The sequence below is a fragment of the Rattus rattus genome, chromosome X (genome assembly GCF_011064425.1).
Source record: "Rattus rattus isolate New Zealand chromosome X, Rrattus_CSIRO_v1, whole genome shotgun sequence".
Lineage (NCBI taxonomy): Eukaryota > Metazoa > Chordata > Mammalia > Rodentia > Muridae > Rattus > Rattus rattus.
The window spans coordinates 42,111,497-42,363,358 of NC_046172.1; the positions used below are offsets into that span (position 1 = coordinate 42,111,497).

The 251,862-nt window shown below is 35.4% G+C and overlaps 1 protein-coding gene across 1 annotated transcript; it reads right to left on the reverse strand.

The window, feature by feature from the left end:
• Positions 1 to 10,666: 10,666 nt before the first annotated feature.
• Positions 10,667 to 242,881, reverse strand: LOC116887851 (dystrophin-like). The gene is made up of 9 exons (XM_032889355.1): positions 242,817 to 242,881; positions 241,794 to 241,935; positions 239,399 to 239,548; positions 185,147 to 185,311; positions 153,399 to 153,500; positions 147,082 to 147,190; positions 103,489 to 103,721; positions 49,847 to 49,964; positions 10,667 to 10,920 (listed from the first exon to the last, which is right to left on the reverse strand). Exons 1-9 carry the CDS (start codon positions 242,879 to 242,881, stop codon positions 10,667 to 10,669), a joined length of 1,338 nt encoding a protein of 445 aa, XP_032745246.1.
• Positions 242,882 to 251,862: the final 8,981 nt, after the last annotated feature.

Below are 251,862 nucleotides of genomic sequence, written 5' to 3' on the forward strand. Positions count from 1 at the left end.
ACTAATGGCATACAATTTATTTTTCCTCTCTTTACTTTCAGGCCCCATTTCTCTTCCAGCTTCTTTGGAATAAGTTTTATAAAAAAGGATGGGAGGAGAGTCCTCCAAGTACTTCATTACCTTAATTTCATTATGACATTTGGAAAGCATTCTCTTTATTTGAGGTCTCACTTTAATTTGCTAACTTTATTAAAAGGCTTAAGCAGTGTTGTAATTAACAAATCATCCAGATAACCCAGAATTCTAAGAGAAGTATGGTTGAAAGGGTGTGGAAGTGTTCCTGTAGAAACCACCCCTAAAATAACATCAGAAATCACCAGAACCACCCTACCCAGATTTCTAGGTAATTTTTTTATTGCTATGAACGACTATAGGAAGTTACATTCACACATATGTCTTGTCATGAGATCATATATTTGCACTTTAAAAATCAGGAAAAAGACCCTTCAGTCTTCATGAAGTGTGAATATACTTTGAAAAGCAGATTCACCAATAAATAACCCATGTATTATACACGCATTGAAACTTTATACTTTATTGATTTTTTTGTAAATTGAGTCACATATATATGCAACCATTCCTAAAGTCCAATTCTGAGACAAGGTTTTCTTTACCTCATATTAATAACAACCTTCAACTATCAATTTTCTTCATCCCCAGTTATTATTTGTTTTACATATAACCAGAGAGAGACAATGTTATTTTTGACTGGGTTGTATGAATTGGCATGATTTTGAGGTTTATCTATCCTATACTATTAGAATCATAATGAATTTGTCATATAATAATATTTCAATTTTTATGTACAAGATTCTGTTTATGTAGCTCTTTGCTGAGGGAGATATGGGTTGGTTATGTATCCTGAATATGATATTAATACTATTATTGATTAATTAATACTTCTGTATAAATATTTATACCTACCTTTATTCCTGTTGAGTATATATTTAGCAGTAGAACACTAATATTTATACCCCTGCAAATTTCTGCATATCTTACCATTATTTTGACAATTTATTTATTTCATTTACATATTTATTCATTGTTTGCTTTCTTGAGACTAAGTTTTATTATATAACTGTGGATGTCATGAAACTTATTATGTAGTCCATACTGGACTTGAACTTGTGGTAAAATCTACCTTTAGATTATAAATATGCTCTACTGCATCTGAACATATTTGTCATTTGAAATACTCATCAAATATGTAAGGATTCCAATTATTCTCCATCCTTGTGCTTCACATAGTATAAAATCATTGTTTTGGCTAGTGCATATAAAATACCATTTCATTGTTTTTCATTAATATTTTCTCATCACTAGTGATAACTATATTAACATTTGTTTAAGGCTGTCAACTTTTGGGAATTTTTCTATTAAAATAGTCACTGTAATTAGGTAATTTATATTGATGTTTGAGTTATTAGAGTTTATATATGTTCCTAAATAAATTCCTTATTACAGATACCATTTGAAATATTTTCCCAAATCCTGTGGATTGTCTTTAACTTATTGGCACTGTTTGAAGTTGAAAAGTTTTAGTTCTGATTATTTGTCTTGTATTACATTCATTTTTGGTGTTGCAATTAAGAAACAATTTTTGTACCTCTATCCTTTTTTGAAATATTTTAAAGTTTTATGGTGTGTGCTGTGTTTTTGTGTGTTTGTGTGTACAGGCAAGTGGATGAGTATGCAACTTTGTACACACATCTGTATGCCCGAATATGGCAAAAGCTGCCCTCATTTAACACTCTGAATCTATGCATTTGAAACAGTATTCCTCACTGAATTTGGCTTGCTTTTCTCAACTAGGGTAGAATCCAGCAAACTCCAGTGGTCCTGTTTCAGCACTTCAAACTGGATAGATAGGCAATTATTGGGTAACCACCTTGTTACATGGATGCTGGGATCCAAACTCTAGTACCCATGATTGCACAATAAGTGATCTTAACTCCTGAGCCATCATCACTCAAGCCCTTAAAGTTTTAGGTCTTTTGTTTAATTTTAAATTTCATCCTAGAATAGGTTATGTTTTGCAAAGCATTAAAGTTTGCTTATTTTAATTAAAATATTTACTTTTAATTAACACAGGAAAATCATACACATTTATAGGATAAAACCCAATGTCTAAGGTAATTAGTCTAATCTGCTATCTCATATAATGTTCATTATTTTTGTATTTGAGAATTTGAAATGTGGAGTTAAAATGACTCAGATGCATGTCATATTTTATTATTAACCATGTCAGCATGCTGTGTAATAAATTTTGAGTATTTATACATTCTAACTAAAACACCATGAGCTCCACCAGAATACTTCAGGGCTCTTGTCATCATCATGCTTGTCTCTACTTGTATAAGTTTTGAGTGATTAGAGTCCATTTATAAATTCATGTGGTGTACTAAGATGTCTGACTTTTGATACCTGACTGATTTTACTTAGTGTAAGTTCATTCATTAAGTTCATTCATGCTCTTAAGAATGATAGAAATCATTTCACTGCATTTTAACACATTCTTTTTTATTGTGCTATGTTTCATCAGGAAGTCTCATTATTTCTACTTTCGGAAGAGTTTGAAAAGATGGAGATAAAGAAACTCGAACATATAGGCACTGAGGAAAATTTCCTGAAAAGAACACCAATGGCTTATGCTCTAAGATCAAGAATCAAGAAATGGGATCCCATAAAACTTCAAAGCTTCTGTAAGGCAAAGGACACTGTTGTAAGGACAAAATGGCAACCAACAGATTGGGAAAAGATCTTTACCAACCAAACAACTAATCTAATAGAGCGCTTATATCCAAAATATAGAAAAAAACTCAAGAAGTTAGATTCCAGATATTTAACCCTATAAAAATGGGATACAGAGCTAAACAAAGAATTCATAGCTGAGGAATATCTAATGACTGAGAAGTACCTAAAAGAAATGTTCAACATCCTTAGTCAGGGAAATGCAAACAAAAACAACTCTGAGATTCCACCTCACACCATCAGAACAGATTAGATCAAAAACTCAGGTGACAGTAGATGCTGTCGAGGATGTGGAGAAAGAAGAACTCTCCTCCATTGTTGGTGGGATTGCAGACTGGTACAACCATTCTGGAAATCAGTCTGGAGGTTCCTCAGAAAATTGGACATTGCACTACCTGAGGACCCAGCTGCCCTTCAACAGAGGAATGGATACAGAAAATGTGGTACATCTACACAATGGAATACTGCTCTGCTATAAAAAAAATGACTTTATGAAATTCATAGGCAAATGGATGGAACTGGAAAATATCATCCTGAATGAGGTAACCCAATCAGAGAAAAACACACATGGTATGCACTCATTGTTAAGTGGCTATTAGCCCAAATGCTCGAATTACCCAAGATGCACAGAACACATGAAAGTCAAGAAGGATGAGCAAAATGCGAATGCTTCACTCCTTCTATAAAAGAGGAACAAGAATACCCTTGGGAGGGAATAGGGAGGCAAAGTTTAGAACAGAGACAGAAGGAACACCCATTCAGAGCCTGCCCCACATGTGGCCCATACATATACAGCCACCAAACTAGGTAAGATGGATGAAGCAAAGAATTGCAGGCTGACAGGAAACGGATGTAGATCTCTCCTGAGAGACACAGCCAGAATACAGCAAACACATAGGCAAATGCCAGCAGCAAACCACTGAACTGAGAACGGGACCCCCATTGAAGGAATCAGAGAAAGAACTGAAAGAGCTGAAGGGGCTCGAGACCCCATATGAACAACAATGCCAACCAACCAGAGCTTCCAGGGACTAAGCCACTACCCAAAGACTATACAGGGGCTGACCCTGGGCTCCAACTGCATAGGTAGCAATGAATAGCCTAGTAAGGACACCAGTGGAAGGGGAAGCCCTTGGTCCTGCCAAGACTGAACCCCCAGTGAACGGGATTGTTGGGGGAGGGCAGTAATGGGGAGAATGGGGAGGGAACATCCACATAGAAGGGAGGGGGAGGTTAGGGGATGTTTGCTTGAAACCAGAAAGGTAATAACAATTGAAATGTAAATAAGAAATTCCCGATTTAGTAAAGATGGAGGAAAAAAAGATAAAAAAAAATTCTGTCGGTTGCATCTAAACACAGTTCTAAATCTTTCCATATTGAACCAATTTTCTTTCTTTTGTTATTCAGTATAGCATCTATTATTTATGATAACATTAGAATTTTCTTCTTTTTGCAATTTCCAATGATAGGAAATGTGGCTATTGATTTGAGATAGTTCTTTTATTTTTTTTCACAGCACATGTCACACACTTTATTCTTTAGAGGCTTTTAGGATTTTATGTTTTTATTCTGATTTTTCTCAAGGTAGTTTTAATTTTAATGAGATTTCTTTTCTAGCACAGTGCATCCATTAGCATGCAGTATATAATTTTCTTACATTTGCAAACTCTTCAATGTTCCAGCTATTTATCTTCAATTTTATTCCATAATCTGAAAATTTACACTATAGAATTTTCATCTCTTTGTGGACAATCTTGAAGAGGATTTATTATAAAACAGAATAATATGAATCCTGTTATTATTGTGTAGAGAATTATAGAGATGGCTATTACAGTTTATAAGAGTATAGTATTCTTCAAGTATCTCCCCTTGCTTACCTGTCCAGATATTCAATCTGTTATTAAAAATCAGAAACAGCCAGCTACATTTTCTTGAATTGCATGTCACTTTATTTTTTCAGTTTTTGCTTTATGTATTTACATATTATTTTTCTTTTTCTCAGACTGGAGTATATCTTTTGAGCATTCATCATGCCTCTTTTATGCTAGCTGTTGTGCTTTCAAAGACAGAATTTCATGTGGTACTTGTTTTATAGTTTTCTCTTTAATTTACCATAATTGTGGACATGACCAAGACCTTCTCCACTCTCCACAAATATGCCAGAGCTTTCGAAGCCCCCATAATGACATGTCAATACCCAGATGCCCATTTAAATTTTTTTAAATCCTCAATGAGTATCACTGCCAATATATGATGTTATGTTAAATAACTTCTATGGAGTGATGTATATTATGAACATAAATGGATGTTTTTTCATAGGGAGTTAGCTGTAAGTCAGGTCAAGTAAAGACTGGATTCTCCATCTTTTTTTGTTTTTATTTTCCCAGTGGTTCCAAGGTTGCTGATCCTCCAGACTACTGTGGAGCTAGAAGAAAAGGACAGGAAAACCTCACTGTTCTTGCAGAAGTATAACATGTCAGAGATTATAACTTTTTGTTAACTTTCTGAGTTCAGAGGAGAAATTCTACAATTATCTTCTAAAATTTTTTTTTGGTTTGCTTTTTGTGGAAGAATGGATTTCTATAGTCATCACAGTATATTTTCAAGTACTGAAGAAGTTAAACTGTGAATGAAATCTAGCAAAAATAATGGTGTGGCCAGAGTATAAAGGAAAGCAAGACATGGAAACTCTGTCTTAAATATACGTGTAAGTAACAAGGGAAATTACCCTGATATTAGTTGTGTTATATCAGAGATATAAGGTATGTTCTCTATGTTTTAAGTTTATTGGCCTCCTAGTACTACAAGAAGAAAAGTACTATTAGCTTATTGATTCTTAATCATTTGGCAGTGTTACAGGGAAAATAAAGGGGACATTTAAAAATGCATGAACAGATGGTAGGTTCTGAACAGATAATATTAGACAATGTTTTTCATTATTAGATTAGAAATCACTACTACTTTCAGTTACTTTTGTAACTCTAGAATACATACTTGCATATATACATATATCCATACATATCAAAATGTGTATGCTTAACATATATAAACCTTTGTTTCTATCATCGTAAATACCTATAATACAGGCAGAATACTGTCTCATATATAACTTTCATCCCCGCACACACACACATAAAATAATAATGTAGCCTTTAAGTTTATCAAAGAATTGCCCCTGACATTTTTATTTCCTACTAAAATAATTTGTGATTTTCAAGTGGCTAGTGTAGGTACATTATAGAACAGGTTTTAATAAGAAAATTAATTACAATTATAATGTATCTATGCTCTAGTAAAAGATGTATCTAAAACATAGGCTTTTTCAGCCTCAGGAATGTTTATTTAATAATTGAAAGTTATTAGATTTCTCCCTTCAAATAGTTTCAAGTATTAAATAGCCAAATCAGCTAGGCTCAAACAAGATTTCGCTTCTCTATTGAATTCATGTACTCTTAGCTCACCCAAGTACAAAACAGCTAATACTGTCACGTTTGAAAAGCTTTTATGCTGAATTTGACACAAAAGCAATCACAGAAGAGAGAAAAGGAATTTCATTTTCAAAAAAGCTGAAAGGAGAAAAATAAATGAAAAGTGTGAGCCTGGCCAAATCTTTATTGCCACTGGAAAAGAGAATTCAAAATGATCAAGAAATAATTTTTTCCAAAGATCCCATTGCCAAGTTTAGTCCAATCTTAGCCTGGCGAATAGGCTGTGAACTCAACTAAGATTGTGCCAAAATGAAACAAATCCTAGACTGATCAGCGCTGGCAGTTTCAGGTGCCATTGGAATACTACTTTTGCCTTTTCTGAAAGTTCTAAATGGCACATGAGAATCTCTCACAGGATTCTTATGACTTGTTGGCAGGGATTTTGTTTACTGTTGAACCGTGTGTGTGTGTGTGTGTGTGTGTGTGTGTGTGTTGGGTTGTTTTGGGGGGGTTGTTTTGTAACATCTGTCTCTTGAAAGAGAGCATATTTATACCAACCCTAAGAAGATCAAATAAGATGTGGTTAATTAAATAATCTGAATACCAAATGTTCAGCAAAGAGAGAATGAAAAATAGATTATGTATAGGTTTATCATAACCCATTAATTAGTAATTCATAGAATAGACCATCTGGAGTCTGTTTTTCTGCCTACCCAGTGTTCTCCTACTGCTATCTCCTTCTATCCTGACTTTGATTTTAAGGTAGGCTTTCCCAGATGTCATCTCACATGTGATTTCTACAATGTGAATATGATATTACTTGTACAATTGCTTCCCATTTTTTTTAACTAAGACGTGGATAGTTTACAAATATGAAGCCAGAGAGGTAAGAATTAAAGCTGGAACTTGGTGAAATGCTATGACGAATCAAAAATGATAACGACGAAAAAGTATAAAATGGTGAAAAATCATGTGATAACACGAACGTGAAAATTCAGAATTTTAAAAAATTATACACATTATTTGAATAATATTGTGCATGTGGTTAGTATAAATTAGAGATTAGAATCAATAACGCATCTAGATTGCTAGAAATCATGATCAGTAAAATTCAGTCATGATGATTTGTTTTAAGTACTAAAGAGATCGCTGGGCATGGTGGCACATGCCTTTAATCCTAGCACTCATGAGGTGGAGGCAGGTGGATCTCTGTGTGTTTTCAGCTATCCTGGCCTACAAAGTGAGTTGTAGGACAGCCAAGGCTGTTAATCCAGATTAACCCTTTTAAAACAAAAAAAAGGTTAAAAAAAAAGTCATAGAATTGTGTTAGCGTTGGAAGCCGTTCACTGCTATTTATTAAGAGTAGACTGTGTCCTCAGGAATGGGGCAGTAATGCAGGCTGACTGTTAGAACCACAGCTCTCCAGATCTGATAAGGGTCTTGCAAGACGAGTAGCTTCTCTTGGAAATCAGAGGGAAACAAATCTGGCAATACTTTATGAGGAGAGAGATGTAGGTCAGATTATCCAGTGTCTGCTTGTATCTATTTCCAAAACCTTTTTCTTCAAAGAAAATTGTAAATGGTAACCCTGCCAGTGTCACTCAGCAGTGGGAACACATTTAGCTGTGAAAAAAAAATCTCTCTTTTATTTGTTCCCTAACTTTGCAAAGATTTAAAAATAGTAGTTTCATCTAAATGAATATAATTTGAAATTATCTTCAGTTTTTCAGAGTAGAAAATACTGTGAAAATGTTCCCATATTACACTATTCAGTTACTTTCTTTTTCAGCCAGTTGGCTTATCAATAATATCTTATTTGTCAATTAATAATTACTGTTGTCTCGTTCTGAGCTTCATGATGTTTTATCAATTTCTTTTATTTACACAGAAAGTGGGTGGAAAAGAAAATCTGCGAAGTCATCTACAAGAATAATTGCTGTAAATTCCTGTTTCACATCCCTATTCCTATCAAAAGTAGTCACTGAACCTCATCAGCCTTCAGTCTTCTGCATACCACTAAAAAGGAGCCCTTTTCATAAGAAATGACTGTGAGAACCAATTAAAAACATAAATGTAAAGTGACTACCACTGTTTTTTGCATATAACACCCAACTTTAGTATTAACAATAGGATTGTTTTAGTATTCCTTTATACCATCCAGGGAAGGAGGTAGATGGAAACATTAATGTTTTGGCAATCTTTTTTCATCTGTCTTATGATCATATGTTTACTTTGATGGACATGTCTATCATTAAATTTCTAAAAGGAGACAAGAATACCTACAATTTCTAGAGAAAATGACCAAGTCATTTTTATGAAGGAGACAGAAGAGTACTCAAAGCCATTTTTAAAAATCTTAAAAAAGATAATAATTATGATAAAATCCTGTGTTGTGTTAGGTCTTTTAAAAAAATCCATTTAGATACATAGACTGTTTTGTTTTCTTCTATAATTTCTTTTCTTTTAGTATTTTTTAAACAGCTACTTATTATATCCTAATAATTCCTGACACCCCCTTAGGATTCTTTCAGGGTAAGATTATTTTTCAATTTTCAACATTTAGAGTCAAATATAGCACTACTTACATCTCATTTTCCTTTTTCCCCCCTCATATATTTCAAACATTTTTCTTGATAATTTTGTATCCATTAACCCTTTTTGTTTATGATCTGTGAAATTCATAATATACTAGTTTATAGATAAGAACAGACCAATCAAGAATAACCACATGTATTTAATTTCATTTAGTCAGACCAAGAATTAAGGAAACAATTATTAGAAATTACTTATGCATTTGTGCCAGGAAATTAATACTAATAGAGGTAATAATGAGTCTTAAAATCCCACACAGCCTTCTAGAATTTTTATATACCAGAGATCTTAACTTCATAGAAGCTTAGATTCTCTAACAAAGTGGCTTTGATGAAGATTGGCTAAAAGTTTATTAATACCATTCAGCGTATCTGAAATTAATGGGGGAAAAGATCTGATCAGTGAGACATGGTAGAAATCCTAGGCCTTCCATAAAATTCATGAACTAAATGAGCATAATCTCAGTGGCTTAGGGGAACCCATATGTTTAAAACAATAGTTTTGAAAAAAAATGGAAAAGCTTGTCCCCAAGTGACCAGTTGGACAGAGATTGTAGAAAAGGATTTATCAGCTTCTAATAGACTATAATTAACAAATCAATTATTATTAAGTTTTATTGTATTATATTCTTGATATCGCAGGTTTTATGTCTCAATACAACTTAACACAATATAAATAGACTGCTTTGGATATGAGATATTTGAGAATTGAAGTAGACATTATCAAGAAAATTATGTTTTTTTCCTTAGATAACATAACTTGTATCAGATTCAGATCTTTGCCTGCCAGAAAGACTTTCTAACAGAATGGAGAAAAACAGTGGATAGTTTCTGATCAAATATCCAAACCTTCCAACCATGTTATTTCCACTGGTTAAAAAAATCTTTCAACAGTATCCATTGTTTAGCATTTAATGTCTCAGATGACCAATACATGTAAGATTTGAAATGATCAAATGTATATAAAGCATCATGCATGGTACTTGATAAAGTGAATGCACTTTATTTCCTTACCCCTCCCTTTTAGCCTTGAAAGTGCTAAACTATTAAGTGGAAAGATATTTCTAACATTTTAAAAGACAGATGGCGAAAAAGAAAAGGAAGAATAAGAGACATAAAAAACTGTTGTGTTAACATCAGAGAAAGGGAGAAGAAAGTGAGAGTACAATTTCCACTTAAACCTTTTTCTGATACCTACTCATTCCCTTCTCCAGTTAGAGCCAGTTAGATATAAGGGCAAGTATATCTATCTATTACTTTCCTAGGAAGAAATTAATGATGAATATTAAGTTAATGTCATACTAGTATGGAAGTGTGGTATGCATATTAGGTTGAAGTGTTCTTAAAAGAATAGTGTGGTATAAAACCCAGGTGATAAACCAGGATTTATCTCACTTAAGAGAATAAATAGAGGTAGTCTTGAGTTAAACCCCAGCAGAAAGCACATGCTTGTAATTCCAGGGGATGCAGGCAGGAAGATGAAGTGTGAAGGCAAGAATAGGCTACTTAAGAACCTGTATTAACAAAGAAAAACAAAAAACAAACTGTTCGTATTACAAGACAAAAGTTAACTTTAAGGTTACAATGGGCTATCAGCTTTCCTCTAACCTGTACAGTGTCCCAAAATTTTGAGCAGGTGGGTGTAGTGGCACTTATCTGTAATCTTGAGGATTTTTTTCCTCTGTCTTTATTAACTTGGGTATTTCTTATTTACATTTCAATTGTTATTCCCTTTCCCAGTTTCCCAGCCAACATCCCCCTAACCCCCCGAAGATTTTGAGTTTGAGATTTTATCTCAAAAACAAACACATATAACCAAAAATTCCACTGCTCATTTTTAAGATGTAATTTTCACTAAAACCTATTAAATTTTAATCTATGGCATGGCTTCATTTGCTACAAGTAGTTTATTTTTAAAAAGATACATTTGGCACTAACCTTGGTTTCTGTGATTTTCTTTTGGATTGCATCCATCGTGTGAGGACCTTCTTTCCATGAGTCAAGCTTGCCTCTGGCCTGTCCTATGACCTGTTTAGCTTCTTCCTTAGCTTCTAGCCATTGTGTTGAATCCTTTAACATTTCATTCAACTGTTGTCTCCTGTTCTGCAGCTGTTCTTGTACCTCATCCCACTGAATCTGAATTCTTTCAACTGGAATGAAAGGAAAAATAAAGAACAGTAAATACTACTCAAGAGAAGACAGTGGAATTTAGTATCTAAACGTCATCGAACATTTCTATCCTCATTAAAAATTTCCGAGGTACTATGGGTGGGGTAGGTAGAATAATTAGTAAAATGATTTCCTCACTTAGGTGACAAAGCTGACTTCCTCTTAAATTGCATGCAAGGGAATAAATTAGAATATTGGTGCTATGTTTAGAAATATAAATTCAACCTCAGACACTGATACCAAATAACAATTACTTCTTGGATCGGTACTGAAGGGCTTGGTTCTATTATGTAAGCATTTACTTGTGAGTGTAACGGTGTGTGTTTGGATGTTTCAAAGTCAGAGTCAAGATGAGAAGCAGAGACAGGCTTAATGAGCTCATTGGGTAGCTAGTCTATCTTACTTAGTGAAGTTTCAAATTAACGAGATACCTTGTCTCAAATAAATGGTGGAAAACACCTGAGGACTGACTCCAGAGGTTGTGCTCTGGCCTTCATGTTCAAACGAGAATAAGACAAGACATTGATCTTTATACATATTTAACAAGGATATTTACAAATATACTTGATACACATGCCACTGTGAAGGAAATTTTACACAATAAACTTCCAAAGCCCATAGAACCAAACATTACCAACATTGTAGTAGTATCCAGATGCTATGATTCCATGATTCTTATAGGTATCAATAAATTTTGGGGTACGGTATTTTGCCTTTTCCTATCCCAATTCTCTTTATGATAAATTTGCCAATAAAACGGATATTTTAAAGGAGGTATCTAGAGAATTATTCCAGAGTTTTTTGTGAGCAGCTTTTTATATTTATGGTTGAAGATACATTTTCCTTCTAGGTTTATCTTTGATAACTAACTGCTTTCAAATATCATTATTATAGATGAAGGGTTTCCTGATCATCCTTTGTGCACTCGTGGATACTTATCACACACTACCATGATTTATATTTATGTTTACTTTTCTATTTCTCACTCTATACAGTAGATACCTTACCTGCAAGCATAGGGATTTGTAGTGGATGCTGCCAGTGACCAATCTATATACATTTGATACTTTCCTTGTGTACTCATTAGCAGGCACTTGCATGAATACAAGCATTATGATTTTCTTTTATCTTGAGCAGACTTGTAGGGAGAATTAAAGCCTCAGTAGTAGTATTAAGGCAATGCGAGATAAGAGTTGGAAGAACATTACTCCTTGATTCCTGCCCTTGTTGCTTTTGGTAAAAATTATAAGTGTTTTCCATTATCCTCTAGGAGTTCCCTTATCAATGTTGAACAACTGTTAAAAACAATAGCCTTCACAATAATTGGCTTTCTTAGTTTCTTTCCTTTCCCTATCTCTGTTCCACCCCTCTAAAGCCGTTTGGGGAGCTGTCTGAAGGACTGGAGGAGCAGAGGGGGATTGCAACCCCATAGGAAGAACAATGTAGGTTGACTGAACCACCACCTAAAGAGTGTACAGGGAGGGATCCATGGCTCCAGATATATATTTGGCCTTGTCTGATCAGTGAGAGAGGAGGTCCTTGGTCTTGTGGAGGTTTGATGCCACAGCATAGGGGCGCACTAGAGCAGTGGGGAGGGAAACGGTGGGCAAGTGGGTGAGTGGGTGAGTGGGTGAGTGGAAGCACCCTCATAGAAGCAAATGGGAGAGAGGAGAGGGCAGATATGGGATGGAGGTTTACGGAGGGGAAACCAAGAAGTGGGGTGTCATTTGACATGTAAACAAATGGAATGATTAATTAAAAAACTCTACATTTGTGTAGTTTTTACACAGATATCTTCGGTTTGTGATTATTTAGTAGTTTAGATGTTTATGCAGAGTATAATTTTCATTATATATTGGAATTGAGAAAATAAATATAATAAAGTATTAGCTTATGAAATATACTATATTATATATATATATATATAATTTAGAGGTTCTTCTTCAAAAGTGGTACGACCTGTATTATAGAGATCAGTTTGCTAAAGTTACAACGTGGTTTAGGGCTTGTATTGTCATGGACGTTACTCAGTGGTAAAAAAGCATAATATAGTGTTTTTCACCATACAGGAGTTCTTAGTCTGATCCTCTGTATCACAAAAGGGGAATAAGTATGGTATATTTATTCACTGGACAGTGAACTTGCCATAAATGATTAGACCATAAAATTGTTCACCTATTGAGTAAAAAAAAAGTTGGGCAATGCAGTTGAGTAACTGGTAGTAATCACCAGGGAAGGCCTGAACAAACACATGTAAAAAAATTTAGGAGCATTACAGGTATTTCAAGAGATGAAAGGGGCATAAAATCTAAAGATCATCAAAGCTAAGCTGTTATTCTGGAAATGGTTCAGTGTGGGAGTTGGACAGCATACAGACCTAGTAATTGTCCATAATGGGCAGCAGTTCAAATTACAGATTTTTATCACACTTGCAACACTTTCCCTCAGGAGATTGATTGACCAAAGATGTATTATGGCAATATTTGGTCACTAGAGCTCATACTGTTAGATTTACATTTATACCAGATTCCACTGACATACAAAAAGTGAAAATAATAATAAAAATATATGCACATAAACTCAGACAATCTGTGGAATGTTTCAATTGAAAGCAAACTCAGAAATACACATTTTTTTCCTGGGGAGATATCCATTGCAGAGCTCAAACTGATTTTAGCGCAGAGTAAATAGATACTCGATAATGAAGGGAAGTGGAAGCCAACTAAAGCTACGACTCAGGATGATAGAATGGGACAAGCATGAGTCTTGATTTACAGGTCTCCAGAAGTGTCAAATTGGAAACCCAGTAATCATGCTAAGAATCACAATATTGCAGAAACAGTTCAGTTGATTAAGTACTAACCAATTCTTTACTTTTCGTTCTTAAATGAGCTAGGTTTGATTATTGATATATGCTCTTGACTGAAATAAATTCCTACAGTTTTCCCAGGAATGACTGGTATGTAAAAAAAGAAATGATTGCTATTTTGAACATCCACTGCTACTGAACAAAGAATAGCAATTTCAGCACTGATGATATAGCCTGAGAAGTAGAAGTTTGTGCTATTGAATTTTAGAAAATAACATTGATTTTCAGTGTATCCTGGATTCTAGGCCTAGTTTTGTAATTAAACAGCAAATTTTAATTGGAAAAGTTAATTTACTAGGCAAGAATCAGCTTCCTCAACTGAAAGAGTAAAAAAAATAACAGCTGGATAGCCACAAAGTCATTGTGATGGTGAATCTAAGCAATGGGCACAAGCATAAAAGGGCCTTGTTAAGTAAGGTACTGCTGTTTTTCTTAAAGAAAAGGACTAAACAGCAGATTATCAGGACCCATCCATGATATGCTAGGGTGCACACTGTGAATTTTAGTGATCTTGTAGATCATCCTATTCCATGTAGAAAATACCAAGCTGGAACACTTATGCTGTGAGCTAATCTTCTAAGGTCACATGAGCAAATGAAAAGAACATATATGATTACCTGTATGGAAAGATAAGGGAAAATGATCCCAAGTATAGTCAAGGCAATGAACTCTGAACTATCTTTTTGTGGTTAGAAAAAACATGGAGTATTATAGACTGTCTCCTGAATATGGGGAATTACAGATTGTCTCATGAGGCAATAAATAAAGGAATCACTATTACTGTATTTTTGTACTTAGCTACATACAGCTATACCAAGAATAATGTTAATGTATTTCAATGTTTGACATTCAAAGACTTAAAGCAATGAAAAGGAAAAGAAACTATTAACCAAATTATAGATGATATTGATGTATAGCCTTTTGACTTCCAACAAGGATTTAACATGATTTTGTGGAAGATCTATCAATATGTAAGTACTACAAAAATAAGTTCAATACAAGTTCATGAAGAAGAGGAAAAGAAATTTATGGTAATCATATATTCTTAATTCCATTTAGGAAAAAGAGAGGAGAAATGTGATTACTGTACTATAACATATCAGAGGCTAGAGAAAAGTCAAGGGGACATGGCAAACCTCTAGTTATTGTTATCAAATGGACTATCTGCTTTTCTTCTTTCTACTCTCCAAAAACTACAATGCAGGGATAAGCAAGCCTTTCAATCCACAATAGGCAGAAACCCAATAAATCTTCAATTTCAAATATATCAATATCAACCAAACAGATAACGTTTGTTTGGAGTATGGAAGTGATTATTAATTTACTCTTAATCGTATACTAAGTATATTGTAATTTAGAAGTAATGACGAAAGAGATCAGTAATCTATAGAGATGAAATAAACAGTGGCCATAATTCACTATCCATATCTGTCCCCAATTTGCTCTCAATTATAGGGGTAAAGATGTGCAATTATCTACTTATGTAATATTTCTCCAGGCTTCTTAAATATTGAGTGGTGAAACAAAGAGCAAGCAGATTGGCTGTGCTATGGGGTTCTTTGCAGCTGTAATGAGTTGTGACATGTGTGACATGCATGTTTATTGATGCTTCTGCTGGAAAGAGAAGGCTGAAGAATTTAGCCAACACTGTAATTTCATGTGCAATCAACATGCCAAGAGCCATACTGTTCCCCTAGATGGTCATTAGTCATGTTTTCCCTTGGTAATCCTATGGCCACATACTCAGTCATGCTGAAAGTGAGATAAAGTAAGCTCAAGCCAACCTTTAAAATGCCCTTTTCTGGATTGATGGTGTTTTTCTCTTTGTATCTTGATAGCGGCATACACCACATAGCTGTGTATGTTTTATTCATAAATGCTCATCAAGTGGAATACTGAGATGTCTTCTAAACCAAGGTTGGTATAGACAAAAGAAATGTCCTGAATAATGAGCTCTAGATAAAGAAATCTACGTTGTATTTAGGAGTAAAATAAACAGAATTACTTTGGAATGCACTAGAAAGCAATGAAGATTGTGTGTAGTCAAAGACGTGAAGGAATTGAACAGGCTCTGGATTCTAAATGATGAGTATTTGGTTATACTGCAAAGCTTTCAGCTTCTTTTCCTTTTTGAAACATTTCAAAGTATTAAAGTGTTAAATAAAACATTTTCCCAAGCAAACAAACCAGCATACTACTTAAGCAGTTTTGGAATTTGCTAACACCTATTTCCAATTTTGAAAAAATGTATGACCTGTAGAAATGGAAGTTTTAAAGATATTAAACAGGATTCATAAGAATACAATGACCAAAGGCTTTGCTCAAAATAACACTAAATGTGCATGGAGTGGAGCTAGAAATGGATTCCAGGCCAGTTTCTTTGTTTTCCAATCATTAGGCTGGCAAATAAATATTGGGTGATAATCTTAACAGTGTGGTAAATATTCCTATGAAACAGATAATGAATATATCTTTTAAAGAACGTTTATTGCTCTATTCGTCTTATTGTTCCCATAAAAGTTCTCATGATGGAAGATGATTTTTAAAACAGAGAAACTATTAGTATATATAAAATCCTAATTTGAAGGAGCAAAATTTGTTTTATAAGTACCTGCAAATGCCCATATGTTAAATGCTTGACCCTGCTAAAGGGATCTGGAATTCTTTAACAAACATGACCTAGTACAAAAGCTTTGGGTGACTGAAGAGGAATTCCAAAAGTGAATTGCAAATCCTTTTTCCCCTGTTGTTTCTTTCTAACCATGAGAAGATGAGTGGTTTTGTCTCTCAGTGATTCCTGCCATGGATGTTCCATTAGCCACAAAAAAAGGTGTACACAAACATGGACTTCACTTTGGAAGTTGTCTATCTCCAGAATTTATTGCGCTGGAAGAAAGCTAATATAAGAACTGTAAAATATTTGAGTTTATTACCCTTAGGCTCGCATGCAAGTAATGTAAAAGTAACTATCTAGATGTGATGAAATGCAGCCCATTGTTGGGTAATTCATCTGTCCAGTCACACAGTCACTGCATAATGAGGTGTCAAATATAGCAAATACAATGCTAACAACCTAAAAGTTATCGAAACTTACAGCAGAGTTACACCATTACATTACAGCAGAGTTAAAGGGTCCCATTACAATTTTAACACCACTGATTTATTAGCATGCCAAAACCATGCAGTGCACATAACAACACCCATTCATCACTATAAATTTGTACAATGTTTATGCATTCATTGGAATACAAATATTTTTTCATTAGCACACATGAAATTTCATTTGTACACCTTGTGCTCAAACTTTGCAATAAATGAACAAAAGGAAATGTGATCAGAAAAATGACATGGGTTCACTGTCATTGTTATACCAACACTCCACAGATTCTTCTTTCAAGTTAAGCAAATAAAAATTAGTGCAACATAATGCTCTGCATACAAACTATGCATAAAATATAAAATCATGTGTATGCATGTTTTTCTTAGCCAGCTCTTTCTCTTAAGTTGAGGTGCCCTCTGTCCCACACATGGATCTGTTCTTGCATCTATTTTCTAAGACTAGAAAGACTAGTAGACTGTTCTACTTCTTAATGCCAATTACTCTATTTCAAAACTTTCTGTATTTTAATCTCATTCTACAACACATTTATTTCTTGTGATGTGTAAAAGAAAATGAGAATTAAGCAACTCAACATGCTCCTTCCACCCACCTAACAAATCATATCTTTCTCCTCTACAGAACAGTGGTTCAAACACGGCACTTGATGTGCCAGGACAGGAGTATACCCAGTGCACCCACCTTCTTAGAAAGAAGAGGAGGAGGTGGTAAAGGGATTCTGTGTGTGTTGGGGGGGTTACTTGGAGCAGGGGTGGGCAAGGATCAGGACATAAGATGAATAAACATATAAATTAATGAGGGAAAAAGATGGCTGGCTTGGTTCGCGGCAACACTTTCTATGCAAATTCTCAATTTTCTAAGCCAGCATTTCCATTTTATACAAGATTCTTCTGGTGAGTTAATATTCATGCTAAAGTTTGGGAAGCACTAGTTTCCACCCAGCATCCCCACAATCATATTCCAGGTGATATTCCCACCCAATGCAAATTGGCTTTTGTCACTGAAATTGCTTTTACAGATGATAGCAGCAACCTTCAAGTTGCTATAGCGCTGGAGCCTGTAGAGTATGTATTTATTTTCATAAAGTGCCCTTCATTATGTGTCATCACTGACAAAGCCCTTTTAACTCTTCTCTTCAGATCAAGAGAACAGAATTGTGCTTTCATTTTGTTCTAACAGTTTGGCCACTTCTCAGATTGCTCTGTCCACCCCTTAAATATTGCTATTCATTGGGGGGGAGGTCTCTGTCTAATTTCCACTTCATTTGCATATTTTCTCTGGTGAATTCATTTCCATGTACTGCTTCATTTGCTACCTCTCTGGTGAAGTCACTTAAATCTCTGTATTAAGCAATCTCCTGAGGTCTACAGAGCCAGCTGCCCACTAAATCATTTTGAAAGTGTCAACATATCCAAATCTACCGTACTATCACCCTTCCTTTGCCTAACTCCGGACACATCTCTTTATCTACTCATTTAAAGGGAAACCTAAATGCAGTCCTCAATTCCACTTAACCTCCTGTCTTTAAACGGAGAATTCCAAGTCATACAACCTTTCAACCTTTTTAATTGCTCTTCTAACCTCTCTATCATCTAACTATCTCTTCCTTAGGCTGCTTTAATTAAAAGCCCCCCGTGGCTTTCTCTAATTGTTAGATCATAAGCTTCTCTACACATTTGAATTACCTGGGGTACTTTAAAAAATACCAGTGTCTGGGACCTAGTCCCAAAGGTTCTGAATTAATTGGTTTGGGGTGGAATCAAGGCAACAGCATTTTTTGAAAGCTTCCTGTAGTGATTCTACTATGTAGCCAAAAATGCAAATTATTAATCTAATAATGGCCTTCTATATTGTTTATCTGTCTTCATTCCTTTGGTCAAATAAGTCTTGTGAAGATAAAAATCTAATTCTGTCTGTCATCATGTGTAAAATTCCATTCAATTTACATTCCCCTGTGCTATCTAGATATAATAAACATGACACATTCTTTTACAAGACATTTAAAAAATAGACTTTACTTTGCTTTATTGTTTTAGTTTCTTAGCTTCTGATTCTTGAGGTAAAGCCTGTTCTCAAGGAGTAAAGACACAGATGATTCTTCCACATGTGTTCTGTGAGTTATACATCTCCCCTGTGTGTGTTCTCTGTTCACAAGTTTGTCTCTTTGTTCAGATGGCACAGCCTGCTTCAGCATCACTACCATTAATCATTTTTCCCTCATCATTCTCTTGGACTAAACCCAAGGTTGCACTGCTCTGCCTTTTGAGTTTTTTAATCATTTTCTTTTTGTTTCCTTACCTTGGCTCTGAATAAAGAGATTGCACTGTTTGGTATTTGTCTGTTTAATGTCTGATGTACCCATTATCTGACAATAGGCCACACTTTTATGTACTTAGGAGACAAGAGTATGGGACAGAGGAGATAAAAAAAATGTTTAGAAAGGACAAATATCAAGTGGTCAATCATCCACAGATCATTATGATTTCATTATGATTTCTCTAATTTCCAAAAATGTTCTTGGACATATATACTACTAAAGCAGTTACATATATGTAATAAGTGCTATGTGAATTAGATATGCATTTAAATAATTTATGAAAATGGGTCTTCTTATTGAGGGCAAATAAATTGGTAGAAGCGTAGCCAAATTCTTACCTTCAGATTCTCATCTATAGAAACCAAATACTAAATTATATGTAAAAATCAATTAGTTAGTGTTCATTTAGTGCATATATAAAAATAATTATACTATTTAAGACAAAGACACTATCCTCAATTATAAAATATACTTTGATATAAAGCATTAGATAAAAAGTAAAACATGTCAAAGACTGGAACTGACAGTCATAAGCTCTATTTTCATGTTTTTTCTTTTCTTATTGAAACCTTAGCAATTCATGAACTTTAACAGGAAATGGTTTGAAATTTGAGGCACAAGTGCATAATTCTTCGCCAGATTAATGATGCTAATGCAAGTAAAAAATTGTATGATTCAAACTATGTAAATAAACTCCAAATTTTAGCACAAATTTTAAAGTAGCATGGCAGCTTCTAAATGAAACATTTGAATTTATAGAAAAGAAAACAGAAAATATGTATATAGCTTCTACATTTTCCATTTACTTTAGGTAAATGATAACTGTATATCCAGAGAAGAAAGACCAATGTGTGTGTGTGTGTGTGTGTGTGAGAGAGAGAGGGGGAGGAGAGAGAGAGAGAGAGAGAGAGAGAGGGGAGAGAGAGAGAGAGAGAGAGAGGAGAGAGAGAGAGAGAGAGAGAGAGAGAGGAGAGAAGGTGTAGTGAAACATATGGCTAAGAAATTCCCAAAAGTAATGGTCTAATTGCCTTCATTTTAGAAGAAAAATCTTCTAATGCAGATTCCCATAGTAAAAAAAAAACACACAGAAATGTAACAAGACATAATCTATGTGAAAAATGTTCTGTGAATTCCAAAGTGACAGCAAATATAAAGCACTGTTGCTGTTTTTCTCTAAATGAGATAGAAGAATAACATAAATATTTCTGCAATTGGCAGCAAGCAAATAATTTCTTTACACATAGAAAGTAGATGTACTGGAACCATTGTACAAAACACAAACACTGACAGAAGTTGGAAAATAAACAAGAGAATTTTTTCTGTATGTTTTTAGACATATAAAGCTATTGGAACATTTTACAATTATTTGTTTTTATATTTGTATGTCATGTGTTCTTTCTTGTTTTTACTTAATTGCCTTTTAATATATACCAACCATTTTGTTGATAACCTCTCCTGTGTCTGGGAATGATTTAGAATGTTTATGAACATCAAACAACAAGTAATAACTGTTCTGTAATAACAGATACTTATTCCTTAGATAAATATTTTCTAAGTAAACAATTTAGTTCCATATTCACTTGTATTAGACCACTTTCTTTTGCTATATCTTCAAGATATAATCAAGTGGAATGCACCATTGATGAGAAGGCAAAGCTAAATTTGGAATTTTACAGTTCCCTGGAGTCTCTGTGGCTATGGTAAGGATTTGAGTCTTCATTCTCGATGCAATGAGAATGACAGCAAGTGACACCATTTATTCTGAATATCAGTCATGAAACTGCTAACTGGAGAATAGATTAGGGGAGTGAGACAAGGAAAAATGTACAATTTCAGAAGATGCTATCAGGTAAGACATACAGGCAAAGCTTAATAATGGGTGATAAACAGGAAGGATTCATGAGCAATGTATCATAGGATGGTAAGCACGGGGCAGTATCTAAACTCTGGGCAATGCCTAGAATTCATTTCTTGGTATATGATAAGTGTGCCATTAATGACTCTGATGAAAAACAATGGCAAAAGACAATCCTCACAATCCCTTCAAGGATCTCCCAACTCTGCCATCCTCCCCCAACTATATCAGTTTATTCTCTGTCGCTGTGATAAACACCATGACCCAAAGTAACTTGGGAAGAAAAGGGTTTATTAGAGCTTATAGTTGTAGTCCATCATGAAAGTTCCAGGGCAGGAACTTAATAGAGACCATGGAGTAATGCAGTTTACTGGATTGCTCCCCCATGGTTTCCTCAGATTACTTTTAATTTTACAACCCAATTTCCAAGAATGGCACAGCTCACAGTATGCTGGAGCCTATCACATCAACTCTTAGCAAGTAAAACATTGGATAGACTTGCCTACAGACTAATATGATGAAGGCTATACTTCATATGAGGTTCTTTCTTCCAAGGTGACTGCGGTTTAATAAGCCAGACAATACTATTGTAGGAAAGAGATGTAGCTGACTGACCATTGTTTTTATAGAAGGTATACATAGATAACTGTTGCCCTTTTAGAATACAAACTGCATGCAATATCAGCAAAATACTTGCTCATAGACTCTGTTAAGAACTCCCATGCCTGACTCTTATAAAAGCTAAATTTTTATTTACTTATAAAGAAGAAAGCTCATTCTGTCTCTATCACAAAGTGAAAAGGTTTCTGTTGGGAACAAAATGAACCCACTAATACTGAATATTAGCTTTTAGTTGTCCCCAAGACAGCAAGTAATGAAAATATTTTGCCAGATGACATTGCTTATCGTCTAAAGACAGAAGGATCAAATGTAAAAGTTCAAATGAGAAATTCTCAAAAGCTTTTGTAATTTTTGTGCATTTATGACAAAATGTTCTGGAAATGCGGTGTGGCTTGGACCCTTGAGTAGAATAGCTGTGGATCTTGTATGGTCACCAATGCTTCAATGGGTAGTGAGAGTGTGGACAACCAAAGATGAGAAGTCTGGGAAACAGCAGACATGCTTAGAGTGTTCGTGTGGAAGTTAAAATGAAAAACCAACTGGCTATGGAAGAAACAGGCTATGGGAGGAAATCCTTGAAAGAATAGGGAACAAGGAACTGGAATGTTTATAAGCTACCAGGGAGTCTGGTTAGCAGAATATTAAGTTGGGATTACAGGAGGGATTTTTTTTCCTTAAAAGTCCAATTTATTTTACAAAACACAAAGTAAAAGAAAGTTTTGAGAAGTGATTGAACTCATTAGGCAACAAGGTCAGAACATGCATTTGCACCGAGTGACTTCAAATTTAGACCTTTAATATGGTTATAAAAAGAAGTAACTGGAAGAGCTTGAAGGGGCTTGAGACCCCATATGTACAACAATGCCAAGCAACCAGAGCTTCCAGGGACTAAGCCACTACCTAAAGACTATACATGGACTGACCCTGGACTCTGACCTCGTAGGTAGCAATGAATATCCTAGTAAGAGCACCAGTGGAAGGGGAAGCCCTGGGTCCTGCTAAGACTGAACCCCCCAGTGAACTAGACTGTCGGGGGGAGGGCGGCAATGGGGGGAGGGTGGGGAGGGGAACACCCATAAGGAAGGGGGGGGGGGGGGAGGGGATGATTGCCAATTGTATATATGGAAAACTCAAGTTAAGAAAAAAAATACAAAAAAAATAATATATAATAAAAAATAAATAAAATAAAAAAAAAGAAAAGGGGGAAGAAAGGAAAAATGAGGGTTTTTCTTAACTTGTCTTACTCAAGTCTTGGCTATTTTGTTTGTTGATGTGAACTTTAGATTTGGTAGATTAAATTAAAGAACAAATATTTAAACACACAAAAAAAGAAGTAACTGCATGAAATTTCAAATATTTGTTTCTCTCTAAAACTTTGCCAGTTTTTCTTTCTCACTGTTTCCATCAAAATCACTCATTTTGTTTCCCTTTTACAATGTTTCAACCTAACCACAACATTCTTGTGAATGCACTTGATTCTCTAGTTTTCCCGTGTTTTATGGTCCACTCAAAACAACTTACTAGATGTAACTAGTGCCAGTAGGAAATTCCTGCTTCTAACAAGCATATCATTATGTCAGTGAATGAGACTGATTCCAGTGAGAAGAATGTTAGTAATTAATGTTCCATCTATCCCAGTTTTAGTGACTATTGTCCTATTCTTGAAACGTGGACATAGGTATTATAGGAAAAGTAGAAATTATCTGATAACCCATGCCTTTGCATCAAATTCACTTCCAGAGACGTTTAATTTGAGCATAGTTGAGGGACAAACTTTGTCCTTAAGTATTGCTGCATATATACACATAATGTTAAGTTTTCTCTTGGTAGGCATGAAAAAGATGTGCAGAACTATGTTAGTTCAGTTGTTATCCACAAAACTGATTTGATATGAACATGCTGCTGCCAGTTGCAAGGGTATTACTGACCATTTAATCTCATTGCTCTATTTTTTTCATCCTTTTTTCCCCTCTTTACTAAATCACCGTCTCTTGCCGTTTAATAAGCTAGCTGTTACTTGGAACCTAATGAAAGGATTTCTCCCCTCAGTCCAAAACCTCCTAAATAGCCCGTTCATTATTCTGTTCACTTTGAACATTAAAAAAAGCTGAAATAGCTCATTTGAGAGTTCCATGAAAACCTCCATTCAGGAGAGCATCATCCTAATTGCTTTACAGCCTGCTGACTAGTTCTTCTACTCATCTCAGAATGTTTTTCCAAACTTAAAAGTGAAAACTTTGGTGTTGTGAAAATTAACCAAAAATGAGAAAAGGACATAGTATTAAAAGAAAACACAACAAAAACATCAGCTTCAAAATGACCTTAGAATCTTTGGATGCCTTTTTCTAATTGACTGATTGGAGAAAATTATCTCTAAGGTCCCATGTGTTTGTAGAATTTTAGTTTACAACATATTGGACAAAATGGAGCTATGAATGCGGGATGCTAACCCAGAGCCTCCTCCATAATTCCCTGTGAAGGGCAAACTAAAAACGTAAGCAGTGATTCAATGAAAGAATTGATGTACAAATAAACAGTGTGGTAGGGAATGAAGATAAGGAATAAATATATTCGTGAGAGTTTTAGTAAACTGTGTTCAAATTTGTACATTCCTAATAAGACAAAATATTGGAAGATTCTTCATTTTTAAATATGTGCAAGTAGTCATTGATTAGTATTTGATACTTATACTGCAAGCATCTGAAAACTGAACAATAATTTAGATATCTACTCAGCATTTTGCTAATTTCTAAACATTGATTTTTAAGAAGTACTTGCTTTGTTCCTACCCAAGACTTACTCAAGTAAATACGAGTCTCTGGCTTTTACTACTTCTATTCCCAGTGTGCAATGATGCCAGGAGGTGGGTAAACAGATACTTTGGAATCACGGATATCTTAACTATGTCTAATGTATACAATGACACAGTATCCCAAAGAGCTATGATATAAAAATAAAAATAGTGTGTGTATGTATTTGATTTTCTTAAAGAGTCTAAAATGAATTTTTAAAGGGGTAGAACTGAAAAATATGTTTGAGAAACTCTCCAACACTATAATATATTTAAAACACATTCTGAATGTAAAATCAACACATTTGATTACTTAGTGCTGGAAAACACAAAGAAGTACCAAGGAAAAAATAAGTTTACATAAAATTCACAAATAATAACTGCTAAATATTATAATGTACTGTCAGTTTATATAGTATCTTGTTGACTCTGTTTTTACAAAGTTAGGTTCACAAATACAAATGAGTTTATATTCTACTATCTTGTAGCATCTCCATCTACTCCCAATGCTAAAAATACTATTTAAATTCACTTCTAATGGGATTGGCAATATTGTGTGGAAAGAATGAACTTTTCTTTTGTTGTTTTGGCACTGCTGGGAACTCCCTGCCTAGGCATACAATCCAGGACATTTCCCATTTTAGGTAAATTACTGAACTTTGTTCTCAGCTCATTACAAAAACTGTGAACAAATTTTCTAATTAAATTAATATCTTCATTATATTATCACAAAACGCTACGTCTTTCTGTGAACAATTTTACAACTGGTAATTCAATTACAATTCTAAATAAAGACTAGATCCTAGCGTCTTTAGTAACCAAATTTCTTCTTTAATTTCCATCTCCTTTCAGGCAAGGCACTTTATGTTATCCTTTGCCTTTCTGTTTCCTTTCTTGGTCTTATTTTATTGTTTGACTTATTTTGAGGACGTTTTTCAAATCATACCTTCATTTTTGGTTGTAAGCCTCATTTTTTAATAGCTTGACCATCTCTTACAGCCCCAAATCAAACTCTTTTGACAGCCTGTACATTAGTCCTCTTGCCTTTGCAGTATTAAAGTCAAATCAATTAAAGTCACTGATTTCGTAAAGTCTGGCCCTACTCATATGAGCTGTGTTATTTTGAAGATGCATTTTTATTTTCCTCCATACTCATTGATACATCATGATGTATTATTATAATGCTATAAAACTTGATTTTTAAAAGATGTGATTATAATTCAAGAGTCATTCTAGAAAAAAATTAGTGAAAGAACAGAAAATTTTAATCTTCACTTTCATTTCCCAGGGATAGAATTAATTATTATAAAGAATAATTGGGGTTGGCATGTGTCAGAGGTAAATGTTGCCTTTATTTTATTCAATTTATATCATACTCTTTTGACCGGTGTGAGTGCTTTATCTGTGAATTATATTTCAACTAGCATAAAAACCTTCCTTACAGTTTTAAACAGTATATTTCTATATAAAATAATATTTCAATTTTATATTTTGATTATATCCTTACCTCTATTTTTACCTATTCATATCCCCAGTAGCTTTTATAAACAAGTTATAAGATAGGAACCTAACATTTCAGAAATGGAATAAAAAGCCAGTGTCTTCTATTAAAATTAGGACTAAAATGATGATGGATAGCATTATCTATGTTGAAAGGGGGGTGGGTGCTGTTTGAATCTGTAGCAATTGGGGAAATCTCTTAAAGTGGTAGTAGTCCAAAGTATTATATGAAAATTTCTCCTGGTATGGTAGGAGGCAACATAAATTTACACAGGAATTGAAATCTTTGTAGGGACCCGGATCTTCAAAGCATTAGTTTATATTTATATTAAGGTAGTTGAATTTTATTTTGCAATGTAACCGAGGAGAAGGGTGAGGATAAGTCTCTTCTCTGTTTTTACGTTTTGGTCTCTCTCTGTCATGTGTGTGTGCACACACATGTCTATATGTTTGTGTGCCTTTCATGTATCATTTTGTCTATGTTCTAGGTGAGGAGTGGTTTGCTATGTAGAGTCTAAAAGGAAGATGATGAAACAAGTATGTGCTGTTTTGTGTTTGATACCAAGTGAGGTAAATGGTTTATTTCTCTTTCTTTTAAAGATGGTTAAGTGTATGTACCTTCTCTGTAAGAGCAGTTTATGATTTTTGTTACGTTTGTTAGTCATCATCAAGCATTGTAAATAGGGTTTGAGGGATGGCACCAGAGAAAAATTATCATCACTGTTATAAGATTACATGTTATAAGAGTTCAAACCTCCTGTTTCTTCTTTCAAATGGTTTCGGAATGTAGTATTTTGACTTTTCAGTTTGTGCAGATGGATCAAATCCAGGGAGTATGTGCCTTTAGGTAAAGTACCAAACTCTAGTTGCTGGGTATGCAATTTGAAGAGGAGATACTAGATTTATGAGGACACTACTGCCTGATATGAACATTATCAATGAGGCTCTTCCTGAAATGATTTATATCATCATTTTTTTGAAAACCACCACATAATAATGAGAAAGTAATATTAACTTGAAAGAAGAGCATTAAATCCGTATAACATAAGTTACTTTTATCTTTGATTAAATCTGTATAATTAAATCTTATCTGGTATGAATCAGAAAGGTATTAAAAATAACAAGTCACTAAGAATTTCACTAAGTGTCAGCAGGGACATCCAGATCTGCTCGCATCCCTGGAAGCCTGTTGGCACCAGGGACAAACAGGTAGGACTCCAACCCAGTCCCCTTGCCCACCATGCCCCCTTAGGTATACCTAGTAGCAGCAAACTGCACCTTCCCCGCACGTCCTTTCCAGTTCACAAGAATGCCAGCATTCCCAGGGAGGCCTGCTAGTGCCAGGCACAAACAGAAGGAGGTAACTGGATGGGAGAGGGGGTGGGGGACTGAATAGGAGGGACTGGGTGTGGGGAAGACTTAATTGGATTAAGTGTGGAAAAGACTAAGAAGGATTAAGGTGAGAGAGAACATGGGATTGGTGAGGGGACATTTCAAGGGACTGAACTAGACACCACACAAGGAAACTCCCAAGAACTTATGAGGGTGAAGCGTAGTTAGCTAAGACTCCCCAGCAATAGGAAGATGGATCCTGAAAGGCCATCCAATGGAGGTATGGGGACACAAACTCACCCACAAAATCTTTAACCCACAATTTTTCCTGCGTACGAGAGGTTCAGGGATAAAGATGAAGCAGAATTTGAGGGAATGGCCAACCAATTACTGGCACAAATTGAGACCCAGGCCACAACAGCGCTTGACACCTTAATGACATTCTGCTATGCTAGACAGTTGTGCTAGCCTAACTGTCATCTCAGAGGCTTCACACAGAAGCTGATGGAAACAGATGCAGAGACACACAGCCAGACCTTAGGCAGATCTCTGAAAATCTTGTGGAAGAGTGGGAAGGATGGAAGGAGACAGGCATGTAAAGAACACCACAAGAAAACTTACAGAATCAACTAACTTGGGCTCATAGAGGCCCACAGAGACTGAACCAGAAAGCATGCATGGGATGGACCTAGGCCCCCTACACATATGTAACAGATGTGCGGGTTGTTCTTTATATGGAACCCATAACAAACGGAGCAGAGGCTGTCTGATTCTGTTACCTGACTTTGTATCCCTTTCCCATAGCTGGGCTGCCTTGCTTAGGCTCAATAGTAGACTAGTGCCTAGACCTACTGCAAGTTGATATGCCAATATGGGTTGATATCAATGGGATGACTGTCATTCTCTGAGGAAAATGGGACAGGAAAAAAAGAGAGGTGTGGTAAGAAGGAGGGACTGAGAGGAGAGGAGGGAGGTGAAGCTGCAATAGGGATGTAAATATATAAATTAATAAAAAAGCATTAAAGTGATTAAGGATAGGGTATTAGATTCCAAAAATCCCTGATCAATAGTAACTAAATGATATTCAACATTTTTGGCTAGGGACCAAGAAATGCTTTTTAAATCATGCCATTCTATGTCTTGATAAGTTTCCTAAAATTTATTTCTGATATTCTCTAAATGTTTCCTCAGAATATAGTAACATTCAAGTCAATTTAAAACAACCACCAGTTAACTATAAATTAGCTTCAAAATCAATCTGAAGACATGCTGTAAAAATATACATCTGCAGAGAGATGGTTTCCTCTTTTATGTACCCCCTCCCTTTTAAAAGTTATTAAGGAAGAGTCTGCTGCTATGGAAACACTCAATTTGGCACCATCTGTATTCAAAATTCAATTGCTGAAAACCTTCAGCCAATCTCCGGTTTTTAATTGGCAGACCTTCCCAGAATGCTTTACAAATCTCTCTCCTTTTTAAAGCCACACCATAAAGCATAGCACACATTGTAAAACATCATGAAGCAAAGTTCACCCCATTATCTTAAGATCACACTTGTAAAGCACCAAGAAATCAGGCTTTCTGATAATTACTTGGCATGTGCTTATGACCCAGTATTTGTTGCCAAATTATTATTTTTTGCAAAAACAGCATCTCTCTCTCTCTCTCTCTCTCTCTCTCTCTCTCTCTGTGTGTGTGTGTGTGTGTGTGTGTGTGTGTGTGTGTGTGTGTGTGTGTTTCCTTCCTTTTTTCTCTTTTCTTAAAAGTGACTTACATATTCCCAAGATGCTGAAAAGGAACCTTCATGCAAACCTTTATTGACATGTACGTTTCAAAATGCCAGACACTCAGAGGAAATGGTTAAAAATGCTTATTTCAGATGAGTCACACTGAGATCAGACATTGGAATATCTACCTGGTATTTAACTTATCGTTTCTGCATCCTATTTTCCCCATTCTTAAAGTATTTATCATTAGGATTGTAATGTTTGGGGCCAATATGCATTCATCAATACACTTCTAATGATATTTGATACCTTTCACTGAATATGTTATTGAATGATTTTCTGGAAAGTGGACTGTATACAACTAATATTTTGAAAATTCATCAAAGAGTTAAATACTTAATTCTTAATATTCTTAACTAAATAGATGAAATAGCTTCTTGGAGGAGGATAAATGATTTAAGTAAGAAAATGCCAAAAAATAAAAAATTGCACATCTATATGTCCAATCCTGGTATTTTCATAAGATTGAGGCATTGCATGCCATAAATGACCATTGCTCTAAGTTCTTGATAGTATCTAGCAACTTATCACATTATAATCGTTTCGTGTAAGCATACATTAAGATAATGGGTAGTGCACTCCCAGAGCTGTAAAATATAGCAAGTTTGCTCCACTATCGTTGCCATCTGACTTAGCAGTTAGGTTTATTTCATAATCCTTCATAATTCCAGCTATGTGACTTAGGTCACATGAGTTCTCAAACTCCCATAGCACTCACAAGGAATTTTTTTTTACTTTGTTGATTGTCTTAGTCAGGGTTTCTATTCCTGTACAAAATATCATGACCAAGAAGCAAGCTGGAGAGGAAAGGAAAGGGTTTATTCAGTTTACTTCCACATTGTTCATCAACAAAAGAAGGCAGGACAGAAACTCACACAGGGTAGGAACTTGGAGGCAGGAGCTGGTGGAGGGATGTTACTTACTGGCTTACTTTTCCTGGCTTGCTCAGCTTGCTTTCTTATAGAACCCAAGACTCCCAGCGCAGAGATGGCACCACCTACAATGGGCCCACCCATCATTGATCACTAATTGAGAAAATGCCTTACAGCTGGATCTCATGGAGGCATTTCCTCAAGGGAGGCTCCTTTCTCTGTGATAACTCCAGCTTGTGTCAAGTTGACATACAAAACCAGCCAATATATAGATTATTCTAATTTAATCAAGTACTCTATTTCAGCAACAATTGATTATAATATATTGGATTTGTTAATAATTTACTTTATTGTCGTTCTATGAATAGTGATGTGAACCTTTTTATAGATTTCTTTTTAAAAAATTCTAAAAATGCATAACTTTTTGAAAATTAGTAAGGATTTATGGCATATATATAAACTTTATTACCTTAATTTCTCCTTCTATCTTTGCTTAACTTTCCTGTTGTTTGGGTAATTTTTATGTCACGTTTTGGCCACCATAAACTAATACAAAGTCCTGCTATCATTTTAAGATATTAAAAGTGGGTTGTTTATTCTAAAACTTTAACACATGAAACTTAATTCATATGTAATCTTTCCCACAAATAGGAAAGAATGTGAGTAAGCATGTTCTTCACAATTTTGAGCAGTAGTAATGTATTGCAAGATCACATTCTTCACTCTGACTTCCCAGCCTTTGCCTTATTCCAGCTGCTTTTTTTTTTTTTTTTTTTTTTTTTTTTTGGCTTGTTGATGTTATACATGCAATACTTTTAATCAATTCTTTGAGAATTTTATACATGCATGTTACATGCCTCCTCTTCTTTACTCCTCTTAGACCCTCCACTACCTCTCTGTCCCTCTCAATTTTGTGTTCCTTTTAAATTTATTTATTTATTTTATGTCCCCAATTGTTGCCCCTTCCTTATCACCACACCTCACAGAACCACCTCACAGTTCCTTCCGCCATCCCGCCTTCCCCACTCATCTGAGAGGGCACCCATGCTAGTGCATCACATCTCACACAATGACAAAGCTTAGCTCTGCTGGGGAACAGGGTCCCTCTTTTAAATAAAGAAACTACTCACAACGTTTGTTTCTGAGATAATGTCTCATGCAGACCAGGCTGACTTTGAACATGCTATGTAGGTGAGGGTGATCTTAAGCTTCTCATTCTCTTGTCTTCCTCTCCCATGTGCTAGACTTGCAAGACTGCTCCACTACACCTAGTTTTCCTGTGGTGCTTGGGCAGAGCCCACTACCAACTGAATTGTATCCCCAAGGCCTTCTTTTCTTTTTGCATCTCAGTCATGAGGTAACTGTTTTTTCTCTGCCATGTCCTCCATCTTGCTTCAGTGCAGACACAGCCCCAGCTCCATTAGCTGCCAGTTTTACCCTAGGCACTTGAAATTTGAGTAGAAAGGAGAGTGAGAGAATAAAACTATCTTGATTTAACTTATTACTGTCATTGTTAAAATTTGACTGTGTTTCCAGGGTCCACCTGATGTTACCTACTACTTCGTACTAAAAGCTTGTTTCTCCCCAGCCCAATGATCCAGGTTCAGCTCTTCTTTGCCTTTGATATGTAATATAATTTGTGGACAATCAGCTCAAAGTAATCTAAACAAATTTTGTGCTCAGCACTGACCAATGTTTTAGGAAATTCATGGTGAAATAAAACAGACACAATTCCTGCCCAGATTAGATCAAATGTTTGTTGTTGCTGTACTTCAATTTCACTTTGTATCAAAGTTACTTTCAGTATACTCCTAAGTTCTGGATTGTAAACTTCTTTACAGTGTGAGTCACTTACACATGTTTTCTTTAGCTAAATTGTTATTATTGAATGGAATAATTAGAAGTGAATAAATGGATTAATATGTAGAAAGTTGAATGAATAAAAGAACAAACATTGTTTACATTTTCCTTAAATTGCACATGTATTATGTAAAATACTATGCTGATTTAACTTCCATACTTAATAAAAAACACATAAAGGTGATAACTATCGAGATTTTCTTGAGATAATATATAACTTTTACTAAGACAATTTGTATAATCTTAAGTACATACTGAATACTGATGAATAGACATCAGAATGAAAATTTCACTGTGCTTAGTGCATATTTTTTCACAGATCTAATTTATATATTCATGCAAATTGTTAAGAAAAGTTTATGACATATTTTAAGGGTGTTACATCATATCTGGGGAAATCAATAAGACTGTTTTATTACAATTTTATTAACTTGTATAAATTACATTGTTAAACCTCTGCAGACTTACACATATGTGCAAAACACCAACACTTGCAGAAGATCTGTTGATTTTAGAAGACTAGTTTGTACTCCGTTTGCATCTATGAACTTGAAAGTGAATCAAGAAATTTTGAGAGAGCATTTCATTATTTAGTACAGGCTGTCTTCATACTCACAATAGTGTTTCAACTTCTCTAGTGCTAGTATTACAGGCCTTCACCATTATGCCCAACTTTAAAAGATTTTACCCAATATTTAATTTTTTCTAGGTACTAGTCTTAATATATATGTTCTTTAAAGGAAAATGAGACATATACATATAATATATATATATATATATTATATGTTGTCTGCTACTTATAAGAGAGAGTTGGAACAATCACTGCTGTATGTATGGAACAATTATTTTTCCAATTCAATGTAATAATTTGTGAGCGCAATCCCATGCCATTTTTAATAGCATAGCATGCTATTTACTATAAAATATAATTTTAAATAAAATAACTGTCCTAATTGCTTTAGCACATAAAATAGGCTAAATTCTTTACTAACTTTTATTTCAAAAATTGACTAAAGATCTTAACAGAAAGTTCTCATAATAATAAATAAAACTGGGTAAAAAAAATCTTTTAAAATCTGGTCAATGAAGGAAGTGCAAATTAAAAATGACTTTGAGATTTCATATTACTTCACTCAGAACATCCAAGATCACAAAACAAAACTGACAACACTGCCTGGGTGTGGGGGAAGGGAACACTCATTCACTTTTGGTAGAATTGCAAACTGGTGCAGCCACTATGGAAAGCAGATCTACCATAGAACCCTTCACATAAGCCCAAAAGACTGAACATCTACCCACACAAATAACTTGATTGGCCATGTTTATTGATACCCTCTTCACAGTAAGTAGGAAGTGGAAACAACCCAAATGCCCTTCAATCAGTGAAGGCAAATGTAAATGCAGTATGTATACACAATCTCCTTGCGTTTTCTTTTTCAGCTATATAGAAAAGTGAAACCATGAAGTTTTTCAGGTAAATGAATGTAACTAGAAAATATACTGAGGTAAGCAAGGTAGAGAGAGAGAGAGAAAGAGAGAGAGAGAGAGAGAGAGAGAGAGAGAGAGAGAGACACCTTGGATTTGAATAAAGTAATTTTAAAAATATCTTCTTTGACTGGAAGAGCTTGAAGGAACAAAGGACCCATATGTAATAATACCAACAACCAGAGCTTCCAGGGGACTAAGCCACTACCTAAAAGACTATACATGACTGACCTTGGACTCTGGACCCATAGGTAGCAAATGAATATCCTAGTAAGAGCACCAGTGGAAGGGGAAGCCCTGGTCCCTAAGACTGAACCCCCAGGAACTAGACTGTTGGGGGAGGGGGCAATGGGGGGGGATGGGGAGGGGAACACCCATAAAGAAGGGGAGGCGGAGGGCTTAGGGGGGATGTTTGCCCAGAAACCGGGAAAGGGAATAACACTCGAAATGTATATAAGAAATACTCAAGTTAATAAAAAAAAAAAGAAAAAGTAAAAAAAAATCCTCTTTGTTTGTATTGCTCAACTCTATCAATTTTGGTTTAGAATGAAAAGTTGGTATTCTAAACAATAGATCTATAGTGTATAGTAGTATAGACCATCTACTCTATAGAACTGACTTTTAAATTACATTCTAAGTCTGACATTCATGATGCAGACACATTATAGTATGTCTATATTAAAACAATTCTAAAGTTGATCTATGGTGAATCATGCGAATTGTGACATTAAAATATTATATGCATTATTAGAAGCAGGTACACGCAAGGAAAGAAATGAAATCATTTATTGAAAACACATTACTATGAGTACAGTTAAAATAACTGTAGTGAATGTTTACAGATTTTCCTACCATTGATGTAAAATATTACAGTTCATTTGGTTGTTTTTGGTCTTAAAATATGTAAAACTCATGACCTACATAACCAATTGTAAAGCAATTGATTGTAATATTTTTTAGTGGCCACAGTGTCTTGACAATTGTTGTTAATTGTATGTGTTTTTTTTCCTAGAGCAGCGAAGTTACCTAACTGTGTGTGTGTGTGTGTGTGTGTGTGTGTGTGTGTGTGTGTGTGTGTGTGTGTCCTTTACATTTAAGATTGGGAAGACAAGGATTTATTCTTCAAATTTAAGAGTTTCCTGCCATTAAAATCAAAACATTTAAACTGAACTAAAGGCCATATTGAATGGTCTCACAAGTCATATTCTGCACAGATAACTTATATGAACATATTAGACTAATGTGCTATTCAATTCTGTCCTGTTAATAAAGACTTGCCAGTTCTGAAGTAGACTCTCAGGACTCAAAGGGAGGATGTGGATGACGTACTCTATAGTGAGGAGGAGGAACTTGTACTATCCACCTCTAGTGGAGGAACAGAACATCAAGAGGGATAGGGTTGCCATCCCACAGTCAGAAGCTGTGACTGAGAATTGTTCCTGTCTGAAGGAACTGCAAAAATGAAGAAGAGCAAGAAAGAAAAGAGGTACAGTGACAGGCCCAAATTGGGCTCAAGAGGACACCACAGGACCTGACACTGTTACTGATGCTGTGGTGTGCTTGCAGACAGGAGCCAAGCATGGCTGCCTTTCGAGAGACCTAGCAGGCCCCTGAAAGAGTCAGATGCTGATACTAGCACCCAACCAATGTACAGAAGCCAGAGACCCCTGTGGCTGAGTTAGGGAAAAGCTTGGAGAACTTGAGAAAGAGGGTGGCCTCATAAAAGACCAGCAGTCTCAACTCACCTGAACCACTGAGATCTCTCTGACACTGAGCCACCGACCGGGCAGCATACACCAGCTGATATGAGACCCCCAACACATATACAGCAGAGGACTGTCTGGTCTGGCCTCAGTGAGAGATGTACCTAACTCTTAAGAGACTTGATGCCCCCAGGGAGTAGGGAGGTCTGATGATGTGGGGGTGAGGGAGTGGGGACATCCTGTTGGAGACAGGGGCAGGAGGTATGGAATGGGAAACAGGGGGAGGCAGATTAGAGGGGGGGGGTGAAGACTGGAACAAAAAACAATCAAAAAATAAAATAAGTAAAATAAATATATAAATAAATAAGCTTTACAACAAAAAAGAAAGAAATGACTCCTTAATTTCTGATATTGAAAGTTCACCTGCCATTTCAAAGTCAGACTCTCCTTACTTTTTATTTTTTCTTTTTCTTAACAAAGGCATTTTATTAATCTCCTTATGATTTTTCTTCTTAGAAAAACTAAGAATTATGGACATGTTGGTGGTAACTCGAGGCCTACACTAGCAACCAAATTCCTGAGACTTTCCATTTAAACAGGAAGCATTTATGGCATGTGTGTTATTTTCAGAACATTCTGCTAGAATTGCAATCAATCAAAGGTGCTAACAGTTTGAAGTTTATGACTCAGTTAAGGACATAAGAACATTGTATAAAGTGACAAGCAATTCCTGGAATTCTTAGCCTGCTAGCATTGCTACTTAGCAACTGTGGCACTAAAGAACTAAGAAATGACCTTGGATTCCCCACTTTCTCATCTGTAACTAAAATTCCTCCATTTCTCATATAAGACTCTATTTCTCTATTTCTAGTAAGATTCCTCTACATTAGCTTCAAATCTTCCTAAAATGGTTTAAATGTGATGTTGTTTAAAGTGGTATATGACTTAGTTCTTCTGGGGATCATCAAGTTTTGAGCTAATACATTCCCAATTCATTTGATTTTAGTGGACATGAAGAATCAGAGCTTGATAATTTCTAAAATACATTAGTAATATCTTATGATTTATATATAAATATATCATTTTTAACCATGCACACGGTAATATTATATATCGAATAATTTGCCAAGTCAGAGAAAAGACTTAAACCAAATCTGTTTTTTGATTCAATTTTGCCAATGCTACAGCATTACTAATATGAAATTTTAAAAAGAAGCTGGAGACATGGCTCAGAGGTTAAGAGCACTGACTGCTCTTCCGGAGGTCCTGAGTTCAATTCCCAGCAACCACATAGTGGTTCACAAATATCCGTATTGAGATCTGATGCCTTCTTTTGGCCTGCAGGCATACATGCAAGCAGAAAGCTGTATGATGTATACATGAAATTTTTTAAAAAAGGTGTGTGTGTGTGTGTGTGTGTGTGAGAGAGAGAGAGAGAGAGAGAGAGAGAGAGGCAGACAGACAGACAGAGAGACAGAGAGACAGAGACAGAGACAGAGAGACAGACAGATATAGACAGGGAGGGGAGGTGATAACTCACTATGATGAACTACATATTATATTCTAACAGTGGAACTTTTGCTGAGCCGAGTTCATATACTTTGCAGTTACTTAAGATTGCTCCCTGCTGTGCACTCACCCTGTTTGTTTAACCTGCCTTTAAGAGAACAATGGTAACAGCCATCATTACTTGCCTTGTATTTCCCATATAATCAACTTTTACAAAATCAAGTAATAAGTAGTTGTAATCTTTTTTTTTTTTTTTTTTCGGAGCTGAGGACCGAACCCAGGGCCTTGTGCTTGCTAGGCAAGCGCTCTACCACTGAGCTAAATCCCCAACCCCAAGTAGTTGTAATCTTAATTTATATTTTTTCCATTCCTTTGACTCAGCAAACATTGTATGTGTATTCATGATATTAATGTGCTGAAAATAGCAAATACAATGAAATGCAACATTATAAAATGATTACCCATCATAAATATTGGACATAGTATAGGTATACTGCTTGATAGCATTTGCTTGTTTGTTTTCTGGGTCAATTGGAGCCAGCACTATAACCGTATGTAGTGAATCTCTGTTCAAAGTTTCAATAAAGTAACCCATTCCTTCTTCATGTTATGCTTCAGCCATTCAGTAACAGAAAGAGAAAAGTCCTCTGTTAGGAGACATACAGAGAGATAGGAACAGACAGATATACAAGACAAAATTCAGGTAGGCACAGATGCAGGCTCATCCAACAAAGAGACAGAGACAGTGATGATGGAAGATACAGGGAGACAGAAGCAGAGAATTCAAATCTGGGCTTCCTCTTAAATAAATTATGCCAAATGGAAGCTTTTTAATTTCCTTTATTTAATGCGGCAGCTACATATTAATGATGATTATGAGTTTATTATTAATGTGTTGAAACCAATGCAGAAAGAGAATTATACAATATAAGTCTAGATTTACTGTTCTTCATTAGTCTCGTGAGTAAAATGCTTAGATGTGAGTCAATTAGATGAGTCAAACTAACATACATGTAAACAATTTTGTGAATCTGAACCCTTTTGTTAACATTAATTTCATCTGTCTTATGTGTTTTGCATCATTAGTTTATTTGGGTATGAAATTATTTTCGTTTCCTTAACTATTGCATTTATTGTATATATAAAATATTAAAAATATTATTGCTTGACTTAATATCTTTGTTCATTATGTATTTTAAAAGTGAATGAGAACCTTTGTTTAAGTAAATATATTCCTTTAAAATTAAACATAATATAAAAGTAAACAAATATTTACAAGCCCTTTAGAGTATTAATTAGAAGTATATAATTTCATACAAAATTGTTATTTCATGTTATATATTCAATTAAAATATTACCTGAATCAATTAGATTTGTTAATTTAAATTTAAAGAATATTTAAGTGTTTTATACCAAATGTCAGATTTAAAAAATGAGACAAGAAATGTTATTTCATATCAGATATTTGACATATAGTCATTAGAAATTATAGAATGATTATAAACATATTTGTTAAAACATATTTGTTTCAATTTTACATTTTATTATTTATTTATTTATTTATTTATTTATTTATTTATTTATTTATTTATTTATTTATTGTGTATGTGAGTATGAAGGTTAGAATACACCTTAAAGTAGTTGGTTCTCTCCTTCTACCATGTTAGTCCTGAGGAACAAATTGAGGTAATCCAGCTGCTTTTTCCAGCTGAGACATCTCACCAGCCCTGTATATGGTTTCATAGATAAATGTTCATATATATATATATATATATATATATATATATATATATAACTTTTAAATTAATCTGAAACTTGCTAGAACATAAAATACAATTTCTATTATTCAATGTATATTAGGGGTATCTTATTAACTACATACTATTAAAAAAAGAATCATGAGGTTTATATAGAAAAAGTGCATGGCATTACGGAACTTAAATTGCTAAATTTTATCCAGTTGTTTAGTCAAGCCTCAGTCTAGACTTGTGAAGGTGTGTTTACGTGTGATTTTAATCAAAATATTTTTGTAAAGCAGATTATCTTACATAGTGGGGATAAACATAATCCCATTAACTGAAGGTCTTAAGAGAAAAGATTCAAGTGATCAGAAGTGAAAGGAATTCTACATCTTGATTTTCTTTAGATTCCAGCATCAACTCTTCTCATGTCTTTGTCCTGCTAGCTTGTCCCACATACACTGAACTTGTCTGTTCTTACAATTCTGTAAATCAATACTTTAAAATGTATTCTTTCTTTCCCTCCCGCCATCTCTCCATCTCCCTCTCCCTACACACACACACACACACACACACACACTCATTGTATCAGTTCTCTTTCTCTAGTATAATATACTATAACTAGTGAATTAACACTGAATTAAAAGGGTGGAGAAATGTCTCTGCAGTGAATAACATTTTTTTTCCATATGACTAGATTTTGGTACCCAGAACCCACATGGTAGTTCACAACTGCCTGTAACACTAGCCATAGGTAATCTGACTCCTGAGATCTGCTTGCACTAGAATGCATGTGCATGTAACCATTAACAAAGAAACATGCATACAAATTAATATTAAAATCTTTGAAAAGTAGCACTGAAAAAAATGTAACTCTGACTCCTCCTACTGTTACTACTAAATAGGAATAAAGAGACATTTTTAAAGAAGTAAACAAGTGTTGTCAGTGAGGAGGGGACAGAAACATTGCTTCACACTGTCATTTCCAGCAGCATAGAAAGTTCATTTAATCTTTTATATTCACTACCTCAGCCAAACAAGGATTTACATATGTATTATTACCTCTCTTTCTGGTCATAATATACCCTGACACATATACTTTTACTGATATGTTATCCCACTATAGGCACAGAATAACGGGGCTGATGAATGTGAACCATATTGTTGGGTTAAGGGGTATGAACTTTCAATAATTTATAATATTAAAGATGTTGTCTCTTTTCCACTGTGTTTTCCCAGCTTCTTTCATCCAAACAAAAGAAAAGAAAAGAAAACAGAACAAAACAAAACAAAAAACCCAGGTGTTGATATGTGTCTGTATTTATGTCTGTGTCTTCAGTGAGATTACATTAATCAGCATACTGGGTATCAACACACAGTATGACTGCCTGTAATAAAGTCGAAATAGGACCTCAATATAAAATGAGTTATACTGAAAAGGAAAGAAGAAAACATGGGGAATAGCCCTAAATTCATTGTTATATGAAATGACTTTCTGGACAGAACATTATTAGCACAAGCACTAAGATCAACAATTAATAAGTGGGACTATATGAAACTGAAAAACATCGGCACAGCAAAGAGCCACCATCGTTCAGTCAAAGAGGCAGCCTCTAGAAAAGGAAAAGATTTGCATTAACTATAAATTCAACAGAGGGCTAATATAAAAATATATAGATAAGAACTCAAAACATGCAAGATCAAGAAAACAAACCAATTAAAATGGATCACATATGTAAACAGAAAAATGTCCAAATAGGGTATACAAATGACTGTAGAACACAGAAATTATTAATATCCTCGGTTGTTGGTGAAATGCAAATCAAAACAACTTTGTTATTTCACCTTATACTTGTCAGAATGGCTAAGATCAATAAAACAAAGGACAGCCTGTGGTCTTGAGAAAGCAGGACACTCACCCATTCTTGGTAGGACTGAAAACTTATACAACCACCATGGAAATCAGTGTTGCAGTTCCTCAGGAAGGTGTTACTCGATTTACCTCAAGACATACCTATACCACTCTCACACATACACCTAAAGGATGCTTTATCCTACCACAGTGATACTTGTTCAGCCAGATTCATTACTGCTCTATTCATAATAGCCGAAAAAATTGAAACAACCTAGATAACCCTCAACAGATGAATGGATAAATAAAATGTGGCATATTTACAAAATGGAACATTAACATAGCTGTCAACAATAATGAAATCATGAAAATTGCAAGTAAATGGGTGAAACTAGAAAAAATAAATAATCCTGAGTGATGTCATCCATCTCCTGAAAGACAAATATATGGCTTTGCTTATATGTGGATATTATCTGTTAATTCCATAATAAGAAAGGTATAATCCATAGAGCCACAGAGGATAAGGTACTAGGGGGTATGGTTAGCTCTTCTTAAGAATGAGAAATAGAATGGATAATTATGAACGAATGGGGGACTACAGTACAAAGATCAAGTGAGAGGGATAGAAGAGCAAGGGAGGGATTACAAAGCAAGACAACTAAAACTGAGAATCATATGAGTAGTGATATGGATACCTATTATAGCAGAAGTGTCTAAAATATGTACATAAGCTCTTAGGTACTTATTTGTTGTCTACAGAGAAACAGAAATGGGGTGGATCCTGATGGGAAGGGAGAAGTAATAGAACTCATAAAAATAAAGGGAGTGGAAACTCTAATCAGGATATAGTGTACGAAAATCTGTTTTCAATAAAAAATAAAGAAGGCAACTATAGAGTAATAAATGGAAACATCATTAAAATTTATGGTATTTATATATAATTTATTTTGTATATAGATGTCTATTGTGTTTACATTCTTAAAATAAAGTTGTTTTTACTGTATACTTATTTTTACTTCTGTAAAATATGTAACTACATACATATAAAGTGAAGGGCAAAGGGACCGTTAGACCAATCTTCTCTATATTTCCTCTTCTCTTGATACCTTGTCACTGTGCAAGCTATCTATTCCTGGTAATTTCCAAATTATGCCACTGCCACTATTCTCTTATGATCTGTATCACACAGACACTTCTGTCTCTACAAATTTAACAATTACACCATTGTTATCACAGCTTTCATCAATTCTCCCATCACCCCTTTCTTAAATTATCTAGTCTCTTCAATATCCTGATTTTTAAAGTCATACTCATGACTAAATAAATATAACTATTCCTTAGAAGCCTTTCAGAAACCCCCTCCCTCAGAGCACAAAGCCACTCTCCTTTCTGCCTCTCAGTCTGTAATGATGGTCTACTTAGGTACTTATCAGAGACTACCTTGTCAGAATGTGATTGTTCAAGTACCTACATTTGATCACAAACTCTGTTAAGGAAAAGGCAGAAGCTTCTTTCTTTCTCGATTTCCTCTATAACCTCTGATATTAACTGTCACCAAGTAAACTCGTATGCTTCTTTCACTGAACTGAACTCTTTTGTTGCCAGCAGGTGCTAGATGTCAAAAGAAGGAAATTTATATGGCTGACCACACTACTTCTAAAATAAGCTACCATCTAATAGACAATAGCTGAGAAGAACATATTAGTTGGCATTCCGTTAGCAATAGAGATTTCATAAAAATGTATATAAAACAAGATAGATTTTTTATTTTGCCATGGAGTTTTTCTTATGCATTTGTTTATGGTAAATGAATGATAGGTTGAGAAAAATAGCTATAAAAAACTGTCAGTTAATTCAAAACCTCCTGGGAGTATTTTTAATCTTCTTTTCATTGAATATTCTCCCATCTGTAGCTCTCTGGATGAGGTCTTTAAGCAGTGCAATATGAATTCCTTCTCTTAAAATGTATATGATGCAACCAAATTTCTCAGAGAATTCAGGACTGATATAAAACTACTCTTTCTTTAGACTAACATACTGTTTCAGTGGTCCTTCTGGTTTGGTTGATAAAAATTAAAGACTTTACACTCTTTTTCCCAAATCCCCTTCAGTTACCATTCTATAACAAGTTTCTCTTACCATGACAGCTCATGACATTTTTGAGTATCTAGGATGTGCCATATATTCATATTACAAAAGGAACAACTTACCACTCATTGTCACCAACTAGCTCTTTAGTTATAATAATTATTATTAATATTCATCCACACCTTTTCAACAGTATAAAAATATAAGCATAGTTATGGAAAAGAGAAAGAGTTGGTTTTCCAAGTCTTGAGGATGATCTCTCATTAACCTATATCATGTATGTGGCTTAGAGATTCTGTCTGATCAAGAGTACAAGACAAAGACCATACTGACATACTGAGTGTCTCAACTGTCAAGGATGTTCTAGCCAATATTACCACCTAATTGCAAATACCTGTTTCACAAGTACATCCCTTTTCTGGATATGATGAACATGAATCTGACTAGTATTATGAATTACAACTAGTAGTGTAGCATAAGAGTGTTTTCTAGCTAGGGCATGGCTGGGTCTGCAGAACAGACAGGAAGCTCACAGTCCTGTATTCTATATTTTTGCGTGCAAATTGGTGAGGTAAAATAGAATTTGTCTCTTTTATTCATAGAACAAATATAAGCATGACTGCATTGAGTTGCATAAAGGACAATATGCCAATCATCTGAAGTACCTACAGCACCCTATCATCATCTAGTGTAAGAATCTGACTGATTCCATTGATGTAATGCTTGTCAATCAGAAAACAGCATGAATAAGGTAGAAACAATTGTACTTCCATGTTACTCTCAAGTTATCAGAGGTTGTAGGCCTCCATACCAGGGGTTTTCCATGGTGATTTCTGGTCTGGCTAGGTTTGTGGGTTCATGAAAAGGGAAGGGAACTTGGGTAGGTGTTGTTCAGCCTCCATTCAACAGGGGGCTGGCTAGCTGGAAGCGGTACAGAGGGGCTTCTGGCAGAGAGACCTCTTCCCCAAGCAGTGGTGCTACAGCTCTCATGACAGAAGCTCTCTAAGATAAAAAAAAAAAAGAAACCTCAGGTGACAGTAGATGATGGCAAGGACATGGAGAAAGAGGAACACTCCTCCATTGTTGGTGAGATTACAAGCTGGTACAACTACTCTGGAAATCAGTGTGGAGGTTCCTCAGAATATTGGACATAGTAGTACCTGAAGACCCATCTATACCACCCTGCAACATACATGCAAAAGATGTCTAACATATAACAAGGACATAATGTCTACTATGTTCTTTAGCAGCCTTATTTATATAGCCAGAAGTTAGAAAGAACCCAGACATCCCTTAACAGAGGAATGGATACAGAAAATGTGGTGCATTTACACAATGGAGTACTACTCAGCTATCAAAAACAATGACTTCATGAAATTCTTAGGCAAATGGATGAATCTCTAAAATATCATCCTGAGTGAGGTAACTCAGTCCCAAAAGAACACACATGGTATGTGCTCACTTATCAGTGGTTATTAGACAAAGAGCTTGGAATTCCCATGATAAAACTCATGGACCACATGAAGCTCAAGAGGAAGGATACCAAAGAGTTGATGCTTCAGTCCTACTTAGAAAGGAAACAAAATAATCAAGGGAAGTAGAGGGTGGGAGGGACTTTAGAGGAAGAGAGGAGGGGGAGGGGAAAAAGAGGGGCAGAATCAAGTATGGGAGGAGATGGAGATGTACAGATGATCAGGAAATTGAACAGAGTTGTGTAGCAATCAGGGATGGGGAACTGGGTGTAGCTACCAGAAAGTCCCAGATGCCAGGAAAGCAGGAGTCTCCCAGGACCCCACAGGGATGACATTAGCTGAAACACCCCACTAAGGGGAGGGAGAACTTGTCAAGATCATATCCAGAGGTTGGGTAAGCCCCCCCACCTCGCCCCCCAGTTGAGGGATGGGGCCACCTATCCATCTCCTCAATTTTAACCCAGAGTTGTTCCTGTGTAAAGGAAATACAGGTACAAAGTACAGAGCAGAGGCTGAAAGAAGGGACACCCAGAGTCTGCCTCACCTGGGGATCCATCCTACATTCAGACAACAAACCTAGAAACTGTTGCAGATGTCAAGAAGTGCTTGCTGACAGGAGACTGACACAGCTGTCTCCTGAGAGGCTCTGCCAGATCCTGACCAATATAGATGCAGATGCTTGAAGCCAACCATCCAACTGGTCACAGGGACCTGAATGGAGGAGTTAGGAGAAGGTCTGATGGAGCATCAGTAGGAGGGGAGGCCCTTGGTCCTGTGAAGGCTTGATGCCCCAGTGTAGAGGAATGCTAGGGAGGTGAGATGGGAATTGGAAGGTGGGTGAGGGAGCACCCTCATAGAAGCAGGGTAAGGGGGGATGGGATTGGGGGTTTGTAGAGAGGAAACCAAAAAAGGCGATAACATTTGAAATATAAATAAATAAAGCATCCAATTTAAAAAAATATATAAAGAGAAAAAGACCATACTTTGATACTCAAATATTATTGAATGTGTGGTCTTGGATGAAGAGTCATAAATTTACTCTTAGAGAAAACTGATATTTCCTCTTCTAGTGGCTAACAATTGCCAATAGCTTCATGGATAAGGGTTGATTGTATATTCAATTCTCCTAGTCTGGCATAGGCTTACAATAGTTTTGTACATAGTGTCCAAACTGATACAAACAAGCAGTATGTGAAGCTGCTCTTCTGTGACCTAAAGATACTATTTCCTTGTAATTATTTACCACTGTCTTTCCACTCCATCTTCCAAAATGGACTCTGAGATTTGGGTGGGGAGAAAGAGGGAGAATATGTGTTTTGCTTAGGGCTAAGCATTCTATAGTCTTTTCTCCTCTGAACCTAGGTCAATTGTGGCATGTTAATTGCCATCTACTACAAATACATGCTTCTCAGGTGGGACTTAAAGATGTACAACTGATCTACGGGATATAATGATTAGTCATTAGGAGCTGGTTTAATATTATGCCCATTTAGCAGCATAATAGTATTAGGCTCTCCAATGAGACCTCTGGACTGAATAACTATAGGTACTTAGCTTGATCATAGTTCCAGGTGTAGGTACTTAGCTTGCTCTCATCTGTTAGAGCAAGTCTTAAACCTAATCAGAACGTTGTTGGTTACTTCCAATATGTATATACCACTATACTATCACTAGGCATGTCTTGCCAGGTCAGTAATTATTGTAGTTCAATAATTGCAGCTGTGTAAGACTAGGGATTACTTTTCACCTCTGGTAGAATACATAGCACCCACCTTTTGACCCTGAAAACTGAGACAGTAAAGATGAAGGTCCATACTAGCTTGATTTCTCCATGTTCTTTGATTGAAATATATGATGCCTTCAGCAGCAAGGTCTTATAGATAACAGAGGTTCACACAACTTTGATTTGCCTCAGCCAATGCCTGGGGGAACCATTGCTTTGGAAAGTAAGTCTGCAGGACTAGGTCACAACCATAATGCTATTACTAGGATTCACTACTACTCTGCAATTCTACAACACATGTAAGTGACAATTGTCTAATTAGATATGCAATTACTTATAGGATAAAAATGTAAACAGAAGCAGCAAAAGGTCACCTTCAGCTCATTGTAACTTGAGTACTAATGCTTAAATCCCTCAAATATATAATCCTACCTATTCTTTGACTAACCAGACTTTCCTTTTGAAAAATATTTTTACTGTTGAACAATTTCATACACACAGCTAATGTATTTTAATCATATTTGCCCCCACTGTTATGTTATACCATTTCTACTCACACTGCATACCCAACTTATTCCCCCAAATCCCCTTTCCTACCTTCATGACTTTTGTGATTCACTGAGTTTAATTAGGTTTTCTTGTATGAACTCTAAGTGTGGGGTTACTTACTTGGAGACTGTGCAACTTACTATTTAATTAGGTTTTCTTGTGTGAATGTAAGTGTGGATTTATTTACTTGTAGACTTGTACAACTTACCAGTCACTATATCACTGAAGAAAATGACTTCCTTCTACCAACTACAATTTAGTGCTCATAATTTCTCATGGAGGATAGGGTCTGGTAAGTTTCTTTCCCATTGTGATGGGGGTATTGGTTGATTTAAACTTGTACTAGCCTATAGGTAACCACAATTGATATATAACCAGCATTTTTAGGTTTATCTCTCAAAGGCCTTAATATTATATAGAGGCATTGGTTTGATTTCTAGTTCCTTACCAAGAAATTAGTGGATCTTTCTTAAACTTCATTTTCTATCTCTAAAATGTGAGTAATAATGAAACCTATTTCATTTATAGGGAATATTGAAATGAAAGAAGTTCCATGGATTTCCTTATATACCCAGATAAAATTTTCTTTACGAATCTATTTTTTTCTACATAACCTTTTTCATGGTTTCCAAGCAGTCTTCCCTGTTCCGTGTTTTGAATTGCTGCTATTTTGGTGGTGAGATAAACAAACAGCTACTAAAAGTTCATTAAATTCTCTCTAAATGTGTATTCAAATAATCCAAACAGGTTCTAATGAAATAGCACTAGCTAACACTCACTGAGGTTTTATCCGGGTTCTGCTCTAAACATTCCAAATGCTCTCCCACATAGTTCTCCAAAACCTTAAGGCTGATATAAGTAATTCTATTTTATAGAAAAGGAAACGAAGTCCGAAGTTTATAAAGGCTAGTTTTTTTTATTGGAGGTCACAAGGCTAAACGGCCAATCCAGGTAGCTGGCTGTCAAAAAATTGTATGTGGTTTTGTTATATGGCTTCAGAATGGTTGGAATTATGGAAGAAAAAGGTACAAAAGCAAGGCCCTCAAACACAAATGATAGAGGACTCATGTTGGACAGAATTATTTGAGAAACGAACTGAATAATAAAAATAAAGCAGATCCTCTTTCCATATCCTCTGCACTGCTATGCAAGGTATTATGGTATTATGCTTTGCAATATTAATGGGCATGAACAGGAGTTTTGCATAATTCAGATACCTCTAGGGAGGCAACTTCAAATCATTCTTATTTTATGTGCTTTTGGTCCCTTGACCCAGTCCTTTCGAAGAAGAAAATGACCACAAAGTGTTGACAAATTCAGCAGTGAAAGAACTGGAGAAAACTAAGCAATCTGAACACCAGAAAGCAGCATGTGTCATGTCTCATCTGAAGTCACTGAGAAGGAATTCACTCTAGTATTTATAGTACTTATAGTAAGATACGAGTATGACCAATATGATTAAGTGGAAATGATAGATATCAAGAAAATTGTTTTATATAATAAATTATATAGCTATTTTGTAGACCTAATTATTTCAGGTCTATTAGTACTAGTGAGAAAAATGTCTATTCAATGGGTTTGCTCATGATACAATAACCACAAAAATATTTTTTCCAAACTGTTCAAAGATATGAGCTCAGATTTACCAAATAGTGAAATGTTTCAACAGAGTATCACACATGTATTAGATGTTTTTTTCTTAAATATTTTTTAAATCCATACACAATAAAAAAGGAAGATCAAAACCACTAATGGGCAAATGCAAATTTATGAACAAATATTTTTCCACTGTATCCTTGAAATCCAAATTTATATGAAGAACAATTATATTTTAACATTAATAGGGCTTTAGGGCTATTGAATTTTCATCCTATTTCATAAATTTCATCCTATTTCATAAATTAGAATATGGCAGGACTACAAATAACATTGTTTAGACAAACACATTGTGTAAAAATTATCCTGGTAGCAGCATTGGGCACTTTATGGATGCTCAGATTCCAGCTTATGCTTTAGTAACCAACATGACATGTTTCAACAGAATATATAAATTAGAATTTGTTCCCCTGTGATACTTACGAAGATCTTACTCTTAAAAGACAAAAGCTTAGAAAAATGGAATTATTCAAACCACTGAAAATAAGCAGAGAAATACAAACTCACCCCCCAGTTACTCAGTTGTAATCTATATCATGAAAAAGGTAAAGACAATAGGGAAAACAGGATTACAGGGGATAATAGAAAATCTCCATCTGATGTTGTTCAGATATTGTAAAATGTATTAATTCTACTTTTCTCTTAGGGAAAAGAAGTTATCTCTCATTAACCAAATAAAAATGACTAAGAGTCTGCTCATATTTGCATAAATATCTTTACCAAATTTTCATATCTTTTTCAGTCAAGAGACAGCTCAATTACATATATAATGAAAATTCAGTATCTTACTGAGTCACTCACTAAAATTGACTTTTTTGAACTGGCATATTGCAACCTGGTAGGAAACTGTCAGCTTCTACACTGGGAAAGGAAAGTTCAGATACATCAACTGAACAGCCAGTAAATAATACAATATTCTTGGCATGTTGGATATATAAATGATATTCTGAAATATATTGAGAACAACAGAACCTAATTTTTATTCTGTTTTTCAAAATCGGTAGTGGAAGATACATTGCCCAGTTTCTTTACAAATCTGTTCATCTTCTTCCTGGCCTTAATACTGATACTGTTTTCATACTATCTTTGTGGTGATGGGCTCATGTCACATGTCACAACGAACAGAATATAAAAATCAATGCATACTAATTTAGGCTTGACTCACGACAAATTTTCATGAGCAATACTCATCCCATAGCCACCTATTAAATACCCAAAATATTATGCATACAAAAATATGAAAGAAATTTGGTTCTCAGGTAATTTTATAGAGTCCATTTTGGGACTGTAACAGAATAAAAGGTAAACTTCTAGTAGAGAAAGCCAGCAAGATATGGGAACTTACTAGTCAAAATGGTTAATGTTCATCATGTAGAACATTACTTTACATACAAATTTATAGTTTGAACAACAACTGGAGTTTAGATTTCACAACTGTGAACAGGCTATTTTAAAGAATACCAGTACAAATGAAAGAGACAGTATGTCTAAGAAATGAATCAAGAAATATGTAATCACAGCACATAAATATATGAAATTCTTGGGATCACATTAAAAACAGAAAGAAAAAAAGATTTAGATAAAGTAGTAAAAGAAACAAGCCATCTAGCTAGAAAGAGACTGTGCTTGGAAAGCCTGAACAATTTGACTAACTTGGAAACCAATTATATATAGCAAAAAGATACTATGAGGCATAAGGTGTCATTGTGAAAACTTGATATGTACATGTACTTTACATGATACTGAAAGATAACCTAGTAAATAATAGCTATTGCAAGGGCCACTGTAGATGGACATTAAAGGTGGTTCCGAAAAAAGTGTTGGCTTAGCTCAACAACCAAGATTAATAGAAGGAGACTAGTATCTCCATGAATGCCAGCTCAGATAGATGGTTGGTAAGAAGCCAATATTCTTCCACACTATGTTAACCACATTCCTCAGATACATCAACCAAGCAACTCAGTGTTGGCCATTACAATATTGTTGGCATGCTAAACATATAAATGAACGTAAGCCCTACCGTCACGAAAAACACAACTTTGTAACTTATTGAAATCACAATCAGTTGTTGTGTGACTTTACATACTGAAAATGTTCGTCAGTAAAATATTTATCATATTCAAGCATTTTTCATTTTCTATCACTTGAGCTGCTACTGAGATTTTCATGCATGTAACCTTAACTTTTCCTGGCCCATTAAGAGACTTACTTCGGTCAGTAATGATTGTTCTGGCTTCTTGATTGCTGGTTTTGTTTTTCAAATTCTGGGCAGCAGTAATGAGTTCCTCCAACTGGGGGCGTCTCTGTTCCAAATCTTGCAGTGTTGCCTGAAAGAAAAAAAAACAAATCTCTTGCATCGGGAGTTCTCCAACACTGTATCCTCCTTTTATGCAGCATAAAGGAAAAGTGCTATTTTTCAAACCAGCCAAAACACTTTTAGAAATAAAAATATGTAACTGGATATGAATCTGCAGTTTGCATGGCTTTATAGAAAAATTACTGAATGCCAAATATGTTTCATTCTTAGCCACAAGATGATTTCCAGTGAAAATCTTAAGAGACTTGCCTCTCTAACCTAAGAACTAACATGGAATCATTTCCTACTATCTGGGTTTATGCAAATAAATTTACTAAAAATTGTAATTTTGAATCATGACAGCATATTTTAAATGGGTTAGTTTTATTTATAACCTCAGTAAATAGCATTTTCATATATATATGTATATATGAAACAGAAAATCCCATACATCATTTCAGATATATTATTTAATTTCTTTGTAAATGTAATTCATCACATATATTATAAGGTGATACATATAAACTCTAGCAGGTTTCCTTAAAGTTGCCTGACCATAAAAATCACCAAACTTCTTTGATCCATTTCAGAGCTAATAAGTTAATAAAGAACTGGTAATTCTCATTTGTAATAAATTCTTTACTTCACCATATGATTATGAATATTTGGATAGCAACATTAACACACAATAACACACTAGTCCTCAGAGCCTTCCTTTATATAAGTATTTGGTTTTATATGTGGTGTATGTGGTATTTGTATATACATGTATGCAGACACAGCCACCTATCTACGCACACATTGAGATTGTAATGTCAGGTGTCCGCCTCACTCTCTACCTTATTACTTTGAGACAGGGTATTTACAAGAACGTACAGATCATGATTTTCAGAAAGCTTCAGTGATCCTCTTATCTTTACCCCTGGAATATGGAATCCTGGAGGTTGGACTAGAAGCTAGAATCTTTATGTTTATGCAACAAGCACTCTTAAAGATGGAGCTACCTCTCAAATACTCATATAAAGTAAATCATAATTTTGATTTAATAGTCTTTTCATACCATGCAAAATAATATAGTCAACATTAAAAACAACTAAGTTAATATATAACAACTTCCTTTTGTCTTCAAGCGTCAATCTACTCTAGTCTCTATATTCTATGGCTCAAATCTTAATAATAAGGACAAATGTGTGAAAAATTGTGACTCTACCTCATTCTGGTTCTAAAACTTAATATATTTTATTTTAATTTGATAAACAATAATTACTATTAATTTAAAACCACTCTAGCAGATGTCATATGTGGATTTTACTTTTTATTTTTATTTTTTTACCCTAAGTTCATATGGTATCTAGTTCAAGGTTTTTGGTTGCCCTAGCAGTATTGGGTATGAGTTCTATGTCATGGAGTAGGCTTTAAATCAAAACAGATATTGCTTGGTTTTGGTTACTCCCCCATGCTTTGTGATACAATGACACTAGTATATCTAGCAAATAGGATACCATTGTAGATGACAATATTTGTGGTATTTATGTTTCTTCTTTGGTAGCATGTACAGCACCTTCCAAGTACCAAAAACACTATCACAAAAGTATTTATGCTCAGGGTACTTTTCCTGAATTCAGAATTGTTTATCTATCCTGGTTATTGTTGTTGGTGGTGATGGTAGTGGTGGTATGTATGCATTTCCGTATAAACCTGAAAATTATCCTTTAAAGATTTGTGAAGAATTGAAAATCTGTTGGAATTTTGGTGATGATTGCATTGAATCACTTGATTGCTTTTTGTAAGGTGGCCATCTTTACTATATTAATTCTACTGATCTATGAGCATAAGAGATCCTCCTATCTTCTGATATCCTCTTCATTTTCTTTATTCAGCATTCTAAATTTTTTGTCATACAAATCTTTCCTTTGTTTTGTTAGAGTTACTCCAAGATATTTTATATTATTTGGGACTATGGTGAAAGGTGTGGTTTGAGGTCTTTTTATTTATATTCAGGTCTTGCCACCCTCTCCGTACTCCCTCCCAGAGATCCTCATCCCTTGCCTTCAAAGCAGATACTTACACCCAACCATTGAAATGAGGTCAGGGACCCCAATGGTTGAGTTAGAGGAAGGATTGAAATAGCTGAAGGGGAGAGTGACCCCATATGAAGACCAGTTGTCTCAACTAACCCAGACTCCAAGGAGCTCACAGAGACTGAGCCACCAACTTGATTTTCTCAGTCCATTGGTCATTTGTATATAGGGGTGGGGCTACTGATTTCTTTGAGATAATTTTGTATCCAGCCACTTTATGGAGGGTGTTTATCAGCTGTAGGAGTACTGTGGTAGAATTCTTGGGGTGACATGCATACTATCATATCATCTTGAAATAAAGATAGTTTGACTGCTTCCTTTCTGATAACAGTGAAGATAGCCTACCTGTTTCCTTCCTCAGAGTAGACTATGAGCCCCCAGAAAGTGCCTGTTGGCATTTGCAGCTGGATAAGGCAATGAGTTGGGGTAGGCGTATTACGGAGTGAAAGACTGTGTGATCCACTGGGGAGCTAGGTATTGAGAGGAGAAAAGCTACTGCAGATGGTCTGCTACAGAGTTGGTGATAGATTTGGGAAGAGGAAGGAGTGAAGATCTTCAGTTAGACTACCTGCTTCCCTGACTGCAGTATATCTCTTATTTTTGTTCTCTTAATAACAAAACTAGAAATTGTCAGACTTCAAACACAATGCTAATAAAAGTGAAAGATGAAATATGGTAGCTAGTGATAGTTCTGGACCTTACTTATCTCTTGTGCCCTTTGACTCAAAATAAATTTCTAAGGATTTGGTTTTGGAAAGGGCAAAGCTGGATCATTTTTTTTTTTTGTATTTCCTCTGTGAATAGGTGAGGGGATCAGGTTTCAGACTTAATCTCAATGACTTCTGGTAATATTAAAATAGTATGAAAAACTTGTTCAAACACTGTCCATTTATTTAGATCATTTCTCTTTGTGTGCATTGAAAAATCAGAGGGGCTAGCTTTTAACAAATCTTCCACATTTGTAAGTTGTGATTGCTCAGAAGAAAAATCCAATTTTCAGGTTTCTAACTTTTATGGTTTCTTTATATAAAAGTGTGTTTGAAATATGGAACAAATTGCCAAAGACAGCTATTGAAGTAAGTAGAATAAGTAAGTTGGACGTTGTTGAACAAATTTTAAAGTAGGAACTATAGTTGCAGATAGATTTTATAAAACAAGACACATTCCAGTTTTAGAATGCTAAAGTTGGTAATCTGTGATACAGCAAGCTGACCTCTTCTCAATTGCAAGATTATAGTTAATAGATTATATGCTTTAAAAATGTTACCCCGAAACCACAGATAAAGTCAAACATTCATCTCAAATTTGATAATGAAACAAATACATGTAGTCAAAAGGAAAAATTTATCCGTATTATTCACTCATATTAGTATATTTTTTCATACTCTAGATATTCTAAGGACTCTAGATGTAGCAGTGAACAATATATTTGTTATGGTTACATAACTAGTGAAAGTTATTTTTAATACTTGAAAAGTTTTGGGTAAGAAGTAACTAGGAGAATATTTTTCTTTGATTTAATATTAGTTCACACTCAAATGTTAATGTCAGTGTTTGCTTTTTACTGGCAGGTATATTACTTGGTGTTTGCTCTACTTCTGTTTACTTTTGAGATTTTCAACTTCCCTTGAGAAGTGTGTTGTTAAAGTAACTCCATCAACTTCCACTTGAACTTTCCCACACTCTAAATTAATCCTGACCACAAGGAACAGCTTTTACTGCTGAAATTAACAAGCATGTCAATTTAGGCTTAGAACAAGCCATTTTCTCCTCTGATGAACAGAATTTATCTCAGGCTATTGTGAAACCAGCTCTTTAGTTGGGCATTTCTCTAATTCTGCTGACCAACACATGCTTTGTAAGCACCGAAGAAAATTATTAATGACGTTCTTTAAAAAAAAAATCGTAAAAATGGAAGGACCTTCACTTCTTCTGCAATATAGCCTGGCATTTCTGAGCAAAATCACAAATCTTTATTACATTCATTGGTCAAGACATACAAACATCCATTTCAAAAAGTCTGTATGATAATTGTATGATAAAGTCTGCTGTGGAACTCAGCAGACATTAACATTCTCCCTTTAAAGTAGTTTTTCTGTGTGGGAGAATAAGAACATTCTTTGATTTCCTTTGTAGAGGAAACGACAAGTATTTTCCATTAATATATTATTAAATAACAACTGAAGGACATTTTCTAAGAAACAGAACACTACAATATAATGTCAAAAAAGATTACTTTTTCATCTCTTTTCCCTTTATGTATATTTTATTTAATTGGTTTTTATCATTTCGTTAACTCAAAAATGGAAATGAATTCCACAACTTGTCAAATGCAAAGAGTTTTATTTGTCTTTTATAAAGCTATCCAAATGTTAGAAAACACTTTAGATTAAATCATTATTCAAAGTACCTACTCCTAAATATCTGTCTTCCAAATTCCATTCGGTGCCTCAATATGCTGTCTTTACCAGATGCTACCCTCTCAAACACACTGTGACTGTAATCTACATCCTCAGATGAACTTCAGGGGGCCTCTATCACTCACATTTCTCATCGTAGCTTTCCTCTTGCTAACTGAGTAGAATGCTAAATGCTCATGTTTATTTCTCTGCTTTGAGCCAAGACTTTTTATTACATAAATCATTTATATGAACAAAACTAAAGCCATTGCATGCTTAACAGTCCTTAAGCATGATAATTTATTGTATCTACATGGATTCTACTATTCCGCAATAAACAAAACACTGGAAAAGGAAGGAATCTATACTACTTCTAAAGAGACCTAAGGCGGCTATCAGGCTTTACTACAAACAGCTTACCCCTTGGAGATGAGAATTCATCATGGATTCCACTAGCTGAGCAAAGGTGGAGGGAAAAAAAAACTTCAAATACAAAGTGAAGCAGAACTCTTTAATCCTACTAAATCCCCCCAGGGTCGAGGGAAATGGTTATAAATAGTAATCCTATGAAAAAGGAAGTTAAACAGTGAAACCATATATTCTATAAACTAGGTCATGTTAGGTTCTCAGAAAAATTCTATTATCACATTCTTTTAAACAGGAATTATACCAAAATAAAATAAAATAGAAAAATCTGGAGAGAACTGAATATTCATTTCTTCTATATCTAAGGAAAGACCTTAACCACGATTTTTTTTCTATTAAACATTCTTCATATAATTTCAATTACAGGAAATGTTCATGGTGATTTTCAATTGTTGCCATGTTAAAGAAACAAACATGAATTAAGGTTAAATATACTGATAACATTTTTATGTAATTTAAAAAATGCTCATAAACACTGCAGAGGTAGACTAGTTTCTAGTACCTTGTCATATCTGGAAAAGGATAAGAACTTGGGTGCTTCAGTTACTGTAGCCTTTTTAGAGCTGATAAAGGCTTTACCATTGTTTGTGCTAATCATCTGTCATTGAAATCCTTTATTTTGCCTTGTAACTTTCCATGTAGTCAGTTAACTCTCCAAATAGACTGGCCGAATGCAGATTTGCCTTTATTGCCCTCCAATTCTTCCTTTCTCACCCATTAAACACATTTTCCTATATAGTCTAACTTTCCTACTTATTCTCTAAATGATCAGCATGCCTACTGAGAAGTTCTTCAGAAGTACTTCCTAACCACTAACTTGCTTATCCTTTCGTTTGTTATTCATCAAGGACATTCTTAATAATAAACATTTTTATGTTATTTCGAACTTTCAGGAATACATAAAATCATAAAGAATTCCCTTGTTCTCTTCACCCAGTTTTCTAGAAAACCTTGCTACATCAGCCGGTGTGTATATGTGTACTTGTGTGTCTGCAAAATCTGTGCACATAATAGTACATTTATTTATCTGAACAATGTGATGAAAGTTCCAAATATGTCTCTTAATCAGAGTATGGTAACACATGTCTGTGATTCTAGCATTCAGGATACTGGATCAGGAGGACTGGCTTGCATTTCAGGTAAACATGGGACACATAGTGAATACCATCCCAGTCAGAGCTGCATGTAAGACATGATTCTAACATTGAACTTTCTGGCTTTTCCTTTTCCAATTTTCAGAGAGCATATATTTTATGTGCCTACTACCCTATATATTCCTATCATTTCTATTTGTTTGCTTGTGTGCTTGTGTGTTTGTGTTTTGTTTGGTTAGTTGCTTCTTGTTTGTATGCTTGTTTTGGTTTTGCTTTTGTTTGGTTGGTTTTCTCTTCTTTTCTTTTCTTTTCTTTTCTTTTCTTTTCTAATTTTTGCTAATACCTCAGGTTATATGCTTAGACTTAAAGATCCAGAGATAAAGCTAGGCTTTCCAAATAAGAAGGATTCTATGGTGTTCAGGTCTTATTTCTAAAGAGCAAATCTTTTCCTCTATATGACCTTAGCTCAGTTTCTAAGCCAGGAAATTGTACATAGCTTTAGTAGTATAATGTTATCTACCTTTCTTATTCTGAATATGGTAGTTACCCCACCAATGGCCATCAGAGTTATCTTTTTTTGTTTCCTGAACTAAGCTTATAAACAAGATTTAGGTTTCATGTTTTCTTTGCCTTCTTTATCTAAACTATGTATTGGCTTTCTTTGACATTGATCTTTGAGATGGTTTGTATATGCTTGTCCCAGGAAGTGGCACCACTAGAAGGTGTGGCCTTGTTGGAGGAAGTGTGTCACTGTCAGTGTGGGCAATGAGACTCTCCTCCTAACCACATGGGAGTCAGTCTTCTCTTAGCTGCCATCCTTCCCACCATAATGATAATGAACTGAACCTCTGAACCTGTAAGCCAACCCAATTAACTGTTGTCCTTATAATATAAGAGTTGCCTTGGTCATGGTATCTGTTCGCAGTACTAAAAGCGTAACTAAGAAAATAATATGGGTACTTTTGAAAATCAGGTGCTAATTATTTTGTACAATGTCTCCTAATTGGACTTTCAGTAAATAGTATTTCTGATGTAAAACTGAAGAAGGCCTAGGGGATGTATCAGTGAAGAAGAAAGACTTTTTACTCTTAGAAATATAGTGATAATGGGACAAAATTGTAAATAAGAAGTCAAAATAAACATGGGTATTATAATAAGGGGAAAATGAAACATGGTAAATTTATGGATCAAGGGACACCTTCTTAAGGAGTGACTTCAATGGCTCTTATCTCTTCTCTACCTGCATTATACAAAGTGATATAAATGCTGTTACTAATAGCCATCGAGATGACCATGAAAAAACACACAGGCCTTTTACTTCTAGGAAGTGACAGAGGACCTTTGCTTTCTACAGAATGTCCTTCATCAGTTTCTTCATGTGGTGGGCTTAATAGGAACTTTTCTTGGGAAACTCTGGACTCTAGCTTAAGGACTCCCAAACAATTTTGCAAAGGTGGCATATTTCCATATGACCTTCTTTTTTCCCTTCATATGATGACAGATTCATTTAGTTTTTTCAGTGGTTCTGCAAATTCCTAGGATTCTTTTCAAATGTCCATATGTAAATATATTTTCCTAATATATTTTTGTTTTAATATGACACATGTGCTTTTGGGTTATAGTATACTCACTTTCTGTACCTTTAGATGTTAAGCTTCTTACTAACACACCTTTTAATACATGGAATATTGTTATCCCATCATATTTTAATGTATTTATCAATTACTGAACACCAGTACACAGAGCTTTTAACATGCATTTTATGGGATGATCATTTAAGATGCAATTGAATTATATTAGTATTTTCAGTAATCTCTTTTTACAAGCCATTGGGTTTTTTATTTTTTAAGTTTGTAGCCATTAGTAGTTTCAAAATATAATTGAGATAATCACAGGTTCCATTCTGCTCATGCAGCTTAAAATCTCTTGTATATCAAAGAAGTAACAAAGAGTCCTTTGTATGTAACAACCATTAGACTGGTTGGACGATGTAACAAAAGATAATGAGCATGTTTTCAAACAAGTTCAGACAAAAATATTACCACCTCTTTGAACAATAATTTCCCTCAGCAGACTGAAGCCTCAAACAGGGTCAGACTTCATGAGCTTGGAATGCATGGAAAGGATCCCTACCTTCATTTTCTACTTACAAAATTTTAAATATGTTTTTTCCTAACAGAGGATCTTCCCTTTTATATTGGGTCTCACAAATTATATACTTGACCTTGATCATAAAACTCATACGTTGGTAAAGAATAAAAGTTATGTCTTTTTCTTTTTAAAGAACGGGATGATTGTTAATTATTTAACTACTAATTTTATTTCATTTAATTCTTAAGCATTTAAGCAATCATTGAAATGTGTCATGTAAATGTATGTTATTTAGCTCCTGGAGATGTAATTCAATTTTTGAGAAGATCAATCAGAGGCTTTAAAAAGTGTATGCTTAGGGAGGGGGAGAATTGCCTCGAGGAAAATATTATATACTGAATTAGTCATGGGGAATTTTTTTGCAGTAAATATGATTCAATTCAAACTGGGATGAGGAATCTTTCCTTCCCAGACCTTGAAAAAGTCTGGGAACAGTAAACAGAAACTGAGAAAGAGCTACAAGGAGGTGATTTAGTAATGGAAGCTGTGGAAATCACCCAAGGGCACCAACTATCAATGAACCAATTCTCTTCCCACAAGGATTTGTTGGAACAAATCAAGAGGACTTTGGCAATGGATGAGTTCATTACTGGTCAAGTGAACTGCTCAGGGTAGAAAGGAAGTTAGAGACTGGAATGTAACAAGTAAAGGCCAGGATAACCAAAGTGAATGTTAATGACATGAACAATGCTTAAAGTGAATGAGGTAAGGAAGCAACGTTTAAGCTATATGAAAGAAGAGCTCATATAAGGACTGCATTTCACCTAAACCTCAGAAAATTAATATAAGGCATTGTAAGGAGGAAAAAGCATGCACAAGTCACAGGAGTGAAATAAAGTTTCAAATGAGCTTCATTTAGCCTAAGATTCTTTGAAAATAATGATATATAACTTTATAGAAAAGCAGTTTTTAGTTTATTTTCAATTATCTGCAATTGGAACATAATACTTATTCTATGTCTGGTCTTGAAAAAATAGTTTGAATGGATTATATCACATAAGCAGTTAAGAAAAAAATAAATTTTGGGTGAACTAATGAAACTATAGAACAAACTTTAAGTACCTCAGTATAAAAGTGATATTTGTATAGCATTAAAACAGTTATTTAAGATACTACCGGAAGCGGCTAAATATTTTAAAGTGGTAGCAGGATAGTCTGTGTAATATATTTCCTTGTTCCTTTGTAACAATGGTTGTGTTTTTGTTGAGATTTTTAAAGTCATAAAAATTGTTAGCCTATCAAATGTAATCCCTCCCCTGAATAGTTTAATAGTGAACTAATCGACTATTAGCATGTCATTTTGAAAGAAAATTCTTTTTCCTTTCAAAAAAATAAGACAGACCATTTCAAGCCATTGTGCAACAGGAAACTCAAAGGGCTGATTTACTTGTCAATTCATAAAACCCTTTACATGCAGAAAAGTAAAAGCCTTCGCTCTAAGAGCCAGGAAGTAATGAGTTCTAAGTGGGGAATCACAAAGTATAATTCCAAAGTCAAGAAGAAAGAGTTTTAGGCTACAATTTGTTGATAATGATTTGCAAATACATTTCTAAACTGATACAAAGAAGGCTGATATTTTTAGCTATTCCATATTAGATCTATTAGTTATTCTACATTGTTCACATTTTTTGAATTCCCATTGTTCTGTAAATTTGGCATATTAACAAAGGATAACTGGGACTTTTTAAAGACAGTTTTGTCATGTGTATCACATTTGTCAGCTTCTAGTGTATGAGCCAGTAATAATAATTGGTATAATATTTTCTCCTTAAAGATGGCTAAGAATAAGAAAAAAAACTACCCAACTTACCAACATATATATTTTGTGATTAATTTGCTCTTTTTTTTAGTATTAAAGTCCATTTCATCTTGAATAGCACCATTTTGGAATCTTTCTAACTTCAACTCAAGATAAATTATTTTATCTATTCAGAGCACCCTATAAAGCAAAATGAGTAATTTTCATGCCACATTAACAAAATAGAGGCTAAATCCCAAATTATGAGCATCAAAGTCTAACTATCTTGACAGCATTACTTATATGCTCCCTGGCACAGGTGAGGCTTGGTTTTGCATATTAAGAATGCTGCATAAAGCCCACTGAAACCCCAAATAAACAAGGCTAAAAATTGATAGTAATTATGTCCTAATCAATCATATGGGCAGAAAAAATTATTGATAGAATTGCATGAATAATATAGAGGAGTGAAAACTGCCTCCTGACTGATTCATGGTAGATGACATAAAACAGAATTCTCAGTGAAGTTACTGAGCTTGCAATTCAACTGGGGAGATGACCTGAAGACCCACAAAGGTGTGCTTACACACATAGTTATGCACTAACAGAATAGATTAGGCAAATGATCAAAGAAACTGTCTGCAGAGCACAGACTCTATCCTAAAGGGATGATGAAGAATGAAATTTTCATGTGATTATGTCCAGGGCAAGTGTCATAGGATAAGCCAAATTCTGAAGTTGGTGGATAAATAAGATTATTAATGACTCTGTGATTCGAGAGAAGAAAGTACAGGACAAAAGGTGGGTTGAGCCTCAAGTGTTAGGCTAAGAATACCGAAGAGTTACTGGCAAAGAGTGGGAAGACTAGTTTGGTAGTTAGGAGAATTATAACTTTGAGAAAGTTGTGCAGGGTCCACAAAGAGATGCTTGTGATCATTTAAAGACAAAAAACAATGAAGGTATAGGGAATTATTGGAGCAGAACAATGTTATAATAGAAGCGACATTTCAGAAATACTACCCTTGTACCATAGCATCTAACATCTGTTTCCTGAGGGAACTGGAAAACTAAGTAGTAGGAGGCACAAAAGCTCTATCTAGTCCTTTGGATTAAGTTTCTTGTCCTGAAAACAAGCCACACAATGTAAATAACTTCATGTGCCTTTTTGCTTGTAAAAACATAACTCTACTGCTGGCAGATAAAATAACTTCAGGTTCACTGTTCAAGAGAAATATAAAGATTTTTTTTTTACTTCATTTGTAATAATGTTTTAAAATGAATGCGGGTAAAGATGGTAGTTTTAGTTTATAAAGAATATTTAATTTTTAACTTTATGCTTTAAACAATAACCTGACTACTGAAACTTGAGAGGAGGTAGAAATTTCTTCAGAAAAAATTCTCAGACTATCATCAGCATTAATAGGAATTATCAATGTAACGTTTTCATGTCTCATTTTGTGAAGCTAAATTTTCAATGCTTTTTAGTATTTATTGTTGAATTAGATCTAAAGTATTTAATAGAAAACGAGTGTTCAATACTCATGTTTTTGAAAAAACTATGAGGAATTTACTAAACTCTTCAAATATTAGATTTCAATCAAATAAAATATTATGTTAAAATGTGCTTGGCTTTAGCTGGAGAGATGGCCCAGTTATTAAAGACTAATATTCACAGCCAAAACAAATAAATATTTAGCCATTCATTTGTGTGTGTTTGTGTGTGTGTGTGTGTGTTTGTGTGTGTGTGTTTGTATGTGTTTGTGTGTGTGTTTTTACATGACCACACTTGCACACTCTTGCATCTGAATGCATGTGTCGATGTGGATGCAGAGGAGAGAGATCCACTTTGGGTGCTTTCTTCCTTACTTTTTTGAGACAAGAGTCCTATATTGAATACAGATATTATTGGTTGAGATAGAATGCCTGAACAACCAACTCTTACTCTAGAACAGGCCTATCAGTATCCACACTTAACACTGAATTGCTAACATATATGACCACATATTGCTTTGTGATGTGGGTAATGGAGATCTGAAATTAAGTGTTCATGGTTGTGTATGAAGCTAGCATTGTATGCACTGTCCTATCTTCCCAGCCCCGTGGCTTTCATGTCTTAAAAATAATTGAGAGACACTACTTATTTAGGTACTGAAACCAGAAGCCTGGAGCTAATTATCAAATGTAGATATGAATGAACTGATAAGAGAGCAATAGATGCCACTATTCTGTGGCACTACCTGTAGAAAGTAAGAGAGGTAGGTGAATGAGTGATTCTTTAGTGGTGATTATAGTAATGTACACAGTTAATCAGAAGCGTTCAAGCCACACTGTCTTCTTTTCCTGTCTTCAAATGGTGGATATTGAGTTTTGCATCATCAGAATAATAGGCACAGCTGTTCAATCCATGCTGCGAATGGGGGATTGAACTGGGATCAGTTTATTCATCTGTAAAGTGAGAATAATTACATGTATGCCAACCAGTCTTAGAATGATTCAAGCTGTAGATTTACCTATACATGCTAAAATATCTTAGGCAGAAATTAGATAAATACGGTTAGTCAGGTTATTTTAAACCTCAAAGTAACTAAAATATTTTATTTACAACATATTTAAACCTCAGGCTCTAGCTGTTGTGTTTCACCAAATTCTGAGTGCTACAAAGCAAAGGTGACACATGGCTAATAAATAATCATGGGCAGTCCCTAAAGGATGCTATCCTAGTAGTTTGAAAACCTTTTGTATACTCACACTAAAGGGGCAACGTCCAAATGAAGAGTGGTGTGAACAAATATGCTTCATACTTCGTCTCCAAGTGGCAGGTGATTATCATTTGAACACATTTATAGGGACAGATGCTGAATAACTGGATTGAACCTTCAGAATAGACTTCCTTTGTACATTTCTTTTGCTACTTTTTCAGACTGTAACATTAATCTATTTTTCTCTCAGAAATTATGACTGGGGAAAAGATAAAAACTTGTCTTTGATTGGGTGCTATGTGTCTAAGCCACGGTTTAGCTGTAAATCAGTTGTGAAGATCATTTCTTCATAGGTGAGTGGAGTTGCTATTACAAAGTGTTAATACACTTGCAGGCAAGTGTTGCTGGGGGGTAGGAAGTGTTAGACATTGATCAGGAGTTTAAGAAATGAGCTATTTATTCTGGCTCTAATCCTTAGAGAAAAATCTCTCTAATAAAAATAATTCTCTCTCTCTCTCTCTCTCTCTCTCTCTCTCTCTCTCTGTGCGTGCACGCATGTGTGTGTGTGTGTGCGTGTGTGTGTGTGCGTGTGTGTGTGTTTCTGAAGCATTTCATGACATAAAAGCTCTCTTCAGTAAACAAAAATCAAACTGTTATTGGGAAATATAAAATTACAATAGAACATATTTCCTTATAAGAGCACAAAAGCCCTTACCTCTCCATTGGAAGTTGCAGTGTGACAGATTGCTAAAGAAAATGGCATGATTTCAGGGAGGGTCTCTGATACTCATTTCTGCTCCCTTGACCCACTAGCTCTTATTCTATAAAATGGCTCTACATTAGCTCACTTTGCCAGTAAATCACAGTTACACTACTCCATGAAAAGAGCCCAGTTAGGGAGAGAAGTGCTTGATGTGGCACAGTTCCAAGAAAACACATGGCTTAGATGAAGCTGGTTCTGAGAAGAATGAACACTTCAGGTCCTGTTTGAGGGGAAAGTGGCTGCGGCTTCTAAGCCTGTGCCAGAAGCAAATATCAGTGCTTAAAATATGTGGTAGTCCTGCATACCTAATCAAGCCATTCACATTATAAGAATGTGTCGAGTTTAATTCTCTGCTTTATTGGAAAGGGTGCTCATTATTTAGCACTAATTTCTGTGAATTTTAAGTAATTTAGAAATAAGCAACCCTCCTAACAGAAAGGTTGCAGGGCCAACTCTTTGTTTCCTATCCCTTGTTTTCTTGGTATGAGATGAGCTAAATTATATTCTACTTGCTGCCTTGCATCCTTTAGGGGCTTGAGAATGGAGAGGGGGAAATGCTCAATAAGTGTCAATCACCACTGAGGGGCTGGATCTAACGTCCAATATGCCAACAAATCTCTCTCTTTTTGTCAGCCTCCTGTATGTATTGATGTGCCTTACATTTACGAGAACTTTTCTCTATAATTTCTAATTTTCACAATAGTGGCTAGGGTGGATGTTAATGGGTTAATGCTTCAAACCATACAGCAAAACCAAGAACACCAGAGGGAAAAGGCTAACCTTATGCTTCTTTTTTCACAAAATGTGTGTCGTGTATACAAGCAATAAGAAAAATAACACACTGTATGCATTGCTGAAGAAGGCCTGAAATGCTAAACATTTACATATCATACAGAGCAAAATGAGATGTCAAAAAATATTAGAAGCGTGAGGGAGAACATTGAATACGTTGTTTTCAAAAAGAGACTAAACTGATGCTGTGGGTAAGCCAGGGAAGAATGGTTCGGGTGAGTTTACATCGCTATTATCCATTCTAGAATCTTTAAACAGTAATATGTGCCTCTAATTCCAGCTCACTTAAATAGAACACTCTCCTGAAATATCAACTAAACATTTTCTTTCATTTTCTCCAAATTCAAAAAAAAACAAGCAAAAACAAAAAACCAAAAATCCAAGACGCTTCGCTGCTCTACAGTTCAAAATCCCATAAAGTATAAGTATAAAAACTTTAAAAATAACTGGTTACTAGGCTGTCTCTATGAGTCAGATGTTGTTTACATGCATCACTTAACATGCAGTTGCAGCTACCATCAGAGGGAAACAATTTTATGTTCCTCTTAGAAGATGAGGAAAAACAGACGCAAAAAAGGTGATACAACAGATCTCTCCTGTCTGAGGCATGACTATGTCTTTTTCACCCTGTTCTACAATAACGCTTCAGTAGCAATAGCTCCCAATGATAGCCAGTCAATTATGAATAGGGAATCACTGGCACTCAGGATTTTCTGACTCCTCTTTAAGTCCTATCTGCCTGGTCCAAGCCCTCTCCATAGTCTGTCTTGCTTCCTGTTAATAAATTTACTTCTCAATTTTCTGTCTCTGGGTCCACAGCCCATCCAATCCACCAGGGCTTTACTCATGCTCTGTGTCTAATCCAGAATCCAGTAGGTTAAACACATTACAGGGGAAAGGGAAGATAGCCACACATCTGGTTTGTTAATTGCTTTCTGACTTCCTTTCCCATTGGACCGTTTCTCTCTTTTATTTGTTTACTTCCGGTTAGTCTACATGTATATTTCAATTTGTTCCAAGACAAGGATACATGGCTATGGTTAAAAGAAAGCTGATGACACTTACTCTATACCCCATGTTTAAACTGTAAGAAAAATCAAACGACTTAGCAAGTTTTCATGAGCTGTCACACATGCTGGGGTAGGCTTTGTCATGCATCTGTCTTTGAGTCATTTCTGCTTCTGTAAATAAACCTTCACCCACATTTCTCTAAGTAACCTCAGTAAAACTCACTGAGTTGGAGTTTGGTGCTACCTTACTTTGATCCATTTTCAGCTCCCTGTTTGTCTTCTTAGGAATATTTCCCCATCTCAAGGTCTGTGTATTAATTGCATCTGGAAAGTCCCCTTTACTATATAAGATAACATATGCATATGTCCCAGGAATTTGGATAGATTGACATATTTGGGGGAGGGCATATCATTCAATGCATTATATACTGAGATTGAGTACATTTAGTAGCAGGGGTTATGAAATGGCACACAGTTAAGATAGCACAGAAAGCAAAAAGCAGTAAGAACCCCATTTTCTGTGGCACACATGGTTTAACTAGAAGTTTCCACAGATGGGAAACACTCATCACTCTGTTCCCCAAATTGTAAATTGAGATGCTAACTTAACGATAACCAAAGTCCTAGATTCCAGATGTGGTACATAATTCAGTGACAGAGTGCTTGTAGAGCCTGCATGCAGCCCTGTATTTTATCCACAGCATCCCCGCCCCTCCATATAATTATAGTATATGAAGAGAATGAATGAACTCTCACTTCTGAGGAAGTCAGAGTTGTAGCCATTTTCTGCCTGATAGTGCTTTGTTATTTTTTTTTCCTTCTACAGTGCTTCAGTGGTGAAGCCTAGAAAAATTTCAGGATAAAGTCTTTACATTTGAGACGTGACAGCTTGCCTATGAGGGTGCTGATTTCTGGTTTGCAGATTAACCACATTCCTCTTCCTTGGGTTTTGCCTTTGTAACTCCTTTACATTCACTAACACACATCAAACCTTCTTCTTGGCAATCTAAATTCCACCTTCATAGTAAAACCTCTTCTACTTTTGTACTTCTTTGCTCGGCAGCAACTACTACAGATAATTGGAAAGAATTTAATTTTATTTTTGTTGTTACCATGGAGAGGGCTATTTTCTCATCAAGGAAAGAAAGTAGTACAGAGGAAGATGAGAAGAACCCTACATGAAAATTGAGAGTTAGCCTCTGTGTCTTTTCAATAATATCCAATTAAATCTTTTCACTTCCATACACGAAACAACAGGGACACAGTGGGTAGCAAATTTAGCCCAAGGATGTGAATGAATCAGTAGGCTCTGCGATAATGTGCTGGAGGGAGGAGGGTGAAGAAGGGGGGGAGGGGGGCTGCTAGTCAATCCTGAAGCAGAGGACTAGGAACAATGAAAACTGAGAGATAATTGACTATTATATAGTTGTTGGAATAGATCTCACTCCCTATAATTTTAAGGGAAATAACCTTGAGAATGAAGGAGAGCCGTTTTCTTCAAATTGGAGACATATAAACGTGTAGACAAGTGATGCAGTTGAATGAGAAAAGGCCTATGAAATGTAGAAAGCATTTGTAATCGTAAAAATGCTTTATTTTGTTTTTATTTCTGTTTCTATGTATATATGCACATATGCTTACAGGTGTTCTTGGAGGCTTGTTTAATGTATTGGGTCTCCTGGGGTTGGAGTTACAGGTATTTCTGGTTTGACTGGTGTGAGTACTAGAATTCTAAGTCCACCAGAACAGCAAGTCCTTTGTGTTAAGTTTCAAACCCTGGATAAAACGCTGGGGTGCCTATTTAACATATCAAAGCAGAGTCAGCCTCCTGGGTCTCCCAGCATTTATTTCCTCCCTCTTTATAGGGTATGTCTGGCCTTCCCTATCCTGTACTCCCGAACTCTACAGTCCTGGGGCTGAGCTCCCCTTCCCCAGAAACTCTTCTCTATATAATCCAGATATTTTAGTTACCTGCCCATTTTCCTACCTTTGGCTTCCTGGGTGCTACATCTGTTTCCCCTCTCTCCCTCTTCCTTTTCCCTGTTCCTCTTCCCACAGGGCTCAATTATTAATGGCAGTGGGAATATACTCTGAATTGTCCCAGATATCCCTGCTTCTGGTTATGTTTCCTTTATATCTACAATAAACCTCCTGCCCTATCACACTTAGGAGCAGTCATATTTACTTCCCCCTTTCCTTTTATTTCTCTTTTTCATTCATTTGATGGTAAAACCCAGGACCAGTCATATTTTCTTTCTTATCTTTTATTCATTCTTGTTTTCATTCATTTGGTGAAGAAGAAAAAAGAGAAAAGGACCACGTTCAGCATCCAGGAGGCACATAGGTACGAAGAAAGTGAACAACCAGAATGACTGGATTATTTAGTGAAGAGTAGCCCAAAGGAGGGGAGGGGAGGGGAGACTGGAGAGGGCCCAGTGACAGGTTTGTTTGACATGTTAAATAGGCACCTCAGCTATTGTCCTGGGCTTGAAACCTCAAGCTTTTACCTCTGACACCTGCCTCGAGCCCCTCTATGATAAGCTTTAGATACAAAATTCTATAAGTTATGGGACAGAGAGATCTCTTTGTCCTTAGTATTATTCTATTCAAGTACAAAAGGGAGGAAAGACAAGTCAAATAGAAATCAACTGACATGATTTTAATTCTCTAATTTTATGTTTCAAACTCTGAAAGCTGTGCTGTTGGTTTATAAATGTGCAAATATGAAGGAAGTCCTGAAGTCTATGACATGCCTGTACTTTACCCCTCACGGGGTATTAAAGAATAGTTACATATGATGATGCTTCAGTTAACTCTTTGAAGGAAATGTGTATAGCCAACACATTATTTTCAAAAGAATCAATGTTGTGAGAAACATTTCTGACAAATTTCTGAGGATTACACAATGCTTGCTTTTCTTGTGCTTATCCTATTGGGGGAATGAGAATAACAGTCAAAGATGCTACTCTAGACCTTTGACTTGTGTGCAGGGAGTACCAAGCAGCTCAAACTCCATTACTTCCAGAAAAGCCTCTCATGATAAGATGGTCTGTTTCTTGTCCCTGTTTCACTCCCTGGCAAAGCAAAACTGAAAGGCATTGACAACCAGACAGAGAAAGAACAAGGCACATAAAAGTAGACTGAGATAAACAGGAGACTGTTCCTGACTTACAGGACACCACCCTTGCTTATCTGACATGATAATATTTTCAATTTCCCACTTCAGAACATATCAGAAAAAGGAAGGTATCACCCACAAATTACAGACTATTGAATACATAGGTAACAGCTGGGATGACTTTTCTGAAAAGAAAACAATGAGCTCTTTTGATAGAATAAACTAAAGGTTTCATTAAGCAAAGTTGTAAGGAAAGCTACAAATCTTTTCAAACTCTCGGCTGTTGCGGAATCTGTAAATCTCATGCTCCATTACTCCCATACAACCCAGGGAGATGTGCTCATATAATAGCATTTCATTCATAATTGAATTGACACTCAGTGCTTGCCTCTTTGCAATGTGTACAAAAATGTCTGAGTTTTAAGACCTTTGTTTTGTTGTTGGACCACCAAAACATAATATATTTTCTGGTTTTGTTTATCCTCTACTTCCTATTGAAAAGATTGTCTGAGTTTTAAGACCTTTGTTTTGTTGTTGGACCACCAAAACATAATATATTTTCTGGTTTTGTTTATCCTCTACTTCCTATTGAAAAGATTCTTTTTTCATACATTACATCCTTATTGTAATGTCCCCTGTCTCTTCTCTTTTCATTTCCTTCCCTTCCTCTCTCCCCTCTGGAATCACTTCCTGTCTCTTATTAGAAAAGAACAGGATTCTAAGAAATAACAAGAAAATAAAACAATATAAAATATAATAAAATAAGGCCAAAACCATCATAGTTAGCACAGAAAGAAGAATGAGAAAATTATACTATTTGAACTATGAATCAGTCATATTGCTATGTGTTATGATGGCTCTCATTTACTCTAATGTAATTCAATAGAGGTATTACATGTTATGTCATGGCATTAGCAGTCACTTTGTAAAATCAGGAATTAATATGGAAGCTAAGGTCAGACTTTAATCAGAAAGACCAGACCCCTGAGACAGAACTCCAAGGATCTAACTATTTTCATCTCCATCAACACTGGAGGATTTGCTAATGAGCACAGTGAATGTTAGAATGGAGTTTTCACTTACCGAATTAGTGTTAGTTTAGTTACATCTTTTGGTTAAAATATTTGCGAACGATTACTTATCTTTTTAAGGACTGGACTTAAAGTCTAGGAAGCTATAAAGCTCGTGCTCTTTTGAAGCTATGTACAAGACGTATCTATCCCACCATTCACATTCAAAGAATCTGGCCATCTGATACCGATCTAAAGTTCATTTCATCTTATCTCTAGTGTTTAAGGTGATGGTAACACTTCATAGTTAAATTATCGAGGCCTAACAATAGTCTGTCCTACTAAGGTTTTGCTATGATTTTCATTGGCCAAAATAATTTAAGAGTTTACCTCTGCATAATAATATCAATCTAAAATTCATTACATTTGTCCAAATTTAGAAATAAAATATAACAAAATATGTCAGCATAAAAGCAGCTGTCTCCTAAAATCTTTACCCTTTTATTTAACAATATATTTAAGGTTATTCCAGCAATCTAACATTAACTTTTCTGTGGCTATATTTGTCCAAATTGCTTTAATTACCAGATCATTCATTAAAGATTTGTTCCACCATTATATAGCATATCTATTATATAAACAAATTATATTAATTATATTATATTAAACAAATTATTTCATTTGGGGGATGTTACTCAGATAATTATTTTTCCAAGCAATAGGCAGAGTTAGAACATGAAAAACCTGATATTCGGGCTGGAGAGGTGGCTCAGTGGTTAAGAGCACCGACTGCTCTTCCAGAGGTCCTGAGTTCAATTCCCAGCAACCACATGGTGGCTCACAACCATCTGTAATGGGATCTGATGCCCTCTTCTGGTGTGTCTGAAGACAGCTACAGTGTACTCTCATACATACAATAAATAAATCTTAAAAAGAAAAAGAAAAACCTGATATTCATCTAATTATCTAGATGCATGGACAAGTATGCCTGATTTTAAACATACATACATATGTACTTATATACATATGGAAAGAAGGTAGACGATATAAAACATCATTACATAATTCAAAAAAGTAAGCTTATGAGGAGGTAAAATCAGGAATTCAGACACAGGACTATGAGGAGAACATTTTCTTTCACTATCAAGAAGGCTTATTTGGCTGAGAAAATATACTGCATTATAGGGAGTGGGGGTCATCGGCACTGGAAGTTGAACGTAAAGCTTTGTGCATTCTAAGAATATGATGTATATCCTCAGCCCTCTCTCTGACATTTTTATCTTAACTCATCGATGAATTCTTAGTTGCCTCTCTGCTCACGATTCACGCTGCCTACTATCACTCTTCTGGGTATCTATTTTTACAGATACCCAGAAAGGCAATAAAAATAGGAAACTTTTAAGTTTTGATATGATGCTAAAATGTTTCTGATTTAGATTTTGATAGGGATATTCAACCAGGACAGTCTATACAAATTTCCAAAATATAAAAACCTGCAAAATCTGGAAGACTTCAAGCATTTTGGGTAAGGGACACGCAATCTGAATCTTTCCAAAGCAAACATGTTTTAATCTTATTTCTTTCTATTCTTCCAACATGCTCTAAAAGTTATTCCCAAAGTAGTAAAATGCATCTTAAGGTTTTGATTGTATCTATTTACACTTGGTTTGTTATTTGACCATCGGTGAATATATTTGAATATATTTTTTTTGGACAAGTCTCTTGAACCTCTATTGGTCTTCCTCTTTAACAATCACAGTTGATATTAGTCAGACTCTAATAATCTTAAGAATCCATTGCCTGGTACATATGAAAACTTCACAAATGGTAAGTATGAACATTGAGAATTTTAAAGGAATTTTAATTATTGTCTAAAATATTTTGACCCCAAAGGAGTTGTTAAAGGCAATTGCACAAAGGCAAAATTGTATATTTTAGCAAATACAGTTGGTATACAATTCTGCATTTACATATCCTTTTTATTAAAAATACTCATTTTTAACATGCCATTATTTTTCTATTGAACATTTCAATGAAAAAATAAATAAATCCAAATTTTAATATTTGGATTCTTTTCCTGTAAAACACTGAACAATTCGTAAAATCATAGAACAAAACACATAATCCATCCCATGGATCTGTATAATATTCATAAATATGCACAAGGTATGTGTGTGTGTGTATGTATGTGTGTGAGAGAGAGGGAGGGAGAGAGAGAGAGAGAGAGAGGAGAGAGATTGTATATATAATATATAAACAACAAAAATTAATTTTGGTTCATAATATATAACGTAATTTTGTGATCTAGTACACTGAACATGTAAATTTTCATCTAGTTCCCCATAGCAATAATGAGCCTATTTGTAGTAAAACACTGTGACATACTATTTCATTTCCCTTTCAGAAATGATGGATTTCCTAATCATTTAAGAGTCCTGATGATAGAAAGCCTTAAAGTATCAACTCATTTTAGTCAACTACTTGAATTACTTTTAACCTAGTACCTAAAACAAGTAATATAAACTAGATAATAGAATTTATTGCTGATAGTTCCATACTGTGAAGCTCAATACCATGTGATGCCAGTAGAGGATCTAACAGAAATCCACTCCTTTGGTAACTCTTATGAATCTAATCTTTTTTATTTTTGAGTGAATGAAAAGAATTAGGTTTATTTAATAGTTATAGGAATTCCAAGCAACTCTCGCTTGTCGATTCAAACTTGTGTCTGTGTGATTTTAAAACTCCAGTTAGATGTGTAGCTCAGAACTCTATTCTGTGAAGCCATAAAACACCCCAGACTTCTGACATCTGTAATCCAAGAAGCATGTCTAGGCTAACTCTGCTTTCTAGCTTTTCTTTTTTAAAATTTTTATTAGATATATTTCTTTACTTACATTTCAAATTTATTCCCTTCAGAGCTTCCTGTCCATAAGCCCCATCTTCTCCGTCCCCCTGCCCCACACAGGTATTCCCCTATACATCCTCCTTACTGCCCCCATATTCCCTTGCACTGGGGGTCCAACCTTGCAGGACCAAGGGCTTCCCACCAATGAATCTAATCTTCATGGGAAGCAAAGGGAGCATTCAATACCTCTTTTGTGAGGTAGAGATCCCATTCAGGAGAACAAGGTACTTAGGACCTAATTTTGTTCTACAAACCTCACCTGCTAATATACCAGCACTCTGGTGATTAGAGCCATAGCAGCTCTGTTCTTGGAAACTGTGTTGGCTAAAATGTTAACTTATTCAAGTTTATGCTTCATTCCCTGAGTAGCTCATAACCTATGTATGACTTAATAAGAGCCTAATAAAATCCCAGCTTTCTCCTTCCACGCCATAACAATTTACAAGAACCACAGGCATTTCTGATTTCTTTACTGAGATTCCATGACATTCTAAATTCTTCCTCTATCATACTGCCCTAAATGAACAGTTCCAAATAAATATATTCTGTATACTAGCCTCCATTTTACTGACTAATTCCAAGTAACCTAACCTGTATCATTACTGTTAAAGAAATAAATCTTTAACATATGATCTTAACTTCTAAAATTCTTTAGAGTATAGTGGCCAAACTCCCTCTAATGACCTATATTTTTTCTTGATAGTTATCCATTATTAAGGTTTTTTTCATCTTTATTAACTTGGGTATTTCGTATTTACATTTCGATTGTTACTCCCCTTCCTAGTTTCTGGGCCAACATCTCCATAACCCCTCCCCCTCCCCTTCTATATGGGTGTTCCCTCCCCATCCTCCCCCCATTGCCGCCCTCCCCCCAACAGTCTAGTTCACTGGGGGTTCAGTCTTGGCAGGACCCAGGGCTTCCCCTTCCACTGGTGCTCTTACTAGGCTATTCATGGCTACCTATGAGGTTGGAGCCCAGGCTCAGTCCATGTATAGTCTTTGGGTAGTGGCTTAGTCCCTGGAATCTAAGTTTTGGAAGAGTGAAAATAGGGCAAGATTTCTGCCTATCACTCAAAATCAAAGTCTGTGGCCATTGAGTGTCATATTATCTTTCGCTTAGACACATGAAAGATTTTGGATTGAAAATGTCTTAATAGAAGAAAGTTTCCTTACCATACTCTAAGACTTTTCTTCTAAACCAACTAACCATCCTAATCTACTAAAAATAAATGTATTCTCTGAAGTACCGGAAATTCAGTTAAACCTAGATAGATTTTTCTATTTAAGTTTGTAATGCAAATGACAAAGGCCTTTTAAACACTACAGTATTATGTTCATTGTTTTGGTTCTGTCTCAGACATGTAAGTTTTATTTTTATACTATTTTTGTTTTTAAATTAGCATGTGAAGTGTTAGACCATCACAGCATTTTCAAAGTCTTATTCTCCTTCCTCCTCATATTTCCCACCACATGCCACCTTCATCTCACATTCTCTCTTCAGTATGTTCTCCACTTTTATATGCCACATTATCTTTACCACTCCTTTCATCCTACCTTGGTACCTACTAATTGGACTTGGTCATGTTTTTAACCAAGGATAATACCATGGATAGACAGACAAAATGACGTGCAACCTATTTAGACACCTAAGATTAATATTCATTTTGAAGTATGACTATAATTACTTTAAAAATAAGAATTCCATAATTACAGATAAAAATGACAATGTACAAAAAGGGTATTTTTTCAGAAGGTAGCATAATTTTCACAAGGAATTCTTAAGCAATACAGAAGACAATAAACTTCAGCTTTGGCATTTATTACTTACCAAAGATCAGAGAACCTTCCTACAGCATAGAATATGATGTTATATTTTTATAGATTATAAAGATGAGGTTCACAAAATTTAATACCTTAAGAGTTTTGTACAATGCTTGACTTTGCTGACTTCAAAGCTCATGTTGTTTCTATAATTATGAGCAAAGGCAGGAAAAAATGTTACCGCGGAATTTACAGTGAAAAGAGACATATGTTCAAATTATGGCAATACTGATTTTCAATGGAATTGTTGGGGGGTGGGCAGTAATGGGGGGAGAATAGGGAGGGGAACACCCATATAGAAGGGGAGGGGGAGGTGTTAGGGGGATGTTGGTCTGGAAACCAGGAAAGGGAATAACAATCATAATGTAAATAAGAAATACCCAATTTAATAAAGATGGAGGAAAAAAAGACTTTCATTTTTATATGTATATGTGTATACCACATACCTACAAGTGTCCACATAGACACTAAGAGGGTACCATATCTCCTGGAGATGGTGTTTCAGAGCCTTGTGAGTGAAAGAACAAGGATCTTTGGAACTGATTAAGGATCTTGTCAAAGATCAGCCAGTGCTGTTAATCACAATATTATCTCACCCCTGTATTAATGTTCTTTACTGCAGCGCTCAGCTCTTGTTATGAATAAAAACTCCTATTTGGAGTTGTCATTTGATATTTTTACAAAGAATAGCAGGTTTGTGTGGGGGAAAAGAATAAAATAAAGTAATGACAAAATGCTTCTTGTTTATCTCTGCTGAAAGTCATTTTTACATGTTTATTAAATCTATTATCCTTCTCTTTATGTGTAGTGAAAGAAAATGAATATTTATGCTCATTTCTATTTCTTTTCAAATGACAAAATAGTTTTCTGTGTTCATTTTTCTTTACAGCTTGTAAATTTCACAATTATTCATAGAACTCTACTAAGAAATAAAACAGAATCAAAACAAAGGAACTCCCATATTTTAAGATTGTTATTATAAGTGGAAAAAGATAATGTTTGGTTCAGATACTGACTTTTCTTGGAATTCTTTCTTAAACAACTATCATCCCCCTTCTGTCAATAATTATTGACTGTATATATAGCTTGATAACTTCCCAGGATGTTTATCTGGATCAGCTATGGACATAAGTGGGCCTTCTCAATTGGTTTATGACTTAAATGCTCCTTTGTTGCCATGATAAAATACTCTTGTCAAAGTAACTTAAAGAAGAAAGGATGAGTTTATATTTCCAGAGGAATCAAATACATCATGGTAGGGAATTTGTGGCAGGAGGCAGCTAATCATATTATATGGTCAATCCAGAAGGAGAGAGCAAACAAGAAGTGGTGTAAGGTTATGAAATCACATAACTTACTCCCACTGATATTCTTCCTGTAGCAAGTCTCCACCTCTCAAAGATTCCTTAACCTCCCCCAAAGAGTGCTGATAGCTGAGAACCAAGTGTTCAAACACACACACCTTGGGGAAACATTTTACATTCAAGCCATAATATTTGGCCCCAATCCTCACAGGATCATAAATATCTCAAGATATAGAGAACATTTAGTTCAACTCTGTAAGTTCACTATATTCGTTCAACAGTTTCAATACAGTTCAAATATGAAGGCTTCTTCTGAGACTCGAGGCAATCTCTTAACTGTGACTCCTTATGAAATTAAAAGCTAAATTACATAGTTCAAACATACAATGAGACACATTATGTATTTCCATTCTAAAAGGAAGAAATGGGGGATAGTTAAAGAAGAAAGTATGACTGAAACTGGGCATGCCAAACACCAAGTCCTGAAGTTCTACATCTGGTATTTGGTGTTCAGTTTCAAATGGCTCTGCCGGCTTCAAATGCACCTGTCATTGGGCTAGTTTGACTCCCAGTGTGTTCTGATCCATGGCAGAAGTCCCACAGGCTAGGCACTCTAGGAGGGTTGAGTATCTACCATAACCCAGGCTTCAGCTTTACACAGTGACCTCTCAGGGTCTACTCTCAAGGATTCTGACCTGGCTATATGTCACCTGGCCTTCATAACTCTCTAAAACCATGGAGAAAGAATCCATGACACTTTGAATCTTACATCTTTCCTGTTTCCAAAATCAGTTCTACATGAGTGATACTGTTGAGTTCTGCTACTTTTTTAAGGATATTTCAGGATAATGCCTGGTCCTTTGGACCACAGTTGCAAAACTTATACTGGATACTGAAGCTGACAAAAACTTTTACGTTGTTGATTTCCAGAATCTAGAAACCTAGTAGGTTCTCATTTTTCTAGAGAGTCTCATTGAAGCTAGAGTCTTTGGTAGGTCTTGCCAGAATGACACCTTTTCTTACTGTTTTACTGTAGAGTAGGAGGCTTCCAGTTAGCTGTATTGATCTCTTTAAGAATTATAGCCCTTTATTTAGCATAATACTTGGCTACAACTTAAAGCTACCTAGTACCCTGTTCTTATGCCAACTGTCCATTTTGATCCCTTTCTGCACCAATTGCTCTTTTTTCACTGTAGACCTACATAAGCACATTAAATATTAACTATTCTGCAGAGTCAATGTTATATTGCTTTGAAATTTCCTATACCAAAAAATTAGTCCATTAATATTTAATTTATCCTCAATGAAGTTCTCGGGACAGAAGCAGAATACAGCCAGATTATTTTCCAGAATCTATGCCAGTTCCTGTCAGATTCCTTGTTCCCCTTTGATACTTCATAAGCGAGACTTCCACTTTCTACACTTTTTTCAGCCTCCTGGTCTTCCAAAACTCCTTTTAATTGATGGCCCATTAATCTCTGCTTATAGCACTGCATTTGAAGGGTCTTTTATATTCCTTATTTAATCACATGGTCAAACTGATCACCTCAAAACCCCATTTCTGATGTCAATTTATATCTTAGTTTCTTTCCTTTTGCTGTAATAAAGTGCTCTAAACAAGCAACTTAAAATATTAAGGGTTTATTTTGGATTATAAGCCCAAAGTAATGGCATCCATTTTGGAAGAATAGACATGGTGGCAGAAGCTTGAGGAGAGATTGTCCCACTACACTGCAGTTCTGATGCAAAGAGCAAAGAGGAAGGCTAGAATACACTTCAAATCCCATCCTTTGATGTACTTCCTCCAGTAAGTTTCCAACATTTCCACTGTTTCATAACCTCTTCCCAAACCACCACAAACTAAGGACAATGTACTCAAACATGTGAGTGTATAAGGAATACGTCAGATTAAGATCACAGCATTTTGCTGTTATAAATGCCTCAAGGGGTTGGGTTACTGAATTAAATATGTCTAATAAAGCAGGTGATCAGAACATTCACTTGAAGGTCAAAGGAGGAAAATTCTTGCTACTTTTTTATATAATCGGGAATAATTGAACAATGAGTTTGGAGTCTTGGAAACACTATGTTTGAAGCTGAAACAATACTTCTTTTAGAAGACCCAATAAATTCCTTTTCTTAATTCATTTTAAATTGTGTTTTCAATTTGCAGTTGAAGCCATGCTCAAAACCGAGATTCCTTAGCCATCCTAGAATTCCCAAGTCACATTTTATTTACAAAAGGGAAAGGCAAACTAAACTTCTTATTCAGTTGGCATCCAGGAAAAAAAAAAACAATCGTGCTTTATCTTTAATGTTTCCAAAGTATATTCTTTAAAAATACTTTCACATTACCAAAAAATATTCAGATTTAATGTCTAAATTTAAACAAATTGATTTGTAAAGGTAGAACTTTAAAATAAGAGAAAATGATTTTGGTGTAAAGGATTGTTTTACTAATCGGAAAATTCTAATTGACTCTTACACAATTTTGGATGATACAAAAACCCAAAGGACTTCATCTTCAGAGAATTATGGACAAGTTACACATTCTGGACTGCAGTGGTTTGGACAGGTTTGACCATCATGGACTCGTGTGTTCTAATGCTTGATTAACAGGAAGTGATAATATTAGGAAGTATGTCCTTTTTAGAACTGGTATGGCCTTGTTGGAGGAACTATATTACTGTGGGTGTGGACTTCGAGTTCCTATGCTCAAGCTCTGCCCAGTGTGGGAGATACAGTCTCTCCTGACTGCAGTCAAGATACAGAACTCTCAGCTCTTCTCCAGAACTATGCCCTCCTGGATGCAGCCATGCTTCCTGTCATGACGATAATGGACTGAACCTCTGAAACTGTAAGCCAGCCCCCATTAAATACTGTTCCTTATCAGAGTTGCCTTTGTCATACTGTTTTTTTCACAGAAGTGGAAACCCAAAGTAAAACGTAGACCTTAAAATAATTATAGGCAGGGTTGGGGATTTAGCTCAGCGGTAGAGCACTTGCCTAGCAAGCGCAAGGCCCTTGGTTCGGTCCCCAGCTCCGAAAAAAAAAGAAAAAAAATAATTATAGGCTATACATTATTAGAAAAGAATAAAAATATTGAAAATGAGGAAGCAAAAGGTTTTGTTTTAAGATCAATATTTTTAAGTACCACCATTATGACCAGATGCTGTCAAATGTTATATAAATGGTTCACGTGTGTTCTTGGATATAAAATTGTAGGCTGAGGCCGTGGAGAGCTCATAGGCAACACCCCGCGAGCAAACCTGAGCCTGGGGACCACAGGTAAGACAAACTTTTCTGCTACAAACGACTTGCCTGGTGATCTCGGGTCACACAGAGGCGGAGTTCCTCTGGGGCCGGACACTTCCGGTGTTTGGCCAGAGTCCCGGACCAGCGGAGGATCCCTGCCTTCAGCAGCTCTCTGCTCCCAGGCCCCCGGGGGAGTTCTGGCCCGCCTGGTCGGGCGGGCACTCCTGAGGCAGCAGAGCGGAGGAGACCCTGCGCCCCCATCTCTGCCACATCCCTGGCCCAGGAGGATACTGTATACGGCCTCTGGGTACCCGTAGAGGAGGGCCCAGGAGCAGCAGATCCACTGCGTCTGAGACACCGCACCTGAAGGGACCGACCAGATAAACAGTTCTCTGCACCCAAATCCCGTGGGAGGGAGAGCTAAACCTTCAGAGAGGCGGTCACGCCTGGGAAACCAGAAGAGACTGCACGCTGCACACAGTACTGACCCCAGAGGAAAACAAAAGCTATCTGGAACCCTGGTGCACGGAACCTCCCGGAAGGGGCGGCGCAGATCTTCCTGGCTGCTGAGGCCGTGGAGAGCTCATAGGCAACACCCCACTAGCAAACCTGAGCCTGGGGACCACAGGTAAGACAAACTTTTCTGCTACAAACGACTTGCCTGGTGAACTCAAGACACAGGCTCACAGGAACAGCTGAAGACCTGTAGAGAAGAAAAACTACGCGCCAGAAAGCAGAACACTCTGTCCCCATAACTGGCTGAAAGAAAACAGGAAAACAGGTCTACAGCACTCCTGAAACACAGGCTTATAAGACAGTCTAGCCACTGTCAGAAATAGCAGAACAAAGTAACACTAGAGATAATCTGATGGCGAGAGGCAAGCGCAGGAACCCAAGCAACAGAAACCAAGACTACATGGCATCATCGGAGCCCAATTCTCCCACCAAAGCAAACACGGAATATCCAAACACACCAGAAAAGCAAGATCTAGTTTCAAAATCATATTTGATCATGATGTTGGAGGACTTCAAGAAAGACATGAAGAACTCCCTTAGAGAAACACAGGAAAACATAAATAAACAAGTAGAAGCCTACAGAGAGGAATCGCAAAAATTCCTAAAAGAATTCCAGGAAAATATAAATAAACAAGTAGAAGCCCATAGAGAGGAGTCACAAAAATCCCTGAAAGAATTCCAGGAAAACACAATCAAACAGTTGAAGGAATTAAAAATGGAAATAGAAGCAATCAAGAAAGAACACATGGAAACAACCCTGGATATAGAAAACCAAAAGAAGAGACAAGGAGCTGTAGATACAAGCTTCACCAACAGAATACAAAGAGATGGAAGAGAGAATCTCAGGAGCAGAAGATTCCATAGAAATCATTGACTCAACTGTCAAAGATAATGTAAAGCGGAAAAAGCTACTGGTCCAAAACATACAGGAAATCCAGGACTCAATGAGAAGATCAAACCTAAGGATAATAGGTATAGAAGAGAGTGAAGACTCCCAGCTCAAAGGACCAGTACATATCTTCAACAAAATCATAGAAGAAAACTTCCCTAACCTAAAAAAAGAGATACCCATAGGCATACAAGAAGCCTACAGAACTCCAAATAGATTGGACCAGAAAAGAAACACCTCCCGTCACATAATAGTCAAAACACCAAACGCACAAAATAAAGAAAGAATATTAAAAGCAGTAAGGGAAAGGGGTCAAGTAACATATAAAGGCAGACCTATCAGAATCACACCAGACTTTTCGCCAGAAACTATGAAGGCCAGAAGATCCTGGACTGATGTCATACAGACCCTAAGAGAACACAAATGCCAGCCCAGGTTACTGTATCCTGCAAAACTCTCAATCAACATAGATGGAGAAACCAAGATATTCCATGACAAAACCAAATTTACACAATATCTTTCTACAAATCCAGCACTACAAAGGATAATAAATGGTAAAGCCCAACATAAGGAGGCAAGCTATACCCTAGAAGAAGCAAGAAACTAATCGTCTTGGCAACAAAACAAAGAGAAGAAAAGCACACAAACATAACCTCACATCCAAATATGAATACAACCGGAAGCAATAATCACTATTCCTTAATATCTCTCAACATCAATGGCCTCAACTCCCCAATAAAAAGACATAGATTAACAAACTGGATACGCAACGAGGTCCCTGCATTCTGCTGCCTACAGGAAACACACCTCAGAGACAAAAGACAGACACTACCTCAGAGTGAAAGGCTGGAAAACAACTTTCCAAGCAAATGGTCAGAAGAAGCAAGCTGGAGTAGCCATTCTAATATCAAATAAAATCAATTTTCAACTAAAAGTCATCAAAAAAGATAAGGAAGGACACTTCATATTCATCAAGGAAAAATCCACCAAGATGAACTCTCAATCCTAAATATCTATGCCCCAAATACAAGGGCACCTACATACGTAAAAGAAACCTTACTAAAGCTCAAAACACACATTACCCCTCACACAATAATAGTAGGAGATTTCAACACCCCACTCTCATCAATGGACAGATCATGGAAACAGAAATTAAACAGAGACGTAGAAAGACTAAGAGAAGTCATGAGCCAAATGGACTTAACGGATATTTATAGAACGTTCTACCCTAAAGCAAAAGGATATACCTTCTTCTCAGCTCCTCATGGTACTTTCTCCAAAATTGACCATATAATTGGTCAAAAAACGGGCCTCAACAGGTACAGAAAGATAGAAATAATCCCATGCGTGCTATCGGACCACCACGGCCTAAAACTGGTCTTCAATAACAATAAGGGAAGAATGCCCACATATACGTGGAAATTGAACAATGCTCTACTCAATGATAACCTGGTCAAGGAAGAAATAAAGAAAGAAATTAAAGACTTTTTAGAATTTAATGAAAATGAAGATACAACATACCCAAACTTATGGGACACAATGAAAGCTGCGCTAAGAGGAAAACTCATAGCGCTGAGTGCCTGCAGAAGGAAACAGGAAAGAGCATATGTCAGCAGCTTGACAGCACACCTAAAAGCTCTAGAACAAAAAGAAGCAAATACACCCAGGAGGAGTAGAAGGCAGGAAATAATCAAACTCAGAGTTGAAATCAACCAAGTAGAAACAAAAAAGGACCATAGAAAGAATCAACAGAACCAAAAGTTGGTTCTTTGAGAAAATCAACAAGATAGATAAACCTTGGCCAGACTAACGAGAGGACACAGAGAGTGTGTCCAAATTAACAAAATCAGAAATGAAAAGGGAGACATAACTACAGATTCAGAGGAAATTCAAAAAATCATCAGATCTTACTATAAAAGCCTATATTCAACAAAACTTGACAATCTGCAGGAAATGGACAATTTCCTAGACAGATACCAGGTACTGAAGTTAAATCAGGAACAGATAAACCAGTTAAACAACCCCATAACTCCTAAGGAAATAGAAGAAGTCATTAAAGGTCTCCCAACCAAAAAGAGCCCAGGTCCAGACGGGTTTAGTGCAGAATTCTATCAGACCTTCATAGAAGACCTCGTACCAATATTATCCAAACTATTCCACAAAATTGAAACAGATGGAGCACTACCGAATTCCTTCTATGAAGCCACAATTACTCTTATACCTAAACCACACAAAGACCCAACAAAGAAAGAGAACTTCAGACCAATTTCCCTTATGAATATCGATGCAAAAATACTCAATAAAATTCTGGCAAACCGAATCCAAGAGCACATCAAAACAATCATCCACCATGATCAAGTAGGCTTCATCCCAGGCATGCAGGGATGGTTCAATATCTGGAAAACCATCAACGTGATCCATTATATAAACAAACTGAAAGAACAAAAACCACATGATCATTTCATTAGATGCTGAGAAAGCATTTGACAAAAATTCAACACCCCTTCATGATAAAAGTCCTGGAAAGAATGGAATTCAAGGCCCATACCTAAACATAGTAAAAGCCATATACAGCAAACCAGTTGCTAACATTAAACTAAATGGAGAGAAACTTGAAGCAATCCCACTAAAATCAGGGACTAGACAAGGCTGCCCACTCTCTCCCTACTTATTCAATATAGTTCTTGAAGTTCTAGCCAGAGCAATAAGACAACAAAAGGAGGTCAAGGGGATACAGATCGGAAAAGAAGAAGTCAAAATATCACTATTTGCAGATGATATGATAGTATATTTAAGTGATCCCAAAAATTCCACCAGAGAACTACTAAAGCTGATAAACAACTTCAGCAAAGTGGCTGGGTATAAAATTAACTCAAATAAATCAGTAGCCTTCCTCTACACAAAAGAGAAACAGGCCGAGAAAGAAATTAGGGAAATGACACCCTTCATAATAGATCCAAATAATATAAAGTACCTCGGGGTGACTTTAACCAAGCAAGGGAAAGATATGTACAATAAGAACTTCAAGACTCTGAAGAAAGAAATTGAAGAAGATCTCAGAAGATGGAAAGATCTCCCATGCTCATGGATTGGCAGGATTAATATAGTAAACATGGCCATTCTACCAAAAGCGATCTACAGATTCAATGCAATCCCCATCAAATACCAATCCAATTCTTCAAAGAGTTAGACAGAACAATTTGCAAATTCATCTGGAATAACAAAAAACCCAGGATAGCTAAAACTATCCTCAACAATAAAAGGACTTCAGGGGGAATCACTATCCCAGATCTCAAGCAGTATTACAGAGCAATAGTGATAAAAACTGCATGGTATTGGTACAGAGACAGACAGATAGACCAATGGAACAGAATTGAAGACCCAGAAATGAACCCCACACCTATGGGCACTTGATTTTTTGACAAAGGGCCAAACCATCCAATGGAAAAAAGATAGCATTTTCAGCAAATGGTGCTGGTTCAACTGGAGGTCAACATGTAGAAGAATGCAGATCGATCCATGCTTATCACCCTGTACAAAGCTTAAGTCAAAGTGGATCAAGGACCTCCACATCAAACCAGATACACTCAAACTAATAGAAGAAAAACTAGGGAAGCATTTGGAACACATGGGCACTGGAAAAAATTTCCTGAACAAAACACCCATGGCTTATGCTCTAAGATCAAGAATCGACAAATGGGATCTCATAAAACTGCAAAGCTTCTGTAAGGCAAAGGACACTGTGGTTAGGACAAAACGGCAACCAACAGATTGGGAAAAGATCTTTACCAATCCTACAACAGATAGAGGGCTTATATCCAAAATATACAAAGAACTGAAGAAGTTAGACAGCAGGGAGGCAAATAACCTATTAAAAATGGGGTTCAGAGCTAAACAGAGAATTCACAGCTGAGGAATGCCGAATGGCTGAGAAACACCTAAAAAAGAAATGTTCAACATCGTTAGTCATAAGGAAATGCAAATCAAAACAACCCTGAGATTTCACCTCACACCAGTGAGAATGGCTAAGATCAAAAACTCAGGTGACAGCAAATGCTGGCGAGGATGTGGAGAAAAGGGAACACTCCTCCATTGTTGGTGGGGTTGCAGACTGCTACAACCATTCTGGAAATCAGTCTGGAGGTTCCTCAGAAAATTGGACATTGAACTGCCTGAGGATCCAGCTATACCTCTCCTGGGCATATACCCAAAGATACAACATATAAAAAAGACACGTGCTCCACTATGTTCATCGCCAGCCTTATTTATAATAGCCCAGAAGCTGGAAAGAACCCAGATGCCCTTCAACAGAGGAATGGATACAGAAAATGTGGTACATCTACACAATGGAATATTACTCAGCTATCAAAAACAATGACTTTGTGAAATTAAATAGGCAAATGTTTGGAACTGGAAAATATCATCCTGAGTGAGATAACCCAATCACAGAAAGACATACATGGTATGTACTCATTGATAAGTGGCTATTAGCCCAAATGCTTGAATTACCCTAGATGACTAGAACAAATGAAACTCAAGACGGATGATCAAAATGTGAATGCAGATCGCTCATGAGAGACACAGCCAGAATACAGCAAATACAGAGGCGTATGCCAGCAGGAAACCACTGAACTGAGAACAGGACCCCTGTTGAACAATCAGAGAAAGAACTGGAAGAGCTTGAAGGAGCTCGAGACCCCATATGTACAGCAATGCCAACCAACCAGAGTTTCCAGGGACTAAGCCACTACCCAAAGACTATACATGGACTGACCCTGGACTCTGACCTCGTAGGTTGCAATGAATATCCTAGTAAGAGCACCAGTGGAAGGGGAAGCCCTGGGTCCTGCTAAGACTGAACCCCTAGTGAACTAGACTGTTGGGGAGAGGGCAGCAATGGGGGGAGGGTTGGGAGGGGAACACACATAAGGAAGGGGAGGGGGGAGGGGGATGATTGCCCGGAAACCGGGAAAGGGAATAACATTTGAAATGTATATAAGAAATACTCAAGTTAATAATAAAAAAAAAAAAAAAAAAATTGTAGAAGGAGGGTCTGGAGAGATGAATCAGCAATTAAAAATACCTTCTGTTCTTCCAGAAAATCCCAAGTTTGTTTCCCAGAACACGTCAGTTAGTTCACAACCACATACAACTCCAGCTTTAGGGAATCTGATACCCCACTGTAGCCTCCATAGGCAACTGGACATATGTGGGATACTTCCATACACACAAAAAAAACATATTGCATGAATAAAAACTCATCTTTAAAATGCAGAAAGATTTAAACATTTTCCATGTTCACATTTCAAAATTCTAAAGATCCTAGGTATAAAATTTTATGCAACATCCTCTTAATATAAACTATTACATATTTATTTTTAAAGAAAAGAATTCAGATAAGTAGATATGAATGTAGCTTTGTAGAAAATTAATATAATATATAAAGACAAAGACATGTTTAAAAGTTTTAAATATCGGAGGCTTCATTAAGGGGTTTAAAGCATCTATAAGGCAACTTGGAAGTTGGTCAGATACAGATATCTCTATTAAGCTTTTACTTTCATATCTAAGTTTTCAGCATATAAGAGTAAGGAGGAAAATATGGTAGAGCATACGTTCTGTCCATTAAGTACATATTAAAGAGATTAGGGCTGAGAGACTATCTGTAATTGTAATCTTTCTGATTTATATGAAGGAATAGTATGCCACTTGTTCACAAAGAAAAGTTAAAGAATAAAATGCGCCAGACATTCCTCTAAGCTCACAATCAGGGTAGCTTAGACACGAAGATCTCAAGATCAAGTTCATTTTGAACTATATAACACATTTTTTTCCTCAGAAAGAATGAAATGAGAGACAACAGCATCAGAGTACTTGGTATAAAAACTTTCATATCTCTTTTGAAATGCCAATGAGTACGATTATCAGAAGTATCAAGTATTGTGGTTTTAATGTGAAATATTTTCCAGAGGACCCTGTGTTCAATCACAAAGATTCTGATTCACGGTATTATATTGGGGTCTTTAGAAGGTGAGGCCTTGTTGGAAAAAGTGAGTTGCTGAAATCTTAACAGTTAGAGCCTGGCAATGTTTTCTGTTCTTTCCCTCTGACTCCTGATCAGCCCATAAGTAGGCAAACAGCTAGATGCTCCTGCTGCCCGACTCTCTCAGTCCTTATGTGTTGTACTCTCATACCATGATGCAAAATAAACCTTGCTCCCTTAAGTTGCTTCTCAAAAGTTGCAGAAGTGAGAAAACCAGTCCATCAAGGATACATAACTATAGGTCCCATGAAATATCGGACACATTGACAAGCATAATTTCCACACTTTCTTGTCTACACATACCTGCTATCTAAATAAATCACCTCAACATATCAATCCATAATAATGAAAACCTCATTCATATGACTTTCTTAATATATTACATATTTTTTATTAACTTGAGTATTTCTTATTTACATTTCGAGTGTTATTTCCTTTCCCGGTTTCCGGGCAAACATTCTCCTAATCCCTCCCCCTCCCCTTCCTGGGTGTTCCTCAACCCTCCCCCCCTCCCCTAACCAATCCGTTCACTAGGGGGTTCAGTCTTAGCAGGGACAGGGCTTCCCTTCACTGGTGCTCTTACTAGGCTATTCATTTACTACCTATGGTCAAGTCAGGGTCAGTCCATGTATAATATATTACATATTTTAGAAAGCAACAAAGTGTTACTCAAAAATAAGCTAAAAATAAAAAATAGAATCAATGGTTCTTCTTATATACCCTCAATGAACTTCTCTGCAACTTTCATTTTGGGGACAAAAGCTTCCCAATTTAAAAATGTGAAAAAAATGAAAGTTCTGATTTTTAGATTTCATGCAAAGCACTAAAATATATTTGAGACCCTTTTGCAGTTACTTTTTCCATGCTATCTATATTCTATGCTATTTTCTAAAACTATCATGCATATTTCAATAGTTAATATTTTAAATTTAAATTACTATGTAATATCAAAATCAATTCTTATAAAGAAAGATCATTTTGTAGATAGTGTATTAAGTTCTTGCTCTCAGATAATTCACTGTAGAGACAGTATAGTTATTTAGTTGCTAGTAGGTACTTTTTGGTAAGAAACATAAATGTTACCCTGATAACTTTACAAGTTATTGATGTAGTGCTTAGAATAAAAATTTCTGAAAAATTTCTTGCCTGCTACCTGCAACAGTCAGGAGACCTGAACCCTGGGGGGTGAGAGTGGGGAAGCTAGCCGTTCATTGTCTACATAGCACTCAGGAAAAAGGCTCTTTTTACCTTGGAGCAACAACATAGTGGACTGGTTTTAGTGGCAAGAGCAAAGTGATCCTGTTCCCCAGATCATGTGAGCTGTCCCCTCCATTTGTCTGCTATGTGGTGATTTGGTCCGAGGGTGATGCCCTTTTGTCCCTCACCACTTGAAGCAGTTGGGAAAGGTGGTTCTGGGATCATGAGAGTGGGTAAGCCTACCCAGCTGTGCATGGGATTTAGCAGGCCTTGCACCTCTTCTAGGCAGCACAGTATACAATATAACTGGTCCTCCCGGCAAAGGCATGAATAAGCCAGTTCTGCAACGCTGAGGGTGAGAGAGTGGGAGAGCTGGCACCGTGCCTGCTGCAGCACTTTGGAGAGTGGGCTCTATGCTTTGACTGGACAGCACAGTAGAGCTGCCTCTTGTAGCAAGGGTTCAGGTGAGCCAGACAGCATGAGCAGCAAGAGGAAGCTTATCACACCTTTGGCTGAAGCATTGGGTGAGATAAGCTGAAGCATGGGGACTGGAAAAAGGGAGGGACAGTGGGCTGACCAACTCAGTTGACCCAGATCCAGGGCTCTGAATTGACCCACCCCCAAATCTACATCATCTGTGAATTGTTGGAGGATGTGAAAGGCTAATCTTGCTGATCCAAAGCTGCGGGATCTCCATGAAACGACAACAGGATAACCATGAGGAGTCCTCTTGAAGCTTGAAAACTGATGGTATGGCAGAAGTCAGAGGCCTTGAACCAGACTGCTAACTCTTTGCAATGAACATTTGTCAGTGAAGTTAATGTAGACACACTCTGACATGCCTACCAGCTTCCAACAATTATTTTCTATAGTGTTTCTTTCTTTTTCTTTTCTTTTTTAAAAGATTCTCTTTTGGTGATGATGTTACAGGGCAGAGAGCAGAGAGGAAGGGGCAGGGAGATGAGTGGGACTTGGGTAGGAACATGACATGAAACTCACAAAAAATCAATAAAAATTTAAAAAAAGAAGAGGAAGTTGTGAAATATTAATATCATAAAAATGGATAAGAAATCAAATAATTGAGACAGGCACAATTAGATAACATCTCAGAGTGTTTCACTCAGGCTGTTTGAATAAAATTCTTGAGTGAATGGAATGAGCCAAAAATTAGGCAATAGACTGAACAGGTTCTGCTGTATTGTACATAGGTAGATCCTAAGAAAAGAATAAAAGGCCATGCAAAGCGTCTCAGTTTGATTATTTACGTTGAACTATCAACCAGTATTCAATGCATCAAGCTTGTAAGAATAGATTTGAATAATGCAAAAGCCTATCAACAAGCAATAATGCTTAACACATTTCCCTACAAGATATTTTTAAACAAGGGCATGATCGAATTTGCATGATCAAGATGTGGAAACATAGATTTAATGTATGCAACAATCAGTTCATTCAGTTCGCATATATATATGCAAATATGTCTGTAAAATCTATGCATGATATGATGTACCACATTCAAAGATTTTTCTCAATCTTCCTTAGTTTTTATTTTATTTTTATTTTTGAGACAGAGTCTCATGGAGCACAGGTTAGACACACTGGGACATACAATAGCTTCCACAATGAGATATTTTCTATACTGTGTTTTCATAGTATCATCCTCTAAACTTTGCAGATGTGTTTGTGTCTTATTAATTTAAATTATGCAATCTGGTGAGCACTCAGCATGTATATTGAAGCAAATGCATATTTTTAGATCATGGAAGGTCATGTAAACCATTATAAAAGTGATCGTTTCCTCTTTGTTTACTTAAAAAATATTCAGGTGCAACACAACAGACATACTGATCTTTCTTAATTTTATTTTGACATATGAAATGAATTTAAATTAAAATGGACGATGTGATAATTTCCCAAATCAAGAGAAGGTTCTATATTCATTCTTTCTAAAATGGTACACACCGGCTATTGAACATTTGAAATGTGGCCAGTAGTATGAGTAATAAAGTGATTTAAATTTCTAATACCTGAAGTTCAAATAGCCACCACATGTGGGTAGTGGCTAATGTATGGACAACACAGATATGTAGTATTTTATTTGTTAAGATAAATTGTTGTTTGGTATGTTACTTGAGACTATAAGAGAAAATATAACTATATATGCATGTTTCATTTTTTGTCTTACACTGTTCTTAGTGACTTCTGTAAAGTAGTATTGTACTGTAAAATAACCAATGTATAATACTACACATTAACAGTAGTATCATCTATTTCAACTTATACTTCCATGCAATTTTTGTAATGAGAAAACTAAGATGACAGACTGAGTCAGAATATTTAGCTAATTTAATATGAAGTCTAAAGGAAAAGAAATATTCATTAGTTCAAATAATCAGGGAAGGCATAGGAAGTTTGCTACCTAATATCCGTTGTTTCTTTATTAAGCAAAAATAAAAGTAAAAAACCAAACCCCCCAAAAAACAAAAAACAATTACATAGGACAGCTAGGTTTTATGAGTAGGTCATTCAATTTTCTCATTTTGAATTATGAATATAGAAACAGATGCCTTCTCCACACTGGCTCTAACTGCCAGAGACCCTAAGAAGCTGCCAGAAGCTTTTACTTTCCTTAGGCACAGAGCAAAGCTAGTTTTGAAAACATACTTAGTTGGCCCATTTCCTCCCTCTTCCATTTGAAAGCAATGACATGGTACCTTTATGCAGAATATCTGTCTTTAGGACACTGCACAGAAAGCCACATTCTGAAGGTGGATGAAAGTAGAGGAAAATAATTGGGGTATATTTTTATGATATCATCACAATCCAGGAATCATCATTTTATTACTTTAACTTGTTAGATAATAGTGTCTCATCTCAGTAAGACACGTTGCAGTGTGTTGTCACATACAGAGAAAACATAGTCAAAAGCAAAAAGCAGAGCATTAATTAGTGTAGGAAACCCTGTAGCTTTAAAACTTTTAAATTGCTTAGATCATAATTGTTTTTCTAAATGCTAACAAATTTAATTACGTAAGACTTTCATTCATTGACCAAGATCAAGCATGAACCATGCTGAATTTACCAATAAAAACAGAGATATGAATATGCATCAGTAACAGATTATTGGGCTCCAATTTCTAAGTAAATCAACTATGCTCATAAAGCTAAAGTAATACCAAATATTTTCAAAACATATATGTCTTCATCCTACTTTGAAGGAAGTTTAAATTTATATCAAAGCTTAAAGCATATTCAAATGTCAACACTGGAAAAGAATAGGTCAAACAAAGAAGAGCAGTTTCACAAGAAACTGTAGGTAATGGAGAAAATAGATTTTCACAGCATTATTGATTTAAAAGACAAAGATTAGAATGATCAAAATATACTTCACAGAAAACTCGGAAATTCATCTCAAAGGCTTCAAGGCTCTGAACAGTTTATCTACTCCACATTTCTCCTCATTACAATCAACTTGAAGGAATATGAACTTTGCCCTTGGTGTGATCGCTTCATAATTGGATCTTGTAGAAATTCACACCTTGAAATGGCTGCATGATTTTCATCTTAGAAGTGTCGTGATCCTAAAAAAATGTATACTCTATTTTAAAGTAACTTTTAACTGAAAATGATCCTTACAGATAGTTTCTTGCCTGCATCCATTCTCTCCAAATACTGTCACCTGGCCCCAATAATTATCCTCCTCTGGTGCCTAACACCCTATTATGTAACTTCAAAAAAATAAAACTTGTATAAGCATAGGAAAATGGCAGTTTGAAGTATCTGCCACCTTACTCAAAGGGCACTCAAATCAATCTCTGGAAGCTTTTTTAAAAAATATGTTTCCTATGCTATAAAATGACAGGAAGTTTTGCTTCAATAAAGTTGCCACAGATTATGCTCCCCCATCCACAAAAAGTACATAATGTAGGATAAAATCATGAAGAAGTCAAGGGAAGATTATTCTCTTTTCTTTGTCATTTAGAAAATTCCACTTAGTTTTACCCTTAGTAGTCACCTGCTTATCTACAGAAGACATATTCCAAGACCCATAATATCATTCTAATACTACAGATACCTTAAGCTCTGTCAGCTTTTCTCCACCTTGACCAAGCACTCATCACATGTTATGTCTATTAAAATTTTTGTTGAAAGTGAGACAGTAAAGCTGGAATTATTTTCGTTTTTTAAAATATTTTTATTGCATATTTTATTTTTTTACATTCCAAATGTTATCTCCTTTCCTGGTTTCCCCTCCGGAAATGTCCCATCACATCCTCCCACCCTCTGCCTCCATGAGGGTGCTCCCCCACCCACCTACCCCCAACTTCCACCCCACTCCCTTCCCTGGCATTCCCCTACAATGGGGAAACAAGCCTTCACAGGACAAAGGGCCTCTCTTTCCACTGATGCCAGACAATGCTGTCCTCTGCTACATATACAACTGGAGTCATGGGTCCCCCCATGTATACTCTGGTTGGTGGTTTAGTCCCTAGGAGCTCTGGGGGGTCTGGTTGGTTGATATTGTTGTTCTTCCTATGGGGTTGCTTTTCAGTAAAAAAAAAAGTATTTTTCTTCACTTTGACAGGTTGAAATTGCTAGCATCACTACCTACAATCTTTAGAAAATGTTTAAGTCAATGGGTAGAAGGGTTATATGAGGATAAGTACTATAGTGTCAACAACGGATTTGATTATCAACACAGTTATAAAAAGACCACCATGGATGTAGCATGGACATGTGGGACAAAGGGGCTTACATGCTGTGAGTAGAGAATGATATTTGTCATGAATTCTGAACAGTGACTAATTGAAAAGTATGAATCATTTTGAAAATTTCCACTTAAAATTTTTATCATGACCATAGGTAACACAAACTATCTAAATTCAAACTATGGAGAAGTACTAACATATCTTCTCTTACTGCAAACTTCTCTATAAATTCTAATTTTCTTATTTCTAGTCAGAATATTTACATATAAAACTAGCATTGGCTATACATAAAATTAGAACAGTATCATTAAATTAACCACTGAAATGCTTACTCTGCTACCATAAATAAATGAAAAATATATAATTGCAATCAAATTCCTTTTGATCTTTAGATAGAGAATCCATACTATATTCTTTCTTGGAATAAAGCATAGGAGATGTGCAATTCTTACTTTTTATGCTACTTGTTTGTTCAGAATACAAAATACAAGGAAGATCTGAAACTTTATTATTAGGGTCATATTTGAAGTTATTTTATAATTGGAATAAAATTTAAAAATTTAGTAGTAATTTAAAAAGCCAAATATTTTGTTCAATACCTTCGCAAAAGTCTATATGAAGACAGTTACCTCGTTCTGTTTCTTTTTTTAAAATAAAAACAACCATGATTGCCATGGAAATTACTGATCAATTACTGAAGTTACTGATATGTAAAGTGATTCACACATAAGAGAAAATGTAATTCTCACTCCCGTAGTTACAAAGTAAAGATTATCCAGATGAAAGAGAAGAGAGATACAGATCAACCTTATCAAATATGAGAAAATGAGGTACATATTTAGAAAAAGAAAATAACTGAATGATTGATTCATGCAGTCATTTATTGTACTGTGTATTTGATCAAAATTACCATAGTTTCTTTTATTTTTGTTTGTGGCAATGACTACACTTTTCTTACTCTGTTTCTCTTAAAAATTTATATTGTAAATGTAAGAGTTTATAGCCTTTTTTATTCGAATGCCTAAGAGTGGAAAACTCTGAGCTGTGTCATTACTAAGTGTGTAATAAATAATAGACGGACGCAAATGCAGTCATAACATATTACCTTAAAAGGCAGTTAATACATATTTCTTGTGATATTTGGGTGGAATTAAGGGTTTTTTATATGTTAGGAAAGTACCCTATAACTGAGTTGCAGCCCAAACTTCCTTCTTCTCATTATTTATCTTAGTCTGAAGCCCAATATACATTTCATATCACGTATATTTATTTGATTAAAGATAAACAAGCTATATGATACCATGTTTTTCAAAGTCCCAAATACAAATATATAATTTGTATATTTCAGTTCAATTCACTGTAAAGTTTTCTGTGAAATGATAAATATTGAATTGTGAATGTGTACATATTTATACAAAAACACATAAGTAATTTTATAAATATATGTATAGACAGATATGTAAAACCTTTATGTTTATAATGATATATGTCTACTGCATCACTGAATTTGCAATGATTAACTACCACAGAAAAAGTAATAAACCCAAACTCTTCCATGGCTCTTTTTCAGTTTATTTCTCCTATAGGCTCTGACTTAAATCTAATGTAGCAGTTAATATGGAGTTTCAAATGTTAATAGAATGTATAAAAGAACAAAATAGGGGTTGGGGATTTAGCTCAGTGGTAGAGCGCTTTTGAAAAGCTTTGTATAAAGGCCCTGGGTTCAGGTCCCCAGCTCTGAAAAAAAAAAGAAAAAAAAAAAAGAATAAAATAACCATGTACCTAACATGACATTAGTATTGGATGCCCTAGCATTAAGAGTAAAAAGGACTTAAAACCTAAGATTTTATAACTTCAAGAAGTCATAAGAATTCAAACTCAAGGTGAAGCAGAAAACCCACATGGCAGGTACTAAGATTTAGGATATAATAACTCCTTTCAAAATTAAATTAGAAAACAGGAAATTGTTCCTATTTCCTGCTTATAGGACTTAGAGAATATTCCATGTTTGAAATTAGAAAAATAATTTGTCGTAAGGAGACCCTTGAGTGAAGCAAAGGAATTTATAACTAAAATTCACTATTAATAAAGACTAATTTTATTACCCTTTTCTGAACTCATTTAAACAGCACGATTCAATATTTTATAACATTTTGACAGAAAAATTCACAATGAATTGAACTGAAATATACGGATATGCCTTTGTATTTGTGATTTTGAAATATCTGGCTTCATATAAAGCTTATAATAAAAGTAAGAAGAATCACAGTTTTTCTGCGTATTTGGAACTTGTCATTTTCTTTATTTAAAAAGAGTCTAATTTTGTCATCATCATATTACTCACACAGACATATCTTTATACCTTCAGTGAAAATAATAGTGAATTTGGCTCCCACTAGCTAAGGAAATAAAATGGTGTGAGTGCAGAGCAGTGAACCACAGGGAAACAAGCTGTCTTACCGGAAACGAGTTTACTTTTTGAAAGAAAATTGAAGCACAAAATTTGAAAAATCTTTTTAACAGAGGAATAATAGTATTTTGTTTTTAAAGAATACAAACTATAGCTTCTGTGTATGTATGCTTGCATATTTTTGTTAGGTTGTTTTCATCAGATTATTGCAAGAAACGAACCCTAGATGAAAAGAATGTTAGTGTTTATTAAAAAGAAATACAAATCTTTGAATAATCAATCTTCTTACCTAAGATTCTCGTTATCACATAGAAATCTCACCAGATACTCACAGACATAAACTGAGTACAGTTCACTGTGTTGTCATTTTTCTGACAAAAGAAAAACACTGTCTATTTTTTAAAGTCTAGATTTATGTTAGGACAATTGCGTTTGATAAACAACCTTAGGCCAACCCACTAAACTATCTCTAACTCTCTTCAGTTGTTCAGCAGTGAAATGTGTTTCATAGATTTTTCTGTCAAGATCTTGGCTTTGTAACAAACTTAAAACACCATTTGGTTATGTTTTAATTTTAGTTTAAACATAAAATGTTATTTCAATATCCCTATTTTATTCAACCAATACTTGTACTGGAGAAATCTTTTGTCACCAAATTTTGGCTAAATGTATTAACAAAAACTATAAAAATGGTGATAGAACCATTTAATGAATGATTTCTCTACAAATATGAACAGAGTTTTAAAGTAATGACAATTTTCATTTTTACTAACAACAACACTTCAACACATAGAAGTAATTATTTCTTCCTTAAATATACATTGAACCCACAAAAACTGTCTAAGTTTTGGATAATAGAATTCTCTAGGTAATGGTATAAATATGTAGTTAAAAGCTATTACTTACTGACAGAAGCCTGGTATCCCTGTCCCCTGAGAGTCTCTGCAGACCCTGATCAATACAGAGGCAAATGCTCACAGCCAACCATTGAACTGAACACGGGGTCCCCAATGGAGAAGTTAGGGCAAGGACTGTAGGAGCTGAAGGGGTTTGCAGCACCATAGGAAGAACGACAATGTCAACCAAGCAGAATCCCCCAAAGCTCCCAAAGACTAAACCACCAACCAAATAGTACACATGCGGGGAGGGGGGGCATATGGCTACAGTTGGAAATATAGCAGAGGATTGCCTTAGCGGACAGCACTGGGAGGGGAGCCCCTTGGTCCTGGGGAGGCTCGATGATCCAGTGAAGGGGAATGTTAGGGCGCTGGGTGGGTGGGGGAGCACCGTCATAGAGACAGGGAGAGGAGGAAGGGGATAGAGGGGCTTGTGGAGGCTAAACTGGGAAGGGGAATAACATTTGTGTAATTGAATAAAATAACTAAGAAAAATGAAAAAAATAAAGATAAATCCAAAAACAGAAAGGGAATAATCCATGCTAAGGGAGATAAATGATTTTGAAGTGTATGGCGACCTAATTACCACTGGCTGCCTTTTCCACAGGACCTGGGTTTGATTCCCAGCATCGAAATGGAGGTTCACAATCATTTGTTTAAAGATACAAGTTTCTGAGGAAAAAAAAATGAATCTTGAGTGGTTATCCTGTTCTTCAGGTTGGACAATTTGTTTCAAACCTAAACTAGAAGACCTAATAAAAATCTAAAGTACCTTTGGCAATTCAACTCTTTATTGGACATGAGTGATGTAGTTTAGATTTATTCATGAATTGCCTTGAAAACCAGGTCAAAATGACTTTGAAAGACTATTATTAACAAAGTTTCAAATATCAGCACCATAAAAGACAGATAAATCACATATATCTCATTTATTGATTACAACCTTAGTTTTTATTTTTTGACCTTTCTCTCTAAGTTTTTTGTGTATTCCTCATTTCTTTGTCTTTTTCCACATTCTTTCCTTCCCTCCTTCCATTTATTTTTGCTCCTTTAAACTTTTCTTTCATTTGCTGTCTTGTCCCTTGTACTCTGTCATATTGAATAATAAGTTATAGGAAAATTATCTATGCATATATTCCTTTTAATCTACAGTCATACAAGAAAGAAAGTATTATTAATTATTCTTAGAAGAATTTTTCTTCCAACCAATTGTACTTAGACATGTGTTAAAAAGAATACAATTTTCAAGCAGATTTTTTATGATACTTCACATTAAAACTAATGTATGTTAATCTATTTTGAACATTTAAGAAATAAATTTGTGTTTTCATTAATTCTCTTAACATCTTAATTGCATATAATGGTCTATTTCTCTGAAACATAATAGACTATTTCTTAGGTCTGAAATATTATCAGTAGAAGGTTTATTGAATTCTTCAAGCGGTCACATTTTCTTTTTAATAATAGAGTTTTTAACTTTCATCTTCATTTCCTTAACATAATTCACTTAGTAAAATTATTTGTATTTCAAAACTCTAGCTATCCCTCATTTCTAAAGATAAGAATTTAATTTAAAAACTTACGATAAGGAGGAAAAAACCCTTTGTATAAAATACATAATTTTAAAGCTTAATGTCTAAAGCTACTAAATGCTTGCTCATTCAAACTTTATATTCTTATAGCATTTCTGAGGCCAATACATGACCCTTGAATTATTAAGTTACTATCTGAATCTCAAATTTAATACAAATTTCTCTTTAGGCCATGATATACCTTGTTACACCACTGTATCTAACTTCTGTTGCTTTGCAGTTACAAATCATAACCTAACTCCAAATTTCCTTGTTAAAAATGGAACTTCCTTACAACATTCCATCCACAGTGTCCACCAATCAATTCACACTTATCAAGAACAAAATCACTGAATTACAGTGAATTTGTAGATGGATTAATGATGTATAAGTTATCTTACATGCCAATAGTTCATAGTTGAGGTAGTTAGTAACTTTGTTTATGTAATGAGAGCTATGTCCCAGTAAGCTATATTTGCTCTGTCCTTTGACTTGTTCTAGACTTACAGTGGACATTGATTATTATGGGTTGTTCAGCATCTTTGTCTTTGTCTACTGTCAATAGATCCCAATTCTCTCAGTACAAATAATCTCAGGCTAAATTTTAAGAACTTTGGACCTTTAAGGTTCTATGCAAGTGACTGGTCTGGCTCACTTAACTCTTAGACCATCTCTTTGGCTGTAGCTTCTTCAGTCACAAAGGATGGACAACAGTGTATCAAAAAGACTTAGGCAGTTCCTGCTAGCCATGTGTTCAGGAATGTTAATGTTGTTCTCTTTTCCTCCTCCCTGCTTCCTTGCCTTGATGCTAATGCTCATTATTTCATTGAACTGCACAAATTTCTGTTGTTTGCGTCCAACAAGCCCCCAACAGACAACTAACAAGTACGTTTCTGAAATTATTTTTCTATCTAAAATCCTTCAGGAACAATCCATGTCTAAGGGCCCTCAGAAGAATCCCCTATTTTGTAGGGACTCACTTGTTCAGCCTCTACTCTTCTCTATTCAATATATAATTTTTTACCCATACAACTTTCAGTGACATAAATCACCAAATTCTTCAACAAGCAGGCGTTCACTTATCTTCATATAAAGGAAATAATTCATTCCCTCTGTGCTGTCCTCATTCAAGCTAGATTGATTTTAAACTTCTTCTTTGATGTTTGGCTTAACTTCTTCAAGAACTCATTCCAAATTGTGTTCCATTACTAAGTCCTAAGATTATCACCCAAACAAATCCGGAAAGTACAAACCATGTTTCCACGGTCAGACTCTAATTTGAACTCAAGTGTGCTTAAATCCCATCACTGTATTTATTCTTCTTTGATCTTTTTATCTTTCTTCAACTGTGTTTCTTCATTTTTCTTGAATTATTATAAATATTTAAATGCTATGCAAGACATATTTAGAATCAGTGACTGGCCTTGTTTGTGTGATTAAAATATGTTGTAGCTTCTTATTCTAAAATTTACATCCAGGTGGTTAGAATGGAATCAGAACCCTTAGGCTCATTTATTTGAATGCTTGGTTTCTAGTTGGTAGACTGATTGGAAAGCTTAGGAGATGTGGCATTGTTAGAGAAAGTGTGTCACTGGAAATGGGCATTGGAACCCAGTTTCTCTTTGTGGTCCCCACCTATGGATCAAGATAGGAAAGTCACAGCTACTGCTCCAGCTCCATGCCAGTGTACTTTCCACCAAGATGATAATGCATGAACTCTTTGAAACTGTAAGTAGTCCCCGAATTAAATGATTTCTTTTATAAGAGTTGACTTAGTCATGGTGTCTCTTCACTGCAGCAGAAAAGTAACTAAGACTGTATCCCTACACTATTATTTTTTCCCACGCAAACTTTTAAATGTGTATTTTTCTATATATCATGAGTACTCGTGATAACAGTTCAATAAAAGCATATTAAAGTAATATATAAACAAATGTCTACAGAGTATTACATTTAAAATGTTTAATTTAATATCATTTCATTTCTCACAATTAAATATTAAAGATGGGTATGTGTGATGGTTTGTATATGCTTGGCCGAGGGAGTGGCACTACTGGGATGTGTGTCCTTGATAGTATAGGTGTGTAACTGTGGGCATGGGTTTAAGACCTTCATGCTAGCTGCCTGGAAATCAATTTTCCACTAGCAGCCTTCAGATGATGATGTAGAATTCTTAGCTTCACCTGCAAAAATTAGTGGTGATTAAGAAGAGACCACCAGCATCACTTAGGTGAAGTCTTCTGGGAAGTGTTTTCTGAAAGCTGTCTTTCAGAGATAGCCAAGATTGTACCTCTTGCGGTAGTAGTACTGGGTGTAAGAGTCACCCAGGAAGTATGGTTTTGAAAAGATGAAGAGGTCATGAAGAACAGCTAAGGCTTGGTACTGTGAGAGGCCATGGAAAGCAATTGGTGAAAGTGTAGCCTCAGTTGCAGATGATGGCCCAGAACTAAAGGAGTCGTGCAAAGGATTTGAGGCTTCACACCATGAAGGGAGCCTATGAGAGAGGCTATTGGTAAAACCTAGTTGCAAAGGAAGACCCCACTGTGTTGGAGATGCTAGTACCATGAGATGATCACTGAGAATAACAGCAGCAGCAGTGGAGTGGATCGACCTGAGCTTAGAGTGCTACAGAGGGCAGAGCTGGAGAAGTGATGCCAGCCCCTTGGAGGAGCCCAGAAGATCATGTGTGCTTGGAGACTCAAATATGTTAAAGATGCCAGAGCCGTGGGATACTTGTCAAAGAAAGCTGTGAACAGCCTGGGAGTAAGAAGTTTGTTGCAGTCAACAAAGATGAAAAGTAGTGGAGATATGAAGACGACTTTCTCATCAGACATGGTTATGTTGGGAGCTTGTCCAGCTGGTTTTCTGTCTTACTTTGGGGATTACAGTTAAGGGATTGGATGGATCTCAGAAGAGACTTTCTGAACTTTGGACTTTTGACAATTTCGAGACTGCACTATAACTATGAGGACTTTGGAGCTGGACTAAATGTAAATTTTGTTGAGGCTATAGTTAGATATGGCCCCCATGGATTTATGTGTTTGAACAAGGCTATGAGAGCCAGAGAGTGGAATGTGATAGTTTGTATATGCTTGGCCCAGGGAGTGGCACTTTTGGGATGTGTGGCCTTGTTGGAATAGGACTGTCACTGTGGGAATGGGCTTAAGACCTTCCCCATAGCTGCCTGGAAGTCAGTCTTCCACCAGCAACCTTCTGATGAAGAAGTAGAACTCTCAGCTCCACTTGCACCATGCCTACCTGGATGCTGCCATGCTCCTGCCTTAATGATTATGAACTGAGCCTCTGAACCTGTAATCCAGCCCCAAATATATGTTGTCCTTTATAAGACTTGCCTTGGTCATGGTGTCTGTTCACAGTAGTAAAACCCTAAAAAAGTATGTTTGTTTTAAAAATTATATATGACCATTTGTTTCTTATAAAATCAAACCAGAATGTACATCTTATTGTCCTCTCTCTCCCTTCTCTCTCTTTGTATAGATATGTTCTTTCTCTCTTCCCTCCTATCTCTTTGTATGCATATGGCCTCTCTATTTCTCTTTCTCCTTCCTCCCTCCCCCACCATGTCTCTCTCTCTCTCTCTCTCTCTCTCTCTCTCTCTCTCTCTCTCTCTCTCTCTCTCGTGTGTGTGTGTGTGTGTGTGTGTGTGTGTGTATGCATGGGCATGTGTATATAGAAAGACAAATGGATAGATGCAAATACACATATGATTTAGAGGCATTTATTGACTAAAATGTAACTGAACCTATAAAAAGGCAAGAGTTGAAAATTGCTTTTTAATATAAGAGATAGAAGAAGAAAAGACATTTACTTTCTATCATGAGAAAGTTAATATAGACAGTTGTCCTTAATGTAACCCCCCACACACACTTCTTTTCTGGGAGAAAAAAATCTCTTACAGAAACAGAAGTCCACCATATCAGCTAAATTGGCTGGCTGTAAAGGCCTAGAGATCTTGGCTCTGGTCTTCAGTGTTCGTATTATAGATGTGCACTATCATGGTTGACTTTTAAAATGTGGTCCTGAGAATGCAAATCCAGGTCCTCATACTTGCCCAGAAAGTAGTTTACCAAGAGAGCTATTTTCCTAGAGCATTTATTATATATTAATATACATATTAATGTATTTTATAAATAATGGTTTTGTGACCATAAGCATTGTTCCTGAGCAATAAATTAATTTATTTATAAATTAAGTCTGGAACTATATTTATATATCTTTTTGAATACTGAGTTCAGAGATCTTTCTGTAAAAGACTAATCTGCAGAACTCTGAATACCACTTTTATGTTGATGTCTTCTCAAAATGTTGGGTTCACAAACCTATCACAAATGACTAGACTATCTTTTGTCCATGACCACAACAAAACAGATTTTTGTGTGAAACTATAGTGTCAGGAACATGATTCAAATACTATGAGTATGTAGCTTTCTAGGGATCGTCATGGAACCTATATCAATTTCTAATGTTGTTGAGTATGCACAGTAAGCAATGTAAGGAAGAAAGAACTTAATACAGCAGATTATACAATTCTCATAGTAACCTATAAGGTTCATAGTGAAGTCTACATCCTACAGATAGGCAGTCTGAAATTTAGTAAGGTAGACTAATTCATCCAAGATTTTACAGCTTCGAGACTAAAGTCAATGATCCAAAGCCGGTACTTTAAGAATTATAACATTCTGCCTCCTCTAGTAAATTATATTCCTAGAAGTGCTCTTATGATGCTATGAGTGTTGATAAGCTGATATTTCTGCATCATCCCAGTGCAAATGTAAAATGATCAGCAAAGTCCATGATTGAGACTATGTATACAAATACATTACTAAATGCCGAGTACAGTTATAGTTATTACTACAGATGATATACATAGCTATGAGGACTAGAGGTTTAAGATTCATGTGAGAATCAGAACACTTCTTCTAGTATTTAGTAGATTGATGGGACATCTATGAGTCCCAGCTGCTTTTCCTAAAATATAAATGTAGCTAAATACATGATATAAAAAAGTATAGAAAAATTTATAGTATACTATTTAATTCTTTTTATAAACAGATATCTCTCAAATACAGTAAATGTGAATGGATGGGTCTTCTGTGTCTTTGCAGTCACAAAGATTAGGAGAGTGAGTGACTTGTCCATGGTCATGTCAGTTGTAATTAATTACAAAGGCGTTGGGGATTTAGCTCAGTGGTAGAGCACTTGCCTAGCAAGCACAAGGCCCTGGGTTCGGTCCCCAGCTCCGAAAAAAAGAAAAAAAAATTACAAAGGCTCTCTACATTTGGTTCTTAAGACTTCAAGATACTCTCTACAAATTGTATTGTTATAGATCTGGTCTTTTACACAATAGAAGATGGCTTTGAACTCATATCTTCCTGTGATCACTACCTACCACATCAGCTTCAATTCTATTTGTTTTTCAATCATCAAATTCATTCTATCACTACTGGATTGTCATAGGACCCCTAGCTCTGACTTGTTTATTCCTTGACTTTCAAAATCAAGAAAGAAAAGAAAGTAAAGAAAAGAAAATTCTGTAACATTCAAGCACATTTTGGTAGTTTGACTAGGAATGCCTACCATAGGCTCATGTGCTTGAATGCTAGGCATATAGGGACTGGCACTATTTGGAGTTGTGGCCTTGTTGGAAGAACTGTGCCACTGTTGGGGAGGACTTTGTGATCTTGTATGCTCAAGCCACATCTAGAGTGGCAATCTTCTTCCACTGCTTGCAAATCAGGATGTCGAACTCTCAGATTCAAGTCTGCCTGCACAATGTTATACTTCCAACCATGATAATAATGGACTGAACCTCTGAACTGTAAGCCAGTCCTAATTAGATGTTTTCCTTTATAAGCGTTACCATGGTCATAGTGTCTCTTCACAGTAATAAAACCCTAAGAAAAAGGTTCAGTATAATTTACTGTTTCTTTAGATACTCTTCAATGTTTTTACAAATGAAATGACTACCATGTATAAAACTTTCAAAATTAGTTTTCTTATGCATAGAGAAATAGAAAAGCAAACAAACAGAAACTCCCACATAGTATAATTGTAGCATCTAGGTAAAACACATTTATAGCAATAAAATCTTGAATTTCTAGTGGATCAGATAATTTCAAAAAATAGATTTCAATAAGAGTGAGAAATGATGTGTATTATTAAAATGTGTTTATTTGAGTATTGTGAGGGATAAAACCCAATATTGAGATCAGGCTATTTAAAACAAGTAACATTTTGCTACTTGTCTTATTCCTAACTCTCAATTATCCTTATCACTTGAGGCGGAAAACTGGCACAGGCAAATCAGAAGAGTAGATAATAAACAAATATCAGATTATTATCTTTGTCTTTGTAATATGTTATGGCTGCATAGTGCCAAAACAAACAGTGTCAATGAAATTAGCTCAATTGAGCTAATTATTTTGCAATTTCAAACACAATTTAAAAAACCAGTTATTTACTAAATTTAACTGAGTCACTTATTCTTGAAAGTTTTATGTGCTTCACCCTAACTATTCATCCCTTTTATATTATGATTACTTCAGATAGTAATATCAATTATGCCTTTGATTTTATTTAGGTTGAATAGAGTAGCACAGGTAGTATGTTTGTTAACAGAGAAAAGGAAGCCTAAAAATTGTTAGTAAGTCATAAATGAGAGGAAAATGGCAAGTGAAAATATTCCTTGTAAAGAAAAATTTCTGACGGACTGAATATTACTGTTTTATCCATACCTTCTGTTTGATGATCATTTCGTTGATGTCTTCCAGATCACCCACCATCACCCTCTGTGATTTTATAACTCGATCAAGCAGAGACAGCCAGTCTGTAAGTTCTGTCCAAGCTCGGTTGAAGTCTGCCAGTGCAGGTACCTCCAACAGCAAAGAAGATGGCATTTCTAGTTTGGAGATGACAGTTTCCTTGGTATCCACAGGTTGTGTCACTAGAGTGACAGTCTGACTAGCAGCTAGTGTTTTTGAAAGAAAGAAGAAAAGAAAAAAAAAGAAATATGAGAAATACAAGCAAAAGAACCATTTTTAGGAACAATAAATGAGTATTAATTGAGAAGCAACAGTTTGAGATTAAGGTTTATGACAAAGTATTTAACAATGTGTATACTTGATAAGTCAGTACACCATAGAAAATTCAAACAACTTTAATAATCTTTAAAGATATTTAATCTTATCTTCATACCTTAACCAATAATTTAAATAGTTTTTAGTAAAAATCATATAGATTGTGAAGTTTATAAACACAGATATTTGGTCATTCCTAGGTAAGATTTGTCTATATATTATCCACACAAGGATTAAAAGGAAAAACTACAGATTGTATAATGTCATATTTGTGACCTCTGATTTTCTTTAATAAGAATTTATGTAATAGAAAGATTCTCTCTGTATCTTACAGTGGAAACACTTCACATTTTTTCTTCTCTTTTGCCAATAAAGTATGCAGTAGTGAAAAAAAAAGCAAAGCATGTTATTTGTGAAAACTGAGAAGTAGTTAATCTTTACTTTTGTATCTGAAACACAATTTCAAGGTCATTAAATCCTAAATTAAAGTTAATAGTGTTGAATACTTTAATGAGTAAGATATGAAGTCTTGGGGTGAGGCACATGAGTAAGAATCCTGCTGTCTGCCTTAGGAACTCTGAGACCTTGCTTAAGTTATTCAACCTCTCTAAGCTTCAGCTTTTCTTCCCAGCAAAGGAAGAAAAGTAACAGTAAATGTCACAGGGAAAGTTGTGTAGACTCAATGATAATGCAAGCAACGCACAAAGATATGCCACAGAATTATTACTGTTGAGGTTGTTGTCATGAGTATGGTTATCATCATCATTGTCATCATCACAATATTAGGAAAGTGCTAATATCTAGTCATTAATGTTAAGTATTACTATTTTATAAAAACTTGGTTGATTATAAATTACTTTTTAAAATATGTTGACAAGTGTGAGAATATTGAAAACGTGGAAATTTGGGAGAAACTTGGTCTGTAGTCCGTGTTCTGCTCTCTGTGGACTGAAATGTGCCCAGCTGAATTTGCTGGTACGAAATAAAGTCTAGAAACAACACACAGGGGTGTGATCAGAAGTCAGTGACAAAAGGAAGCAACAGTTAATCTGCTTTATAGACAAGAGTGACAGCAGCATTACAACTAGGAGGCTAGCATCAGTGAAACCCTGGACTATGTGGCCCAGTAGGGAAGCACTCTGGAAAAGCTAAAAAGGGCATCTCAGTGAAAGAGTTTACTGTAGATCATTAGGCACACTCGAAAACATGGACAACATTGACACTTCCCATTTCCTCGCCTCCAACTTCTGTCCTCCCCTCAATCCTCAATCATTTTTCCTTTCCAATGTTAACTCAGAGTTCATCTGTGCCATCTGTATATGTACGAGTGTAGGATGATTTACTAAAATATGTGTATACCATTAGGAGTCATACCTGAAGAAATCTCTCTCTTTCCCATCTCTCTCTGCTCCCCCTCTCCCTCTTACTCTTTTTGCAGCTATTAATTGTCCGTAGCTTTTCTATTCAGAGTGATCACCACCCCACTCCATATAAGTTCCTCAAAGGGTAAATGTAGAGTATGTATAACTTTTTTGCTATTTAGATTACTTCTTAAAAATATTTACTGTATTTTAATTATGCATATGCTACATGACTTCTAAATCTGCTACTGCAAAGGAAAGTACAAAGAAAACTATCCACATACCATATAAAGTAACTGTTGAAAAATAATAGAATTTGGTTTATTGTGTATTATAACATTAACCCCTATGTCAATTCCATAAGTCAGTAATTGTAGCTTGATGTCTATATGCAGGTGAGGGCTGGCACAAGTTAAGGCGAGATCTGTAATTGGACAGTAAAAATTAAGGCGGGGACAAAGTTTTTGTAAGGCAGGGGAGAGGAGGTAAAGGGAAGAGGAACCAAGATGGAGGCAGAGAAGGACGACCCAGATCCGTGTGGCCTTAAATGGCCACAGGCAGTTATGAATATGTCATAAAGGATATATTTTTATAGGTCAATTTATCTTATTTAGGTGGAGAGTTTATATCATTATTCAATTGGCTCTGAGTTTATTGTGTGGATGTATTGTGGACTGAGAATTTAACATATAAACCTGATTGCTAAATTATAAACTTTTTGAGTATTAATTTTAATGGATTGCTGGGAGCGTACACCATAAATATTAGGGGCTAGATGCTGGGCATATAAACGAAGCAGTGGCAGAGAGCTACAAGAGGGTAGCTGCTGCTGGGACAGGGGGTGATTGCTGGGAGTGTGGAGAGAGTCCGTGGCAGGGAGCTGTGATAGAGCAGCTGTTGCTGGGATCTTGATTTTCCGGGTTGCTGGGACCAGAGAGTTACCGGCTGGCAGAGAGACAGCTGGGAGAGGGCAGCTAGCAGTGGGGTCGGAGAGACCCTCTAGGCCAGAGAGTGGCTGGGGTAGCATGGCACGGTGCCCTAGAACCAGCTGCCTCTGAGGTGAATGTACCCGCTAATGCCATGTGGCCCTATGGTGCTGGCTAGCGAGGGTATTTTTAATATTAACCACAATAATTAATGTCTTCAGTTTAGAAACAATAGAAGAGTATCTTACCTCATCATGCCTAGAATAATAGAGATTACCTATCCAATGCTGTGTTCTAATACATGGTCAGGGCATTTGTATATAATAAAGGTGTATTATCATAGTCACGGTGTAGGTGCAACTCGAGAGGGTTTAAACGACTCACCTAAGATTATAAGCTAAGATGTGGAAGAATAAGTGTTTAACTCCCACAGTCTAGAGTTCAAATGTATCTGTTAATGTGATTTCTGAACTAAGATGGTTTTGATTTTCTAGCTTTTTTTTTTTTCTCCTTTGATTATACAAGTGGGGAGGGGCAGCAGCTGAACTGATTAGCTTTATTTTCTCTTATTTGTATTTGACCCTCCATTGCCGACTCCAAATACTGGCTCTGTCTCCATTTTTTATTCTTTTGAAACTAGCTCAAAGGAGAGCCCGTGAGATATCTCAGTGACTAAAGGCACATCCCACTGAGACTCATTACCTCTGTTTGATCCCTGGAACCAACATGGTTGAAGGAGAAAACCTATCCTCACGAGCTGTCCACATCCATTGGTACCCTTCCCAGTGCTTATTGCTTCTACAGTAGCATCCTGTTCTGAAATCTACACTTTGAAGCTAACCTGGCACGGCAGCCTCAGATCCCACCTTCATTATGCTTGTGTTGCTCTAATCCTGAGTCTGTATCGTCCAATTAACACAGGTCATTAGACACTGTTGTGTCTGTCCACATGCTCTGTTCTTCTCTTAAACCTTTTCTTTCCCATTTCCACACAAGGCTTCATTGCTTCTTCAAATATCAAGTGTAATGTGTTTTGTTTGGGAAAATCGGGATAAATAATCAACAAAAAAAACTATCTCCATAAGGCACTCTTGGATCATAAACATCTTGAACCACCTAATATTTTCTTACTTGAGCAATCCTAATTGCAACAAAAAATGTCACCAATGTACTATTATAGTCTTCATGTTGTGTAGTCAATTTTGCCAAATTGGAAGTAGACCCATCTACTTTACAGCATGTACATGTGCTACATTGGCATGAGCTATTCATTTGTTGGTGGACATCTAGGCTATTTCCAATTCCTGACTATATGAACGCAGATGAGCATGTATCTCTCTAATAAGATGCGGTGTCCTTTCAAGATATGCTGGATCTTGTGATAGATTAATTTATTGTTTTTTGAGGAAGGGAACTCTACACTGATTTCTGTAGTGGCAGTGCAAGCTTTCAATCCAACTAGTAATAAATAAATTGCTCCCGCATCAGAGAAGCAAGATGGTAATTAATACAGAGACCCATAACTGGGCAATGCATAGAAAAGAAGTAAGGATTTCGAAACACTCAGTCTCAAATGGAATGCTTACACCATACCTCTCCCTTTAAGGGTCAAGGATCTATGTGGAAGAGGAGGTAGAAAGAATTTGAGAGTCGTAGGTATGTCTCCTGAAAGGCTCTTCTAGAGCCTGACAAATACAGAGATGAATGCTCATAGCCAACCATTGGACTGAACACAGGGGCCCCAATGGGAGAGTTAGAGAAAGGACTTAAGGAGCTGAAGGGGTCTGCAACACCACAGGAAGAACAATATCAATCAACCAGACCCACCAGAGTTCCCAGGGACTAACCCACTAACCAATGAGTATACATGAAAGTACCATGGCTCTAGCTACATATGTAGCAGAGGATGTCATTGTTGGGCCTCCATTCGAGAAGAGGCCTTTGGTCCTGTGAAAGCTCGATGCCCCAGTGTAAGGGAATGACAGGGCAGGTAGGTGGGAGGGAGTGGGTAGGTAGGTGGGTGGTTGGATGGGTGGGTGGGTGAGTATTCTCTTAGAAGCAGGGGGGGGATGGGATACCAGATTTGGAGGGGAAACTGGCAAAGGGGATAACATTTAAAATGTAATAAAAGAAAATATCCAATAAAAAAAGAGATGCAAATAAATAAAATATCCAATTAAAAAAAGTTGTAGGTAGTATGTGACTCCAAGGAAACAGAGTTTTCCAGGCATAGTGGGAGAGGAACATATAAGATATCACAGTAACTGTGTTAGTGTACTTAAGATCTGCAAAACTTAAGCAAGACAAAATACCAGCACAGAGAAGAAGTGAGCACAAAGTCCCACACCTAACCAAGAAGCTATTTGCAACTGATACATGTTAGAAGAGAAAAAAATCAGTTTTCTTCAATGTAATGACATTAGATACATAAAGCACTCTTTAGGGCAGTCCTTCTGCACAGGAGTGATTAGACAATGCAACACAGACTCCATGTTTTTTGTGTACCTTTTTTTCTGATTTTGTTTTGTTTTGTTAGTTTGTTTTAAAGAGCGTAAGAACATAAAGTTATTTGGTTAAGGTGGAGTAGCGGACCTGGAAGGAGTTGAGGGAGAGGAAAAATGTAGTATGAAATTCTCAAAATAAAACTTTTTTAAAAACAAAAATAACAGCAGATTATTTATTTTAGGCTTTAACAATATACATTTGTCATTTGTATATAAACACAGTATTTTCTTTTATCTATTGACCATCAATAGTTATTAGGTTGGTTCCATTTTTAGACTATTCTTACTAGTACTGTATTGAACACAGCACTAAAATTGGCTCTGTGCCACAGTAACTTAATTAAGCTTTCTTTCCATATTAACATCTTGGTTAATCATGTTATTCTATTTTTCACTTTGCACGTGCATGTGGTGAGGCAGACCTATGAACAGGTAAAGGCCTGATGTCAATGCATGTTGGGTGTCTTCTTTCACTTCTCTTTTGGCTATATTAGTTGACTAGCAAGCCTCAGGGATCTTCCTCTGTCTATATCCTTAACAATGGGATTTAAAGAACACAATAGGTGTCTGGCTTCTCTAGGTGACAGGGATCTGAACTCAGGTCCTGATACTTTCAGAACAAGCACTTTTCTGCTAAGACCACTCTCTTGCCTACTTTTATGTTTTTTTTTTCCAGGAAATTCTCTATTATTTTCTATAATGATTATACAAGCTTGACTTCTCGCCAAGAGTGTGCATGTGTTCTTGATAATGATTGTTTTTTATTATTTTGTATTGTTCATGAAATAAATCATAGCCATTCCAACAGAACAGAGGGAGAGTTTCATAGAGATTTCATATATATTAGATGATAAGGGTCCAAATTCTTTTTCATATGGAAATCCAGTTTATCTATGTAATTAGAGAGAATTAGAAAGAATATTCTTTCTCCATTGTTTTGTATGTGTCCAAGGGTTATTTCATAGTGACCGAGAAATTGAGGAGCTTACAAACATTGGGTTAAAAAGAGTAACTAGAGCATTAAGAAGGACTGAGTTAGTATTCACACACTTCATCAGTGCTAATTTCATTTGGATTTCTATTATTTGAAGTATTTTAACTTTCTTAAAATGACTTGCTTCTAGGTTATATCTATAAGTATATAAATAAATATAAATATAAATAAAATTTGCAAAATTTTCTAAAAATCAAAGTTTGGGGACATCATAACTGTTATATATTCCTCAGACTTCTGGAATGTGAGATTATAGGCATGCACAGCCACAATCAGCATTTCTATATGATTTTTAAAGGGAAAAAGAATAGTGATCCTTTCCCCACTTCTACCTTACTGAAACATTTAAATCACTTCAGTAAGTGAAGTGTAGAGTGATCAGTTATGCTTGGAAGGTGGGGCAACTCATTTTGTAGTCTGAACAAGGGATCCCTGCCTTGAAAGGTTAGGCAGAGTTCTTCTGGTGATGGTAGGGGGTGGTGCCATTCCTTATACACACACTGTAAGTGATACTTTCTTGAGAGTACTTTAATATGTAAGGGCAATTTGATAAGGAGTTAGAGTATGTCAATTACTGCAGGAAATTTCCAAGAGGATTTTTTGAATAATCCTTATTCTTGTTTTAAAAGATTTATTTATTTATTTTATGTGTAGGAGCACACCGTTTCTGACAAACCTGAAGAAGGCATTCGTCCCAATAACAGATGGTTGTGAACCACTATGTGGTTGCTGGAAATTGAACTCATGAATTCTAGAAGAGTAGCCAGTGCTCTTGACCCGAGTCATCTTTCAAGCCCCCAATCCTTACTCTTCTTTTTTTTTAGATCCAATTGATAAGATATAATTGCCCACTTAAACATACAAAGCACAGTACCATCCATCCCTTAGGAACATTAATAACAACCTGTAAATACACAGAGCAGAATCTTAACATCACCTGCCATGGCGTCTCACCCTCTCCTCTCTCCTCTCTCCTCCTTTCTCTCTAGTCTCCTCCTCTTCCTTCAAACTTCTCTCCCGCCCATCCTTCCTTCTCCTCCAATGACAGGCCTCCTTCTATCCTGTACCTGCCCCTCACCTGTACTTTACAAATTCAATGCGGAAGTGGTTCTGGTGAAGTCACCTGATTCCTGAGTATGTGACTAGGCAGCTGTCTTTGGGGCAGTGGAATTAACATCAAAATACAGATAACTTCAGGGCAATCCACATTTCCCCCTTTTTTGTTTGGGTATAGAATTTATTTGTCAAAAAAGTTTATAAGTACTAGGTTTAGAGCCAGTCCTTCTATTGTTGTCATTACAAACGTCTGCATTGATTACACCTGTGAGTTAAGATTCAAATAGCAAAGTCATGGCTCTGAGTTTGTGAGAGTACTTTCAAGTTAAATTTAGGATATGGAGACAACAGTCCAGATTGTCTTATATAGGGAGATGGTTTTCAAAAACGTCAGAAATCCACAAAATTTGAGATTTAAAGTTATTTATCTTTTGTTGAGACATATCTGCTCCTAACCTTTCCCCTTTGGCTGATTTAATCAAGAATTTGAACGTCTCTACTTCCAGGTGAGGCAATACTTTGTGGCTAGGCAGTCACTGGACAAAACTGCCTCATCTGCAGACTAGTACTGTCCAGAAAAGGACAAATTATGCAGAATAGTTGACTGAGAAACCCTGCCAAGACAGGGTGATCAGCCCTTCAAAATCTGCATTTCAAGAGTCTGTCAGTTGATTTTGGGCCAGAAGGCTGAAGACTTGCACTCACATGTTGCTAACAGGGGACTGTGCTAGTGGAGATTTGTCTCTACAACCTCTCAGTTCTAGAAGTCATGTTAGGCTTCCTATGTGTATAGATATTTGGTCATTCTCTGATTTCTCATGGGGTTGAAGACTGATTACAGTCTCATAGCCTATCAGGCTGTATAACTCTGAATATACATATTTTATTGGATAGTTATCAGATATTATACAAGCTAGTCAAGATATAATATAGATTTTAAGCCTTTCTTAAGCTGGAATGAATAACTAAATGTTCTGTCTAACTGATATAGAGATGGACTGGGTGTTGAGTATATCATATGCTTTATAAATTGTAGAATGGTAATAATTGTACTCATTTTATATATAAGTGCAAAGGCTTTTTAACTGGACAAAAAGGGGGAAATCCTTATTCTTCTTAAAGAACACGGGAAATGGGTTTTCCCTGGCTGGCAGTATAGAACATCTTCTCTATGCCACATTCAATTAAGTAAATAAGTTCTCAACCTATGGTTCATGACCTCTTTGGGGGCATTGAATGATCCTTTCATCAGGACTACGTAAGACCATCAGAAAACACAGATATTTGGATTACAATACATAGCAGCAGCAAAATTACAGTTATGAAGTAGCAATGGAGTAATTTTCTGGTTGGTGTCAGCACAAAATGAACTCTTTTAAACAGTCTCAGCATTAGGAAGGTTGAGAACTACTGCTCTACAAAAATATGTTCAGATCTTTCCTGTTCTACCACTTTGCTCCAGAAGCATTGATACTACCATCTATCTTATTACTTTACAGAGATATGAACATTATATATGCATATATATGAGATATACATATGTGGGTATGCATATGCAAAAGTTTATGTCCTTAAATATTCTGAACACTAATAATTCTAGTGCACATATTTATCTCATTAGAACATGAAAATAATTCTGCCAAAACCTGTGGCTTTTCTTTCATAGTTAAACAAATTGATAAGTTTTAAACAGCTAAAATGAATTGACTTTTGCACAACAGAAATAACAGTAGGTGTAATATACTATTGCAAAGCACAGCTGTGCCTTGAGTACATTGTTAATTAAAAGGTGTTGGCTTTAAGAAGGAACTTCTATTTCCCCAAAGTGTTCCAAGAACATTTCTCTAGTCTAAAATTTTAATTGGTTTTAGGGTTACAGACTATCAGTTTTGCTTAGAGCTTTAAAGGGCCAGGTCCACTAAAATCTTTCAAATGCACACACACACACACACACACACACGCATGCACACACATGCACACATGCATGTACACACATGCACACATGCATGTACACACACATGCACACATGCATACACACACACAATGCATTTGGCATATTTCTTTGAAATGTTCACACACAATTTTCCTATAATTTATATGTATTCTTTGAGTGATACAATAAGATTCCGTTTGTCAATTTTCTGTATGACTATATTTCCTACAGTTTTCCATTTGAAAATGAGGCAACTTACTGGTGTGATTGAATACATACCAATTGCTATGAGACATACATATATTTATTCTTATTCTTATTCTTATTATATATTGCATTCATTTCACCATCCTATGTCACCAGAAGGTGATAATGATACATGTGATCAATGTTGAGATGGATCAGTGGGTAAGGATACTTGCTAGCAAGCCTGAAAACCTGAAACCCACATGGTAGAAATAGACAACCGATTCTTACAAGTTTCATCTGACCTGAACATATATGCTATGGCATGTGTCTATCCCCATCCCTACCTCACCACATGTAGTAAATAAAATTAAGAAATTAATGTGTTTAGTACTGGAGACAATAGGAAATATTGTTACTATCATTGAATTAAAGAGCAGGAAGCAACACTGCAATGTTTTCTTTCTAGATATTTAATAGGATGACATTTTGCATATTGAAACATATAACAATTCAAGAGTACTGAGTATGAAAAGAAAAAGTAATTTCCAGAGTCCAAGAAAGAAAAAATATATTTAATCTGAGGAAGAATCTTAATTCATTTTGTGAGTGTCTGTAGCTTGTACAGAAAATTAGAAATCAATGTGTAACTCCAAGGGAAAAATTGTCTAGATACACATAGGGTAGAATATATATTCAGACACATTATACTTTTCCTTTCAAATTGGAAGATTTGAAGAAAAAATTTTAGTAAAAATCACAGTACATGAGAAGTTTAGTCAAAGTGAAGAACAACACTATTCTTATAGTGTTCTTATTCAGTATAGAAGAGGAAGGGAGAAAAGTCAAATAAAGCAAAAGATAATAATGAAAGATGGTCATCAAATCCCCAAGTAGTGTCAAAATAAAACCGATGTAATTACTTGGCTTACATAAACAATGTGTGCATATCTCATTAGAGGAAATTTAATAATATATAGTCTCCCCCCAAAATTGAAAACAAAACCCTTGGCATGACAAAAATATTTTTTAATTAAAAATTCAGTTTAAATGAGGCTTGTATTTGTTTGCATAAGCTACATTTTAAACGTGAGAATTATTTACATACTGACAAACATTCTAAAGACTGTTATATGTCGAATAAGATCCCCTACCAAGTGTCAGATGCCCAGACTCCTCATGCAGAATATGAAATGATAAGCTACTTGATGTAAACAATAGTCACCTTTAACAAAACTTCAGTGTCTGACACATAAGATTTCAACATTTTTTGTTGCATGGAATGGAAAGATAAACAATGTATTAACAGAGTACTTACATATTATGTGTATATTATATATATATATATGTATATATATATTTCTATAAATGTGTGTGTGTGTGTGTGTGTGTGTGTGTGTGTGTGTGTGTGTAGACTTTGATCACAGTTTTGATCTAGGGTTCCATAAGGAAGACTAAGGTGAGGAATCATTAACTGCAGTATGAACAAAACAATAGTAAATAGTCTAAAATGTAGATTCTTTTGAACAAAATTACCAATGGTATTTAAACATAACTTCGAACAATTTTTAAAATACTGTTATTTTTGTACTGTTTCCTTACTATGTTGTCTTTCTGTGGAACCCAAATCCACAACGAAACATGAATTAAAATATGAAAATAATTGTGATTGGTGACTATGTGGAAATCCTTTAATCCACATGCACTATTGGTGCTTTCTTGAAATATTAAATTTGAAGCTAACATGAGTAAGCAATTCTGAATATATTCAAAAGAACTGAAGATAGGATATTGTTTAAAACATTATTTTTAGCATTATTCATGATAGCTTAGAATTGAAGATATAAATATTTTTGAAGGCTAAATAAAAATGAGATATGTACATAGTAATATGTTACGTGTAGATATGATATGTTATTGCTAACCTTTTCAGGTTAATCTATTGATATACAACATCAGTACCTCATGAATTATTTAGATGCATGTTATACAACACAGCATATAGTTAAGAGCATTGTCCTGTATATTTAAAAATGCTAAGATGGTAAATATTAAAGATTTATTTTCTAGTTCAATCAATTCACTACAAATTTCATGAAGTCATTGTATTTGATAGCTGAGTAGTATTCCATTGTGTAGATTTACCACATTTTCTATATTCATTCCTCTGTTGAAGGGCATCTGGGTTCTTTCCAGCTTCTGGCTATTATAAATAAGGCTGCGATGAACATAGTGGAGCATGTGTCTTTGTTATATGTTGGGACATCTTTTGGGTATATGCCCAAGAGAGGTATAGCTGGGTCCTCAGGCAGTTCAATGTCCAATTTTCTGAGGAACCTCCAGACTGATTTCCAGAATGGTTGTACCAGTCTGCAATCCCACCAACAATGGAGGAGTGTTCCTCTTTCTCCACATCCTCGCCAACATCTGCTGTCACCTGAGTTTTTGATCTTAGCCATTCTCACTGGTGTGGGGTGGATTCTCAGGGTTGTTTTGATTTGCATTTCCCTGATGACTAAGGATGCTGAACATTTCTTTAGGTACGTCTCAGCCATTCGATATTCCTCAGCTGAGAATTCTTTGTTTAACTCTGTAACCCATTTCGTAATAGGGTTATTTGACTCTCTGGAGTCTGACTTCTTGAATTCTTTGTATATATTGGGTATTAGCCCTATATCAGATGTGGGATTGATCAAAATCTTTTCCAAATCTGTTGGTTGTCATTTTGTCCCAACAACAGTGTCCTTTGCCTTACAGAAGCTTTGTAGTTTTATGAGGTCCTGTTTTTTGATTCTTCATCTTATAGCGAGCATAAGCCATTCTGTTCAGGAAATTTTCCTTAGTGCTAATGTACACAATTGAATACTACTCAGCTATCAAAAACAATGACTTCATGAAATTCTTAGACAAATGGATGGAACTGGAAAATATCATCCTGAGTGTGGTCACCCAATCACAGAAAAACATGCATGCTATGCACTCACTGGTAAGTGGCTATTAGCCCAAAAGCTCGAATTACCCAAGACACAATCCACAGACCACGTGAAGCTCAAGAAGAAGGATGATCGGGTTGGGGATTTAGCTTATGGTAGAGCTTGCTCAGCAAGCGCAAGGCCCTGTGTTCAGTCCCCAGCTCCGAAAAAAAAAAAAAAAAAAAAAAAAAGAAGGATGACCAAAGTGCAGATGCTTCAGTCCTTTTTAAAAGGAGGAACAAAAATATTCATATGAGGGGATATGGAGGCAAAGTTTGGAGCAGAGACTGAAGGAATGGCCATTCAGAGTCTGCTCCACATGGGGATCCATACATATACAGCCACCAAACTAGATAAGATGGATGAAGCAAAGAAGTGCAGGCTGACAGGAACCGGATGTAGATCTCTCCTGAGAGACACAGGAGAATGCTAGCAACAAACCATTGAATTGAAAACAGGACCCCCATTTGGAGGAATTAGGGAAAGTATTGAAAGATCTGAAGGTGCTTGCAACCCCATACGAACAACATTGCCAACCAACCAGAGCTTCCAGGGACTAAACCACTACCCAAAGACTACACATGGACTGACCCATGGCTCCAACTGCATAGGTAGCAGAGGATGACCTTGCTGGGGTATCAGTGGAAGGGGAAGCCCTTGGACCTGCTAAGGTTGGACCCCCAGTATAGGGGAATTGAGGGGGGGGGCAGTAAGGGGGTTGGAATGGGAGGGTAACACCCATATAGAAGAAGGGGAAGAGGATGGGATAGGTGGCTTATGTCCTAGAAACCAGGAAAGGCAATAACATTTGAAATGTAAATAAAAGAAAAATATTTTTAAAAGATTTATTTTATTCTTAATTATATACATGTGCTATACGAGCTTGTTTGTGTGTGTTGATGTGTGTGTGTGTGTGTGTGTGTGTGTGTGTGTGTGTGTGTACACCTGCCAAGATGAGATGAGAATATCAGATTCTTTGGAACTGAAATTTAAAATCCATGTGAATAGCCCCATTTGCATGCTGAAAACTAAACTTGGATCCTGTGCAAGAGCACCACACACCAACCTCTGAGGCACCTTCCCAAACCCAAAATGATAAATTTTATGACACATACTTAACTACAAAGGGTTTATATATGAGAAAAGTAGGTTTTCTCCCTCTCTATTTTGGGTAAGAAAGATTCAAAAGAAATCCTTGAGTACAGAAACAAATATCATCTTATTCATCACAGTTGTTCTGCTATAGGAAGACCCTGTGGCAATATCTATTATTTGTTGTTTTTAGCACAACTTCGTGTTCCTCTGAAATCCTCTGTGAAGCAATCAAAATTTGACAATAACTCCAGAAGCAGCTCCACTGAAATCCTCTCCTGGGTTTTACTGGGTACTCACTCCACAGACAATAGGCATCATTACATACATGTGTGTAAGAGGTTATGTGTGCATGCAGAGGCAGTTGCACAGGGAGGCCAGAAGAGGGCGTAAGATCCCTGGAGCTGGAGCTGTAGTTACAGGATTTGAGGGATCAAACTGGGTGCTGGGGCCTGAATTTGGATTCTATGCAAGAGCAGTAAGTCCAGCCCCTGGAAGGCTACTGATTGCTGTAAGGATACCAGTGCAAGCTTCTTTGCCCGTGTTTGAGAAACCTCAGAAGAATCAGCTAACTCTGATGATAGCTTCCAAATTCCAGAGGCTTTGATGGTAACAAGATTGTTGGTCCACCTCTTGGACTGTCCAGTGCTGCCTCTCTAACTTCCTCAGGGGTTAATATACTAAAAGAAATTCCCAATAAACATGTAGGAAGCTTGTCTAAAACACCATATCTTTTGTTTACATAATTACTCATATTTCATATTCAATCTTGGATTAATAGCGCTAGCAATTAATTGCTTCCTAGTACAGCCTGTTACTTAATTCAGTTGAATAATTGGAGAGTTTCAAAATCATGCACAAATTTGGTGACATATTTATGTTTAAGGGTTTACAAAGCAGTTACATAATCCTTGATATACACGAGTTTCAATTTACCGTTTCAGGTGCTTCTTTTTAAGTGAAATCTGAACACATCCTGCAGGCAAAATGGCAGCGTCTGAGAATTTCATGAACTAAAGTCATGAACTCTGCTTCCACCATGACAGTGGGAATGTAACTTCTTTCTTTTACTGGTTTGAAGTGATTGTGTTGGGCTAAGCTTGTCTTTTAACGTTCTGGGTCAGTTCACACATTATGTACTGCAGGAATGAAATACTCATCGGCTGAGGTAGTGAAGCTAGCTAAATAAAAAAAAAATCAACTTATGTTTTTATTTAGCTTGTAGAAAAGCACACCATCAGTGAGACGACACAAGGTCAACTGAAAGATAGAAATACTAGTAAAATTTAAATAGCCGCAAGTGTTTGTTACACACTAAAATAAATGAGTAAAACTATTATGTTTCTTTAAGGTACACATGTAAAATCATCACCAAATCCTTTTGAAAGGAGGAGAGGCACTCATGAATACAACCGCATTGTTTCAATGATTGCAGATCATGCTCTTGAATTGCAATTCTTCCAGGAGCACCAGCATGCGTGTTTGGAAAGCACATATTTCCTATTGCTTCAGACTTGAATCTCATTGTCTTAATTCTTTTGACAAATGGGCTAAATTTAACAATATGAAGGGAGTCTGGGAAAGCTGTTAGCCTACACTTTATGGTTTCTGAAATAGGAACACAGCTCACTTTGTTTATTCAGAAAGACCTGTGAAGCTCGGCTGTTGTCGAGTTGTTTATTCCTTAACTTCTTTTCACTAAGAAAAAAATCCTGGCATTTCAAGGCTAACAATTGTGCCTGTGTGTTTTTAAAGCATGTAATTCTACTTAAACCCTAGTTTGCCTAATACTTTTTCAATAGTGCCACTGTTTTACATAAAAGATATGTTTTAATGCTTTTAATTTTTAAAGGATAGTGCTTTTTAATTTTTAAATGATAATGCTTTTAATTTTAAAGGATAGTCTCAAATATAATCTTTTCTAGATAATGTTTACAGAACATTTGAAAGGACTTTGAATTCTGCTACTAGGGGGAATGATATATAGATGTTTGATACATTTAGTCAACAGTATAGTTAATGTACAATGTTTCCTTATTGATTTTCTATTAGGATGTTTATTTTCCTAATTTTCTACTCATTATTGATATTTGGGCACTGATTTTACTTACTGCTATTTTAATGTGATCTAGTCTCTCCATTCACACTGTTTTAAATTTGGTTGTGCAAACACACACACACACACACACACACACACACACACACACACACACACATACACACATGCGAAAAATCCACAGGTGAAGTCAATCTTGAAGGCAACATAAATTCCTGATTTTTTCTGTCCAATATACTATTTTTTTGTGATTGGTAATTCAATTTACATGTTTACAGTTATTGTTGACAGGTAGGTAAGGCTAATTATTTTCATTGGTAAACTGTTTTCTGGTTGTTTTGTTTATACTTTGTTGCTACTGCTCCATTCCTCTGTGGTTTGCCATCTATTGTCTTCATGTCTATGGAAGGTTTGCCTTAGTGGTCCTTATCTGAAAATGCTATAGTTATAAAAGGTTATATTAAGCTGATAGCAATACAATATTAATCACATACAAGTTTGTGCTTTCCACAGAACATTTTATGTTCTTAATATCAAAACTTACTTTTTGTGATAAATTCCACTTAACACATTAACAGTTATATTTATTTTCAATATAAATTATACAAACTTCTCATTTCAAGAAAATATTACCTGAAAATATATTTTGAATGGATATGTTTAATATTCAGACATCCAAACGAAGTTTATCATGCGGTTTATAATTTAAAAAACTATACTTTTTCATTAAACATGAAGTAATAATTCTTATAATTGATGTCCTGAGATTCTTATTTAAATCTTGGAAGTTAAATATATTTCCCTGCTGTTAAAATTACTATTTATTTTAATCTATTATTTTAAAACTGAGTACTTGTAAATCTTATACTTTTTTTCATTAAATGATATATCACGAAATTTGGACAAGCCACGTTAAAAAAACAGTAATCCTAAATTATCCAAATAGGGAAACAGAAAGAAGATTATTTCAACACTGTTGATAAGTATAACCAATAAACACAGATGGAAAATATGACCACACTTATTTTGGAAGAGCTGTATCATTTGATAAGATAGGCAAGTAAGAGCTAGGATGACAAGTTGTTTTCCTAATACATTGAGCACCCAGAAAGCAAGACACAACACAAGGAACAGAGGCCTGACCCATGTCTTCTTATTTTACCTAGCAGAAAACAATGTGTGGAAGCTAGTTCTTCTAACCACAGGCGTGCATGGGACTGAACTCAGATGGTACTGTTTGATGGCAAGCACCTTAAATAACTTAGCCAGCTTGCAGACCCAATCTTTCCTATTCTCTATGACTAAATACATAGGCCATGAATCCCTTACTCATGGTAAAAGTCAGTCCTAATAGTCTCCTCATTACTCTTCTATGTTTATTTAGTTGTGTGTAATAAAAACCTTATATGTGTTGGATATTATATTATTTTTTACTGATTATGTTGTAAATTTCTAGACTTTGGAACTACTTGTGGGAATTCCAATGCTTATTGTCAACAATCTGTCACCTCTGAGCATTTGAATCTTATATTGTTTTTTTTGTAATACTCAACAAATCCATGATATTCCCTATCAGTATTACTATGCATATTTTCAAAGGGCAAACCGAATTTCTTAACATTTTTGTTTTAATTTTTATGTGTATGGGTATTTTAGCTCCATGTATATCTGTGCGCTATGTGCCTGCAGTACCTAGAGAGACCACAAGAGGGCATCTGATACCTTAGAACAGGAGCTACAGTTGTGAGTTATGTGGGTGCTAGTATCTTCAACAGCCTATATAAGAGTTAAGGAATTCAAAAACTGCAGAGTTTCTCCATAGTTAAGAATGCTTGCTGCTCTTCCAAAGAACGTAGGTTCAATACCTAGCACCCACATAGTAGCTGACAACTGTAGCTCCTAGTCTACGGTATCGGGTGCCCTCTTGTGGTCACTCTTGGTACTGCAGGCACATAGCGTACAGCTACACATAGAGACAAAATACCCATACACATAAAAATTAAAACAAAAATGTTAAGAAATTCAGTGCTGTCCTGTATTTTTCTCAGTACTTAGGATTAGTACTAGAAAAACCGTGTTTCACTCACTCAGTCACTCAGTAGTGTAGATGTTATTAAGCCTGTGGGAAATCAATATACATGGTGAGTCTCATGAAGTGTGATGTATCATTTTCTATGAAATATTAAGGTAATACAATGTTATGATATCATTTCCTATGCAATATTAAGGTTAAGACAATGTTGTAATATTTCCTTAGATTAGGCATCAAGACATCTATGTATATTAAATCATCTCACCAAACTTCATAAATGAAAAATTCAAAATATAACACTAAATAAATTTTATAATTCTATAGAAATGTACTTACATAACAATATTTTAAATGAAGGAGAAATGGCTATTTTTATTTATGAAAGCAGGTTTTATTCAATACTATCATTAAAAATTAAATAAAATGATGATGGGTTTATGCTCACTTGTTAAGAGGGACATGAAAATTAAGGGTTTTTAAATATATTCTTTAGTTTATTATCATGGCCTTTATAAAAATGAATAATCAAGCTATCTACCCCTGGTTTTACTGAATTATGATTATAGTGGGTATTTAAACTTTAGGCAAACCAGCATTACATAGATATACTGCAATGTCCATTCTTTAGGGTTAAATCCTGAGGAAGTTATGTAGAAATACCAAATTCAAAAGCTGCTGGTTGAGAGAAAAAATTCTTAATATTATGTTAGTTGACACTGCAATACAGACAGATTGGTTTAGAGTACAAGAAGGGTGAGAGAAATGGTGTTAAAATTGATGGAAGATCATAGTATATATCTGAATCCTTGAGCGTCATGCATAAAGAGCCCTCGACTTGCATTTACTGTTCTATCCATATCCTTTCCGGAAGGTAAACTACTTCAAAACTCATGCACCAATAGGAATAGACTAGCACTGCTGAGCTGCCACAGAACCTTCCTGGGACTGTGATTGGGATAACTAGGAAGGCCACTAAATGCTGAAAAGTGGATATGACCAGGGAATGGCTTGGCTGCTGGCCAAGATACGACATAATTTGATAACAGTACTAAACGACAGCTGAAGAATCTTTTAATGCTTTAGGTGCTTTGTCTAAATCCCCCAGTTATGCTTCAGTGATTAAATTATTAAGAAACTCTGATTTAGCTGTTTCATATTTTAGATGGGAGGAAAGATGTTTTGAAATCATTTCCATTATTCATGGTTTCTTGTTTTGCAAAATTAAACTTGGAGGATGTTGAGATAATCCCTTTTTATTAGGACTCCAGAAACTGAGAATAGCCCCCAAGGCAGAATAGCAGCATGAACTTATCATTTTCAGTGACACTATCATAATGTATTAGCTCCTTTTATTTTCTTAGCTGAGCAATATGCAGTCAAATTTGCTGTTAATCCCGCAGTTTAAAAATGGTCACAGGATCCTACTAACGTCCAAAATACAGCTTGATATATGATTAAGACAAAGTTCAAAAGATGACTAGACATTAATTTACAAAGGGCCTCCCGGGGTGACTGCTAAACTGATGCCTGACTAACACTTATATCCCCTGTTATCTAGAATATAAATAGCTTGCCAACATTATGATCTTTTTATATGAAAGTCACTGTATATTGTTAGGGCCCAATATTATTTCAGTAGGGTGAATAAGGTTTGTGACTTAATATTCACTCTCATATATTCCTAGATCCAGGTAGGATTTCTACTCCCAGGGATAATGACAATTTGCTTGAAGTTTTTATGGATTTATTATTTTTTAGATCTGTACATGTGCTTATATTAATTGACAGCTTATATTTAAAGCCATTCAGAATAATCAGTATGCTCCTTTGCTTTTGATTTAGGGACCAAAGTTTAAGACAAGTTTACTGCCATAGACTGAATCATCATTCGTACACACACACACACACACACACACACACACACACACACACACAAGCATGCATGCATGCACCTTACACAAACTAATGACAAGATGTCAAGTCTGGCTATTTAATACAAAAAAGAGGTTTTAGATCACAGTATGATAAGTCCAAAAGTATTGCACTGGCATGAGCTTTCAAGGGGATTCATATTCACCAGCATCATAATGAAGAATCAGAGATGGAAAGAGAACATTCATGGTGAGAGATGTCACAAAGCAAGAAGAGATCATTTTTGTCTTTGTATGAGTCAGGGTTTCTGTTCCTGCACAAAACATCGACACCAAGAAGCAAGTTGGGGAGGAAAGGGTTTATTCAGTTTATACTTCCACATTGCTGTTCACCACCAAAGGAAGTCAGGACTGGAACTCATACAGGGAAGGAACTTGGAGGCAGGAGCTGATGCAAAGAACATGGAAGGATGCTGCTTACTGGCTTGCTTCCCCTGGCTTGCTCAGCTCACTTTCTTATAGAACCCAAGACTACCTGCTCAGTGATGGCACCGCCCACAATGGACTGGGCACCCCCCACCCCTTGGTCACGAGTTGAGAAAATCCCTTTACAGCTGGATCTAACGAAGGCATTTCCTTAAGGGAGGCTTCTTTCTCTGTGCTAACTCCCGCTTGTGCCAAGTTGACACACAAACCCATCACTATTATGCCTCATTCATTACTTTCTCATTCATACCCAAGATCTAAATAACTTTAAAAGTCCCACAGCCTTTACAGATTCTTACATACTAAAATTTCCATCCCTTTAAAATATCCAATCTCTTTTGAAATTCAAAGGCTTTTTACAGTTCAAAGTCTCTTAACTGTGGGCTCCGCTAAAATACTTTCTTCCTTCAAGAGGAAAAAAACATCAGGGCACAGTCACAATCAAAAGCAAAACCAAACTCTAACCACCCAGTATCTGGGACCCACTCATGATCTTCTGAGCTCCTCCAAGGGCTTGTGTCACATCTGCAGTTCTGCCCTTCACAGCACACACCTGGTCTTCTAGGCTCCGGCTGCCTGTACTCCATTGCTGCTGCTGTTCTTGTTCGTCATCTCATGGTAGAGTGTCTTCAAAACACTGATGCCTTCTGCTTCAACTAGGCTTCACCTATAGCCTTTAATAGGCTCTCTTCATGGTGCCAAGCCTCAACTCCTTTGCATGACCCCTCTTTAGTCCTGGGTCATCTAATTGAAACTGAGGCTACCCTTCACCAGTGGTCTTCCATGCTCTCCCCAGTGCCCAGCCCTCAGCTGCTCTTCAAGACCCCCTTCATGCCTTTCAAAAACCAGTACCACCTGGGTGGCTCACTTTACACATTACCAAGTACAGGTGCAACAGGAGGTACAACCTTGGCTATCTCTGGAACGCAGCCTCCTCCTCCTCCTCCTCCTCTTCTTCCTGTTTGCTTCTTTATTTATTTTTATTGAATATTTTATGTATTTGCAGTTCAAATGTTATCAATTGTCCCCCTCTCCTATGCACCCTAGCCCCTACCCCTGCTTCTATGAAGAAGCTCCCACTCCCACTGACTCACTCCCACCTCAAGACCCTGGCATTCCCCTACATTGGGTAAACAATCCTTTACAGGGACAAGGGCTTCTCCTCCTACTGATGCCAGACAATGCGATACTTTGCTATGTATTGGGTTGAAGCCATGGGTCCCTCCATGTGTACTTTTTGGTTGGTGGTTTAGTCCCTAGGAGCTCTGGGGGGGGTTGGCTGATTGATATTATTATTCTTCCTACGGGGTTACAGACCCCTTGAGCTCTTTCAGCCCTTTCTCTAACATCTCCATTGTGGTTACCTTACTCAAACCAATGGTTAGCTGCAAGCATCCTCATCCATATCAGTAAGGTTCTGTATCAGAGCCTTTCTCAGGAGACACCCATATTTGGCTCCTGTCAGCAAGCACGTCTTGACATCAGCAATAGTAATTGGGTTTGGTGGATGCATATGGGATGGATCCCAAGGTGGAGCAGTCTCTGGATGACCTTTTCTTCAGTGTCTGCTCCACTCTTTGTCCCTGTATTTCCTCCCTTCAGTATTTTGTTCCCCCTTCTAAGAAGGACTGAAGCATCCACATTTTGGTTCTCCTTATGGAAAAGCTCGAATTACCCAAGATACAATCCACAGACCACATGAAGCTCAAAGCATGAGGTAACCCAATCACAAAAGAACACACATGGTTTGCACTCACTGATAAGTGGATATTAGCTAAAAAGCTTGGAATACACAAGATACAATTCACAGATCATCTGAAGCTCAAGAATAAAGAAGACCAAAATGTGGATGCTTCAGTCCTTCTTAGAAGGGGAGACAAAATACTGACAGGAGGAAATACAGGGATAAAGAATGGAGCAGAGACTGAAGAAAAGGTCATCCAGAGACTGCCCCTCCTGGGAATCCATCCCATATGCAGCCACCAAACCCAGACACTATTGCAGATGCCAAGACGTGCTTGCTGACAGGAGCTTGATATGGATTTCTCCTGAGAGGATCTTCCAAAACCTTACTGATACAGATGAGGATGGTTGCAGCTTACCATCAGACTGAGGACTGGGATCCCAATGCAGGAGTTAGAGACAGGACTGAAGGACATGATAAGTTTTCTATTGTGTATTTTGATCATAATGCAAATCTAAAAATATTTGATGATTAGTATACTCTGAACACTGACCAAGCAGACAATATGATAGTCATAAAAGGATGCAGATAGTGACAGTTAAGTCCAAGTGATACTAACCCAAAGGATCACCAAAGAAAAATAGCCAACTAGATGGAAAATGGAAGCAAGTGACAAAAACTTCAACTGAATATAGTCAATGTAAAAGAGAACATGCAAACCCAGAATGCACACTCACAGAGAATGCAGATGGTAGGACTTTGGATAGTGTTTGTGGGATACTATTAAGAGCACTTGGGGTTAAGATTACAGGACCACATGAGAAGGCATAGCAATTTTACTACATTAACATCAATTCTGCCCCAAGTAGTGATATAGCTTCAAAACACAAACTAAATCTTTGCCATTTTCATTATACCAAGGATACTAAGATGCACAGAGAAAAAAGAAAGAAATTATTTAACATAATCACTGTATGAACTCAAGAAACAAATCATAATGGATCGCAGCCAGTGTAGAAAGTCTGAATATCAGAGGGTTTTTCAAGAGTGCATGTGACAGGAAAATAAACACTGGTAGACAAATACATTAAAGGATTTGAGGTGGCAGATACTTTCTGACATACTGGATGACAAAAGAGGTAAGAAATAAAAGACTGCGAACAAATCAAAGGAGACAGGGATGTGTCTCAATGAAAAATAGTGTTGAAAAGACTTTTCTGTGGAAAGAATTGAAAGTGACCAATTTGTTTCAAGCAAACAAAGACTATAGTGACGAGACCTGAAGATAGAGCTCATGTGGCAGGTTCCAAAGGAATATTTTTAAGTGAATTTTCTACTACTGCACTATACTTTATTCTCAAATATTACATTTTCTTCTTCTCTTACTTGTAGAAAAACCAAGGATGATAATACCTTGGAAAGACATTTATGGCTCTGATATTCAAAGCTCAAAAAATTGAATTTAATGTTAAAAATGCTTCAGAATTTACCCCTCTAAAAAACCTGTCATATTTTTGAGTTCAGAAATCAAGATGGAGTGAATAGTGTTCTCATACTTTTTGTTGTACTGGCTTTTTGTAAGCATAAATTTACCCAGTGGATAATGGACAAAATTTGTATTTCCTTCTCAAAGCAAACAATGAATCAGGCACAAGGGTCAAAGTTTACCACATGGAGTTACTCTTTGAATTCTTGACATCAAATTGCATGGAGTAGCTTTGGTCTTGAACTGAATACAATTTATAATAGAAAAAAATAGGGTTATAAAGAAAAGTGATCTAAGAAGCAGAGATGGATACTCAGCAGATAGGAAAAGGAATCAGGTTACAAAACCTAAAATTTGACAAAATGACAGAGCTTCCATAGAGAATGTAGTAAAAAAAAAAATAACAGCATCACAAAGTGAACACTTTTATCATTGGGCTGAGAGTCATTTTATACTATACTTGGTTGGAATATGTCTGAGCTCACATTCTGGTAATTCCGGGAATCCAGTGGAAAATATAAGTATCAAGAAATTTTTATTAAAAATAATTATATTTTGCCTATGAATTTCATGAAGTCATTGCTTTTGATTGCTGAGTAGTACTCCAGGGGGGAACACCCTTATGGGGGAGGAGGAGGTAATAGGGACTTATGGATAGGAAACCAGGAAAGGGAGTAACATTTGAAATGTAAATAAAGAAATATATCCAATAAAATAATATATATATATGTATATATTAACTCATGTTATAGAATGGTAACAACAACAATAAAACAAAGCCAAATAAAAATTCATAGTGAGTCTTGTTTCAAATTAGGTAGGGTCTATTAAATACTAGTCCTTAGTTCATTAAAGAGACTTCAGCATGACCTTTAAAGATCTCTTCTGTTGTCTTAGCTGCTCTGGGTAGTTTATAGCAGGGTGATTTCCATCCTTATATTCTCTTTCATTGTCAGGTAACAGGGATTCGATAAGCAAAATGAGGAGTCATCAGGTAAGGCTATAGAATGAGTTACTCAGTTACAAAATGAGTAACTTTGAGCGATTTTCTGTACAGTAGGGTGATTATAATTACCATTACTGAACTGTGTACTTAAAATCTATTCTGGGAATTGATATTGAGTGTTTTCATGCTCCATATAAAGACAAGTATCTGAAGCAACAGATACGCTAATTATTTTGTTATGCTAAAATTTCACAATGTCTACATGTATAAAATCATCACATTGAATACCCAGGAAATATGCAAATTTCATTTCCCAATCATAATTCAATAAAGCTATGGGGAAGAAGGAAAACCAATAAATCCTCAAGAAGCTTACAGTTCAAAGGGAGGACAAATATAATTCAAGACATTCTCTAAATTTAGGAAGACATACATACTGTGGATGAAAACTCTGAGCAATTCTTACATGATGAGTTAGGAATGTCCTCTCTGAGCCTAACATTTCAGGTTATACTTGGCAATGGGTGAAGTACAGTGAAAGAAAGCAAGGCTAGACAGCCTCAAGCAGAGAGTCATATACAAATAGTGGATTCTTATAGAAGCGAAGAAGATGGAAACTACCTAATTTAATGTGTTGATCAGGGACGGAAGATTTCATGGCCTAAGAATCACTTTAGACTAAGATCCTATAAGGTATCAATTTTTAAGATCATATGGAAAATAATTAGAAAGGAATGGTGTACTTTAAGATGTTCAAAAATCAAGTGTGTCATTGTTATATAGAACATATAGTTATATAGAACAGTAAGAAGTGATATAGGAGATTGGTTTAGATATTATCTTCATTATATATATATATATATATATATATATATATATATATATATATATATGGGTGAAATATATCCAGGTCCAGTGGAGCATAACAATACTCTAAAGTATTTTAAGTATTTGAGGGTCTGAGGCAGTAGTACATCCAGTTCAAAGCCAGTTCAAATCTACATAGTAAGATTCTATAAAAGGGAAAGGATAAAATGCTGCACTATCAATCTCATTGGCCCAGAATATGACTTCTATGAATATGAAAGACCATAGCTATACTACCATAAGTAGACTATAATATTGGAGAAATGGTGTTGTAGTTGTTAAAAGGTTTACAGGATAAACTAGATCTACAGCAAAAAAAAGATGAGTTATAAAGAATTTGAGAGGGGATAAAATCAAGTGTACTTAGTCATAACTTTCTAAGAGGATTAAGATGAGAAATTGTGAGGCATCATTCTTGAATATTTGTTACTAGATTAGTGAACCTATGAGAACTGAAAAAAGGGCATGGACAGGAAGGGTCACCTATTAACCCACAGAAGAAGAGCTGCTTAGAGACATCTAAGTGGGAAATGGGCAGACAGTTAAATATACATCTAAGTTTTATATGAACATTGACAACCTAGACACCATTTGAGTCTAAATCTCTCTTCTAACTTGTATGTCTACTAAATGGTGTTAAAATTGTTGGAAACACAATATACATATAATTGAACTCACAGTTCCCTGAGCAGAAAAAAAATTTATATTTTAATAATTTCCATTTGTTTCGGACATAGAGCTTGCCAAGTCAAGAACATGAATATTTGAGTTTTTTAAATATAATTCCCATTCATATGTCTAAGCAGTTTTATGGTGCTATTGTTCCCATATGCCACAAATATCTCAAATCTGTCCACTCGGTCTCATTCTTTTTCTAAGTTCCTGAACTGTTATAATAGCTTTTAGTTGTTACTAGTCTGTTCTCTGCTATTTAGTTACAGAAACCTCTCTAAATATCAGACAAAGCCCTGGTCCCAGCCTCTTTAAGACATTTCTGGCATCCTCAAGCACCAGGCACACAAGTATACACATGTAGCCAAAACACCTATTCGTAAAAATAAATTACATTTTTTTTAATTTAAAGTTTATATTATTCACTAACTCCAAAACATGGGTTAGTTATCCTGTAAACTTCCTCTATAAGGCCATTAAGAGATTGTGTAGAAACACAAATGAGATAGTTTTCCCAATTCTAATAAAATATTTTATTACCATCCCACCCAAAAAAAGACATTTCAGTAGTTTTCACGTCTTCTGCTGTATTGCTTCTCCTGTTGCTGCAGAAGAAAACCCAGACAAAAGCAACTCAAGAAGGGTTTATTTTCACTCTAGTTTTGTCATACAGTCCATTGTGATTAAGGTGCCATGGCAAAAGGAAGTTTAGATCGCTGCTCACAAGGCATCTTGGAAAGCAGAGGGGAGCTCATCTGCTCCTCAGTCTGCTTTCTTCAGTCCCTCACTCCAGTCCATGAAAGGGCAGCACCCATTGGATGGTGCATTTTCCCATCTCAATTTAAATAATCTGCATAATCCCTCACAGATACAGTGAGAGGTTAAGCTAATTCAAACAGCCCCTCACAGGTATATTTGGGCCTTGTTTCCTTGGGTGATTTAAATCCTGCCACGTCCACAATCAATGGGAGCTGTCACATCTTCCAGTTAAACATGAAGGATTCTCATAACATACTTTCGAAAGCACACAATTTTATTCTCATTCTCCTCCTGTAATTCTACCTTAACATATCCTTTCTCATCTACTTCTAACCCCAACTCAGTGATTTAGAGGTAAGAGCAGCCGAGATGAAACACAATAAGTAATAACATGGGTTATGAATAGGAAGGTTGATTCTAACAGCGTGCAGGGTAGACAGTTGCCTCGCTATTGTGCTGTCTAAGGTATACCTGAAAATATAAAGGCTGTGTGTGTGTCTTTCATCTTAGAACATCAGTGGTCTAAGGTGGGTAGAAACCCCGAGCCAGGATTTTTTAATATTATTTTCTACGTCTTGGCATTGCTTAGGAAGTTCCAGGCCTGATTTTGTCTCCAATGTATCTTTGCAGTGTTTCTTCTATCTAAAATACTCACATTACTTATTTGCCTAGGCATATCGGGCAGCCTTTCAGGTCTCAGTAAGTACTATGTTTGCAGTAAGCAGTCCGTTCTATTCTTCTGTTATGCCACTTCATGCTGCTTTAATTGACTCCCCTTCGTTCTTTAGCAGTGTTCCACTTGCTGGTATCTGTCATATGTACTTATTTAATTTCCCACGCCCTGTAAGCCCCCAGAATCATGTTTATCTTGATCAATATTGTATCTCCTACAAGCAGTAATACATTTCTTGTCAGAATAAAATATTGACACATTAGGAATGTCATCCTTAGAGAACTTCCCCCATAAGTGTAATCACGCATTTGCAGTGACTTTTTATCATATTGAAGGTAACATCTCTGCTGCTTCTCAGCACATATTTTATCTTTCCCACTAGTTCATAACTTAAGATCTACTTGGTCGAAGTGGGAGTTTGATCTACGCTTATATGTGGGGGAATTATTTACCTATGTAAATGTGCAAACCATAAAGCTAAAAGAAAACCTAGATGCGATGCATACATTGACATCTGTCAAACTGTCATCTGATGCCATGTGATGCAGCAGTGATTGGCTCTGTGTAGGTATACCTAAAAGTGCCTCAGTAATTAAGCATATGAAACTCATTTTCATAAAATAAAAACTGTAACATTTTGTTAGCTACTTTTCATAGACTTTGGCTGCTAGGATAGGAAAATGTCCTCTAAAGCAAGGGAAAATTTTCCAGACTCAGTTTTACAAACATTGCAAACCCTTTTAGCAAATGATTGTGGAACACTGACAATAGTTTCGCAAATTGTTGCAATCCTTCTCTTATTTTCATCATGGATGCTTTTACAAATTTCCTTTTTATATATGTACGTGGTATTATTGGTTTTGAATAAGTATTAGAACCACTTAGGATTATAACTCTTCTCCTTATGGAGAATGGTAAAATATAAATGTGCCTCACCGTCTATGTTTACTTCATTAGGTAATAATTTATCAGCAAGACTTTATTTTAAGGAGACATCAGGAAACAGCAGTTTGTAGGCTAAGTCTGTCCCAACATTCACTTTTATAATTAAGGATTTATTGGAATACAATCATATTTGTTCATTTAGAAACTCTCCAGGGTTGATTTTGTACTTCAGTAGTATAGTTAGATCATTTTGGCTGATTTTTTTTTACCTAAAACGCAAGGATAATTACTATCTGGCTCTTCATATAATAAACTGAAAATCTCTGCTTTAAAACTTTTAGCTGGAATGATTTTATTAATCAATATATGAAATAGTAAATTTAAAAAGCACTACTCTACTCTTACACTATAAAATGGAGACATTTTTATTCCCTTCCATTTACATCTTCCCTGCTTCAAAGGCATCACTTAATGGCACTGTGCTGTTATTGGGTAAATCAATTCCTAATTTCACTATTGTAGTTAAAAGAACAATGAAGTAGAAATAGCAAGTAAAAACCTTCAGTTTTGAGTTTCCTCAAATTCAGTTTCTGCAACTGCAGTAAAATGATAATTTTTGTCCCTTAGAGACATTTTCAGGATCAAAACAGGCAATAATAGGAATGTATAAAGAACGTACCATTTGCAATCATGCAGATCTTAATATTTATTTCCATCTTGAGTTTTGCTAACTATAATTACAACTTCTTTGAAATAATATTCATAGGTATCATGACCAATCTCACTGTTTAGTTATTCTGCCACCTTTGGTTCACTTCTTGAGTATGTCTCTGTTAACATGACTTATTATGGACTACATCTTTCTGTCTAGGTTGGTCTCCTCATTTCACTCAACCCACGTGTACCAACTGTGTTTATTACAGCACCTTTTACTAGAACACTTCAGCTTCAACCACACAGAGAATGTGTACTTGAACCTAGATATATGTTTTATTGGAACAGTAACTAGTAGGGATGAGTGCCTTTTTTCATACTTTGGAACACAGAAATCCTAAGAAGTAATGATTAGAAAGAATGACAATGGGAGAGAACAACAGATTGAAGTTAGAGATAAAAGGTTAAATAAGTGGGTTGGCAGGGATATACAATATAGAATAGCAGGCCTGGCTTTCCAGAATTCATGACAAACATTAAGTTTCTAGTCTGTATATTGATTGGAAAAAATTCCAGCAAATACTCATTTCTATTTTGTTGTAGAGCTTTGCTATCCAATAGCATTCACGTATTTACTACAACTACTCAACAAAGAAAACACTAGGTACATTTTAGAATATCAGGTCTTAACATAGCATACACAATGAAAAAAAAAAAAAACCAAAAAAAACAACAACAACAACAACAAAAAAAAAAACAGAAACAAAAAAGTTTACAAAATGGTTTGTATAGGTCAACTGTTGTACTCACTGAAGGTGGACTAGCACAGAACACAGGGAGAATAAATAGAACTAAATAGCAAGACTGAGGGAGAAGCAAGCTTATAATGTCAATGCTTTTCTAGTCACTGTGGCCTCTTAAATTCCAGAAGAGACAGAATAAATACAGAAAGAATGCATGTCTTTTTACTTAAAGCACTTTGATACCCTGAGGTTGGTTGTAAGCTTTAAGACATAATTCATCCCAAGATGCATTAATTTTAAGATTTAGATGCTGGGATAGAAAGAGGGCTGAGGGAGACAGAGTACTCTTGTCAATCTTTGTCTGGAAAATTCACTCACACAAACATGTATAATATCATAATATTATGTAGTATTATGTATTGTTATATATGGGCTATGTTCAAGGATTATGTGGCCAAGACTCAGTATATTTAACACACAGTTCAAAGATAGGCATAACTTTTAGAAGAGAAGAAACTAATGAATTTAGGGCCTTGCTGTGTATATTTATTAGTTTCTAAGTCTCTTGGGGATAACCATTATTTTTTGCTTTTGTTTCCAACTATGAAAAACAAAGAAAAGTTATGTGGCATATATCTCATAATGAGGTTTAAGATTAAGCAGAACAACACACAAAGAATATTTATGCAGTATCTGCTGGAGAGTAAGAAATTAATACATGCTAGCTCTAAGATAACTATTAGGTACATTTGGGTCAATGGAAAAACCATGGAGATAAATTGAAATGAAAGTAGGTATTATTTTTGAAAACAGTATGATCTGCCTATTTAATACTGGAATTGAATGAGACAGCAGGACTGCAGAGACCCTCTAACAGAGTTAAACGTGAAGTGACAATGTTGTTTTGCCTGATTTACATGAGACCTTTGTTGGTAAAGCATAGTTTCATCAAAATACTCAATATGAAGCATTTATTCATCCAGATAATAAAAACAAATCCACACATTTAAATGTTCCTCAGAGTCATAGATCAAGATGAAAATTCGTAGAATCATAGAGATTTGTGTCTATAAAGTTGCTTATTATAGTCATACTCAAAGAGCTTGGAAGGGGTAGTGTCAGCTTTTGAATCAGATTTTTTCATTACTTCTCTGTGTTGGGGTTGTAGCACATGCTGTGAGTGGCCTCCAGATATTCCTCAAGCTGGATGCAGACAGCAAATTGAATATGAATGCTTTGTTAGGCACCTTTGTCTTTCAGTTAGTGGGAGTGAAAGCCAATTGTATTGGAAACCACAAATTTTATCTATTTATGTATCTATGTATCTATCTATGTATCTATGTATCTATCTATGTATCTATCTATGTATCTATGTATCTATCTATCTATCTATCTATCTATCTATCTATCTATCTATCTATCTATCTATCTATCTATCATCTATCATCTAGCTATCTATCATCTAGCTATCTACCATCTATCTATCTATTGTCAAACTGAATCTTGACCTTGAAAACAACTTCAAATCAAAGTGCACTATTCAATTCGGAGTCATGTCCTTGTTTGTTACACAGAGTACTAGGTTCAAAAACTAATGGCACATTTTATTATAGATAAATAAGATGAAGAGTGCAACTTCTCTTTTGATTATACTGCCCTTAGTGAGCAAAAATGTTTATCACCAAAACCATAGTATTAATAATGTTGGTTAAGAAGACAAATTTTCTCACTCTCATTAGTATATGATAGAAAATCATCATCCCATATTACATATTAGTGAGAATCTTAAATGTTCAAAAATTTGATTCCCCATATACCTTGAGATTGTTTTCCTGTCAAGAGAAGGAAATTTATGACCTATTCACTTATTTTGAACTTAACGTGAATCGAAATAATAAGCCAAAAAATGAGCTCATAGTGAGTTTTCAATTTTTAGTTTTGTCAACAGTTCCTTCCCAATTACATTGAATAAAAATGTTCTGATGAAATAAAAAAGAAAATCATCTTCTCTACTCTTAATACACAATTGATATTATAGAATGCTTATTTATACTCCCTTTCATATATTTATATGATAATAAAGAATAACCCTGAAAACATTGAATATGTAAAGAATTGAATTATATAGTGGCATACTATTTGCTTCCTCCTTTTGTAATGTTGGAAAGCATTTAGTTTAGTTTTCTTTTTGAGGGCATAATAAATATTTGCTGAAGCAGGACATGAGGGACCATCATTTTTACTATTTTTTTTATTGTAGGCAGGCAGGTCTATACTATAATTTGGGCACTGGTATAGTTAATGCTATTTCAATGGAACCTAAATATTATGATACTTCCACTGAGTATATAATGAATTCATTTTGGGCTGGTAGTGTATAAGAAATAAAATAAATATTTTCTTACAAATAATAAAATTGAGAGGATACATTATATGAATTTTTAGAAGAAGATGGCAATTAAAGAAGTTCTCAAATTGGATGTCAATGAAACATTCATGAAAGTGAGTTAAGGAGATCACTGGTTGGATGTGGTCTGGAGATTTGCACCAAAATCACAGAGCATCCCCATTTGAAGAGTAATGTATGTTTTTTTTTAAATTATATTTTAATTCTTTGTGTGTTGACCTCTGTGTGTGGGTGTGTGCACATGAGTGCAGGTACCCACAAAGATCAGAACAGGGTGCTAGATTTTGTGGAGCTGGAGTTTCAAGTGGTTCTGAGCCACTCAGTATGGGTACTGGGGACTGAATATGGATCCTATGCAAGATCCCTACATGTTACCGTCTTAACAAAATAGGAAGTAGCATTATGATTCTGTCGATGAATCAATTTTTTTTTCTTTTTTTGATTGGTTATTTTATGTATTTAGATTTCAAATGTTATCCCCCTTCCCAGTTTCCCCTCTACAAACTTCCCATTCCCTCCTCCATCCCCCTGTTTCCATGAGGGTGCTGGCCCACCCACCCACTCCTGCCTCACCACTCTCTGCCTCAGCATTCCCCTCCTCCTGGGCATCGAGCCCTCATAGGATCAAGGGCCTCCCCTCCCATTGATGTCGAATAAGGCTATCCTCTGCTACATATGCAGCTGGAACTATTTTTTTTAAGAGAAAAAATAAAGTGAAATCTATCAGTACATTGGTAAACACTAAAATCTAAGCTATATGTTAGAGTTTTGGGTTCAGAATAGACAACTAAACAGCTAGAAAATATGATGGTTTAATATATCTAGTATTATAACCACATAGAGAGGCTGATTTAAATATAAAGTAGATGTACTTTTGAAATCTTTGAAGACATAACCTGTTACATGCTTGTAGGTGGCAATAATATATCATTGCAGGAAAGGGGTATATAGACTTTATAAAGCGACTCAGTCACGAATAGGCCACCAATCATCAATAATGTCCAAAGCTCTTAACAGTAAAACTATATTGAAAACATACAAGGCAGTGGCTTGGAGGAGGAGATTACAGGCCTTGAAGTCTTTAGAATTATTTTATGGATAATCTTTGGAGAGATGCATGTTTTACACTACAGAATAAAAAAGTGTGAAAAACACTTCATTGAATAATGTCTAAGTCAACAGTGGAAAAAGTACTCTGTTTTTACTCAAACAATTAGAGAGCAACGGGAATTAAGCAACACTGTAATATTGAATAGGAGTAGTGGCAGGACTCCATTACTTTATAGCAGAGTAAGAATATATCCTAAGACTGCCTCTGAAATATCACTGAGTACCAGAACAAAGGAGAGAGAGAGAGAGAGAGAGAGAGAGAGAGAGAGAGAGAGAGAAGGAGGAAAAGAGGAGAGGGAGGGGAGGGAGAGAGGGAGAGAGGGAGAGGTGGGTGAGCAGAAGGAGGGGAGAGAGAGAGAGAGAGAGAGAGAGAGAGAGAGAGAGAGAGAGAGAGAGAGAGAGAGACAAAAGGGTGGGGGTCTACAGCAAGTGAGCATGTCTTTAGTGGCTTCTTGAGATAGTGGTGAAGAAGAAATGGCCTCTTAGAAATCATTCAGACTATAATGTTTTTTCTCTTATATCACAATTTGATTTACTCAATCCACAGAATAATTATAATAACTAATAATGGATTTAGTTTTGAAGGATTTTTTAAAATCCAGATGTTCACTTTTTATTTTTAACCTGGGTATCCTAAAGAAAAGCTCTCTGTCTCACAATTTTGTGCTACAGTACTGTTGGCCATATTAACAAAAAATAATTGAATTACACTTCTCCTTTATGAGTCAAACCAAAACAATGAGATTAGTTATTTTGTTCAGTGAAGTAAAGCTAATCTCCCACACATATCTGGGAATTATTTTCCTCTTAATGAAAATAGATTTTTTTCTCATATAATATATTCTGATTATAGTTTTCCCTCCCTTTACTACCCAGCTCCTCCCTACCCCACCCCATTCTTTCTGTCTTTCATTAGAAAAGAAACCAGTCTAAAGTTTTTAAGCGTATAACTTAACTGTACATGTGCTACAGATTCCGTTTGGAATCTCCTTTCTTAGAGGGTAAAGTATTGTCTTTTAAAACTATTCAGTGAAATTTTAGGCAATTTGTGTTCAAGCCTTCAACCTTGAGCTGTTGAAGCTCTGGTCTTTTCTTGGAGGAAGTTAAATAGTCTAGTTAAATAGTAATGTTAAAGTAATTTTACCATAATCAATCGTTTGAAGAATTAGGACTGCTCTTCCTCTGCCAGTTCATACCTAAAAATGCATCCCTAAAGGGGAGCTAGTAACAGAGCCATAAGTTTAAGAGAGGGAGAAAAAGGGGAACTTTATAATAGCAAAATGGATAATCGCCATGCAAATACTGAGGCTTTCACAGTCTATCACCGTCTAGGATGCTGACAATGATGTCTCTGTTGTGTCTTTCTATTTAGTTAAGCACAAAGCATTGTGGAAAAACCTGGCCTGGGACCAGGATCCTTCACAAAGAAAATAGAATGATTTGCTCCTGATAAATGCAAACAATCCTGGGGACTGTTCCAGGAAGCCATGGTCACTTCTTTTTATAGTGTGATACATCTCATTATATTTCAAAAAGCCTCATTGCTCTGATGTACTTTAATATGATTTTGAAATGAGTTAATTAATGAAAAGACTGTTTCTGTAGTTACTCAAGGCTTTGAAAGATCTTGAGAACGTTCTACAATGATTTAAAATAGTTAAAATAGTTCACTAAGGGCCTTCATATGTTAAGTATAAAGTCCCTCTCCTAGGGTATGTATTTGGGGATAGGGGTTTAAAATTTATATAGTATAGATAGAAAATCAACGACAATGTGTCCTTTAATATTTTCAGTATAGAAATCACATCTTGTATGTCTTACTTGAGATAGAACCTAGGGCCTTGTGCATGTTAAGTATTACACCACTGAGTTCCTGTCTTCAACCCACAATCTTCGTTCATGAAGAGTCAATGGATTTGACTCCATGGGCACTGATCTGCTTTATCTAAAGAGTTTATTCACAGCAGAATGTAAGCTACTTTATATTTGATACTATATTTTCAAGATTGTTCTTGAGTTCTGCTATCTCTAAAATTAACCACAGGAAGAATCACTTTACTAGTGTTTACAACAACAAACCTCTATCAACTGGCTTTGTGTGTGTGTGTGTGTGTGTGTGTGTGTGTGTGTGTTTGTGTGTGTGTATACAACATTCAATTTCATTTCATACCACTTGTCCTGCAATAGTTGTGTTAAATCTCCTCACTTGGAGTATGATGTTAGGAATGTTTTTCTGAGAGATTTCTTTTGAAAATGCTAAGTGGAGTGCTGTAGAACATGAGTGTTCTCAGGCCTAGCAGCTTGTGGATAAGAAAGGATTCACAGTGACATTTACCAACAGATTTGCTGGATCTTTGCTTCCATCTGCCACACAGGCCTTTAGACCAATGCTAAGTCCTGTCTGGCTGGCTAAAAATGTCCCTTTGCTTCTCCAAAGGAACGTCACACAAGTGTAGTTATTCTCCAAACAACTGTCTGCTAGGGACGCAGAAATACTCTGCTAGATAGCTCACCTGCTTCATGTGCTTTCCACTCCTTGCACTTTTAAGCTACAAAGCCCTTCCTCAAAGAAGGACAGAGATAGAAAATGCTGGATGTGTGAAGGAGTTTCTCTGTTAGTTACAACATTGAATTTCACCAGAACTGGGAATAAGTTACACAAAGTAGTAGATGGAAAGATAAATTGTTTCAAGCAACCCAGGCCTGGTACAGCGGTGTTTCAGCATTCCAAAGACCAGCAGCCAGCATTGGACTCTCCTTTAAACCTAGTAGAGTGACTTTTCCTCAAAATTACTAGAACAAAACTTTTAAGGTAGGAGTCTCACAGTCTCCACTTTAGTAAGAAATTGATGTTTTCTTCTTGTATGCTGAAATTTGAAAACCCCAGACATAGGGCACTGGGTGAAAACCAAGACTTGCATCTTGTTCTTTCCCCATTGTGGTAGTATATGTATCAAGATTGTTACCATCAAGCCTGTTGACCAAACAGGCATGTAACTTATTTCAAGAGATTGTCATTATGCTCACTTATATGGACTAAGCCTTCAAGTTGCATTGACAAATAGAGAATAGTGGCAGTGATATATAAGTGTCAAAGTCTAAGCATCATGAGGTCCTCGAGCTTCTATCTCCTTGTCTTAGAAGAAGACTGCCTTGAGAGCACCACAGAATGAAGCCATAATTTGGCCTACTAGAGGATGCAGGCTGTCAGAAGAAATGAGGATCTTTAGTGAAAGATCTCTAAGAGAGGATTAGAGATCTTTAGAATATCTACCTCATTAGATGCTGAATAATTGCATTCAGACTAAGTGGAACAATCACAATAATCATTCAGCTGGTAACAGGACAAAGTGAGTCACAGAATCAAAAGCAAAATGTCTTTAGGCCACTATGTTTTGGGATATTATATGCAATAATAGATAACTGAGATGCCCGTATACTTTGGATCATCAAAATAAATCAAACATTTTTGAGAGCATGACCACTTATCTTGTAAATTTGAACAATTTTTACAGCTCAGACAAGACCACTACATTATATTATATAATAGAAGTAAACAGCCACAGGGATGCTTGCTCTAGTGTTTTTTTTTTTTTAAAAAGGCCACTTTGAAACACATAAAATCAATTCCAATAGAAAGTCACTTTGAACCCAAGTCTCCACTTATGTTAAAAGAGAAATATTCAACCAGATGACAACTTCAATGATTATTCCAGGCTCAGCACTCTGTTTCTAAGAAATTCAGAGAAAACTGATTTTAAAACACACCAATACAGATCACTGTAAGGCTGTGCTAAATTAGCATTAACTACTTGCTCTTTGCATCTATTTAGAATTCTCATTGTGTTGTGGGACAGATAGATAGTGTAAGACACAGCAACAAAACAATCACTACTTGATGTAATTGGATTAGAATCCTGTCTCTCTTGTTTTGTAGCTGTGTGGCCTTAGTCTAGCAATACTGTCCCTATGCCTTGGGTTTCTAACCTTAAATAAGCTGTATCTAAGCAGGTTTACTTTACAATTATTTCGGGAATACAAATCAAAGTGTAAAGGAAGCTATGTATGTAAGAGTGATACTTTGAAAACCATCAAGGGAAATCATGAACACTAGCATTTTATACTATAATCTAGGGAGTAATAATCATATGACCAAATAATGCTATGACTTAAACTTTTAAATAGTAAATTCAGTTTAGATTAAATTACTACATGTCAAAAAGCCAAGAATGCAAAGAATTCTTAATGCTGTTCCTTAAACTACCACATGAGAAAAAAATGTCTTGGAATAAACGCAAGATGATTCTGAATTATTTGATTCTTCTCATTCAGCATTTGTGTGTTTAGTAGGCTGAGCTCATTCTCAGTTTTCTGTAAGTTTGCCGAAGGAGGTACTGATCTCTTTGAGAAAATTCCTCTCCCACTTTTCTAACTTTGGCCCTCATGCTGCCTACTCTCACCAGTGGCTGAGACCTGAGGACAATCCCACACTTCCCACCTGCAGCAACATAGCAGGAATAGTGGGGCAACACAAGGACCCATAGCTGGTGATGAAGTCCTCACTTAGGGAGAAGAGAAATGGAGGAGGTGCCTGACAATACCGGCTTCCTTCATGGTGCTTGTTCTTTGTGTAACCTCTGCGGTGGGCTCACTGGCTGTGGTGATTGTCACCACACTCCCACTCTAGTACCTTCCTTGGTGTTGCAGCTGTGGGTTTTGGTTCTGCCTATTATAATTTCTGACCATACATACACAAGGCTCACTGCTTTGCATCACCCTCTGATGCTCTCAGGCCAGACAAGCTTGCCTGGCTATACTTCAGACAACAATGCCCTCATCACCATTCACTTCCTCACATTCACCCATTCCCATTTTCTCTGAAACTGTGTTTCTCATATTCCAGTGTGTGGTGGAATCACCTGGAGAGTCAATTAAAATGCAAATAAGCTTGCAAGGGCTAAGGGTAGGCCTTGACTTTCTGCCATTCTGTTCTAGGCCAGTTGGCAGTAATCTGTAGACTATACCTTATGGCACTTATAATTGAGATAATACATTTCCTTTTTATTGTTTTACCATCTTTCTCTTCTGCTTTGACTGTGCTTCATAAAAGGAGAGACGTGCATATTTTATGATGAATTTTCAGCACTCAGTCTGGTGCTTAATTCACAGAAGTTTCTCCATGTAGAGTGATTAGATAGATTAATTATATATGTACTTAAAAAAACTTAGACTATATTTCCAGCTAGAAACATCATCATACCATTTAGGAACACAGCATCTTAAATAGATTTCTGTTCCCCGGCATTGATTATTTCTGTAATATTCAGAGTAACTTATTTTTTTTCCATCTTTATTAACTTGGGTATTTCTCATTTACATTTCGATTGTTATTCCCTTTCCGGTTTCAGGTCAACATCCCCTAACCCCTCCCCTCCTTTCTATATGGTATTCCTCCCATCCTCCCCCATTACTGCCCTCCCCCAACAATCACGTTTACTGGGCGTTCCAGTCTTAGCAGGACCAAGGGCTTCCCCTTCCACTGGTACTCTTACTAGGATATTCATTGCTACCTATGAGGTCAGAGTCCAGGGTCCAGTCCATGTATAGTCTTTTTTTTTTTTTTTTTTATTAACTTGAATATTTCTTATATACATTTCGGTATTATTCCCTTTCCGGTTTCCGGCAAACATCCCCCTCCCCCCTTCCTTATGGGTGTTCCCTCCCGCCCTCCCCCGTTGCCGCCCCCAACAGTCTAGTTCACTGGGGTTCAGTATTAGCAGGACCCAGGGCTTCCCCCTTCCACTGGTGCTCTTACTAGGATATTCATTGCTACCTATGAGGTCAGAGTCCAACCTCGGGACCACAGGTAAGACCAACTTTTCTGCTGCAAGTGACCTGCCTGGTGAACTCAAGACACAAGCCCACAGGAACAGCTGAAGACCTGTAGAGGGACAAAACTACACACACGAAAGCAGAACACTCTGTCCCCATAACTGGCTGAAAGAAAACAGTAAAACAGGTCTACAGCACTCCTGACACACAGGCTTATAGGACAGTCTAGCCACTGTCAGAATTAGCAGAACAAAGTAACACTAGAGATAATCTGATGGCGAGAGGCAAGCGCAGGAACACAAGCAACAGAAACCAAGACTACATGGCATCAGCGGAGCCCAATTCTCCCACCAAAACAAACATGGAATATCCAAACACACCAGAAAAGCAAGATCTAGTTTCAAAATCAGATTTGATCATGATGCTGGAGGACTTCAAGAAAGGCGTGAAGAACTCCTTAGGAGAACAAGTAGAAGCCTACAGAGAGGAATCAAAAATCCCTGAAAGAATTCCAGGAAAACACAAACAAACAGTTGAAGGAATTAAAAATGGAAATAGAAGCAATCAAGAAAGAACACATGGAAATAACCCTGGATATAGAAAACCAAAAGAAGAGACAAGGAGCTGTAGATACAAGCTTCACCAACAGAATACAAGAGATGGAAGAGAGAATCTCAGGAGCAGAAGATTCCATAGAAATCATTGACTCAACTGTCAAAGATAATGTAAAGCAGAAAAAGCTACTGGTCCAAAACATACAGGAAATCCAGGACTCAATGAGAAGATCAAACATAAGGATAATAGGTATAGAAGAGAGTGAAGACACCCAGCTCAAAGGACCAGTAAATATCTTCAACAAAATCATAGAAGAAAACTTCCCTAACCTAAAAAAAGAGATACCCATAGGCATACAAGAAGCCTACAGAACTCCAAATAGATTGGACCAGAAAAGAAACACCTCCCGTCACATAATAGTCAAAACACTAAACGCACAAAATAAAGAAAAAATATTAAAAGCAGTAAAGAAAAAGGTCAAGTAACATATAAAGGCAGACCTATCAGAATCACACCAGACTTCTGCCAGAAACTATGAAGGCCAGAAGATCCTGGACTGATGTCATACAGACCCTAAGAGAACACAAATGCCAGCCCAGGCTACTGTATCCTGCAAAACTCTCAATTAACATAGATGGAGAAACCAAGATATTCCATGACAAAACCAAATTTACACAATATCTTTCTACAAATCCAGCACTACAAAGGATAATAAATGGTAAAGCCCAACATAAGGCAAGCTATACCCAAGAAGAGGCAAAATCTAATCGTCTTGGCAACAAAACAAAGAAAAGAAAAGCACACAAACACAACCTCACATCCAAATATGAATATAACAGGAAGCAATAATCACTATTCCTTAATATCTCTCAACATCAATGGCCTCAACTCCCCAATAAAAAGACATAGATTAACAAACTGGATACGCAACGAGGAACCTGCATTCTGCTGCCTACAGGAAACACACCTCAGAGACAAAGACAGACACTACCTCAGAGTGAAAGGCTGGGAAACAACTTTCCAAGCAAATGGTCAGAAAAACAAGCTGGAGTAGCCATTCTAATATCAAATAAAATCAATTTCAACTAAAAGTCATCAAAAAAAAGATAAGGAAGGACACTTTATATTCATCAAGGAAAAATTCACCAAGATGAACTCTCAATCCTAAATATCTATGCCCCAAATACAAGGGCACCTGCATACGTAAAAGAAACCTTACTAAAGCTCAAAACACACATTGCACCTCACACAAAAATAGTGGGAGACTTCAACACCCCACTCTCATCAATGGAAAGATCATGGAAACAGAAATTAAACAGAGGCGTAGACAGACTAAGAAGTCATGAGCCAAATGGACTTAACGGATATTTATAGAGCGTTCTACCCTAAAAGCAAAAAGGATATACCTTCTTCTCAGCTCCTCATGGTACTTTCTCCAAAATTGACCATATAATTGGTCAAAAAAACAGGCCTCAACAGATACAGAAAGATAGAAATAATCCCATCGTGCTATCGGGACCACCACGGCCTAAAGCTGGTCTTCAATAACAATAAAGGGAAGAATGCCCACATATCGTGGAAACTGAACAATGCTCTACTCAATGATAACCTGGTCAAGGAAAAAATAAAGAAAAGAAATTAAAAACTTTTTAGAATTTAATGAAAATGAAGGTACAACATACCCAAACTTATGGGACACAATGAAAGCTGTGCTAAGAGGAAAACTCATAGCGCTGAGTGCCTGCAGAAAGAAACAGGAAAGAGCATATGTCAGCAGCTTGACAGCACACCTAAAAGCTCTAGAACAAAAAAAGCAAATACACCCAGGAGAGTAGAAAGGCAGGAAATAATCAAACTCAGAGCTGAAATCAACCAAGTAGAAACAAAAGGACCATGAAAGAATCAACAGAACCAAAGTTGGTTCTTTGAGAAAATCAAAAAGATAGATAAACCCCTAGCCAGACTAACGAGAGGACACAGAGAGTGTGTCCAAATTAACAAAATCAGAAATGAAAAGGGAGACATAACAACAGATTCAGAGGAAATTCAAAAAATCATCAGATCTTACTATAAAGCCTATATTCAACAAAACTTGAAAATCTACAGAAATGGACAATTTCCTAGACAGATACCAGGTACGAAGTTAAATCAGGAACAGATAAACCAGTTAAACAACCCCATAACTCTAAGGAAATAGAAGCAGTCATTAAAAGGCCTCCCAACCAAAAAGAGCCCAGGTCAGGCGGGTTTAGTGCAGAATTCTATCAGACCTTCATAGAAGACCTCATACCAATATTATCCAAACTATTCCACAAAATTGAAACAGATGGAGCACTACGAATTCCTTCTATGAAGCCACAATTACTCTTATACCTAAACCACACAAAGACCCAACAAAAAAGAGAACTTCAGACCAATTTCCCTTATGAACATTGACGTGTAAAAATACTCAACAAAATTCTGGCAAACCGAATCAAGAGCACATCAAAACAATCATCCACCATGATCAAAGTAGGCTTCATCCCAGGCATGCAGGGATGGTTTAATATCTGAAAACCATCAACGTGATCCATTATATAAACAAACTGAAAGAACAAAACCACATGATCATTTCATTAGATGCTGAGAAAGCATTTGACAAATTCAACACCCCTTCATGATAAAAGTCCTGGAAAAGAATAGGAATACAAAGGCCCATACCTAAACATAGTAAAAGCCATATACAACCAAACCATTTGCTAACATTAAACTAAATGGAGAGAAACTTGAAGCAATCCCACTAAAATCAGGGACTAGACAAGGCTGCCCACTCTCTCCCTACTTATTCAATATAGTTCTTGAAGTTCTAGCCAGAGCAATCAGACAACAAAAGGAGGTCAAGGGGATACAGATCGGAAAAGAAGAAGTCAAAATATCACTATTTGCAGATGATATGATAGTATATTTAAGTGATCCCAAAAGTTCCACCAGAGAACTACTAAAGCTGATAAACAACTTCAGCAAAGTGGCTGGGTATAAAATTAACTCAAATAAATCAGTAGCCTTCCTCTACACAAAAGAGAAACAAGCCGAGAAAGAAATTAGGGAAACGACACCCTTCATAATAGACCCAAATAATATAAAATACCTCGGTGTGACTTTAACCAAGCAAGTAAAAGATCTGTACAATAAGAACTTCAAGACACTGAAGAAAGAAATTGAAGAAGACCTCAGAAGGTGGAAAGATCTCCCATGCTCATGGATTGGCAGGATTAATATAGTAAAAATGGCCATTTTACCAAAAGCGATCTACAGATTCAATGCAATCCCCATCAAAATACCAATCCAATTCTTCAAAGAGTTAGACAGAACAATTTGCAAATTCATCTGGAATAACAAAAAACCCAGGATAGCTAAAACTATCCTCAACAATAAAAAGGACTTCAGGGGAATCACTATCCCTGAACTCAAGCAGTATTACAGAGCAATAGTGATAAAAACTGCATGGTATTGGTACAGAGACAGACAGATAGACCAATGGAACAGAATTGAAGACCCATGTATAGTCTTTAGTAGTGGCTTAGTCCCTGGAAGCTCTGGTTGCTTGGCATTGTTGTTCATATGGGGTCTCAAGCCCCTTCAAGCTCTTTCAGTCCTTTCTCTGATTCCTTCAAAGGGGTCGTTCTCAGTTCAGTGGTTTGCTGCTGGCATTAGCCTATGTATTTGCTGTATTCTGGCTGTGTCTCAGAGTAACTTATATGGGTGTATAAACCCTTAAGTTCCATTCCACAAGCTTCTAAAAGAATCATTGGCATAAAATTTCTTCACAACATTACAGACTCTGAGAATGAACACACCAATGACATCTAGAGAACACATATCAATGAAGGATTGTATATGGACAACTGTGCAGATTTGCTGAGAGAACCAAAAATTAGAGATTGTGAAAGAGAATAAACTGGACATAATCTATTCACTAGAACCTTGATAGAGCAATTTCAGTGCACAATGTTGACAAAAAAAAAACAAACAAACACAATCTGGTACATGTTTTTAAAATCTCCAGTGTCATCGAACCCTGATCTCTGTGTTTAGATGCTAGGTATATGGTTTGTTGGGGTTCTTTATCAAGAACCACCTTTATTTTAGTTTAAAACTACTCCCATGAATCATCTGCTTTGAGTGAAGCAGAAATTCAAAGGAGAGGCCTTCTCTTAGAGTCAGCACGCCTTCACAAAGCCAGCCAGTCTTAATGCTATCAGTAAGATAAAGTATCGGTTTAAGCCATTATGGCTTCTCCTCATGTGCCCTCTTTTGTTTGCAGTTGAATCTTCAGAAAACACAGCTTGTAATGCTCTCAATATCCAAGGAACCCACTCCAAGACCTTTTGCATAATAAATAACATAAACATTTACTCCTTTATGCAGAATCAGAAACCAATTTTCCTTCCACTCAGAGATAACCTCACAGCCATGCTTTTGAACAAACAGCTAAAGCAAAAGAATACACCTGGGACAAAATGTACTTACAGGCTCCAGTAGTGCTCAGTCCAGGGGCACGGTCAGGCTGCTTTGTCCTCAGCTCCCGAAGTAAATGGTTTACAGCTTCCCACTCAGACCTCAGATCTTCTAGCTTCCTCTTTAATAGAAAAGCATACATGTTACTGATTTTGCAAACACTGCCAATGTAACTTAACTCATCATTTTAGTATCATTTCTGAGAATATTCTCCATAAAGAACACAAATTATTACAGGAAAACAGTGATTTCCATATAGACTTTTAAAATTTTTTTAATTTAAACGGAGGTCATGGGAGATGGCTCAGTGGAAACCCAAAGTGCTTGCTGTGCAAAATGAGGACCTCAGTTAAGCTACCTGGCTAAATAGAAAAAAAAAAAAAAAACTGCGGTGGCAGCTTTCACCTGGAATTCTGGGTGCTCTGTGCAGAAATAGGTGGATCCTCCAAGATCCTTAGCCGTCATTCCAGTCAATCCATAAGCTTCAGACTCAGTGAAAGACCCTGTCCCAAAAACTATGGTGGATAAGTAACCGAGAAGACAGTCAATACTGACCTTTGTCTTCCTTGTGTGTACACATGAATATGAGCATCCACACACGAGCAGGCAGGCTCATACATATAAACACAAACAAATATCAATGTCCTGTGAGTCTAAACTCTTTGGACTTAAGATTTTAAAAATTGTAAAGTCAAGTCTTATGAGAATGCTTAGAATGTATAAACTCTGACTGTGTGACGTACAGCCATGCATGTGGGTACTGCCACTGCACAATTTTATCCCGTCTCCCTCTATAAATGTATCCAATATGTGTGAGGCCTAGAGATGATAGTCATGTCTCAAAAATCATAGCTAGAGCTACACTTCAATTGTTGCTCTCTACTCAGATATTTTGTTGAATGGTCTCAACAGCTCATATTTGAGTCTTTATAATACTTTCAGTTTCAATTGTTTATTTTGAATTGTAAATGAATTTGAATGATACCCTCAAATAATCATAAGAGACATCTCTTAGGATTACTTTGGGGTGGTCTCTAGGATTAGTCTAAGAGAATTTGGTTAAATAAATACAGTTCATAAGCCATTAACATTTACTCCTAGTGTATAACCAGTGGTAAAAAGTCACTGTCAAAACGCATCGAACTGTCCTTATCAAATATAGTTAAGAAAAACAAAAACCTCAGCTTTTCTAATATATTGTAAATAGATATTGATGCTTAGAAATATAGTTTTCAGTGATCGCTTTGAGAATATGAAAAATAAGTGTGGCTGGTAGCTGATAGCCAGTTAGGCCATGATGATCCCAGTAAGACAGACACACAGACACACAGATCAACATACTTTGAGAAAATTATCTTGGAAGAGAAAAGGATATCCCATGACCAGATTTAAAAGAAGGACAAGGGCACTTTGCCATTTCAGAAATGACAAGTATGTACTGCTGCTCCTTGAACAACCACGTGATTTAGCCCTACTCAGTCCTTCTGAAATATTACACTAACTTTGATCTTCGACTTGACTGCTTCTTGACAGCACACTTTGGAACATGGATTCCACTTTCTTCATCCCGCTTAAAACTAAAAGTTCCTAAAACAAATGGCGCTTGGTCCTTTTGAAGTGTTTTCTCCTCTGCTAATAAGCTAAATAGTTTTCATTTTCACTACCAGTTTGCTCACAGTAGTTACAAGTCGGAGAGCTTTTTATGTTTGCATATTAAAATAGTAGAACCTAGTCTGTGTTCTTAATAAGAAAGTACTCTAGCACTGAGCTACACTCTCAATTGAGGGATTTAGCAGGGTCATATGGACATTAAAATTGTATGATAAATAACATAAATGAAAGTAATATGATTCATTCTCTAATATTAATATGAAGTGATTGGTTAGGTTATATTTTACACTTAATTTAATTTACTTTTTTTTCATACAGGGTCTGATGTAGCCATGACTTGCAGGGAACTCATGAAATGTCTGGTAATGAACTTGAACCATTCCAAGTGCTGCAATGAAGGCAAGTCTAGTTTTATGCACTATCTGGGGATCTAAATTCAGATCTTCAGGTTTGAATGGCAAGCGTGTTATCCATTAAGTCATATGGCCACACACTACATATTGTATAATTATAATATTTAAATAAACATTTTATCAAGATTATACCTCAATCTAGTATATCGTATGTAAATCTTGAAACATATGTTTATTGTAATGTATTAACCATTCTTAGGAAAAAAAAATAAGCCATCAAGAAGTTCTTTGGAATGTTGATAAGACATATGCAGTAGAAGAAACTTGTTGGTATAAGATAAAAACCAGCTTAAGATAGTTATTAACAACAAGACAGCTTGAGGAAAGAAGACTTCCTGGATGTGACTGACTGTAATTGACATGACTAATGATGCTGTCACTTAGTAGGTTATATGTGAGGAAAGACTGTCCACATGTCTTATTTTGAGTGAAAGATTGTGATGTAACCCTTTGGCCAATTATATAAAAATTGTCACACCTTAAATTCGGTTTCTCATTGAAGTATATACTGAAGAGTAAGTTACATATACTATAAGGTTTATTTAAGCAATATTGTTGTTAATATAAACAATTAGTAAATCAAATTTGCCTTATCTTACTTTAGCAAGTAATTACATTGTTTCAAATCCAAATAATTCTCTCGTTTGTAAAGGAGCCAATGTTAACATTTCAAATACCTATACACATTTAAATGAAAATTAAGAAAAAGCTACATTTAAAATGAGTATGAGTATCAGAAACAAATGCCTAAATGTATGTGACTGTTTAAAGTGAGGGCTCTGAAATTAAGAGCAATTACTACTCATCCAGGAGAAGGTAGTTAGCTTCTTAGCACACATAGTAGATGGTTCACAGAATGCCTGAAGTTCCAACAGGATTTATTGCTCTCTTCTGGCTCTATGGACACCAGGCACATATTTGGTGCAAAAATATACATCAGAGTAAAATATGAATACAAATGAAATAAAATAAATAAATGATTAAAGCAACAAATGGCTTGTTTCTTTTGCAGTTGTTGATACCTGTTGTCATGATAAGTACTATAAGTTTTAATAGAGTCTGTATATGCAGAAAATACTGTCCTTGAATTTGATTTCTGAACACAGGCTTTCCTTAAATACTCAATCCTTCCTTCCCAGCCTTCCAATGATATAAATCATCATACTATTTTGTTGTCTTTTACTTTTGAAAGAAGTGATGTCCTCTCAATGTAGAAAATATTAATCTCATCAAATCTTATTACCAAATATATATCTTGGCAAAATAGTATTTTACTGAAGTTCTATAACCAATCTTCAAATACTTCTGAAGATGGGGGAATAATATGAGCATAAAACAGAAGTATTGCCAGGAAGGAAAGGAACATACATTGCAAAGAGACAGAGAGTGGAAAAAGGAATGGAGTGAGGCAGAAAGACTAAAGACTGACTGAGTTTCCTAATCATAAGTTAATAAAATAATTATGGTAACTTTATATCAGAGGTTTATACTCCCTTTATATTATATACTTTTTATCTCACAATATACTTTTATCTCAATGGTGAATCTTGAAAGAAAATATGGAATAAGTTTAATAGAGTATGTAAACTTCTAGATAGAGCAATAACACAACTAGAGAAGCTCAAAGGATACACACTGAAAATGAAGAAATAGCATCACTATTTTCAGATATGACAGTATACATAAATGACCCCCAAAATTCTACCAGAACTCCTATAGCTGAAAAACACTTTCAACAAAGTCGCTGGATACAAAATTAACTCAAATAAATCAGTAGCCCTCATTTATACACATGATAAATAGGCTAAGAAAGAGAGAAACAATACCCTTTACAATAGTTATGCATAATACAAAATGTCTTGGTATAACTCTAATCAAATAAGTGAAAGGTATGGATGACAGGAACTTCAAGTCCCTGAAGAAAGAAATTGAAGAAGAGATCAGAGGATAGAAAGATTTCCTATAGGCAAAGTTTAGAGCAGAGACTGAAGGAACACCCATTCAGAGCCTGCCCCACATGTGGCCCATACATATACAGCCACCCAATTAGACAAGATGGATGAAGCAAAGAAGTGCAGACCGACAGGAGCAGGATGTAGATCGCTCCTGAGAGACACAGCCAGAATACAGCAAATACAGAGGCGAATGCCAGCAGCAAACTACTGAACTGAGAACAGGATCCCCGTTGAAGGAATCAGAGAAAGGACTGGAAGGGGACTGAATAAGCTTGAAGGGGCTTCAGACCCCATGTGAACAACAATGCTAACCAACCAGTGCTTCCAGGGACTAAGCCACTACCCAAAGACTATACATGGACTGACCCTGGGCTCCAACTGCATAGGTAGCAATGAATATCCTAGTAAGAGCACCAGTGGAAGGGGAAGCCCTTGGTCCTGCCAAGACTGAACCCCCAGTGAACAGGATTGTTGTGGGGAGGGCAGTAATGGGGGGAGGATGGGGAGGGGAACACCCATAAGGAAGGGGAGGGGGGAGGGGTTAGGGGGATGTTGACCTGGAAACCAGGAAAGGGAATAACAATTGAAATGTAAATAAGAAATACCCAATTTAATAAAGATGGAGGAAGAAAGAAAGAAAGAAAGAAAGAAAGAAAGAAAGAAAGAAAGAAAGAAAGAAAGAAAGAAAGAAAGATCTTCTATGCTCATGGATAGGTAAGATTAACAGTGAAAATGGCCATCTCAGGAAAAGCAATCTACAGATTCAATGCAATTCCCACCAAAATTCCAACTCACTTTTTATAGAACTTGAAAGAGCAATTCTCAACTTCATATGGAAAAACAAAACAAAAACCCCAGGATAGACAAAATCATCCTGAATAATTAAAGAACTTTGGGAGGAATCACGATCTCTGACGTCAAGTTTTTCTCCAGAGAAATAGTCATAAAAACTGCTTGGTATTGGTACAGAGACAGACAGTAGATCAATAGAATCTAATCAGACTAAGGACTAAACACAATGTCAACCTGATGTTAGGGCAAGACTCTTCACTAATCCTATGTCTGACAAAGGGCTAATACGTAAAATTTATAAAGAACACAGGAAGTTAATACCAACAATAAAAAGAATTCAGTTAAAAATGGGGTACAGAGCTAAACCTAATTAAAATTGGGGTACATAGCTAAACAAAGACTTCTCAACAGCAGAATCTCAAATGGCAGGAAATACTTAGAGAAATTGTCAATGTCCTTAGTCATCTCAAAATCCAAGTTTAAATTTCCATGATGAAAACTCCCATGTAATCTTTGGGGGAAAACAAACAATTTTGAACGACTAAACCTTGGCCTACGTACGTGGAAACTAAGCAATAACTTTGCAGACAGAATTTAAGTTCCGTTAATGCTATTTACAAAGACAAACTGGTTTTGTATAATGAGGTTATTGACCTGCACTGTTTTAGAATGGTTTTGAACATGAGGGTAAGCCTCCTTAAATCTCAGCTAGCAACATTAGCCGAGAAACCAAAACTGATCAATACATAGCCAGTATTACAGGCCCTCAGAAACCTTTATCACAGTGGAAGCCATTAAAATGTTAGCCAGGTATGGAGAACAAGATAAACTCTACCTAACAGCTATTTATCATTTATCACTGGCTTGTCAATTGCAAATGGAAAACGTTGAATGGGAGTTTGTTTGTTGATAATTGCCCTGAGTTTCGAGTTCTCTCCTCAGGTAAGATCCTATAAATAAATGTATTCTGGACTTCAAAATGTACACAAAGAAAAGAAGGGAGTAGAAAACTTTCACTCAGGCCAGCTTTTTATTAAAAATGGTGCAATTATATATTTCACTAAAAATTCCTGACCCAATAACATACTGAAGCCTGAATGCAGGGTTTTTCTCTTTCATAAGAAAAAGCAACATAGCAAGAAAAGGTCACAGACCATATTGTGATTCGTTCTAGCTGTTGAAGACAGTGTGCTGCAATAGCTTGATTTGAATTAAGCCAAACAATATGAAGAGTATCAGGGTTGGCAAGCAAAGTAATCAAGTCCCAAAGAATTTAATCGACCTTGAAGGTGGTACTACTTTTTGTATTGATGGTACCACACCAGGACAGAAATGAGTCCTTTTATGCAATGATTTGTTAATAGAGTTAAGATCACTATGTATAAATAGGATATGTTGATCAAAAGGACAGCTTTACCTCTGTAACTATAGTATGGCCAATATTTCCTTACAAGTTAACTGAAGTTATTATAAATAGACACTGGCAATGGCATGTGTACAACAGGGGAAGCATAACCTATTATGAGGTAATAGATATTGCTAGAGGTTGCTTCATTACCTTCACTGGCTGAGTGCTTGGTTTTTCCTTATACAAATGCTGCCCTTTAGACAAAAGCCTTTCCACATCCGGTTGTTTAGCTTGAACTGTTACTTCAGTTTCCTGGGGAAAAGAATGCATACAGTGCAGATTAACTTCACAGTTAGCAATAAAATTACTAAATTTAAATATACCCTTAGAGACTCTGCATGCATTGCGGATCAATTTCTGCATGGTACACAGGGGCATAAAATGTAGCTTTTGATGCAGAGAAAATAAATACAGGTTCTTGTGAAATACACTAACATTAAAACAACCCAAAATCCCTTGAATTGTATCATGATGATATTGTGGACAAGCAGAGATATTGTACACTTTTTTAAAAGTAAAATCTAATGATGAAAGGTATAATTTATCAGTATAATTAATACATATAAACAGCAGAGCACCAATAATCTTAATATTTTCTGTGACTTACACACTCCGTATTTTATAGGTTTCTATTTTGAGCTACAGATCTAAATTGTCTCTTTCCTTGTCTCTCTCACACACCACACACACACACACACACACACACACACACATTCACTCACTTTCTGTAGCTGTGAGTGTACATGTAAGACAAAGCAGATAATTCTTTACAAATCACTGTTGAAATTAAGTGTCTTTCCAAAGAATAAACACTTAAAGCACAGTACCAACACTTATTATTTATTAAGCAGTCAAATTAAACAGGCCTTTTGAGGAGCGATTAGATTTTTTTATTGTTTGCTTTTTCCATTGCCTGAGGAGGACTAAAGCATGGCAAAAACACAAACAGCCCTTTAGGGATAGGAATATAAAGTGTTTTGTTACTGACTGCTGTCTCGCTCTCGTGGAAAGAACAAAAGCAACACGCATAAATTGAAACTGAAGGAAGCAAAGTTAAATATTACAGAAGACTTTTTGGATGGAACACTTATTAAACACTGGGATGGAGTATCGATTAATCAATGTCGTGCATCTGTCAGGGCCTGAACATCCTTTCTCAGAGCTGCTTTTGATTGACCCACATTCTTGTCTCCCTTTTCCTATCCTGGTACCTCCAGGCACTCACTGGAGTGTGTACTGGTTGTCCGGATTTAGTTTCCTCTATCCACTCTATCCACTGTGCTCCCACATTGCCCCCAAAGTCAACCAGGGTGGGAATCTGTGAATTTAAGATACTATAATCTGGTCATGCACAGCAGGATGTCTTGAAATATATGAGCACTCAGCACCTGCTCCTGAGAGAAACTATTTGTCTCATTATAATTAAAATAACTACAAGTGTGAGGCAGGTGCTTTGGTCAAAATGTTTCTATCATTAAGAGTTTATGCTGTATATTAATAAAATAAGAAACTAGTTGACTTTCATAGGACAGCTCATCAGCACTCTTAGTCACCACTGCCTGAAAGGTATTGTGCCTTAAACTATAGTACCTGGCATGACAATAATTCTTTGATAAAAGTAGAATACTTCCCAAGATCAGAACAAGACACATCTATTTACAAGACCTGGTTTCCTAATAGGATTCTGACCACTACTCTTTCTCCCTTAAATGGCTCAACTACAAAAAGACATTTTGATGTACTGAATGTTCATACTTTGTAAAAATAATGAGAAAATAAATTACCCCAGAGAAGTGAAGAAAGTGCACATGGTTAGCAAGGTCAAATTGTTTTAAAATTAGAACAGTGGAACTGCTTTTTCCATCTGTACATGTAGTATTTGTGTGTGCCATGCATCACCAATATAAGTCTATGTCCTGTGTCTATGAACATTTCTGGAAAGACGCTGTGTCTGCAAAGACTGATTCACTGATTAGAACTGCAGTGATGTGAAGAGGATGTAATGCTGCAGGTTAAGAGCCTAATTATCTCATGGTGTGCTACTTTTAGCCACCTAAATATCTGTCCCTTGCTCACCTCTGTGTGAGAACTAAGATCCTGTGACTAATAGATAAAACTCTTAGAGTCTTTTAACTTAGCAGACTACTAGCTTCCAACAACTCCCAAGCTAAACCCATCAAGAGAGCATCTGAGATCTATAGGGGAGACGACCTTATCTTGTAACCTGCTTACCAGAGGTACCTATCAATGTATTTTAATATTGCCTTGATTTTTGATGTTCTTTGTTCTGCTGCTATAATACTTTATAAAACAGCTTCCATGTTGGAGCATGGAACCTTAGACAACCTAGGCAGCTCTGTGCTTCCTGGACTATGGTCACTCAAATTTGGCTACACAATAAAGATGTGTCATTCGCTTAAGCTTTGAAATGAGATCTGTGGTTTTTGCATCAACAGCATCCTCTCTAAATTACATGGACATTTTGCATTTGAAAGTAATTATCTTGAACCAGAGTCATGCTGTACTTGTTACACTTGACAGAGGAAAGTAGTTCTTAATGTGGGTTTCTCATTTTTATAGAGCACTAAACTCGGAGTAGGTGGAGTACTATAGTTTCTACAAAACCAGCAACTTCTAATATATCCAGACATGTACTCCTTTAGCTAAAAAGCAGAGATTCATCCTTACTTTCAGACACTCTCATTTCACTTTTCTTCACTCATTAAGCACATAAAAACGACATCAACCTCAAATTCCCCCCTTGAAGTGTATACCCCAAGATACAGAAAAGCTCAAAGTTGGTATTTGATACATTTAAAACAATTTTAATCTCATAATATTTATAGAGTTTTGCACTGGACCCCAAATTTCTTGTGTTGTTCATACCAATAGTATTTATTTTAATAAATAAAATATTACTTTTAATTAAATAGTTAATAAAATATTACTTGAATATACTCTTTAATAGTGGGTCTTTGACAGTCCATTACAGATCAGAGAGGGGCTCTAGGGCCCTGATCGTCCCCAGGGAATTGTTAGACATTCATGGTTTCTAGGTGAGGGAGATCATAGACTTTGTTGCTACTGGTAAGGAGTTAATGATCCAGTCAATAGTTCCAAAACTGTTCCCACGCAGGAGGCACTAGTCAAATTTATTGGGTCACAACAAACACACACACACACAATACACACACTAAATACACACCCACCCACCCACCCCCACAAAGACAAAGTGAAAACGTTAATTGTTGGAAGGGTGTTGGATGCCAAGGGGAGAGTGTAAGAGGCAGGGTATGTCAGAACATGGTCCAAGAGTGGAGGCATGTGAGGAGATTTCTGTGCACGTGTGAGAGCACTCCAAATAAATAAGACAAGAGTCTTGGGGCCTCAGTTTCTTCAAAAACAAGGAATTGTTCTTGAAATGTGCTTTTGTTCCCCTCCCATGTATAGTGAAGAGAAGTAAGCATATTTTAATTAATCTTTACACCTGCTATTGTTATTTGTTTATATGGAAAAACATGATTTTCTTTTGCCATGAGCACCTGGTTCATGTGATTATATACTGCTTGAACTCAGGAGGACTTTACACAAGTGACCCTTTTCAATCCTCAGGATGTAGATTGTCAGGTGTTTGGAGTAAAGTTGGTTACTGTATGAGACTTCAGTCTTCCTCGTTTATTGACCTCATTTTCCAATGTCCCACCACCTCTAGAGAAGTAAACAAGTGGTCTCATGAATCAGGGACCTGAAATCAGCTACGCAATAAGAAAGGTATCCCTCACAGGAGTTGAGTGAGAATAACGGGACATCAACCATGGAAGGATTTGCCTTATTTTGAGCTGGTTCATGATTTTTAAAATAAAGTATGAACACAAGTGTCAAAACCACAACTATCAAATTGCTTGCATGGTTGTTCGTGATTATAATCCCTTGTTTTCAGAAGGTGAAAATTTAGATGAAAAAGTATGGGGCGGAGTCTAAAAGAATATTGAAAAGGCATGTAAACAAGGGGGAAAGATCCCTGTTTAATTTTGAGTCCTTTGGGCATTAATTTAGATTGTTATCAAAATGCTTAAAAAGATAAGGAGTATATTAATCATGAGAAAGAGCTGTATAGTTATTAACATGAATATAAACCAAATGATCAAACTTCAAAACTGGTAAAATAGAAGAATAACTATTTTCTTGGTCAGGCAAAATCGAGAGTAAAACCAGTGGCACCCATGACTATGCAGGTGAAAACTATGCTTGCTCCATTACTGGATCCACCTTTAAATGCATAGCCTCTAGTGCCTGAAGATGATTCTGAGGCACGGGATGAGGAATTGGCATTCATTCTCACCTTAAATTCTCTCCACTTTTTGATGAGGACTTAAGAGTGCCTATGAAAAAGCTAGCTTTACAACCTAGGCAAGCTAGGTCCCAGCATGAAACACGAATATATTTTGCAATCCTCCCCAGCTTCATGAGTTGGGCTTCCTATTTCTAATGCTCTAACCATTCTATTAAAAAAATCTCTAGAATGCAAGATGGTGTTGGATAGTCCTTGAATATTACCTTGGGAGGTAAGAAAAGGTCTACAGCTCTTTGAATCCAGACTAAAAGAGGCATTTGGATATCATGTGGATACTTCCTTTAAACTTATTTTCCCCACTAAATTGTCTCCTACAGGTATTATAGCACAATAGGATAAACCTTTGAAATGGATTTATTTACACCATAGGAGACAGAAAATAATGCCTATTTACTCTCCTTGCTCAATTCATGATTCAGAGGAGCACCAGATGTCAAAATTATATGAATTTTTATCCTTGCTTATTACATTACATTTAACTAACAATCAGTTCTTAAGAACGTTACAGAATTCTATGGATTTTCAAACTTCATTTACAGATTATTATAGAAAGATAGGAAATCATTATTCAGTTGGCAGCTATTGAATTTTCTCATATGAACTGAATTTGTGATTACAAAAAAATTGTCCACCCTTATCCCATTTCACAGGCAGATACTTATTTTATTGATGGCTTATCTAGGTGCATAGGAGAGATTCTGGGTCCAATATTCATCTATCTATTAATACTTCATTTTCCTCAGCATAACTGTTAGAACTGTCTGTTTTGGTTCATTTATCACAGTTAAGTCATGAACCTTTAAATATCATTTTAGATTCTACTTATATTGTAGAATTATTTCTGGCAACAGAAGAGTGCTTTCATTTTGTCTTCACAGTCTCTTATGCTTCCATTACTACAAGAAGTACAACATCTGGGGAAAACCCACATACATTCTTTGTTTTTTATTCACAGGCATGATATCCTCTAGACTCCCTGGTTTCATTGCAGTAGAAAATAAGCAAGTTGATGCATTAATCTTTCTTATTTTTACATCTCCAGATGAATATTTGTAAGGAATATGCCTCTGTCATTGTCAATGGATCCACTAAAACATTATAGATTCCTCTTTGGCTCTTCATGCCCAAAGTCATATATATATATATATATATATATATATATATATATATATATATATATATATATTCAGAAATAAAGTCTGTCCACATGGGTCCAAATTAAGGACCTATGCAGCAAAAAAGTTCAGTCTATGAAACACCTATGTCCGCTGAGAACCTATTGTTCTGGTGATGCTAAGTTCTTTGACCTGTTCACCTGCAGTGAGTGCCTCTGAAGACGTGTTATGTTTTTCATCTTCCTTTGCTTTCAATTCTGCCCATGTTACCTTTAAAAATGACTGTATGTTTATACCTGGACCTTGGATCTATAATAGACTCATATATTTATCTGAAAAGTTGACTGTATTTATTTTTTCTTTTGGATTTAAATTACTTCCTATTTGCATAGAGCATAATTAATTTTGTATTTCTATTAAATGGAAAACAGGGGCTTGCTTTGTAAAAGACCCAACAACTATTAATCATATGGGTCTGTTTTAAGATATCCTCTAGCTCTTTCTGATCAATAAAAAATATAACTGATAATACTGGACATAGTTTGTGATCTATGTACTTGGTGGCAAAGTAGTATACACAATGCAATGCTTTCACTGTTAAAATATTACAATTTGCATGCTTGAAGGATACCCATGCATCAAATAGCAATTAGATTTATCTACAGCATCTCAAATCAAAAGCACCCTGGATATCCCACTATCAAAACGTAAAACGGAGAGGGGAACAATGTCACAACATGGTCTAAGAATGGAGTCATATGAGGGGTATTCTGAGTGCTTATGAGAATACTCCAAGAAAATAAGACACATCATTTTGGGACTACAGTTTCTTCAAAAACATGAAAGTGTTAATTGGAATTTGTTTTTCTGCTTTTCCTAGGTGTAGCAAACATGGACATGTTTACTTTAGATTATTCATTACAACTGGATATTTTTATGTTTACATGCCTTTATGGATAAACATGTTTTTGCCATAAGCAGCTAGTTCTTGTTATTATATACAAATTGAACTCATGAGAACTTTATACAAGTGACCTTGTCTGATGTTCTGAAAAAAGTTTTTTATTGTATGATACTTTAGTCTGCCTTATTTATTGGCTCTAGTCTTATAAGTTCCACAGCCCCTTGGAAACAGGGTAGGTTCATCAAACATCATCATGAATGTGTGAAACTATCAGAGAACATATTATTTTTAAAAATACTGAGTCCCTTGAAACATTGGAAGTAGGGGATGGCTGCAATTAAGACACCTTGTACACTTGTATTGACATTTTCAAAGAAAGATAAATTGAATCACGATATTAAAAAACTTCCCAAAACTATAGCAAGTACAAATTTAAGGTAGCTTTTAGTACTTTAATGTTATTTTTATTTACTTGTTAATTGTCACCATTGTTTTACACTTCAGAACTCTCTTTACTTTTGCTGAATAAAAACATACAATACATTGTGTTCATGTTTTCCTCTCCTCTAACTCATATAAAACCCTCCATATCTCCACACCTATCCTACTCTTGCTCTATGTTTCTCTCTTTTAAGGGAAACCAGGTATAAATTCAGACTTTCAAAAAGGTTCATAAATTATGAAAAATCTTACCAAAATTGTTGGTTTTTAGCCAAATGATTAACATCTTCTCCCCGCTTCATATTTGTTTACTATAAGTACAGAATTTGAAGAATTACAAAGAATAGGATTTATATGAAGCTGAGTTACTTAAGAACTGGATAATGAATTTTATATTACAAGGAATTGTCTGAATGAAATGCATATTTTAATTAGTGAAATTTTCATTGAAAAATAAACTAAATGGCCAGCAAGGCCAGCATCAGAGTACCCCACTTGTAATTTTGAGTCCCATGTAGGTTTTTGTTAGACAGAGGAAAAGGTGACATGCCAAATTAAATACCCAGGTTTTACAAATACAGGAAGAGAAAGAACATAGTCCTTTCGTTTCCACACAATACTTTTTGTTCTTCAACCAGGGACTGAAAATATTTTTAAAGCAAGTGTATTGAACATACTCAGATTTTTCTTCTCTTCTTTCTCTAAGGAATATAATACAGTAGCAGTTTTATTATATGGGATACTGTAAAAAATCAAGAGATGACTATATATAGGAGGATGTGATGAGGTTACATGCAATCACTATAGAATTTTATAGCGGCAACCATTCACATACACATTGATTTTAGTGTCTTGGAATCAATCCCTTCGCGATGATGCAAAAGGACAACTGTACTTTCCCTTTCCAGGTCACCAAAGTAATTCCTGATAAAATTTTAGTCCCAGTATTTCCTACTTTAGATGTGTTTCTAATGTCATCGTGTCCATTGCCTAGCACTGCCTTCTGTCATCACTACTGTCACCTCTTTATCTTTCCATGAAATAACACAATACTCAAATACCCTGGAGCACATTAATGGTGGTTTTATATAAATGCAACTATGAGTGAGAGGAATCACATATAGACCTCAGTTCTTAATGGCCTTCTCCTTGGCACATTTTTGGAGTGGATGTATAATTATATACACTTTTCATAAATCACTTTATAAAGGACATTATGCAGAATTTCTATACTCTATCTCATTCTATTTATTTACAGTATATATTTATTAGTAAAAAGACAAGTCGGTTATATAAGAAAAGTTATTATTGCTTGAAAAATCAAATATATATAATTAAATTCACTTAAATATTATGTAATAAATTTCTTAAGTGACTTTGTGAAAAACATACAAGAAGCTTATAATAATCTTAAAAAGGCAAATAATTGATTAAATGAATGTTTAAATTCTGATATAGTTTCATGTAAATAACATTTGCTGTACAAGAGCTGAGCAAGCAAACTGATGAATAAAAAAAATGTCTAACCATAAGCAAGTTAGAAAAAAGCCATATTGTAGCATACTATTTTATACACTTCATATACACCAATACACACACACACACACACACACACACACACACACACACTCACACACACACACTTGCATGCATGTGCACTTAAACAGAGCTACCCTATTACAAGGGAATGTATTTCTCCCAGAAGCCAAAGAATTATAAATAAAAAATTCAGAGCCAGATAGGGGACACTTCAACTCAATTTGTTGATCAGCAGATATCCCAGAGACTCCAGCCACAAACATTAAAGGACACTGCCATTTCTATTGGTTGCCCTCTAGAACTTGTAGTTAAGGCCCTATGCTGAATAAAGGTCAGAGCAATGACACATACCCTTATACCCAGCACTTCCGGGTCACAGGAAGAAAACTGACTTTGAGGTCAGCATGGTCTGCCAAGTGAGTTTCATACTGACCTAAAATTTCCTTCCTCCTAGATTTTAGTATCAGAACGTGCTGTGCCAGATGCATGGGGGAAAAAAGTCATCAGCAACCTTGTCTCTGTAAACTTTTCTTACTGAAAGAATGACTGAAATGACTTTTGTGTAATATATGCACAGTTGCAACAGTTCCATGACTGTTGGAGGAAAACCAAATACTTTTCTATTGGATCTAAGAGCTGCTCTGCTGGAGCAAAGTCATGCCTAACATTGAAAATCTGACCAAGAACACAGGCTCAGGAGCTCATAGGTTTTATAAATGAACTTGCTGCTATTATTTTGCTACATGGACATAGTATCAAAATTTATTCTAAAATAAATATCTCTATACCCACAGGTTAGTACAGCAGCTTAGTCCTCATCAGAAAGGCTTTTTGAGCATGGATGGTGCTTCATAAAAAAACCACAACTAGGCAAAGGGCAGAGAATAATTATTTATAAAATTATCAGTTTTAAATAGGATATTTATCTCACAATCTACACCCAAAGTTTCAGAAAAAAAAAGAAAAATGCATGGAAAATTTGTGAGAACTGGAGATTGAGAAGGACTAACATGACTGGACTTTTGCCTTCATAATTCACCATAGCTATAGATTCATGTGCAAGACTTGCAAAATATCAAGCTATCAATAATCCAACATGGATGGGGAAGGGGATCAAAACCCTGATCTCTAATTGAAAAGCTATCTACACTTAATAGCAGGTATGAAAGGGAATATCAGTTTTCTTTAGGGGTATGATACATATACTAACCACACGTGTGTGGGTATGTGCGTACGTTTGTGTGTGCGTGTGTGTGTGTGTGTGTGTGTGTGTGCGCGCACACACACACACACAGTCACCTGTGCCTGTGCATACATATACACATATACATACGCATACACATACACATACATATACACATAGACAGGTAGATAGACAGAGACAGAGATAGACAGACAGAGGCAGAGTTTCTATATATAGCATTGGCTGTCCTGAAACTCACTAAATAGACAATATAGATCCACCTTCCTTGAATGTTGGGAATGCTGCAATAAAAAACTTGCAGCATTACTTGCTGTAATAATTCTTACTATGTTAATTTATTCTACTCTTCTTTCATGCCAATAATTCCTGCAATGTTTCTTATAGAACACAAAAACAATTCTATCTGTTCAAACAGCAAGGGATGTAGATTTATTTAAAATATGTCTGTGGGTATATTGCCTACATCTTGTGCACCATGTGTTTTCAGTACTAAAGAGGGCAGAAGAGAGCATACAATTGCCTGGGATGGGAGTTGCAAATGGTGTTTAGCACCAGGTTAAATCCAGAGTTCTGGGATTCAAACATGGGTCCTCTTGGAGTATAGCTAGCCACCATCTTAACTTCTGTGTCATCTTTTCATGACCAGGAAATATATTCTTACATAGCTTTCAAATGCTTGGAGGGCAGAAGCATCTAAAGAAATGTTCAACATCCTAAGTCATCAGGGAAATGCAACTCAAAACGACCCTGAGATTCCACCTCACACCAGTCAGAATGGCTAAGATCAAAAACGCAGGCGACAGCAGATGCTGGTGAGGATGTAGAAAAAGAGGAACACTCCTCCATTGTTGGTGGGATTGAAAGCTGATACAACCACTCTGGAAATCAGTCTGGAGGTTCCTCAGAAAATTGGACAAAATACTATTTGAGGACCCAGCTATACCACTCCTGGGCATATGCCGAAAAGATGCTCCAACATATAACAAGGATGCTTGCTCCACTATGTTCATAGCAGTATTATAGCTGGAAGCTGGAATGGATACAGAAAATGTGATACATTTACACAATGGAGTACTACTCAGCTATTTAAAACAATGACTTTATGAAATTCATAGGCAAATGGATGGAACTAGAAAATATCATCCTGAGTAAGGTAACCCAGTTCCAAAAGAACGCACATGATATGCACTCGGGATAACTGGATATTAGTCCAAAAGTTCGGAATACCCAAGAAATACTTCATGGACCACATGAAGCTCAAGAAGAAGGAAGACCAAAATGTGGCTGCTTCAATCACACTTAGAAGGGGGAAAATAATCATAGGAGGCAGAGGGAGGGACCTGGCTGTGAAAGGGGAGGGGAGGGCAGTAAGGGGGTTAGGATCAGGTACAGTGACATAGGAGAGGATCCCAGAGGACCAGGAAAACGAATGGAAATATGCGGCAGTGTTGGGTGAGAGATGGGAGGAACCACTAGATAGTCCCAGATGCCAGGGATGTGAGAACCTCCCAGGACCCAGTGGGAATGACATGGAGTGGTAATGCCCAACAGTCTGGATATGGAACCTGAAGAGACCACCTCCAATAGATAGACATGACCCCTAGTTGAGGGATGGGGTTACCCACGCAGCTCAAAATTTCTGACCCAGAATTGTTCCTGTCTAAAGGAAATGCAGAGCCAAAAGGTGTAGCAAAGCCTGAAGGAAAGGCCATCCAGAGATCACCCCAACTTGGGATCAATCCCGTGCCCAGACACCAAGTCCTGACACTATTGCTGATGCCAAGATGTGCTTGTTGACAGGAGACCAGTATAGCTGTCCTCTGAGTAGCTCTACCAGCACCTGATTGAAACAGATACAGGCAAATACTTACAGCCAACCATTGGACTGAGCACAGGGACCCTTATGGAAGAGATAGGGGAAGGACTGCAGGAGCTGAAGGGGTTGCAACTCCATAGGAAGAACAACAGTAACAACTAACTGGACCCCTCACAGCTCTCAGGGACTAAGATACCAAAGAAAGAGCATACATAGGATGGTTTGTATCCCCCACTACATATGAAGCAGAGGACTGCCTTGTCTGGCTTCAATGGGAGTGAGTACACTTGGTCTTAGGGAGGCTTAATGCCTCAGAGAAGGGGAATGCCAGAGGGGTGAGGTGGAAATGGTTGGGGGAGCACTTTCTTAGTAACAAAGTGGAAGAGGAATTGTGTAGGGTAATCATAGAGGGGGAACCAGGAAGAGGGACATTTGAAATGTAAATAAATAAAATAATTAATAAAGAAGAAAGTAAAAAACATGTTCCAAGAGTTCTTCTTGTGCAATTGTGATTTCTCAACCTTTGATTCTGTCACAAATGGGTTTGAGGAAATCTGTTTTTTGTTTTGTTTTAAATTACGTAACTTTTGTTAAAGTCATCATTTAAGAGAAGGACATGAAGGCCACAGCTAAACTGGAAATGGCTAATTATTGTGGCTCTAATTTTTTCAGTAGAAAATGTTCAACTTTAAAGAGCATTCAGACAAAGTCTTTACAGAATTTCAATACCAACCAAAACTTCATTTGTAATGATAGAACATTTACATCAATGTTTTCTTCCCTTTAATTCCTGATGTCCTTTGTAATGCAAAATTATGCGACAGGAGTTTAAAAGATTGTGGTCCAAGTATTTTACTTTCATCAAAGTATTTGAAATTTGCTACAGTTTCAGGTATAATTTAAGACATTAATTTGCATTAATCAGGTAATAGGGAATAACCCTTAATTAATGCTCCCGAGAAAGTAGACTATGGTCTATTTTTACATTCAGCTTATATAGACTTAAGCAAATGACCTCACTACAATTGTGCAGTTGCTGATCTGACAATGAAGGAAAGGTTATAGATTCTAAAAATGGTCAGAGAAAACCTACAGAATGGCACTAGGAAGTCCGATAAAAATAGAAATTTACTTGTATGTGAATGTATTTATTGACTCTTATTCTGTGTTTTGACTTATAGTTATCTTTTCTGAGGAGCAATGTAGATTAGTACAAGCTGAGTTTTTTTCCATCTAAAATATGTCTCCATTTAAAAAAAAACACATCTTAATCAAACTTTCAGTTTGTACAGCATATACACACACACTAAAATAGATATTTGGTGCTTCTGAGTGTAGTACAACAATGGGAGATATTGCCTTCCTAATGTTTCTCTTTCTTAGTGTACTTAAGCCATTACCTTTTACTTATGGCAAACCTCTTAATATTTGGATATATAGATATACATAATGACTATAAAATTCAAGCACACTTACAGGAAGTTTAAGCAGCCTGTCACCTTTTTAAAGCTTTCCCTTGTTCATTTTACAAACATTGTTTACAGTGTTATAGTATTGACCTAGGAACTAGAAATGCAAGAATACAGATATAAATACATATTTCAAATTTCTAGAATGATACAAGCAGCAGCAGCAGCAGCAGCAGCAACAACAACAACAACAACAACAACAACAACAACAACAACAAAAACCATCAGCAAATGGCAATGTGTAATAGGGCGCAGAATAGCAAGTGATCAGTTCTGTATTTCATGGACAAAAGTGTCAGCAGAGAAAGTCTGAGAAATGGCTTAGCTGAGATCTGGTACATATATCTGTTTTGCAAGCAAATGTATGATAGAGTTAATTCCAAGACAGAATGTGTTACATAATCAGTAACCTGATGCCATACAAGTAAGTTGGGGGCAATCATGCAGAAATAGAGGGAGAAAGCCCAGGGAGCCAGAAGCTGTGGTGTAAGCACTAAACATTCCATATTCAGGATTTTGAGGCAAGAGGATTGTGAGTTCCAGACTATGTAGGCATATAGTCAATTGCTGTATAATCAATAAAAATCTCATGAATGTAAATGTTATTATCCGTTTGAGTTCATTATTCATTTATTCTTTTAATATGGCTGACCTCAATGAGTATTAGTTTGGCCACATGTCCTATTTTGATCAATGTGCTGTGAACAGAAATGTGTACACTTTATTCTGATCTATATCTTTAAAGGCAGTTCAAACTATGCAGGTTTACTTTTGATTTTGATTTTCCCCACAAAATATGTCATATAGATTATTTTTAATTAATTGGTTATTTTATTTATTGACATTTCAAATGCTGTCCACCTTCCCAGTCTTCCTCCATAAAATCTCCATCCTGTCCTCCCTCCCTTTGCCTCTAAGAGGATGGAGATTATACAACCAAATGCCAGTAATCAATAATAATTCCTAAACAAAGCAACATGAGACAAGAAATCAACAAAAACTCCACTGCGTAAGATTTTGTTGGCCATCTAGTACTGGACATTGAGATATGGTTTCCCATTTGGTATGTTTTGTTATGTTGATTGTGTGTGTGTGTGTGTGTGTGTGTGTGGGTGTGTGTGTGTGTGTGTGTGTGTGTTCATTTTATCTTTCTTATTTGTTCAATTTTTGTTTGCCAGGTTGTTTTGTAAAGAAAAAGTGAAAGAAGACATGGAGTTGTATTAGTTGTATTAGGAAGGATCTGGTCAGAATTGGGGAAGCAGAAATGATAATTCAAATATACTGTATGAAAAATATTTACATAGAATACCATTCAAAAGACTCTTAGTTTTAGGCCCTGAGTGGGAAGACATTTTGGAGCATTCTCTGCTTATAAGATCATAAAGATATCTTAACCTGATTCTTAGAGAAAGTAGAATGAATGTCCAGCTGACCTGCCAACAAATAGGTTTAAAAATCAGCAAAGGGGTTTAGAACATGCCACTAACATTTGGGGGTTGTTTGTTACAGTAGCAAGAGTTGAAAACTAGAGTATTGTAATAAACTAAATTAACTAACTGTATGACTTTCTAAATAAAAACAACAAAATATGCCCCTATAATATATATGTTCTGGTCACAGATATTGACTAGTCTATTGTTCTACATATAATCTTTGCTAAAAAGAGTACTAGGAAAAAAAAATGAAATGGATCAATATTGTGTAAGTGCTTGACTTCTCTGGCCTATATTGTCAGTCAGACTTTGACAAATGAAAGTTGATGGATGGAAAAACACAACATTGTATAGTTGAGCTTCTTTTTCTTTCCACTCATGCTGCATGACTGTTCTTTTATTTATTTACAATTAGGTTTCCTGGACCGTGGCAACACAGCTGTCTTTCACTCTAAATGCATGCTGTCAAGTATGTGCCAACTGATTGACAAAGAATGACAGATTCTCTCTTTTCATTTTGAACTAATCAGGGGCATCCCACCAACTGGAGGATTTTCTTTCTGATCTAGGGATTTGTAGATTTCCAAAATAATCTGTTCAAATATACAAAGTTTAATGCAGCATTGATTTTTAAAGTGCTAAGTGCTATGAAGCTAGGAACACAAAATCTACTAAGCCATATAGTTAAGGAAGTTCAAGGACAGTGAAAGTAGGAACATAGGAATCCACTCATAGGAGATCCATACTCTAAAGATTTCTTTCATGTGTTTGTGCGTGTGTGTGTATGTGTGTGTGTGTTTGTGTGTGTGTTTGTGTGCAAGTGTGCACATGTGTGTGTATGTCTGTGTGCATATGATTGTGGAGGTCAAAAGAGAACTTCAGATCTCCTAGAATTGTACTAACAGATGGCTTGCGGTAGCTCTTTTTAGCAATCAAATGTTAGAATTGAGCATTTTACTTTCTTATCCCTATTAGGTTTATAGATATAGTCAAACAATTTATAGTGATTTTTTGAGTGAAGGATTCTAAAAACATTTTAAAAGATTTATTTTCTCATATCTTTCATGTATATGAGAGTTTGCCTGCCTATATGTATATGCATCATGTATGGTTCATGTATCATATATGCCAGGTTCCTGCAGAAGGCAGGAAGAAGGTCTCAGACCTCCTACAACTGGAGATACAGATGACTGTGAGCTGCCTCATGAGCACCTGGAACTAAACCTGAGTCCCCTGCAGGAATATCAATTGTATGCATATATGTGATGTATGATGCATGATGATGTATGAATATATATATATATATATATATATATATATATATATGAAGTAAGACTCTCAAGTGAACAACTTTCCAGTTGACTTATCTATTCGCCAAGTACAGTAACTCCTGTAACTGTGCAAGTCTTTTTATATGTACTTTGCAGTTTCTTCCTATGATGTAAACCATTGGCTATATGATACATGAGGTTTCCTATGCTAACATCACCCCAGGATATTTATCAATCACCTTCTTTGCACCTGAAAAGCCATATGAGAACATGCATGTACTAAAAAGTAAGTTGACCTTGGATGAATCTAGATGCTGCACAAACTACTGAACATCAGAATCCCACTGAAGAAAGATGTGTGATGCTGGCTGCTCTGATAACAAATGGTCCTATTACAAATTAGATTTGATATTAAATAGGGTCAGCAGTAGTTTTTGTAGTTGTATCAAAGGAAGGAAAACTTACTTGTATATTTTACAACAAATACTGCTTAGTCCTACATTTTATTTCTGATTATAGGGCACATTTTGCCATGATTTAATTGACAGCACTGTTATTCGAGACAAATAATATAATGATGCATGCTCTAATCAGTAGTATGTTAGAGAAAATTGGGAAGAGACCAAGGTCTGGATATTTAATTAGGACAATATGATTGAACACATGCGAAGTTAATATTAACTACCTTAATTTGTTGAAATCTTACTAAGTGCAAGCACTTCACTATACACTTAACATAAATCATTTAAATTAATAGGATTCAATCTTTACCACAGAGACTTTCAGGATCTGTTACATCATTGTTTGGACATAAAACCTAGAGTCATAAAAGTTTAGAAATCTTGCCTATGATACAAGCTAAGAAGTGGTGAATCTGAGTTGCGAACACAGGGTTATAGCACACAAACGTTGCATCCTGAGTCACTATATGGAGGGTTCTGTGAATTTACCACTCAACTCTAGTTAATGGGGTATTGTTTTCTCTTATAGGATAGTTTGCAACATCCCTAGTTATATTCACAAGATGCTAGAAAGACTTTTTCCTTCTTCATGTGTACAAAGGAAAATGGCAAAATCTAACACTCATTCATGATAAAATTCCTGGAGATATTGGGGACAAAACTGACATACTTAAAAACACTACAGGCAATTTATAGCACTTCTATAATCAACATCAAATCAATAAAGAGAAACTCAAAGCAATTCCACTAAAATCAGGAACAAGATAAGTTTACCCACTCTGTTTTTATCTGTTCAATATAGTACTTGAAGTTTCTGCTAGAATAATAAGACAAGTGTCAGAGACCAATGGGATACAAAGTAGAAATGAAGAAGTCAAAGTGTCTTTGTTTGCAGATAATATGATAGTATACATGTGTGACTATAAAAATTCCAGTAGGAAATTCATACAGTTGATAAACCCATTCAACAAAGTTCCTGGATACAAGATATGCTAAAAAGAAATTGGATGTTCACCTACATACAAATGACAAACAGACTATATCAGGAAATCAATATCCTTTACAATAGCTTCAAATAATTTAATATATCTTAGGATGGCTCTAACTAGTCAAGTGGAAGACGAACATGACAAAATCTACAAGGATTTTCGAAAAAAACTGAAGATATAGAAGAGGGAAGATCTTCAAGCTCATGGATTGGTTGAATTTATATAGTAAAATGGACATCCTACCAGAGGTAATATATAAATTCAATGCAACCCCCATTCAAATTCCAACACATTTTTTTATAGAACTTGAAAGGACAATTCTCAATTTAATATGGAAAAACAAATAAGCAAACAAACAAAAACAGGATAGCTAAAACAATCCTGAACAACAAAAGACCTACAGGAGGTTCCACTATTCCTGATTTCAAGTTATACTACAGAAAGAGAGTAATGAAAACTTCATGGATTTGCATAAAGAAGATGGGTAGATCAGTAGAACTGAATTGAAGTCCCAGATAAAACATACACAATGAACACCTGATTTTTTTATAATGAATCCAGAAATACACAATGGAATAAAAGGAAGTATGTTAAAAATATATGCTCATTCAACTGGATGTCTACATATAGAAGAATGCAAATAGATTCATATTTAGTACCCTGAACAAAACTCAAGTCCAAAGTTCTTAACAGAAAATCATATACAATGAACCTCAGAGAAGAGAAAGTGTCAAATAGTCTTGAATGAATTGGCACAGGAAACAATTTTCTAAACAGGACAGTAACAATAAATGCAACCTAATGAAATTGAAAAGCTTCTATAAGGCAAAAGACACTGTCAATAGGTCAAAGCAGAAGCCTACAGGATGGGAATCAACTTTTACCAATGTCACATCAGACATAAGATCAATATCCAAAATATATAAAGAACTCAAGAAACAAGAGACCAAAATCCAAATAATCCAATTATAAAATCTGTACATATTTAAAGAGAGAATCCTCAGTAGAGGACTTTCGGCTGTCTGAGACACAGTTAAAGACATGTTTATCATCCTTAGCTAATAGGGAAATGCAAATCAACACTGCTTTGAGATTCCATTGTATACCTATCAGAATAATCAATATCTAGAACAAAAGTGTCAGCTCATGCTGGCAATGATGTGGAGAAATTGGACTCATCCACTGCTGTTTGGAGTGCAAACTTATACAGCCACTATGGAAATGAATGTGATGGTTCCTGAAAAAACTTGAAATCTATCTACTACAAGACCCAGCTTGGCCTATCGTGATCATATACCCAAAGTTTGCTCCTTGGAAGTGATGGAGGAAACTAGTATAGGGAGACACTGCTGGGATTTGGGAGTACTAGGTGTTGTTTATGGCAACTTAGTACAATGCAAACTTCTTGGAATCTATGAAAGTGACCTTAGTGAGGACTCTTAATAGAGAATATAAAGTGTGAAGTGGCCATTTTTGTAGCCAACCAAGGCTTCCAGTGTTGGAACTCATACTCCACTGAGTTTGTGGTCAAGGTGGTCCAGTGGTGATGTGTAAACAAATCAGGGTGATTCTTGGACAAAAGATCACCCTCTGAAACCTGACAGTGGGGCCCAATTGCTGAGGACAACATTCACATAGCTTATTGACTGTAGAGATGTAATTGATGACTTCACCCATTACTCATAGATTCTAGTCTCTTTGGCTTAAAAATGTTCATTGTATGCTAGGGAAAAGGAAACCTAGACACCAACCAAGCCATAGACCCCTCCACCTAAAATCTATTCTGCCTGGAACATGCTTAGGGCAATAGTGATGCAGAACTAGTGAGAGTGGGCAAACAATTTTGTGTACAGTGGAAACTGGATATCCCAGAAATCTAGAATAGAGCCAAGATGAGCAAAACCAACCAAACCAAACCAACCAAACAAACATGCAAACAAACAACAAACAAAATTAACCAATGAAATGATTCCTAATGATGTTTTGCTGTACTCATAGATTGGCGTCTTGTCCAGTCATCATCAGAGAGTCTCTTTGTACCTACTTTAATATGCTGCCAGAAGAAGTCTCTCTGATGATGACTGGACAAGACACTAATCTATGAGTACAGAAAAATATCATTAGGAATCATTTCATTGGTTAATTTTGTTTGTTGTTTGTTTCCTTGTTTGGTTGTTTGTTTTGTTTTGTTTAGTTTTGCTCATCTTTCTAACTGTTCATGCTTTGTGCTTTCATATGATTTAATATGAATTCCCTCCATCCCTTTTCCTTGTTTACAGTGTGTCATTTATTCACATAGTCTTTCCAATATAATTTATTAATATTGGTATTATAATCATAAAATTAATTTTAATTTGGTAGAACTTTAACCATAATAGAATATTTTCTGTTTTTGAGTAAGTTTTCAGTATTTGAAACAATTATGGGTTAGTGGTTTTTGGTTTTCATAGAATAAAGATGTACATGTAACAGAAAGTAATTCTGACATATCTCTGAAACATTTTTCAATATTTTTGTTGTTTCAAACAAAAATAGCAATCTCTATGCAATCCAGAACTTCTGTTGCTCATGTGGCAGATGGACATAGTTCTTGAAGTTTGTATAGAAAATATTCATTGAGCTTAAAACTTCTATTTTACAGCAGAAACCTCATAATAGTATTAAGTAGAGATTAGTGTTATATTCATTGAAAACAGAGAAAAGAACAATTGAGGTCAACTTCATGACTTTTTAAATTTCCTGATAGTGATGTTTTCCTTTTTGTTATTAGGTTTTATACTCAAATTATAGTCATTATATAAAACAACTTTCTAAATTCATCTGTAATTTGTAAAAACAAATGATAGTTACAAAAACTATCAAATGAATAAAAGAATTTAAGTTGTATATTTAAAAATCACAACAAAATCATTGAGTTTTTCATCTTTAATATTTTTTCTTAAATATTTACAGAGAATAAAGCAAATATAAACGATTCTGAAATCCAGGAGAGGAACATGCAATAGAATTATTAGTCTTCTTCTTTGATAAACTCAATGCATAGTTTTCATCTTGCGGCCAGATCATTTAGCCTACCATCTGTAATTTGTACATCCATAATTGTTACTATTTTTGTGTCTTTGGCTAACGTACCATTTTTCATGGGTTTAATGAAAAGCTGATGATAGCATTCTGGGTAAGAAATTGTGGACATGTTTTTTTAGATGCATATGATTAGAATTCTGCTAGAATCCAATAGAAATTTACTATTCAATAAAAGAGTATAAATGCGATTCTGTTCTACAAGTCCACCTGAACATGTACAGGCTTACCCATTCCAGTCACTAAATCCCACATCCCTGATGGACTCCCAGGCATACTATTCTAACCAGGTACACAGGTGAAATACGTGCCCCAATCTCCATGCCTGCTGAAACCCCACAAAGCCCACCAGATGTGGGGTTCTCTCCTATATTATCTGAGTCCCATCTCCTTCCCTATCAATACCTCCACCTGAATTCTCTATTTGATTGGCTTGCCCACTGGCCACCTCATAGTTCTCTCTGTCTCTCAGGATATCCACTCTAACCAAGGGCACAAGAGGCCTTCGATAACTAGAAAGAAAGTTCTCTCTGACTCCTAGGAGGACTGCTTTAATTGGGGACACACATTTCCACCTGCCCCCTGGAAAACCTGTATCAATCCTAACAGCTAACATCAGAGACAGACAGATTGCAAACGGCAAGCACAAGAACATAATCAACAGAAGCCAAAGGCAATATGCTACCATCAGAACCCTGCTCTATAACTACAGCAAGCCATGGATATCATAATACACCAGAAGAACAAGATTCTGACATCAAACCCCAGCTCATGAAGATGATAGCCGCCTTTGAAGAAGATATAAATAATTCCGTTAAATAAATACAGGAAAACACAGACAAAAAGGATAGAAGCCCCTAAAGAGGAAAAAAAATGCTTCAAGAAATATGTGAAAATACAAATATATGAAGGAAATGAGCAAAATGGTTCAAGATCTAAATATAGAAATAAACAAAAAGTAAATAAACAAAAGAAATAAGAGAATGAAATGGAAACTACCCAGTTGATGAAGTGGAGGGGCAAACATGCTTTCAAGCAGTGGTTACAGAAGGCTGAGGTTTTGCAGATAATAAAGTCACCCCAGCAATGGCTGCAGGTAAAGGGATACCAGACAAATAATCAAATAACCCTCATAAAGACAGTGTCTTTTCTTTGAGTAACTGAAAGGTGAGTCTCATATTTGCCAATGCACTACTCTGGGTGAAGCTTCCAACCCAACCAGTGCACCTAAAGTATTTGTTACTACTCTTGAAGAAGACCTAAGTTTATTTCCCTAGATTCACATCAGGTTACTCACAACCCCATGGAATTCCAATTCCAGAGGATCACTACCCTCCAGCCTCCACAGGCACTTGCACATACACAGTGCACAGAAACTCATGCAGGAACATGATAATATACAAAAGTAAAACTTTTAAAAACAGATCATTGGAAGATTTGGTCAAGTGTTTAGTAACCAACTTATGAGAACACTCTGGATGTACAAAAATGCAAAATTTCTGTTGCAGATACAAATAGTAAATTTAGTATACAATAAAATTAAAGACATGAATAATAAGCCAACAATTTTGAGTGTTATCATTATCATATGGGTCTATGAAGGAACCTACAAAGAATTCCCTTCAACCCAGTTTTCATCAATACAACTAGAAAGAACGAAGAAATTAGGTGATCATTTACTGCTGAGTAACCAGGTTGTTTATGTCGTTTCAAAATTTAGATTAATTTTACTTTTCTCTATTATAAAAATATATAAAAACATTTCTTCTTCCTAATTTTATGGTATCCCAAGTTCTATTTTATGTATTCATAAGCAAATTCAATGCTTCTATTCACAACTGATTTATTATACAAATTAAAGAAAATTAAAATGATGTCTTGAATACTGCAAACATATCATAATGTCCAACTTTCTGAGGAACCTCCAGACTGATTTCCAGAATGGTTGTTACCCAGTCGCAACCCCACCAACAGTGGAGGAGTGTTCTTTCTCCACATCCTTACCAGCATTTGCTGTCATCTGAGTTTTTGATCTTAGCCATTCTCACTGGTGTGAGGTGGAATCTCAGGGTTGTTTTGATTTGCATTTCAGTTATGACTAAGGATGTTGAACATTTCTTTAGGTGCTTCCCTTGGTCTTATGAAGGCTTATTTCCCTAGTTTAGTGGAATTCCATGGTGTTGAGGGGGAGTGGGTGGGTTGGAGTGGGAGCATCTTCATAGAAGAAGGGGTAGGTGTATGGAAGAGGGGGAGAAAGAGGATAACATTTGAAATGTAAATACCTAAAAATATCCAATAAAAATAGTAAATTTTAAAAAAGTAAAAGGCTTATGTATTTTTACATACTTATAAAATATATGCTTACTCTGAATTTCAAAATATTTAATACTCTAATTTTTTTTTAGGATCTTACAGTTTTAAATTATATTTAGATTAAATTTCCCTTTAATTTTTGGTAAATTGTTTTAAACTCTTAAATGCAGGTAGAGGCTAAATTTAGAATAATTTCTTAGTATGAAAATTAAATACTAAAATATTACTTTAAAGTATTTCTCAATGTATTTTATTATAAACCCATTTTACATAAATATATTGCATAGATATTTTAATCTTTATATGTATACATACATGTGTTTTTCTGCCTTTAAATCACAGAGAACATCAAAATAACTACTTTGCTTTTGTTTTCCCCCAGAGCACGTGCATAATCTTCCTGTAAATACCAAACCCACCCTACCATCTCTCATGAAATAAAAATATAATGTTAAGTTTTATTTAGTTATAACTTTTTGGCAGACATTCTTACCATAATGACAGTCATGCCAGCTTTCAGAGAAATTATAATTATGTATTTAGAATTTTAAATGTTCTTCAGTGCTAACTTCCAGATTTAAGGATTTCTTTACAACCAATATAGTTTAGAGAGCAATGAACATCATTTCCTGACAAAATTACAATCTCATAGTTACTAAGTGAGCAAGGAAGACACTACATAGAAAAGAGAGTCATGGGAGAGTAAAAGCGCATTCATGGGGCTCTTATGTGCTCTATAAGATGACGTTTCTCTTATTTATCAATTAGGGTGACAGCCTGTAGAAGAGCAGGAGGGAGAAAAAAGAATCAGAAAGTACAGATTGTTTATCTAAGAGATGATGGTTCAGACAATGAGACTGGATAAATTGGTGTGTTCAGGATGAGACCTTTCCCCTCACTCCTTAATGAGGAAGAGAATTGTGTGGTTCAAAGAGACGTAATAGAGAACCTGCTTACTATGAATGAGTACAGAATTAAGACATACTACCTAACTACTCTGCATACATAATATAGATATGGCTATTTGTGTACTTAAAAATCCATAATGGATTTGCTGGAGAGATTGCTCAGCAGTTAATAGCACTAACCTTCTCCAGAGGTTCTGAGTTAAATTCCCAGCAAACCACATGTTGGATCACAACCATCTGTAATGTGATCTGATGCCCTCTTCTGGTGTGTCTGAAGAGAGTGACAATGTACTCACATTCATAAAACAAAGAAACAAATGAACAGTAAAACAATGCATAATGGATCTAATCAAGGTCCTAATTTCATTCCTATGATAAAAACTATGACCCAAAGCAATATGGGAAAGAAAGGGCTTATTTGGTGTATGCATTCTGATCAGAGTGCCTCATGAGAGTATGTCAGCAGGAACCCAAAGCAGAAACCTGGAGGCAGGAACTGAAGCAGAAGCTATGGAGGAATGCACATAATGACTTGCTCCTCATGGCAATCTCAGCTTAACTTCCCACATAACTACACACATTTGCCTGGGGTTAGCACCAACCACAGTGAGCTGGGCACTCTCACATCAGCCATTACTCAAGAAATTCCACCTACAGCCTGCTCTTAGAGAGGCATTTTCTTAAGTGTTATTCCTTCTGGACCCTAGTATGTGTCAAAGTCACAAACACACACACACACACACACACACACACACACACACACACACACAGACACACACACACACACACACACACACACTCACTCCACAAATCTATAGACTAGCAATAATAGTGAAGTATATTTTGCAATATTCCTGGGTTATTCCATTACTGTGAACTTTGAGACATATAGTCCTATGTAGGACATATTGTTTGAGGAATGGATCAATGTTAACTCCAAATAGCATTGCATCTCCATATACATATTATGAACATTTCAGTGATAACAGCTTTATAAATAAGCATCTTTGTGAATATAGCTTTTTCAGAAAATGCAATGTTTGAATTTTTTAAAAATATATTTATATATTATATAGTATTGAATATTGCAATTTGCAAGTAGATAGACAGCATTTCTCAGTGTATATGAACTCATTACTGTTATGTACCAATATACTCATTGCTCCCATGGTGGTAATTTCTTAACTCAAAACCTTCATATTTAATTTCAATTTTTTTCTATCCTGTATTTTGTCTCGCTTTCAAAGCCATCTCTTTGGCAATATGGTAGCAAACCAGGTGGTCCATTCATTCACTTACACCAAAAATGTCTAATAACTCTTGAAAATATTCTAATTTTTCCCCTTCATGTATATTCATAAAGGGACACTAGCCGTCTTAAGGGCAGGGATTTTTGTAGTTTTCATTTTAAAATGATAACATTGCTTCTGATGTTCTCTCATTAACTTCTTGCAAAGTATCATTACCTACAATTACTTTTAATGGAGCAGTTAAAGATCACTAAAAAGAAAAAAATTCTAGTGTTCCATAAAAGTATGGTGTGAAGGAAGCAAAAATAGTTTCTGGGTGACAAAATGACTTTAAGTTATATCTAGAGCAAAATTATAATGTAGGAAAGGCAAAGTCTTTTTTGGAAGAAAATTGTTTAATATTGGTGAGGGAAAATTAAAACTGGGATCTTTAATTCTATTAAGTTTATTTCTTGTATGTCAAAAGGAATAATATTCTGACTGCAAAGAACAAAGCAGAAAATACTGACAGCAAAGTAATGCCCAAGAGGAGTAAAGAGATTAGAGAGCCCCAATCTACTCAAAATTAACTCTCAAGATTTAGATAAATTACATCTCAGGGTACTAATAAATCTAGTCACCCAAATGGCAAGCCACTATGGGTGCACCTGAAGAATAAAATCAAGTAGTTTGTGGTTTAATAAGAAAAAAATAAGGTGTGGAAATAAAATTGAAACTTTCTAAGTAGTTATTTTAGACAAGACTGGAAAACAAAAGGTAGAGAGAAACCCAGAGCCTGTGATTCCTAAATTCTCAGAAAGTTTTAGTCAGCTGCAGAAGGGCAACACACAAGCAACCTTGCTGTCATCATTACATACCGTAAAATAGATTTTAAAAAAAGAAACGAACATTGAAAACTGTAATTGTGCTATAAATTTTCATTAAAGTGAACATCTTTCTAAGATTATTTGTTATGAAGGACAAGGATGATTTGTACTTTATGTTAAAATTGGTCTTGATGGTCTCAGATTACAACCTTAAAGCTAGAAACAATTGGTCATTTAAAATATTTGCTGTAGAGAAGAACCATGGTTCTACTTTAAGTCATAAAGTGCATTTGATTCCTTTTTTTGAAATAGATGGGTAACTAAAGGAGAAACCTGGAAAGAAATTAGTTAAGAGTGTGTACAAAGGGAAGATGTAATGATTTGGAGACACTTGAACAAAATTATCCTCACTCAAAGCAGAATATAAGTTAAAAAGATAGTGAGTTTGCACCATCCTCCTTGAATAAAGAATGTTGACGATTCTTCAAAATGGTTCAGGGACCATATAAAATATCTTCCTGCTACTGTGAAAGTTCCTTGAAGAGCCACTATATCTAAAAGTCAAAGTTCATTCTCTGAGGATATTGTGACATCCTTTTAAAACACTGACTATACAACATGGCATATGTGTTAGCATCAATATACTTCATACTTGGAGTCTAATAATACAATATACCTACTCGAAGCAACTTGAGATTGAGTAGCTCCTTAATTTAAGACAGCATAATCCATCAATATATGGCTTGTTGGCAGAATAGAAATTTCATTCATACTTAAAAGGGTTTACTGGGGATTGGTACAAACAGATTTTATGTTTGTTTAAATAATACATACAAAATGTTAGACTATATGCTTGCTGACAATATAAATGCATACCAGGTAGATAGGAAACAAACTAGCAATAAACTTATAACTAGTTGAAAACTCTACTTAAAGTAAGTTTATGTTAAAGTAGAAAGTGGTTTTCTGGTTTGTGCTGTAGTGCTCAGAGGCTTTGGGGTTCAATCTATTGAAGATGATTTATTTTGCATTGATAAAGTTATAGAAGAGGTATATTAAATTATATTATATAATCTGAATTTTAAAAGAGAACTGCCAGATACTCCAATTATATTTAATTATTTACATGCACTTTAATATAATTGATTAATATACTCTTTGGATTAATATTTAATGGTGTCTGTTACATTATATCAGAAAATAAAAAAAAACCCTAAAGACTCCCTCTCTTTATTCCTATGATCAAATATATTGACAGATATATTGTAGTAGGAAGCAGAACAATCAGAATTGAGTTAGAAAAGGCTATGTATAGGAGAACTTTTTTCCTAGAAAGACAACTGCACACTTTAAATGAACCCAAAATTAGGCAAAAAGTGAGGTTATTTCTTGATGTTGCCCTGGAAAAAGAATGAATCAATGGGGTTGGGTGCCTCACTCCTTTAATAGCAGCAGAGGCAAAGGGATCTCTGTGAGCTTGAGGCCAGTTTGGTCTATGTAGAGTGTTCCAGGTTAACAAAGGCAACATAATGTGACCCTGTCTCAGAATCAAACCAGAAACAATGGAATATATCATGAAATATCACACGCATTCCTTAATTAAGGGTGGAGAACCTCAGTTAATACACTTGAGTACAGGGTTGACAATCACTTTTACATCTAAGTCCATGAAATAAATAACAAGAAAAAATGGGAGAAATGTCATATCAATAATTAAGAACATGCTATATGATAAATTATTCCATGTAAAGCACAATGGTGATGCATGTACTTCAGGAATGAGTGCAGCGAGTTCAGTGACTGTGGTGAGATGAACTTGATGATTCTTAAGCAATGTAATGAGTGTCAAACCAGGGATCAAGTTGTCCCCTTTTCCTTCCTAGAGAATGATCTTCAGACTGATGGATTTCCCTGGATTTATGTAAAGACTATTTTAGTGATATGAGCGCAGGAATGGTATGAGTGGATTCGTTTTCCAGATTCTGCCACTTTCAGACTTTTGGCTGGTTCTGTTACCATGATAAATTATTTTGCCATTTTAATTTCACCACCCACTATTTGGCCTATGAGAGTTCTCCCCACTCACAAGAACAACTCTTTGGAATATAACAATGGTCATTGCTTCCGAGACATACTCATTCAAAAGTAAAAGTATAACTCAAAACAGTGGTAATTAAAATCAGTTTTGAATCAAGTAATCACTAAGCTAACACTCGCTCATTTCATTAATAAACATGTTTCTGATAAAACATCTCCTGACTATATTTGATATTTATTAGTCACAAACTTAGCATGTCTAGCTATTACTAGCTATGGATGTTAATAAATACAAATACAAATCAATTTAATGGAGTTAAAAATATTGAGAGAGCTTTACTGTCACAAGAAATTGTTTCTAAAAGTCAAAATTCATAGATATATTAGTCATACAAAAGTATGAAAGAGTAATTAATAAAAGATATTGTAGCATAAATACATACTATATTAGGATATAATTTTTTGAGGGAAGTAAAATGAAAATGTGATTTAAAGAAGAAGCATAACATAAAATTTCTATTTATAAAAGATAAGTTTGTTCATGCATTTTAAGTGTATGATGGTAGATAATATATTATTATGATGTTTAGATCACATTGGATACATTCAGAGGAGCAAAACAGTACATTTTATTTTATTTTGATTTATTTATAATTTTATTTTTTGAGAACTTCACCCATGAGTATGCTGTATTTACAACATTTTGCCCTTCTTTCTCTATCTCCTTCTACTCTCTTCCCTTCTGTTCTCTCTCAGATTCTTCTATAAACACACACACACACACACACACACACACACACACACACACACACACACAGAGAGAGAGAGAGAGAGAGAGAGAGAGAATTTGTGTTTATTCATTTTCTCACTGTCACTACACAAGTGCCGAAATAAAGTCTCTCTTGCCTATTAAATTGTCCACTACTAGTTTTCCCTGGTAGTACTCATTGCAATGTGAATGCATGATTCAGTTATTTACTTATTGTACTAGTCAGCTATTAGGATTGTTATTTCTCTGTGAATTTGACATTATAGACAATTAGATTTCTATCATGGTAAGGAAGAGCCAGCATGTTGAGTTTATTTATAGACTACAAAAGAAAAGCCATTCTTGAGCAATGAAACACCACCTCTGTCATCAATATGCAAATAGCCCATTTACTAAGCTTTACCAGAGTGAATTACGTATTTCCTCTACCTGCCATTTCCATAAAAAGTTTAGAAAGCAGTAGTTAGACTATTATATGTCAGATAAACAGTCTACCTCTAGCTCATTATTGAAAGCTTTCATTAAAGATTAAAAGCATAAGACCCTTTATAGAAATTCTAAACTGGTCCCTGGATCTTAGCATTCAATTATCATTTGTGAAATTTGAAATCAACATAGTTTATGTCTAAATTGAGAGTACATTTGAAAATCAAAATTCAAAGGCATGCCTTCTAGTGGGCTGACTGATGGGAAAGGGCTGTGATTATGCCTCATTTTCACCCTCTACATCACGATCTCATTGATTATGTGTCTCAGCTTGCTAAGGGTTCTGTGAGGTGATTTTCAAGATGAATATTGCTATTTGCAGGATTTCTTGAATAGGAATATTTCAGGAGTAAATTGCACAAACCAAGTGATGTGCAGTCAATTTTCACTCCAGCATAAACAATGTATTAGAACAGATCCCTTAAACCTCTTTTCTTTCTTTCTTTCTTTCTTTCTTTCTTTTCTTTCTTTCTTTTCTTTTTTCTTTTTTCTTTCTTTCTTCCTTCCTTCCTTCCTTCCTTCCTTTCTTTCTTTCTTTCTTTCTTTCTTTCTTTTTTTTTCTTTCTTTCTTTCAAAAAAACCTTGGGTTTCATTCCATATCTTTCTGCATTTCATCAATAAGGATCAAATGCCAGGCAGGCAACGCTGAAGCTCATGTAGGACATTGTATATTCTTTTTCTTTCTAACAGATGCTCAGATTTGATGAGAAAAAATTAATGACCTGAATGGCAGGGTGCCAGACCCTTTACTCCTGAGATTACCATGACCACTACACATAGAAAAAGAAAGGTTCTTTAAATGAAGGAAATGGAGCCAGGATGTAGCTAGCTTCCTTCATATCTAATTTCTTTGCAATGACTTATAACTGAGATTTTAAAAAAGCAGTTTAATTGCTTGTGTTAAAAAGCTGGCATGTTCTTCAAACCAATTAGAAGCTTTATTTTATTTTTTTATTTGGGGTAAAGTGCAGGAAATAATAACCCATTTTATCATTTTTAAATTTGAAAGTAAACATTTAATTTCTTCAAGGAAAGGAATATACAGCAAGCCTAAAGACTAGAATCCATAATTAAAGCAAAAAGATAAAAGGTGTAATCTTAATAAAACATTTATTAGAGAATGGAGACAGAAGCTGGACATAGAGAGATAAAGAATTGATTATTACTAACAGAGTTAACTATTTTGATTACAAACCAAGGATTTTGCAATTACTGGGAGAAGCTCTCCAGTTAAGAGACACATGTTTATATGTCCTCTTGGGTCTGAATACAGACACAAGCAGAGGAAAGGGCCTTAAGGAATATTTTTTTAAATCTACACTCCAAAGATGAAAAACAAAACAGAACAAGACAAAACAATAAAAAACCACGAAACTCAGAATGTGTGAGGAATATACCAAAGAGTTTTCTGCACAGCAAGAAGCAGCTGTTTTTTCCCTTGGTGATTTAAACTAAGCTGTAGGAAGTAAATAGCACGACATCAAAACACTGCACAGCAGTGAGAGAAGTGACATGTGGCTTTGATAATGAAGTTCATTAACACAGAAAAGAGTGCCTTTTCTGCAGACTGTAAGACCTATTTGTCAGAAACCTGTGTGCTGTTGATAAACAACAACTGGTGTGACTTTTAAGTATGTTAGACCTAATTGGGGACAGGAAGGGATGGCAGAGACCAGACTAAACTCACTTTGGTCAACTCAACAATATCTATTTGTGTCATGAGATTTTATTTTCCTTTTCATACATACGGGCAAAGATAGCCCACATTGAGTATCTACTTTTTTTTTTTTAGAAAAGTCACACTTTTTAACCTATGTGTTACAAAGTTTACAAAACTAAACATAGTTCTTAGTTGGGAGGAAAAAATTTGTGCCCTTTCTTATTTGTCATATGAAATCAATGACTTAAAGAAAATACTAGATCCAACATAATGGTGATCTGGCTCAATTTATGGTACATTTGGGTCAAGTATCTGTACTGTCTTAGTGAGTTGCTTTATTTAGTAGAGAAGCAACCAGACTTAATGAGATGCATCACTGTTAATTACATGAGTGTCATCTATATCTGAGAATGTCGTGCACTAGCTAACTGGGAAAACAGACTCCTTGAAGGGGTGGCATCCTTGCATTGACGCTGGACTTTGTCCAGTCATCCCCTGTGACCATGCATGCATGGCTCAGGCTAGGATGTCTCAGGCATCAGAATCCATGTCTTAGAGTCAGGAGCTCCCATACATCATTGATGTATGGGCTGTATTGTTAGTTGTCTTCTATATATATACTTTAAAGTTAACTGAATTTGTTACTGGGTAAAGGTCATTGCTACTCATGAGTTTGATTGTCAGACTGAATTGCAGGCCATGGCAGTGACTGAGCAGCCTGAATTTTTTACTGGGGAAATGATGTTTACCTGTGACTTACAAAGTACCATGTGTTCTCAGTGCACAGCTAACAGAGTGGTCGATAAAAACATCAGGAAAGCAAGGTAAAAGGAAAACACGGCACTTTGCAAATATAACTCAATTTAGCTGGAACAAACCTCTCCACCACTCTCTTAATTTTATTCTGTCTTTAAAACACACTGTTCTCAAACGTTTAGGATGCAAACTTTAGATAATAATCAGTTGTATATAGGATATCTATAAATATATACATATTAAGTGTAGTTAAGCAAAGATGGAAAATGGACTATCCTAACAAATAGGATGTGTATGTTATTGTGAGCATTTAAATAAAGATGTCTAGTAAATTCTGAGAGAAGCAGGAAATGCTAGTCAAAGAATCATTACAATGGTAATGTTAAAATAATTCTCTACTTGACAAAAATTTAGTAAGTCTTCTGAGTCTTCCTTAGCCATATTTTTATGCTGACAGAAAAAACCCAAAAACCCTACTATATTAGTTTACTAAGGATCAACTTCAAATTAAATTCTTCATTCTCTAGTATCTAGGTGCTTTCTGCTCATTCTGGCCTGTCTTCAGGAATATCCCTATTCATTTAACCAGAATCTTCTCTACCCCAATTGCTTCCACTAACTCTGCTCCTGGACAAAGAATTCCTATTTTCCATTTGGAATTTAGACATGCTCCCTGTCTCAAACTCTATTTTATAAACTGCAGTTCAGAGATTGCTGTATTTATTATGATGAATTTAATACTGTTTTCCTTGTCCTGTTTTAAGGAGTGATGAGATTCAAAGAAATCATCAAGAGCCATCCTGCCAGAAACGAAAATATAAACAAGAGGTACCCACCTTCAGGTCAAATGGTCCTGGCTGACTTGGTTGGTTATAAATTTCCAACTGGTTTCGAATAGGAGAGAGCCACAGAAGCAGGTGATCTAGCTGCTCTTCAAACTGCCTAAAATCTTTTATGTGAACCTCAAGTTCTCCTTGTTTCTCAGGTAAAGCTCTGGAAACCTGAAAGTAGAAAAAAAGATAAATAATTCTCATGGTATATATTAAAAATGACAAAAAGAATTAAAAAGGAGATATTTTATCAATTTGTTGATCTGTTTATTCAACAATGTGTTACTATTTACATATATGCCATGTTCAAAGGTAATTAACATATTTGGAATCATTGGATAATACTCAAATCATTGTATATAGTATAGACACTAATGACTTTTTGTAAATGTACAGTATACGTCAACTGTGGTGTTTCACATTTGTGACACTATTACTGAAGCTATTTTGTGCTTACACTCAGGAGCCTATCATGGCTGCCCTTCAAGAGGCCCAACAATCAGCAATGAGAATCAGATGCAGTACTGTGAATCCAAACCAATAGACAGAAACCAGGGAGAAGCTGAGGAGGAGGGTGACCCAAATGGAAGACCAGCAGTCTCAAGTAACCCACCCCTGAGAACTTTCTGACCTACCAACCAGGCAGCATACAATAGCTGATGTGAGGCCCCTGACACATACAAAGCAAAGGACTGCCTGGTCCGGCCTCAGATACACCTAACCCTTGAGAGACTTGAGGATCCAGGGAGTACGGAGTTCTGGTGGGGTTAGGGAGCATTCTTTTGGAGATTGGGGAGAAGGAATAAGATGAGGAACTGTTGAATGGTGGGCCAGAGGGAGATAACGACTGGATATACAAAAAAGATGATGATGATGATGATGATGATGATGATGATGATGATGATGATGATGACGACGACGATAATGATGATGATGATGGATGATGATGATGATGATGATACAAATAACAATGCCACACAGCCTCAGGAAATAGAACTTCAAAGTCTCTACTCTGTAGCCCAGGAATTAAAGTGATAGAGCATGTACAATAACCATCTGAGGACCAATATCCACCCAGGGCACTTGCTGTGCTAAGAAGTACATTATGAAATATTCATTGAGAAAAGAGTATCATTTCCAGCGTGTTCTGATCTCTCTAAGGTGTACGGTGTCTTTGGTTGGTGAGAATAGCAACCTCACAGTCCAGGTGCTCAGCTGAAGCAGAGTTATCATCAATACTCAAAGTAGAGATCTGAAACACTAGCCTAAGTTGCCATCCCAGTTAAGACAAGCTATGCAGTGGCAATATAACACAGGAGATCTAGGAATGAGAGAGAACTCTGAACTCTGCCTGCCTTATACTTGTATGCAAGGTTCAAGTTTTCCACATATCCTGGGAAGCAGGAAAAAGACATGGGATAAAACAAGAAGGAAGAGCTGTCTTAGAACCTGCCTGAGCATCGAATGTGCTCTCCAGTTAACAAGGTGGAATCTTGCAGGACATAGCAGGGACTGCCTGTGAGCCCCACATTCATGATACTGAAGCAAAAAGAAAGCAAGTGAGACCAGTCTGGAGAATACAACAGAACATTGTCCCAAAAAGTAGGAAGGCAGCTTTAACTTTACCTATTTTGAACCAAGTGTCCGCACTGGTAAGGCAGTCCTTAGTATAAAAAAGAAGAGATATCATGCCATTCAATATTTATTCATCTGACTATGTCACAGTCATTTGTGTTCCCGCAATTGAGATTTGGTCACTTGTAATACAGGGCAAACTCTGACCTGATGAGCTATTCTGCAGCTGTTGTAGTAATTCCTCCCAGATCAAAGCACTTCATCCTACAGGAAGCCTCACAGGAAAGTAAAACAACTCAACACAACTTCAAGAAGTTCTGAAACTGTCCAGAGATTGGTTAGGCACCTCCTCCCAGTGAAAAGCAATAAACTGTAGAGTGGCCTCAAAATAAAATGAAGCTGAGTTTCTAAGAAGACTTGAGACCAGACTGGCTGCCCAGAAGAAACAGACACCAGCTGAGCTATCTGTAAGGATTAGAACAACTGAGGTCCCTGGAAAGCACACTCCCCAACTTGTTGAGCTGCAGAAATGCTATGTAGTGTGCTCCACATTCCCAGCTTTGGTGTTACACAAAATGGGATAGGCATTGGCAATGAAGCTGTCTTTTCTGCTCCTTTAAGTAACTCCAATAAAACTCATCACTTCAAAAAAAAAAAAGAATCATTGGATAATACTCAAAACATTGTATAAAGTGTAGACACTAATGACTTTTTGTAAATGTACAAAGAAGCCTAAGTCAGGTATGCTGCCTCACAGTTGTGATACCAGAATATGTGTGACTGAGGTAGGTGAATTGCTATGTGTAGGGGGCTATCCTGGTACACAGGGCAAGTTCAAGGCTAGCCAGAGTTACAGAATAAGACCCTACATCAAAAACACACACATAAAAAATAAATAATTTGCCCACACTTACTCAGATATATACTCAAATTAATTGACATCATGAAGCACATTCCTAATGCAAATTCTCATTTATAAGTGTGTATGCCAAGGCCAGAACCTTTGCAGTATTAAAATAGCATGCCACAAATTATTGAGGATTAATATTATGTATATAACTAGGTCTTTCCCCCAAGTGTGATTTATACTAACAGAATATAATAAAATTAAAATCAAAGAAAAGTATATTTTTTGGCATAGCAATAATTTCTTCTACTATATTTGCCTTTGGAAAGCTATGCAAAGAGATAATTTACTTATAAGGAAATTAGTAAAATTCTAAACATTTTTATGATCTATATAGCTTGTGAGGCATAGCGTAAATAAGTGCAGGAGACATTGAGGAACATGATGTTTGGTTGAGAAATTAATGCAATAATTACTGGCTATTTTTAAGAAGGCCTTAGTACACACTAAGTACCATGGTTGAAAATCTCAAAGTCATTGCTTCCTTTAATCTCCCATGATCACTTCATATAGCTCCTGTTAGAATCTAAATTTTAAACATAAATAATAACATTGGACTTGATAGATCCCAAATACCTTTGGAAACAACAAGCTATAAAGTCATACATTGTTGAAGCTGATATAAGTTTTTTAGATTAAAGACTGATTTGTGCTTTTTCTTAAATCCTAGCCCAGTTTTCTATAACTTCCAGGGTCTCTTTCATGGCCTGGATATAGTAAAGATACACTGTTGATCTAAGAACTAGATAAAGTAATCCTAAAAAACTGCTTAGAACAATTCTCTGTATGTCAGTGAAAGGCAATACAATGGTTAAATATTAGCAACAGTTGTTCAAACTCTTGGGCAGAGAGAAAGCCAGAATTAGCAACACTAAAGCTATTTTCCTCAGAATATCAAAAATGAAAATGAATATAAATAAATAGTGTCAGTTTGCAATGGTAATACTTTATAATATTTTGACACTACTCTTATGGTAAAAATGTGGTATTACAGTGTAAATCAACAACTCTATCATGACACTTATACTGTGTAAAATTATTATCATACTCTGAGTAATGTAGAACATATTAAAGAAAGAACATAGATAAGTATATTGTCATTGTGTCTATTGTAATAGATAAGTATGTCAGTAGACTAATCAGTGTTACTTGCTTTAGAACTATTCATAAATTTTAAAGGACTCACCAATGAGCACTATTATAATCTTGTAGTTGAACCTCAAGAGAGGTGATTTTGAGCACAGATATATTAAACAATTAACTATTGTGTGGAGGGGAGAAATGCTATATAAGCAAATTATGTGTGTGGAAAAAGAATGTAAATTATTTTATATATATTGTGTTAAAATTATGTGACTACTTGAGCAAAGAGTTACCATCCTATTTTAAAACAGGCAATAGTGGGATTGAATTTAGGCTCCATATTAAGATGGAGAAGATCTTGGGATCTGGCCCAATCCATGACAATATCCATAGAAGATTTTGGGCCTGAATTTGTTCAACTGCAACTGGGTTGATGGAACAATGAGTTGAAACAAAGACCCCCGGATAGATAACTTCTTAGAGTGTATCTTGATCAAATAATAAAAAAGATAAAAATAAGTAAAATTTAACAATACAAAATCTGTGATGATCAAAATATTACAGTTCTTTGTAACAATGTCATCTTTTATTTTTTTATTTTTCCTTGACAGAGATTTTGGTGTTTCCACATAACAGTGATTGTATATTTTGTTATTTTAAATTTTAACACAGCATTAAAGCACTAAGAAGCAAAAGAGTGACAGAAATGGAAGCAGCATCTTTTGTGGAAAGTGTCCTCCACACTTTCACCCTTGGCAGCCTTTTGTTTCCGCAGGTAAGTATGAGACAGAGCTAAATCACAAGTGCCTTGGCTGCTTTTCCTGACTTACAGCTAGTTTTAGAGCCATATAATCTTAGTTTTAAATGACTTAGGTCTGTATTCATAGGTTCAAGCCCATAGTTTTGAACTTTATGTGCATTCCTGTAGACATACATATATGCGGAGGAAAGAGAGTACCACAACAGTAAATCTGTACTTGTGATGCATTATTTAATAAAAACTTTCACATATTTTTCTATAATTTAAAGGTTTTATTTTGATTGCATGGTTTGCAACTCACAAAGACATTCTCCAAGCTTTTTAAAGCTTCAACTAGCATCATCAGAGAGTCTGCAGATGCTGAAGTAGTTGGAGACAATCTCCACTGTATTTCCCTAATCTCTCTAAAACAGAACTATGGAGTTCTTTTTGTCTGATCACAAATATTAAAAAACAACAAATGTTTTACATTCTATGTAAGTACCATATGTAAAATTATTGTTTGTTTGTTCATTTGCTTTTCCAAGAAATGTATTTGGCTAAGTTTTCTTTTGGTTTATTTGCTTTTTACCTATTCATTTTCAGAAATTCTTTTCTTAATTAATTAATTTCCAAATTCACTTTATGTCCTGATCATAGCCCCCCTCCATCTTCTCTCCCCAGTCCACACTCACATATCCCTCTTCACATTGTGTCTTCTTCTTCTCTACCATCCGGAAACACCAACATTCATATAACATTGAATTAAGAATATTGATTTTGTTCTCATCTAAATAACACATCTTTCCATGACTATAAAGGTGGAATAAGTCCTGACAGAAATAGTACAATGAAGAAGAATGGACCTAATTTCAAGTAATGGCATGGATCTTTTGCCAAGAGTAAGATTTCAGCCTAATTATGTGGTATTAGGTATGTCCTTCTAGACTTTTCCTTTCTACCATCATAACACTTACTTCTCAGTATTTAGTATGTTGTGCACATGACCTCTATTTCTGAATTTTCATTTCTAGAGGAGATATATTCCTACAATTTATATACCTGCTGAACTAACAGAAATTTTCAAGTTTAATATTAGTTTAGTATTTTTTCCTGAAAATATGTCTAGATATGTTAATTATGTATAAATGTATAATGATTGGCATAAAATTATATATAAAGCTATAAAAATTATAAGTCTTCACATATAAATATATATATCTTTAATAGATAAGCATGATAAAGTATAACATTAGAATTTTCTACATGATCAAGAAAGCCATAGACAAAGTCAAAGGAGAAATGATAAGCTGTGAAAAAATGTTGGAGACTCACATCTCAGATAAGAAGTCAGTTTGCCTAACACATAAAAAGACTTCTGCACCCCAAGAAGACCCATGTAGTCATCTAACCTGGGACCATGGGGTCTCATAGAGGCTGGGCCACCAACCAGGGACCATGGAGCATCTTGTTTTAGACTCCCTACACATTGTAGCAAATCACAATAAATTTTGTGGCAATCTTTATTTGTTCTTAAATCATTAATTTTTATATCTAATAATTCGTGTATTATATTCACATTTTTGCATAATCCAAAACTATACTTCTCATCTATGTTCCCTGTGGTAAATGGTAACAGATACATTCAATTATCTTATGTCATAAGTGAGTATCTATCTGATTCTTGACCTAATTTCAGACAAGATTAATTTTCTTGTTCTCTGTGTTTCTGGTTGCTAACTGCAAATGTTTGTAAGTTTTAATATTAAGACAAACAGAAGCATCTCTTTTAGCAATAAGTGTTTTATATACAACCTCATACTTTACAGAAAATAGCCTCAGAAGCTAAATTTTTTTTCTCCAAAAAGATATATCAGAACTAGAAGATATATCGTAGAAAATGGAACATAGTTGTCATCTAGAAACCAAAGCCAGTAAGTAAATGCCAGATGGGTACAACTGTAGCATCTATCGAACAAAAGATCCTAGTTTATTGTATTGAAATTTTATCCACTGAAAGAAATAAGAAACTGGATCTACTGGAAAACTGATTAAAAACTATAAATAACCAACAAACAAGACAAATTCCAAATACTACACAATGAATGAAATGCAAATTAAAACAACAATGTCACTTTATTAATTGTGTGATATACTGGGTTCTTGGTAAAGATTGATGAAAAAAGTCCCTGCCCCAAATGAGTAACCTTATGCTACTTGTTCAGCTACACATTCTCTTAGTCTGTAAAAAAGTTGATAGTTCACATAGAAGAGAAAGATTTTTACCCTGAAATGTAAGAACATTCTTGAGAGCTTAAGAAAACAAACCTAAACAAATGGAGGAATATCTTTTATTCATGGATTAGATGGTCTAAAATTGTAATAAATTAGCTTTCTTCAAATAATCTATAAATTTCTTCAAATAATCTATAAATTAAGCACAATCAAAATTGTGGGTTCAAGTCTTTCACAGAAATTGGGAAGGGATTCTTAAATTTATCTTGATCACAAATAACCATATATTCAAGGAAATTTTGATAATAAACACATTTTAAAAATATTTACAATCATGTTTCACCTTTGCTATAATTACTTGTGTGGTATTTTTGAAAGAGAAAAGATATTATGATAGCAATGTCTCTCTCTCTCTCTCTCTCTCTCTCTCTCTCTCTCACACACACACACACACACACACACACACACACACCCTTATATATCATTTTCTATGTTTTGTAGATCTTGTTGGAAGAGATAAGTTAATAATATTTCTAAAATTAAAAAGCATTTTCAAGCAAGTTACTGATTAGAGGAGAGGTAATAGTTGGGAAGGTGCTCGAGAGAAGAATTTTAACAAATTTATTTTTTCCAGTCTGTAGCAGAATGACCTTATCTGCATCAATGGAGGGAGGCCCTTTGTCCTAGAAGGCTTGATGCTCCAGTGTACCGGAATGCTAAGGCAATGAGGCAGGAATGGGTGGGTGGGTGGGGAGTACCCTTACAGAAGCAGGGAGAGAGGATGGAATGGGGTTTGCAGAGGGGAAACTAGGAAAGGGGATAACATTTGAAATATAAACAAATAAAATATCCAATAAAAAACTTAAAATAGAAAGGAAAAATTCTAAATTTTGATTGAATAGTAGCTTCAAGATACATCAAATCTGTTTTATGATTTGTGAAAATCATATATGTTTGATTTAAACAATTAAAGAAATAATTGGCTTTAAACAGTATTCAGGATAAAAACATTCCCTTTGTAGAATTCACATGATAAAGATGATTACGCTGGATCATCTACACCCCTGAATGATTAAAATTATATTCCCTCAGAAAAATAAGTGACATCCACATAATAGAATGTTGTATCCATTTAATAAATAACACTGAATTATCTCATTAAATTAATATTATTGACATATTTCAATATAAGCTATTTATCACCCAAAATTTTTATCCTGTGTTTTCAATCTATATTTATAATAACAATTTCTATGCATAAGAAATGACATGAATAGATATTTCTTAACGAACAACACACAAGTACCAAAAGGTATATTTAAAATAATGCTTAATATCACTAATCTTTAGGTAAATGTAGAATGAAATCACTATGGTAGATTGCCTGAAGCTTATTAATTTTGGAAAGAATGTGTAGAAAAGGAAAAAACCTATTAATATACCCATATTAATGTTAATTAGTGTACCCATTAGGGAAACCTTTAAGGAGGTTTCTTTTTTTATTGGATATTTGTTATTTTCATTTCAAATGTATCCCCTTTCCCGGTTCCCTGGACATAAACCCTCTCATCCCATCCACCTCCCTTCTTCTATAAGGGTGTTCCTCCTCAAAACAACTACCCTTTTACTGCCCTTCCCCAACATTCCCCACACTGGGGTGCCTGAATTTGTCAGACCAAGGTCTTCACCATTGGTGCCAAACAAGGCCATCCTCTGTTACATGGTAAAGCTGGAGTTCCAGGGTCAGTCCATCACTCTTTGGGTAGTGGTTTAGTCCCTGGGATCTCTGGTTGGTTGGTATTGTTGTTCTCTGGGGGTTTTCTTAAAAGACTATTACAACATCTAATTTATGATCTAGGAGTCTTGCTATTGGACATATATCCAAGGAAGTGAAATTATGTCAAGGGAAGACTGTCTTTTCATGTTAATTGTGGGACTATTGTTACTAGATGAGACATGAAAATAACCTGGGTGTCCATCAATTGATGAATATATAAAGAATTTATTGTGCATATAAACAATGAGATAATATTTAGCATTTTTGGCAAATGTTGATGGACCTATGTCATTGTTCCATAGGGAGGGGTAAAAGAAAAATCAAGCATTATATGATATCACCCATATATTCAATAATAATATGGGAATGGAAATGATATATGGTGTTAAATCACTATATCCACACTCCCTCACACACTTTGTACACACACACACGCACACACACACAAACACACGGCATTAAAGAGTTAGGTAGAGATGCTGTCAGAGCAAAAGAGGAATGGGAAGAGGTTATTGACAACTACTATGTGGGCAGTGAGAGAAGAATAACAAGGAGTTGTATGCAATGAAAAGTGACTGAAAACAACAATACTTTAGTGCCCTTTTCAGAGAGCTAGAAGAAAGGAGTTTGAAAGATTTACCAACTAGATACATGAAAAATTTGACAAGATGGAAATGTTTAGCTGGATTTGATTACAGCCCAGAATATGCATGTATCATAGCAGCATATGCTCTCTGATACGTGCATACAATTTATGTTTTATATATCAGTTACAGTGAACAAAATCCAAATATAAAAAACAGAACTGATCTATAATTTTTGTGCACTCACATAATATTGAAATGGAATTCCCCAGAGGAACTGGACTATGTTTGGTCTGGGACCTGGAATTCTGAAAACTGATTTGAGGAACAGAAGTACAGGACAGTGTGTCTGGATCCATTTATCAGGGAAAAGAATATGAGCTGCAATTTTGGCATGTTTTCCTTCAGTCGCACTGGAGTCTTGGCTTCTGATGCTGTACACAGGCTCAACTCTAACATTGTCTCTGTAATCAGTTTATTGGGTATTCAATTAGTAAAAATGTTTGTTCTAACCGTTGTCCTATATACTACCTATAATTCTAGCAATTGCTTACTCTTTGATGGGCACATAGCTATATTCAAACCTCTGACATAAAATCCTTTCCACTCTGGAAGAAAACTAGCAGTGTATTCTGAAGGCATCTTAGGCATATAAACATACAAATCCCAAATAAAACTTTCAAGATTCAGTATTGTCAATTAAATAATTCATCCAGTTTGTTATATTTTATGTCAAAATGCAAATAATATGAAATATTTCAAGTCTTCATTTAGCCTCACATAATTCAGAACATCATTACATGGAAGCAGGGTCGGGGGAGAGAGTTCAGTGAGGAAAGTGCTTGGTGCATGTGTTCGTCAGGGTTACTATTGCTGTCATGAATCACCATGACCAAAGAAGACAGGGAATCATTTAGCTAGCTTACCCATCCATATTACTGCTCATCAGTGAAGTGAGTCAAGACAGGAATTCAAGCAAAGCAAAACCCTCTGGAGTCTGGCGTTGATGCAGAGGTCAGGCAGGCATGCTGCTTACTGGCTTGCTTCTTAAGGTTTTCTCAGCCTGTTTTCTTATAGAGCCCAGGATCATGTGATCGCAACAGACTGGACCTCCCATATTAATTGCTAAGAAAGTGCTCTACAGTCTTACCTACAGCACAATATTATGAAGACATTTTCATAATTGACATTCCCTCCTTTCAGATGATTTTAGCTTGTGTCAAGTTCACATAAAACTAGATACCACACCACATTAACATAGGTCTGGTTCCTAGCTCCATAAAAGGGACTGATTATGTTGGTTAGTTCTTGAAATTCCAGACAGTAGGCAGGGACAGGTAAATCTGTTCCACCTGACTAACCAAGCACAACTGGCAACTCTGGTTTTTGTCACAGTAAAGAACAGTACTTAATGTTGACCTCTGGCCTAGTGGTGAATACATCTACATTCACACTCAAACATGGTCACATATACGATAAAACAAAATGAAATAATAAATTAAAGCAACTGTAGAACTAAACATAGGAAAAATACATCGCTGGGTAGTTTTCTGGTATATTATATCACAGGTTTCATGGTAAACTATCCTTTACCATGAATTCATTCATTTCCCATTTCACTGTAAGTTTTATAAAACAATAATGGTTGCAGAAATGAAAAGTATATTGTAGCTATATGCCATTGGGCTTTCAAAAATTATAAATTTTGGATAAAATCTTAACAGCATCCCTCAATGACATAGCTATTGGGATTTTACTTTTAACACCAGTGGATTTCACTTTTTAAATGTATTTTATTCATAATGTTTATAGACTTATATTTGATATATAGCTTCCAGTTATATATAGAACACATTTATTCTATATTAATAAATCACAATATGTATTAGTTTCATTGTACAATCACTGTGTTACTAGACATGGATTTTGGTATTGTTGCCAAAGACCTCAAATACATAATATAAAATGTGGTAAGTAAGCATTTGTAGCAAAATTACCAAAAGTCGTAAAATTCGACGATTAAAAGAGTTTTATAGTCTCTAGAGTACTATGCCCTTATTTCACACCAAAGCCATATATTGGTTTTTCAGTCAAATTTGTGTTCATGAACAGTATTCTTGTTCATTAATTTCTTAGGTTGCAGTCTAAGCAACTAACTTCATGCCTTAAAAATTCTTAATAATACACATAGTACATAGAAAATAGCTTCTGATTGTTCACCTTGATTCAAATCTGCCCTAACGGTAGGTAACAAGCCATATAACTGCTCCTAGGAGCATTAGAGAAGTTAAGCGAATTGGTGAAATTGATTTGCCCAAACTTGAATAGCTCTCATTTCTCTTCTAAAATGCATTTTATAGGGATTTACACCCTCCTAACTATGCACCTACCCACACACTCTTTACTACACAGCATGATTTTGATCACATACTGTTTAAACTCCAGGGATAATAAAACTCACAGAGAAGTTAAAATGTAATTTTATATGGCAAATACAAAGTCCATAGAATGTTTTCTTAAAATGTAACCCCATATTTGTCATTTTTCCCCAGCCATGCTCACAGTCCCCATTTTCACATTAGAAATGTTTGCTTTTATAAAGAGACCCTTGAACTACAGCCTAGACAATGAATACATATTACGCCAAATGTTCCTCAGGTTCTTTTAGAAAATATTACTCAAGCTTCCTATTTATTTAATTGAGTATTTGATCAAACTCTAAGAAAATGGAAGCTTACAGTCCTTTGTGGAGCTTTTTGCATTTCTAAAGTAAGAGTAATAAATTGTCATAACATAATATTCAGTTGCTCTTGAGGTGTCATTTAAAAATAGTTGTTCCAATGATACAAGTTAAAAGAAGTGCACGCTGACAGGAGCCTGATATAGCTGTCTCCCGAGAGGCTCTGCCAGAGCATGACAAACACAGAGGCAGATGCTCACAGCCAACCATTGGAATGCGAATAGGGTCCCCAATGGTGGAGTTAGAGAAAGGACTGAAGGAGCTGAAGGGGTTTGCAACCTCATAAGAAGAGCAACAATAACAACCAAGCAGACCCACCTTCCCCCAGAGCTCCACCATTCCAAGAGTACACAAGGATGGGCCTCTGGTTCCAGTTGCATATGTAGCAGAGGATGGCCTTATCAGGCATCAATGGGAGGAGCCCTTGGTCCTCTCAAGGATTGATGCCCCAGTGTAGTGGAATGTAAGGACAGGGAGGTGGGAGGTAGTGGGTGGGTGGGAGAGCACCCTCATAGAAGCAGGGGGTGATAGCAGGTTTCTGGAGGTAAATCCAAGAAAGGACATAACATTTGAAGTGTAAATAAAAAATATCCAATAAAATAAAAAAATGAAAGTACCTTACTGTTACATAAAATAGTATATATTGGAGACAAAAAAGAAAATGTGCATTAGATGATTATATATCCTCATTTTTAAAAGTTCTACTTAAACCCATCTGGTCCTGGGCTCTTTTTGGTTGGGAGACTTTTAATAACTGCTTCTATTGAAATTCATAGGCAAATGGATTGAACTAGAAAATATCATCCTGAGTGAGGTAACCCAATCACAGGAAAAGATACATGATATGCACTCATTGATAAACCCAAATGTTTGAATTACCCAAGATGAAATCCATAGACCACAGGAAGCTGAAGAAGAAGGATGACCAAAATGTGGATGCTTTACTCTTTCTTAAAAGGGGAACAGAAATATCCATAGGAGGGAATATGGAGACAAAGTTTAGAGCAGAGACTGAAGGGCCAGCCATTCAAGGCCTGCCCCACATGTGGCCCATGTAAGCCACCAAAACTAGATAAGATGGATGAGGCTAAGAAGTGCATGCTGACAGGAACTGTGTCTCCTGAGAGACACAGTCAGAAGATGTCAAATACAGAGGCGAATGCCAGCAGCAAACCACTGAACTGAGAACGGGACCCCCATTGGAGGAATTAGAGAAAGGATTGAAAGAGCTGAAGGGCCTTGCAACCCCATAAAAACAACAATAAAACAACAATGCCAACCAACCAGAGCTTCCGGGACTAAACCACTACCCAAAATTTATACATGGACCGACCCATGGCTCCAGCTTCATATGTAGCACAGGATGGCCTTATTGGGCACCAATGGAAGGAGAAGTCCTTAGTCCCTGCATGTTGGATCCCCAATGTAAGGGAATGTTAGGGGTAAGGGGTGTGGATGGGAGGCACACCTTTCATGAAAGAAGGGAAGGAGAGTTGATAGGGTTTATGACAGAAACTGTGAAAAAGTGAACAACATTTGAAATGCAAATAAAAAAAACCATAAAAAGTTCTTCTTAAATTATCATTGTATACATATAACTTGAAATTTAATTAAAGCAAGCAAGCAAGCAAGCAAACAAAACAACCCTAAAGAATTTCCTCATTTGTACTTATTAAAAGACAGAGATGGCTCAATATGTAAATAATCTGCTGCACAAGAATGAGGAATATTTTTAGACATTTTGAACTCATTTAAAGTAAGAAGTGCAAGTACAAATTTGTAATTCTTCTGTTCCTACATCGAGAAGGGTGACAGAGAGAGAATGGTTTCCTGAAGCCTGTTGGCCAAGGAACATCACTTTGTGTGTTGGGGTGATCAATAAGTTTGTCTCAAAACAGAAAGCAAGGACTGACACCTGAAGTTGTCCTTAAACTCACAGACACACAAATCACACATATATATACACACACACTACACACAGATACACATACATCACACACCACACCCATATACACACCATACCCCCTGTACACACAGACTTCCCCATACAGACATCACACACAAACATCACATACCACACACCCCACACACAACAAACCACCACACACACACACACACACCACACACCCACACACACCCACCACACACACACCCCACACACACCCCACACACCACACACACACAACCACACACACACACATACCACACACACCACACACCACACACACACACACATACACACATACACACACAGGAAACACAGACACACACCAAAACAATAAAACAAATCACAAAAAGCACATATACACACACCTCACCATAATACCACACACACACACACACATCTCCACACACACACACACACACACACACTACGAACTGTTAAATATATATATATATATATATATATATAGAGAGAGAGAGAGAGAGAGAGAGAGAGACAGAGAGAGGGGGAGGGGGAGAGAGAGAGAGAGAGAGAGAGAGAGAGAGAGAGAGAGAGAGAACAATGAACCAAATCATAAAATCTGTTAAAAGAAAATCTGTTACTACACTGGAAAATGAGTGTGATCTCTCTCCCTTCATCAAAATGGAACCAACTTGCTACAATTGTTTGTGTTGTTGCTTTGGTTTTTTTTAAATCATCAAGGTTGAAAAGAATTTTTGTAATCAATTGTTTTATCTACATAACTAATATTAATAGTTTCTCTTTATAATACTTATATTGTTGCAAACTGAAGAATTATGGTTTTCATGCCACGAAATAAAATGCACATCGCCTTACCTAGTAAAGGAAACCTGCCTCAACAAATGAGGAAAATTGATGTTCCCAGAGTTAATCTTAATGATGACTCAGAATAACATGTTAGAAAATAGAAAATAATCGGTAGTCATTGATGCCTAAGTAGGTGTTTTTCAGTAGGGTTATTTTCAAACATGACGGGAAAGTTAGCACTGCCGTATGGTAAGCCAATGTTTCAGAGGTGAGTTGAAAATACAGTAGCAGAAACTTAATAGATAGGACGAGATTACTACTATCCAGAAAAGTGAAACCTTGAAGGACAGCTCATAAAGAGACTTGAATATTTGATTTTGATTTGTATGGAGGAGAAAATGAAAAATCACTTCAGAATTTAGAATTAAGGCAATTTTGTATTCTGCCTAGAATCTAGCTGTCAGTCCAGTTTAACAAGAGTCTAGGGCAAGGGGCACTGAACTACTGTTCTTTGATCAAATCCAACTGTTACATGTGTTTCTATAGTTTTAGAGCTAAGAATGGTTTTTATATTTCAAATAATACAAAAAGGACAGATGACAGATGAATATTTTATGAAACAAAATTTGTGACTATAAATATTTATTGAGACTCAGCTATGAACTTTGCTTTCTAGTTGTTAAGTGTTGGATTTTAACACTGTAAAAATGCAGGACACAGTAGTGGTGGTACAGTTCTTACGGCCAGCAAAGCCTAAAATGTTTGCTTTCTGTACCTTCACAGAAAAGTGTAACTGCCCATGTTCTAGATCTTACCACCACTGTAAACTCGTTTAAAATTGTTTGCTTGGTGTAGAGCTCTTTAAGCAGATAATCACTGGGAATGACTGCAAGGATTCAAAATATGAAACAAAACCCTTAGTTTGTAATTGTATGTTATATGTATGTATATGTATGTATACACAGGTTGATGTACATGTGCATGTGTCTGTGAGATACATTTTTATGCAAGCACACGTGGTTCTCCACCTTACTTTTGATAAAGGACCTATATTGGCTCCACCGTTTAGCCAGTTATCTTTAAGGTTCTTTTTGTCTCCAAGAGGCAACCACATCAGCATAATTTTACATTAGGTAAAACCTGGGGACCTGAGTATGGGTTCTGGCACCCATGTAAAATTATGCTGATGTGGTTCCATCTTGGAGTGTTTATTTCAACTTTGTGACGTGTAGTTCATCGTGAAGGGAAGACAGGGAAGTGACTCAAGCAGGAATCTGGAGGCAGAAGCTGAGGTAAAGGCCATAGAAGAACGTGGCTTACTGTTTCACTTTCCATAGCTTGCTTCACATGCTTTCTTATACAACACAAGACCATATGTCGGTCTTGCATATATAAGTCTCACCCAGGGTAAATCTACCCGCAAAGGGTTGGGTCCTTCTGTATCAATTATTAATAAAAAAAAATGCCCATGGAAATGCTTATTGGCAAATCTGATGGCAGAAATTCCCTAAATGAGATCTTCTCTTCCCAAATGACAATAGTGTGTATAAGGTTTTCAAAAATTAGCAAGCATATCCAGTCAGTACAGTCAGTGATGCCCATGTAGGTATGAGTATGGAGCCATTCAGTGGTGCACAGGAAATCTCTCCATGCCCATGCCCTCACGAAAGAATTATTTTCATTTCCCCAGTAGTTATCAACTACATTGGAAAAAGTTTTAACCTTAGGTTGTTGAATCCACAGACAAGAGCTCACAGACACCGAGAACCAACAGTATCTGCAAGTGTCTGATTTAGACTTGCTACCTACTTGACACAAGATGGATAATTCTGAAATGAAGTTAGGTGACAATTGGTACTTGAGGCATTGTTCGCGATAGATACTTTTTAGAAAAAGATCAAACTTCCACATTATTATTCACATTTTGTTTTCTTTTTTGTTTTTTTCTTTTTTTTCGAGTTGGGGACCGAACCTGAGGGCCTTGTCAGGCTTGCGCAGGGCAAGGCCCCACCACTGAGCTAAATTCCCAACCCTACATTTTGTTTTCTAAGACATGCACAGGCTCAGCAAACAATAGAGTGCGTCAAATGACAGCAAAAAAGAGAATATGATATACAATCCAGAAAATACATTTAAAGATCTCTTTAGTATTCTGAATTAATTTCACCCTTAATAAACAGAGAACATCACTGCCACCATGCATTTCTGCATTATCAAATGTGGCTACTGGAACCTCAGTTCGGTGATTTTAGACATAGGTTGCAGAAAACTGAATATCGCAAAGTTGAGTGGAAATGAAAAGAACAGCAGCATCTTACAATTTTTGTGTTGATAATAATGCTGGAACAATACCATTTAGACACAGGTTTTATATTCTATTAATATATATTAATTATAGCATATTAATATATTATTTATATTATTGAAGTTAATTCTACATGCTTACATTTTAAATTTTAATGTTTATATTAGCACTTAAATTTGCAGATGTAACTCATTCATTTTGATGGTGGATGAATGTATTGTAATTAAAACATACAGAAAAAATTTATGAAATGAAGAAGCAATCCCATTGAAGTTCATATGACTTGTCAACATCACAATGAGCCCTTTAAAAAAGATAGGTCCTGGTCATCCTGGCAGAACCTAAGCAGGCTGCCAAACCACAGAATTCTGGACTCCCCTAGTGTGCTCCTTCAATATCTGTAGTTCCTCTTCCCTTCTTTGCTGTGTCCTAGTCCCCAAGTTAGGCAGAGACCCTCTGCTTGATCATAGGTGACATTAGCTTCCAGAAGTCCAGGTAGGTTGCCTACCCTTTTACTTCCCCTGTTCTCTGTGGCCCTACACCCTACCCTCAAGGCCTCTTCCTCATCATATTTGTGTCTGCATACCCAACTTGAACAGAGACCTCTGCTCAACCAGAGTCACACAGGCCAGAAAACCAGATAGGACACAGAAACCAAGGAACAACATAAACATTCCAACAAAGTCAAACCTAGAAATCAGCATCTAAACCTATGATCATCCTAAACCCAGATGCCTAGATACTTGAGGAAGAAAACAACAACAGCCTGAGTAATGTGTTACCACCAGAGCCCAGTTATCCTACAACAGTAAGTCCTGAATATTCCAAAACAGCCAAAGTACATTAAAAGGACCTTAAAACGAACTGTTAGGAAGACGATAAAGATTTTAAAAGGAAATGAATAAACTCCTTAAAGGAATTCAACACAGCTAAGAAAACCAAGCACTCAAAGGAAATGAATAAAACTGTTCAAGACCTGAAAAAAAGGAAGCAATAAAGAGAACACAAACTTGGGGAATTTTGGAAAAATTAGGAATATGGACAATAACTAGAGAAACAAGCTACACCAACAAATAGAAGCAATAAAGAAAACACAAAGAGGAATTTTAGAAATTAAAAAAGAATATAAACAATAACTACATAATAATCACAATAATAAACATACAGAATAAAGAATATTAAAAGATGCAAAAGAAAACAGCAAGTATCATACAAAGGCAGACCTACTAGAATTATAGCTGACTTCTCAATGGAGAATTTTTTTCATTGCTATATTGTGTTTATTCATTAAGAGTAAGTGTTCTGGAATGTTCTGAATTTTAAACAATTATTCTGTCAAAGGATAATGAAAGTGAAAACATTTTAATTTGACATATAATAAGAACAAAACATGTCAAAATTATAAAATATACTGAAATGGTTCTTAGAAATCCATAATGTTGACTGTTGAAAGGTTGAAAATTAATGCAAAGACTTCAGAGTAAGGTTTGAGCTATGTATCTTCTTCTTTTTTTTTTTTTTTGCTTCTATGTACCTGGTATAATAGCTTGTTCTTTTTTAATTTTATTGAATTTTTATACTTATTTTTATTCCCAAGTCCACCTCTAACTCTTCCCCATCCTATCCCTCTTTCCACAAGCCCCCTGTCTCCACGAGGATGTCCCCATTTCAACCTCCAACCCTGGTGTAACCCTAAACTCCCTGGGATACTGTCTCTTGAGGGTTAGGTGCATCTTCTCTGACTAGGCGGTCCTCTGCTGTATATGTGTTAGGGACTTCATTATCATCTGGTGTATGCTGCCTGATTGGTGGCTCAGAGTCTGAGAGATCTCAGGGGTCCAGGTTAATTGATACAGTCAAACTTAAATAGCTAAATATAAATCTGGTTCTATAAAAAGGTACTATGAGGAAATTCCAATCTAAGGAGTTAACTATACCAGGAAAGCAGAAAAATATAATCTCCACACCAGGAAAATCAAAACAAGAGAAACAGACACATATTCCACTATAACCATCACCACCACCACCCTCACCACCAAAAAAAAAAAAAAAAAAAATACAAATTAACAACCATTGGCTATTGATACCTCGCAGTTTTAATGGACCCAATTCCCTAATGAAGACACATAGTAACAGAACAGAATGGATATGAAAACAGGATCCAAACTTAAGCTGCATCCAAGAAACCAACCTTAGGAGAAAGGATTGGAAAACGTATTCCAAACAAATAGACTGAAGAAATAAGTTGTTCTAGTCATTTTGATATCTAAATATAGACTTCGAACTAAACTAAAATTAATCAATAAGGGGTGGGAGAGTCACTTCACACTCATAAAAAAAAAATCCACCATTATGATCTTTCAATTCTTAACACTGCTGCTAACCTTTGTAAAAAAAAATCACTACTAAAGTTTAAATTACATACCAATTCAATACCTGACTCTCGCTAATGGACAGGTTATCCAGCCAAACACTAAACAGAAAAATACTGGAGCTAACAGACATTATAAAACCAATTAGACCTAAAAGATAGCTCCAGAACATGTCACTCAACACAAATAATGCATCTTTTTGGCAATTCAGAGAACTTTCTCCAAAATTGACCACATATTCAGCCACAAAGCTCATCTCAGTAGAATAAAAGAATAAAATAAAATCCAAATAAAGAAATAATTCCTTGCATCCTATCAGTTCACTATTAATAAAAGCTGTATTTCAACAAAACAACAAGAAGCCTACAACCTTATGGAAACTGAACAACTCCCTAGTGAGAGACTATTGAATCAAGGCAGGCATAAAGTAGGAACTTAAAGACTTTCTAAAATTCAATGAAAATGAATGCACGCCATACCTAGTCTTATAGAATAAAATGAAAGCAGTGCTAAGAGGAAAGTCCACAGCACTAAGTGCCCACAATTAAAAAAACAAAAAAGGATTGATCTCACACTAGCAACTTAACAGCACAAAGAACAGTTCTAGATAAAAAGAAGTAAGCACACCCAGTAGGAGTAGGCAGCAAGAAATATTCAAACTGAGGAATGAAATCAACAAAACAGAAAGAAAAATTCAAAGACTCATCAAACCCAAGAGCTGGTTCTTTTGAGAAAATGAACAAGATAGACAAACCCTTAGTCAAACTTACTAAAGGCCACAGAGACAGTATTCAAATGAACAAAATCAGAAATAAAAACAGAGACATAAAAACATGAGGAAATAAAATAAAATCATTAGACCTTACTTCAAAAGTCTATACTACACAAACCTGGAAAATATAAAAGCAATGGAAAAATTCCCAGATAAATAATACTTACCAAAGTTAAATCAACAACATATGTACATTTTAAGTAAACTTATAACCCATATTGAAATAGAAGCAATCACAAAAAATGCTCAAATACTCCAACTAAAAATGGCCAAGTGCAGAATTCTACCAGACTTTTAAAGAAGAGTAATGTCAATACTTCTCAAATTTTTTGACAAAATAGAAACAGAAGGAACATTATCCCAGTCATATTGATACATAAACGTCACAAAGATTCCACACAGGAGGAGAACTGGAGAACGATTTTCCTTATGAGCATATATTAAAAAATACTCAAAAAATACTCACAAACTGAATCCCAGAACACATAAAAACATCCTTCACCATGATCAAGTAAAATTATCTCTATTTGGAGATGATATGAGAGTATACATAAGTAACCCTAAAAGTTCCACTAGGAAAATCCTACAGCTGAAAACACTTTCAAGAATATGACCATATACAAAAGAAACTAAAAAAAAAAATAATTCAGTAGCCATTGTATATACAAATGACTAAGGTCTGAGAGAGAAATCAAGGAAATAACACCCTTTACAATAGACACAAATAATATAAAATATCCTGGTTGGCAAGTGAAAGCTTTGTATAATGAGAACTTAAAGTCTCTGAAAAGAGAAATCCACAGAAGTTATCAAAAGATGGAAAGACCACACCCCCATGCTTGTGGATCAGTAGGATCAATATAGTAAAAACAGTCATCTGGCCAAAACAAAGATTCAAAGAGAGAAACCATCACCAAACTCCAAAATAATTCTTTATAAACCATGAAAGGACAATACTAAACCTCATATGGGAAAGCAAACTACCAGGGATATTAAAAATAATTCTGAATTTCCAGAGGTATTGCTGTCCCTGATTTCAAGCTCTGCTACAGAGATATAGTAGCCAAACATTAGGTGGAGTCCAAATTGTAGTACTCCATTGAGCCACTCTCTTTGGGGCTTGAGGGACCTCACGGAAGAGGTGGAGGAATAACCATAGTAGTCAGATGGGTAGAGGACATCAAGAGAACATGACCCACAGAGTCAACAAAGTTAGGCTCATAGGTGCTCACAGAGATTAGAAGGGCAATACTGGAACCTGCAAGGGTCTTTACTAGGCCCTGTGCATGTGTTTTGGATTTTAGCTTGGTATTTTTGAGATTCCTAACAGTGGGAATTGGAAGTGACTCTGACTCTTTCATTTGCTCTTGGGGCCTTTAACCCCTACTGGGTGGCCTTGTTCAACCCTTATATGAGGTATTTGTCTATTGTAAAATAAGTTACTTCCTTGATACCTTTTTGTATCTTTTTTTCTTTTCTTTTTTCTCGATTTTATTTTAACTTAAATTTTTAATTGGATATTTTTATTTATCTACATTTCAAATGTTATTATATCTTGCTATGTTTTGTTTGGTTAATATTCCTTAGAGGCCTGCTCTTTTCTGAAAAGAAACAAAGGAGTTTAACTAGGGAAGAGGGTGGGGGGACTTTGAATAGTTGAGAGAATAGAAACTGTGCTTTGGATATATTAGTTGAGAGAAAATCAATTAGAAAAAGAAAGTATTCTATTTTTTTTAAACAAAATGTAATGAGTTTGCACATGGTATAGAATCCATTTCTTTTTAAAACCACTAAAGAAATTTCAAAGACATATTTTAAGCAAGCCGTACTAAGCATCCAACATCACCTAATGTCAGAAGATTTATGTGTGTTAATTCCATCTTCTTAAAGTTAATCTCTTACAAACATGCTCAATAATGCTCTTAGCCTAACGCCTCTGGGATCTATTCTTTGGAAATGTTTTGCAGGAAACTGGGCACACTATTGTTTTGTTGACCATCTTGGCTTTTCTAAAAATTTTTGCACTTAGAGTGCCACTTGAGATTCTTAGTTATGACTGGGATGTGAAATAATATCTTTATCAAAAATGGAATTAAAGAGTTTTTGCATCAATACATAGCATTTTGTATTTATTCTATGGGGATTAAACACTAGTAAATTGAATAACTTAAAGGAAACAAAGGACAGACATAGAGATGAAGTTCTTTAATCTCCACACTCAGGATTGCAAAGAGGGCTGATCTCTGTTATTTGTAGGCCAGCCTTGTCTACAGAACAAGTTCCAGACCAACCAGGGCTACATAGTGAGACCCCATATCAAAACAACAAACAGATTTTTGTGAGACTATGAAAAGAGAATTTGAATCAAATATTCAGTTGATAACCAGTGTAAAACTTGCTTTCCAAAGTCCTCATCTATAGCAGCCACTTGAAGACTCTTGTCCTGTCGTCCATGTCTTGTAGAGATGGAGAATCTCTATCCACCTTTCCTACATCTCTCTCCAAAGATGACTATATTTTCTTGAACGTATCCTTTTAATGCTTAATATTACTACTTTCTACTTTCAATTTCTTATATTCTATTCTATTGTTGAAATCACTTAATCTAAGGCCTTATTCTTGTGTATCATCTGATGAGTAAAGATAAACAAGCTTTGATTTGGTTCAGCACTCCCTATCAATCTTTGTAAAGCTTAGGTAATTTTTTTCTTTCTATAAGTACAGTTCAACAGAAGACTGAAAATCTTTTCAAGTCGTTGTGGAAGATACCTTGAAATTTCAAAGTTTGCCATTCATATATAAATACAACTTGATAATATATTTTTAAATCCGACAAAATGCTAATAATTTCTTATGCCAAACCAATAATTAGTTGTTGAAATGAAAATGGCCTTTCATGAACTAACATTATTAATCATTAAATTTTAATGAACCATGATAGGAGACTAAATTATCTTTTCTTATCTTACATATAAAGGAATGTTAAAGGAAAATAAAGTCAGAAATTGAAATAAGCATTTGACAGTGCAATATGCATCATAGTACTTTAGAAATTGTTAACCATTAAGAACATTCTGACTTTAGAAAATTTGTGATGCATTTGCTTCTTACAGTTATTCAAATAATTCTTCATTTGTCACTCTTTCCTTTATTTCTGTAAGTCACCACGCATACACATACTTAACTTGGAGCATATACTCTCTTACTCAAAGAAGACTGTTAAAATGGTTGTCATTTCTGCTCATCCTTTACAGTGATTGTGTATGGAAATCTATTTTATTCAGTATCCTAAAGTATCCATGTTTCTTCTATAGGAATCACTAACGTATATGTCTCCTGCTTTTTACTTATTTATTAGTGTGTACATGGATATGCAAGCACTTGTATTGGTGCACATATGGAGGCCAGGATACAACTTGCAGGTTGCCAGGCCCGTAGAGCTAATGTTTATGTCCATAGAAACATCTTACAGGTCCTGTGTCTTCTTTTTAATATTTGGTTATTTCCATGGTTGCAAAGCTACTATTTTCTTTATGATTCAAAACTCCTTTTAACACTAAAATTATTAGTTTATTTGTGTTTCACATATGACATTTAAAAGTATTTTATCGAATCTCTGAGAGAACATTTAATTTTTTTCTTGCATAAAGAACAACTGCTTAAACAACTCAAATGTTTGCTCTTTATCTGATTTCATTTAAGTGTCATACTTAGTCATGAGACAATATATGTAAAGTAACAATTTAGAAGCTGATATAAAACGATAGAGAATAACAGAAGTTTAATTTTTATGCATCATTTCTTTAGGAAAACACATCACAAGGGGAAATAGCTTTGAAAAGTTCAGTGAAGGTTGCCATTTAGTTAATTAACTTAACCATTTTCATTAGCAGACACAATATTGACTTTAGAATAATGTCTCCTTAATTTCTTTCAGGCACTGAATATGCATGAGACACCGTCAAAGGTAAAGTAAAAATAAAGACACTATTAGGTAAGAAATAAAAATTAGGAGCTGGGACTATGTCAGAACAATATGATGAGTTCATTCACAATCATATATCTGTTTGCAGCATGTTGTTCTATACTTTTAAAATATGACCTTGGCATTGGCACATTATTTTAGCTGCTTAGCACAGGATTTATAATAACCTCAGTTTTAAAAGAATACATTTCTAAATTGGTTAGAGAAGACTAAAACAATGCATAAACCCAGTGAAGTGAATATAATTTTCTGCTTCAATTGACAAGCTAGTCTTTCGAAAAAACAGAGTCACTTTTTAAACCTCTTTTGGCTTGTTCACTTTACATCCCTTTATATTAGAATAACCAAAATCAGCAGGGTGGTTCTGATTTTTGGAGGGAGAAATCTCATTAGTAAGACTGAAATAAAATGAAGTCCATCATAACAAGGGATGGGTGCATATGCAGTAAAGTTGAAATAACATAAAAATCAAGGGTACATAGTAGAGCTCTTCAGTGTGATATGTGATTGTGATTTAGTTGTCTCCAGGAGTTAAAATATATAAAACTTATCAAGTAATTTTAACGAATTTGAAATGTGTCAATTAACATTTCATAGAGCAAAGACATTTTCTGAACCAAAATATTCTTAAGCAGAACCAAGTAGGCAGGGTTTTTGTTTATATATATTAAAGCCCCACAGCAACACACTTCATTAAGTAAGTCTGCAACAGAGTCTCAACACCAAATTCTCACACTGTTAAGATTTGGGAACAGATACCTAGATCACAGCAGTTAGAATATATTTGCAGGTATACAGATCTCTCTCTCTCTCTCTCTCTCTCTCTCTCTCTCCCTCTCTCCCCCTCCCCCCTCCCCCTCTCTGTGTGTGTGATTCAATGGCCATTAGTAAAAATAAAATTTCACTGTTAATGTGTTCACATTTTGTACCTCGTTTCCATTGGGTTTCACATCAAATTTACTGAGTCTAAAACTAGAGTCAAGTGTAGCATAGTAAAGCAAAAAAAGTTAAGGTTAGATAGGCCTTGATTTAATGATCTGTTTTACCACTAACAAGCTATGTGATCTCTGTGGCATAGGATAATTTCTTTAAGGCCATATTCTCTTATAGACTGGAACTCATGATTTTCAGACTATTTGTATTTTATAGCTCTCCCCGTCTGTCATATTCATTCCAGAGGTTCATTTTATTTTGCATTATATTTAAACTGGCATCTACCCTCTCAGTTTGCATTCCCCTTTAACAGAGGGTTTATTTAGGCCATTATTACCTGGGCTGTTAGAAAAAGAATGTTAAACTGCTTTTTAGACATCCAGTCACTATTAGAAATAGATCAACCTTAGCAATGCCTTCTGATTCAAAGTTCCAAAACACAACTCAGTTCCGGAGAGTCTTTCCTTTCAAGGGGAATATTTCAGAAAAGTTTTGTACATGAATACAAGAAAAAGGTCAAATAATCTACTTCCATATAGAGGTTCTAGTGCATTCCCCCAGGATGACATCAAACATACTTTTCAGAACCAACGCTTTCCTTCAGAAAATATTTGTTGTTGAGCAGGAATGTTTAGCCTAGTGGTAGACTACTTGCCTGACATCTGTGAGGTCCTGTATCCCTTATCAAGCACTACAAAGTAAATAAAAACATGGGATGTGGAACATTAGATATCACTTAACTATCTCTAATGTATTTATGATAGAAGCAGCTGAATGTATTATTTTAATGGGACAGAGTTGTGCTTAGCAATTATTAATGACAGACACTGCTTTCAGTAGAAGATACATCATCAATAATCTTTCACTTAGTCGTTAAAGATTTTAAAGCCTCTGTCCTAGAATACCTTTCCAGTTTTGAACACTCCATTTTTGATTTGGGAACAATGCTGCCAAAATATTTTATTTATAATCTTTCTTCTTATAATTGTGTCTTTTGATAGTTTAAAATCAGACTTCAGAATGGAATAGTAATTATGTAAGACCTCATTTACTACTGTGATACAATAAATTTTTCCTTTGCTGTGGTACTTTTTTATGTTTTGCATACTGTTTTTTATTGGTTACTTTATTTATTTACATTTCAAATGCTATCTCCTTTCCCAGGTTCCCCTCCACAAGCCCTTATAACCTTCCTACTTCCCCCATGCCTCTATGAGGGTGCTCCCCCTCCAGCCCACCTACTCCTGCCTCATTGGCCTAGTGTTCCACTATCCTGGGTCATTAAGCCTCTCCAGGACCAAGGGCCTCCCCTCCCATTGAAACCAGATAAGGCCATCCTCTGCTACATATGCAGCTGGAGCCATGGCTCCCTCCATGTGTACTCTTTGGGTGGTGGTTTAGTCCCTGGGAGCTCTGGGGGGTCTGGTTGATTGATATTGTTGTTCTTCCTATGGGGTTGCAAACTCCTTCAGCTCCTACAGACCTTGCCTTAACTTTCCCATTGGGGGCCTTGTGCTCAGTCCAATGATTGGCTTTGGATACCTGCATCTGTATTTGTCTGGCTCTAGTAGATCCTCTCAGGGAACAACTACATCAGGATCCCATCATTAAGCACTTCTTGGCATCTGCAATATTGTCTGGTTTTGGTGTCAGCAGATGGGATGAATCCCTAGGTGGAATAGTCTCCAGATACCCTTTCCCTCAGTTTCTCCTCCACTCCTTGTTCTTGAATTTCCGTTTGACAGGAGGAATTCTGAATTAATACTTCTGAGGTGGGTGGGTGGCCCTATCCCTCAACTGGGGGCTATGCCTTTCCACTGGATATGGTCTCTATAGGCTCTACTTCCCCTTTGCTGGGTACTTACTGGCTAAAGTCCTCCCTGTTGGGACCTGGGAACCTCTTGAGTCCCTGGCATCTGGGACATTCTAGTGTGTATCCCCAGTTCCCCCTCCTCAACTACTTTAAATTCCTGACCCTCTGTTCTTCTTCCCCATCTTCTCCCATATCTGAACTGGGCACCTTTTCTCCCTACTCCCTGATCCCTCTCTCCCTCTACTTCCTGGAGATTATTCTCTTCTCCCTACTGAGTAGTACTTTAGCATCCACACTTTGGTGTAATTTTCTTTCTTCTCGAGTTTCATATAGAAAATGTGGTACATTTACATGATGCAGTACTACTCAGCTATTAAAAACAAATGATTTCATGAAATTCACAGGCAAATGGATATAACTTGAAAATGTCCTGAGTGAGGTAACCCAGCTGTAAAAGAACACACTCACTGATAAGTGAGTATGAGAGTGGGTATTAGCCAAAAGAAGCTCAGAATGCTCTAGAATTTTTGAAAACTAATGATCTGTCCTTAGGAATCTTGTGGAAACCTACCCGCTGTGGCAATCTCCTTTTTCCATGTGATTTTCTACCTGTATTTCAATGGTCTGGGAAGGCTCTCCATTACTCTTGTTTCCTGTCTCTGAGATTTCTATTATTTATTTCTATACAATCTGTTATTATATGGGTTACAATATACATATGTTCTTACTAATTTGCAGTCCTAATTAAAATGTTCTTCATTGTACTAACAACCATATTTGCAAATATTCACCTAAATTTAAGCATTTAATTTTCCATTCCCTTGGTATTTTTCTAGTTTATTTATTTATCTACAAAATGACAAATGAAAATCGTAAACATGAACTACATAAAAGTATTTCAGACAACTATGGAACACAAATATGGTGATAGTACCAAAAGATTCCATGAAATAGCAATGAGGCAGACATGTAATCATAACTCTATGGTACTGATATTCTAAATAGTTATATTTCACTGTTATTTAATTATATAAACTAATTGATTTATTTTAAAAAGTGTTAAAAGTCACTAAACCAACTTCAAATTAACTTTCTTATTAGAAATTAATAGCAACTGTAGCATTGAAATCTGTAATATTAAGATTGACAACACAATATATTTACCCCTTCAACTTCTGTCCTGTCAGATTGAGTCATTTATCTCTTTTGATATGTAAAGTACAGTGAGAAAGGAAGCAGTGCTGTCAGTCAGCAACATGTTTATCTTAAACAAGATAATTTAACCTTCCTGAACCTGGATTTTGTTTCTGAACAAAGGAAAGAATGCCCATTTTGATGACTTTTGTGAAACTCAAATGAGAAGATATAAAAAAATATTGTGCACAATACATACTGGTTTATAAACTGTGATGTTTGAATCAGTAAGTTAAGGACACAGAAATGTAGTGGCACACTACTTTGTTGACTATGTGATTAAAAGTGTTTAACATCTGCATTTTGCTACTAGAAACTACACTGATGATGATGTTCTAACAATTAAACCATGATCATTCAACAATATTTTATTGAGCATCTTGTATTATAAATATGAATTCCAGAATTATAACCATCATGCTCTTCTTCCTCCTTCATTCTTTCACTAATGTATAAAGTAGGCTCATAGGGATATTTTTTCTGTCAATTTTGGTTGATTAAATAATGCAGAAATTTACAACAAAATTATACATCAAACAAAATAGAACAGCAACTGATAATTCATTTAGAGTTTATTATATATGGTAGCCTTGATATAACTTCTTCTCCCCAGGGGGAAAATATAAGCCTGTTACTTCACTGAACAACATAATACTAAAATTTAAATAGTATAGTTTAGACTGATAGAAACATAATATGAGCCACAGTGCAATTTTCATATTGCTAAAACATTCATACAAGTAACACTGTATGGATATTACAGGTTATATTTAGGGATATATATGCACATACATATACAGATATGTACGCAATAACAATTAGTGAAAAAAGAGGCCATCAATTTGGAGGAAAGTGCGAAAGGCATATGGGAGGGAGAAAAGGGAAAAGAGAAACATAATTAAATTACAATCTTAAAATAATCAAAAGGAAAAATAGCTAAATAAGTAAAAAGAATGTTAATAATAGTTTTAATTAATATAGACTTAGATATTCATTTTATTAATATGCAGGTTTGCTCACTGGTCTCCTTTCACTATATCCATGTTGGGGTTGGAACCCATGGTCTCAGGTATTGCTAAGCAATAATGCTACTTCTAAGATGTATGTCTCCGAGCTGTAAAGCATCTCCTTTGAATTGAGCACATTTCAAGTCCTCATATAGTAGGCTATGGATACTCCATTTGACAGCACTCATCAGCAAGGGAATCATGGACAGTTTGCCCAATTTCTTTTCTAAAAATTAATGAGTAAAATTTGGATATACACTAATTGTTCTTACCCATCTTTTTCCTCTCAGAAAAGTTTCATAAAATTATGTTAAATATATTGAAGCCATTCTTTGAAAAAATTAAATGTGAGGATTACTGTCAAAGTAAATATGGCCTCATATTCTCCCTCACTTTAGTGATAACCTCATTATTTTAAAAACATATCTGAAAATTTTCTTGTAACTATTCAACTCATATGTCAATATAAATCTCTATGGAAGAAAATGTCTATTTAAAATTACATTATATGTAAAATTATTGCTCTATCTTTGTTATATTTTGACATTTCTATGTAATAAAATTTCATTTATAGGGCAGAGCTCTTTATGAATACAGTAATAATTTTAGCTGCTATCATCTATTTTGAGTTCTTAACATAAATGAAAGCTGGAAAATTACTTTAAAGATGTCCTTAACTTTCATAGGAAGCAATTGCCATAACAGACATGACAAAAAGCTGAGATTTCAAGGGCATTTATTTTTTTAAAAGAGAAACAGTGTGTACTAAATTCTGAGAGTTGGAGTCAGCAGCAGACATTTTGTATGAAAAATATGTAAGTTTGTGTTACCCATATTTTTAAGCTCCTGTAGTTGCATCTCATATAATCTTCTCCTCAGGAAATCTGACAAAAATCTACTACAAATCATTTTTGAAACAAGGCTTTTGAAGACGTAGTTTTCCAATATATCACATATTTTTTGAAATGTATGCTCATAAATTCAACCTCATAAAGTAATTTTACTTCTTGTCAATGGTTTTAATAATCATTTCAATAATTATAAATATAACCCTCTATATTAATAAATATATAAGCTTGAAGTCTCCTAGAAAATGATCTGCATTTTCATAGGACAATAATATGAAAAAAAGAATATATGCTGTGTGCAGATTCTTACAAGGAATCTAGTCACTATACTTACTCTGACTTATGTATTTGCACATTCTCTTTGTAATCATGAACTTGTAACTTAATTCTGGTAAGAGGACCCAGCTAAACCTCTCTTGTGCCTATACCCAAAAGATGCCCCAACATATAACAAAGACACATGCTCCACTATGTTCATAGCAGCCTTATTTATAATAGCCAGAAGCTGGAAAGAACCCAGATGCCCTTCAACAGAGGAATGGATACAAAAAATGTGATACATCTACACAATGGAATATTGCTCAGCTATCAAAAACAATGCCTTTATGAAATTCGTAGGCAAATGGTTGGAACTGAAAAATATCATCGTGAGTGAGGTAACCCAATCACAGAAAGACATACATGGTATGCACTCATTGATAAGTGGCCAAATGCCTGAATTACCCTAGATGCCTAGAACAAATGAAACTCAAGACGGATGATCAAAATGTGAATGCTTCACTCCTTCTTTAAAAGGGGAATAAGAATACCCTTGGCAGGGGAATAGGAGGCAAAGATTAAAAAACAGAGACAGAAGGAACACCCCATTCAGAGCCTGCTCCCACATGTGGCCCATTCATATACAGCCACCCAATTAGACAAGATGGATGAAGCAAAGAAGTGCAGGCTGACAGGAACCTGATGTAGATCTCTCCTGAGAGACACAGCCAGAATACAGCAAATACAGAGGCGAATGGGAATGCCAGCAGCAAACCACTGAGCTGAGAATGGGACCCCTGTTGAAGGAATCAGAGAAAGAACTGGAAGAGCTTGAAGGGGCTCGAGACCCCATATGAACAACAATGCCAAGCAACCAGAGCTTCCAGGGACTAAGCCACTACCCAAAGACTATACATGGACTGACCCTGGGCTCCAACCTCATAGGTAGCAATGAATAGCCTAGTAAGAGCACCAATGGAAGGGGAAGCCCTTGGTCTTGCTAAGACTGAACCGGCAGTGAACTTGATTGTTGGGGGGAGGGCGGTAATGGGGTGGGGATGGAGAGGGGAACACCCATATAGAACAGGAGGGGGAGAGGTTAGTGGGATGTTGGCCCGGAAACCGGAAAGGGAATAAGAATCGAAATGTAAATAAGAAATACTCAAGTTAATAAAGAAAAAAAAACCAATATCCAGGATTCACAAGCTGATTCTAGTAAATACGATATGTCAAGAATAATGGCATGCTAATTGTATATTTGGAATACCTAAGGCTGTATATTTTGTCTTCATAATTATCTCTATCTCTAGCTTAGATGAGGCAGACTGTTAGTTAGGTCAGAAGGCCATGTACACATTTATGGTCAGGAACTTAGATCAGAAGCCCATATATGGTCAGGAACTTGGAGCAGTTTTCAGTCAAAAGAAACTGAAGACTTCATCTAGTACCCTGAAACTCATCCAACAGCTACATAGATGAGAAGTAGTTCAAGGTCCAATTAAAATTAAAATGATATCTTTCTTATTGGATATTTTTTATTTATATTTCAAATGTTTTTCTCTTTCCCGGTTTCTTGGCCATCAACCCCCTACCATACCCCTTTCCCTCTTCTTCAATGAGGATGTTCCCCCTCCCCAACCACCTCCCCTTCCTACCTCCCTGCCCTGACATTCCCCTATGCTGGTGAATCCAGTCTTGGCAGGACCAAGGGTTTCTCTTCCCATGGGGGCCCAACAAGGCCATCCTCTGCTACATATGCAGCTGAAGCCATGGGTCTGTCCACGTGTAGTCTTTGGGTGGTGGTTTAGTCCCTGGAAGTTCTGGTTGGTTGGTATTGTAAAATGACATCTTAACTCTGACTAAAAGTAGAGTACAGCCCTTCAGGTGGGTCCCTAATGTGAAATTCTAAACTTCAACTTTTTCTTTCGATTTTCTTGAGACATTACACACACACACACACACACACACACACACACACACACACACACACACACACACACACATCCCATAGTACCCCAAAAGGTCAAAAGAGGTGTCTGTCTGATTCCTTGGAACTCAGGTTATGAATGGTTTTACGGCCTCATCTATGATGGGAATCAAATATGGGTCCTCTGGAAGAGCACCCAGGGCTTTTAACCACTGAAACATCTGCTCTCTCTCTCTCTCTCTCTCTCTCTCTCTCTCTCTCTCTCTCTCTCTCTCTCTCTCTCTCTCCATATGATAGGCTATATATACTCTATGATATAGATTATATATATATATATAATCTTAGAATATTTTGATAGAAAATGTGGTAATTTCAATAAAATGATGTTGAGGGTATAGGCTTTAAAATTGAAGTACTAAAATGTCCAAATAGTTACATATGAATCAGTTACTGAAAAACGATTCTGTTCTTGAAATTTTCAATGTCCGAAGAAACAGACATTGTATATGTTCAGAAAAAGTTATAGGGCAGTCTCTTATTATGAATAATTTCCATAATGCATTCTCAAATTTAAGTAAAACATAATAAAAATGAATAATACTATGCATTCTTCTGGTTGTATTTTACCTTCTTGCATTTGAAGCAATCAGTTCACTTTTATGTTACTGTTGTTTCAAATGGAATTTTTAGTCTCTACGACTGCACACAGATATTAATTACAAAACATGGAAAGCCTGCTTTTAATAAGATGCTTTTTAAAATTACAAAAGAATTTAATTTTTAAATTATGTCTACTTTGATTCAAGGGTCACAGACTTGTTCCAAGGTGCAAATAGAGATCAAGGGCTAAATTCTAGGAGTAGGTTCTCCTGACCATGTATATACTAGGGATTACTAAAGTCAGTAGCTTTGATAGCCAAGTACCTTTGATAAGTGAACAATCTTTGCAGCCTAAGAATCATTCTTTGATGAAAAAGAAAAGATTTCTTTCTCATCCTTTTTCTAAATTATGGATCATAACTTATATGCATAATTGATTTGAACTGCTTATTAAATATATAATAAAGGCAAGCCATATGTAAGATTGTGAGTGGGGAATTACCTATCTTGTTAATGTTAACAGGTAAGGAAATGATTGGTAGTAAAAATGCAGAGGGTAATTTCATGAAAAAGAATTCCAATTAAAGAGACAGTGAGAATAAAATGAAGGAGAAGAGATGGATAAAATAGTAACAGAGATATGTTTTGATAGGATGATGTAGGTACTGTGGAAGAGGTAAAGAATAAATTACAATACAGAAATTAAGGTTAAATGCACTGTCATATGGAATGGATATGATGAATACATTTTGAAATTGACTTCTGAAAACTGCTGAGGATTGGAGATTTAGGAATGATATATAATAGTTCTATATACGTTGCATTTTTGACATTTATAGTGCAATGAAAATTGTAAATTAGTTTTAAAATGATTCATAAGACCATAACTTTCTAAAATTAAATTAATTTTTTATAAAATATCGATGGAATCCTACACAGGGTCTTATACATGATCCTCTTAAGAAATTTCTGAAATGTTATTTTTCTTGTTTGCTTTTCTATTAGATTCTGAAATTATATTCTTCCATCTAAGATTTATGTTGATAAATATTCTCTATCTGAAAGATTTTAAAATGGAAAATAATTCTCTATAATTGTCAAGGAAAACAGGCCTTGATAACTATGTGGGGACCTGTGACCCTTGTGCTATTGAACTGCCTTTAAAAAAGAGTGAATGCCCTAAAATTTTTTCTGACAGAAAGATGGTATTGAATAAACACCTCATTCAAGTTCAGTAAAATTTTAGCATGAAATTTCAAGAGCACTACTTGTCTAATGATAATTTTCTAGTCTATGTACACAAGATTCATTTTTATCCATTCCCTTTGCATCTTTTTTCTCTAGGAAACCTGATTTCTCCCTCGCCATCTTATGCGCTGTACTCTATGTTCACATGTAATTTTGCTTATAATCCCAGTGTCAAGCTCTTATAAAATAGGTTATTTATTTTGAATCATATTTCATCTATGGTTATGGTAATATTTTATTTGGGAAATCAGAATTCAAAGGACTGAAACAGGCCAAGATCAGGGAACAAAAATAAGTCAATATTCTTTCATCCTAACATGATATAAAATTGAAAAGCAATAATATAGAATTCTGCTTAAACCTATATTCACAGCCATGTTATAAGAACTTGTATATAAAGGAAACGATCTTGATTTGTGTCTTAAGAGAGCAAGAATTTGAACTCAAGCAGTTTTGATATATATGGTCTCAGGCAATATCATTAAAGTGTGGAGAAGTGAAATATGGGAGATAGTCAGTAAAAGTTATTTTATCTAGGTGCTGAAGAGTGGGTTCACTGATAAAGAGCTCTTGATGCTTTTGCAGTAGACTTAGGTACAGTTTGCAGCACTCATATACAAGTTAACAAACTTCTATAGCTCTAGTTCCCGGGGATCCATCACCTTCTCTGGCTTTCCCATCACTCTAACCATGTGGTACACATACTTTACATTGTTTAGCGAGTTGTCATTGTGTACAAGTGACTACTGCTTGAGAAATTTGGAGATAAAGCAGATTGAAAATATTAGAGTAATCAAACCTGGTAAATAAGGAGCTAGGTTACATAGCAAATGCTATTTTTTTAAAAAGATTTTATTTATTATATATGAGTGCACTGTAGCTGTCTTCATATACACCAGAAGAGGGCGTCAGATCTCATTATAGATGGCTGTGAGCCACCATGTGGTTTCTGGGATTTGAACTCAGGACCTCTGGAAGAGCAGTCAGTGCTCTTAAGCACTGAGCCATCTCTCAGCCCTCAAATGCTATTTACAAAAGAGCGAAATTCCCCCTGCATTTTAGCTGTGCTCCCAGAATAAGCAGGGGAAATCCCTGGGTGAAGAAGCATGCACTGGTAGTTGGAATTGTAACACTATATACAAAATCATTAAGTGTTGAGGAATTATGGACTGGAAACCAATGATACAATATTTGCTACAGCATTTAATATACCTTTTGCTTACATGATCTCAACAACCTACAAACATTTTAAATACACTAGCATCCTATGATAATTTGCTGTTAAGCTTGACTGACTAGAAGTTCAGGTACATACTGTGTTTTGGGCATCAGTTGGTTTATGTTTCCCAACTTTTCTGCAGTCTAACAATTATCTATATATTCCTCTCATCTTTCTTAGGATAGTATTCACCTTGCTATCTTCACAGTGTTTCAGTCACAGAGTTAGTTTCTATTAAGGTTTTATGTTCATAGTGAATGTGTCACTGAACTCAGGCCAATGAGTTTCTGAGGACTCTTTCCACTGTATTTTAGGAAAGAAAAGCATGTAAGGAGACATGTCTTCAAAAGTAAGTTTTCTGATGTGAGTTTTAAATTTGTTTCATGACAATTTTGCAAGAGACAAATGAAGATGACAGGCTAAAATGGCAAAGTAGAATTTGCTTCCCTATCTCCCCAAAATGAAAATAAAAGTAATTAAAACCGAGTTTTTATAATTCTCATATTTTTAAAAACCCATTTAAACATGTATTTTTAAGTTAGGACTATGTTATATATTTCAAAAGGTGGAAACTCAGGCTACTTTTAATTAATCCACTTCATTTTATTTAAGCCAGAGTGTCTCTTCGCTAATGTTAACAAAATAATAGGTTCCTGTTATTTTTGTTCAATACCTATTGGCCACACTTTAATGTTATAATAAAAATTTACATGAATCAGTAAAAATTCAATTCTTTTCAGAAGGAAACGATTTTTAAATTGCACTTTTGGGTTTAGTGCTTTGAAAATCCAAACTATTGGCGAGGACAGTGAAGAGTGAAAAGGTTAATCTAATACTACCTGCTGTGCCTGCATTGGCAAACAGAATCAAACAACACAGATGGTGGCATTTGCCTGGGAGTTTAATCCAGGGGCATCCTCTCAAAGCTTCATAAATTACAATGGAATTTCTATTTATTCCAAAAGATAAGGATGTAAGTTACTTGCTGTACCATCAAAACTACCACACTAATTTTATACCATTAATCAATCAAAAGTTACTATTAAATAATACTTTAGTATGTGTCTTTTTCTTCCATTTTGGATTAGCAAGAAATAAAATTTTGTCTTGATAAAATATATTGGAGTCGTTTGTTATTCTTCTTTTAATAATTAAGTGTACTTAGAGTAATATCCAATGCACAGTAAGCTAGCAATAAATGCTACCAGCGCTTAAAACATTAAGATTATTTAGTTCTCTTAGAGAGTGATCCCCACAAATAGAATTGAATTAAAATTTCCCCTATGCTTTCTGGTATAGGTATAATATAGATGTCTAAGGAAATAAAATAACAATGGGATGGTGACGGCATGAATAACGATGAAAATTAAACACTTGTCAAGCATAAAATATAAAGCAATGATAGATTATTATAAGACAACTATGACTAGGGGTCTGAGTGTAACAACGGACCAAATGAATCTTTCTTGGAGAAGCAGAGCAAGTTTTATATGAAATTTTGAGATGAAAATCAGGGAATTGTAGTGTAAGAGAAGAAAGAGCTAGAGACATACTGGTAGCCAGGAGATGGGAAGCAAGGAAAAACAGAATAGGAGGAAATGAGTGGTATCCTTTGGATACGAGCCCAGAAGTTTATTGTAGAAGATGTGGAAATTCCTGAATTCAGAGAAATGTACTATGGAGCTGGTGCCCTAGTTGAATGAATCCACAACATTTCCCAGATAGCATGTTCTAGGATAATCCTCTAAATATTGACAAATACTGTGTTTATAGTTTTATGACACAAATAACATAGAAATAAAACATCAGAAGCAAATTGAGGTAGAAGCTTGTACAATTTTTCAAACCTTGTTTGTCTCTTTCATGATTAATATAAGAACCCGGAGTCTTATGAAGCATAAGTTAATGACAATATCAAGTGTCAAGGCTACAGAACAACAACAACAACAACAACAACAAAAACCCTAACCTGTTGCTTTAAGATTTTTACATACACTGGTAAAGAATTTTATTTTATTTAAAATTCTGCATGAATATTAAAATATTAATGATAGCCAGTACTTATCATTTATGTGAAGAACACAGATCTAAACTTCTTAAATATTTTTATTTCAATTATTCTATTAGAATAATGCCATTTTTCTACCTATTTCTAAGTGAATACAACTAGTGAAGACTTGTTTGGAAGCTGTGGATTAAATATACCTCCCAGATTAATGATTTTAAGGTGCTTATCTCTACTCTGGCTAGGCCATCTATTTATCTGTTTTTGGCCAGTAGAACAGAGAAAGTATGATGTAAGAAGCCTGGCAAGTGTTTGAACTGTGATGTGTATTCCTGGGGAACACTTTTTAAAGGACTCTCACCACCAAGCTGTAAGGAAGCCAAAGGGCCATGTGGAGAAGGCGATTGAAAACAAGCTGAAACTGATGGCCAAGAGTCCCAGCTGAGCTGTCTGTAGATGCCAGGACCAACTACCAGTCATGAGAATAAGACCATGTTGGAAACTCCTCTATCCCTTGTCCCCTGGCTATCATCAGATGAAGTAGACAAGCATCATGATCACCTCTCAGAATCACATTAAGCAATGATTCTTTAACCTACTAAATTTGCATTAAGCAAAGCAATCACTTGTAGAGATACTCTGAAAGAGAAATCCAATTGTGTAAGCTTTGAAGGTTGTCTTTGTTCTTTCAAATGTGTAATACACATTGGTTATGCCAGACTATTACATATTACTGGTTCGTCTTACTGTAATTTGTTACACTTCCTCTTTCCCATTCTTATGTGAATACACATAGTACTTTCTGATATTTCATTAGTTTTGTTCTCAGAAATGAAAAAAAGATATAATCACTGCTACACTCACATTTTAATGGACACAAAATTATAGAACAACAATTATGTACATTGTTAGTGGAAAGAGCTGGTCTGCTCATCACCTTCAGGACTAATGATAATGTCCCTGAGTCCTTATAAAGAAAAATTCAATGATAACATGAGTATCCAGGACACAGTAAAACAGAAAAAAATATTTATTCTATAGAACAATGATTTCTGAATGATTGTATTAAACTAAGGAATTTTAAATGATTCTTTTTCTTCAAACAAAATTTAAAAAAATAGGCAATTATAAAAAGTGGGATATGTGGAATAAAAAAGGGTTGTAGAGCAGTACTATGAAAAAATAAATGGAAGAATGAGTGAAAAATATTGAAGGGAGAGAGGGAAATGAAGGTGGAAGGTAATAAAGGAAGGAAAAATAACATTAAGGATGCTTTAAAAAAACATAGAAACATTGTACTTTTATTTCACTATACATACACATGTATAAGCGAATGCATATCTCTCCACAGGAATGATTGAATGAGAATAGATATCATAGGATCATATAATTTATTCGTAATTGTTATTTGGTGGAACTACTTGGGAAGGCTTAGGAGGTAAGGGCTAGTTGTAGGAGGTGTGTCATTGGGAATATGTTTTGGAGTTTAAAAATCTCCAGAGTTTCCCCAGTTATCTCCCTGACTCACAGTTGTTGTCTCAGGTTGTTGATGTCTGACCATGTATACTTTCAGCTACTGTTCAAGCTCCATCCTTGTTTGCCTGCAGCCATGATCCCTTCCATGACAATTGTGGATTTACCCTCTGAATCTGTAAGCAAGCTCTCAATGAACACCATTTTTCTTTAAGTTGTCTTGGTCAAGTTTTCTCCTCACTAATATATGTATATTATATTAGTAATATAAATAAATAAATTAGTATATTTATATAATATACTAATATATATTCACAATTTAATCATTATTGTATAATATTATTAGTCAGTATTATATATAAATATTTAAAGTTATATGCAAGGACCACAGCAACCACAGACTGTCTAGCAAAATGCCCAGTATCACTGGCTGGTGGTGTCATAGGCATTTAATCCCAGCACTCAGGAGCCAGAAGCAGGAGGAACTCTGAGAGTTTGAGGCTAGCCGTGTCTACAAAATGACTTACAGGACAGCCAAGGCTACACAGAGAAATCCTGTTTCAAAAAAATAGAGGGAAGCATTTAATTAGGGTTGCCTAATCTAGCCTTAAAAGGAGGGTACATGGTTAGTCTTACTGCAACTTAATATGCCATGTTTTGTTGATATCCATTGGATACCTGTTTCAATATTTACACATGTTAATGATTCCCCATTAAGAATTATTTTTGATCATTGTGGAAATGTCTTAGTTTTTAAGAATACTTTCTATACAAGCCAGAAGACTGTAGTTGAAGTGTCCAGCATTCAAGTAAAGAGATGGATATCAGCCAAAGATTATACTTTGGAAGAAAAGAACACCTTTTTACTAATGGTGTTGGGTAAAATGGGTATATACATGTAGTGGAATGAAAGTATAACTTTATCTCTTATCCTACATAAAAATCTGCTTTAAACAGGTCAAAGACCTCAATGTAAAATCTGAAACTTGTAATGTTCTAGAGGAATCATAAAGTGTATGTTATAACATACAGGCATTGATGACCCAAGGACTTTCTAATTAGAGGACTTAAGTGGTTTAATAAATAAGCCTACCAATTGACCAATGGGACTTCATGAAACTTAAAAACTCTGTACAATGAGGAAAAGCATAAACAGAGTTAAGAGGCAATTCATAGAATGGGGAAATTATTTTCCTTAGAGACAACTGAAGAGGATTACTATCTAGAATGCTCAAAGAACAAGAAAAATAAAAATAAACAAAAAACCCAAACACCAAACAAACCAACCAAACAACAACAATAACAACAAAAAGTAAGCATCGAGAGACCAAACAAATCACTCTTTAAATAGACCATAGACATTGACAGAGAATTCTCAAACAAAAATATGTTTAATAAGCACTACAACAAATATAAAACATTATTAGCTATCAGGGAAATATAACTTAAAACTACTTTGAGATCCCACCTCTCCATAACCAGACAACTAATGGAGGCATAGATATAGGGAAAGAGGAACATTCATTAACTACTGGTATGAATGTAAATGGGTGAGGAATCCATGAAATGGTGTGTAATTTCCTAAACAATCTAGAAATAGAACTGCCATATGATTTTGTTCTAAAATTCTCCAGAAAGTAGCTAATGACTCTATTCTAATCCAAAAATTCTTGTGCATCTGTGTTTATTAATGCTACTCTATTCACAATAGCTTGGAAAATGGAATTAATCTAGCTCTCCAATCAATTTATGAAAGGCTTATGGAGATGTGGTATCTAAATGCAATGAACTTTCATTTGGCTTTAAGAAAAATTGACTCAAGTAATTTCAAGTAATTTGAAGGTAAGTGGACCAAAATGGATAAATTATACTGGGTGAGGTTATTGAGGCACAGATAAACAAGTGCCACATATGCTCTCTTATATGTGGGCATTATTTGGACTCTCTAATTTGTTGTGTTCAACTTGGAGTACCTGAAGAATCTAGGACTCTCTAAAGTGACCATTTAGAGTAATGTTTAAAGGAGATATGTTGATAGAACTAGGTAATACAAAAGCAGAAAAGGACTATATTGTGGATAGAAATCAGGGAGAGAGAGAGAGAGAGAGAGAGAGATGAGGGGAGCATGGGACAGGATTAACCAAAATCCAGTATGTATGACAAAAGAAACCTACTATCATAACTGAAATAGAAGTATTACTACTAATAATCAATTTTAAAACAGTATGAAGGAATGTATGTTATACAGCTACCAAAAGCTGTTCCCAGAATCCATGTTTGTTTGTTTATTAATTAATGTGCCAGGAGCCTGATTTCTCCTTGCTCTCTTTGTTAGTTGTTAATCAAGTAGTTCCCAGAAAGGCACTTCCAAACATCATAAGCTCTTTTCATTTGGTTTCCCACCGGAAATAGATCATAAGATATTATTGCTGAGGACCCCACACACCTTGTATTCAAGCTGTATGAACTCAAGCTCCAACTGAGCTGGACATTTACTCACAGACAACTTTCATAGTCTCATAAAATGCTATGAGGCTGTTAAGGGAGGAAAGCTATCAATGAGAATGCCTAGCTGTAAGAACATAGCCCCTAAGGAGAAGAGAATACTGTATTTAGTACATAGATGTTGCAAGTCTCAAATTGCCTTTAAGTTTACAGTCATAGACACAGGCTACTCTCAGCCTTAATCAGAAATATTTATCTTTACAATGAATAGTGGCAAATGTAGAGTTTCATGGCTGTATAGGATGCTTAGAATTAACCAATGGATGAACACTTAACTGTAAACAGGATATTTCTACCATCTACTTTAAGGTTCAGGGAACATTGCAGGAGAGAGCAGAAAGAATTTAAGAGCCAAAAGATTGGAAAATAGGATAATAAGTGTTATCTCCAGGTAAGAACCACTAAGAGCAATCATGAACTTAGTGCAATTGTGGGTGCCTGCACTGGGTCTGCTCATCAGCAGCATGGATGGAGAAAGGCATCAGGGGATTCTATCATTCCTGTTGAACTCTTGCTACAGATGAATTCAATGAAAAAGGAATCTGTCTTCAGTTGTCTATCCTCTAATTATCCTGAAATACAGCAGTCATATAGATAGCCCTGTATAAAACAAATAAATTACAAAGGAAATCCAAAAGTTATTAATTTGCAAAAGAGGCATGTGGTGAAAAGGGCATATCAATAATGCTAGAAGATATTTAAGAAGAAAGTAATCACAATACATCATGTCATATAATGCAGAAATATACATCAGCAAATAACAAATAATAAAAATATTTTGCAAAATCTTGGCAAAGCTACACATATAACTGTAGTCCCAGCAGTTAGAGGCAGAGACAGGTAGATTCTAGGGGTTCTCTGCCCATCTAATATACCCCAAACAACAAGACCTTAGTTCATGGAGAGAATCTATATCAAGGGCAAAAAAGTAGAAAAATAAAACAATCACATGTTGTTCTTCAATATGTGGTCAATATGGAAACTTTGAAATGTAGCAACATTCTAAAATTTAGTTACCTAGTTATAAACCCCATTCCTCAGATAAAATTTCCAAATCTAAGACTATGTAGCCAGGTAGGACTTTTAATATGAAAAATATAGAGGTCTTCATATTTTTTCTCAGTCATTGAAATGTATAGTTTCCTTTTTTATAGTGCCTAAGTCTATAACATAATAAATCTAAAAGACAATGTAATCATCTATATTTGTAATAAATGTAGTCTGTGAATGTCCTCATTTACCTTCCAAACATCTGTAAATGCCAGTATCTGCCTAAGACTAATAACAAGTTGAATGCATAAATATATATTGTTGGAACATTCCTAAAATTTAGCATAAACTATCTTCAAGCATATAGGAAAACATACGGACTGATGTATTTTGGTATTGATACAACATTATTACTAGAAGAGAGTAAGCATCAGTTGAGTAAACATCTAAGTAATTAGGACTATATTTTCTTTAAACATTGTACCTTTGATATAATTAAGCAACTAGGTTTCAGAGTATGGGGGAGTACACAGAAGATATCTCGGTATGTACATACTTTTATCAGGTGGCATAGCTTCCTTGTGACTTACTTTGAGCAAAATATTCATTCATTATGATAGCAAGACAAACCCTAGTGTAAATCACAGAATTCCATGTTCATTTTTGATTCACGGGAATAGGATGAGGGCATTTTGTTGGGAGATGAGATAACACATGAAACATAGGTAAATTTTCCTAGCTAAGTACATCATAGATATATTATTATACCCCAGCATGGCTGGAAAAAAAAGCTATCGCTGAGCCAATAAAAGCAGCTTAACTTTTTGACCCACAGATCATATAAAACTATTGGTTATCATTTTAAGGGATGTTTTAAAGCAATTTGGTATATGGTATCATTACATTTTTTATGATAATGTAGTTTAAAGTGATGAACTGAAGGATAGATACTAGAGGGTGCCAGAGAAGTTTCCAATAACTTCAGAATTCTACATCTACAACTTTTTTGTTATAATGAGTAAACTAAATTTATGATCATCTTCTGTAATGATAACCCATAAAAAAACTCATTGAAATTTAATGTGACTGAGCTTTATATAATCCTTACTAGTAGACCTAATAATAGTATTTTCTGACTACTTGGTCTGTATAAAAACTATTGCCTATATTGTCTATAAAAAAACTATATAAAAACAGTGAGTGAGGGGAAAATGTGCTGTCATTACTAACTTCTTCTGCTGTTTAGTCTGTGATTAAACTTCTGGGTAAATCAATGCAGAAAGATGTTTGGAAGGAAATTCCAGAAACAACATAAGTCAATCTCATAGAATACATAATATAGAATAATACATAATATTGAAAGCAAATAAAATAAGTCTGAGAAAACAAGTTATGTGGAGGAATGTATCATCAGGGTATGAACTCCCAATAGTGTTCTTAAGGTAATAAATTAAGTATAGTATGCTCAAGACATCAGTTAAAATTGACTATGTATCTTCTGGTGGTTGTTTAGACATGTTTCAGTCATAGCAAAAGACATAAAATGTCTTTCTACTATCTCAGAATGGATCATCTACAACTTCTATGAACTAGAAGTGTTGGTATACTCCTATATGCATCCTTGACAACTAATGTTCATATTATTGTTAAAGTAAATCAAAGCCAAGTGTGGAACAGTGAACCTAGAACTCTGGAGGCAGGGGTCAGTTAGAACTCTGAAATAGAAGCCAGCCTGGGCTATCTCCATAGCAAGTTCCAGTCCAGCCAGGGTTTTCTAATAAGACTGTTTCAAGAAGAAAAAGGAGTATAGGGGCTGAAGGGGGTTGCAATCTCATAGGAAGAACAACAGTATCAACCAACCAGACCCCCAGAGCTCCCAGGGACTAAACCCAACCATTGAGCACACATGGAGCAAACCATGGCTCCAGCTGCATATGTAGCTGAGGACGACCTTGTAGGACATCAATGCGAAGAAAGGTCCTTGGTCCTGTGAAGACTAGATACCTCCTTGTAGGAGAATGCCAGGGTGGGAAAGCAGGAGGGAATGGGTGGCTAGGTCGGTGGCTAGGTGGGTGGCTAGGTGAATGGGCGGGTAAGCATCCTTATAGAAGCAGGAGGATGGGGTTTTGCAGAGGGAAAACCAGGAAAGGGGATAACATTTGAAATGTAAATAAAAAATATCCAATAAAATAAAATAAATAAAAGTAAAAGAAAATGGACCAAGATTCATTATATCACATCTAGAAATAAGCTAGGATGACAGAAATCTCAAACATCCCACATGACCCCCTGTATCAAGAACCAGATTTTAATGGGATTTGGGTGCTTTTTGTGAGTAGTGTGTTTGAGAAATTCTATTTCTATGTGGTGACGCATCCTCACTTGTTTATTACTGGTGCTGAAATTTTTATGATGCCTGTCATGTAATAGTAGTTATAATTTTGCTACTTCATAATATTTAATAAAGTATTACAGTGAATGCTGTATCTTTAGTTCCCCATTGCATCCTGGAAATGTACAAACAAGACTTATGTGCTGCCATTATGTAAATGAGGACATGGGGACACAAAAGAGATTTGAATTACTTGTCTGGAGTTAGTGAGTAGATAAATAGAACCTGGACTGCATTACTAATTGAAAGTATTGTGATCTTTCCAAAACTAACATGCAATGTCAAAGGTAAAATGTGGAATGGGAATAGATATTATAGAAACCAGTAAAATATTTGAAGTCACATTCAAATTAAGTGGGAGAATGGGCACTAGTAGTACTTTTTTTTTTAAAAAGGTGATCCTCTGCAAATACAGCAAATGGAATATAAACTGTTTCAACCACTATGAAAATCAGTAGGGAGGTTCCTAGTTTAACTCAAAAAGACCTATAATATGATACAGCAAAGCCACTCCTTGATATTCGCCCCAAAGTCTCCAAGTCAACATATCATTAAGATCCTTGCACATTTACTTTTATCACAGAACTATTCACAATAACTCAGTTATTAAACAAACCTAGGTGTCCAAAAACAGAAAAATAAGTAAAGGTAATGTAATTTTTCTGTCTGTCTGTCTGTCTGTTTGTCTGTCTGTCTGTCTCCCCTCTGTATGTACATGGCACTTTCTTTTTGCCTGTCTCTCTCCATGTGTGTGTATCTCTCACACATTTAATCTATTTATCTATCTATCTAATCTATAAAATTATTTCATAAATACATATAATTTGATGTCTATACATATACATATTATACATATTACATATATACTTATTATGGTGCCATATTATACATTTATATAATGTATGTATGTAGTTTATGTTTAAAGCTGTTGAGGGAAATCCAAATTACTGTAGCAGTTTGAATGAAAGTTGTCCCCAGTAATCTTTAGCTTTGGAATACTTAACACTTGACTGCCAGTTCGAGCTTTCAAAGAAGTAAGAAGTTGCAGGTGATTTGAGATCAAAAGTCTGACATAATTTCCAGTTCCTTTTCTCATTCATGTTTGTTGGTTTAGGTGTATACTCTTAGCTTTCTGTTCCTGCTTCCATGCCTTCTGCATATGGTGATGTTGTCCCTGCCATTATGAACTTTAATCCCTGGAACTTCTATAAGTTGCTATGATGATCGTGATTTATCATAGCAACAGAAAAGTTACTCATACAGATACTAATGGAAAGAGTATATGATGGAAAAAGGAAAAGAGAAGGAAGGTGTATTGGTTAAAATGCCTCAAATATATTAGATACTTCTATGACAATGTGCTCATGCAATGTACAACATCCCACAGTGGATGAGAAGAAACTCTCATCCTTTGCTCAATTTAGAAGTTATCTTTTAATTGTATCACATTTCAGTTTCTGTATAAATGATTGGAGACATTAATGACAGTATCTTTCCTTGTTATTTTAGTACTTAAAATAGTTTTCATCCACACACAGTATAATATTTTAAACATAAAGTATTTTTTAGTCTTTCCTCTATTTTATGGATAACTATATTGGTTTCCAATAAATGGGGTTCTATCTAACACCAGAAACTCATTTTTTCTCCTTTCATCAGCATCTCAACAATTTTAGGAGAAAGCAGCATATCACTCATAAAAATGAATAAGGAGGTGAGAAAAAATTAATTACTACATTGGACAAGGAAGTTAAAATCCAGAAAAAATAGCAAAAGTGATTTCTTTGATAGTCACTTAAACTGTAATTGTGTTATAGAAATTTCACTCTTTTATCAAAGCCTAAATAAGTCCAAGCATTACTATCTCATTCAAAATATTGATATTCCTCACACCAGAAAAAGAACATGTCAACTTTGTAAGATTTGTCTTTTTATTCTGTACAGAATATATAGTCATCAATAGATTGTCTACGTACTGCAATTATCAAGACAAATGAATTTTCTTGAAATATTCTTGTAGTGACTTTGGTGTCTGGTCCACCAGTTTTCCTTCATATTTGATCAACCACGCCAAAGAGGAATTATATCTTTCCAATGTTAACTGAAAATTTTCACAAGTCAGAATGGCATAATTCTGCTCACATGCTTTAACTTGTCCAGCAAAAGTGGTTGATTTTATTGATCAACAAACAAAGAAACTCATTGAGTTCTGATAATTATTTTGAACCTCAGCAGGCAGATTCAAAGGCCATAAACCAAAATTTCTCAATCAGGCTCTGATCATCCCCCCCCCTTCAGAAGCTCCACAGTCCACTTGCCTTGAACTCTATATAAGGTGGATAAATGAGGGCAATGTTGCTTTTGGCATTCAACTTACTCACAGATAATCTAGCTCATCCTTCTCAGCTGACACAAGACAGAAATAACATCAAAGGGTGATAAACTCCTTCCTCCAAACCAGGGGTTCCATGGTTCATTGGCCACAGGCCCAATCTATCAATCCATTTTCTACACAATAAAAGGTAAGAATCCCATCACAGATCTGTTATAAGCCCTGGCAGGTGGTCTATGACAGAAATGGAATCCATCATGTGGTCAGTATTCATTATCCCTTTTTCTCTAGTTTGAAGTATCAGGGGTCAACTAACATGCATATAGCAGTCAGGATTTAGTATTAAATTCCTTTTGGTACATAAATAAACTTATATATCTTTATGTATAAGCATAAAGAATTCACTGAAATGTTTATTTTTGGTATGATTCTGACCTTTCGTAAAATAGCTCTGTTATTATATTTTCACATTGCATATTAGCTTTGCAGGTGATATAATAAATGAAACTAGGATAAAATTTACAATCTGTATTCTTAAATATGCCCTTTAATATTCTTTTCTTACTCAGTCTCAGTTTAAGGAGTCAGTATATGAAAACCTCCATTCAATTCAAGATTATTAAATTATTCAGCAGAAAGGAAGAACCTTCTAGTTTTAGAGTTGATGTCATAAAACCTAGTCAGAAAAGATTCTGCAGTAACAAAGTAAGAAAATCACTGTGCCTTGGCAAAATCCTTTTTTATTGTAATTTTTCTACTGTCTCAAATTTACTGCCATAGGGCAAATATGTTTGTGATAATAAAGAACCTTTAAAATATTATACTAAAACTCAAGAATTATGAAAAATTTCTCCATATTCTTTCACCATAACAGTGTTTCTCATTTAAATTCATTGTGAAGAGAAAAGCATGTTTGCCAGAAATAATCAGATCTGTTTTTACTGGAAATTAGCTTACTTTTTAAATAAAGTATCAACCATATCTATGGTTGATACTTTATTTAAACAAAACTTAAAGAATACAGTTTTGGGTGAGATGCATTCACACAGTGACAAAAGAAAAAGTTTCATATGTAATTTAATCCTAGCACAAATATCACTGTTATACAATACGAACTGGGCTTTCATATGTCAAAATTTAAAACAGCATTGTCTTGAAACAATTATATTAGCTAAAAATCCTTAGTAAATAATATCTGGTACCAAGGTAACTTTCAAAACATCATCTGTCAATATCAAGACTATACAAAAGAGAAAGATACAAGGCCTGGATTCCTGAGTTAGAGCCAGTCTCATGAATTAATTGTAAAGATATTCAAGAGTCAAAGGTAAAACAAGACAGGTTCATGATTGAAAAGTGAAAATGTTGGTGTATAAATACAATGTTGTCTGCTTAGGCTTATTAAAAGTGAACAGAAAAGCTCAATATTTTCCTGCTCCTTTCATTTGACATGCTAGTTGCTAAACTTTTATTTTTAAGTCAAGATCATTACAATAAGGGCATTGGCTGAAAAACCCTTTGTGCTTCCTAATAGGGCCACTTTGTTGCTTTAGTGAGCCAAATCCTCATCACATTCAGCCACTGCATTCCTAATTCAGGTTTCTCTTCATAAGCCATAGCTACTACTATTTGATTAAGTTGTTTCAGACAGAATGACGTACTTCATTTTTGAATTTTAATATTTTTAACAACACTCATATTTTTAAAATTAAATGTATTATGCAATTAAATTGTGAGAGGCACTAGGTTACTCATTGCACATGTACTACTTCACTGAGATTTCCCTTTAAGCTGTCATGTTTATATATCTATTGTTATTTGAATTTTGAAATTAAATAAATGAAGAATGGCTTAGAAATGTTTGAAGTCGCACAGATCATAATCACTAGAATACATAATATATCAGTAATTAATGACCACAGAAAATTGCTTTTTTTATCAACCTTAAACTCTTTTTCTTCATATATTTTTCCAATCTATATTTTTAGTGTTCAAAATCACAATAGCTTGGAAAATAGAAAGGGATATATTCTTATAAATTTCCGTTGCTGACAGAATGACTAATTTTGCAATAAAGACAATCCAATTTCTTGGACAGGGCAGTCTTGTCAATATCATTGAAATGTCAAGAAGGTAGATAGTACTTCTGGTTGTAAGAGCATTAGCAGTGATTATAATTACAGTTATTGAGCACTGTGATGATTCATCTATAGGAGCCTGATATTTAGAGGGTGATCTTGTGTATATCTTTTATCATTAAAAATGGGTAATAACAAGAGGAAAAGAGAGACTATTAAAAATTGTAATGGGGACAGGCAAAAGTGAGAACCTTAAGGGAAATTGAGATATACTCTAATAATAAACCCCATCACGGTGTACATTTTAATAGGAGGCAAAGTCAAGGACAATTATATTATAAACACTAAATTAACACCCCATTCACCCAACTTTCAGTTTCTACCTATTTAGCAACTATAAATTAGAGATATGAATATTTAAAATGCAAAGCCCCATAAAATTATGTATGTCCTTTAAATAGCACAAGGGTAGGGATTGATAATGATATGCTTAGAATAGCATGTGATACACAGTCACTCATTAGATAGTTGAATGAATAAATAGATGAGCTCATGAATCTTAACTACATAAAGATACATTCCAGATGATGGATTTCAGAAACCATCAAGCTTATGCTCACTGACCAAGTAAGCATCATTTTCTAGTACAATACCATTTCGGGTCATAGGTTTATAAAATAAAGGACTAAGTGGATTTTGCCACAAATATGCTTTATCAGGCAAATTCATGAGTATATCAGACATCATATGGAGTAACGTAGTCCCTGCTTCTACTTCTATTTCAATGAATTACTTCTTTTCTTTTATAGTATATATTATAAAGTCTTTTCTTGGCTCCATAAACACTAGTCAGCATGGTAATAACTCCAGTGAAGCATTTTCTTCTTTCATTATAAAATTTGTAGTGGGGTAAATACTGAATGATCGCTACTAATGCCATCTATTAATCACCATACTGAGACAGAAAATTGACTGGAGCACTATCCGTATTTTAGCAAGATGTGGAATAGCCAAGCATTTGCTTTATATAATTTTCTGCATTTGCTTTCTGCATTTGTAGCAATGACTACTAATGACTGACATTACATAGCAAATGTACCTGAAAAGAGACCAATAATTTATTCAACTAACATGAATGAAAAGAGCATTGTTAAATTGTTTATTCCTTGGATAGATATTTAGAAATAATATGATTAGAGGTTAATACAAAATGCATCAAATTTTTGGAAATTTAGAAACAGTTACTAGTGTACTGTAGAAAATGTTCTGGTTGAAGAATTGAACTATACATTTACTTTCATGGCTTTTATTTTGTGATTTCATTGGAAAGTAATTTCAGCGCTATTACAAAATTACTTTTATGCTAAGCTTGAAGATACATGGTTTTAAACCTAATTTTTTTCTGGGTAAAGTAAATCAGATTTTCTAGGAAGATTCACTCAACTGAAATTCACTTTGCAGTACAATTTTTAACAGGCTCTGTAAAATGATTCAGTCTTAGTATATCACTTTATACTGCCATGGCAGTAAAAAAGTTAAAATAAGTATCTGTGAAATGGAAAATGTGGAACAAAATTTAATTTTATGAAATGCATTCAGATTTGTTATGATTATTAGAAATATATGATACATGTAAAGGTACATAAAATAAAGATATATATGTACATGTACATATATAATACATAATATATATGTTAGAATATAATATATAATATACATTAGCATATACTCGTCAAACATAGCATCCAGTTTTCCACAAATAAGCATTTTACCAATTATTTTTAAAGATTTATTTATTTATATGTAAAGTACACTGTAGCTCTTCCAGACACACACACCAGTACAGGGCATCATCGAATCTCATTACAGGTGGTTGTTTCTACCATGTGGTTGCTGGGATTTGAACTCAGGACCTCTGGAAGAGCAGACAATGCTCTTAAACACTGGAACATCACTTACCAGCCCATTTTACCAATTATTTAAAGAAATAAGATCCTTGTCTTTATCATTAAAACAACAGTTTAAAAATGAGAATTCTATATTTCTTTGTTCACAACATATATATATATATATATATATATATATATATATATATATATATATACCATATAAAAAACATTAGGTTTTACCAAATGGCTGAAAATTTACTATTTATCTTTAGAATACTTTTTTGTAACTAAAATGTCAAAAAAATCTTCCCAGAAGCTAGTATCTGAACCTGGCAGCTATGTAATTTAGTATAATGAAGCTATTTCCATCTAATTAATGTGAACTCTACAAAGTTAAGTTCCATACTTTCATTTTTTTATTTAAAGAAAGGTAAGACAGAATATGATTCAAACATAATGTTGGTCCTAAGCGTGGTGAACATAACAGGAAACTGAATACAATCCCTACATCACCTAGAAAAAGAGAAGTAAAAAATGAGGGGAGACATGAAATGATAAGGATGTGCAAAAAAAGATGAAACAATATAGTCAGATAAGGAGAGGAGAAAAGCATGTTCTACATACAATATCCAGGTGGAAATGATGTCATCATCCATATACATATCTGGAATTATGTCAGTTCATAAGCAAAAGTATGTAACAAAGACACAAATGAAGTGTAGGGAGGAGACACAGCAAGAGACAATCCATAAGGCAGTAAATTTTGGTATCTCACATTTTCTATCATTATAAATTTCTGTTCCTATTGTGATATCAAGATGTACTAGATATTAAGTAACATTTTAGAATATTTATTCTCCTTTGACTCCTTCTATAGTAATGGTTTTCCTTATATGATTGTACAACTACAAAATTTAAATTATCAATATATCACATTAAGTGCAAGTATCTATGCTTTTATATGGGCATTTTGAAATTATTTTTTTTTATTAACTTGAGTATTTCTTATGTACATTTCGAGTGTTATTCCTTAACAAAGGAAACTTTCCATTTTACATTGAAGAACCACCCTTCAGAAAAAATATTTAGCATTATCTTTCACAAAACTGAGAGGAAATATGATACCTTGAAATAAACGATTTTTTTCTAATATGTACTTCCTTGAATTAGAGTTCTAAACAAGAATTTTAATTGTAATTTCATAAAAGTAATACTTTTTTGACCTTCTACGTACTTTATCAGTTCTGAGAATGATCTCTTACAAGACCTACAGCATCGTAATTTTACAATATAATAAATAACCTGAGGTTTCAATTATTTTCTTCCGCATACCTCTCTAGTTAGGTGCTGATGAAACAAGCAAGTTTTAGAGGTAATTGTGCCACTTTGAAAGAAGCCATTTTATAATACATAAAATTACAGTTCTTCAGTATCTTCTTGGAACACATTTGTTCCTAGTTTCTAGGATTACAATTTCCTGTAAATTTTAGATGGAAAAAGGTTAACATGTCTGAACTGTGCTAAATAACATAGTAGTATTGTTGTCAAAAGTGAAGGAGAAGCCTCAGAACATTTTTGAAGGTTAAAAGCATATCTGGAGGAAACATTTATAGGAGAAGCTTCATTATGTAAAGAAACAAACATACTAGCCGATACTGATAGGGAAGATACCAAGATGTGTAGAGCCAGAAAATAGGCAAAAATTGAGAATCTGGAGGTTTTAAGTGGAAATTTGTTCCCAGTTTAATTTAATACCAGAATATAAACTATTGTTTTCCACTAGCTACAAATGAGAAATACTAATGAGTAGTACTTTTTGTCAAATTAAATACAAATCCAAACAAGGAACTATAGATTTTTTTTGATTTTTTATCTTTTATACTTCTCTCATTCATTATATATCAATCACAGTTTTCAGTTCCATCCCCTACTTTCCTCCCATAACAATCCTTTCTCTGTCTCCCTGCACCAAAAAAAACAAAACAAAAACAAAAACAAAAAAACTTAAAAATAAAACCCAAAACAACAACAACAACAACAACAACTCAACAAAAACAACAACATGACCAACAATACAAAACCGACACATCTAAAACAATAAAAAGAGCAGGCCTCCCAGGCATATCCATTGACCATGACTTAATAAGATAAAATGAGACTGAGCAAAACCTGCACATCACAGCTGTACAGGGCAAAGACTTGATTTACAATCTGTCCTGCCTGCAAGTCCTATTGGGAAAATGGTGGCACATCACTTGTGGGAGTGGCTATCCCATTACTGAACCAAATTATACCCCATGCCCAGAGAGGGACCTCAACTTTGATACTGCCTGGATAGCTCAGTACCAGAGGCAGGACAGCCCAGACACTCAGAATAGAACCAAACAGAACTGGCAGTCATTAGAAATTGTACTATGAAATTCTGTTATACTCATAAATTGTGGCCTAAACAACTGTCATCAGAGGGCCAACAATTAGGAACCAATGAAAGCAGATCCACAGACCCACTGCCAAACACTAAAATTCTTGTATAAGAAATTGAATTTGGTAGAAGTTAATGAATATCTCAAAATATAAAATATAGCCCTTTGTATGCAGTGTCGTCTTCTTTTCTTCATCTTCTTCCTCTTCTCTCTCTCTCTCTCTCTCTCTCTCTCTCTCTCTCTCTCTCTCTCTCTCCTTCTCCCCACACATAGGCACACGCACACACATACATAATATAAACACACTAAATCAGGCACAAGGAATACATACTTTATGGTTTTACTTACATGCAATAACTCAACTAAGCAAATCACAGAGATACCCAGTAAATGGAGAGGATATCAGAGGCTAAAGAGAAAACTTTTTAACTTTTAAGGAGTTTTAGTATGAGCTGAAGGAAAGCTGTGGAAACAGATGATGATGATTATGATGATGGTCTGTAACCAATGCCAAGAGATTATATAATAAAATGCATATCTGATAGATTTGACAATATAAATGTCTTATGAAAGATTTTAAATAATAAATAAAATCTATCAAGTTATATATTTTAAGTAGGTAAATTTTTAACACGTTAATTTGATGTCAGTGAACAAGATAGAAACATGAAAAGATTATAATATTTGCCATCGAGCTACTATTGTACTTGTTTATAGACAGTCAAGTGGAAGCAGATGCATGCATGAATATTCACCCAAGGAGTAAGGAAGTATTTCTGTGGGATAAATAAATGCTACTGGGTCAAAATGATTTGGGTTGCAATATAAATTTTTGGGTGCAGTTTGTTTTTAAAAATATGCATTAGGCTTATTAACACTTAATATTTTACATCAATGTTAGAATGTGTCCTAGGTGGAAAAAAAATTAAGACTTGCAAAATAAGGGAACTAGAAATGAGTCCTTTTTGAGACTACTGAAAATGCATTGTTTAGTATTTAAGTCTATATTCTTGGCTTAAAATAGTAATTCTGCATCACATCACTTGCTGATTAATTACATTTCTGACTAATTGCTTTACCAACATTTCAACTTATGGAGTATTTTTTTTTCAAAAAGCATTGGTTCACACTTTGTCTTTGGTCTTTAATGTAAAGTCACCCACCATCACCAATTGCTTTGTGTTAGCAAAATATATAGGCAAATCAGAAAGTCAGTTTAAAAAGCAAAACAATAATCCACGCTTCTGCTGCCTTCCAAGAATAAAACTCAGAAAAAAGCAAATACAAACAGTTGCAACACTTAACACGTGTGACAGAGAAGATGGTTAATGTCTAACCTTTATCCACTGGAGATTTGTCTGTTTGAGCTTCTTTTCAAGTTTATCTTGCTCTTCTGGTCTTATGGGAGCACTTACAAGTACTGCTCCTCCTGTTTCATTTAATTGTTTTAGAATTCCCTGGCGCAGGGGTAACTCTTCTGTCAGTAACTGAAACAGACAAATACAACAACATTTAAAATGAATTACAGTGCAACTCCAACTACCTTTGAGTCACCTTTATTGATTAGTCTATCAAAGTGAAGCAACTTAAATGATGGTCCACTGGCACCTGAAATACCAAATACTTCCACAGAGCACAGAGCTGATGGGCCGAAACAACTGCATCCAGCAGATAAACCACTACAGATGACTACATTATTTTCCTCCCTTGAGAGTATTTTTAAGTGAAAAATGTTAGATGACATGTAGAACTCTAAAAGAGTAACAAGCAGTTATTCTAAAAGCATAAGTTTTATCAGATGGATTGACTCCATCAAACTCTCAGGTGTTTTAGCGTGCCATAACATAGGACAGCATTCACATGAGTAGACAACCAAGTTGTCAGTAGATATCCTGCCAGACAGTGTGCAGATCTCCTCATTTGCATATATATGAATGCTTATACGTGTAACCTCACTTCATTTCAAAATATGAAAATAACAATGATATGAAGTATAAAGTATAATAATTATTATCATCTGAAGTAATTATTATGTCACTTTTTGTAGAAGAAAACTGAAATAGGAGATTTAAATATTAACTGCAAGGACATAGGCTAGTAGCTAATAGAGTAGTATTTCAAACTCGGAAGATTCCATTGTAGAATTTAAATCTATGATCTTCCATTTAGAGTCATATTGTTATTTTACTTTCTCCATGATGCACAAATCTACCAGTGATCATAACTAAATTTTATCTGGAACTGTAAGAACCAACAGAGTAATTATTAAAATCTAATCTAATATAAAACCTCCTTAGCTGTTCATACAAACTATTTTTCATATGACACATATAGTGGTTACAGCAATGTATGACTAGATTACCTTATCTATCCTTATAGAAAGTTCTACTGTACAATATTATCTAGGTTGTCAATGAAGAATAGAAAATCAATACACAATTATCCATAAATTAAGCCTGCTAAAAATGTCCACCCAATGAACTATCAATTAAGATATATATGGCATTCAATACATTCAGGAAGGATGGCAAAATGAAGGGGACTTGTTTCTTTTCCAGGGAGCAGTAGTTTATAAATGTCTTATAGGCTTTCAGTACTGAAATGCCAAATACATAGTATAATATCTGATATACAATGTGCATTTAATATTTATATACTGACATAAGCAACTATATTTCCTTTGCATTCTATGTCATGATAGGATGTAATTTTTAATTTTCTCTTTATTTCACAGAAGTAAAGTGTCTATTTGAACTATAATTTGCCTGAGTAAACCAACTGATTCATTGATAAAAAAGCAATTCTATTTTCATTTTCTTTTATAACACTCTATAATGATAGGAATGGGAACCAGCTACAATGTTTTACATGATAATTAAATAAAATAAAGTTTTAAATAAAGCTCATATATGACATATAATACATGATAAATATTAATTTTCATCCTTCTTTCACCTTTACTTTAAAAATGAAAACAACATAGTTCCAAAAGACTTAATTTTCTAAAAGTAAAATCATAAAAAATAAATTAGCCATACAATTAGATTACATCAGTGAGCCAGGTGAGGTGCCAGCATTTATGTTTGAGTACACACACACACACACACACACACACACACACACACAAAGAATCTCTTGAATATGCTGTTTGTCTAGTGAAACAGTATGGAATGTAAACCAATGTGAAAAGTTTGATGTTTCCATGAAATAACCCCAAGCTAGACACTACTTTTTGTTAATGTAAAATATTTAAGTGGTAGCTGAAGCAATATTATTTAACAGTGTCTTCACTAAGAAACTATATTCTTCATTAGGGAAACTCTCAGCCCCAGTAATGTAGTCTAAAACAGATTTCAAAGTCCTTCTCACTTATATATAGATTTTTTGATTTCACACTTTGCTTTTCAGTTTTCAAAATCATTTGAAATTATAGACCCTGAAATAGCTCTAAAACTAATTATTTAATTTAGCTTTCAAAATAACTGGTAGGTACTTTGCATGTATAAAGAACATGTATGTATCTAAACACTCATATATCCATCCATATGTATGTATTCTGTAAGTATGTTAATTGACAGTCGTTTGGTTAAAAAAGTAAGGTTGGCAGAAAAAATACATTGTTAAGAACCTCAGATAACATAATGGGTAGGAAGTCAATGATTCAATACATTAAAACAGGTTTATATGTGCTTTATACAAATAAGCCCTGGGGATTTTAGTAAACAAAATTACCTTGACTTGTTCAAGCTTTTCTTTTAGCTGTTCCTCATCTCCAGGTGGAGTAGTAGCAATGTTATCTGCTTCTTCCAACCATGAAACAAATTCATTTAAATCTCTTTGAAATTCTGAAAAGACATTCTTTTGTTCTTCAGCCCTGCAGAAAGAATAACAAAATTATTGTAAATGACACACCTCTCAGGGTCTAGAAACAGCAAGCCAAAGGAACCAACTGGCCAAACAAACAAAGCAACAGCAATTATGCTTTGGAAAAGCCAGCTACTTAAGAGATAGTCAGATTGTATGATTTATCTTTGTTTCATCCACTTTGAGTGGTCACTTTAATATTTCAAAAACTACGAAAATAGGTCAAGAGAAAAATTATTTTAAGAATTGCAATAGCCTGTTATTACATTCAGGAAGATTTCACTACCTAGGCAACAGTGGTACTTAGCCTTAGAAAACTCTTGGTTGTGAGGGGCTGTAAAATATTTTGCAGCATTTGTGACCACTTTGCATGAGATTCCCAGCTGTGACAAGCAAAAATATCTTGAGGCCTAATATTTCCTCCACTGGAGGTGTGCAATTTTTTTTCTCTTCTTGGAAACTATTGCAGTAATAGAAATACAAATGTGAAGCTTCATGCTTTAAAGAAGAAAAATTAGAGACTTTTTTTATGGCAAATTAGATGACATACATAAAAACAAGGGTATAAAATAAAAAACATCATTCAGATGCTTTCAAACTATAACAGTCGTTTTTAAAAAGTGACAAAAATAACAAAAATGACATATAAGGCATAATATCTGGTGGATATTTTTAATTATATGAATACATAGTATATACTTTTTAATTAGGCAAAAACTCACTTTTACATATTAGATTGGATGACACATAGGTAGACAGAATGGTTCATATTTAAAATCATTTACATTTGCTTCTGTCATCTTTTGGGATATTCCATAGAAGCATTTAATTGAAGTATAATATACATATGGGAAAGTACATATATAATTATATAGCTCAATGAAACTATACGTCTTAGATTCATCATATAGCGAAAGAAATAAATTATTATAAGCAATACCTTGCTTCTTTCTCATTCTCGTCAACATTTATTATTCTGTAATTTAAGCATTATGAAAAAATAGTAGTATCATATGTCATCCTTTGTGTCTTATTTTTTTAACTAAAATTTATGTTTATAATTCTACATATTTTGTTGTTTATTCATTCTCTTGGGTTTATAGTATTCCATAATATTCCACAAGAGTACAATGTTAATTTGGGTTCTTTTTATACTTTTAAAACATGGTTAAAATAGATATTTTATAACAAGATAATAAATGATTATTGATAATTTAATGTCTTCAAGAAAATGTATTGCTAAAATCATTAAATAATATACCTTTTGTTGAAGAACTTCGATCTGATAAGAGGAAGTATCAATGTTTTTAAATGATCTCTCTTTTTCACAGTTTAGTTTACTAGGAATTTTCAAGGGTGTATGTGTTTTTTCCAGTTTCATTAAATAATATTTATTTATAAATATGCTGATCACTCTTCTTAACTCTCCATCATGTTTTCATTGGCTTTACTTTTCTCTTATTATTTTTTAAAAGAAAAATAGTTAATCATCTTTCTTTTTTTATTGGATAATTTTTATTTACATTTCAAATGCTATTCCCTTTCCCACAAGTCCCTTATCTCATCCCCCTCCCCTTCTTCTATAAGGGTGTTCCCCTCCCCAACCACCTGCTCCTGCTCCCTGACATTCTCCTGCACTGTGGGGGGGTCCAGCCTTGGCAGGACCAAGAGCTTCTTCTCTAATTGGTACCCAATAAGGCTATCCTTTGCTACATATGCAGCTGAAGCCATAGTCTGTCCATGTGTATACTTTGGGTAGTGGTTTAGTACCTGGGAGCTCTGTTTGGTTGGCATTGTTGTTCTTATGGGGTTGCAAGCTCCTTCAGCTCTTTCAATCCTTTCTCTAGTTCCTCCAATGGGGACCCTGTTCTCAGTTCAATGGTTTGCTGCTAGCATTTGCCTCTGTATTTGACATGCTCTGTCTGAGCCTCTCAGGAGACAGCTGTATCAGGCTCCTGTCAGCATACACTTCCTGGCTTCATCAATATTATCTACTTTTGATGGCTGTATATATGGGCTATTTACCCAGGTGGGGTAGTCTCTGAATGGCATCTAATTGTAAATTTTATTTAGATATCTAATTTTTACAGAATTCTGCACTTAATTTTTGTGCAAGACTTCTGTTGAATTTGAAATTATCTTTTGAATTCTGGAAGAGTATTTTGTAACCATGCCCCAGTTTACAGGAAAGAAGCTTTAGACAGGAAAAAATTTTTCATCTGCATTTTTACATTTCTCTTTTACTTTTCAAAGTCCAGACAAAGGTACAGCAAATCAGTAACCCTTAGGAAATGTGAACTATGGTTTGATTTTATGCAGTTTCTGAATACATACTTTATTTTCACCCTTCTTGATAATGTTTTGGTCTCTTTTCTGTGTTCTTCAAATACACAAGGTTGACTTGTGCTCCTGTCTTGAAATTTAATTACTTAAATTTTAAATATGGGTGCTTGTTACCTTAGGTAGGTTTGCACAATAATCCTACTTAAAACTCTACTCCCTTCAATGTTTCTATTAATTGTCTCTGCTTTTGGTTTTCTTTTTAGTTCCTAATGTTACATATTTCATCCTTTTGTTTTTCTCTGATGTACTCTCCATGTCTCATATATGATATTGAACTCCTTTGGTGAAGGCTCTACGTGTGGTTATTTGCTAATATAATATTTGCTTTTTGACAATGTCTGTGATATAACAGATGCAAGTAAATACATGGTGGCTAAACAAATGAATGAGTCCATCATTATTTTCAGTTTTCTTGGCCTTTCTGTCTTAAAAGAACTTTTCCTAATTTTAAAATATGGATTGTAAGATGTATAATTTACCCCCACTCTGTCCTATGGTGCTTCATTTAAAGACACTTGAACTAGAAAGGTACACAGCAACACCATTCTGTGTATGAACACAATGGTGGTGGTGGAATCAGGGAAAGGTGTCATTTAATATGATACCACATAAAGGGTTTTAAAACCAAGACAACTTCATTTCCTCACCTATTTTTGTCATACGTCTATATTTTACACACACACACACACACACACACACACACACACACACACACACAAACACACAGAGTGCCTTTTCTCAGTTTGTTTCAAGGCAATGGGGACAATGTAAAATTCTAGTAGTAGGAATACTGCTACTATTGCTTCCATAAACCTTGTAGAAAAATGGATTATCTCAGATGCTGGAAACTTTATTCTAGAATGTGGGGTAGCATTGTTTATTTTCAGAATCTGGTAAATTAAGCCGCAAGTCAAGAATAAAATCTCAAAACCTTCTAATAACTCTCAAATTACATAATTGCATGTTTTCACTCTTAAATGTACTCAGCCAAGAAAATAAATGTACTTAATCATTATAATTAAGATTTTATAGTTAATTTCAATTAAAATCTAAAAACATTGTTTACCTATTTTCTTCTTTTAATATGCTACTATAAGTAGGTCTGGGTTTAGGCGCTTCACAGAGCATTTGCCTAACATGTATAGGACCTTGTGTTCAATCCCCAGAAACACAAACACAAAACAATTATAATTAGTTTTCTTATGTTATTGGTTACTCTGAAAAATATTACTTAAGAATAAGAGTAATAAAGTGTATCTTACCCTTCCTTTGTTACTAGGTATTAAGTTTAGTTATAATTATTAATTATAACAAGCAACATTACATGTGCTTACTCATTTTGGTCTATGTATTGGATAAATTCATTAGAACAAGATAGAGTTAAAATAATGAATTTGAATATTTATTGTTTATCAACCAACCAGACCCCCCAGAGCTCCCAGGTAGACTAAACCACAAATCAAAGAGTACACATGGAGTGCCCCATAGCTCCAGCTGCATATGTAGCACAGGTGGCCTTGTCAGGCAGGCATCAATGGGAGGAGACACTCTTGGCCCTATGAAGGCTATATGCCCCAGCGTAGGGCAATGCCAGCGCAGGGTGGTGGAAGAGAGTGGGTAGGTGGGAGAGCACCCTCATAGAAAAAGGGAAAGGAGGATGGGATAGGGGATTTCTGGAGGGGAATCCAGGAAACGGGTTAACATTGAAATATAGATAAAAAACATCCAATAAAATTTTCATTGTTAAAAATTCTTTGTAATATTGACATTAAAGACACTCATGTGCTCCTTATCTCCATATGTACCTAGAGCTGGGGCTGTCCCATAGCTCTTGGATCCAAAACCTGCTCTGAGAGAGCTGGTCTGCTAGGAGTACTTTCCTTCCTAAATCACAGTCCACAGGTAGAACCCCAAGTTCTCTCCATTGACATTCCAAAGAGAGACCCACCAGGAGTGTACAAGGTTCAGAAGCCACAGGGTGGTCTGGGACAAGACCCTTCTGGTCTCCCTCTGAGTCCAGATATGGGGCTGTCCCACAGCCTTTGGACATAAAACTTGCCCTGAGATAGATGGTCTGCCAGGAGCACTCTCACTCTTAAGACCACAGACTCACAGGCCCACAGGAGGGACAAGCTCTAGTCAGAGGCAGTATGACCAACTAACATCAGAGATAACCAGATGGCAAGAGGCAAGCCTAAGAACCTAAGTAACAGCAACCAAGACTACTTGGCATCATCAGAACCCAGATCTCCACCAAAGCAAATACTGTATGTCCCAACACACCAGAAAAGCAAGATTTGGATTTAAAATCATATCCCATAATGATGATACAGGACTTTAAGAAGAACATAAATAACTCCCTTAAAGAAATACAAGACAACACAGGTAAACAAGTAGAAGCCCTTAAAGAAGAAACACCAAAATCCCTTAAAGAATTACAGGAAAACACACAAACAAACAGGTGAAGTAATTGAGCAAACCATCAGGATTTAAAAATGGAAATAGAGAATAAAGAAAGCATGAAGGGAGACATCCCTGGAGATAGAAAACGTAGGAAAGAGATCAGGAGTCATAGAGACAAGCATCACCAACAGAATACAAGATATTGAAGAGAGAATCTTGGGGGCAGAAGATACCATAGAAAACATTGACACAATAGTCAAAGAAAATGCAGAAAGCAAAAAGGTCCTAACCTAAAACATCCAGGAAATCTAGGACACAATGAGAACATCAAATGTAAGGAAAATATGTATAAAAGAACGCAAGGATTACCAACTTAAAGGGTCAGTAAATACCTTCAACAAAATCATAGAAGAAAACTTCCCTAACCTAAAGAAAGAGATGACCATGAACATATGAGAAGCTTACAGAACTCCAAATAGACTGGACCAGAAAAGACTCTCCTTACATCACATAATAGTCAAAACACCAAATGCACAAGACAAAGAAAGACTATTACAAGCAGTAAGGGAAAAAGTTCAAGTAAAATATAAAGGCTATTAGAATTACAACAGACTTCTCACCAGAGACTATGAAAGCCAGAAGATCCTGGACAGATGTCATACAGACCCTAAGAGAACACAAATGCCAGCCCAGGTTACTGTATCCACCAAAATTCTCAATTAACATAGATGGGGAATCCAAGATATTCCATGACAAAACCAAATTTACACAATATCTTTCTACAAATCCAGCCCTACAGAGGAAATAGAAAACTCAAATACAAGGAGTGACACTATACCCTAGAAAAAGCAAGAAATTAATATTCCTGCACCAAACCCAAAAGAAGATAGGCACACAAACATAATTCCACCTCTAACAACAAACAAAAGTAATATAAATGATCACTATTCCTTAATATCTCTTAACATCAATGGACTCAATTCCCCAATAAAAAGACATAGCCTAACAGACTGGATATGTAAAGATGACCCAGCATTTGGCTGCGCACAGGAAATGAACCTCAGTGATAAAGACAGACACTACCTAAGAGTAAAATTCTAGGACAAAATTTTCCAAGAAAACGGTCCCAAGAAACAATATTGAATAAAATCGACTTTCAAACAAAAGGTATCAAAAAATTAAAAAAGGACACTTCATACTCATCAAAGGAAAAAATATACCAAGGTGGACTTTCAATTCTGAACATCTATGCTCCAAATACAAGGGCACCTACATTCATAAAAGAAACCTTACTAAAGCTCAAAGCATTCATTGCACCTCACACAGTAATAGTAGGAGACTTCAACACCCTACTCTCATCAATGGACAGATCATGGAAATAGAACATAAACAGAGACACCATGAAAATTATAGAAGATATGAAACAAAAGGATTTAACAGACATCTATAAAACATTTCAATCTAATTTTTTTTTTCGGAGCTGGGGACCGAACCCAGGGCCTTGCGCTTGCTAGGTAACCGCTCTACCACTGAGCTAAATCCCCAACCCTTCAAAACATTTCAATCTAAAACAAAAGAATATACCTTCTTCTCACCACCTCATGGTACTTTCTCCAAAACTGACCATAAAATTGGTCACAAAACAGGCCTCAATAAAGGAGAAAAGGGATAACATTTGCAATGTAAATACATGAAATATCCAAGAAAAATGAAATTTAAAAAAAAACACCCATGAACTAACATCATAGGTATGAAATTGCTAGGTGTGCCACATTTTCATGAGGTTTTAAATATTTTTTCTTTATGTATACTTAGTAGAAAAATTGTCATAGTCCTCATTTTCTATTAACAAAAATGCTGAAAATGTTATTAATATAAAATTTCTGTAGGTTTTTGTTGTCTTTCATATTGTGCAATGTTCTTATTTTTGTTTCCTTATTTGTTTATATGTTTTGCATACTGTTCATAATTACATTTATAGAGAAAACAGTTCTGGTTCTATTTCATCTTTTAGATATTTTTTCTTCTGGTTTCATTTATTTCTAAAAACAAAAGTCCAAATTATTTGTTTCTTCTTTTCTTCATCATTAGTATTGTTTTTAATTGCTTATATTCTGTATACATGCTTACTTTTATTCAAAATATCTTTATTTTCACCAAAAGTATACATGTTAATCTCTCTTAAATTCATTGGAGTTGTTTCTAGACATTTACACAATTTCTGCTGCAATATCAGTTATTTATTGACTTATGAATCCCTTTTAATAATTTATGTAATATTGAGTTTCTGTTGAATAATAATCATGGAATACATCCTATACTTTTAACTTCTGGTGAGTCAGCCTCCTTCGCCTCCTCAGCTCTTCCAACTTAAGTAATATCTTATTTTGTTAAATTATAAAATAAATCTAAGTGATGATGTGTATGGTTGTATTAAACTAATAAATTAATTTGTGAAAATTACCATCTTTCCAATGTAATTCTGCTGTATTTTCTGACTATAGTTGAGCCACTGACAATAATCAGGATCCATTCATGCAGTAAGAATAATTAAGTGTAGCTTATAATTAACTTTCAATATTAGTTTGAAAGGTAGCAACTTGCATATGATTTTCTAGACTTTAACTGTACACTAATTTATAAGAATCTCTGGATAGAAGAAGCCATCCATTAAGAAGTAAAAGCTATGGTTAAAGGCTTTGCTAGCATCGTTTTACACAACAAAGAAAACTTTCTCTCATGATTTAATTCGTTAAAAGCATGGAATCTTTTAAAATCTTTTAAAAAGCACTTAGTAGTTATTTATTATCTTGATTTTGTATCTCAAAAATGTATATAAAATGTGGTGCAAAAATTCCAACTGGACCTTGTTATAATATGCTACTCCAAAGTATATTATAACAAAGTTTCAAATGTAAAGTTTGAAGAGTTGAAATTTGGTGTATGTATTCAGATGATTGCAGAAAAACAAAGGAATACAGTTTTCATTTGCAGCCTTGTCTCCTTACAGAACAATTTAAACGTGCCTTAATGCTGGCATTCATCAGATGAAGTGTTCTTTCTTTGTTTACCTACTTGCTTAATGCTTATGGTAGGATTTATTCAGGCATGTGGTCGTAATAATAATGAAAGGGATATTTAACATTTCCCATCTGCAATTAAATGTGAAATATTTTAGTTTTAGAGGCACTTTATACATTTAGCTGCTTTTTCATCCAAAAGAATGGCTTGTATATAAAATGTGGTTCTGTTACAATTTACATTTTAAACATTGGTGAAGAAATTGAAGAAAGTATGCTTCATGATAGGGGATCTTTGAATACTTAGAAAGGAACAGTTATCAATGTAATTTAATGTAAGTTAAAAATGTAAATACACTATATTGACTACTAGCTCTTAATAAATTGTTCTGTGGTGGCTGTTACTATGGTAAGAGGAGGACACTGGCTAATCACCATGATGTTATTACTAGTGTAACAGTATAAGTATGTGTGTTTATTCAGGACTGTGGGCAAGCACTAGATACAGTCAGATTGGTATCTTTTTTTTAGTAATAAACATATCCTTCATCTTGCTCATCCAGTACTCTCAATAAAGGAAATAAACCTTAGATTTGTATGCTTTATATGCAGACATGTGATGATACATCTCATTTTCTACATGAGAACGTACTCTCCACAGGTTTTAGCCAATTTTGAGATGAAAACCTTAGAAATCTGATATAGAATCATAACATACATATATACACACAACACTTAGTCACCAACAATATATGTATTACTTTAAAATTGTATAATTTATCATATCACCTAGATATGATATTTCTTTTTTATTTAATATATATAATAATTGTGTCCAAAAATTTAACATGAATATTTCATAAGGGAATTTTTATCCTGATAAATATACTACTTTTGCTACCAAACTCAGTTTTCAAACATATTGTCACTGTCATTCTCATTGATCCCTATCATACTGCTGTATCCACGTATAATAATCTGCTAGGAGTGTTATTCTAATATATAAAATTACATTAGTATTGTCATAAGAAGAGTCTTTTTATGGCATATGACCACAAATTACATGAAATAACTACTTACCATGTTGTTTAAAAATATTTTAAACCTTTACTTAACTACTGTAATGCCGTAGCACACAGTTTATCTCTGGTCTTGCATTTATTCCAGGTTTAGCTTATTGCTATTTTGTCAGTTGACTTTGACAGGTCATTAAAAATAAGTTTAAATAAGTAATATCCAATATTTTGTCATTTGAGAATCTTTAGAAATTTTTTTTTTAAAAATATAGTTAGACAAGAAATAACACTCATGATCACTGTCAGAACCAAAATTGCACATACTGCTGACCTGGCTTGTTGTTGGGTCCTCAAATCGTGTATTTGTTGGTGAATACCGTAGGAGGCTCCTCAGGCATCTATCTCTTCCACATTATTAAATGGTTACCATATTTTAGGAAGGTTTGGAAGAGAATGAAGCTTTACTGGAGAAGGCCTAAAAGTTAAATACAACCCAAAACGTTCCATTTTTTTTTTTAGCTAATTGGGGGCATTCGGACAATTAACTTCCACAAGGCTTTAGCCTCTTTGGCTTTATATTTGGATAAATGGCAGGCAACTCACAGCAGGTTTATAAGATTTTGTGTGCTCTCAGAAACCCCAAATGTTCACCTAATGCTTCATTAGCAGCTTTCAAAATATGGTAGATAAAAATAGAAGGGATCAAATAAAAAAGGAAGAATATAATTAATGAATATTTTAGTTCTAAATCAATTTTGTCCAAGCATGCATGTATATGCATAAAAGTACAAAACCTGTAAGAGTATTGCAAGGGAACTACTGGATTCAGATTTTTTTTATGTGCCATTTGACAGCTTTATTTCAATGATCTGACAAACTGCTTTGGCATTTTTTTCCTGGGGAAATTCAATTAAAGTCTTAATGCCAATCTGTGAATATGTGTGAAATCATCTGAGAATCAAGCTAGGTGAACCATGTCTATGATTATAATGCAGCAAACATTTCTTTTTCTTTTTTTTTTTTTTTTGAGTTGAAACATGGTGTATTGAGCCCCACTAACTGCAATGGGCTTACATATTTTCTCATCTGTCTCATTAGCCAACCATTCTGTTATAGAGTATGACTAATGGCTGCTCCTAACATTTTTTCTTTTTG

Bases quoted from the DNA above. Each gene is read 5' to 3' on its own strand.
- LOC116887851 (XM_032889355.1), bottom strand. From the start codon at position 242,881: ATGAGAAAGAAGCAAGGTATTGCTTATAATAATTTATTTCTTTCGCTA. The intron at 185,312-239,398 runs GTTAGACATTAA...TTCTACTTTCAG, and splicing joins CAAATCTCCAGTGGATAAAG to GTTTCCAGAGCTTTACCTGA. The intron at 153,501-185,146 runs GTGGGTACCTCT...TCTTTTCCCCAG, and splicing joins CAGGACCATTTGACCTGAAG to GAAACTGAAGTAACAGTTCA.